The sequence below is a fragment of the Lepidochelys kempii genome, chromosome 20 (genome assembly GCF_965140265.1).
Source record: "Lepidochelys kempii isolate rLepKem1 chromosome 20, rLepKem1.hap2, whole genome shotgun sequence".
Classification (NCBI taxonomy): Eukaryota; Metazoa; Chordata; order Testudines; family Cheloniidae; genus Lepidochelys; species Lepidochelys kempii.
The window spans coordinates 3174464-3434556 of NC_133275.1; the positions used below are offsets into that span (position 1 = coordinate 3174464).

The window sequence follows — 260093 nt, forward strand, 5'->3', positions numbered from 1 at the left end:
ATCCATGAAGCAGTTTGCATCTGCAGTGGCTGGCATGCGACACCTTCCTGCTGGTTCCCTGGCTCCTGCTCCCTGCACCCACCGGGGCCGTTCGCCCGCAGTGCTGGGGGCGTGCGGCCGCTCAGAGGCTGCTGCTCCAGACCTGCCGCTCATTATGTTCCCTTCAGACCGTTGCTGACTCAACCGGTCGTTACACGTTTCCATGGACCAGCGACCTGCGCAGCTGGCAACAATTGCCTCATGTTTTGGGGGCGCATCAGAGGAACAGCCAGGGCAGGAATCTCCCCCGCGGGTTCCTCCATGGGGGCAATCAGTTTCGCTTCCCTTTCTGGTGACTGGCAGCTGCTGAAGAGGCCATTTTAATCTCCCCCACAGCGGGGGGGGGGCACTCCCTGACCCCCCCAGGGAAAGGTGGAGGGGGGGCACAGCCCATTTGGGAAGAATAGAGGCCTCTGTGGGCTTTCTACTTAGTCATAGCGCATTGGGAAGCCGAGGCTGCGTCCCAGCCCTGGAGACGGCAATTACTCATGAGATGCTCTGTCATTTCCTGACAACACGATGCACAACCCCCCCCGGGCCCCCCCCCAGTTCCATGGACCCCCTTCACCCGCCCCCGACAATCAGTCTTTGGGCAGGAAGGCACCTGTGCTGCAGGGACAGGGAGCACCCCAGCTGGGCCCTTCCCCTCCCACAACGCTCCCTGGAACAACACATGACTCCGAGTCCCCCGCACGCCCACAGTTCCTGGCACAGCGAGGCAGCTCGCCGCTCGGGATCGGGGGCGGTGGGGAGAGCCAGGGGCCAGCTCCGTGCACAGCTCCCCCCCCCCCCCCCCGACACCCCGTCCCAGAACAGGACGCACCCGGCATGCAGAGCTTTCTTGTTTTTTTTCTTGGAGGGGAGAAGCCAGCAGAGATTTCAGGGGAGCCGCTCGCGGAGGAAGGAATTCCCAGTGGGTAAAGCCCAGGAGACCTGAGATCTAGTCCTGGCTCCACTCACTCCCATCACTCCCATCACTCCTCTTCTCCGAGCCTCAGTTTCCCTCTCTTTGCTGTGGGGAGAGGGATGATTCAGCCCCCTGAGGCTCAGATTTCAGGGTGATAAGAGCCGTGAGAAAGCTGCCAAGCCAACTTCTCTCTCACAGGCTGGCAGATCCGCACCCTTGCACGGTGTGAAGCAGACGGGAAGCCACAGATTGCAGCAAAAGAGCCACAGACACCAGTTCATATGGCAGTGAAAGCCCTGCTGATTCAGAGAGAGAGAGAGAGAGACCGGGGCTTCCCCAGGTGACCCCACTCGGGCCTGACGCTCGGCAAAGCGTCCAGTGCTTGCCTTTAGCCCGCAAGAGGATCAGGGCTGTTTCTAATAGTAGAATCACTGGTGACTTTCAGAGAGATCGGTACTCTCAGCACCAGACAGCGTGCTGGCTGTGGTTTTGAACATGCCCCGGCACGCCTGCGGAACTGACTGCCACATGATTTTGTCACACCTGGCAGAATTTCTAACATGACCCTCCTTAGATGAATAATGGGAACATCCCCAGCACACATCCGACCGTCTAGATAAGAGCTATGAACTCCCCGCCCAGGGGTAAGGAAGGAGCAGCCCCAAGGGGCAGGGGCTGGAGAGGATTGATCAGGGGAGGCAGTGAGCCAGAAGACTGGCACGGTACCAGGGGAGCTGAAGCCTAGGGTACAGGGTGGAGCTGGGATACCTGAGAGGATAACAGAAGCGCCCCCCCCCAGATCCTCCTCCTTGAATTTTACAACCCACGTGCATTTCGCTAGGAGCCACGGCTGCCTGTGCTTGTGTGGGGAACGCATGAGAACAGGGAGTGTTTTGTGGTACTGCCAGGGAAGCTGGTCCCCATTTTGCCCCCCGCCCAGGAGGATGCCACAGCCCCTGTCCCTGCCGTGTGTGCTCCCACCCTCGTGTGGGAGATTTCATGACTCGCAGGTGGAAGAGCCATGAGGAAATTCACATTGCCAGGCTCTTCCCCCATCAGCCGTTCCCCTTCGTCATCTGGGGTACGGCTGCTTGACCCCTGAAACGCCACAGCTAGTGGGATTCCCGTGGCAGCCGCTGCTCACCGCGTGCCAGGAAAAGCAGGGTTTCCCTCCCATGCCGCCCAGCCGCCGTAAAAGGGCTCAAGAGGGGTGGATCTCTGTGCAGGGATGGCAGCAGCCTCTCACCGCCCGCTCCCCTGCTCCGGCGCTCCCAGGCCAGGCCTGGTGTGACCCACGACTTACCCACCCCTGCCAGATCCTGCTCCAGCTGATCAGACCTGGCCCCTTGGATGGCGACGCAACCGAGCATCGCCCCCACTTGGCTCCCTCTTTGCCCGACCAAGACCATCCCATTTGCCTTTCCCCAGGTGCCCTGCCCAGCCGCATCCACACCGCCAGGTTCAGAGCCAGTCGCCCAGAGAATTTCAACCTAGCCTCCTTCAGCTTCGCCTTGCCCAGCCCGAAGCTCCCCCAGGTTTGTGAGGGAGAAGGAAGGATGGGGCACTGCCCCGCCGTGCAGGGAGGGCATGCAAGGCTAGATTAAAGACCAGGAGGCAGAGAAACTGTAACGGGGCCATGGAAAAGTGCCATACAGTTCACTGGCCCCACCCACTCCTGCAGGGCACCTGCCAATGGGGGGGGGGGAAGACTGTATCTTTCAGGAAGGGACACTTAGGCCCACAGAGAGGGATGGAGAAGAAGAGGGGTGAATACGCAGAGGAGCCTAGAGCAGAGATGAACTCAACTTTGGCCAGACTTTATGGGATCCAAAGCCTTTTTTCCCCCCTCCCTGCTTTCTACCCCTCCCCGGCCATCCTCTTTTTTTTAAGCCACAAGAAACAACTGGAGGGTGGCAGCACCCATCGCCAATTTCCAGTTCGCTTCCTCCTGACTTAGAGAGGCCCGGTTTCCCCCTACAGACGCCACGCTGGTTTGGGCCCAGGCTTGTCCCCATGCCACAGCGGTTCTGCCCCCAGCGTCCTGCGATTCCTCTCGAAAGCTGCAGGCAGCATGGGAGAACCCAGTGCTGTTTTTCCTGGGGGCTCAGACCTGCAAAGCACCAGGCACAGAGAGCTTGGGGGGCAGACGGGGGGGACAACATCTAGCCCCCTTCCAGAGGAGTGGGCCTACGTCGCAGATCTTCATCGCACCACACCCTCGTCAGCCAAAGAGCAGCAGGAGCTGGGGACAGGACCATTCCTCCCAGCAGACCCTGCTCCCCTGATGCTCACACTGCTCCCATCTCCAAGCTTTCCCTGAGTGGTAAAAAGGGAGCTCTTTTATAGCCCTGCTCCCTTTCCCAGCATGCACTGCTGGCCAGCCTACAACATCCATGGTGCCCCTGGACTCCAAGTCCCAGAATCCCTTGTTTCCAGGGTCGGAGCTGGACGATGACTTCCCTTAAAGGGCTAAACACACACCACCCCGCCCCCTCCTGTGAGGAAAGCTCTTAGGACTTCACCACAGCGGCGGGTGAAGCCCAGCAGGGACGTTACCCAGCTGCACCTACGTGATCACAAGAAACACCCAAGGGGCTGAGAGCTCCAGGGAGACGCTTCCAGCTGGGACATGCTAAGCGTGGCTCCTGGGTGGTTCAGCCTCCCCCCCACCCCCACCCCAGAGCTGGGGATAGGACCCAGGAGTCCTGGCTCCCAGCCTCATCCCACCCCACCGCACCCTGTCTTAGCCCACTAGACCCCAGCCCAGAGTGGGGATTAGAACCCAGGAGTCCTGTTTCCCAGCCCCGCCTCTCTAACCCAGTAGCCTCCCCTAGCAGGGGATAGAACCCAGGCATCCTGGCTCCCAGCCCCCTGTTCCAACCACTAGACCCCACTCTCTCTAACCTCAGGAGCATTGCCCCAGCCCAACCTCATCGCCTGCTGGACTGGGTAACATCTGTAAATAAAACAGCAACTCCAGGGGTTGGGTGACCCCTCCCTCACTGTCTGTCCTTCCGCGGGGCCCCGGCTTGGCACGGAGCCCGGGGGAAGCAGCGAGCTTCCTCAGCAGCCTGCAGATTTTAAACCCAGCCTTCGCTCCCGGCAGAGCAGCGGCCTGACCAGGCAGCCAGAGGGCGTGACCCTCGTTCCCCGTGCAGGCCTCGAGCCTGCTCCTCGGACGCATGGTCCCGGCGATCGGACCCCCGTCCTCACCCTCACGCTCGCCCCCGGCTGGAGAGGCCAGCGGGTCCCGGCCTGTCGAGCTCCCGAGCTCCCATCCCTGGGCCCCGGCCCCGTTCCGGGGGGTGTGGGGGGGTGGCGTTCGTCCAGCCTCCCCGTTACCTTGTGCCGAGCCTCGACCGTCGCTTCCAGGGGGACGCGTCTGTTTAATCCATCCTGCCCCGGAGGGGGCGGGAGCTGGCGGGTCGGGGCGTCGGGGCCAGGGCTTCTCCGCCCCCCCAGCCCGCTCCCCGGTTTGGGTTTGCAGTTGTGTTTCCGGCTTCGCAGGGTTTGTCGGAGAGCCAGGTGGCGATTGACGTGGGGAGAGGCTCCCGCAGGCTGACATCAGAGGCTCCAGACTGTAACTGAAAGTAACGAAAGGCAGGAAGGGGGAGGAGGCCTGCGAAGTGGGGGGGGCGGGTCATACTCTGCCCCGCTTGCAGCTCCTGGGTTCGGCCGGAGTCCTGCCCACAGCGCACCCGTGCCCCTCCGGGTCTCCCCCCCGCACACACTGCCCCACTGGGCCCCCTCGGCAGGTCAAGGACAAGCCAGAACGGCTGGAGACAGGCCTGGCATGAGCCGGACGGTGACCTCGGCCTTCCAGCCCTGCCCGTGCCCCTCACTCCCAACCCGCAGCCCCTGTCAGCCCAGCCCTGGGCTCCCCCCACCCAGCCCTGCCCGTGCCCCTCACTCCCCACCCGCAGCCCCTGTCAGCCCAGGCCTGGGCTCCCCCCACCCAGCCCTGCCCGTGCCCCTCACTCCCCACCCGCAGCCCCTGCCAGCCCAGCCCTGGGCTCCCCCCACCCAGCCCTGCCCGTGCCCCTCACTCTCCGCCCGCAGCCCCTGCTACCGCAACCCTGTGCGGGACCCCCCCAGCCCTGCCGGTGACCCTCACTCCGAACCCGCAGCCCCTACTACCGCAGCCCTCAGCTCCCCCCATCCCTGCCGGTGACCCTCACTCCCGACCTGCAGCCCTGGCCTCCTGCCTCACACCACAGCTCTGGTGATGCCCTGCAATGTCCCTCCCGCCCTGCTTTCCAGACACACACACTCCAGCTCAGGCAAGGGAGCACCCTGTGGAAAGTTTAGTTCATTTTCTAGCAACAGCCAAGGAGGTGGCAGGGTGCCAAGGGGCGCAGCCCGCAGGAATGTTGGCTTGCAGCTGCAATTTGATCTGATCTCTTGGCTCGGGTCCAATCCAGCAGCCAGGGGCGGCACCCTCTGCTGGTGGGGGCAGAGGGAGAGGGAGGGACACTCACCCACCTCTCCCTGTGCTTCTTTGGGAAATCAAACCACTGCATCAAACCAATCTGCCCCCTCCCCAACCGCCTGCCCGGTCCTGTCCCCCAGCAGCACTTGGCTCACACAACCACCAGGTCTTGCTCCCACTGGATAGGCCCGAGAGCCCCAGGAATGTGCCCTGATGGCTGGAATGATCACTCAGCTGAACCCCACGGTTCACCCCCAGGTCTGCCCGTGGCCAGGCAGCCCGGATCCGTCCGGGCGGGCGGTTAGGGGGTTAACCCGTCGGGCCATCGGCTCGCCGGCATTGGCAGCCTGGCCTGTGTTTGCTGATGCGCAATGCCCAGGCTGGTTGGATGCCAGCCAGTGCTCGCACCGCAGATGGGAAACCGACCAACTGACTGGACTGGAACGAGGGGGGAGCACTTGCGGGGGGGTGCTGGCTCCAGGGAGGTTGGAGCCGCAGCATTGAGGCTTAAATGACCAGAGAGCCCCCCCCCCACTCCTGGGTATGCCTTGTGACATGTCACACGCATGTGCACAAAGACCCACAGACCCACATGGGTACATGCACACACGAAGATGCACACAGATACATACATGCCCCCAAATAGCCACCCATGTCCATACACACAGACACACGTATGCACCCAAGCACACGTATAGCCATACATGTACATACACATATATGAATACCTAAATCCACGCACACATATGGCCATACACATGTATCCACCCATGCAGACCCACTCCGCCATACATACATACATACTCCGCCAGACACAGCCCCAGGGATGTACACACCCACACAAACACAGACCCGAACTTACCCAACACCTCGAGGCTGGGGCGCAGCGCGCGTCCCCCCTGGCGCGCGCTAATCCCTTGTCTGCATTATACACGGCACCAGCCTCACCTCAATCCTTTGTAAAATGGGTCTGAGTTCAATCGGGGGCCAGCTCCCATGCGGACAAAATCAGCTCAAACCTGGTCTGTCCTGGGAGAGCCCGTGGTGGGCCAGCCTTGTTATTATCAGATGCAGCTGAGAAGCAAAGGCTGGGTCTTCTGTCAAGGACTGCGAGGGGTCAGGGGGAAGGGGGCGGCAGGCAGGAGGATAGTTCCTGTGACTAGCCCAGGCATGGAGTTAGGATTAGGGTTAGGGTTTCAGAGCAGCAGCCGTGTTAGTCTGTATTCGCAAAAAGAAAAGGAGGACTGGTGGCACCTTAAAGACGAACCAATTTATTTGAGCATAAGCTTTCGTGAGCTACAGCTCACTTCATCGGATGCATTCAGTGGAAAATACAGAGAGGAGATTTATATACACAGAGAACATGAAAAAATGGGTGTTACCATACACACTGTAAGGAGAGTGATCACTTAAGATGAGCTATTACCAGCAGGAGAGCGGGGGGGGGGGGCTGGGGGGGGTAAGAAAACCTTTTGTAGTGATAATCAAGGTGGGCCATTTCCAGCAGTTAACAAGAACCCCTGAGGAACAGTGCGGGGGAGGGGGGGGGAAATAAACATGGGGAAATAGTTTTACTTTGTGTAATGACTCATCCACTCCTAGTCTCTATTCAAGCCTAAATTAATTGTATCCAGTTTGCAAATTAATTCCAATTCAGCAGTCTCTCGTTGGAGTCTGTTTTTGTTGTAATATTGCGACTTTTAGGTCTGTAATCGAGTGACCAGAGAGATTGAAGTGTTCTCTGACTGGTTTATGAATGTTATAATTCTTGACATCTGATTTGTGTCCATTTATTCTTTTACGTAGAGACTGTCCGGTTTGGCCAACGTACATGGCAGAGGGGCATTGCTGGCACATGATGGCATCTATCACATTGGTAGATGTGCAGGTGAACGAGCCTCTGATAGTGTGGCTGATGTTATTAGGCCCTATGATGGTGTCCCCTGAATAGATATGTGGACACAATTGGCAACGGGCTTTGTTGCAAGGATAGGTTCCTGCGTTAGTGATTCTGTTGTGTGGTGTGTGGTTGCTGGTGAGTATTTGCTTCAGGTTGGGGGGCTGTCTGTAGGCAAGGACTGGCCTGTCTCCCAAGATCCATGAGAGTGATGGGTCCTCCTTCAGGATAGGTTGTAGATCCTTGATGGTGCGTTGGAGAGGTTTTAGCTGGGGGCTGAAGGTGATGGCTAGCGGCGTTCTGTTGTTTTCTCTGTTGGGCCTGTCCTGTAGTAGGTGACTTCTGGGAACTCTTCTGGCTCTGTCAATCTGTTTCTTCACTTCCGCAGGTGGGTATTGTAGTAGTAAGAACGCTTGGTAGAGATCTTGTAGGAGTTTGTCTCTGTCTGAGGGGTTGGAGCAAATGCAGTTGTATCGCAGAGCTTGGCTGTAGACAATGGATCCTGTGGTGTGGTCTGGATGAAAGCTGGAGGCATGTAGGTAAGTATGGCGGTCAGTAGGTTTCCGGTATAGGGTGGTGGTGATGTGACCATCGCTTATTAGCACCGTAGTGTCCAGGAAGTGGATCTCTTGTCTGGACTGGTCCAGGCTGAGGTTGATGGTGGGATGGAAATTGTTGAAATCATGGTGGAATTCCTCAAGGGCTTCTTTTCCATGGGTCCAGATGATGAAGATGTCATCAATATAGCGGAAGTAGAGTAGGGGCATTAGGGGACGAGAGCTGAGAAAGCCTTGTTCTAAGTCAGCCATAAAAATGTTGGCATACTGTGGGGCCATGCGGGTACCCATAGCAGTGCCGCTGATTTGAAGGTATACATTGTCCCCAAATGTGAAATAGTTATGGGTGAGGACAAAGTCACAAAGTTCAGCCACCAGGTTAGCCGTGACATTATCGGGGATACTGTTCCTGACGGCTTGTAGTCCCTCTTTGTGTGGAATGTTGGTGTAGAGGGCTTCTACATCCATAGTGGCCAGGATGGTGTTTTCAGGAAGATCACCGATGGATTGTAGTTTCCTCAGGAAGTCAGTGGTGTCTCGAAGATAGCTGGGAGTGCTGGTAGCGTAGGGCCTGAGGAGGGAGTCTACATAGCCAGACAATCCTGCTGTCAGGGTGCCAATGACTGAGATGATGTGGCGTCCAGGATTTCCAGGTTAGTTCTCACCTTGCAGGGGGGAAGGGCCAGGCCATCAGTTGCCAGGAAAGAGGGTGTCAGCCATTCTCTGTGTCCAGACCCCTGCACACACCTGCCCTCTAGGGCTCTGCAATGATCATACACCCTTATCCCACCACCTAGATACTTAAGAACTGCCTAGTGGAAACTGAGGCACCCCCACAATATTCAGAGGAAACATTAAGAACAGTCCCGCTTCGTCACATCTCTCCCCCCTTCGAGACCAAACTGAGCGGGGTCACATTAGCTGGTGACCTGGGGAAGTTCAAAGCCACCAACGTTCCCATGGATGCCCTAGCATCTCTCCCGTTCCTTGGTGGGAGTTACACCAGGCCCTTCCAGTTTCACGCCCTCCCTTAGGTTGTTGTTGGTCAATAGCACTCGCATGCCCATGCATGTGGGAAGGTTTATGCGGCCAGTGCCCTTTTGCCACCCCAAAACCCCCGGGGGTCAAACAGGGATCGGGTCTTCTCCCAGCGCTCCAGTCTGGAGGGCTGCAATTCGGGCTCTCTTGGTTAAGAGCCCCCATCTTGACCTGGGCCACATACTGTTCACTGACAGAACTAGCATGGAGACATCCCTTTCTCAACAACCTTGTCTCCCCAACAAGCTGGCCAAACACAGCCACTTGGTTAGAGGACTGTTTAACTTTCTTAACAGCTTTCACTCCCTTGGAGACCTTCTCAAAGCTATCCACACTGGATCCTTCAACAGGAAAGTCAGTGGATCCATTCACAACAGAACATTTCTGGCTGTTAGGAACTGAAACTTTCTTGATTAAATCACTTCCATGCCCTTCAGTGGCAGTAAACTACTTGCAAAGACTCCATGAGGATTCCTTTCCCTAGGGCTTTTCTATGCAACAATTCACCCCTCACAGAAATTCTATTTCCCCTTGTTTTTTCCTCCCCCTCCTCCCCAGACGTTCTTGTTAAACCCTGGATTTGTGCTGGAAATGGCCCACCTTGATTATCATATACATTGTAAGGAGAGTGATCACTTTAGATAAGCTATTACCAACAGGAGAGTGGGTTTGTGGGGGAGGGGGGACCTGGATTTGTGCTGGAAATGGCCCAACTTGATTATCATACACATTGTAAGGAGAGTGATCACTTTAGATAAGCTATTACCAGCAGGAGAGTGGGGTGGGGGAGAGAAAACCTTTTGTAGTGGTAAACACCCATTTTTTCATGGTTTGTGTGTATAAAAAGATCTTCTGTACTTTCCACAGTATGCATCCGATGAAGTGAGCTGTAGCTCACGAAAGCTTATGCTCAAATAAATTGGTTAGTCTCTAAGGTGCCACAAGTCCTCCTTTTCTTTTTGAGAAATTCTGCCCTTACTCTCTTCACCTAGGGCTTGCTCTAGAGGAACACTTTCCTGAGCAACAACAGACTCTTTCTGGGTCTCACTTACATCCAGAATTACCTCTGGCCCATCCGGCGGATGCCTACACAATCCCCTTTCAGGCAAATTTACAGACTTCCTAGATAAAAGGTTAGAAGCCTTCTCCTTCCCTTTGCCACACACAAGTTCAGGAATCTTTTCCTTCTTGCTACAGGTTTCCACACCCTCAGTAGGTAACACAATCAAATCACCTTCCTGCTCTCCTTGTGCCCTGGCTAGGATCTCACCCTGATCAGACAGAATTGTGACACCCTTTCCCAACACCACACTAGCTACGGGCAAAATACAAGCACCAGAATTGTGTGGTCTCTGGGATTTTGCATAGACACTAACTGGATGCGACCTAGTTACAGGGCCATTCTCCCGACCAGACACAAACTTAGGACCCTTCCCTTCCTGGGCTTTAGCTGATCCAGAACCAACTCTGAGGGTATGTCTACACTACGAAATTAGGTCGAATTTATAGAAGTCGTTTTTTTAGAAATCGTTTTTATATATTCGAGTGTGTGTGTCCCCACAGAAAATGCTCTAAGTGCATTAACTCGGCGGAGTGCGTCCACAGTACCGAGGCAAGCGTCGACTTCCGGAGCATTGCACTGTGGGTAGCTATCCCACAGTTCCCGCAGTCTCCACTGCCCATTGGAATTCTGGGTTGAGATCCCAATGCCTGATGGGGCTAAAACTTTGTCGCGGGTGGTTCTGGGTACATATCGTCAGGCCCCCGTTCCCTCCCTCCCTCCGTGAAAGCAGCAGCAGACAATCGTTTTGCGCCTTTTTTCTTGAGTTACCTGTGCAGACACCATACCGCGGCAAGCATGGAGCCCGCTCAGGTAACCGTCACCGTATGTCTCCTGGGTGCTGGCAGACGTGGTACGGCATTGCTACACAGCAGCGGCAACCCATTGCCTTGTGGCAGCAGACGGTGCAGTAGGACTGGTAGCCGTCATCGTCATGTCCGAGGTGCTCCTGGCCAGACATGGGTGCAGGGACTACATTAGAAGTGACTTGACCAGGTCATTCTCTTTAGTCCTGCAGTCAGTCCTATCGAACCATCTTATGGTGAGCAGGCAGGCGATACGGATTGCTAGCAGTCCTACTGTACCATCTTCTGCCAGGCAGGCAAGAGATGAGGATGGCTAGCAGTCCTACTGCACCGTCTTCTGCCGAGCAGCCATGAGATGTGGATGGCTTGCAGTCCTTCTGCACCGTCTGCTGCCAGCCAAAGATGTAAAAGATAGATGGAGCAGATCAAAACAAGACCAGATTTGTTTTGTACTCGTTTGCTTCCCCCCTCCCCTGTCTAGGGGACTCATTCCTCTAGGTCACACTGCAGTCACTCACAGAGAAGGTGCAGCGAGGTAAATCTAGCCATGTATCAATCAGAGGCCAGACCAACCTGCTTGTTCCAATAAGAACAATTACTTAGGTGCACCATTTCTTATTGGAACCCTCCGTGAAGTCCTGCCTGAAATACTCCTTGATGTACAGGCACCCCCTTTGTTGATTTTAATTCCCTGTAAGCCAACCCTGTAAGCCATGTCGTCAGTCACCCCTCCCTCCGTCAGAGCAACGGCAGACAATTGTTCCGCGCCTTTTTTCTGTGCGGACGCCATCCCAAGGCAAGCCTGGAGGCCGCTCAGCTCACTTTGGCAATTAGGAGCACATTAAACACCACACGCATTATCCAGCAGTATATGCAGCACCAGAAGCTGGCAGAGTGATACCGGGCGAGGAGGCGACGTCAGCGCGGTCACGTGAGTGATCAGGACATGGACACAGATTTCTCTGAAAGCATGGGCCCTGCCAATGCATGCATCATGGTGCTAATGGGGCAGGTTCATGCTGTGGAACGCCGATTCTGGGCTCGGGAAACAAGCACAGACTGGTGGGATCGCATAGTGTTGCAGGTCTGGGGTGATTCCCAGTGGCTGTGAAACTTTAGCGTGCGTAAGGGCACTTTCATGGAACTCTGTGACTTGCTTTCCCCTGCCCTGAAGCGCATGAATACCAAGATGAGAGCAGCCCTCACAGTTGAGAAGCGAGTGGCGATAGCCCTGTGGAAGTTTGCAACACCAGACAGCTACCGGTCAGTTGGGAATCAATTTGGAGTGGGCAAATCTACTGTGGGGGCTGCTGTGATGCAAGTAGCCCACGCAATCAAAGATCTGCTGATATCAAGGGTAGTGACCCTGGGAAATGTGCAGGTCATAGTGGATGGCTTTGCTGCAATGGGATTCCCTAACTGTGGTGGGGCCATAGACGAAACCCATATCCCTATCTTGGCACCAGAGCACCAAGCCGCCGAGTACATAAACCGCCAGGGGTACTTTTCAATAGTGCTGCAAGACTGGTGGATCATAATGGACGTTTCACCAACATCAACGTGGGATGGCCGGGAAAGGTACATGACGCTCGCATCTTCAGGAACTCTGGTCTGTTTCAAAAGCTGCAGGAAGGGACTTTATTCCCAGACCAGAAAATAACTGTTCATAGTGATCAATGGCTCCATGTCTAATTGGCAGCCGGTATCAAGTGGAGTGCCCCAAGGGTCGGTCCTGGGGCCGGTTTTGTTCAATATCTTCATAAATGATCTGGAGGATGGTGTGGATTGCACTCTCAGCAAATTTGCGGATGATACTAAACTGGGAGGAGTGGTAGATACGCTGGAGGGGAGGGATAGGATACAGAAGGACCTAGACAAATTGGAGGATTGGGCCAAAAGAAATCTGATGAGGTTCAATAAGGATAAGTGCAGGGTCCTGCACTTAGGATGGAAGAATCCAATGCACCGCTACAGACTAGGGACCGAATGGCTAGGCAGCAGTTCTGCGGAAAAGGACCTAGGGGTGACAGTGGACGAGAAGCTGGATATGAGTCAGCAGTGTGCCCTTGTTGCCAAGAAGGCCAATGGCATTTTGGGATGTATAAGTAGGGGCATAGCGAGCAGATCGAGGGACGTGATCGTTCCCCTCTATTCGACATTGGTGAGGCCTCATCTGGAGTACTGTGTCCAGTTTTGGGCCCCACACTACAAGAAGGATGTGGATAAATTGGAGAGAGTCCAGCGAAGGGCAACAAAAATGATTAGGGGTCTAGAACACATTACTTATGAGGAGAGGCTGAGGGAGCTGGGATTGTTTAGCCTGCAGAAGAGAAGAATGAGGGGGGATTTGATAGCTGCTTTCAACTACCTGAAAGGGGGTTCCAAAGAGGATGGCTCTAGACTGTTCTCAATGGTAGCAGATGACAGAACGAGGAGTAATGGTCTCAAGTTGCAGTGGGGGAGGTTTAGATTGGATATTAGGAAAAACTTTTTCACTAGGAGGGTGGTGAAACACTGGAATGCGTTACCTAGGGAGGTGGTGGAATCTCCTTCCTTAGAGGTTTTTAAGGTCAGGCTTGACAAAGCCCTGGCTGGGATGATTTAACTGGGAATTGGTCCTGCTTCGAGCAGGGGGTTGGACTAGATGACCTTCTGGGGTCCCTTCCAACCCTGATATTCTATGATTCTATGATTCTATGTTGGGGATGTTGAAATGACTATAGTTGTCCTTGGGGACCCAGCCTACCCCTTAATGCCATGGCTCATGAAGCCGTACCCAGGCAGCCTGGACAGTAGTCAGGAGCTGTTCAACTACAGGCTGAGCAAGTGCAGAATGGTGGTAGAATGTGCATTTGGACGTTTAAAGGCGCGCTGGCGCAGTTTACTGACTCGCTTAGACCTCAGCGAAACCAATATTCCCACTGTTATTACTGCTTGCTGTGTGCTCCACAATATCTGTGAGAGTAAGGGGGAGACATTTATGGCGGGGTGGGAGGTTGAGGCAAATCGCCTCGCTGCTGGTTACGCACGGCCAGACACCAGGGCGGTTAGAAGAGCACAGGAGGGTGCGGTGCGCATCAGAGAAGCTTTGAAAACCAGTTTCATGACTGCACAGGCTGCGGTGTGAAAGTTCTGTTTGTTTCTCCCTGATGAAACCCCCTGCCCCTTGGTTCACTCTACTTCCCTGTAAGCTAACTACCCTCCCCTCCTCCCTTCGATCACCGCTTGCAGAGGCAATAAAGTCATTGTTGCTTCACATTCATGCATTCTTTATTCATTCATCACACAAATAGGGGGATGACTACCAAGTTAGCCTAGGAGGGGTGGTGGAGGAGGGAAGGAAAATGCCACACAGCACTTTAAAAGTTTACAACTTTAAAATTTATTGAATGCCAGCCTTCTGTTGCTTGGGCAATCCTCTGTGGTGGAGTGGCTGGTTGGCCGGAGGCCCCCCCACCGCGTTCTTGGGTGTCTGGGTGTGGAGGCTATGGAACTTGGGGAGGAGGGCGGTTGGTTACTCAGGGGCTGTAGTGGCAGTCTGTGCTCCTGCTGCCTTTGCTGCAGCTCAACCATACACTGGAGCATACTGGTTTGATCCTCCAGCAGCCTCAGCATTGAATCCTGCCTCCTCTCATCACGCTGCCACCACATTTGAGCTTCAGCCCTGTCTTCAGCCCGCCACTTACTCTCTTCAGCCTGCCACCTCTCCTCCCGGTCATTTTGTGCTTTCCTGCACTCTGACATTATTTGCCTCCACGCATTCGTCTGTGCTCTGTCAGTGTGGGAGGACAGCATGAGCTCAGAGAACATTTCATCACGAGTGCGTTTTTTTTCTTTCTAATCTTCACTAGCCTCTGGGAAGGAGAAGATCCTGTGATCATTGAAACACATGCAGCTGGTGGAGAAAAAAAAAAGGGACAGCGGTATTTAAAAAGACACATTTTATAAAACAGTGGCTACACTCTTTCAGGGTAAACCTTGCTGTTAACATTACATACATAGCACATATGCTTTCGTTACAAGGTCGCATTTTGCCTCCTCCCACCGCGTGACTACCCCCTCAACCCTCCTCCCTCCCCGTGGCTAACAGTGGGGAACATTTCTGTTCACCCACAGGCAAACAGCCCAGCAGGAATGGGCACCTCTGAGTGTCTCCTGAAGAAAAGCACCCTATTTCAACCAGGTGACCATGAATGATATCTCACTCTCCTGAGGATAACACAGAGAGATGAAGAACGGATGTTGTTTGAATGCCAGCAAATATACACTGCAATGCTTTGTTGTACAATGATTCCCGAGTACGTGTTACTGGCCTGGAGTGGTAAAGTGTCCTACCATGGAGGGTGCAATAAGGCTGCCCTCCCCAGAAACCTTTTGCAAAGGCTTTGGGAGCATATCCAGGAGAGCCGCGAATGCCAGGGCAAATTAATCCTTTCACATGCTTGCTTTTAAACCATGTGTAGTATTTTAAAGGGTACACTCACCGGAGGTCCCTTCTCTGCCTGCCGGGTCCAGGAAGCAGCCTTGGGTGGGTTCGGGGGGTACTGGCTCCAGGTCCAGGGTGAGAAACAGTTCCTGGCTGTCGGGAAAACCGGTTTCTCCGCTTGCTTGCTGTGAGCTATCTACAACGTCATCATCATCATCATCATCTTCTTCGTCCCCAAAACCTGCTTCCGGGTTGCCTCCATCTCCATTGAAGGAGTCAAACAACACGGCTTGGGTAGTGGTGGCTGAACCCTCTAAAATGGCATGCAGCTCATCATAGAAGTGGCATGTTTGGGGCTCTGACCCGGAGCGGCCGTTCGCCTCTCTGGTTTTCTGGTAGGCTTGCCTATGCTCCTTCAGTTTCACGCGGCACTGCTGCGGGTCCCTGTTATGGCCTCTGTCCTTCATGCCCTGGGAGATTTTGACAAAGGTTTTGGCATTTTGAAAACTGGAACAGAGTTCTGATAGCACGGATTCCTCTCCCCATACAGCGATCAGATCCCGTACCTCCCGTTCGGTCCATGCTGGAGCTCTTTTGCGATTCTAGGACTCCATCATGGTCACCTCTGCTGATGAGCTCTGCATGGTCACCTGCAGCTTGCCACGCTGGCCAAACAGGAAATGAGATTCAAAAGTTCGCGGTTCTTTTCCTGTCTACCTGGCCAGTGCATCTGAGTTGAGAGTGCTGTCCAGAGCGGTCACAATGGAGCACTCTGGGATAGCTCCCGGAGGCCAATACCGTCGAATTGTGTCCACAGTACCCCAAATTCGCCCCGGCAAGGCCGATTTAAGTGCTAATCCACTTGTCGGGGTGGAGTAAGGAAATCGATTTTAAGAGCCCTTTAAGTCGAAAAAAAGGGCTTCATCGTGTGGACGGGTGCAGGTTTACATCATTTAACGCTGCTAAATTCAACCTAAAGTCCTAGTGTAGACCAGGGCTGAGACAACTGCACTATTCTCAACCATCACAGGCTGAAAGGCCCCTTCAGTCTGCTCCACAGACAAAGAAGAGCTGGACACACTTTCTCCTTTCCTAGACACACAGCTTGGGATCTCATTCCCCTGGTCCCAGCACACAAGGCTGGTCACAGACAACTGCTTGGAGACTGGGGTAGCTCCCTCCATAGGCAAGTCAATACCTCTGACAGACACAGGCACGTTTCCTTCCCTGTCACACTTCTCCACCCAGCTAACAGGTAAGGTCCAGGGACACTCATCTTCCACCCTCCTCGCCTTCCCACCCTGCTGACTGGACACAGCCGCCAGCTCACAAGGCTGCCTAGGCTCATCCAAACTTTCCTTACCAAGCACCTTGCCACTCCCCACAGATCCCCTGCCCTGCCTGTGTCTCCCCCCACTCAGCTGGGGTCTCAGCTCCCACTATGCTCAGCGCTGCCCTTGCTGTCCCGGTGGGGTAGGCAGCGAGCTCCCTGCTTTCCTCACTGCATCAGAGCCAGCGTGAGCCCCCTGAGCCCCCTCTCCGGTGTGCAAGGGGGCGGGGAGCATCTCTCTGTCCCACCCAGCCCCAGGGGTCTGCTTACAGGCAGGCAGGTAGCCTGAGCCTAGCCGCTCCTCCCCCCACCAACCAGGTCATCTGCATTTTCACTGACCATTTCCCTCTCCACCGATTGGTTCCCTGGATTCAAATTCAAACCCTTGGCCGTTACAGGAGCAAGGCCTGGATCCTGTCCCAAAGAGACACAGTCACCCCACAACAGGGTCTCACAGCTGGTATCCTGGAGAACCCCAGCGACCAGCCAGCCCCACACCTCCTGGGTCTGCACAGGGATCTGGGCCATAGGCAGGGCGAGGGGCTTCGTCCCTGGGACCCTCACCCAGCTCACACAGCCCCTCAGCATCTGAGGCTGCACCACCCAGGGCCTGACAACAGTTCTCTCTGTCCCAGGATCTCGCCACCCCAGGAATGTCTCCCCATTGACCATCACCTTCCGCTCCCACTGGAGGGCCGAGGGGCCTGAGCCCAGAAGACTCCACACAGACATACAGGTTGGGACCAGGAGTGGGAGTCCGTCCACCTCCCCACCCATCTGGCTGACGGAGTCTATGGCCTTGGGACCCAGCAAGGGAGCTAGACACCGGGACTGTTCCACAGGGTCCCCCTAGTTCAGATCGCCAGCCTGCTCAAAGGCAGTGAGGTGGCATCCACATCCCCCCCTCCTCAACCAGGGGCAGCAATTTAGTCTCGAGGTTCCCTGCGGAACTGGCCCCCCGGGGTCTATCCCCACTCACCCCTGAGGGGCCCCCTAGGCCTCTCCGCTCCCCCACCGCCAGATCATGCTGCTGCTGCTTCTGCAGCTCTTTCTCGGGCTCTCGCTGGCTCTCACGGTCCTCTAGCTCTCTCGCACTCAGCTCCAATCCCGTCCGTCTCCGATCTCCGGATGGGGAACCCGATCGTGAAGACCTCCGTCTGGTCGGGGACAGGAGTCTTGGCTACTACTCCAGCTGCTCCCTGATCCTGCTATAGCCCCATTTGGGGGCAGGAATCTGCTTCTTAGAGCGGTCATCCTCCTCCAGCCGCAGGATGAACTGTGCTTTGGTGAACTTTCCAATGCTTAACCCTCTCTTTCTGCACAGGGTTACAATGTCCTTCTTAAGGAGACGGTGACAGGCCACCACTCCGCTCTTCCCAAGTTGTTGTGGACTCACAGGCCTGTGCGCTCTCAGCTCCCCACGGTTTTCAAGGAGAACCCCTAGTGTGCCAGCCCTTCTCGAGGTCACCACCTCTTTGCCGGGGTTGAGAGGCAGACTCCTCTGTCCCTTGGACCGCTCGCTGTAATCCCCAGGGGAACCCTGTTACTACTAAAGTCGTTCTCTCTCCCAGGGCCAAGCCGCAGGCTCCTCCACCCCTGAGAGAGGGACCCCATTACTGCACAGTCCTTCTCACTGGTCACACACTCCCAGGGGTTAACCGCCCCCCGAAACCGCTCCTCTCTGAGCCTTCAGCACGCCTGGTCCTCGTCAATCCCCCTTCGTTTTACTGCTCCCCCGTCACTTACTGCAGGAAGTGCCATCCGCGGGGTGCAGTACATCCCACCGCTACCACCAGTTGTCATGGAGTCCCCAGGCGATGCTCTGGAACTGCTCCCTACGAAGCCAGGCAGGACTCTGGGGAAGTCTCCTTTCTGTGAGCAGACTGTCTTCAGGACACACAGCTCACACAGCTTCCACCTTCCTGGGTCTGACCTCGGACCATTCAGCATCCTCTGCCCCTCCGTGCGCTTCCCTCAGCGAGTCCGCCCAGGCGGGGTCCTGGGGAAGCCAGAGGGTCCTGCACCCCAACTTCGCAGTCAGACGGGACTCCCAGCCAGCCAGTAAACCAGAAGATTTATTAGACGACAGGGACATGGTCTAACACAGAGCTTGTAGGTGCAGAGAACAGGACCCCTCAGCTGGGTCCATTTTGGGGGGCAGTGAGCCAGACAACCACGTCTGCACTTCACTCCATGTCCCCAGCCAGACCCAAACTGAAACTCTCTCCAGCCCCATCTCCTCTGGGCTTTGTCCCTTTCCCAGGCCAGGAGGTCACCGGATTCCTTTGTTCTCCAACCCTTTAGCTCTCACCTTGCAGGGGGGAAGGGCCCAGGTCATCAGTTGTCAGGAAACAGGGTGTCGGCCATTTTCTGTGTCCAGATCCCTGCACACACCTGCCCTCCAGGGCTCTGCAATGATCATACACCCTTATTCCACCACCTAGATACTTAAGAACTGCATAGGGGAAACTGAGGCACCCCCACAATATTCAGAGGAAACATTAAGAACGGTCCAAGTTCGTCACATAGCCCCGGCACTTCTGGGCCTGGCAGTTCGTAGCCCCAGCGCCCCTGGGCCTGGCGGTTCAGAGCCCTGGCGGGTTGTAGCCCCGGCACCTCTGAGCTTGCCGCATCAGTTATGAGTGTAAAACAATTGCTTGAGCCCTGGCACCTCTTTCATTACAAACGAAGCGCTGCCCGGCCCCCTGCAATACAGAACCTATGCATGGAGTACAAGGCACCCCAGAGACACTGAATTCAGTGAGGTATCTCAAGGACGTTGCAGGAAGTTGCCACATCTGTCAGAGCCGCTTGTCTGTCCCTGACTGCGGCTAGCACCACAGACTGTGTCAGAACCCCAAAATGGCAGAGATGGGGTAATCCACCCCCCCACCCACAGGAAGGTCTCATTCGACTTCCCAACAGTTCAACTGGGTAAGCCATGAAGTATCTATTCAATGCACTTCTGCAGGCCCTGTTACCTCCCCCTCCAACCCAAAGCTCTTTTAGCGCAACCCACTGCTGAGCGTATGTGATGACTCCCCCTCACTGCCCCCAGTTAGAGAGCCTTCAAGCTCCAGCACCTCATCCTTCCTGCTTTGGAAGTCCCCGGTTCAATCCCCAGGCTGGCAGCTGAGAAGGCAGCGGCTAAATTAGTATTAATTATTCCAACACTGGATATCCTTGCTGTCCTCATCAGTGACTCTTTGAATCTTGCCTGTGGTCTCAGCTTTGACAATGTCCTGTGGCGGTGAGTTTCGCAGGCTACTTGCGTGAAGAAAGCATTCGGTTTGAAATTTGCTGCCTTACCATTTATCTGACTGTCCCCTTGGGCATGGGAATGTCTAGATGCAATCAGACCAAGGGGCCATGAACCCAGTATCCCGTCTCTGTGTCCAAGTCCTAGAAGCCCTGCTCACGGGCCAGAACTCTACGGTGCCAGGCAAACACAGAACATAAAGATGGTTCCTACCCCAAGGAGCTTCCAATCTAGATGGACGCAGAGAGGCAGGGGAGTACAAGCAAACAATGAGACAGTGCTGATCCGTGCAAGCGGCAGGAATCTCCACACACCAACAGCCATCACTGTTGACACATATTTTTACAGCCCTCCTAGCAAAGGATGGGGCTGCAGGGGAAGTTGAAGGTGTGTCACGGAGCGTGGGGGAGTCCAGGCCCTGCACCCCTCTTCCTGGGATTCACTGAGACTCTCAGCCAGCCAGTAGAATGGAAGGTTTATTGGACAACAGGGACACAGTCTCAAACAGAGCTTGTGGGTACAACCAGGACCCCTCAGTCAAGTCCTTCAGGGGGAGCAGGGAGCTTAGACCCCAGCCCTGGGGTTCCCTGCGTTCCACCACCCAGCCCCAAACTGAAACTAAACCCCCCTTAGCAGGCTCTCTCCTGCAGCCTTTGTCCACATTCCCGGGCAGAGGTGTCACCTCTCCCTCCTCCTCCTGGCTCAGGTTACAGGCTCTCAGGTCTCCCATTGAAACTCCCCTGCCACATTCCCAGGTCGACACTCCCCCCTCCCTGCTGCGTCCCATCTGTCAGGGCGTCCCTGGGTGATGCTCTGGAACTGCTCCCCATGAAGCCAGGCAGGACTCTGGGGCAGTCGCCTTTCTGTGAGCAGCCTGTCTGCAGGACACATAGCTCACCCGGCTCCACCTTCCTGGGTCTGACCTCGGAGCATTCAGCCTCCTCTGCCCCTCCGTGCGCTTCCCCCAATGAGTCCGTTCAGGCGGGGCTCCTGGGGAAGCCAGAGGGTCCTGCCCCCCAACTTCGCAGTCAGACGGGACTCTCAGCCAGCCAGTAAAACAGAGGTTTATTAGACGACAGGAACATGGTCTAAAACAGAGCTTGCAGGTGCAGAGAACAGGACCCATCAGCTGGGTCCATTTTGGGGGGCAGTGAGCCAGACAACCATGTCTGCACTTCACTCCATGTCCCAGCTAGCCCCAAACAGCCTCTCCCTCCAGCCCCCCCTCCTCTGGGCTTTGTCCCTGTCCTGGGCCAGGAGGTCACCGGATTCCTTTGTTCTCCCACCCTTCAGCTCTCACCTTGCAGGGGGGAAGGGCCCAGGCCATCAGTGTCCAGGAAACAGGGTGTCGGCCATTCTCTGTGTCCAGACTCCTGCACACACCTGCCCTCTAGGGCTCTGCAGTGATCATCCACCCTTACCCCACCACCCAGACACTCAAGAACTGTATAGGGGAAACTGAGGCACCCCCACACTATTCAGAGGAAACATTAAGAACAGTCCCACTTTGTCACACCATCTCCCCCCCCTTCGAGACTGAACTGAGCGGGGTCACTCTGACCAGTGACCTGGGGAAGTTCTGGGCCCCCTCTCCGGGACAGCGCGTCCGCTATCAGGTTGGCAGTTCCCTTCACGTGGACCACGTCCATGTCGTAATCCTGCAGGAGCAGGCTCCATCTCAGGAGTTTGGCATTGTCTCCTTTCATCTGTTGCAGCCAGGTCAGGGGAGAGTGGTCGGTGTACACGGTGAAGTGTCGCCCGAAGAGATAGGGCTCTAGTTTCTTGAGGGCCCACACCATGGCCAGGCACTCCTTCTCGATGGCCGCGTAGTGTTGCTCCCGGGGTAGCAACTTCTTGCTCAGGTACACGATGGGGTGTTGTTAGGATATAGATATTCAGGCCTGTCTGTGAAGGCCTATACTCTAAGAATTTAGGTGTATTCTTATCACTTGGCTAGTTATAGAGGTACAAAAGAGAATCAAAATCACTGTCTGCTGGTGTAAGGGCCTTCTCTTACTGTGACAGTCTGAGGCCCTGTTCTCAGGCTAAGGCCTTTGGCTAAGCAGCAGAGGCAGCCATAAGCTGGGAAGCGACCGGTCACCTCCTCACATTGCAAACTAGTCCCATTGAAAGAAGGTGCTATTGGGCTGTTAGGATACAATCCTGTCCTGATAATGCCTATCACCTCCAGAGAAAGGGAAGTGCCTAGAAAATGTAAAAGGAAACTTAGTTTGATAGCATCCTGTCTGGCAAGAACTCACTTATCAATAGCTGGGATGTGAAATCCTCACTTCTGTATTGTTTTGGCATTATAGTTCCCACTTTGCTATTGTTTGTCTGGATAATCTCTGTCTGGTTCTGTGATTGTTTCTGTCTGCTGTATAATTAATTTTGCTGGGTGTAAACTAATTAAGGTGGTGGGATATAATTGGGTACATAATCATGTTACAATATGTTAGGATTGGTCAGTTCAATTTCAGGAACATGATTGGTTAAGGTATAGCAAAGCAGAAGTCAAGTTTTATTATATAGTCTGCAGTCAATCAGGAAGTAGGGGGGTGGGGGTGGGCATGGGCATGCGGGTGGGGGAAATGGGAACAGGGAATGGGGCTGGGGAAATTGGAATCATGTTTGGCTAAGGGCAGGAATGGGAACAGGGACCCAGGTGTAAGGCTCTGTGGTGTCAGAGGTGGGAAGGAGGACACTAAGGAAGGAAACTGGAATCATGCTTGCTGGAAGTTCACCCCAATAAACATCAAATTGTTTGCACCTTTGGACTTCAGGTATTGTTGCTCTCTGTTCATGCGAGAAGGACCAGGGAAGAGAGTGGGTGAAGGAATAAGCCCCCTAACAGGTGTCTCTCCCCCTTTCCATCCTCCTGCATTAACACCGCCAGCCCCGTGTCTGAGGTGTCGGTGAACACCACAAAGGTCTTGTCAAAGTCTGGGTTTGCCAGAACTGGGCCACTGACCAGAGCCTCCTTCCCTCTGGTGGAGCTGCCCTGGGGTCCTCTTCCCTCCTGAGCAGGTGGTAAGCTGGCAGCCCCCCTTGCCTGGGCCGTCTGCCCCTCATCCAGCTGGGTCCCTACCCAGTTAACCCTGGGTAGGTTGGGTCTGCTCAGCCTGTCCCTGAGCCTGGGGCACTGGGTCCGTACGTGGCCTCTCTGACCACAGTGATAGCAGCTCAGGTCACGTTGGTCCCCTCGAGCGGGTCAGATGGTCCTGACGCCAGGCGTTCCCCTGGGGAAGTGGTTCTCCACATTTCCCCGCTGGGAGGTCCCCTGGTGACTCTCTCTCTGCATCGAGGGGGGGGGGGGGGCTGTTCTTTTGGGACTCCTCCCGGCTACCCCCTGACCAACTGTTCACAAACTCGTCGGCCAGCTGCCCTGCGTGCTGCGGGTTCTCGAGCTTTTTGTCCACCAGCCACAGCCTCAGGTCGGAAGGGCACTGATCATACAGTTGCTCCAGTACGATTAGGTCCAGCAGGTCCTCTTTAGCTCGGGCCCCAGCTGTCCACTTGCGGGCATACCCCTGCATCCGGTTGGCCAGTTGTAGGTAGGTGACCTCAGGCATTTTACGCTGACTCCGGAACCTTCTCCGGTACATCTCGGGCGTCAGCCCAAACTCACAGAGCAGGGCCTGTTTGAACAGTTCATAGTCCCCTGCCTCCGCCCGTCATTCGGCTGTACACCTCCACGGCTTTGGGGTCCAGTAAGGGGGTGAGGAACTGGAGCCTGTCTGCAGGGTCAACCCTGTGCAGCTCGCAGGCATTTTCAAAGGCCGTCAGGAAGCTATCTATGTCCTCCCCCTCCTTCCACTGGGCCAGGAAGCACTTATCAAAGCTCCTTGCGGTCTTGGGTCCCCCCTCACTCACCACAGCCGGGGCCCCACTGCTCCTCAGCCTGGCCAGCTCCAGTTCATGCTGTCTTTGTTTCTCCTTCTCCTCCTGCTCATGCCTACGTTGCCTCTCCTTCTCCTGACGTTCCCTCTCCTTCTCCTGACGCTCCCTCTCCTTCTCCTCCTGCTCATGTTGACGTTGTTTCTCCTCATGTTGACGTTGCTTTTATGATCCTCCAGCTCCCTCATTTTCATCTCCCTCTCCCATTCCAGCCGCCTCCGCTCCAGGGATGGGGAGCTCCGCTGGGAGGATCCCCTGCTGGCTGCCGGGGTCAGGGTGCCCTCGGTATTCGCTGGGCTTCCCTCAGGGACAGGGATCGGGTCATCCAAGCGATCCCTCTCCTCCAACTGGGCAATCAGCTGTTCCTTGGTGGACCTCTCAATGCGCAGCCCCCTCTGCCTGCACAGCTCCACCAGGTCACTCTTAAGGTGTTTAGCGTACGTTTCCCTGCTGGCCACTCGCAGGCCTAGGCAGCTTTCCACGGTTTCCAGGAAAAACCCCTCGGGTGCCAGTCCTTCTTGAGATCACCACCTCTTTGCCAGGGTCGAGCAGCAGACTCCTCCGCCCCTGGGACCGCTCGCTGCAATCCCACGGGGGACCCTGTTACTGCAAAAGTCCTTCTCTCTGGTCACACACTCCCAGGGGTTAACCGCCCCCTGAAATCGTCTCTCTCTGAATCTTCAGGACACCTGGTCCCCGTCAATCCCCCTTCGTGTTACTGTTCCCCAGTCACTTACTGAAGGAAGCGCCGTCCACGGGGGTGCAGTAGATCCCACTGCTACCACCAGTTGTCACGGAGTGTGGGGGAGTCCAGGCCCTGCACCCCTCTTCCTGGGATTCACTGAGACGCTCAGCCAGCCAGTAAAACAGAAGGTTTATTGGACAACGGGGACACAGTCTCAAACAGAGCTTGTGGGTACAACCAGTATTCCTCAGTCAAGTCCTTCAGGGGGAGCAGGGAGCTTAGACCCCAGCCCTGGAGTTCCCTGCGTTCCACCACCCAGCCCCAAACTGAAACTAAACCCCCCTTAGCAGGCTCCCTCCTGCAGCCTCTGTTCACATTTCTGGGCAGAGGTGTTACCACCGCCCCCCACCCCCCAGCTCTCCTGCTGGTAATAGCTCACCTTACCTGATCACTCTGGTTACAGTGTGGATGGTAACACCCATGGTTCTCTGTGTATATAAATCTCCCCACTGTATTTTCCTCTGCATGCATCCGATGAAGTGAGCTGTAGCTCAGGAGAGCTCATGCTCAAATAACTGTGTTAGTCTCTAAGGTGCCACAAGTCCTCCTTTTCTTTTTCTAGCCAGGGTGAAACCACCGTCCCCTGGGGCTATACACCGGGCCTGGCGCGTGTCTGGGTGGGGGTGCTCTCTGGTTTTACTGCTCCTGACAACCCCTTTGGCTCTAACTCCACAGCAAGTCACCCACCCTGAACAGACCCCCGGGGGTGTGCCCCATGCTTTTTAAAACACAACCCATGGATCTCCCACTTCGGCACAGGTGCTGAGATAAGAACCTAGCTAGCCCAGTGCCCAGAACCTAGCTAGTGCCCTTCACACCCGTGCCAAGTGCTTCTGTTTGTATTTGCCAGGCAATGGGGGTGGCGTAGGTGGCCGGGGGGGTGGGAAATGACACCCACGGGCTGCGTCAGCAGCCTTGTAAAAACACCCCTCCCCCAGGCCTGGGCTTAGCTCCATGCTGACATCTAGTGGGCTTATTCCAAACCTCGAATCATTAAGGTCCTACCAAGTCCACTCCCCCGGCCTCCCTGTTTCATGGGTGGGAGTTTTAGGAATGCGAATACAATGCCCTCCCTTAAGGCATGGAGTGTCCCCCGCCCACCGCCATGCACTCTGCTGAGCTCTTAATTGGGGCGCGGGGGGGGGGGGAGCAGAATTGTCCCCACCCACTTCTAAACAGAGGTCAAATAATAAACCAAAATCCCTGCTTTGCAACCCCAGGTGAATTAAGTTCTCTGCACTGGAAGCTTTTGCCGGTATAGCAATGTCTGGCGCAGAAAGGGGTGAGTTTTTTGCAACCATTCTGTCCCGACAAAAGCCCGAATGCAGCCGCCATTACACCAGCAGAAAGGCATTTTTGCTGATACAGTTGATTTCGTTCAGCGTAAATGATCCTGGCAAAACCCAACTCTCTTTACGCCAGTGCAAGGAGTGTGTATGGCAGGAGGGCTTGCTGTGATAGCCACGCTTTGCCAGCAAAGCTAATGAAGACCTGCCGTCAGCTGGGGTTCCATCTGCCGGGGTAGTTCGGGGTTGCAAAGCGAAAGCCATGTCCCACTTCCTCCTCCTCGTGCCTGGTCCACTCAGAGGCTAAGAGCTCGCTGCTGCTGCCAGCTGGAGCGGCTCCCTTTGCTTACTCTGAGTGAGGCCCGAGAGGTGACGCTGAAGCCATGTGGCTGTCCTGTGCCGAAGCGGCCTTGCTCCCAGCCCTGCAGGAGGTCCGCGGTGCATCTCGGGAAGGGAAGGAGCTTGTGTTTTTCCAACCCATGGGCCCTTGTTCGTTTCCTTGGTTTCTCCTTCCTCCCTCTCTCCTGTGGGAAGCTGCCAGCCCAGTGCTGTCAGAGCAGAGCAGCCAGCTATACCTGGGGCACGGGCAGAAAAGGGTTTCACCCCCCCGCCGCCCCCGGGCCTGTGTTTCCCTTCATCCGTAAAACCTCCTCGTTATCCATCCTGATGCCACCAGGGGGCGATTGTGTACTGCCAGCTCCAGCAACCTGGCCTCTGATGGGGAAGAGACTCTGGGGGCTCCCCTTGGACCGGCCCAGCCCTGGAGACCCCTGACAGGTCCCCGGTGTCTGCACTTGTGCCCCTTTCCTTAGAGCCGCCCCCGAGGGGTCCCGGCTCCCTGGCCTTGGGCCCCTCTTGTGGCTGCTTGAAAACAGGCCCAGGCCGGAGCAGAGCTGCATGGCGGGGGGAAGGGGAGGGGGGGTCCCACAGCCACCCACACGCTGCAGCAGGGGAGTGAGGCTGAGGAAGGGGGGGTGCTGATGTGGAGGAGACGCAGCCCCAAAATGCAGCATGCACCTTCAGCTCTCTGTATGGGCAGGGGCTCCCTGCCCTCCCCAGCGACTCAGTGGCAACTCCGAGACGTGCTGGCTTGTTTCGTGGGGGACAGGGCTTCCTGCTGGTCCAGCGGAGAGCCAAAGCAGGTGAGCACATGGGGGGGCTGCGGGTCGGGAGTTAGGGGCACTGGCAGAGCTGGGAGAGCCCATGGCTGAGCCGTGCCTCAGTTTCCCCACCATCCCCTTATCTATTTGTGGCGCGCCGGTACAACGGGGCCCTGATGTCAGCTGGATCCTCTAGATGCTACTAGTTCCAGAGGGCAGCACCCCCTACAGGCCAGAGCTGTTCTGCCCAGCCGTCGTCTCGGCCTCCGCCCTTTCCCGAAGCAGGACCGGGGAGGCGGGGGCGGTTTGCGGCAGCCTCAGGAAGGAATTTCTGACAGGCCGACCCCGCTGAAAATCTAATCTGTTAAACAACCGTCTCCTGGCCCCCGCCCCCGGGGCCAGCTGTGAGTCCAACCCCTGGCACTTGGGAGGGGTCCAAGCGGCCCAGCCATTCACACCCCGTAGCGGTTCCCACCGGGGTGGCACGTGGGTGGGGGTAGGAGGTGGGGGTGTGAATGGCTGAGCCTTTCTGCAATTCTCCACATTCCTGGCATTGCTTTTCACAGCCGGGGCTGCCACGTTCATCGCTCGTGGCCTTTATGAGAAGCAGATGTGGCCTGCGGTGCCGCCCTTCCCCCTGCAGCGGTTTCTCCGTCATCCACCCCCCCACGTTGTAGTCACCTCCCCCTTAGTAAGCGGGGTGCCCCTGCTCCAGCCTCGACCTGCCTGGTTTCCCCCACACCCAGCAGGACCAAGCAGGTCCTCTCCCGTTGACAGCTTGGGAGTGTCACCCCTTTGCCAAATCTCCAGTTGGAATCGAACCTGGGGCCCGAGGCACTGGCTTGGCATGTGAATGGCCAGGGGCAGCGGGGGCATGGCGATGGGCCAGGGTCTCTGGCTGTGCCCGTCTCACCCCCCATGCCCAGTGAGCCGGGAGGCAGGTCCCTCCTGAAAGTAACACTGCACCGGGGTTTGTAGCGGGCTGGATGCCGGAGACCGGCCCAGGATGGCTCCTACCCGCTCAGCCCAATGGGGGGTGACACCGAGACCAGATCTGGGTAGCTGTGAGTGCCCTGGCCCAAGTGGGGCGACTCAGAGACTGGGGTAGGGCAGCTCCTCCCAGCCCAGCTGGAGGGGGGCGACTCTGGCAAAGGATCAGGGCTGCCCCGCAGCCCGTTCGTGTCCCGTGAGGCCAGCACAGCCGCGGTGCCGTCTGCCCGGCTGGCACAGTGGGCCTGATTGGGCTCGGCAGAGCGACTGGGGAGCCGAGGTTTCCAGCCCACTCTCCACAGGCAGGGCTCAAAGCCGGGGGTCAGCCCTGGCCCGCCGCAGCCCCCACGCTGGGTACAGACGGGCCCCTTTCGTCTCTGCAGTTTGCTCCTTCCCTGCCCCCATGTCTCCCTCTGCAGCTTAACCCCAGGGAAATGGTCCTGAGCCATGGGCCAGGCTGGGATCTGGGGCTGGAGGGGGAATGGGGCTGGGAGCAAGGGGCTGCCAGGCACGTGACCCTGTGAAGAAGAAGGTGGGGGGTGCTCATGGAGAGACTTCAGCTGTGATTCCAGTCCGGTGAGGTCGCCCAGAAGTGGACATTTTCCTGGCTCAGCCTCTTGAGCCTATGACATGGGGAGCTATTTGCAGATAGGGCCTGATTCTGAGTCCCTCTCAGGGGCCCACCCAGTCCCTCTCAGGGGGCCTCAAAGCAGGTGGAAACAGCTCCCTAAAAATCCCCCCATGCAGGATTTCCCTGCCCCGCAGCATGCAGCTGGCATAAGGGTTCTGTGTCAGCCCTGCTCCCATCCTAGGGGGCAGGTTGAGGGCGCAACGTGTAAGTTAGAGCAGCCCCGAGGTGGCACTAACAAGAGGCGCTTGAAGGTGGCGAATGGGAGGGGAGGTGAGGCTGGGCAATGGGGAGCGGTGTGTGCTCCCCAAACTGGGCTGAATGATGCCCCCTAGTGGCAGCAGCGTCTGGTGCAGCAGTGAAATCAGTGGGCGGTTTGGTCACACCAGGCCCAGCCCCAAAGCCCCCTCCTCCACCCCTCACCTGAGCTACCTGCCCCAAAGTGAGCTGCATTCAATACGATCTTAAAGGGAACGGGTGGAATAATCACCCAAGGGCCCTGCAGTTGCAGGGACAAGAAAGGCAAGATGTCAGGGCTGGGGCCCTGCGGAGAGACAAATGAAGCCGCCTCCAGAGGGGGAAGAAATTCCTGCTGCTGGCAGATAAAGCCGCAGAGCAGCACAGGCCGGAGGGAGACGTCTGGGAGGCTGGTGTCACAAGGACAGGGTGGGGGAGGAGCCCCTTTAATAGATTCTGGGACAGTGGGACCGTCGTAAGGGGCTGGAAGAATCCAACCCTATCTCCCTGTGCCCCCGGTTAGATCTTTAAGAAAGCAGCGATGGAGGAGCCAGGAAATGAGAGGCAGGTGGGTCTGAGCTCCGGCAAGGGGCAATGATACGGGATCAGATGGTGAAACAACTGAGGATGCGGGATGTGATCGGACCTGGGAATCAGGGCTTTTCTCTCTCCACGGATCAATCTCATGTGCAAGAAGAAAGAGAAAAATTCCGGGGGTGTCGTCTGACCAGATAACGCAAGGGAGGGGCCGGAGGCGAATTCCGATCACAGAGCTGGGGTGGGGGTTCAGAAAAGGACTGGAGATTTTTAGGGCCAGTGATCAGCCTCGGGAGTTCTTTGAGCTCAGAGTGGGGTAATCTCATGCTTCAGGACACCCTGGTCGCAGTGGTCAGGAAGGAGATTTTTCTCCTCTGTGTGCATTGGGGATGAAAGCCTTGGGTGAGACCCTCTGCAGAGGGGTGGACTGCACAGGAACATAGGAAGTGCCAGGCCGGGTCAGACTTGAGGCTCATCCAGCCCAGTATCCCATCTCTGACAGCGGGCAATGCCAGACCCTGCACAGGAAGCTGTAAGAACCCTGCAGTGGTGGTCGCAGGATCATCCACCCCCATGAAGGTTTCATCTAATACCAAATCGTAAGATACCGGCTTTACCTCTGAAGCATGACATTTTATCCTCTGGCTATTCCGGTTACCTACACGAACGTCGCATCCCTCTTTGGATCTTGCTAAATCCTTGGCCTCGACGACATCATATCGCAGTGAGTTCCACCGGCTAATTACACATCCTGTGGAGAAAGCCTTTCCCTCAAGCGATTTTGAATTTCCCACCTTTTTAATGTTACTGAGCATCCCTTTGTCCCTGTGCTGCAAGACGGAAAGAACAAATGCTCCCGAATGATCTCCCCCGGCCTCTCCATCCAGACCGTTTAGTTGATAGCCTTATAGGCTGTCCCCTCTCCCTTGCCTCTCCTCGGGAAACAAGCCCCGGCTTTTCACTGCCTCTGCCCAGGGGGGTTATCCAGGCCTCTGGCGGTTCCCTGAGCCCGTGCTGATTCTGAAATTGGACCCTGGCGGTGCAACGCTGCCGTGCGGCCGCGTGTGTCAGAGCAGCCAGTCTCACTCCGGGCTGCGCTGGAGGGGACAGCTGATCCCCTGGCCAGCCGGGCTGTCCTTGCAAGGGATCCTAGCTGGGAAGCCAGTTGTGGCACCAGAGGTTCCCCCGAGGGGCCGCTGGGATGGCCTCAGCCCCAGGCAGGGCTTGGCGGGCGAGTGGGGAGGGAGCAAACCCAGCGCTGCTGTATGGGCCTTGAGCTCTGAACCTTGCTCTCTTCGCTCCCTCCTATCTGCTCGGTTTGCCTGGGACCAAGTGGCCCCAGCTCAGGCGCTGCCCTGCCCCATCGGGGTCCTGGATCAGCAGCCCCCAGCCCCATCCTGCAGCGGGCAGTGGCCTGGAGGGGGCTCAGGATCAGCCCATTGCTCACAGACCAGTGGGACCGGTGTACAACCAGACGCCAGCTTTGCCTGGTGGGGGCTGTGGGGGAAAAACCTGCCAAGGATTGACCTGGGCATGAAGGGCAAAGGCCCAGGCGCTGGGCCGGCCAGTGACTTGCCCTGCGGGGGGATATGACCGCCCAGGGCGGTGCTTGGATACCAGCGCCGGGCCAGCTCCGGCTGAGGGCTCGGCTCGGTGCTCACCTTCCTCTAGCTCAGGGGGGCATCTGCCACGCTCCGCCAGCTGTCCTGAAACCAGCAGGGTCCCAGAGCAACACAGAGGCCTCCTGCAGGGGCCCCGGGGCCCCTTCCGTGCTCTGCGGGAAGGGGCATCCATTTCCCCACCACTAAAATGCAGCCACCTCTGGGGTGTAAATATACCATGCCGCTGAGCCCCCATAACGCCACAGAGCAGGGCGTCGTGGCGTGGGGAAGGCAGGAACTAGAGGAGGGATCAATAACCTGAAATGCCAGCCCTCCATTATCATGGGCGGGCGGCATTTCGGGTCCACTCGTTGCAAATCAATGGGGCTCTTTCAGGCCGGGCCCTGGCAAGCAGGGCGGCATTTTAGGAGCGTGGACTGGCCCGAGCGTGGGCTGCAGCTGGGGCCAGCGGGGTTAACGTCCTCGCTGCTGACCATGCGGGGGTGGACGGCTGGCCCGGAGGGAGCGGATGGGAATTGGGCCAGTGGCGTTCACCAGCTGTCCAGCGCCCGTCGGCTCCAAAGGCCGGAGAGCTGGGCTTGCGTAACCCTGCCCCCCCGCCCCCCCGCCCCCGGCCTGCTCTTTGGAAACGGGACGTGCCCCAGACAGTGAAGGGGCGGGCAGCGTGAGCACTCCCCGGGGGCCAGGCGCTGCCCGGGGGGGCAGCTCGGCCCTTTCGAACAGCTGGTGCAGCAGTGTCCTGCCCCGACGGCGCCGCTTTCCCTTTGCCCACTGCCGCCGGCCCCCTTGCGGCTCCCGGGGTCCCACTGGGGCTGTGATGTCATCGTTCCGAAGACGTGAGGTCACTAGAGGTTGCCATAGAGATGAGTGTGATTTTTATGGTTGCACTGTGAGGTCACATGGCAGCCTGCTGCCCCCCAGAGGAGAGGAAAATGAACAGCGGCTGGTCTCTTTGCCTCTCTAGCCCCATGCACCCCCTTTATAGCTCTGCCCCCGTACGCCCCCCACCCCCATCCCCCCATCCCTGTACACCCCCCCTTTATACCTCCATCGCTGTATCCCCGTATGCCCCCAACCCCATCCCTGAACACCCCCCTTTATACCCCCATCGCTCGATTCTGTACACCCCCCTTTATAGCTCTGCCCCCGTACGCCCCCCAGCCCCAGCCCCCCATCCCTGTACACCCCCCTTTATACCTCCATCGCTGTATCCCCGTATGCCCCCAACCCCATCCCTGAACACCCCCCTTTATACCCCCATCGCTCTATTCTGTACAACCCCCCTTTATAGCTCTGCCCCCGTACGCCCCCCAGCCCCAGCCCCCCATCCCTGAACACCCCCCTTTATACCTCCATTGCTGTATCCCCGTATGCCCCCAACCCCATCCCTGTACACCCCCCTTTATACCCCCATCGCTCTATTCTGTACACCCCCCTTTATAGCTCTGCCCCCGTACGCCCCCCAGCCCCAGCCCCCCATCCCTGTACACCCCCCTTTATACCCCCATCGCTCTATTCTGTACAACCCCCCACCCCATCCCTGTACACCTCCCTTTATACCTCCATTGCTGTATCCCCGTACGCTCCCCACCCCATCCCTGTACACCCCCCTTTATACCCCCATCGCTCTATCCTGTACACCCCCCTTTATAGCTCTGCCCCCGTACGCCCCCCCACCCCATCCCCCATCCCTGTACAGACAGACACTCCTATTGAGAGGAATCAGTGTCCCCTGTGCCCCAGAACCCGGACTCTACCTGCTGACCCATTCCTGTGTGTGGGACCGGACCCTTCGTCCCTTGTCCCCAGCGTGGCTTTGCCATTGTCTGCAGCGGGTCTCAGCAGGGTGCGGTGCAGCCAGGGGCCTGTACCCATGAATGTGGTCGCGAGGCCTTGGGAAGACCGACCAGTGCAACCAAGCTGAATAAACACCAGCTGTAAGGAGGAGCCCAGCCAAAGCCTGGCGAAGTCTAGGGGAGACTTTCCATGGCCTCCCTGGGGTTTAGCAGGGCCCCTAAGTGGACATAATGGAGACCACAGAATCGACTTTAAGATCCACCTCAGCCTCAGGTCCAGCCAGCACCGTCTCCAGGGGCCAAAGCAGCTGTTTCAGGACAGGGCGCTGTGGGCCCCATCACAGCGTTTGCATTCACATGCCTCCGGGGGACAGATTCCCCAACGCCCAGCAGCTGGGTGCCCCGCCGCGCCTGAGCGGATTTCCCATATCAGTGCCAATCCCCACTACTGTGACAGCCACCGGTGTGGTTAGGCTACATGTAAATGTCTAATCCCATTCTGCTCCCAAGCCCCTGGCCTCGGAACTGTCACATGTGCTTGGGACAAGTGTCTCTGCCGCCACACGTCTGCGTTTTGATTTTAACCCATGCGGCATTTTAGACAACGGCGTGGCTGGCACTGAGCGTGAGCGTTAGTTCCAGACACTCGACCTCCGTGCTGTTACGTTTCACGGTGCACACGCACACACGCACAAACTGAGACCTTACATTAAAACCTCAAACTCTCTCATGGGAAGGTTGTGATGCCCCCCCACTACTTTATTGCTTACAATCCAGAGCCTTCAGGCGCAAAACCCCAAAACAGAGAGAGAGAAAACAGGCTGCTCCCTACAGCAGCGAGGCCCGCCTCACCCCACCTTGCTGCAGGGTGGGTCTCAGCAGACTGACAGCTGCTTGGCCAGCTGAGCTTGACCCCAGCGCCTGCCTGCGATGTCTGGCATGAGCTGGCGCTTCCCCAGAGAGGCTGGAATGGGTTATCTCAGCTGCTCGTGCACCTCATCTCTCCTGCTGTCCGGATGGAAGCCCCATACTGCCAGGCTGGGTCCTGTGGGCCAGCTGGGAATCCCAGATGTACTACATGTCACCTTGGGACTAGCAGCCAACAATCAGCCCCCCAACCACTGGGGAGGGAAGCAAGCCCACCCCTTCACCCAGCTGGGGATGTTTCTCACCCAGGGTATGTGCAGAGGATGGTTGGAACGGGGTGTCCCACTGCCATGGCTGGCAGGCTGGGCTTTCCCATGGGTTCCTGTTTCCCCAGGGGTCTGCAAACTGTTACTTCGTTAAGCCAGGATCCTGGGGTCACTTCTCTCAGCCGATGACCAGTGAGGGCCGCCATTCTTACGTCGGTGGCAGCCTGCATCTTCGGTCCGTGTCTACAGCTATCCAGCCAGCCGTATGCTCTGGGTCCTTTTCAGATCCTGTCGGCATCGCTGTCATGATGCTAGCGTGCGTGCGGATCGTTACAGGAGGGCTGTTTCTAACAAAAACCGATGAAAGGCTTTTCATTGAAAAACTGTCTTTGTCAAAAACTGGTTTTGAATGGACAAACCTTTTTGACTCAATTATCCAGGTTTTCAATCTGAAATCCCAGACACTCCAAAACTGTCCCCCTCCTATTTTTGGCAACCTTAATTTTGTGGGTTCAAAATGAAAACATTTCGGTTTTCGGTTTCAAACTGTAAATTTCTGAGGGTTTTTTTTTTCTAAAAATGGGGAACCTGCTCCATTTGGGAGTTTTCAGTTTTTCAGTTAAAATTTGTTGCTGCATTTTGGGGCCAGAAATTAATATTTTTCGTTTATATTTGCGGGAGGGGGAGGGAACTATTTCTGGGACAAATCAGGGTCTTATTCAAATGAATAATAAGAACACGAACGTTCTAGTTTGTTGAATACAAATCATTCGGGGTCGCTTTCGCAGCTGGTGGCATGTGCCGCGCCGAATGCAGTCACGACGCTGGTTTGCGGTTGCTGTAACAAAGCGCTTGTCCTAGTCAGCAATCGGAGCCGGGATAATCTTTGTGTGAGTCTGAACCGCGTCCTACCACAGCGAGGGGTGGGTCCCAGGCTGGGGCACTTGGGTGCTACCGTAATGCACCTAATAAATAATGCCCAGCGCCCGGCGCAATAGACCCAGCCGAGGCTGCGGCCCCATTGGGCTAAATGCTGTACATAGCGCACTGTAATAGCCAGTCCCTGCCCCAAGCTAGCCAGCCAAAGGGAAGCTGCTGATTCCCGTGTGATGGCTTGGAAGCTGAGGCCTGGAGAGGCTAAGTGTCTTGTCCAGGGTCACCCTGGCAGCGTCAGGAATTGAAGCCAGACGTCTCCTGCGTCCCACGCTGCTGCTTTAACGCTAGCCCCACCTTCCCTGTCTAACTAGCGTGCCCCATGCAATCTCTTCTGGGTGCCAGTGAAATCCCTATTGTGTTACCCAGCCACTTCCCTGGCAGGGCATCGTTTATCTCTAGGACAAACTGCTCCTTGGGCTCTGGGCGTGAGAGCCCGCACAGCGAGTGGCTCTGAAAGCCAGCTCCTTGACTCAGCACCCTTTGAGTCTGCAGATAACCCCCCAGCTGTGCATCAGGGGCTAAGTGAGGGACACGTCACCAGCAGCCAGGTGTCTGGAGTCCAGCTCCCAGATGGAGAAGCCTAGCAGGGAATTCCCTTCCTGGCCATCCCTCCTATGCAAAACTCTTCGTGCGGCTAATAAATCAGTTTCAATGTGCATCTGTCCAGGGCAGAGTTGGACCTCTGGGTCATTAGGGGGAACGCTGACCCCACGGCACTTTTCGTAAGGCCAGAGGGTTTGCTCAGCCAGGATGCGGTAGCTTTCCTCTCCCTGTGCACTGTTATAAGCAGTGCCAGACTGGGTCAGAACCGAGACCCATCCGGTCCTGTATTCTGTGTCCAACGGAAGCCAGCACCACATGCTTCCATGGGAAGGTGCAAGAAACTCTGCTGTTATGGGATAACCTGCCACTGGGGGAAATTTCGACCTGAATTCCCAGTCACTAAGGGTTGACTGCTGCCCCCTGGTCTTGTTGATCCCGGGCTGGCCTGGCTCCTGCGTTCCAACCCCCAGGGGACTGCAGATGCACTTTGCCATACGGCTCTCCTCGTATTGGCCCATCCACGCAATCGTGGGAAGCAACCGATGGCTCCTTGCGAAACTCCCCTGGGTGTCTGCTGCAGGCAGGGCCAGCGACTGGGATCGCGACACGGGGATGTGCGGAGAAATCTTGATGTCGTCGTCGGAGAAAGTCCGGTGGTGGTGGAGGCCGAAGGGGCTTTGCTGGCCACCTGGAAGTGGGGCGGAGTGGGTGGGGTGCAGGGTGGGCAGTGACGGTTTTACCTTCGCAAACCTGCATTTCCCTTGCAGGCCAGGGGAGGGATGGCTGGATCGTGTGTCCCGCGGACAGGGTTAGCGGCGCAGCTCTTGGTCTCTCTGGGTGCACCCCATCTGGGGCCAGGTCTTGTGCCGTTACCCCTCCTGGGGTGGAATTCCCCAGTTCTCTCGCTTTTCGGGTATATCCAGGGGTGACTGCAGCCACGCAGAGGTACACCAGCTAGCTCTGATCTCACTTGCAATAACAGTGGAGCTGGGGCTAGCCAGTCGAGTGCAAACCCAGGGCTGAGTCTTGTGGAGAGAAATTTGGGGCCCTGGTACATCATGTTCGTGGGGGCCCCGTCCTCTCCTATTTCACCCAGGTTACAGATGTTCTGGGAGCCCTGGTATAATTGTCCCTCTCATCAGCTCTGTTGTACAGCCCGGGCTGCTGCGGATTCACTGCTCTGATTATACGAGCTAGTTGGATCAAAGTTACCTCGGGTTTGTTACCTCTGTCTGCAGTGTAGACAAGCCTCCGGACCGGGTCCAAGGCTCCGCATGGGGTACTGAGGAAAGTGTTGGAATTGCAAGTTACCACTTCAAAAGTGAGGGTGGTTCCCTGTTCCTTTTTGCAGGCTAGGGGGCTCTGAGTCAGTCTGGAAAGAGCCAGCTTTAAGCAAGTTGGGCTGAGTTGCAACTCGCTACCTTGGCAGCAGCCTGTTTTCTCTCTCTCTGTTTATGGCTCCTTGTAGTCATCGTTCTGAATTCTCAGAAATCGAGTAGCATAACGTAAGAACATGAGAACGGCCGTCCTGGGTCAGACCAAAGGTCCATCTAGCCCAGTATCCTGTCTTGTAACAGTAGCCACTGCCAGGTGCCCCAGAGGGAATGAACAGAACAGGGAATCATCAAGTGATCCATCCCGTCGCCCATTCCCAGCTGCTGGCAAACAGAGGCTAGGGACACCATCCCTGCCCATCCTGGCAAATAGCCATTGATGGACCTATCCTCCATTAACTTATCTAGTTCTTTTTTGAACCCTGTTATAGTCTTGGCCTTCATAACATCCTCTGGCAAGGAGTTCCACAGACTGATTGTGTGTTGTGTGAAAAAATACTTCCTTGTGTTTGTTTTAAACCTGCTGCCTGTTAATTTCATTTGGTGAATGCTTGTTTGGGTGTTATGAGAAGGAGTAAATAACACTTCCTTATTTACTTTCTCCATGCCAGTCATCATTTTATAGCCCTCTACCATCTTCCCCTTAGTCGTCTCTTTTCCAACCTGAAAAGTCCCACTCTTATTAGTCGCTCCTCATATGGAAGCCGTTCCATACCCCTAATCGTTTGTAACTTTGCAGCAGAAGCCAAAATCACCTGACCCAATCAATTCGGGAGAGGGGGGAATACTCATTGTCCCCCCCACACACTGGGGATGGGCAGGGGAATTGGACAATCAAAAGACAGACCCCCAAACCCCACAATACAGTATTTATATTAAAAAGTCTCCTGATTTGTGAGGGTCTGATGCATGATTTTGATCTCACGAGGTTGGCAGCCCTGCATGCACGAGCTAGCTTTGATCAAGCTAGCTCAGATAACAATAGGAATGAAGCCACAGCAGCAAGGGAAGTAACCTGGGCTAGCCGCTCGGGTACGTACCCCCAGGCTCCAGGTGGGTTTGTATTCGGCACAGCTGGCCCATGCTACTGCGGCTACAGTTGTGGTTTTAGTGCGCTAACTTGTTGACATGAGCTGGGAATCGCAGCCCTAGCTCCAGGTGTGGACACAGCCTGTGCCCCTGTCTGGGTTCCCTCAAACAAGGACTCGTACCCCGCCTCTCTTGAGAGTCTGTTCCTTTCTACACCTACCTTAGATCTTCTGCTCTCCTGGGATCCCTGGTCTTTTTCTGTCCCGGCACCATCTTTTAGCAACTCTCAAGTGTTCACTGAGAAGTGGCTTAGCTTGATCTAGTCTTTTTCTCCTGCCTTTCTTTTTTTTTTTTTTTGCTGACAGGCCCCTATTCACCAAACCGCAAATGTAAATACAGTAACAGCCCAATGACTGCAGTAGAATCCAACAGTTCCAACGCATGCGTATGCATTTGTATTTCCTTTATGCCATCGGGGAGGGGAAGGGAAGGGACCGGTGGCTTGGGGCGTTGGTTAGCGTGAACATGCATCTCCTTATTGCAATTGTGGGGGTGGGGCTGGTTTGAACATAAGAATGGCCAGACTGGGTCAGACCAAAGGTCCATTCAGCCCAGTATCCTGTCTACCTACAGACAGTGGCCAATGCCAGGTGCCCAAGAGGGAGTGAACCGAAGAGGTAATGATCAAGTGATCTCTTTCCTTACCCATCCTGGCTAATAGCCATTAATGGACTTAACCGCCATGAATTTATCCAGTTCTCTTTTAAACCCTGTTATAGTCCTAGCCTTCGCAACCTCCTCAGGCAAGGAGTTCCACAGGTTGACTGTGCACTGAGTGAAGAAGAACTTCCTTTTATTTGTTTTAAATCTGCTGCCCATTAATTTCATTTGGTGGCCCCTAGTTCTTATATTATGGGAACAAGTAAATCACTTTTCCTTATTCCTTTTCTCCACACCACTCATGATTTTATAGACCTCTATCAATGCATATCTCGTACAGCTCTGTGTGTGTGTGCTTTGCAAATACAAGCATCTCTCACTTGCAAGGGTGTGCATATTATTGCAATGGTCAAGAACTCGTTTGCATGCATGTGTCTCTCCTTCTTGCGATGTGTGGGGAAGCTGACTAGCATACACAGGAATCTCCTTCTTGAAATGAAAGGATACGAGTTCAATGACGGGGTAGCTGCTATGCATAGATCTGCTTGCAGAGCGGGGGCCTATTGCAGTAAAGGGCAACTGGTTTGCATGCAAGTGCTCCCTTCTCTTGCAATGGAAGGCTGCTATTGCAATGAGGGGGTGGGTGACTCTCAGGCATATGCACCCAGTGCTCAATTTGTAATGAGAGGGGTACCGGGGGTCAAGCAATTAAGTTCTGGGGTTGAAGTCGTTTTTTTGCACTTGCATCACTGACATGGCAAGCTGAGATGTGCCGGGGCTATGAACTGCCAAGCCTAGAGGCGCCAGGGGCTCAGGCTCTGGAAGCTCTGGCCCAAATTTAACCAGGGCCTGCACCCTGCTTTTGCAGTGGGGGGAGCTGCTCTGGCAGTGAGCGGGTTCCAGATTCCTGCACAGGGGCTTTCCTGGTGCATGGCTCCCTGGCAGCGGACTGCCTCTGAGGAGTCTCCCCAGGCTCTCTGGCAACGGAGGGGGTCCACTACAATGAGGGGCTGGGTGGCTGGTGTCCCCCCCTGCTTTTTTTTTGGGGGGGGGGCTGCTCTTGCAACGCTGGTTTGCATGCAGGTGCACCCTTCTCTAGCAAAGGAACCGGGGCTATTTCAATGGATGGGGGGGGAGCTGCAGGGGAATGGCCCCTCCCGGTGCATGCAATGGGGTGGGGGCTGGTTTGCATGCACCTGCACACCCCCCCCCGCAGGCAGGCGGCTCAGCTCGGCCGGCGCCCCTCCCCCCTAGGCCCAGGCTGGAGGCAGGGCTTTGCAAAAGCGCGCCCCCCCCCGCTTCCAGCAGGGAGCCAGGGGGCAACGGGAGGCGCATGCGCGGGAGCCGGGTGCCGCGTAGCCCCCCCCCTCCCCGGGAGCCCATGACGTCAGGCGGGCAGAGGCGGCGCGAGCTCCATCAGGCGGCAGCAGCAGAAAGAGCAGCGTGTCCCCCGTCGCTGCCCCCGCCAGCCGGGAGGGGCCGGAGCCGCCGCCGCCTCTCTCTGGAGCCGGAGGGGACCCCCCCGTGCCCCCCCCGCCCCAAAAGCCGCGGGGGGTCGCTGCCCTTGCCCTGCCTCGCGCTCAGCCCATTGCACGGGGGGGGCTGCCGCTGGGTCCTGCTGCAAATGCAAACCCCTCTCCTTGCAAAGCAGGGCTGAGACCCCCCCCCCCGTCCTTTCCCCAGCCTTGCTCCTGCTGCTGCTGCTGGCCGCTCTCCCCTCCCGGGCTGGGGGAGGAGGCGGGGAAGGAGGAGGGGGGGGCGGCTCTTTCCTCCTTCCCCTATTTGTGTTGGATGGTGGTGGAAGGGCTGAGCACTCCCCCCCCCGTGGAGGAAGGGGAGACGGAGCGCAGGAGAGGAGGTGAAGCGGCTGCGAGCCCGCCCGGCCGTGTCTAGCGAGAGCCCGGCTCTCCCAGGCTCGCCCAGCCATGCTGGCCCGCAGGGCAGAGGTGCTGGCGGCGACCCTGCTGATCTCGTTGGGATTTTTGCACACGCTGGCCGGGATCGGGCCCATCTCTGCCCTTGACGGTGAGTTGAAGTCTCTCCCTCTTTGCACCCTTTAACACCCCCCCCCAAATCTCTTTCATGCTTCTGCCTTTCTTCCATCCTAGGGATGTTTGGAGCGTCCAGGGGAAGCCGTTTGGACTAGTCTGAGCGGTGGCCCCGCTTGCCACCGGCTCTCCCCACTCAGCCCCTCTCTGGTGCCCCGCATTTCTTTGGGGGTGTTTCTTGGGGCACAGGCTGAAGCTGAAGGGGGTGTGGTTGGGCTTGGGGATTTTGCTATATTGTTTTGCAGTTTGCATGATCCCCCCCCCACCTTTGAAACAAAGCCCTACACTTCTGGTCCATTCCTGGATCCCCCCCTTGTGGGTGGGGGAGAAAGAGGGGTCTTACGTGTGTGCATTCTGCAGACTGTCTGCGATTTCCATCTGGCACAACAATATTGAGCCCCCCCCCCCCCTTCTCTCTGTCTCTTGCTTTTACCGCCTGTGGGGTTCTGTACCTTCAACTTGTTTATGGACTTTTTTTTTTAAATTCTAAACTCAGGGTAAACTCCTGCCAGGACTCCATGGCATATGTCAGTCTCTTCAATCGGAGGATACCCCCTTGAGTGGACACCTTGCTTTGCAAATGCTGCCCCCCTCGCTCTGTATTTTGTAGGGACTTTCCCTTCAATTAGGGAAAAAATGCACTCCTGCAACAACTTATGCCCGGAGAAAACATGACGATGCTTCAAAATGTGCATGAACGGCGGGCGGTAGCTGCTTTTTACAAAAAATATGGAGGGCAAAGGGATGTGTGGAAAAACTCCTGGTTGCGCTGGTATTTGGATCCTTGGTGATCTGTGGCTTGCGCTGTTCTTTCATAGAAATGGTTGCTGTGTGTTTCCTACACAACTGCTTTGGCTGTTTCCTTTCTGGTTTCCATAAATCCAGGCGGCGGTGCGGACTGACTTCAGTGAGCTCTTGCGTGTCTGATCTCTTCTGGATTGCAGTCTCGCTTGATCCAATGGTATCTGCATCATTGGCCTTCTGGTTCTATCCCAAGTCTGGTTTCTTTGCAGGTGGTGGAAAATGTAACTCATTCCTTTTGGCCCTGAGCAGCTGCTCTAGGGAGGTGAGGATACAGGGTAGAATCCACAACTAGATGCAATTAAAAAAAAAGGGGGGGGATATCAATATTTAATTGGTTCTCCTAAAGATGCATTTAAAAGCTCTGTTGCTCTGGGCTAAATCTGATGGATCTCGGTGTGGATCATCAGAGAGCAACTGAATTGTGCAGGAATCTTCATTGCACACGGCATCTGCAAAATCAATGCTATGTTTTTCCTCCCCTCCTCCAAGCGACAGAGACTGCAGTGCACTGCTGAAGCGTGACATGGCATATACCAGAGGCAGCAAGGTAGAGGTTAACGGTGCTGGTCTCTGAAAAAAGCAGGAGTTTCTTGGCGAGAGGGGGGATAATGCAAGAACCCTCTGAAAAAACCAGCCGCGGCCCTAGCAGGGCGAAGGGGTCGGTTTCTTTGCTCGGCTGACATGGAAGTTGGGCATGGCGAAGCGTAGAATTGAGGAAGCGTGTGCCTGTCATATTTAACTTGAGTGGCAGAAGAAAAAAATCTGAGATCTCCAGGGAACTGTGTCCTCCCTCCCCACCTTGAGTCTTGTCTCCTGGAAAATCACTGCCAGGAAAGAATTTTAAATCCCCACCTTTTTTCTTTTAAATCGCTAATATTTTTTGCCTGGAATCAAAGTTCTAATAGAAAAGCGGGAGGCTTGCAAATAAGCATGGCTGGAAGGAATAAATAAGCCAAACCTGTCAGTTTGCTCCATAAAATGGATTGGTTCCTTCCATGTTGCATGAGTCATGACTTCAGGTCTTGCAGGCTCAGATTCTGAAGTGTCAAAAATTCCGTTTTTGTGGCCTGTGATTGTCCTGGCAAGGACAGGGTAAGGATCCTGGGGAGAGAAAGTATTTCCTGAGCGGATCGTCCGTCCTTACCTTCTCGTCTAGACAACTGGCTTGTTTTGTTTTAAGCAGGGCAGTCTCATTTTTTTGCTGTATCCCATCTGCACGCTGGGAACGTTAGCAAGTGGCCCTTGGAAAGGGTGGTAGAATTGGCCAAACGCAGAGCTAACAGCAGAGAGAAGCTGCCCAGAGCCTCTGACTTTAATGCATTTGATTTAATTTTGCCTCTTTTTTTTTTTTTTTTTTCTTGAAAAACGCACTTCTCTGCTAACTGTGCAATGTTCTTCTAGTGCAGCCCTCTCCCAAAATCATAGTGCCCGTTGCCATTGTGGAAGGGAAAGACCAAGAGCTGTTTTGAGGGTTGAGGTGTTGTGTTTTTCTGCTGTCCGCTCCCCCAGGGAATGGGGCAATTTATAATTGTTTTACACATGGACAGAGGAAGATTTATCACCCCAGACTTTACAGGAGGGCACTCAGGCCCAGAGAGAGGCAGTGGCTTGCCCAGGGGGTTAGTAACTGAGCTGGGGATCAAACCCGCAGTTCCCTGGCTGCGAACCCCAAATCTGCCTTCTGAATGATTAGAATTCAGCCTGACTGGATGGTGTGAAAATAAATGCCAGAGCTCCAAATCCAGTATTTTCCACTCGGCAGGCCCAGTGAAGTGAACGGGATTGTGCTGTGTGGGAACCAGCACAGAACTGGGCCCTCAATGAATACTGGGGCTGGCTGTGTTTTCAGTGCAAGGATCCTCTCTCAGCGTGACTGAAACTGACTGACATAGCTACAGGGGAGGAGTGAGAGCCATGTGTCTGTTTCCCTGGGGAGCCAAGCCCTTAGTTACTGCTGGCATGAACATTGCATGAAACTGGGGGTTTATTACGCATTCTGCGCTGATAAGGATTTGGCATTGGGTGCTTGAGCTTGCAACCAAAGGCCATGCCTCAGTACGGCAGAGGAGGGGACGTGCGGCTGGTGGGGTGTGGGCAAAGGGAATATGAAGAGAAAGAATTGTGGCCCTTCTACTAACTAGCTCTTACCTGCTGCTTTTCTCCCATGAATCTCAAAGTACCTTAGAAAAGAGGTCGATATCCTTATCCCCATTTTACAGGTGGGGAAACTGAGGCACGATGAGGTAAAGGGGCGAACAGTGGAAGGTGAGCCAGACCTGGTTCTCCAGAGTCCCAGGTCACTGTCTCCCTTGTAGTCACACTGCCTGCCTCTGTAATCCGAGGGCTGCATGTAGTGTGGGTCGCTTTGGGAAGCACTCTGGCCTCACCTAACCACGTCTCCCCTGTGAAAGGATGAGCTAGCCCCAGGGATCCTGACCTGTGCAGAACTGCCCTGGACTTCAGTGCAGGGCTTTGCACCAAAAGGAGTGAATGGGCCCAATGCATTTATCTCCCTGGGCAGAAATGTATGGCGGAACGGCCGCAAGCTGGTTGCATGGGATGAGGGCTCAGCGGTGGGAAAACGGGAGCTGGGCGGTTTAGGAGGAAAGGCTTTTGCAAGCTCCAGAGCATAACGGAGCCCTCTGCCGGGTCTGGAGCTCTTGGGACACCCTGCTCTTGTGCAGTGCACGGCAGTGCCTTCAGGGGGCCGGTGGGGAGTAGAACCCGGGAGTCCTGCTGCTCGGGCCTGCGGCTGCGCTAACCACTAGACCCCATTCCCCTCTTGGAGCCGGGGATGGAATCCAGGCATAACGACTCCCAGTTCTCTTGCTTTAACTACTAACCCACATCCCCTTTTCCAGAGCTGTGAATTGAACCCAGGAGTCCTGATTGCCACAGGCCCCTACCCTAACCACTAGGTCCCACTCTCAGAGCCAAGGATAGAACCCAGGAGCCCTGCCTCCCAGTCCCCCCTTTAGACCCAGCCCCCCTCCCAGAGCTGTGGATGGAACCCAGGAGTCCTGACTCCTGTGTTTTACACAGTGGGCCTGCCTTTTTTTTTTTTTTTTTGCCAAGAGTTGGTCTGGGAAACGGTTCTGTTTGGCGGCTGACACCCTGTCTTGGACTCTTGCTCTAGGGCACGTTAGGGGGACAAAGTCCAGTTGATGTGCTGAGGGAATGGCTTTTTCGAGCCTCTAGTCTGTGTCTGTCATTGGAATCCTTCCTGGCCCCCTGTCCTGAGAAGCCCGGCTTGGTTTGCCTAGGTCGCCAGGCTGAAATCTCGGCCCTTTGTGGAACCGTTTGGTAGAGATCGGAAATAGCTGTGGTCAAAAAGGCTGGTGTCGCTGCTCCTGATGCTTTGGTGGTCTGGTGCATCTCATCAGTTCCATCTGGGGGCTAGTCTACACTCTCCGAGTCGTCTAAAAAGCCACCTCCGCGAGGGGCGCGGTTCCCCGCACTGGGGCACTGTCTACCTACAGCTCTGAAACGTGCTGCACTCGGGGGAGGGGGGTGTTTTTTCACACCCCGAGCGAGACCGTTGCAGCGCTGTGAATTGCCAGTGTGGACAAGCCCTGGGTGGTGCATGCATGCTCCACTGGGGCTGTGTATTTACCAGGACGTGTTTTTGCATGCCAGGCCATAATTGACGCTCTGAGAGCCACCCCAGGTTCAGCGGAGGTAAAGCACCAGGATCTGGAACAGTTGTGGGGGGGAGAGTTCAGAGCTATTCTGTGGGTTACGGCAGCCAGCTGAGGCGAGGCCCCGTTGTGCCCATCCAGCACCGAGCGCGGTGAGGGGGGTCTCTGTCCTGAAGTGCTGGCAGTCTGAGCTGGGGGAGAAAGGAAGGAATTCTAAACCCTGTTCACAGAGCAGGAACTGAGGCATAAGGAGATTTAAGGTCCAGATTTTTTTCCAAAGCGACGAGTGCTTTTGGGATGCTGCAATTTTGGGGCCAACCCCAGCTTGAGACTCCTGAATGGGGTCTGATTTCCCGGGGGGCAGGTGCCTGGCACTCTCTGAAAACCAGGGGGCAGGACAGGACTCGGTTGAAGTGCCCAGAATATCTCCTACTGCGTAGCTGGAGGATTTGCCCCTGGCAGCTGAAAGCACAAACCCAGCTAGCCTCTGGCCCCAGCAGACTGGCCAGTGGCTTAATAAGTCATCCCCTCTGCACTTGTTGTGTCGTTAACCCCTGGGTGGGGTTCAGATGCATTCTGTTTATTCCAAGCCACTGATTTCCCATGGGCTCTGACTCACAAGCGCTCGGGGCGGGGGTGTGTGTGTTTGGCTCGGGTGCCGCGGAGCTGCGTTCTTTCCAGCAGGTGTTGCAGTTGCCTGCGGATGCAATACGCCACCCCGTGCCCCCTTGGATTTTTGGGCAGGTTGGAGGTGTGCTCATGGGGACAGAGGTCAATCCCCCTGGAAATTCCAGGAGGGACCTGTTTTCAAAGGCAGTTCTCCCTCCTGCTCTGGGCAAGTTGGCAGCACGGTGCGTCTTCCCATCAAGTACCCCAATGGGATGTGGACGTGAGCTGCTCCCCGCCAAACTCTGGGGTCTCAAGTCATCTTCTGTAGGAGGAAATTCCATCGGCTCCTTCCTTCCGTTCCTCCTCCGTCCTCTCTCATTTCTCCTCCCCTCTCCAGGTAGCTTTGAGGCCAGGATCAGGGCCCCCTTTTACTAGCCCTGTATGCATGGAAGAGAGCCATGGAGCTTGCAGTCGGACCCTGACCCTGCAAAGTGCCTACTGTGACGTGTGCGCGTAGCTCCCTCCCTGTTCGTGCGCCCACGGAAGGGCCAAGCATCAGCCTTTGCAAGTCTGTCTCCGTTGGGGTTTTGTCCTGCCGCCCGTCACCGTTGTATCTGGGCCCCTTCCTTGTAAGATCAGTAGCGAAGTCCCTAGTGAATGAGTGGAGTCCTGTTTTTTCTTGCCACCTGTTCCCCCCACCCCCTCTTTCCATTTCTGGCTCTTTCTCTCCCCTCTTTTTATGCCTTTTCTGGATTCTGCGGAGTTCACAAGCTAGGAAGCAAAAGGAAACTCCTGCCCTGGCTGCTCTTTCCGAAGAGTGATGAAAAAGACGGCCAGCTCAGTCTGTTTCCTTGTGCATCAGATCCCTTGGCACCTGGAACCTCCTTTGCTGAGGGCAATCGGCTCACTTCTGTAACCTTAACTGGGTTCCTCTTTTCAGCCAGCTAGAGCTGTTCTGTGGCTGGTCCTGGCTGGGTGCCGCTTCCTTCGGGATTTTCACCTGGTTGCAGCTGGTGGCTGGGTGCTTAGATGCATTCGTCAGCCAGCAGCGGGAGTGTTCAGGAGGAGGATGTCTTGATTTAGCAGAGAGAGGTCACCCACCTCTATCCTGCAGGAGGGCGGGCTGGTGTTGGTTCTGTTCCCAGCTCTGCCGCTTCCCTGCTGTGGGACCTCAGGCAACTTCCTTACCCTTTCGTGCCTCAGTTCCCCCCGCTTCCCCCCCCAGCCCTTGAGCTCTTTGGGTGAGGGGTTGCCCCTTACTCTGTGTCTGCGTAGCACCTGGGGTGATGGGGTTCTGATCTCGGTTGGTGCTAGCGGAATACACGTGACTGCGCCGGGAAGGCTGGTTTCAAAGGGCTTGTTCCTCTGGAGTGGCAGCTTTTCAAAATGAAATGGCTGAGTCCTGGCTTCCCGGAGCCGAGCGCATCGAGGAAAACTCCTTCCCTGCCCTGGCGCTGAGCCTCTGCCATGCCACCCTTCACCCTCCCATGCCCACTGGCCAGCCCGTCTCTTGCTGCGGAGGGATAAAGAGGGAAGTGTTTATTGCCTGCCCTGTCTTTGTTTCAACACCCGCTGAACTCCTTGGGCTTTTTGTCGGGCTAAGAGGGAACCTGCAGCCAAGTGGTGTAGAATCTGGCTTTGGGGACAGAGCTGGAGGGTAGGGATGGCCCAGTGGTTAGCTCCTTGGCTTAGGAAGTGGGTGACCCGGGTTCAGTTCCCTGTTCCACTTATCAACTGCCCGTGTGACCTTGAGCGATTGGCTCAGTTCTGTCCCCGTCCGCTGGAAGGGGGGACAATGTTTTGATAACTGTGCGTTGTGATCTACTGATGAAAGTGCTATAAAAGAAATCGGCATGTGGCTAGAACCCAGGAGTCCTGACTTGTCTTTCAGCACGCTGGGAATAGAACCCAGGCGTCCTGTTCCCCAGCCCCTTCCTGCTCTATCCCCTGAGCCCTCCTGTCCTCTCCGAGCCGTGTCCCGTGTTCTCTCACGGAACGTGGATGGCGGGAGAGCAGAATCAGCTGGGCTTTGAGTGGGGTAGGGGGAGCGTTGCTGGAGCTCGCTGCCGGGCTAGGCCAAACCTTTGAACCGAGATTTCCCGCGTGAGAGGCAAGCTATGGAGGCCGGGAGGAGCCAAACAGACATAACCAGCCTGGCTCATCCAGGTGTGCAGCGGTGCATCGTGGGATAGCGCTAGGAGCACGGCCTGGAGCAAGACAGGTAATTCGAAATATGGTTGCGTCCACATAAGCCTTAAAGCGGGGTCGCTCCTCCTGGAACAGCCCGGAGCGGATTAATTGAAGCAGGATAAGCTGACTGATAATTCTGGGGGGGACAAAATTGCTTCTGGGTTTGGATGCAAGGCAGGCTGGGCCGAGAAAACAGTTGCGCTTGCAAATGCCGGCTGAGATCACGGCCCCGTTGCGCCAGGCGCTGAACAGACGGGGAGCAAGAGATGGTCCCTGCCACAGATGCCTCGTACTGCAGGCAGCCCTTCCTTTCTCTCCCATGGCACAGCTGAGACGGACCCTGGAGAGACGGGTTTCAGAGTAGCAGCCGTGTTAGTCTGTATTCGCAAAAAGAAAAGGGGGACTTGTGGCACCGTAGAGACTAACCAATTTATTTGAGCATGAGCTTTCGTGAGCTACAGCTCACTTCATCGGATGCATCCAGTGAAGTGAGCTGTAGCTCACGAAAGCTCATGCTCAAATAAATTGGTTAGTCTCTAAGGTGCCACAAGTCCTCCTTTTCTTCCTGGAGAGACGAGGGTCTGGATTTTGCCGTGAGCGGCATTCCCAAAGCCTGTTGTGTGAACCTGGCTAGAAGTATCCACACGGAGCGTTCTGAAAATCTGGCCCTTATTTACGTGTCTCGGGGGTGGGGGAGCTGAACACGTGGTTCCAGTTGTGGGTGCTAGCCGGGAATCCACCCTTCCTCAGAACGGGGATGTTCCAGGTAGCAGCAGCTGCTTTCGCCGCCGGCTCCTGGTAGCCGAGCTACAGAATGAATTGTGCAAGAGAAGATGAAAGTCTTGGGCCATCTCGTTGCAAAACCTTTCATGAGATCGCAGCTTTCTGGGGGCCGCAGAGGCTAGGCCCTTGTGCAAGAGCGAAAATCTCTGCATCGTGGGAGAGAGTTGCGAAATCCCCTGAATGCTGATCCTCTCTTTAAATTCCCTCCATCCGGGCTTCTGATGCAGTTTGCAACTTTGGGCTGTGAAAAAAAGAAATATCGTCCCGACCCCCTTTTATGTTAAAAGGGGAGAGAATCCACGAAGCTCCCGTGTGCCGTGGACCTGCCCTCGCTGCCTTCTGGCGGTAGAATACAGAATGCGAGAGCATTGCGGCTCACGAGTTAACACAAGGCCTGTGACGGTGTTACAGGCGAGAGACGTGTGACTCTGTGATCTCTTAGGAAAGAGGAGGGGGGTGATAAGTCGTGAGCAAACCAGAGCTGTGAATCGGCTGTTGTAATATTCTGCAGTGTTCTCGGGGGAAGGGCACCTTCGTGATTTAAGTGGGGTGGGACTTGGAGCTGGGTTCAAATACTGTCTCTGCCACAGGTTCCCTAGGTGACTTTGCCTGCTCCGTGCCTCAGTTTCCCCTCCCGCCATACCTCTGTCTTGTCTGTTTAGCCTGTAAGCGCTTCAGGGCAGGGGACTGTCTCTTGCTGTCTGTGTGTCCAGCAGCCTCCCCCTCCTCCCCCCGGCCTTGGTTGGGGTCTAGGCGCTATTGTAATAGAAATAATCGATATTAGAAGTAAAAATTTTAAAGGCACCCGGTCAACATAATAATCGTGCTGAGAATGAACTTGCTGTTGAGTGTAGCACCTGCGATCGCTAGGCAAGACAGAGATGAGGGGTGATTTTCCAGAGCGTTTACTTTTTGCACCATGCGGTGCTTCTGATGGAGCCAGTTTCATGCCACTTTCCCTCTTCATTGTGTGGCGCTTTCATTAGCCCCAGGGGCAGGGAATGTCCCTGTTTGTATTGCGCCCCGCCCTGATCTCGTTGGCCTCATGGTGGTCGTGGACTAAGAAAGTCGAGAAATTTGCACTTGGGACTAGGATCCCGGACTCCTGGGTTCTCCTCGCCGCCAACTATGCTGATTCACTTTGCCCCAGAGTCTCATCACGCCTTTTCTATGCCTCTCTTTATTCACTTGTGAACGTGGGTTAATGCCCCTCACTCCTTGGTGCGATGAGGGTGATTTTTTTTGCCAAGGGCTTTGATGATGAGGCGTGTTAAGTATTGTTAACCTGGTGCAAAGGGTTACTGGGGAACCAGGATGAAATTAACAAAGGGGGAATGTACGTAGGCCTCTCGGAGCCTGCGGGATTGTCTCCGGAGGGAATCCTCATCGCTTGGGGATGTTTCAAACCTGGCTGGACAAAATGCAGAGGGGAACCGTCCTACAGTGGCAGGCAGATGAGGCTAGCCGACCTAACAGAGAGCTTCTCTCTCTGCTTTCTGTGGTTCTCTGGTGATAAACCGATCCCCAAAGAATCCCCTTCCATGCAGTGCGCCATCTCTCCGCTTGCTCTCATTCCAGTCGGTCACAGCATAAACCCGTTGCCACTTGTTTGCCGATTCGAATGTCATCCTGTTTATTTTAGTGTTTCCTGTTTCGAGTTGATCCTGGAGTCCGGGGGGAGCTCTGTATTTAGCCGGTCAGGAAAGAGGATGGAGGGAGAGAGCAGACGGATGCAAAGTTCTGTTGAATCAAGAGCGCCCCTCTGTTATCGTCGTGAAAGCGATTACAATTCGAAGATGCCAGTGGCACAAAGGATCAGTGAAGTAACCTTTGCAGGCTCTGGTTTTTCCTCTGACCGGTGGATAATTGAATTGACCATTGTCCTGTGCCCTCTATTACCGACACAGATGCTGGCTGTGTAGTGGGGAGGGTCTGGAAAGGGGTGTAACTTGCTCTTGCTGACAGATGGCCTCTTGGGAAGGCAGCGGTGCATAGTAGCACAAACACTGGGATAGAGCTCAGAAAAGCCGGGTTCTATTTGTGGCTCTGGCCTGCGAGGTGACCTGGGGCAAGTCGCGTCCCCGCTCCGTCTCTCGGTTTCCCAGCCTGAGAAATGGGGAATAACGCTCCTGACTTGCTCTGTAAAGCACTGGGAGATCTACTGGTGGGAAGAGCTAGTAGACAGTAATCCTACCGGGTCTCCCTCTCCTGTCTCGAATGGCCGCGAGGGAATATTTGCCAGAGCCCAAAGTGGGGTTGGGTGGGATCTATTTCTGGCAGCGGTTTTTTAACCTTTTTTTCATTTGCAGACCTCTAAATGTTTGTGCGTGGCAATGCCGAGCCCTTCGGAAATCCTTAGACCTAGTCTGTGGACGCCTGGTTGAAAACCACGGCTCTGTGGGGCCCGTTTGGTCCCCGATACCAGGCACCTCTGAGCAGCATCCAGTCCGCAGTGTATTTATCCCCAGAACCCGCGGGGAGGCAGGGCGGTGCTGCTGTCCCCATGGCAGAGAGCAGAGGCTCAGGATCGTTCAAGGAGCCTGGGTTACAGCTGGACGTGAAACCGAGATCTGCCACACCCTAGCCACCGAGCATCCTTCCTCACTTCTGCCTCTGCAAGAATCTCCCCCGACCCTATAGACGGACGGTATCTCTTGAATGGATGCTCTGACTGGCAAAAGGTTTAAGCTGCAGGCTGCAATTCACTCTCGTGCACTAGGCTTTCACCACTGGTTGCACAAGGGCTGAATTTTCACCGACGTGGGAGGAGGAAGAACCGCAGGCAGCCAGAGCCGTGGGCAGGATGTGTTACAGGCTGTGTGAAAACGCAGCCCTGCCCTGGCAGGAATGCAAGGCTGGCTTGCCATGGAGCAGCTATACTGGGATGCGTCCGCTACTCCCTTGCGCCCATGGGCCGGCCTTGAGCTGTGTGTTTGGGGACGGGGGCGGGTTGAGTCACACTGCCCCGTCCAGGGCTGAGCTTCCAGTGAAGTTAGCAGCTGCTCACTGGCACGAGGTCGGTCTCTCACTCCCCGCTACGTGTCTTCCCTAGGCTGCTCATTTATCCATGCAGCCGGGTTGCCTCTGTGCCCACCTTGCAAGTGCAATGGCATTGGGAATCGGTGGCGCTGGATTGTTTCTGCCACTGGCCTTTCTGGGGCTGGGGGGCTCTGCCTCAGTGGGGGAGTCCTGTCGCCAGCTGCCACGATGGGCGCTCGGTGCTGTTTTTTCTTTTCGTGCCTGTATGGGCGTTGTGTTTGGATTTCCCATATTTGGAAAATCGGGGGGGCCCAGTCCTGGGCTGGTGGAAACCGGGGCAGCTCCCCCATCTGGCGTGGGTTTACTCCATCTGAGGAGCTGGCATTTTGGGCCCGAAACGAAATTCTCCGGAGACTGAGGCGGGCTGGAGAGAAAATCGGCGTTTAGAGATTCCAGCGACGGCTTCCCAACCCGCCCTGTTAACCAGGAGCCTCCGTGGCTCGGGGCACGAACTTGCCCCTCCCCAGATGCTCACTGGGCTGTTGTCTGCCGGCAAGAGCATGCATCAGGCTGCTTTGCTTGCCGCAGAGGACGGAAGATCTTAGATCTCTGTGTGCCTGAGACAGGGTGCAGTGCCTTGATTGGCCAGCCGAGACCCCACCAATGGCTCATGTCTCTGTGTGCCCTCCTCCTTTCCCTGGGCCTGGAGCTCCCAGCACCAAAGGGACCCCTTCCCATTTCGTTCATCACGCCCTGGAAGTTAGCTTGCCATGCAAAGCCCGGGGTGCGGACTGCGTCGGAGACATGCACGAGCTAGCCTCGCATGCTGCCCTGCAGGGCAAGGCTGTCCTCTGGCTTATCCCTCCAGGTCTTCAGGAGGGGGCTGTCTTTCTTTGTAGTATTCTTATTATTAAGGTACATTGCAGTAGCCTCTGTTGAGAGTGGGGATCTGTCCTGCTGGGCGCTGCACGGGCACAGAGTGAGAGACAGTCCTTGCCCCCCACGGAGGGGAAACTGAGGCACAAAGCGGGGCAGTGGTTTGCCTAACACTATAGGGGAGGGGAGATGCAGAAATACATAGATCTGTTTTGCACCCTGCTGAGTGCTCTGTTTAATAAGAAGTGTCGGAGGAAGCTTTTGTCTGAGTGGATAGAACAGGGAGGGGGACATGGATTTGGGACCTCTGGGGACCATTCTCAGGTTTGCCTTGGATTGTATGTAGGAAGAATGAGGCCGAACAGCAACACTGGGATGCTTGCTATTGATTTCACCTTCACAGATGGGCCAAGTAGCATAACAGAAGCCATGGTCCTCTGGCAGTTCGCAGCCCACTATTTTGAATGCTGGGCTTATTTGGAGCCCCCTGTGGAGATGGCCGTGGAATTTGTGTCCCTGTTGCCCTGAAATGGAGAATCCCCGTGAGCAGTGTAGGGCTCGTGACACACAGTTGAGCAATTCCGACTCTTTCCAAGAGGGGGCAGTCAGACATACGCAGCCCCGCCAGCGCACAATAGTTCCCTGTACACTCTCTGGGGCTGGCAGGGTCGGGCTCTGCAGGGGCTCAGTTGAATCAGTCTGCAAGTGCAGAACGTCGTCAGCGGAACAGACAAGATGGTCGTGCTTTGAGTGAGCTGATCTCTGTCCCCTCCTGCGTGTCAGACCCACTCCCAGTGCAGAATCTCTCTGGCTCCACGGCAGAGGGTTGGGGAGGAATGGAGAGATCTGGGTTCTAGTCCTGCCCCAACCCAATAAACGGGCAGCTGTGTATTTTCCATAGAGCTACCTGGCTGTGTCTGAGAGGCAGGCTGGCCCCGTGGTGGTGACCTGTACCTCAGTAGCGGTGTGGGGGAACTCCAGTTCTGGACCAGCACCCCGTCATGCTGGGCATGGTGCATTATTTATTGGGTGTATTCTGGGAGCACTTTGCAGCTCCGGTCCCAGACCAGGGCCCAGTGTGGGTAGGTGCTTTACAGACACAAAATGAAAAAACACTCCCTGCTCCAAGGAGAGTTTAGCCTGGGACTCCAAACCTTATTCAGTTCACCGCAGACTCCATGTGGCAATTCAAGTTAGCCGCTCTGTGCCTCAGTTTCCCCATCTATAAAACGGGATATAATAGCCCTGTTGCACGGGGGAGTTGTGAGGATAACTACTGGAAAGATTTTGCGATGCCCTGCTCCTGTGTTGGTGGGGCATCCCGAAACCTTGGAGAGGGTTATTGACCTGCTGAATTGTGTTTGTTGTAGATTTCCTCCAAAGAAGTGCATTGAGATGATCTCTTTGCAACTTGCGACCATTTGTTTTTTGCACAAGCTGGTACAAGATGAATGCCGAGCTATTTACAGGTCCGTTTTTGCTGTTGACTTAACTTTTCAGTCACTTATGGTTAATGTACCTTGGCAGCTGGCTCCAGGCAGCAGCAAATACTTTCGATGTTACAATTCAGCTAAAACTTGTTGGTTTTTTTGTTCCCTGCCTCCTCTTAAAAAATAAATAAGTAAGGTGGGTTGGTTTCCAGAGCTGGCTTGCTGGGTCCTATCCCATTGCATAAGGATTCCTTCTCCCGTGCGCCCGGCCGTTTCTTATGCTAAATATAGATTACAGCCTACCTCTTCGCCAGAGAAATCGAACAGCCCGACTCCAGTCCCGCAAACACGTTGATTTCCTAGGGCTGCTACTCGCGTGTTTAGAGTGAAACACCGGCTTAAGTGGTAGTCAGCCTGAAGTCCTTCCTTCAAATGAATGCAGCTAGGTTAGAGGCTAGGAGCCCCCAGTTTTGGAGCAGGACCCCACTGTGCCAGGCACCCCAGCAAACAGAACAAAAGAGGGTCCCGGCCTCCAGAAGCATGGGGGAGGGGCGCGGGGCAAGTTTTTTTGTTTTTGTAAATTTAAAATCGGGTGCAAAGGATGGACACGCATGAATTGCACACAATAAAGGAAAACCTTCCTGCCTTTCCAGTTGCATCTTTAATTGGATTAACTAACGAGCTCGCTAAAAGATGCTGCTTATCCGGAGCAACACCTGGGGAGGACAATGAAAATCTGAAATGGATATTTACGGTCTCCAGTTTGCACAGCACCTGCCTAAGCAAAGGCATGGGGTGGGGGTGGGGTGGGGGTTCAGTCGTTCACTTTTAAACATCATGCATCATTAAGTTGAAATAAAAAACAATCCGTTTTGCTTCGGAAAACTCGTTTCCTTTTGAATTTGCTGCTTCATTCAAAGCTGTAACGTCAGTCTGTTGGGGGCCATGTGGACCACACGATGTGGCTGCTCTGGCCAGGGCCTGCGCTGAATTCTGGGCTGGTTTTGTTTGCAGTGGATTGCCAGGCAAATTGTTGTTTTAATGTATCCAGAGCTCTGAAACCCCTCAATCTAGTCTATTTATTCGATGCAGTGGAGAGCTCTGTCCACAGGGGTTGTGTTAGACGGGTGAGAGCCGGGCCCTGGATGCTCATTGAATAACCGATTTGAGCGGCCGCTCGTTGTATCTGATGAACAGTTGAGTGTGTCTTTTTGCTTTTTTCGTGCCAAGAATAGGCATAGCATTTTACCTGTTAATGAGCCCTCTTTCGTTAGTCTCTTTGGTTTCCCAGCTGTCAGCCCCTCCTCGTGCGCCATTAGCTGCGCCTAACGAGGTTGAATTAACTGCAGATCCATATGAAGCCAGGTCAAGATTTTCTCCTAAGTGACTCCTGGTTCCGGGGACCTCTGTGTGTTTTTTTTTTTTTTTTTGCAGTGCTCAGCTTGAGACCTTTCCAAAGGGCTTGCTTCCCCGAGAGCAAACGCTTGGTGCAGTTTGACGCGCCGCTCTGAAATCCCCAGTTTTGGGCACCTCAGATCGCTGGTCTCTTTTTGAAAATCTTGGCCTCAAATTGAAGAGGCATCAAGTGCCCGGGTTAAGGTTAAACCACCACATAAAAAAATTCTGGTTGTATTTATAATCCTCTGCGTCAGTGATTCTCAACCTTTCCAGGCTGCTGCACCCCGGAAGCATGTAAATTCGCTTTGTGGGGGGCCCCCCTTAGCGTGGGACCCAGGGCAGTTGCCCTGCTTGCCACCCCCTGATCTAGATGAGTTGATGAACCCCCTGGAAGACCTCTGCACACCCCCAGGGTATGTGTACCCCCGGTTGAGAACTGCTGTTCTACATGAAAGTTTAAACCTTCCCTTGCTTTGCGTAGGCAGGGCGGTTTTATTTATTGGAGGGTTGGTCATTGGGCTGTGGAATTTGAGTTGCTGACTGATCAAATGCTGTGTCTGGGGTGATGCTCGTTCGGTGGCAGGGATTGAGGGGAAAGCTGTACCCAAGCTGATGTGCTCCTGCAGACCTCGGCTGCCCTGATGCTTCTCCGGGGGCTGGATTCTGAGGTTGGAGGCTTCCCTGGGGAAGTCCGGGCTTCGCTCTGTGTTTGTGCAATGATGGGGGGCCTGGTTTGGGACTCCTAGGTGCTGCTGTAAGACACCTACCAAGTAATCCTCTCACTGGGACCTTGTGCTCTGTCCGTGTGCTGGTGTGTTTGGCCCTGCGCTGGGACGCCCAGCCAGCACAGGGATTAAGGCCTGTGGGTAGAATTGCAATGCAAACCCCTAGTAACGGTGCACAGTGGTAACCGTCTGTCAATCTTGGGTACTTTTATGCTTCCATTACCTGAGGGCCTCGCAGTCTTCACTGGATTTCTCCTGGCATCCCCTTGTAAGGCAGGGCCATTCTGTTATTGCCATTGTACAGACAGGGAACAAAAGCACCATGAGACTAAGGGTATGTGTGTCCACTGAATGCTGTGCCCGGGTCTGCAGAACCTGGTCTTGACTGGGCTCTCGGTGTCCACGCTGCCCTGTAAACCTGGCTTTGCGATTGAATTTCTCACCGACACGTCCACACTGCACTGTGCAGACGTTCCGACTCGGGTCTGCGGTTTGACCTGTGTCCGCACTGCAGAAGGCCAGGGCTTGGACCCAGGTCCCGCCAGGACTCGGGCCACCCCCACAGCAGGGAGCTGACTCCTGAGTGCTTGCTGACCTCTGAGTGGACAAAAGAGGGGTTTGGGCTCAGACCTGAGTGAGAGCCCGGGTTTAGCGTTCAGTGTAGACACAAGAATCGGCCACACTGGGTCAGAGCATGGTCCATCTTACCCAGTACGCTGTCTTCTGATCATGGGCTGTGTACAGAATAGAGCAATTATGAAATTATCCCTCCTGTCTTCTGGGAATCAGAGGTTTACGGTCACCCTGGGCGTGCATAGGTGCGGCTTTTTACATTTCTGGCTGATTTTCACATACCAACCTGTATTGATCGGTTTGTCACCCCTGCCCATAAGGAATGTGATTAGGATACCGTAAGCCCCCTGCACGTAAATCAATCCAACTTTGCGACTGTTAAGATTATCCAGCTAAACTCTAGCTACAGATACGACGAGGTGCGCAAAACCCAGGCTGTTTCTATCCATAGGTGTCCGTTTACTTTGTAGTCCGGCGTGTTAGCGTTCCTGGGTTTGCATCGCGGAACTCGGACGTGCTTCTCTGTGGAGTTCTTCGCTGGTTTCAGGAGGTCGGGTTGCAGTGTGGGGTACGCCCGGATTCCACACGCAGATCTGTGACTGAAACGAGAGAGCCCCGACGTAAGTCCCGCTGGAATGGGCTGAAGGCTCCTGCGCTGAAAAACCAAGAGAGACCGAAAAACGGGGGCAGCAAAGTCTCGGCGTCCGGGTCTGCAGACTCGGGCTCGTGCGACGGCCCTAAAAATAGCCGTGTCGACGTTCCTGCTTGGGCTGCGAACGCTGGCAAAGGGGCGGTAGCCTCTTCGGGGCTATTTTTAGCGCCGGAGCGCAGGGCCAAGTCTGGAGACCCGGGGCTCCGCGATTTGCTCCCTCCGGGTTATTTATTGGTTTTTGTGGTGCCGGCGGCTCCTTAAGTGCCTTGCCCCCGGGTGTCTGTGGAAGGGTGGGGAACGAGCAGCCCCGGTTGCTGAAGCGGGCCGGCTGCGAGTGTTTAATTGCAGTGCAGCAGTTCTTTGCTCCTCTGGCCTCAGTGCCCATAATCCTGCACGTGTCACTCGCGCCCCAGCCACGAGCTTAGCTTGAATTGCACATTTCCTGGTCCTTGTCGGTGCTGGACCTGGTCTCCCTCGCTCCTTTATCTTTTCCTCCTGGGAATGTAAACACCGCCTTCGGGAGAGATGCCCGGGTCAGAGGCAAGGCAGTGAATTACTCCCTGCCCCCGCACCCACCTTTTGTTTCAGGGCTTCGTTATTGTTTGGAAAAGGAAGCAGTCAATTTTTAATACTTCCTCAAGTGCCGGCCACCGGATGCACCAGGTGTGAATGGCTTCCCGTCCCAGGCTGGGCAGGAAAGCGGAGGGTAACCAATAGCTTTTCCTAGGGAGCTTTTCCCATTCCAGCCACTGCGACCCTTCCTAGTTGGCTGAACCTGGTTTTCTTTGAATCGGTCTTAAAATTGGATCGATTCCTGGGTGTCTGAAGGGCATAAGAGCGTCACGTAATCTGCCCTCCTGTATTAGGAGGGCTGGTCCAGTGGGTAGAGCACCAGCCAAAGACATAGGAGACCCAGGTTCAATTCCCCACTCTGCTACAGATTTCCTGTATGACCTTGGGCAAGTCCTTTAGTCTTTCCATGCCACTGCCCCCCATCTGTTCCGTGGGGATAAGAGCGCTGCCCTGCCTCCCCAGGGCGCATGGGGATACCCACAGTAAAGACAGAAGAGCTTGGATACTAGGTGATGTATAACACAGGGCAAAAATCCACCTAGCGATTCCGGCCTCGAGCCTGTTCTTGTTAGGGAAGGGGAATTGGGGCCCCTGGAGCTTTCTCTCCTCCCTGTTGTCCCTTCAGCCAGCAGCACCCCCTGGTTGCATGGCCCTTGGGGAGGCAGGCTGCCTTGGTTATTATGGCAACAGCCTTGGAGAAGTGAGTCAATTCCAGCCCTTGCTACAAACTTCAAGCAAGTCACGTAGGGGAAGATTTTCCACAGGACCCGTGTGATTTAGGCTCTCAAGTCTCTTTTGAAAACTGAGACTTAGGCACTAAAGTTACTTGTGCACTTTAGAAAACTTTCCCTTTAAAAAAAAAGAAATTGCTCGGTGACTCAGTTTCCCTTCTGTAAATTGGGGAGAATACTCCTTTCTTTGCCTGTCCTGTCTATCTAGACTATAAGTTGTTCAAGACAGGGGCTGTCCCCCGCTCTGTATCTGTGCAGTGCCTGTTTGATCTCTGGTGCAATCAAAACCCGTTTCAGAGTGTGGAACGAGTGGCCTTGTCTCTTTCTGGAGCCCATCTGGGCCGTTCCCGGCCCATCCCGATGGATTCCCTCAAGCGTCTCCTTTCCGCTCAGACGTGTTTTCTCAGAACAGATCCTGGAAGCAGAAGACTGGACTGAGTCGAAACTCCTGGCTTTCTATCCCGCAGCTGTTAGGATGCTGTCACTGCTGCCGACTGTTCCCTCGCCTCTGTCCCAGTATCCGTCTGGTTTCAAGCTCTTTCAGTTCGGCATTTCATCTGCTAAAACGCCCTCCTCTGAAACATGCAAAGAACCCCCTCCCTGTCTGGGAACAAACTACCTGGCGCAACCCTGGCTCTTTCAGACAGGCGGCGGAACCGTGCTGGTGTAAGTGCCAAGACGGGTAGGGTAATGTCTGACTTTTGTGTTCCAGACCAGACATAACTGTACCAGATTCCTCTTTAATCATTTCTACCAGTTACAAACAGATGGGAGGTTTCATCCTGCCAAAGGGGGGTGTTTTTTTTTGTTTTGTTTTTTTTGGGGGGGACTTTTTAAAATGGGGTTGTCAGAGCAGAACATGAAAGGATGAACTTCTGTGTCTGCTTCGCCCTCGTGGAATAATGCCGCTTGTTTTGATTGTGCTTTTTAAACTGGCAGGAGACGCTGGTCTCCGATGGATTCTGTTGCATGGGAACGGGCTGCAAATGGTAACTTTAAATAGCCTGGCAGGGGACCGAGGCGGGAGCCCAGTGGAGAAGCATCCGATGGACACGCGTTGCAGACAGACTCGGAGGGCCTAGGAGTTCCTGGAAATAGGATCTGGAGCTTTCGCCTCTGACCTGCTGGCTTTGATCCAAGCGAGGCTGGTCGTGGACCAGAAGCCTTGGCCATTTGACGCCTCCTTGGTGTGCAAGCAGAACTCTTACTGTACCACTGCCCAGAGGCCCCAGCGAGGATGGGGCCCGTCGGGCCAGGCGCAGAGGCAGAGTCTGGCCCCGAAGAGTTTATATGAGGCTTGGCAGAGAGATCAAAGAGGGAGGGAGTCCCGGGGTCCGTCTATGCTGCAGCACAAGCCCCGGGTTAGTAGAACTCGAGTTAGCAGGCCCTGGGTTTGTTAACCTAGGGCTTGAGCGTCTACGTTGGTTTTGTTAGGAATTGTTGACCGTGGGTCCCAGCCTGAAGTTCCAGGATCTCCACTGCATTGTGTGGGCCCGAGTCCAGCCGCTTGTATCCCAGACTCCCTAGCGTCCACCCACAATGCGGCTGCTTTAGCCCTTTGTTCCTGGCGCAGTGTGGGAAACCTCGACTGTCCAGAGGACAAAGGAAGTTGGCTTGTGGGATGGGTTTGGCGTACTCCCTGAGCACGCATCCAGTGGGGCTACGCTGGAAAGCAATAGGGCTTGAACTCTGGGTCCCAGCTTGGACTCTGGCTTGGACCCTGGATCTGAGCCCTGGGTTAGTGCGAGTTGTGTGTAGACGGAACGGGGGTTGGCTTGAGCCTGAGTTTGAACCCTGGGCTTGGATTGCAGTGTAGACATATATTACAGGTAGGCACTGCGGTGTGTGGATGGGGCTGGCGTTCTGGCATGACGTCAATTTCATGCCCCCCTCTGGGCCGATCGGAGCATATTTCAGCCTTTGTTCAGACACTCAGGAAGGGAACCCATGTGTGTCCGGTGGGAAGGCCTGGATCTCTTCAGGGCCTTTCTGGGCCTTGGAGAAGCACCTTTCAAAATTGCCAAACGCAACAGAAAATCAAGGGCGGAAAAATGCCCCGGGGGCAGCAAAATCCTGCCCTTGTGCGGCGTGGGCACTGCGAATGGGGGAGAGACCCCAAGACTTGGCTCCGGCCCCAGCCTTTCTGGTAGGAGAAGCGTTTTGCATCCATGAGCAGCTCGGGCAGCGGAGCGGGATGACCGCCTGCTGCATTGTGTTCCCTTTGCGAATGACCCTCTGTGCCCAGGGCGCGGCCTCTCGGTTTCTGCACCGGTGAGCGTGGGGATGCAGTCCTGGAAGATCAGAGCCATGCCTGAGCAGCCCCCTGCACTGAGGACCCACGGGTCTTTCTGCCGCTGTGGGGCTGGGATGCAGAAGGGCCTAGACTTTTCCCCCAGCAGCCATGAGCAGAAAGGACCGGGCCCGTGGCTCTCAGCTGGGCGAGGACTCCGAGTTCGGGTCGCACCAGCGAGCCTCGGAGACTTTGAGGGGTTGTTTTGGTCCGCCTGGGTCTCGCAGACACCCCTGTGAGGGTTTTATGAATCAGACAGCTCTCTGCTTCCTTGTGGCACCTTGGCCGCTGCCAGCCAGGCGTGCGGGGAACACAGTGACTCCGCTTCGGAGAATGAGCCTCTGAGGTTATGTAGTTTGTAAATGGGACACTTGTTCTGAAGCCCGGAGAGTGTTTTTCCCCTCTCTCTTCCCCCCGCCTGGGAGCGGGGGAGGCGGACGGAGCTACAGAACTTCCAGTGCATTTAAAAGAGGGGACATTTCCCTGGGAAAACGATACGGAATATCTCGCCGCCTCTCCTCCGGGTTTGGGTGCTGGCTGGCTGCCGCGGCTCCTGGGGGGGCGGGCGGGTGGGTGAGTGAATTTCTCTCGGCGGCCAGTTGTGCTTCAAGCCCCGCAGGGCGGCAGTATCCTCCCTGGGGTGTAGGGTAGGTACGGATTACAGCAGACCCTGCCTGGTTTCATTACGGTCGCACCTAGAGGCTCTGTTTGGCCAGGCCCAGCCACGTGGGCGGAGACGGTCCCTGCCCCAAAGGCCTTACAGTCTGAACCGGCAAAGAGTGGGAGAACAGGAGGTTGCCTCCCTTCTTACGGTGTGTTGAGTGGAGCGTTAGCCCAGGTTCTTACCCATCCTCTGGTCCACACCCAACAACATCTTGCCCCGTGCTTTCAACCCGGGCTTGCTGGCTCAGCTGTGGGGTGGGTTAGAGCTCGGGTGCTGATTTCACAGGGCTGGTGCCCTGTCCACTTTGCAGCAAGGGCCCAGGCTAAATCGCCCCAGTTCTCCCTACAGTCCCGTCCCGTTCCCCCCCTCGTGCCCAGGAGGATGGGCAAACTGGCCTGCCACCCACTGGGAAAGGATCCCAGAGCGGCTCAGCCTCGTGTGGACTCAGACCCGTGGGATGTGCCCCCTCCCCTGAAGTTCTAGCAGGACGAGCGAGGGCACGGTAACTTGGCAGGGCTGCATAGCAGGGCAGCGCATGAGCTAACTCTGCAATGAAGGACAGCTGGGAAACTGAGTCACGGAGCAGTGACTTCCCGAGGAAAACTGTGGCAGGTATATACCCAGATCCCCTTAGTCCCAGGCCGGTGTCTTAGCCGCAAGACCAGCCAGCCTTTGCCCTCTCCAGGCTGGAGTGCCCACAGGAAGGTTTGAGTCCATCAGAGTTCGGTCTGCAGTGCATGTGGTCCCTTCCTCTGACCTCTGCATGTTGGGCTGCGTGGGGCTGGCTTTGGAGGCGCCGTGGAGTGACTCTGCCGTAGGCGCAGCTGATGGGGCACCAGCTCTGCCAGCAGAAACAACCAGCCCCGGCACTGGGCCAGGGAGTCTGGGGCATGGTTTCTTCTGACTCCATTTCGGGGCTCTGGCTGGCTCTTGGTCCATGCCGGTCTGTGCTGGGCAGTTCTGGCACCGCGGCCCGGTCATGGGCACCAGACCTTGTGTCTGAGATCTTAATGTTCCTTCTACGGTCACCGGCTGATGCTGCTTTCAGATACGGGGTCTGTTAAACTGGAATAAGCTTTGTGCATTAAACTGTGCGCCCAGGCACTCCAAATTTAATCCAGATTAATTGGCGGTGTTAGTTTGAAGTGGATTGTCTAAACCGCTTTAAACCCGGATGTGGACGCTCTCCCTTGGAATTAGCGGCCTGAATCCAGGTTAGCTGAATGCAGATCAGACACACGCACGACCCTGTGAGGGGGCTGGATTCAGAAGCTTTGCAGCATTGTTATTGATTAGCGTAACGGTAGCACAGAGATGGCGGCCTTGTTGTGCTCGGGGTGATGCTGCAGCGCCCGATGCACCAGGATCCCAGTCGCTATTGCAGACTCGGTCACGACCGCAAGTGGTAACACCACTAAGCACTCCAGGCTCCGGCTAGTTGGGAGTCCCACATGTCCTGAGTCTGCCCCTCTTGCAGGGCCGCTGCTCTGTCCCCGAGGAGTTTGTACTCTGCAAAGGATGAAGGTGTGCTCGACGCCTGTGGCTGGCTGGGGGCTGGCTGGGAGATCAGTGTTAGGCCTTGGTGGCAGGGTGGTGCGGGGGTGGATCCCGGGGAGAGCAGCCAAAAGAGCGATGCTCGGAGGACAACGCATCCCTCTGTGAATTCCACAGCAGCATCTTGTGCCCCGGGCTGTTGGCTCCAGCCTCGCTCGCTGTTTGCTTTGGAGATGGTTCGCTGCAGGCCTTAGAGGGTGATATTTCGCACGCGTGCAGATGAGGAGGGTTCATTCTACCTGTTCCCGGTCCAGCGCGTAGGGGACTGGCCGGGAGTCAGGACACCTGGGTTCTGTTCCCAGCTCCACTGGTGACCTTGGGCGAGTCACTTCCATGCCTCGGTTTCCTCTGCCTCCCCTTGTCTATCGGACTGGCACGGGCTAATAGTGAGTCTGTTCAGCACCCGGCTTTGCTCACGGAGCTGTAAGCTTTGCTTTGCGTTTGGTGACATCGCCCGCCCGCCCGCCCTCCCCGGGGCTGCATGAGACGAGTTGCCTTGCCCCTCTGCACCTGCAAGGACCCTTTTTTTTTTGGAAAAAACCAAACCAAAACCAAACCTCCTTTTCCCACGGGCAGTGGGTCCACAAGGACGGCCGGGCTGGTGGTTACGGCGCCGTACTGTGGCAAGCGGGCGCGGGGTCAGTTCTGAGCTCGGCCACCAAAGGTTCCTGGTTTCATCTTGGACGAATCACCTGGGGCCAGATGTCTAAGTGCCCCGATGTGCAGCCAACGGGCCAAGCCCCATAAAAGTGCCATGTGTGGACCTGGGAGGTCTTTGGGCTTACGAGTTTTCCCTTGGTTTCCTTTGCCAAAGTCCCTCCTCCCAGGTTTGTTTTTGTTTTTGCCGTGTGTCATTTGTTGGTGTGGCCTCCCCCCCAGAGCTGGCCGCATTCAGGGGAGCTCTCTGTAAACCCCCCCCCCCGTTGGAGGGCAGGTGGTGAAAGGTGCTGGAGAGGTTTTTAACACCCTCAATATGCAGAAGAGGATTGGCCGTTTCCATGGATACGAGAACATCTGGAGTTGTTCTCGTTGATGCCAGAGGCGACGCGTCACTGTTGATATGGGGGGGGGTCCAATTGAAAGGTTGGGGTGGGGGGCACGTGACCGCCCCACGTGTCATCTCTGGACCTAGAACAGAGGTTTGCAAACTGGGTAGAAGCTTGTGCTAAATGGGAGGGGGGAGTTGACCCCCTGTGGGCCCCCCTCTCACCCCATGCATCGCCTCCGGTTGGCACTAATGTAAATTTGGGAAGGGCTGTTCAACCTCATTCTTGGGGGGCTTAAGCCAGTATTGAGTTAAAGGAAATTAGAAGGAGACCTGGTGTGGAGGCAGCTTATCCGCATGTGCCTAATCGAGGGCTCCTTGCCACTTCCACCCAGGCAAACGGAGGCTGGAGAGAGGACACAGGCCCTGCCGGACCACGGCTCTGATTGGGTCCGGCAATGCTGGTGTTCATGGTGCGGGAACTCCTGAGCCAGTTTTCCCTTTGAACAGAAGCAGGAGGCCTTGAGAGAGGTCTGTGGCTTGCGGGGGGGGGGGCGCGGGCCGTGGATGTTTTGGCCGGGGCGGGGGCGGAGGCAGAGGGAACGCAGCGCGCTGTTATCTTGGAGCAGAACACAAGCCTTTTTCCTTGGCTTTTCAAGGAGGGAGGGAAGTTCCCCGGGTGAAGAAGAGGACGGGTCCTAGAGGGGCACATGGGTGTGGGGTGGGGGTGCCCGGCTGGAAAGCTGCAGTGGCCTCAAATGGAGCCTGCAACCGCAGGGTAAGAAAATCTGAAACTGCTCAACTTGCCAAGAGATCTCATTGCTGCTGGCCGCGAGCCATCAGCACTCCCCTCCCCCTGATCGAGGGAACAACGACGAGCAGGTAGGAGGGCTGCGCCCCTTTGATTTCTGATGGGGAGACTTAGATGCCAGCTGAGCAGGTGGGTGTGGGTAGGGTCCTGGAATAGACTCGGGAGACGTACCTCTGCCACTGACTTCCTGCGTGACCTTGGGCAAGTCGCTTCCCGACTCCGTGCCTCAGTTTCCCCTGGCGTCCGTGTGTGTCAGGCTTCTAGTTAGCTCATCAGGTCTTTCGCGGGCGGGACTGTCTCTTGCCGCATGTGTACATACAGCGCCGAATCCGATCCCAGGTGGGGTTGTAGTCTGTGCTTTAATACAGCTAGCCTCAGGCAACTGGCACCTTGCCCATGTTTGTGTAATCTATTTGTGTGCGTGTATATATCTAGTATCCAGGCACAGAGGTGGGCTGCTACGGTTTTGTCACATTGGGGCCATGCGTAGTGTGTGTGCCCACATCACATGATTGTAGCGGCCCGGCTCCACGCTGGGCTACCGCTGGAATGGGTCCCCCAGAGCCCCTGCAGACATCAGGGTGAATCACCCCGCAGCCTGTCCTTTTGCTCTCCACCTGACGCTGGAGACCGCACGGTGTTTTCTTTTTCAGAACCAAACGAACCCGGGGCCTCGTATTTAACGTGTTTGTGGCTCCAGCCCCGTCCCCTGTCGTCCTTCCCAATGACTGAATTTCCGGCCAGGGAGGCTGGCTTAGCTCAGATCCCCCAACTCCCATCGGCCACACGGGGTCTTAGATGAGCTCAAGGTGCCACCTGTCTAACACGGCCGCCTGCGACTGCAGGGGCAGCGTTGAAATAGCCACGGGGCTGTTGCATGTTTTCTTGCTGTGGTTTGCTCCCCACTTAGGGTGTGATTTGGGGGAGGAGGGGCTAGTTGCTACGCTTAGCGGCGTGACCATTTTTTCCCTGGAAAGTAAATTATTTTGCATTTTGCTATATAACACGTCGCTTGGTCTGGATATTGGTGCACGTCCCACTCTTGGTTCTAAGGGTTTGTCTCGGTGAAAGTGACGTTATATTAGTCTCTATACTCCGCTCTTATCTGGTGCTTGACAAAGGAGGTCAGTATCCTTCTCCCCATTTGAAAAAGAGGGAAACTGAGGCACGGAGCGGGGCTGTGACTGGCCCGCTGTCACCCAGATGGGGGTAGAACCCGGTTCTCCCGAGCCCCTGTCCAGTGCTCCACCCACCAGACACGCTGCCTCAGTTGGCTTTCAAATGAAAAGACGGCGAAGTCCCAGCCATGTGCGACGGCACCTTTCCGTGGCCACTCGGTCAGCCCCTTACGGAAAACCCCCTTTCGTCCCTTGATCGCTACAAGCTCTTGAAGAGGTGTCTCTTGTAAGGAGCTTGGAAGGTCAAAGGGTGGAAAGCAAGTTCCAGGGGCTGAGCCTTTCCGGAGCCCGCTCCCCCAGCACTGGCTGCCCCTTCTCTTCAGTGCTGAAAATCTGGATCTGGGGGAGGTAAGAGGATTTTTCAGCAAAGTTCCTTCCAGCGTCTCTCCGCAGGGGGCACAGAGGATGAGTTACAGAGCAAGAGTTCTCCTCTTAAAATGCCAGCATAAGCCGACCACTGGCCCGGACAGTCGCAGTGGGAGCTGCCAGATTCGCTCCTTGGACATCTGGCCCTTTGTTTTACTTCCTCTGTGGGATGCAAGTCTGATGCTTGTCTGATGGTTTGGCCCCAGTGCTAGGCCTTGAGCCCTTGAGAATCTTTCCTGTCGAGGGCTGTGGAGTGTGTAGGGCACCGGCAAAGTGGATCCATTGAGTAATTTAGGGCTTGTCTACACATGGCTGGGATGGGGGGAGCTTTCCCGTAGGGAGATGCTTTTCCGGGAGAATTATTCTGAGCACGCTGATGATTCTGGAACAAAAGCGGAGTCGAGTGTGCACACGGGAGCCGCGGGGCCATCACTATTCCGGTGAGTTTCCCCGTGTAGACAAACCCTGCTTTGCAAGCCAGACAGGTTGAGTGGAATAACTAATTGCACCGATAGCCCTGGCCTCCTTCCAGGCCTTTAAACTGTTTGGTTTATCAGCGTCCGTCCAGGCCGTAGTAATTTCACATCCGCGCCCAACCGCTCCCCGTAACCAGATTCCCTCCCAATTGGCAATACCAGCGTAGCGGTCTGATTGCTCACCCTCGAGCCCTGCTCTGTGACTCAGACATCCAGATGAAATGCCTATTAATCCCTAATGTAAAATTGCTTTATTGCCCAATGCAGGCCCGGTCTCTGGAGGAGCCTTCGTCTCTCCGCTTCAGCCATAAATAACAGCATCCCGGCGCAGTAAAGCACATCCGGGCGGAGCTTTAACTGCTGATGTGATAAACGCAGTTGCCTATTGCAGCAATAAATAACTCCACAGACCTGTCAGATCAGGGCTGAGACGAGCCAGGCCGTGCTGTCCGGCTCTGCCCGGGTCTCCGAGCTCGGCTGCTGCTTTATGGCAGCAATAGTCTGCAGAGTTGGGGGGGAGGCCCCATCCCGGACACAGTAGGACCTTGTGGCTTCTTTGCTGGTGTTAAATAATCAGGGAATTGGCTTGGGAGAAATTTTGCAGGAACCGGTGTGGCAATTGCCTGCTTCTGTGTCTGTCTCTACCATGGGCCTGCTGGACAAGTTTCGTCTCTGCTCCATGCCTCAGTTTCCCTTCCATCCCCTTTGACTGCTTGGATTGTAAACTCAGTGGGGCCACTAGGCGCTCCTGTAAGGCACCTAATGCTGCAGAAAAAGGAGAGCTACCAAGCCTTGCCTTGTGGTAGCCCTTTGGGTCACGGCGATTACTCGCCCTGGTACTAAAAGCTTGTTTATAATCATGAGCCCCTAGGGCTGGGGAGTTTCTTTGCTCTGGTCATTGCTGGCCTTTCGAGGGATAAAATCCAGGTTTATTTCTAAGCATTTTTGTAAAGTGCTATCGATTTAAAAAAATTTTTTTTTTCCACGGTTGCGTAGAATTAGAGGGTATCAGCCAATGGAGGGGAATCCGTCAGTAATTATTTAAGGACATGGAGATTCAAAAAGTTAAAGCTTTGTAAGTGTCACAACACCCACCCAGGTCAGAGCAGGCAAAGTAAATATCCTGAAATCAAACCTCAGTCAGTTCCCAGGCCCCATTCTCCTTCCTTTGCCTGCCTGTAAATTCCAATGATTCTAGCCGGAAATACTTTTCCCTTGGCTTGTGTGCGTTCAGTGAAATCGACGTTGACTGGTGTGGGCTGGTTAAAAATCGAACCCCTCCAGCCCTGATCCGAGAGCTGGGCTAAGCAGGCTTGGAGGGGAAGCTGTCAGTATGAATTGTTTTTGTGTTAAAAGCCTTGCTCTCTTTTTTGCAAAGAGCGGTTTCCGGTCACTGTGCCAGGAATGGCAATGTGGGCTCGCTCCGAATGTTCGGAGCATTGGTGCTCAGGAAAGACAGCCAAGAGTTTCTTCCTCTCCTGATAAAAGGGAGCCTGGTTGTAGCAAGTTCTTCTGAATGGAGCATTATCCCCATGCAAATCCAGGGAGGGGAAGAGATCTAAACCTGGATACTCGACCGCACGCTGGGCCCAATCCAGGAAAGCACATGCCTAAAGTTAAGCACATGCCTACGTGTTTTCCCAGCCCCTGGCCTCTGTAACCTGATGCCTGCGAGCGAATTTAAAATAAATCCTCCCTCCCCACCCAGTTTTTGCAGGTCTGTTATATTTTCTTGCCCAGATGTTGTATATGAAGGTAGCTCCTGTATGCCCCTCCTGAGACTGGATCCCCCTTGCGCTCAGCACTGTACATACACACAGGCTGGGTGTACCCTGGGGAAGGTGGGTCCTGTTATCATGTTTAACTAACATGATTTTGCCCTTAGCGTGGGTGACGATGGTTGTGTTTAGAACATCTTTGCTGGGCATGGTTCCCCTGGAGGTCACTGTGATCTGGGACTCTTAGCCCTTGTCCTTCTCCTAGTGCTTTTCATGCAAGGATCTCCAAGTGGAACCAAGCGTCCTGGTTCCCAGCCCTCTTTGCTTGTAGTCCTTAGACACCACTCCCCGGGAATAGAACCCGAGACCCCAGACTCTCCCACACTATGTGCCAGATCCCCCTCTTAAATGCGTGGGAGGGGAGAGGAAAGACAAAATAAGAGGGGGAAAGGTAGAGGCAGAGAGCGTGGAGGATGCCACTGTATCCTCTTCTGTTACAAGAGTCCAACTGCTGCTTAATTACCGAGCCCGTTACAGATAAAAAACGTAGGGAACGTTTTTAAATTTAAATTACAAAAAAAAGCTGTTTTAAAAAAAGAGCAGGATCTCTTCTTGAATCCCCCTCAGCCCTTCCCTGGCTGTCACCTCTTTCTTTCCCTGGGGGCTGAGGAGAGACCCCGCTAGAGTGGAAATATCCTTCCAGCTTTGTTGGCATCCGGATTTAAAGTGCAAGTCTAACTTTTATCCTAAGGCGGTTCCCCCACCCAACATGAGAGTAGAGGCGGGGAAGGGGCTGGGTCTGCAGAAGGAGGTGAAACCGGCTGGTTCCTCCCAGACTAGGTCCAGATCTCAGTCGGTGTTTAAATCACCTTCCCTTGGATCTGTTTGAATTGAGGCGACCAGGGATGCCTTGCGCTCATAGGGCGAAAGGGATCCTTAGAAGCCGCAATATGATTCCACCTCTTCCCCTCGAATCGGGGATGGATGCTCTTGGGTCCACCAGCATCTCCTGTTTGCTTTCTCTCTTCCGTTTCTCTTTTGCCCTTGTTCATAACGAAGTAGCGAAACCCCAAGTGGGTAGCAACCTGAGAATTCAGGCCCCCAAAGACGTTTGCTCCTCCTAGAGCAGGGGAGCTGGAAGTCAGGACTCATGGGTTCCGTTTGCGACTTTGCCAGATCCCTCTGTAGCGGGGTGGCCTGGGGCAAGTCCGCTCTAGTTGTCTGTGGAGTGGGGCGTGGCGTGTCTCTCCTGGGAATGTGGGGTGAGGGTGAGCTACAAATCTCATGGCAGTGTGTGTCCCCTGGGGCGGGGGGAGATGCAGGGCTGGCAGCCCTGGAGGAACTGGTGCAGAACAGAGCAAGGGGCAGGGCCAGCCTTGGAGTATCCTTCCCAGGAGGTCCTGAGCTCTGTTCTTGATGGACGGACGTAGCGTGTTGTGATTTTATTCCCTGCAGTGGGGGATTCTGCCTTGGGGGGGGGGGGGGGGGGCTCCTTCTGCCCCTGCCATGCCCTGGCCCTCCTGCTGGCTGCAGGGGTAGGGGCTGGACCCGCAGCGCCCACCGGGGAATGGCTGTGGGGGGTGGAGCCACTTAGGGTCTGGATCAGCTGTTCGCCTCTGGGGGCAGACTGGCTGCTCCTAGATGATAAAAAGGGACCCACTGGGGAGCTGGCTGGTGACTAAGCTGTTATGTGCCTCAGGCAGAGAACGGGTACGGGGCGCTTGTGGGTGGGGCAGTGTAAGGGTAGGAAATTCGTTAAGAGCTTTGGTCATGTGTCCAGCTGCCTTGAATTGGAGCATGGCGGTCGCGTCGCTCAGTGAATGTGGAGTTGATCCAGTGCAAGGAATGCTGGGTGTGTGTGCGCGCGGGCTGGGACCCCCATTGGGAGAGGCTTTGATATTTGTCTCTCCAGGTGTGGTCTGGTCTTTGGGGGGGGTGTGCGTTGCTTTTATTGGGGTTAGCACCTCGGAGCCCCCATCATGGACCCAGGACCCCGTCGTGCCAGGGGCTGTACAGACAGAGTGACAGGACGACATATAAATCGGGGAGGACAGTGTGGAGGCAGTGTTCTCTCTGTGTGCCCATCCCTTCCCCTAAAGAGGGGGAAACTGAGTCACAGAGTGGCGAGCCAGGTCACCCAGCAGGCCAGTGTCGGAGCTGGTGGAAGAATCCATGCCTACAAAGCCCTGTATCCTGCTGCCTCTCAGAGGAGCCTGCAAACGGCTCCTAAATAAGAGTGTCCATTTTAAAAATTGGAATGAAGCAAGACCTAGGTGTCCAGGGCTTGAGGATTGCGCTTTGCAGACCTGTTGCTGGCCACGCTGCAGGATGTAGGGCTTGGGGCAGGGGCAGGATGCTGGCGCGTCTTAGCGGGGAACTGGACCGCCTGACGGGGAACCTGTTGATCTGTGTAAATCCTGCCGAGGAGGAGACGCTGCTGCTTCCTACGGGGTTAGGGCGTGAGGCTGCTTCGGTCTTCAGCGATGTGGGGCAGGGTAGCACCAGCGAAGTGAGATCTGGGTCCCATCGCTCCGGGCGCTGCGCACACCAAGAGACAGACCTTGTCTCGCAGAGCTTCCAGCCCAAGGAGACCAGACGTAGGGTGAGAGGGGAGGAACTTGTTTGCCCCACTGGGCAGCTGGTTGAGCTGCTCCAAGCAGCTCTCTTCCCCAGCCAGAACATTTGGGAAGAGGTAGGAAGGCCACTTCCTCATGCAGCATTGCCGTCAGTGGCAGATGAGGATTTGCTCGTTGCTGCCGAGGACACAGAAGGCCCAGAGACATCTGCCGAACCTTTCAACCCCTTCGTCCTGCAATTCCTGTTTCGTGGCAGGGCAAAGGCTAAACGTATGCCGGAGAGGGGACACTAACCAAGGCGTAGCTGTGTCCTTTTTGGGCCGCCGAAAATAAATGTTTTTCAAGACCTTGGCAGAGGCTCTGCCAGCCCTTGGTTTTAACTTCTTGCGATTCTCTGTGGTGGTTTTAACAAAAAATAAACTTAAAAACTGGGCAGGGCCCAGAAAAGGCGGTCGGAGATTCTTGCCTGGTTTTCGTTTCTCATCTGGCGCGTTCAGCCGCGTCTCGCTGACCCACGCGTTTCTTAGGAACGGTGTGTCGCTTCTGCGGGAATATTTTTTTCCCTGCAAAGCCTTTTCTTTTCCCCAATATTTCATTCTTTTTACGAGTTTTTGCCCTGTGGTTTATAGGCGGTGGGCTGACTTGAAAGGAGAAGGGGGAGGGAAAAAGTATGTATTTTAAAAGTCAATATTTAGTTTGTAATTGAAACAGCCCTTCCCCCTCAACTGAAATAAGCTACAAACAGCAAAAATGCCTGTGGCTTTTGCAAAGGAGAATGATTCGGAGTCGTAACAGCGCCTCATTCATGGGAATGGAAGCACCGCTCGAGCAGGGCTGGTCTGAATGTTCTAATCCAGGGGGCCAGATGCAAGAATTGCAAAAATGTTGCATTTGAAATGTGTTGAAATCTTATATTTAAAAGAAACAAAACAAGCCAAACCTTCCAAGCTGTGAGCTCAGAAAGTCGCCTGCAGGATTTAAAATCCCCGGCTAGCTTGCCTTGTTTTCCAAAGCAAACACTTTGACAAGTTTATGTTGGCGACTGGCTTGTAAATTTGGCATAATTTTTATGGAAATTTTAATACTGCTGAGGAAATAACTCAGTCCCTCCCAATTCCAGGCTTTGCCAACTGCTGTGATATTTTTTTTTCTTATTGCAAGCCTCGTGATTTTTTTCGTTAAAAGCCCCAGCTCCTGGAGTCATTGGATTGAATCTCAGCTTTCGTTTTTTCAAAAATCAAGATGCTTGCCTTCATCGTTGCACAGAAAAGCTTGAAAATCTAAACCCTACAGGGTGAAAACCCAGAAGGTGAAATACTTCACCTGCCCAAAAAGACCCCTTTCATTTTTAAAAGAAGAAAAAATCTCATTTTTAAGCCACCCATATGGGGGTTTGGCCTGACTCATACTTCTTGAATGCTTGGGATTGGCGGTGTCAGAGGTATCAGATCTCTGGCAAAGTAACTCAAAGCTCCCTCATTTGAAACCAGGGCTAGGTTTAATACTCTGAGACGTGCCGCCCCGGCCTGAGACTGAAGCATGTAGAATTTCAGGCTGAAAGGTGATTTTGTTGGGTGACATTTTAAACGGTGGGAGAGAGGGACAGGGTCAAATCGGGTTAGGAACGCAAATGCTCTTATAACCTTAAAGCATTTAAACATGCCGTAAAGTGCCTGGTGGAATTGGGAGATTATAACCTTAGTTAGGGCTTGTTACTGCAAACGCGCACATGCTTAATTCTGAGCACAGAGTGGTGCTGTTGAAGTCAGCAAGACAAACCTGTGGTCACAGCGCAGAGCTCAGGAGCAGCGCTGCAAAAATAATGCAGGGAAGGGGCGAAATCCAGGTTGTTTTTCCCCCCCCGCAAGGATAAAGTCTTGAGTTTTCTGGAGTTTGTTATAAACAGTGAAAGAATATTTAAAACTGATCCTGGGAAATACTTGGAGGCCTTTCCCAAAGGGCTCCTGGCACTCGAGTTCCAAAATAACCTGAAGAAGGGCTCGGTGGAGCTCGAAAGCTTGTCTCTTTCACCAAGAGAAGTTGGCTCCATAGCAAAAGAGCTCAGCTCACCTCACCCACTTTGTCTCTCTCGTGTCCTGGGACCAACATGGCTGCAATAATGCTGCAAACCAAAAATAGCATTCGGCAGCGAAGAATCTGCACTGAATTGGAGACTGGCTGTTGGGTATGAGTGGCGGGGGAGGGAAAGCAATCGAACAAAAACCGGGTGGATGCGATTTGGGCCCTTCTCAATTGATCTGTGACTTCCTCTGAGCTTCGGTGTTCCTTAAAGCGTCTCCGTGCTTGCTGGCATGCCTGCTGGAACGTGACCAAAATAACGTGCTTTGCCCTTAACGTTACGGTCACATTCTGCTCAGTGTGAAACCTGGCTGGGTGGAAAGCACCAATAACATTATGTTTAAATAAATAAAAAAAAAAGCCAAAATTGCTTAGCTCTGCCTTCCCACTTCCCCAGTGATATGTTAATATTGCATCAAACCTTTCTTCCCGCCCTGCCCCGCCCCCGCTCGCCTGCCGAAGAGACCTTAAATACTTTCTCTTGAACCTCTCTAGAGCTTGGAAGTACTACATTTTAGGATCTTCAATACGAATGCATGAAGGCGGACAGTTTGTGAGAGCGTGCCGACAGATGGCTGAACCAAAGAAAACAGCCACTTTTCTCCCGTAGCAGCGGAATTCTGGATAAAACTGAAATGATCAGGCTGGAAAACAGAGCGAGAGACGAGGAGAAAGTGTATCTTTCCCCGTGGTTCTGAAAGGCATTGTTCTGAAAGGCAGGTAGCTTGAGGGAATAGATTCGTAGGTATTTATTTTAAAGGCCCAGTGAGAGCCTTTTGGGATCATCTGATTTCCCCCCCCTCCCCCCTGCGAAAAACAGAGCAGAGAATTTCCATTCAGATTGACCACGTTTCTCAAGCTACCCGCCCCAGGAGTGAATGCAGAGCGAGCTGCTTGTCCCTGGGTATGCGGTGGAGATAAGTGGTTTTTGACTGGCTTCCAAAGCGCTGGATCATGTGCCCTAGTGCAAACAGAGGGAAAAAACCAGCAACCCAACCAAACCCCATAAGGAATGTGGAGTCGATTCATTTTTTTTTTTCTTTCCCCTAAGAACATCTGTTTTGCAAATCATGCTCATTCCAGTCAATATTTATTGCCAGTGCTGTTTCCTTTGCAAAGTTAAAACCAGCTACCTCCCCCAAAGAGGAAGAGTCCAAGCAGGATTTAGTAAGAAAGCAAGACTCGCTTAAGCAAGAAATTGATCTTTCTGGTTACTTCAAACCTCTCTAGGTTTCTGTGCCAGCCCTCATCACTGCAGCGTCTGTACCTGAGGTTGAGAGCTTCTATTCTGCACTTCTCCAACCAGTTTAAAACTCCTGTGTCAGTTTCATGCTTGGACCAAAACTTGAATGGGTATTTTTTTTTTTAAACGGCATCTTTATCCTCATCACGAACACAAACAAGTGTGGTGTAGTGGATTGAGCCACTCAGGTAAATACCTTCGGCTGCTCGAGTTCTAATCCTGACTCCATCCGTCCTTCCCTCAACGGAAGTGTGCCCCCTCTAAGACTGAACGGCAGCGGTTGACTCTGAGCGTCACAGACCTGGACCCTGTGGTGCCAGGCGCTGTACGAACACAGAACAAACAGGCAGTCCCTGCTCCCAAAGAGCTTCCAATCTAAGTATCAACGCAGCTGGGGACGTTCTAGCCCTTTCATTGCGTACACTGATGGGTCATTGTGCATGTTACAGCTGTGATCAGGGCCCCTAGTTCTGAGGCAGCTCCCACGCTGAAGAGCCGACAATGCAGACACTGATGGGCAGGAAAACTGAGGCACGGAGAAGGGAAATGACTTGTGTGAAGTCAGCGGCAGAGAAGGGATTGGAACCCAGGTCTCTAGAATCCCAATCTAGTGCTCCACCCTTTAGACCACACTGCCCCTCCATTTCCTTGCTGGAGTCTCTTCATCTCTGTGTTGATCAGCCGCTGCCGGGAATGGGGCCTGGCCGAGTCGCGCTGTTAGAGAAAAGGGGGCTTTCTTTCCTGCCGGAATACTCGCTCGCCTTTTCTTTTTAGCGGGATGGCCGCTGACTGCTAAAGAGGCAAATGTTTTCCGTCGACGGCTTGTGCAGCTGTCCCGTCCCTGCGCACTGAGCCGGCCATTATATCCTGCATGAAGGGCCCTTTATTCTCTTCCCAAAGCTGGAGCTCTCCTCTCCCCTTCCAGTGCTGTGTCTGCCCGTATTTCAATGGAAAGCTTGGCTCTTTGTAAACGCTCCATCAATGGCTACCTTCTCCGATTGTCCACCTGGCACCTTGACATGCTTACTTCTGGGACCCCTTTAACTTGCCAAGAACATCCTGCAAAAAAAGAAAAAAGTGTAACATTATCAAGCCGCTTGAATAGTTTATTTTCTAAAGCGAGAACGGAGCTTTATTTGCTGTCCCCAAAATGTCTTTGTAACTTGCTTTTGGTCTGCAAAGCTGCCAGGAACAGTGATGGTGTGAAAGGCTCTCTCGAAAACACATACCAGCATTGTGTGGCATAAGAGGCTGAAATGATCTTAAACCCCAGCGACGCGCACGTGTGAGCAGAGCTCACGTTTTTAGTGGTGGAACTGGGTTCGGATGCAGGCTGGTTGCCGGTTGAAATGCGACCGTGGACAGGGATACCTTTAGCCTTCAGGTAGCATGCTTGCTGTCGTTTCCCAGGGTTGGAAGAAGCATTTTCACCTCCTTGGATCCACTAGTTCTGAAGAATTAGACGAGTCTCATCTTGAATTTCCCAGTCTAAATGTTTGTACAGGGTGTTGCATGTGTGAAGTGCTAGGTATTGTCCTGGTAGGAGTCACTGGGTGGAGTTGTTACCCACAGCCTTACCAGCTCTGTTTCTCATGAGTGAACTATGTTCAGGCTGCGTGGGACACACTGCGTCAGTTTCGTGCTACAGTTTCTTTGTTGGGGTGCTGTCGCACGTGGCAGGAGTCATTTTTTCCCCCTCTGCTGGAATCATGCTAGAGCCGGTTCTTGGGGCAGAGCCGATTCAAGGTGTTCGGGCTGGGATTCCCGAAAGAGGAGGATGGCTGCATGTTGTTTGTGATCACCTCTGTTCCAGGACTGATGTCTATAGCGCCACATAAATGAGCTCTGGTAAGAACATACCCAGAATCTGCATCACTTTCTCCTCCCATGGGAAACTGGCCCCCAAGGCTCCTGACAGCCACTACAGAGCGGCCAGTTGATGTTTGCTATGGATTTAACCTTTCTCTTGCTAGGGATTTCCTTCCTCCCTAGTTTTTGAGCTGGGGGGCAGTGTGTGTGTGTGTGGGGGGGGGGGGGGGGGGATACAGAGACCAAATGGAGATCTCCAAAGCCAAGCTTGGCTGAGGTTGAGTGAAGAAGCTGCTACCTTGAAAGGCTGGGGTGGGAGAGGGCATGCTGGCTGAGGTTGGGCCTTATAGATCTGTGCTGTGGAAGGTCACGCCTAGCCTGCTAGAAGCCTGGGAGGGTTAGAGGGGCAATAAATCCAGGGCAAGCGTTTATATTCCCCTCCCCTGCTCCCTAGGGTTTGAAAAGCTTGTGGAGCTGGGATGCCCGGGGGTGTGAACTCCCCTGGCTAAGCAGGGTTAGGAGTGAGAGGGAGTGGAACCTGTCCTGTCTGAAAGCACTTGAGGGGAGCCTGAGGCCACGGTGCTAGGTTTAGGGATATTTATACGGCTCACAAGAACATCTGGAGTTAGAACAGTAATCCAGAACTTTGGCAGGACTGCAAACCCTCCTGTTTCAGGGCACGAGCCGACCTCTGGCTGTAGGGGTCAGGAGGGAACTGTCCCACGGGGTGGCTTATTCCAGAGCTGCCTCCTACATGGCTTCTTGGACCTGCCTTTGGAGCATCTGGTACTGGTTACTGTCAGGCAGGAAACTGAACTCTATCTAGGTGGCCTTTGGTTCTGATCCAGTCTGGCGATCCATAGTCTCTCTCTTGCTTGTATTTTTCATTGAGGGCGGTGTTTGTTTCCTAAGACTTGCCCGAATGGATCAAAGCCGAGGTCCATCTGCTCCTGGAGCTTCTTTCCAGCGATGGCAGTGCCAGATGCTTCAGAGAAAAGTGTAAGAACCTTGCTGTGGGCAGAGGTCTCCTAAGGGGGTCCCCGTAAAGGTCTCCTTCAATCTCTAATAGTTAGACAGTGGCTTAAAACCTAGAAATTATGCGTGTTGTGGTAGTACACAGTCATGGGCTAGGAACCTGTGGTTCCAGGTGCTGAATGAACATAGAGCAAAAATATCCCCTGCCCCAAAGAGCTTCCAATCTTACAAGCATGAGGTTTTATATCCCTTGCCCAGCTTCTAGCGTGGACTCTCACTGCTCTGGATATTCATTTCGTCCATGGAATCATAGAAGTGTAGGGCTGGAAGGGTCCCGAAGAGATCACGTAGTCCACCCCGTCTCCCCCATGCTGAGGCAGGATATCTGTTCCCTCTTTGATTCTTGCTAAATGCGGTGCTGTACCAGCATCCTGTGGCAGTGAGTTCTGCAGTCTAAACTTAGCTTGTCTACACATGGAAACTAATCTGAAATAAGGAAACTGAGGTCACCCGATGAACTTAATAGGCAGCAGGTTTAAAAATAAAAGGAAGTGCTTCTTCACACAACGCCCCGTCGGCCTGTCTGGAACTCGTTGCCAGGGGACATTGTGAAAGCCAAAAATATATCTGGGTTCAAAAAAGAAAGGGATACATTCATGGAGGAAAGGCCCATTGGTGGCTGTTAGCCATGAGCGTCAGGGATGCGTCCCCATGCTCTGGATGTCCTTAAATCTACAACTGCCAGAAACTGGGACTGGACGACGGGATGGATCACTTGGAAATTGCCCTGTTCTGTTTGTTTCTTCTGAAGCGTCTGAACCGGTCGCTGTCAGAAGGCAGGGTACTGGGCTAGATGGGCCATTTGTCTGACCCAGCACGACCTTTCTTAGTTAAAGAGGATTAACTGTTCCTGATGAACTTCATGTGCGGATGCTCTTATTCTGGAAAGAGAGCCTTATTCCAAGTAGTTTAATCCGTTTCCAAAGTGGATTAAGCTAATCGGGAGCAAAAGTGTCCCTATGTGGAGTTCGTCGGGCATAGTTAATTGGGAAAAGCTATTCTGGAATATCGTCCTGTGGAGAGGAGCACTAATTATGCATTGGGTGGTGGGTGGGGGAGTATTTCCGTTATCCTTGGCCAACTGGCTTTCCAACTTCACGGTTTTGCAGGAGCGACAGATTTACGTTGCATTCCCCTCAGCTGTTTCTTCCAGGATCCCTGTGGGGACGCTGGTGGTTCCTTGCACAGACCTAAGCGGGGAAAGTGAGGCCAGGCGGGCCTCTTTGCCGCACACACTGGAGGGAAATGGATGTGCTGTGCCCTGCGTCCGTCGGGGACGCTGAGGTGATGGCTTGGGCGTTAAATGGCAGCCGATGAGTCACATCACGCGTAGCAACTGCATCAGTATCGCTTCCCAGATGTAATTGGCTTGGAGACGGGCGCATGGGAGGATGCACGGGGGGCGGGAGCCGTAGGAGGGTGAAACTCACCCCGATGTGGGGGCGGGTGGTCCCAGCGCAAGACCTGGACCATGTTAGTTGCACTTTAACCCTAGGCCTTGTGGGACTGGAACTGGCCTTGTCTCTTTAACAATGCAGGGCACGTCTGTTGTTTTACAAACCCACCCCCGCTACAGCAGGATCGGGGAGATAACTGTTAATGTGGCCTCTGGATGGTATTAACATCGCTTGGCTTCCAGACCCTCTTGCTCTGTTTTCAGGCTCTCTGCTCCTGGGGCTCCAGAACCGAGGTACAAGCCTGCTGCGGGTGACTGGGGGAGCGTTATTGTGTCGATGGAGGCTGTGGTGGTGAGGGGTGTACCGCACTTCACAAACGGTATTTAAAGTCTCTCAACCCTCCTGAGCCGGGAGGGGGGTTATCCCCATCGAAGTGGGGCACTGAGGAGCCAAGTGACCTGTCCCTGCTGGCTTGGGGCAGAGCCGGGAAGGGAGCCCAGGAACCCGGCTAGATTAAAACGGGGAATTTTCCCTTGTGTGCATGTCTCATCTCCCTTCCAGTCAGTTAGAGCAGTGACCCTTCCTCACTGTGCCCTCACCCCCGCCCCCCCGGGAATCTTTCTCACTCGTCTTCATCTCTTGTGCCGCTATCCTCGCAGTCCGCCCGTTGCAACGTGCTGCAGCCGCGCCCGGCTCTCGCTCCGGGTCCCCGTTTTAGTCCGAAAGCAGCACGGTCTCGGGGTTCAGGTACTGGATTGGGAGACCCCAATTCTGTTCCTGGTTGGGCCGCTGAAGTTACACCCTCTGTGCCCCATGCAAGGCCAGGGAGCGCGAAGGTTATTTGTATTACTGTGGTCTCTTGCTAGATGCCTAGAAATGACCAAGAAGGCTGCCTAACCGAGAGTAGGGCCCCTTTTGCGTAGTGGCTGCACGGACCCACAGAGACAGTTCCCGTCCCGGAGACCTCGCTCTTCAAACCAGATGAGGAAGGGTCTTACCCTGTGCTTTTAACTCCAGTTGCAGCCAATAATCCTTCCAGACTCCAGCTCCATCCTCACTCTCTTTCTCCACTCCCCCGTTTCGGGAAGAAGCTGTATGGTGCAGGAGGAAAGCCTGTGTCACTTCCACGCTAGCAATGGGGCCAGGAGCGAAATACACCCTCCAGGGCTAGTTCAGCTGGCATGCAGGCTGTTCCCCCATGTCAGCATTCAAAGACACCCTTTTCTGGTAATTCAGGCTGCCGTCTTGGCTGGCTCCAGGGAGTGAACCAGGGCCTTGCGCAGCTGAAAGCACAAGGCTACAGGATGTGGTTGGGGTGGGGGCTGAGAGCCGTTGAACCAAACTTTAAACCTTGTGTCTGATGTAAACCACTTCAAGCCAGGGGGTGCGGCAGCACCCATGGGTGGGCTTTAGAGCCCAAGCTCTGGCTTGAGCCACACTGTCTGCACTGCTGTTAGCATGTTCACCTGCACCCTGCTAGCAGGAGCCTGTCTCCTTAGGCTGGGAAGCTCACGGCAGGGCACAGATACCCCTACAGCCCGTTTGGATCACACTTTTGTTTTTTCTCTACAACCAGGCGCGCTGGGGTCTTTTTCTTTTTCTTTTTCTTTTTCTTTTCTGAAAGCTGCGATTCTCTCGGTCCCGGGACGCCCAGAAAACCAGCAAACATCCCCACACTCACCATAAAACAGCGAGAATTAGCCACCCTGCTGACGGTCAGATTCCCCCTCTGCGTTTCAGCCTGCTGGACTGGCCCTCACATGAGCTCGCTCCAAAGAGCCGCCCCAAGACCGAAACCCTTATTGCCTTCAAATACTGACCCTTCCTTATCGCAGCCGTTGCTCTGAGCATTTTAGCAGACTCTCTTTTTTTAAAAAATTTATTGTAACGAGTCTTTAATTGTCCGCTTCTCTTTGCCATCTATTTATTTTTAAAGAAAGCTCTGAGCTGTGGTCTCTGGGCGACTATTAGCAGTGAGCTGCTTTTTCACTGTGCATGACTTTCTCCTGAAAGAGAGCGCCTGCCAGCGTGAATGTGGACTCAGTTTGGGTTCGTTTGGCATGGTAGCTCCTAACCTTTAATACCTTCCCCCTCCGCGTCCCAATAAAAATCCGTCTAGATGATCATAATGGTCCCTTGTGCTTTTAATTGCTTTGAAAATATCAACAACCGCTCCCAGCGAGAGCTCATCAAGTGTCCCGAAGAAATATGCATTCCCAGAGTGCTGCAGAGACGCGGGAATCTTCGGGCACTTCCATGTGAAACCTAACGAGCCGCTCCCAAATATTTATTTCTGTCCAGCTGTCTGCTCTGCTCTGCCTCTCCCCCTCCTTGCTAGTATCAGGCCGCTGTCTAATGGTCGCTCATCTTCTAAAGCTGGGGTGGTAGGATTTCTGTCCGCCATACTGGGTGGCTGGGGGCATTGGCTCGCTGACCCGGGGGCCTAGCCTGCACCTTGGGTCAAGTCCCCACTTTTCCTGCATGACATTAAGTCACCTGGATGTTTATTCACCAAACTCCCATTGAATTCGGCGTCTAAATACCTCTAGGATCTGGGCCTTTGTCCCTCTGTGCCTCAGATGCCGTGCTAAGGGTGGGCCCAAAAGTACCATACGCTGATGCAACTCTGATTTCAAAGACAATAGGATGCTGGGGTTCCCCCCGCCCAGCCCCAGCCGTGTCTGAATCCCCCTGTGCTGGGCCTGTTTGCTCTAGGATGGAGTTTGAGGCCTGTCTGTTTAGGCGCGCCAGTGGCTGCTGTTGCCGTGGCGATGCAGCACCTCAAACCCCCTCAGCCCCGGGAGGTAGGGAAAATGGTGAGGAGCGTCTGGTGGGTGGGGTGCTGCACTGCGAGTCTGGGCTCCTGGGTTCCATCCCCAACCCCGCCAGCTCTGTGACGCTGGACACGTCACTTTCCTGGGCCATGCCTCAGTTTCCCCCCACTCTTTGTCTCGTCTCGCGAGGTGTCTGCCCAGTGCCTACTAGAATAGGCCATGGTCTCAGATGAGGCCTCTGGGTGCTACTGCAGGACAGATGAGTCCTTTTACACGTGGGAAACTGAGGCACAGAGCTGGGAAGTGTGGGGAGGGAGTGTGTGTGTGTGTGTGTAAAAAGGACTTGTTGGAAAGCGAATTGTGCTCTAATATGTAATTTTGCAAGCCCAAGTAATGTCACCAGCTGAACTACCTTCCTGATCTAAAAAAAATTACTTACTGTTTGCGCTCATCTGGGTTGTTTAAACTTTGTTTTCATTATCTAGCATAAAGAAATAAACCACCTTTGGCTCCCAAGCACTAATTTATCCATGTTAAATGATCTTTAAAATCTGCTAATGCCTCGTGGATCCCAGCTGCTGTAATTAATGCCTCTGTTTAAATCCTCTTCTTTCCTTAGGAGCGAGACAGATGGACCCCGATGCTACATGCAAAACTTCTGCTGAGACTTAAAAAAACAACAAAACCCAAATCAAATCTAGCTAGAATTTCTTGTTCATAACTTGTCTTGGGAAGAAACTCATCATGTTTATTGTTATTGTTGTTTTATTTCTCCTCTTATGTAGCACCGAAGACATGTAGCCCTAAACAGTTTGCATGCAAAGATCAGGTTACGTGCATATCTAAGGGCTGGAGATGTGATGGAGAGAAAGACTGCCCCGACGGATCCGATGAATCTCCTGATATATGTATGTATCATTTTCTTTCCTGCTAATTGTGTGTCTGAATTTATATTTGCCTACTGCATGCTTCTTCTAGGAACTGGCATCAACATGAAAGTTTCCTTCCTCATTCATTTTCTTTCTATAGTACTGTTCATTTGCCACATCTACAAGTGCAGATATGACAGGAAGTTAATAGATGTATAAACCGTCCAGTCTGTCTACCCCCCAATATCCTGCTTCTCAAATGCCCTGTGTTTTGAGGGGACCTGCTGCCTCACGGTTATGTGCGAACCTCCCTGTACACCTTCGTTGTTGGCATTGCTATACGCTGGAAATAAAAGAAACAGAAAACAGAGGATTTAGCAAGAGCCATTTAAGTGGAAGGAAAGAACCCTGCAGCATTGTATGCTTCCTGCCTGCATAATCTGAATGGGGCCTTCATTTTTGGCTCTTTGTGGGACTGTTGTCTTTGGCATATAGATTATTTGTGTTGCAGAAGTAATGCTGGTTGGTGTTTTGAGATGAAGGAACTGAGGCATGTAGTTCTCTAGCCTGGTGCGTGGGGGGGCGTGTTTTGTTCACATAGGCAACATGCTGCCACCTGTGTGAATGTGGCTCTCTTTGTAGCACGAGCTTGCGTCCTGAAGCTTGGACCCCTAGCTTTATGGATCTTGGTGTTAACCTTAGCGGCTGACTAGGAGTTGGTCGGAATCCACTGTTTCAGTGCTTGAGGGGTTCCCCCCCTTCCCAAAGTTTTAGCAGGGAACAGAGCCAGGCCAATGTAGAGCCTTTTCCTTCACCCCAGAAGTGGGGAACGTTGGCAAAGAAAGTTCAACGTGAAATGTTTGGTAGGTTGCTTTACTGGGTGTGTGTGGGGTGGGGGGGGGGAAAGGGGTGTTTGGGTAAGGGGCACCCACTTTCGGGGTGTGTGTGTGTATATAGAAACTCCAATGATCTTAACCCCGTTGCTGAGAGGCATGACTCTGACAGGGGTTGTGCTCCTTGGCATTTGCTGCATCCGTCCTTTCCTGCAGCTGGCGAGGAGCGCTGGTCTCAGGGGAGGAATCTCTGAGGCTTCAAGCTCTGAGTACCCTGGAGCAAAGAGCAGAGAGGCTGACACAGACCGGGGGGGGGGGCAGGCCTGGGGAGAGTTGGATATGCTTGTAAATCTGCTACAGCCAGGAAGATAACTGGAATCTGCCCCTCTTGGGTGCAGACTTAAGGGGTTGTGTCTGGAGGGGAAAGGGACAGATTTTCCTGGAGTTGGGAACAGCCTGTGGACAATCAAAATAGCAGTTCCCAGATTTGTGTGTTTGTTTTTGGGTCCATCAAGTCCCTTTGCCTGAGCCGCAAAGGCCGGGCGGGCCCCTCGCTGCACAGCAGCTGCGTGGAGCTGTGGTGACTTTATGGGAACGGTCAGATATCTGGCCCAGCGGAGGCTGGATCTTAAGGAAACACAAAGAAAAAAGAGTAACAACAAACGGCGATTGTTCAGGAAGATCGGGGGGCGTCTAGGAGGGGATCTTACGTTGCTGATATGGTACCTGTGTGTGTGTGTATATACCACCATACAGAGCTTTGTGGTGCCTTTTCGTAGAGAGACAGCAATCCTGCTCCATAGCATGGGGGAAGGAGCATGGCCTAGTGGATAGCACGCTGGTCTGGGATTCAGCAGATCTGGACTCTGTTCCTGGGTCTATCACCAGCCTGCTGGGAGACCTTGGGCAAGTCACTTCCTCACCCTCTGACTCGGTTTCCCTGTCTGTAAAATGGGTACCTCATTGATAGATCTCAAAGCGCTTTATCAATGGAGAGCTCTAGCTGAGAGCCAGGCTTTACTGTGTCAGGAATAGACCTTCAATGACAAATGGGATTGAACCACAAACACAGTGGGTGGCCCCATCTTGAGTGGGCCGTACACCCCACGGGGCTGGTCTGTCTTTTCCCCCTGACACTCTGGCAAATGTGTGTGTAACTTGCCATGCCAGTAAAGTCTCTTTGAATTTGTAACGACTCTGGGTGGGCTTTTCAAAGTAGCCCGAAGCGTGGGGTGGGGTGTTAGGTGCCTAAATCCCTTTGACTTCAGGTTCAGATGTCAAATGCCCTCTGGGCTCCTTCCATCCTCCTAGCCTCCAGCGCTGAAGTCGGTTCCTGGCTGCACCAAATGAAATAAAGGTCTTTCTGAAGCGGCCTTTTGACTCAGGTTATTTATTAAGGCAAAGTGATGCAACCACCTCCTGATGGGAGGGAGAAAAGACGAAAGGGCTGGGATGGGCTCTCTGGCTCAGAACATTCGGCGGCCCTGGAAAATTCCTGTGCTAAACTTGGAGGCTTTTTCCTCTGGAACACATCCGTCCTGGTAGACGTTCTGCATGCCCTGTTGGTACTCCTTTAACCAGACTCTTTTCATCCATCCGAACAGATGCAGCAAACCCTCCAGCGCTCCCTGAAACTTTCCTTCTCAACCTTTCTCCCAAACCTTCGTTTGCCAGCCTTGGGGTCGGGCCACCCAACGTTTGCCCTCCCACGAGGATAAACTTGAGAAATCCATAGCTCGCCACGCACCCATGAGCGCCTCAGCGGGCTAAAATAACCCTTTGGGATTTTTTTCTTTTTTGAGAGACGCTTTTCCGTCCTGTAGGCTCTGCAAGGGTTGGACAGATGCCTCCGAGCTGCAGCCACCTCTTGGGGGGAGAGAGCCAGGCTTTCTGCCCCAGCAGCCGTACAGGCCAGAAAGTCCTGGGAGGTGGTGAAATTAATAGGTTTTTTAAGGGGGAAAAGGGGTCTTTACGATGTAGCCTAGCCTCCTGTGTAACCAAGGCCAGAGAGTTTCATTCCTTCCCTGACCTCTAAGGTCTAATTCCAGGGTCAGTTTCCTGAACTGGAATTGTGTGTGTGTGTTCACAAACACACCTACACGTGCGAAAAAGAGAAAGTGGCAGGGGATCAACAAGAGGCCAGAGCCGATTTACGTCCTGTCCTGAGTGACACCTCTGGGCCGGTGCTCACCGCAACCCCTGCACTGGGTTGTTGCTCACAACCACTTCCTGTGGCAGCGGTTGAGCGGAAGGCTGGAAGGGGGGTTCCAGGGCTGAGTACTGAGCCACAGCCTGGAGTGGTATCGAGCGGCGTTGGGTGAGCGAAGACGTCAGTCCTGGCCGTGCCGTCCTCTGACCTCTCTCTCGCCAGAGCCAGCCCGGGCCCTAGCTCTGCGCTGCGGCTTTCTTCAGCTTATGCAAGACGTGCGGCCTGTGGGGTCGTGGGGTCGGGCTGCCGCTTACCCCTCACGGCTCTGTCCTGTTGCATCGCTAGGGGAACCTGCCTCAACCCCTCCTTTCCCAGCAGCCACCTTGGATACGGCCAGCCCGTCCCTTTGGGCACCTCAGCGCTTTGCTCCTACTTGGAGAAGCTCAGCTGAGCACAGATGATACCTGCTCCCCCTACACAACTCCTTTGCCTGAGGGCAGGCAAAGGGGCCGTACGTTAGCAGCAGTACTGGCTGCTCTCCCCTGGTACACCTCCAGCCAGCTCTCAACCCTGCATCTCAGCTATCCCGTTCCTGCACTTGGGGAAGGGCGTTCAGCCATCTCTGTGCTCCCCCCATTCCGCTCAGCCCTCAGTGTAAGTGAGTGGAGCCCCGAGGCTGCTCTGACAGGTTACACACGGTTTCCCAGAGGTCATGGGGGGCTGAGAATACCCATGATGCAGTGTGCTCCAGCCAAGTCCCTGACCTGCCCCCCACGCTGGGGGCTGGGAGCAGAGCTGTTGCAGAATTAATACACCAGCCATGGAGAGGCACCTGATCCTGAGAAACAGGCCCATAGCTTCTGTAATAAAATTCTGGCTGTCAGTTGAGACCTCTGTTTGCAGCCTGAGCCTGTCGTCATCAGGGACCTGCCGGAGACGTGTTCTCTGCGCTTAGCAAGAATCCCTTGGATGTATTCGCTTGACTGAGAAAGAACAGGAGTGTTTCTTCCCAGGACTGGTTAGACTTTGTGCAGTTGGCTGGAGAGCTGGGTGACTTGTGTTGCAGAAGTAATGCTGGTTGGTGGTAGAGGTGCGAAGAACAGGAACCAGATCTTCGGTGGCTTCCTTCTTTTTCTTCTAGGATGAGCAAGATCTGATTTTTTTTCAGAATTACAAAGAGCCAAGAATAAACTGCCCTTAAATCTCGGGCAAGGCGTGTTGGACAGGCAGACCGGGTATAGGGATAGGACTGGCTGTGTGGAACAGGGGCGGGTTGCTCTGTGGGCTGGACGCAGAAGACTGGGCTTCTGTTCCCAGCCTGCCCCTGACTCACTGCGTCACCTTGGGCAAAGCCAGGAAATAAATGATAATTCGAGCCTTCATCTCTCTCTGGATCTCAGCTCTCTGTCTCACAAACGGGGGGTATAAATAATCCCACAGCGGGAAGGGCAGGGCTGTCTAGTGGGTAGAGCGCTGGATGGAATTTAAACCCGAGTGCCGTTCCCAGCTTGGGCACTGGCCTTGGGCAAGTTTCTTCCTCTCTCTCTCTGCCTCCGTTTCCCACCCCCTTTTCTCTTTCTTGCTTTTTTGACTATTGTAGAATCAGAGCAGTGTTGGGCCAGGTCACCTAGACCAGCCCTGACCAGGCTTCGTCCAACCAAAAGCCTCCAGCAACAGGGACTGTTGGACTCAGCTTCCAGAGCTTAACTCCCCCGAGAGAGAGTGATCCTACTATCTAACCTGGAGCTAGAAGAAGAAGCCCATTGCTTCTTGTCCTGCCTTCAGTGGACATGGAGAATACTTGATCACCCTTAACGTAGTTGAAGACCGTTATGGGTCATCTTTCGTCAAGACTAGACTGCCCAGTTATTTTAACCTTTCCTCATAGGTCAGGTTTTCTCAACCTTTGATCATTTTTGTTGCTTTTCTCTGGACTCTCTCCACTTTGTCCATATCTTTCTTTAAGCGTGGTGCCCAACGCTGGCCACAGTACTCCAGCTGGGGCCTCACCAGTGCCTCGTAGAGTGGGACAGTTACCTCCCGAGTCTTATGTACGACCCTCCTGTTAATACACCCTAGAAGGGTATTGTCCTTTTCCCACACGTGCATCGCATTCTTGGCTGTTCAATTTGTGATCCACTGTAATCTCAGGACCTTTTCAGCAGTATGACTGTCTAGCCAGTTATTCCCCATGTTGCATTTGTGCGTTTGATTTTGCGCTTGTCTTTATTACGTTTCATCATGTTGATTTCAGACCAAGTCTCCAAATGGTCAAGGTCCTTTTGAGTTTTAATCCTGTACTGTAACATGCTTGCAACTCCTTCTAGCTTGGTGTCCTCCAGAAATGTTACATGCATTGTCCAACTCCTCCGTGAAAATATTGACAAGTACTGGATCTAGGACACACCCCATGGGACCGCACTGCATACATCTCCCCATTTGACAGCGAACCACTGTACAGCCCCTGCCACAGTGGGGCCCTGATCTCGGTTGAGGCTTGTAGGCTCTGGCATACTATTGACTAGCATGTGATTTGTTGGTAGCACAAACCCTGAGTGAGCTTGTTCTAACATTCCCGCAGTGGTCAAGGTAAAAATGTGACTCCCGGTAGCAAACTGGAAATATTTGGCAGTTATGCAGCTGTTTACGTCTTCAAAAGGTTGTGCAAACATGAGCTAATTCCCTCCTCCCACATCCCTCCGCCAGAGAAGACTCAGCTTCTGTCTACACTACAGCCGATGTCGGCAAAACCTACATCGCTCGGGGTGTGACTGTTCCCATCCCCACCAGTGGGATAAGTTACGCTGTGGTAAGCGTCCGTGTGCGCAGCACGCTGTCGGTGAGGGAGCTTCTCTCTCAGACATCGCTTCGGCTGCTTGCGGAGGTGGTTTGTTGAGCATCTTCACCAGATGCTCTGGAGTGGGAGCTGATTGGGGGAGGAGCACCCACAGAGTCAGTGCCTATGTGTATAGACATACCCTTATTCTGTCCTCTTGGGGGCAGATACCAAAAATCTGTGTTTTTTTTTTGTTTTTTTTTAAGGTGATTTGCTGAATGCCTCTTTTCGCAGTTGCCCCTTGACTCTAAGGAGCTTTCCAGGGCTTGGGCACCATTCAGTTTATTTTACCAGCTGACTGAAGATAAGCAGGAGCCCTTTAACTCACAAAGTAAATAAATACAACAACCCGAGTGTCCGGGGAAAGGCCCTCCTCTGGAGCTTGAAAACCTCTTGCAATAGCTTCCTGTGTCTCCGCTCTCTGTGATGCGTGTCTTGGGAGCATCTCATGGACATCGCAAGGGGGGGGAGTGCGAGGTGCTGCCCTCGAGTTCCTCTTCTAGCTGTGCTCTCACTCACGCTGGCGTGTCTGCACTGTAGCAAAGGAAAAGGCATCTTCTGAACTTGGGTTCAAATAACAGGGAAGCCTCAGCGACTTGGGTGAGCAGGTTGAGTTCACGCCCACAGAGGAGCCTGGGCTTGGACTGGAGTTGCTAACCCAAGTTAAAACCTGAGTTTGCCGTGTCGTCTTTGCTGTTTTACGCCATATTAGCTAACGTGGGTTAAGAACAGATCCACCCCTCCAGGGAAGACACCCTAAACAGGATCACACTGCGAAGCAGCGGTCCAGCTCCACACAGAGTGATGGGACTGGTGTTAGCGGTGGGTGAGTTGTAACTCACGCCGCTCCATCCTTGCTGCATCACTCCCACATCAGCAGCAATTGACCCAACCGGCAACTTGAGCTGAAAGCACCACTTAACCTAGAGGGGTGTGTGTGAGAGTTGGAGTAGGGGCTATACCCTGAGCTGCCAGTGCAGAGAAGACATCCCTGGGTGGGCCCCAGCTGAAATCAGGGTCCTATGGTGGTCGGTGTTTTACAAACACTTTGTGAGAGAGAGCATCTGTGATGTGCGCGTGTGAGTGTGTGTGCCCTTGCACGCGCACCATGTACCTAAGTAAACTGGTGCAAACCCCACGTGACTTCACTGGCTGGTTTTTCCCCAGCTGAGGACCTGGCCTGGCTTTGCTCAGCTGGGAGCTCTGTTGTCCGTTTGCACTTGTTAGCCGCCTTGCATGTAAAACGGCTGTGGCTTTTGCCCGGCAGCCTCTTGACATCCTGCCCCTGGTCCAGCCTCGCTTGCGTGCACCCAGGGATATTAATAGGGATTCCTGCTTGCTTTACATCTGCTGAGGAAGCATGAGTGGCGGCTAAGCTGTCAACACGTGCAAGGGGCTGAGAAGCCCCTATCTTCTGGGATTGTCAGAGGGGCTTTTCTCACGCCAGTCTGGCACCGGGGGCTTCAGCTGACTCACATCCTCCTTATCTTGCTGGCAAGGAGAGTGATTTGTTTTGAAACCTGGGCTTGCAAGGGCTGCTGCTGCATGCAGCCTCAGGGAGGGACATAGCCCTGCAAGGGGGCAGCACCATTTGCATTGCAGAATCAGACTCCTGTGGCATCCAGGGCTGATGAAATGTTGTCTGTTAACAGATTCCCCAGCTCTCCGTTAAGTATTCCCCTGCAAAGGGAGCTTAACTCTAAGCATGGGAGTGGTCCCCGTGGAGCGTGTACATGGGAGATTGTACCGGTTTAATTGGCTTAAATTAAACTGGGGCAACTATTCTGTGTAGGGGAGGGGTCAGATTTTCAAAAGATCCTAAGTCCCCTGGAGTTCAATGGGACTGAAGTTGCCTACGTCACTTTTGGATGCTTTTGAACATTTTACCCAAGGCTTGCTGCAGGGGCGGTGTGGCTTAGTGGATAGAACATTGGCCTGGATCCACGGGAGCTGGGTTTGATTCCTGGCCCTCTTTCCATCCCCTGCACCAGCAAGTCACTTCCCTGTGCCTCAGTTTACCCAGCTCTGAGAATAAGACTACCAGCCTTCTCTGTAAAGTGCTTTGAGAGCTACTGATAAGAGCGTTGTTAATGCAGATTACAAAAAGGAATGTGTTACTGAGATGCAATGGTAATAAACCCTCCCTGAGGGACTCCCAGCCAGCCGGAGGCACTGCAGCCCGGGTAGAAGGTTTGCCTTGTTGATGCCACAGCCCACTTAGCTGCCGACACATCGGTCAAATGGGTCTGGTGCATGCGGAGCGAGCGGCCTGCTTTTATCTGTTCTGCAGCCATCTGGGGCCCTGGTGTCTGCATGGTGACAGTTCCTGTCGGGAGAGATGCGTTTGTCTCTGCCCGCGCGCTGCGGGGCAGTGAATGATCAATGTGAATCTGTCAGAGGAGCTGGTTTTCAAAAAGTGCCCTCTGAAATTCAGCCACCTTGAAGGCCTCTTGAGGCAAGCACCCGAAAATGGAAGATCTTGGCCTGGGGCTGCTGGAAAATGTCGGCTCTCTGCTCACTTGCGTCTCGTCTCCAGCATTCTGATGCTAAGCGTGCTCCCTTGCCCCCGGGCATCCCAGGCGCGTCACAATGAAAGTCCTCGGCTGCTGGTTTGGAGTTGTTTGGGGAGGAGATGGGGCCAGGTCTTCAGAGGGTATAAAGTGGGCAGCACCCCGGGACGTGGCGGATCCATGCCAGTGTGTACCAGTCGAGGAAACTGACCCGCTTGTCTAGTGGTTGTGGCCAGGGGCAGGGAGTGGGGAATAGAGATTCCGGACGCCTGGGTTCTAATCTCAGCTAACTGTGTAGCCGGGGACGGGGCTCCTTTCCCCCAGCTGCTATAGGGATGTTACCGATCTCTGAGGTATCCCTGGATGTGGAGCGGTAGGTGCTATGTAGGGACAGAGTCATGGTGTCTGTCTGCTTTGGATTGGCCTGAGGCTGCACCCTGTATATGGCGGGGGCTGAATTGTTCCTAGCGGGCAAGAATCCTGGGCCGGAGCTCTCCTCTGTGAGCAGCATCCCCAGACCGTCCTCGCGGCTTTGCAGCATGCTCCTGGCAGCTCAAAGAGGCAAGAGGCAGGGTAGGTTTGTGGAAATTAACTGGAAGCGTATGCGAGATCCTGGAGTGGATTTTCCCGAGATTGCTCCCCTTTGGCACACTTGCCCGCGGTTCCGCATCTCCCTCTCCCCCTCCCCCCTCCTGCTGCTTGGGCCTGGAAGAGAACCTCCCCCTCCCTCCACGTTATTGTGTATTATGTAGCCTCTGGAGGCCCCCTCTGAGATCAGGGTCCCCACTGTTCTAAAGGCTGCACAGACTCCTCATGAGAGACCACCCCTACCCGGAAGAGCTCACAGTCTAACTAGGCCAGACTGATGAAGAGAGGGGAAGGGAAACGGAGGCACGCGGCGGGGAAGTGACTTCCCCAGGACCATGCAGCAGAGTCACGGCTCGAACCCAGGTCTGCGGAGTCCCAGCTCAGTGCACTGTCCCAAAGCGAAGATCAGCTTCCCCCTGGACTCTAACCAGCGACGTTCACGGACGGTGGCTGCCGTGCGGCTGCAGCTCTCCCTGAAAACGGCAGTAGGGTTCTGGAGGGCAGAAGCATTTCCTCCCCACATCCCCGATCGGTCTGAGGTGACCTGGCCCAATGTGGACACAGCTATACCAGTGTAAAAGTGTTTATATTGGTATCACTAATTGTCGGGAGGGAAGGTGCGCTAGACCAGTCTAAGTGCATCTCCGTTAGGGGTTGTACGGGGTGGCTCTTTTAGTTGAAAATGCACCCCGTCGCCATCATACGTACACCAGTATGATACCGGTGTGCAGGCCAGGCCTTAGGCTGTGAGCTTCTGGGTGCACGGGCTGTCTATTTTTGTTGTGTTTGTACAGTGCCTAGCACAATGGTGCCTTGATCCAGGCCTGGGGGCGCAATCCCAATGCTAAATAATAAGAATCGGGGTTGCGGCTGTAACCTGGGAAAGTGCAGTCTTCTCAGCACTCGGGTAAGTCTCCCAAGTGGGTTTTATTTGAATGTTCCTTTCCGTCTCTGACACTCAAGCCACGTAGCTTGTGAAGTCTCCAGTCCTCGCTTCGTGCCCTCTTATCTCTTCACTTGTAGCTTTTCCCCATTTTTATGTGTCTTTGGGCTGGTGCCAGATCAGTTACAGGCTGCATTTGTGGGGGGAAGAATTGCTTCTTTTCAAGTGGTTTTCTGAGGTTAAAAATTCATGTCTAAGTCAGCCCTTTGGGGTGTACCGCAAGCTTGTCACATGTAATAAATTGGCTCATTTATTAACGAGCAAATGCAGTTGAAAGGAAACAAAGTGGCTTGTAAATTAATCCTGCCCCATTTGTGATAAGTAGTTGATCTGCTCTTTCCACAGGGATAATGGGCAGGGAGATCCGTTTTGACTGATCGACACTGTGCTTCCTATGGGTGCCTTCCCTTGACCTGTTTGGAAACACGGCTAATTAACCCTTAATTTGCAGTTATTCTGAGCCTAGGAGAGTGGTTTTATTTAGATAGAGCTCTCTTTAGAGACAGATGCTATTGTGCAGGAGCTGTTAAGAAGGCTCTTAACCTACGGAGTTGCCTGGTTATAAATCAAACAGCGTTCTCCTCCAGAAGGGAAAAGAGAGGGAGATGCAAAGACAAGCAATGGCAGAGTTTGGAACAGAACCCAGGAGCCCTGGGTGCCCGTTCCTTGCTCTAATCACTAGATCCCTCTCCCCTTTCAGAGCCAGGAGTAGAACTAGGGGTCCTAGCTCCCAGTCCCTCCCTGTTCTAACTCACTAGGCCAAATAGAAACCGGAGGGGCCGTATAAACAGAATCCTTCCTAATGGGTGGCCTTTTAAAGTCACTGCAACCGAAACAAACAAACAAAGAGGAATAAATGTTGCCCCCTTAGAGGCCAGGGGATTCGTGCAAAGAGTTGTTGGGGCTGCATGTTCCTGTCTGGATCCGTTAGCCTGGTTTCCTCGTGGCATTGAAATGTTTTCCTGCCTCCGTCGCATGAGGCAGAGAAACGGGGCTCCGTGTTTCACGGCCTGAGCTTTTCTGATGGCTTGTAGGTTTTGCTGTTAGCCGGGAGCTTGGCACACTGGGTCTGAACTTCCCTTTCGAGTAGCCAAGTGATGATTGGCTGTTTCGAGCCTGTGCGAGTGAGGCTGGAGGGCAGGGAGATGCGTGAAGACCTCTGTCTAGGAACTATGCTGAATAGGTCTCGTTCAGGGTTAAGAAAAATACAGGAGGCAGGCCAGCCCTGTGAGAAGAGGAGTGCATGTCTGTGCGTTTCCTACCCCCGCCTCTCCTCGTGCGTGTTCCACCCCGAGGCTCTTCTCTTCTCAGCCAAACAAAATGAAAATCGAATCAACGCCCCTTCTTCCCAGTTCCCTGCACCATTCGCTGGTGCATGGAATGAACCCTGTGAAAGGGAGCAGTTGCCCCGGAGCCCTGGCCTGGACAAACCCTTTTCCCCCAGGGACTGGCAGAGGCCTTGCCCTGACCGAAGTCGCTAGCCCATCAGCTCAAGCGAACGACTTTCGGATGCACCCTCCGTGAGCGAGTGCATCTGCAGCTGAAGGAGAAATCGTGCGTCAACGCGGGAAAACTCCAGTTCCTTCATGTCCCACTCCACAGGGATGTCACGTCCCCTTTCCCCTCCCTGCTACGTTGCACCTTCTTCCCAGTGGGTCTCTAAGCTTGGAACTCGCTCTCTTCTCCGTTCAGCGACACATCTCCATGACTTCCTGCATCCACGGCCGTCCCTATTCTGTGCTTGAGCTGTCCTCCCACATACCCCTCCGGCTGGGTTAGACCGCCACCCGCGTGGGACTGGGACTGCCTCTGTGGTTGTAAAGCACCCTGTTACATTTACGCCACTCTGCAAAATGATGGTCAAAATGGCACCGTCTGACTGGGCAGATTGCCTCCCTGTGCAGTCAGCCCTACTCACTGGCTTTGTTTGTGAGCCCCGGGTGCCCCGCAGAGCCCAGACCGCTGCAGGAGCTGGATTCTCTTCCTCCTGGTGCAGGATTCCACCCTCCAGTCCAGCGCCAAAGCGGAGTGGTGATGCTGGCACCGTGCGTGGCAGGCTGTGGCATGGCCGGGATGGCTGTTGCGGGAGGGGAGAGGGCACAGCACAGCTGGTTAGGGGAACTGGAGACCTGCCTTCAATTCTTTGCTCTCCTGGGGTGATCTTGGGCAAGTCTCTCTCTGTTCCTCATGGGAATAATGATCCGTCCGCATCTCTCCGAGGGGCCGTGTTGGGGTTGGATACTGTGTTGGCGGGCAGCCCCTAAGTTAGGATGCAGAGCTAATCACAACCCATGCTATGCCCTGGAATGGCTGCCCCAGGCAGGGAACCCCACAAGGCACCCGTTGCTGGGCGCTTCCTCTGTCCCTTGGGTTCCCTTTCCCGTGTGGCAGGCTCCCTTTCCTGTCAAGGCCCCATTCTCGGGGGGAATGGGCACGTCAGGAACACTGTGGATGTGTCCGTTCTGGTCTGCCCCGGGCAGCCTGGCAGCTTCGAGACGTGTGTCCCGGGTTGTAGGAAGGAGCCGGCTGACGCGCCCTGTCGGATGGGGGAGACTGGGTGACGCTGGGCCAGGGAGGGTGGCGCAGGAAGGAGGGGTCGCTCTCGGGGGTGAAGTTTGCTGTGTCTGACGAGCTGGTCAGTAAAAGTGTTGTGTGAACAGTGGGTTCTGTTTCCTTACCGGGGTGAAATATCTACACCGATGCCCACATGGGTAGGGAGACGGAGCCACCCGCCGGGGGCCAAAGCTGCAGCCAGGGCACTGGTTCCCTCCGCCGCTGTTAATCTGGTCTCTCCCTTTGCTCTGCATGGGATACTGGATCCTTGCAAATCCGGCCCCTCTCAGCGCGTCCCTGCACAGAGGAGCCCAGGCGGGACCCACCCTGTGTGGCTGCATTACCTATACCCCGTCCCCGGGGAGTTTGAGCCTGGCTGCCTGGTGTGCTGTATTTGTTGGATCTCGGGAGTGAAGCTGGGTGGAGTGGGGGCAGTGCTTTGGATGGGAGACCCTAGCTATGGCTCCCCGCAGGAGCGCCGGCCTGTGGGATTGTGGGATAGCATTGGTAGACTCTTGGGACATGAGTCTGGGGGACCTGGGCCCAAGCTGCGTCCACACTGCAAAACAAGAGGCTTGGCCCCCCCGCCTTGCCCAGTCCTAGAGCCTGGGCCAAGGGGATTCACTATTCGCCAGATAGAGTTGTGTGTAGATGGAAGGGGGCTTTGGGCTCAAGCCAGAGTCGGAGCCCGGGGTTTGTGCAGTGTAGACATGCTCATGGGAGTCCGATTTTTCAAAAGCAGCCAAGTGACAGTAGCACTGAAGTCTCACTGGAAACGAGTGCAGTTTGGTCTCCTTGCCCCACGCCCCAGCCGTGCATGTGAACGTGGGTTCTGCGCACGTGGGAGGGTTTGGTGTGGGAACGATGGGGGGCGGGGGCGGTAAGAGCATGCAGTAAACCTGCAGTGTAGACATCCCCCAGGTCTGTCTTGCAAATGGCACGGTTCTCCCTCGGCTCCAGTTGCGTGTGGCTTTGTGCTGACTGTGGGTGTTTGCATCAGAGCCCAGCGGGTATGAAATGCGAGTGGGTCCTTTTGCACTGGTGGGAGTGGCAGGGCGCTGGGAGGAAGGGAGGGATCCTGATCGGGGAGTGCCAGGGGCTGGGTTCTCGTTGCTTGCGTGGGCCAGGCCCAGCCGCAGCCTCTGGTCCTTGCTGCAGCTGCCAGGTGTTGCTGTGTCGAGCGATTCCCTTCCCCTCTCTGCTCAATCTCTCTTGTGTTCTGCTCTCTTCCAGGTCCGCAGAGCAAGGTGTCACGGTGCCAACCCAATGAGCATAACTGCCTGGGCACGGAGCTGTGCATACCCATGAGCAAGCTGTGCAACGGCCTTCAGGACTGCTTCGACGGCTCGGACGAGGGGTCGCACTGCCGGGGTAGGGGAGCGCCGACCGGTCCCCGGGGCAGACCGGTCCCCGGGGCAGCCCGCACCTCGCTCTGGGCTGAGAGACTCCGCCGTCGGGTGGGAGGGGGGTAGGAAAAATGCCTCCGTAGTGCGTGCGGCCACACGGGCTGTTAGCAGGACGTGGCCCCGGTAGGAACCGCGATTCGCCGCGGCGTGCGGCGTGTTCGCACAAGAGCGGTGCACTCGTGGAGGTACTTCAGTGCGACACCCCCCCCGCCCCGCCCATCGTCAACGCGTCCTGGGGGCTGTGGGTTAGAAGACCTTGAAGGTTCCCTTCTGCAGGAGAAATGGCGATTGCTCCTGCCCCGGCAGGCTGTTGCATAGCTGCACTCTCTGCTGAGCAGATGGAGGCAGGGAGTTTGGGTTCTGGTTTAGTTCAGACACTGGTTTCCTCCCTAGCCAGGGGTCTTAGCAGGCAGGGCTGGGAGCACAGGGATTGAGGCCTGCTGGTCGTGACCCCTGAGCCCACAGTTCCAGGGGCCGTGCTGTCAGTAATCTGGCTCTGAGCTGGATGAGCTGCGGAAAGGGCAAAGAAAATTCGTCTAAAAGGCCCTAAATCGGGCAAAGTGCAGAGCAGAGGCACCTGCCTTGTCTGGGGTGCAGGACGGCGCCGCCTAGGCACCCCAGTGGGGAGCAGAGCCTCATTGTGCTGCACTTACCCCTTCTCCTGGAGAGCTTGCCGCCTGAGCAGGCAAGAGGCAGGGAGGGGAAACTGAGGCACAGAGCGGAGCAATGACTTGCCCAGGTGGCCTGAGCCTCCTATTCAGTGGCCTACCCCCTGGCCCGCATGCCCTTTGCTAATGAATCCTCCTCACCTCAGGGGTGAGCAGCAATGCTGGCCCTGCCAGCAGCTCGCCCCAAGCTACGCCCTCTACCGAGCGGATCAGATTGTACCAGGTGTCCCAGCTCTCTGGGCTTGGAGCGTGAGCTGTTCGGGGGCTGTTCCCACAGCGACCCTGCCATACCTGATGGGGAAGGAGGGTCGGGGCCTAGCCTGGCCCTTGGGAGACCAGGGTTCAATCTCTGCCTCTGGCTCTGACTCCTTGCGTGTTCTTGGCCAAGTTACTCAGTTTCTGCCCCTCAGGACTGTGGGGATGACAGCCCTGTCCTGCCCCCCCAGACGTGTGGGAGGCTGAATACGTTAGACATTGGGAGGTGCTCAGATGTGTCAGATAAGTACCGAAGATACAAGTACAGAGTCCCTGCTGCTTATACAGAGGGTGCCTATCTCTTATCTAGTGCTTTCCCAGGGAGCTCAAGATCATTATTCCCGGTCTCCAGAGGGGGAAACCGAGGCACAGAGCAGGGAGGTGACTTGTGCAAAGTCTCCCAGCAAGTCAGTGGCAGAGGTGGGAATAGAGCCCTGGGCTCTGGCGTCCCAGCTCTCTCCTCTGTGTCCCCTTGCCTTTGTGAACCGCCTGTTCAGGCACCCGGAAACATTCCCCTTTGCATAAGCATCTCCTCCTGGCTCCCTGCACCAGATCCCTGGCCCAAATGTGTCTTCTGAGCTATTTATGTAGATTAATTTTATAGAACCACACACCCCCTCCCCCCCTCCCCAGGCAGCTGAGAGACCCGAACGGTGTCTCAACAAGTCTGGGGCGGGAGAGAGGGTTAATCAGCAGCTGGATCTGTGAGGTGGGGAGGTTTAATTCTATCTGATGTTGGGTTACACCTACTGCAGCCGGGCACAGAGCCGAGCAGGCGTTGGGAGCGCTCGGCACTTGCGGCAGCTCTCGGATGAGGATGCTGGGTGGCTTTTGAGATGTTTGGATACAGAAAAGCCAGGTTTTCCTCTCCGATTCTCAGTGGTGGCCCTGTGGATCTCGTCAGGCTGGTGGGACCCACTGCAGTCAGCTAGTCTGCGTCTCTTAGGCACTTCTGTGGCTCCCAAGCCCCCCACCCTCTCTGGCTTGTTTATCCTCGCCAAGCCCTGAGGCAGGGCAGGATTGTTACCCCCATTTGACAGATGAGGAAACTGAGGCATATAGGGGCGAAATGACATAACCTGCGGTCCCACAGGGAGCTTATGGCAGAGCTGAGGCCTTGCCTCCAGACTAGCTCACTAACCATTGGGCCTCTCTGCCGTTGGAGTCTGGCCTGCTCCATGCAAGAGATGAAATTGCACCTAGTAATTCCCCACAGTGGAGAGAATCGCTCTTCCTTGGGTGAATGGGGAAACTGAGGCGATGGGGCTTGCCTAAGGTGTCACGGCTGATCAGTGGCAGAGCTGGGGCTAGGACTCAAGTTTCCTAGGGCTTAACCAGCGCACCTCACTACCTCAAACAGCTGTCCTGATCTCTACCCTGATAATTCTCCTTCCCCTGGGCCCGAGACAACATGCGAAGGGGCCACAGCTTTTGTCTTGGAGATTTAGATGCATGATTCCTACATGCTCCTAAACCCCATAGTCACTTTGGGAAAATCGCTAGCAGCCCTATATGTTCTTCTCTAACCTTACGCTGGCTCACCAGCCTGCAGGCAGTTCCCAGTGCACAAGCAATCCTACGATAACAGATCAAGGAGGGGCACACTCCACGGAGGAAGGGAAGAAATATTGGCTAGTAAAGAAGCAGAGATCCCAGTTGCAACCTTCGAACAGGCAATTATTCCTGGTAGCAGAGAAGGGAGAGCCACAAACCTTGACTGTTCTTTTAAAAATCGCCAAGGGCTGGAATTGTAGCAGGACTGTTTCCACCAGAACAGCACCCTTAAAAAAAAAAAAAAATGAAAATCCTAATATTGTTGGGGTTTTCTTTGGTGCGTGTGGCACATGAGCTGAGAGGAGACTCTGAAATGAACATGCAGGCCTGCCAAACACCCTGCAAAGCTGATAAACCATGTGAACGAGTCAGCTGGCCCACCTGGCTTATTAAACTTGCATACGCATAACACGGGGGATTTAGAGCGGGATTGTGAGCAAATCTGTACCGTTTTTGCTAGGGGAAAGGGCGCTCCTCCCACTGTGTGTTAGACAGCCAACTGGCCTGGGGACCGTAGCCTGGGCCGTGACCTCCCCGTGCAAATGCAAAATATGAACGTTAGGCATATGCTGTGCCAAGGAGGGTAAACGGTGCTGGTGTGGCTTTCCTTTGCTGGCCCTTGTATTGTGGCAGATGGATCAGAAATGGATTGCATCCACGCTGCTCCTGCGGCCTTGTCCGCTCTAGAATGTAGGTCTGCTAGAACTATCCGGGTCTAGGTAAGAGTGGTGACACACCCCTAGGCTGGCTGCTGTTATAGCGGGATAAAGAGGAAATAAGCTATTTCAGTATAAAGTACCATTAGCCTGTTATAACTGTGGCCAGACTAGGGGTGGGATAGATAAAACCATCCCCCGAGCTGGCATCATTGCACTGGTAAAAGTTCTAAGTGAAACTGAATTAAGCCTGGGTTAAACTCTGAGCAAACGAGAGTCATGCTGGTTTAAAAAAACCCAACCCTGCACTGATTCTAGCAATTTAAGCCCAAAGATCAGTGGATGGGAGACAGTGAAACGCTGGTGTAATAGGGTGTAAACCAGCCCATAAACCAGAATCCGAGAGTCTACACAGACATGTGAACTGGATTAGCTAAATTGGTTTAAATCCACATGTTTAGTTCTGGCTGTAACAGGGTCCTTGGGCCAGTGTGGGAATTTGCAGTTGACATCCCCCCATGCTCCAGTTCTGAGCTTGCATTAGATTTTCGTTCCCCGAATGTCGGGGTGAGATTCACACCGCCGGAAGTGTTTACAGACCACTCCAGTGCAGCTAAGCGTCCTGATTCCACACCTGCTTCTGGCCAGGGTGTCAGGAGGCATCCTATGGGAAGCGGTTGTTGCTCCCTGGTTAATTGGTGTGGTTTCCCGAAAGTCCCCCTCCTGAGCTGGACTCGACCTCTGAACCTCCTGTAAACAAAGCAGAACAGATTTGGACGGTAAAGTATTGTGCCCCCCTGGATCTGCGAGGGTGACCCTGGTCAGAGGCTGCAGGACCTGGTGCCAGAGGTGGTGACATTTCCTATCTGACTTTAATGTGGTTTTGGGGCTGGGGGGGCTTTTCAGAATCACGGGCAGTTTGTTTTACCATACACCGTGTCCTCCGGGCTCTGCAGTGCTGGTTTCTGGGGGTGTAGAGTTTGGGGGGAGAGGGGCTGTAGGATGTGGGTGGTATGCTGCTGCTGTCCGTTTGTCCTGTTCCCCCTCACCCCCCACTCTTCCCCAGCCCTGAATGTACTTGCAGATTAACTGTCCCGGGTGTGATGCGAGCCCCTGTCCCAGCCCCCCGGGGGCAGGCAGAGGGGAGTTGGGTCTCGGGGTTGCTCTGCAGAGAGGGGTGCTGGTAAGTGGGTGTTCAATGAGCTGTGGTCAGAGATGGCGTCTCAAACCCTCCCCCGTGGAGCTCGGGCTAACAGCTACTAATAACCTGCACTGGATTAAAAGTGGTGACTCCTTCCCTCCCTTCCCACCTCTCCCACCCCGAGTCAACCAGCCCCCCACCCTGGGGCCGGATTGGAGCCAGCATCCCCTAGAGGGGAAAGGCCCCATTCCCCACCACCCTGAGCCATCCAGTCCCCTGCCCTGGGGTCAGATCAGAGCTGGCACCCCACAGAGGGGAGAGCCCCCATGTCCCATTCCCTGCCCCCCTGAGCCAGTCAGTCCCTGTCCTGGGGCCGGATCGGATCCAGCGCCCTCTATAGGGGAAAGAACCCATGTCCCATTCCTAGCGTCCTTGAGCCAGCTGGTCCAAGCTGTGGGATGCATTTGATCATGAAGTCTCTGAGAGAGGGCTGTGAAAGGGGGAACACGGAGAAAAATGGCCAGATTTTCTCAGCTTGGCAAGGTTCACGTTTCGATTGTTTTGCACACAGATTTGATACAGACCCGAGTTCATTCTGCTTTGCGCTTCCAAGCCACGGGGGCGTTAGGCAGGAGAGGGGAAAAAACCCTCAAACAAAGAGACCTTTGTGGGCTGAAGTGCTCTTCTGCTTCCCACAATGAGTGTCCCTTCGGCCACAAAGCCTCCATCCCAGCCCTTTGTGTGTTAATTGGGTCACGGAAGCCTATCTTATCATTGCTGTGTTTGAGTAGCTGGGTTTGCCCCGGACGCCTGTCCATTTTGTTCTTGCTTTGCTTTTGTGGAGCAGCTTTCCGGGTTGCATGCCGGTTGGAAAGCACAGCTTGTTCCCAAGGGATTGCAGTTTGCACCAGTGCAATGCACTCCCATGCTAGTGAGCTGGAGCATGGTCCAGTGGTTAGGGTGTTACCTAGGGGCTGACGGTTCGATTCCCTGCTTTGCAATAGGCTTCCTGAGAAAGGCATTTAATTTCTCTTTGCCTCAGCTCAAAGTGCGGGCAATAGTATGGCCCTACCTCAGAGAGACGTGTGAAGACAAATTAATTAAAGATCCAGATGCTCAGATATGGTTCTCTATAAACAGGTGGACAGTTTGCGTCACGTGACTACAATGTGAATTGATATATGCAAATTTTGCTAATGTAGAGCCTGAATTCTGGCCCGTATTGTCCCCTTTTTATGAGAGAATCTCACTCTGTATGTATGTGTAATAAAACCACCTAGCTCCTATCTACCGCTTTTCATCAGCGGACCTCAACGCTCTACGCAGTCTATCTTCACGACCCCCTGGGGACCCAGGGGCAGATCCGTTATCCTCACGTTACCGGTGGGGGTCCGAGGCACAGACAAAGCGGGGTGGGGAATTGAGCCGAGGTCTCCCCAGTGCATTGCGTGGATGTCTGTATAATTACCCCCTTTGGTAGGGTAACGGGACCCATCATTACGTGATCTTGCTAAGTCCAGGAAGCCGTCAGTTACTGGCGCAGCGAGATAAGTGCTCCAGGCGAGGTTTCTCATCAGCCCCAGCCTTCCTCTGAGCATTGGGGAGCGCGGGGCAGATGGACACTCAATTAACATTTATTTCAGCCATGGATAGAAATTAATCTGTTCAGAGCCATGAGCCAGGCAACCTTCAAGGCCCTGCAGCACGGGAGCCTCCTGTGTGTGGACTGGGCGTTGGGCGCAGGGGAGGTGCTGGACACGCTTGGGGCGGACCCCTCCCAGGAGCACAGAGATTTAACGCATCCAGCTCCTGCCTGGGGGGCTCTTAATAGATGGGCAGGGACATATTTTCTCTGCATTTGCTGGTGAATCCGACTAGGGCCTGGTTCCCTGCTGAGCTCGTTGGGGGTAGGTAGGTCTGGGGAGGAGATGCCACAGTGACGGTCACCCCAGAGCTTCCCGGGGCCTTGCTGCAATGGTCCAGACCCACACCCTGCTCTGCTCTTTCTCTGCTCCAGGACGGGGGCAGGGTGTCAAAAGAGCTTAGCACCCAATGGGAATCCCCCCATCCGCTGTCCCCATTGGGAACAATGGAGTATCCCCCTTCTGGAGAACAGTGGGGGAATCCCCCCACTGAGAACAATGGAATATTTCCCTGCTGGAGAACAGTGGGGGAATTCCCTCCTCCCCTCCCTCCATTGAGAACAATGGACTATCCCCCTGTTGGAGAACAATGGGGGAATTCCCCCATCTGCTCCCCTCCATTGGGAACAATGGAGAACAGTAGGGAATTCCCGCATCCTCTCCCCCACTGAGAACACTGAAAACCCCTCCCAAATGGAGAATCCGCCTGTTGCATGTATTGCCCGGAGCATCCAGCATGCCCCATTTCTGTGCTGGGTTCTGCGGGGTTGTCAGTCGAGGTGTACAAGGACAGGGGCAGCTAAGAACAGAGGATACTTGCTCCCTTTAGCTTCTTAATTCCCGGTGTTGGGTGGGCAGGGTGCGTCCTGCTCCCACCTCAGCAGTCCCTACAGGAAGTCCTTGTTGGCGTTGTTTAACGTGGTCTCAGGGAGCATGCAGTGAACGCACACGATGGGGCTTCAATTTCACTGCGGGCCGGGCAGCAAGAGCCCGAACCAGGGCTAGGATCTGGATTTGTTTTTTCAGCACCACTGCAGATGCCTCTCAAGTGCCTTTGGTTTCTCGAGGCCACCTGTCTTTAACGCACCCCCTGTCATGCTCTGCTTCCATCTTTGTCCGCGGGTTTCCCGGAGCCCTGTGGGCCTGAGCGAGTTGCCCAGCACGACTCTGCTGGAGAAACGGATGTGGTTGAGGAGGGACGCTGGTGCGCTCTGGGTGTGTGTGGCAGGAGCTCCTTGCCTCTTGTGGCTGATCCTTTAAATAGGAAATGCTGAGCCATGCAGCTGAGGTTAGAGACAATGCGTCTCATGTTTCAGAATCAAATTCCGTCACTGTTTGAAAGCGGCTTGTGCAGCCCTTTCCCTTGCCGCTTCCCTTTGCGGGCTGGGGTGACCACGTTTGTACCTGTCTGCCGGCCGGTCCCTGGTTTTGTGGTGTTCTGATGGCCTCGGGACAGATTCTCCCTTGCCCTGGACTTCTGTATTCCCTGAGCCGCGATCGGGGATCAGGGCCCGTTGTGTTGGTACAGTGCCCAGCACGGAGCAAAAATACAGGTCTTGAGCCGATGATCTTACAGTCTAACTGGTGCAAAAGAGGGGTAAACCACAGCTCTTCTGGTAGCGTTCTGCTCTTGGTTTGCGTTGGTGGAAACATCAAACAAACATTGGTTTGCACCGTGCAGGGTGAAGGTGAATTGGGCCCGTTGTCTTTAAAAGTCCAGATGGGAGCTACCCTGCCTAGAAATCATTGGTTTCGATCAAACTTGTCCTTTTTATACCCCAGCTCCCAGAAAATCTTTACATGCAAAATATTTGAGCTTGCAGGGTATGGCTGCACTGCTCAGGGTGTCATTGCAAGACGGATTGGTGTGTCTTGGCCCATCTACCTAGTGTGGCTACAAATAGCGGTGAAACCATGGTGGTGGGGCCATGCTTACCCCCCCCACCGCCCCGGGAACCCGGGATATGTGCTCGCGTTCCTAGCTGGTATTAGCAGGGCGGGCTAGGTAAAAGCTAGCCCACGGGTGCCTGCCTGAACTGGGATTGCAGGGTAGCTGTCCCCGTAACAGGGTCCTTCTCCCCTTGTCGCAGATGGGGAGCCGAGGGCCGCGTGGGGCAGTGGCCTGTGCAAAGCGTCACAAGACGTCAGTGGTAGATCTGGAAATTGACCCCAGGTGTCCCAGCACGCTGCCTTGACTATAAGCCCATCCTTTCCTCCTGTTACTCAAGCTAGTGGGGATGCTGCCAGGGCTGTGGGGTTGGGGTGCCTGGGGGAGTCTGGGAATGACAGCAGGAGCCTTCGCTGTTCCCATCACCTGCCCAGATGTCTGAAGTGCCCACTGACCCCAGAACTGACCTTCTTCCCCACTGACTCCTTTCTTTAGAGTTTCTGGCCAACTGCTCGGCCCTGGGATGCCAGCACCACTGTGTCCCGACGCTCGTCGGACCCGCCTGCTACTGCAACAGCTCCTTCCAGCTGGCCGAGGACAGGAAGAGCTGCAAAGGTTGGTGGTGGCTGGGGATGACACAGCCTGCGAATGCAGGGACAGGACTGCTGGGGCGCACTGTCAGCTCAGTGGGCCGCACCTTGCCTGAAGGCCACGTGTGGCCAGCCAGCCTGGGGCGGGGGTAGGGAGCCGGAGTGGCTTCCAAAGGGATTTGGACACTTAGCGCTCATTAGAAAACCACAGCTTTGAAAATCCCATCCTGAGTGTCACAGTGACGTGTCGGGGCTGTGGAATAGCCCAAGACAGACCAGCACAATGGATTAAACTGATTTCCCCCCGTCCCTGGGGCCCCCACATTGGAGCACTGAGCAGGCTTCCCCCATTATGGTGAACAGCATCCTTGGATGCATCAGCAAGAGGAGATCAGTCGAGCAGGAGGGGGCGTTCCTTTTGTGTACGGCATGAGTGAGACCTTCACTGGGGGCTGTGGCCAGGTCTGGGGTCCCCACTTCAAAAAGGGGGCTGCAAAATGGGAGAGGGTGCAGAAAGAGCTCTGAGAAGGACTTGCGCTCTGGGAAGCCGGCCTAGTCACGAGAGACGAAAGAATCTTGTTCCCTTTAGTTTACTCAGGAGAAGGCTGAGAAGCGACGTGATCACGGGCTCTGAGTCCATGCGTGGGGAGAGATTTTTGAGAGCAGAGTAAGAGCCAGTGGGTGGAAGCTGAGGCTAGAGAAATTCAGACCAGAGAGAAAGGGGCAGATTTTTAACAGCATCGCTTCGCCAGGGCTGGGGTGGATTCTCCTCTGAAGCAGGGCTGGATTTCTGTGTTAAAGTTCTGCTCTGGCTCAGCTGGAAGTTCTGGGCTGGCTGCAGGATTCGCGGGGTGAGATTCTGCGTAACCCAGGCCAGAGGGGGACAGACGAGAGGATTGCGCTGGTCCCTTCTGGCCTTCAAACCCTACGATTAGACTCCGATGGTGCGGGGTGTGTGTTCCTCCCGCATGTCCCGTTCTCTGCTGCTCCACCGTGAGCACTGGGGGGCTCTGTCCTTTCCCTGGCTCCGGGGAGCTGATGCAGTTGTGGGACCCAGCCTTGTTCTCTTGCCCTCCCCTGCAGACTTCGATGAGTGCACCATCTACGGGACCTGCAGTCAGACGTGCACGAACACGGAGGGCTCCTACACGTGCAGCTGTGTCGAGGGCTATCTCCTGCAGCCCGATAACCGATCCTGCAAAGCTAAGAATGGTAGGTGGTGTTCTGGCAGAATGGTGTGGCTTCCGGCTGCCTCCAGCTCTCGGGACCTGGGGGTGCGTGCAAAGCCACCTGGCTGCCCCGGAGTGTGCGTGGCACTCCTGCTGTGTTTGCATCTGATCTAGGTGTGCGTGTGCGTGCAAAGCCACCTAGCTGCCCCAGAGCATGCGTTTGCACGTGACCCAGGCGTGGGTGTACATGCAGAGTTACCCGGCAGCCACACCACGTGTGCGAGATGCTTGCATGTAGGCCTGGTGTATGTGCAAAGCAACCAGGCCATCTTGAGCACGCATGTTTTGCGGTTGATGTCAGGAATCGTCACTCCCATGTTACAGCTCGGTCTCCTGCCCCTGGACCTCCTGTGGGGGCTCCTCTGTCCCCTGCATTGGAAATCCAGTCCTCGTATTCCCTCTTGCATGGGTCAGGCTGTGGGTTCCCTGCTGGGGCCTGGGGCGTAGATTGAACAGGAATCCAGCTGCCTGCTTAACCCTCCCTGGCTGTTCTCCCCTTCCCTTTCCAGAGCCTGTGGACCGGCCCCCAGTGCTGCTCATCGCCAACTCCCAGAACATCCTGGCCACCTACCTGAGTGGCGGCCCTGTGCCCAACATCACCCCCACCAGCACCAAGCAGACCACCGCCATGGACTTCAACTACATCGAGGACACGGTGTGCTGGGTCCACGTGGGCGACAGCGCCTCCCAGACCATCCTAAAGTGCGCCAAGATCCCCAACCTGAAGGGCTTTGTGGAGGAGCGCTCCATCAACATCTCCCTCAGCCTGCACCGTGAGTGACCGCATTGGCGCTTTCGCCCCTCCTGCCTCGCCCCTCTCCGCTCTCCCCGCCTTCCTTCCGCAGCATCTATGCCTCTTTAAATGCACCCCTCCCCTCCCACCCCGGAAAGGGGGGATCTGGGGGGTCTGGCCTGGGGTAGTCACCGGCTCTTTGAGCAATTAGGTGCACAAGATCCTTAGGAATCCAGTGGGCCCCGGGGGTCTAACTCTCTTGGGGATCCTCAGAAAGGCCTGAATGTCTTGCGTTAAAGCCAGTCATAACCTTTTTTTCTTTTTTTTTGGGTTGAAAAATGTTTGGTTGATTTAAAACAGCTTTTTCTCAAGGGCCTGCGGCTTCCTCCTCCTCTCGCTTTGATCCCTTCCTGCCTCCTGTTTACAATTTCCATTGGGCTGCAAGCGCAGGTCAAACGCTGCGGCCCGGGATCGATCAGCTCCTTGCGCAGTGGTGGGGGGGAGGAAGGGGGTAGACCCGTGGCTGCTTGTTGTTTTTGTATTTGAGCCCCGTGCTTCTGTTGCCTAAATAGGCTCTGGCTGTAGGTAGTGATTTAAAACCAAAAAAAAAAATCCCCCAAGTTGAAGCAGCTCCGTGGGGGGAGGCTGAGTCATGGCCAGCCAGACGCAGATGGTGGGTTCAATTCTGTTTGCGTCTCCCGAGCTGTAATGAGAGCGGTTGCCGGGGGCGCCGCTGGGGGTCTCAAGCAGGGGGGAGGCTGCAGTTTAACAAAGGTACCGACCGCTGGGATCAGCTGTTCGGCGGAACGGCCGGTGCTTGTTTTATCAATAGCAAAACTGGGGTGTGACTCGGATGGGGGGCTGGTATGGAGGCCGCGGGGGCAGGGGGACAGGAGGTGGCGTTCAGGGCCTTCGGGGTGCGGAGCAGGATCAAGGGGCTTGGAGGGTGGAGATCGGGGTAGACACTGTGAGGGTGTGGGGGGTTTAACACTCAGCCAGAGGACAGAGTGTTACCGAATGTGCTGGGAGCCCTGGGGGAGGGGGCTTTGCCCCTCTCCGCTCCCCCCTTGTGGTACCCTGGTCGCAGCAACCGAGTCCAGTTCATGCCCATCGAAGGGACAGTGTCCGTGGACTTGGGATCAGCACGCTGCTGGGCGAGGAACTGCAGGAAGTTTGTCTGTCTGTCCCTGACGTGGGGAGGGGGTGAAACTCTCTATCCTCCTCCTCCTTCGAAGCCCGGGAGAGCTGCAGCAGCGAGAAGCCGGCGTGGGAGGAGGCCCTGGACTGTGACTCAGGAGGGCGGGTTGCCATTGCCATCTCTGTTCCCTGGCGTGAGTCACCTGGTGGCGTTTGGCGTTACGTGACTCGCAGAGGGATTTGGGGATCTCGCTCCTTTGAAAATACCGCGGCCCCACCGGGGCCTCTCTTCCCCATCTGCGACGTGGGCATCATCCCCTTCCTTTGTCTGGTCTGTTGAGAGTGGAAGCCTGGGCCCCGTTTCCAGCTTCGGGCTGCTCTGATGAGCCACGCCTTGCGTTATAAACGATGCTTCTACTCCCGGGGACTGATCTTCGCACCCCAGTAAAACCCCAGGGGTTTGGACCTTCTCCTCGGCCTCGTGTGGAGGGTCCTGCGAGGGCACGACAGCGTAGCGAGGAACCTGGGGGAGTGGGATAAAATGCTGAGCCCTCACTGCAAAGTGGGTGTGTGAGGAGGAGAAAGATCTTTCCATCCGCCCCTGATCTTTGGACTCTGGAGCAAAGGCAGGTGCATTCAGAAAACTCTGGTTCTAGTTGCAACACTGCATGGTGGGGGGTGTGTGTGTTAGGCTCAGGCCTCGCCCTCTGGTCTTGCAGGCGACCGTCTGAAATGAGGCAGGAGGAGACAAGTCCCTGCTCTTTTTTTGCGTGTGGGGAAGATGGTTTAGTGGGGTTTTTTGGGCACCCCTGAGGAGAAAGGGCCCAGGAGAGGAAGGATTTTTCAGTGGTTAGGCATTAGCCAGAGATCAGGATTCAATTGCTGGCTCTGCCATGACATCCCTGCGTAACCCTGGGTGGGTCACGCTCTGTGCCTCAGTTTCCCCACATGTACAAAGGGGATAACAACACTGCCCTGCCTACCAGAGGTGTGTGAGGATGAATACAGGAGAGACTGAGGTGCTCAGCTGCTATAGAAATGGATGGGGGGATCTCTACCTTACACAGCGGGTCGCCAGGCAAAGGTGGGGTCGCACTGTACAGCCAGGCCTGATGCATGTAGCTACCAACTTCCCGACACCAAATGGGCTGGGGTTTGTCTGTGACTTGCGTGTGGGGTCTGTGTACCAGGGGCTGAACTGAGACACACTCAGCTCCCACTTGGCTTGGAAAAGCTCTTTGAGTTCCAGCTGGTGATCGATTTGAACCACTGGCCTGGAGGTTGACGGGATGCTGACTTCAAGTTGCTGATTTGACACTGGATTACAGACTAGATCCCACTGAATCAGTTGCGAAATCTGAAGCTTCTCCTGAAATCCTGGATTTCTTTCTGCTTTTGTAAAAATGCACTGTCAGGGGTGTGGCTGGGAGCAAACTGATTTCATTGCGGACATGGGGTTTAGAGGAAGGCCCATGGCGAGTGCTGAATGCTCCGCAGAGCAGCCCGGTGAGCCATTCATGCTGGAGGAAGGATGGGCCAGCGGTTAGGGTTTAGGAGCCCTGGGTTTAATTCCTGGCTCTGCCATAACATTGCTGTGAGACCATGGGTAAGTCACCGAGCTGCTCCATGCCTCAGTTTCCCCATCTCTCAGATAGCACCAGCCTGCCTCATAGGGGTGTTGTCAGGATAAATGCATTAAAGACTGTGATGTGCTTAGCTACTATGGTCATGGGGCCTAAGAACCGTCTATCTTAGGGAGATGCATTTATTTTTTTCCCTTGATGCCCCTTTGGGGGATGGGATTAGCACAGGGCACAGGACTCCTGAGTTCCATTCCTGGCTTTACCATTGCCTTGCTGTGTGGGCATGCCATTTCCCCTTTCCGTGCCTCAGTTTCTCCACTTTGAATTACTGTTACCCACCATGGTGTGGTGGATTTCTTGCTTGTAATACTCCGTGTGTTTGCTAAAAGCACTAAATTGGTGTAAAACATAATCAGCCTCCCAGAGGGGGTAAGAATGATGCTGCTTTGCCTCTCCTGGGAGTATCTCCTCTTGCCAGAGGGAAGTTTTGATACACAGCCTCAATTAACTTTCTGTGATCGCCTTCTCAGCTCTCTGGGGTTGAGACCTGGGGCCTTACAATGATTTCGGCTGCTGGCTCAATCTACCCTGTTAGTCATGGTAGCAGAGACCTGCAGTTACTGAAAGGTGTCTGCAAGCAGCTTAATCACAGGTGTTCCCGGTGTGGTGTTTATCACAGTCCCAGCGTCTGGGATGGCTGAGGTAGTGTGTGATCTGATTGTGTATTATACCGGCGTGCTGTGCTCCTTTTCTTTAAAGCAGTCTCTCTTCAGGAATGAGCACTTCCCTCTTGAGTTATGCTCATTTAAAGCAGGTCGGGGCAGCGGGGGGCGGTTTGCTCTTGTTTTGCTGCTGGTAACTTGCACAGAGGAGGAAGTGAGAGCTGATGGCTGACATTTGGAGGATCGCTTTCTGGCCTCCCGAGTGCACCGACTTCTGCCAGAGCTATCTTGTTCAGAGTTGCGTTTAGCGAGAGGAACGTGCCGCGCAAGCGGACGGGAAGCTGTCAAGCCAGGAGAAAAAACAGTGTGTTTCAAGTCCACCTTTCCTCACCCGCCCTCCTACTGCAGCGCTGAAGTTGAGTGTGGGCTGTGGGTTCCACCCCCGGCACTGCCGTAGAATCCCCTTGTGAGCTTGTACAAGTCGCTTCACCTCCGCAGGCCTTCTCTTGTCTATTTGGCTTGCAAGCGCTTCATGGCAGGTGCAAATCCAGGGACTTCAGTGGAATCACATCCACTTACGCAGGACCGAATTGGCCTGTTAAAATAACCATAAACACTATACATAAGAAATTTGATGGAGGCCTTTCAGAGTAAAATCAGTCGCACTGGAGCTTCGGACTAAAGTCTGATCTCCGATTTAAATTGTGGTAACTGTTGAGGTGAGATGAGGAGGGTGTGTGTGCCGCACCTACGAATAATACACCGTTTTGGGGAGAAAACCCATGTGAGGCTTAACAATAACTTACTACTTGTCATGGATGCAAGATTCCAACCTCAAGCGTCCCGGACTCCTTAGTCTGGCTCCCAAGAAGTTCTGAGATTTAAATAAATAAATAAATTTGGGATTCTTTTTATTTGACGTCTCGTTTCTGAGCTGTGGGGTTCGCTCGTGTTTCCAAACTTTCCTCCATAACCATGAGGACGAGAAGCTTTGCTTTTTTTTTTTTTTTTTTTTAAAGTTGCGATTCTCATGCAATCGCTCGACTCCAGCAGCTGGGAATTAAAAGCGAAACAAAAAAGCCCTCCTTCAACAACGCAAGGTGCGTGATCGAATCAGGAGAGCTGGCGGCACCACCGATGGTTATTTGGCTTATGCGTTTCCTTGGCCTGTGAAACTAGACAGGTCAGTTTCACTTTCTGCTTTGCCTGCGTCAGTTTGAGTTTCCAACTCTGCCGAGAAGTCTTTCGGGTTTGTTTATAAATGCAAAGCTTAAATAGAATGTAAAGTTTTATAAATGCTCCCTTTACCTTCTGGGCCTAAGCTGTTCTGTGTTTAAGAGATCTGTCCTTACCATGATTTTATCTTACAGGAGAGTAAAGCTGATCTGTAAATCCAGTTAGTGGCTCCTTTATTTACTCGCATATGGCATTTATCTACTGACAGCAGGAGTCAGGCTTCCCCAGTGCCTGCTGCTAATGAGGTTTGCGTTAGCATCTGATGGGGGAAATCCCAGTGCTAAAGGGTTGAAAAAGACCAGCCTCCCAGCTGGCGTTGCTATGCTGGAATGATGAGTTGTCTGTCCGCTTCAGATAGGAGTTGCACATCCATGGTTTTTTTTGCTGAGAGATTAGTGTGATTGGCATGGCAGGAGATCGGGTAAGTTAGGGCTCTCAGCAGAGGTTGGCAGGAACCCATGTGCATGGATCTTTCCGTTTTCCTCTGCTGCTAACTTTTTATTCAGCCAAATGGCCTGGGTACAGATTAATTTCTGTGACGACAACTCTGCTTGCGCCCCCGAATGCAGACTGCCGGCGACAGCGCTTGGATTGGGAGTGGTCACTGGAGCTGGTTTCGCTTCTGCCCCAAATGACGCGGTGAAGATCCACACGGTGTCTTGCAGCCATTGCACACCCAGGGACTAATTTTCCTTTCACGGATCACACAAGTCTTGCCCTGTCGACACGGAGGGACAGAGAGAGAGAGATGGTGCGAAGGAGGAACGTCTAGTGCAGTAGCAGGGAATTGCAAGTTGTTGAATAGGCTGCAGGAATGGCCGGCTGAAATTTCTGTGGCTTGTGTTGGGACGGGTCCCTCCATACTTTATAATCTATTTATGATCTGTTTCCCTATGTTAAGTATCCTCACGCCTTCTCGTCAACTGTCTAAATGGGCCATCTTGATTATCACTTCAAAAGGTTTTTTTTCTCCTGCTGATAATAGCTCATCTTAATTAATTAGCCTCTTACAGTTTGTATGGCAACTTCCACCTTCTCTGTATGTGTATCTAGATCTTCTTACTCTATGTTCCATTCTATGCATCCGATGAAGTGGGCTGTAGCCCATGAAAGCTTATGCTCTAAGAAATTTGTTAGTCTCTAAGGTGCCACAAAGACTCCTGTTCTTTTTGCGGATACAGACTAACACGGCTGCTACTCTGAAACTTTATCATCTGTGACTCTTTGGGGTGTGAGCTGGGTTAGCTGCACACGGTCCAAGCCACTTCATTCTCATCCTGTCCTCTTTAAATCTTCCTTTAAAAATAAAATCCCTGATGGCACACTGCTGCGTTGGAGCATTGTAGAGGTTCCTTGCGGACTGCATGTCTGTGTTTGTACAGCTCCTGGCACAGTGGGGCTCTGGTCCATGACTGGGGCTGCTTGGTGCTGCAGCAGCACAAATAATTCATAGTGATCACGGCTGAGAGATGCTGAACCCAGTCTTCTGCCCCCTTCTAGGCCCCGTTTTTACCAGCGGCACCAGCGATATTGCGCACAGCAAGGCATGAGATCGAGTTGTTCGTTTGTCTTTTGGGTTTTGAGTTTTCCTCCCTAATCATGAGGGCTGGAAACTTACTTTTTATTTAATAATAGTAATAATAATTAATAAGAGAGAACGAGGGGGAGGGGTGAGATTCTAATGCAATAAGGAGATTCTGAGGGGTGGGGATTTTTTTTTTAAAAAAGAGCCCCACATCTACCAAATATTGTGAGAGCTGGCCGTGCTGAAGCATGGCCTGTTTCCCTGGTGGTTGAGTTCCTAATACAGAATGCCAAGGATAAAGTTAAGGGCCTGTCTTGATTAGAGACATTCGCTATCTGCATGTAGCTGTTGGGAGCACCTGGCTGTAGGTGACTTCACGGGAGGAGTCCGCAGCACAGCTGGAAACGGAAGCTACATCTCCTAAGTCCCAGGCCAGCGCTGTAACTGTGAGAACCCCTGGCTGCGTTGGGCTGCGAGAGGAGCCCGATTTGCAAGTGCTTTAGATTCTCTTTCCATGTCGCGCGAGTGAGTTTGAGCAGCGTTTTCATGCTTCTGCCGGCTGACATGCGGCTTTAAGTTGCTCTTGGAGAGGATCTCGACAAGCGAAGTCGTCGTCGTCCTTCTTTTGAACGCTCTCCTTCGGTTGCAGCATTTTCGCCCGAAGCCGGAGCCGATCTGCTTTCAGGAGGTTTCGAGCAGGTGGTCTGAAGCCAGGCTGCGTGCTTCCAGCTGCTCCCAGACATTGTGCGGCACTTGGTTAACTTCACAGCGCCCGTTCGAGGGAGCGTTCGCTCGTTGCTTCTCGTTACTCTTCCAAGATGAAGCTAGCAGCTTCCTGTGCTTCGGTGCTGGCTGGCACATCCTGGTCTAGGGGCAGCATGCTGCGTTCATCGGGCCACTTGGGTACCGTTCTCACCTCGGAGCTGCTGCATGTCCGTGGGCACGGGTTGCCTCTGTTTCCTGTCTTGTCTGTTTTGCTTGCCAGCTCTTCGGGCGGGGCTGCTTCTCCCTCTGCAGCGTGGCCGGTTCTGGCGATTGTACTGCGCAGCCGTGTGGTGTTTGGTGTTTTTTCTTAAAGCCCCGTCTCTTCCGATGATAAGCAGGCAGTGCGTGGTACCCTTCATTGGGAGTCCACGGCTGTCCCCAGGCCTGAAGATGAACATTGCCCCTTCGAAGCAAAGCCTGGATGGGAGTTCTCGTCCTCTCGGTGATGGTGACTCGGTTCGATCAAGTGGGACAGCGTCCCAGCCCCCCACCGCGCTCTGCGCTCAGACACACCAGTGCCGTTATAAAGTCTCCCTCGTGGGGGAACAGGGGCCTGTCCAGCCCTTCAGGTCAGGCTCCTCACACTGCACCGATTCCCCTTTGATTTCTGTGTTGCTGGGCACATTGCAGCCTCTCCCTGTCCCGGACGACTTGGACGGAGCTGGCCGGGGCTCTGTTGTCTGTGACTTGGTCTAGGTTCTGCCCAACCCCCGGTCCCCAGGGCAGCTTGCGTCCCAACCGCCACGTTCTGTTTTAAGCTGCGGCTCTGGATTGAGAAAGGGAAAGGTCTCGCTGGGCAAAGCAGGGCGGGGAGTCAGAGACCTGGCCTGCTACAGCGCAGAATAAGAGAGCCTTATTTTTCCTTGGGTACTTGGATTCCAAGGAGGGGAACTCCCCCCCCCCCCTTTCCTTTTCCTTTTTGTCTCCCTTTTTTTCTTGTTTCTCATGTGTGTTTGAAAGTTCCTGCTCTGTTTCTAATCAGCCAAATCCCTGGCAGGAGCTGAATGTCTGCTCGCATTCAAGGACAAAAGGCGAAGGAGGGAGGAGTCGTTTTTCGGCAGCTTGGAACGGTTTGCCTCCCTTGAACAGTCGGCCCAGTGTGTGGTTGCTGCTTTCCCTCGCTCGGGGCTGGCCGCTAAAATGGAGCGGGCTGTGATTAAGCTCCCCTGCTCAGCAGTGGCTGCCCCTTTCGGCCCCTTGGCTTTGGAACGTCTCCTCCGTGGGCCGCTGGCTAAACGAACGAGCCCATTGGATGAGCACGCGTGGGTGACGCGTTTGCAGCATCCGGGCCTCGGCCTGGAAAGTGGGATTTTCAGCAGAGGTTGGTGTTGGTCTAACTTGGTTCCCGATGTGCGGGAGAAAGGAAGGGGGCCCAGTAGCTACAGTGCTTGCATGGGTTTGGGAGACTTCTACTACTGGTTTCCTTTGGGCCAGTCACTTCGTCTCTCTGTGCCTTACCCCCATTTTCCAGATGGGAAAGTAACAGCCCTGGTCTGCCTGACGGGGCTGTGTGAGAACAAACACATGGTGAGGAGCTCAGATGGACGGAGGCCAGCGAAGTACCGTGAAACTCTGGTGGCAACGTTTATGTAACTCAACCTCAGACCCTCTCTTTGGGGTTGGGCTGCTCAAGGGAACCTATGGGAGTTGCGGGCCCGGATTCCATTGAAACGGTGCATTTGGGGAGGAGGTTGTGGTAAGTGACATGGGGGCTGGTGAGGTTTGGGCAACGGCACGGAGAGGAAGGGGGATGGGTTACAAAGACCAATAGGGTGAGATTCTGGCCCCTGGGTGGGAATGAGGGGACGCCGAAAGGGGAGAAAGATGCTTGGGTACCTTAGGGGAGCAGAGCTCGGTCGACACAGAGCGCTTTTGAAAATCTCACCCCGAGGCTGAGCAGCCTAGAGGGTTTAGGTGTCAACTCCCATCAAAACCCAGTTAGATTTGGGTGCCTAACTCCCTTGGGCACCTCTTAAAAATCCCAGTGTACATGTTGGTTTAAAGCCCTTTTTTGGCTACATGATCCTATGGGAAAATAAGCAAAGTGGCCTTACACGAGTGTGAAAGCTTTTGCACTATTGCCAGGACTGGCTGTTGGCACTGGCTGGAGTGAGGTGTAGGGGAGGAAGGCAGCCCCTGCCAATGCATCCTAAACCTGACCTGCAGCCTTCCCCCACCCCATGAACTCAGCCCTGGGCCGCCCACTTAAGCTGATCCATCCCTGCCCCTGCTATTCCAGCCCCTGGCTGCTTTTTGTGCTGGCGTATTGGGAGCAAAGCTTATTGAGCAGCTGAATGAGTCTTGCCAGACTCATTTCACCAGTGAGCAGAGCAGGATTGAAATTCCTGTTTCCTGGACACTGGTGCGAGAGCTTTGCCGTGTTAGCAGATCCCCAGAGCTCTCAGTGCGGGTGCATTGTCTGCCCTGGTTTTGGGGGAGGCAGTGTCCGGATCATTAAAACGGGGCTGCTCCTGGTAGCTGATCTCTAAACCGTGGGAGCTCTTCCAGTTGCAGGCAGGTTTGATCCTGGCGAGCGGGTGTTCCTGGGACAATGCTCTCATTTATTCCCAGTGGAGTTTTCAAAGAATTTCAGAGCCAGAAAACCAAAAAAACCCACAAAACTGCTTTCAGGTTTGTAGGCTGCTGAATTCTCCCAGCTTAGGAGCAGGCCGGCTTTGGAGACTTGGAATGATTAATGCCCTCTCTGTGCCACCCAGCGTCCCATTCAAACCCCGGCCTCTAAACTCCTCAGGTATGAGCTGTGCTGCTGGCAAAAGCTGCTGGATGGAGAGGTGTGGACTGGGCTAATTAATGTGGGTGGCATCCAGAGACCTTGTTTAAACGCAGGAGCTGCGTGGCTTTCGCTACCCCAGGCCGGCCGAGGCAGTCCAGCCCCCCAGCATGGAGACAGGGTACCAGTATCAAGTGCTCCTGCTGGTCATTGCGGATTCCTCCATGGGAAGGGGAATAGCTTTTGGGGTTCTCTGTGCCGCACCTTATGCAGAAGAGCAGCCCAGACCTAAAACCGCTGCCCTGTCCTCCCTTAAAGCACATTTCTGCTGGGATGCCTTCCATAAGCCTTTGGCTGTGGTTAGACAGCGGGGGCTGTCACAGCTGCTGTCACGCTGGTCATGGCCCCCGCGCTGTTACCTGGTGCTTTCCCAGCCATCTCTTACGGCCACCTGTTCTCTCGCAACTTACCCAGAGAGGATAAACTCTTTGGGGTCGGGACCAGCTTTTTGCTCCATGTCTGTACCGCACCTAGCGCAGCAAGGCCCTGATTTCTTATTGGGTGAGAAGCATGACCTCTAGCGGGTAGGACATGGACGTAGGATTTGAGAAACCTGGGTTCAGCCGAGCTCAGCCCTTCGGTTACCTTAATCTACCCTGGGCCCCAATTCTCCAGCTCTAAAACGGGGAGGCTAGAACTTCCCACAGTGGGGTGTGAGGATAAAATCCATCCATGACTATGAAGGGCTCTGAGAGGAGGGTCAAAGAAGCACCTGTGCAGGCAGGTGCTTCGCAATATGAACCATAAGTAATTGTCTGAGACACAGCTGTGTTAAATGGGGCCAGCTCAGCTAAGCATTTCTGGCAGGGCCAACCCTGGCGATCTTCTCGCAAGCTCCTGGAGGCGGGTAGGTGGGTGAGAATCTGCATGTTCACTTTCCAAAAAAGGAAGTTTCTAGCCCTGGTGGCTGTGCAGAAAGAGTTGAAAACATGACCCCCCAAAAGCTCTTGACACCAGAAGGCAACTGAAGAGAACCCAGGATGGTGTTTTTTAAATAAATTTTATGGTTTTTTGTGCCAGTCTCGTGATTATTTTGCGGCTTGACTCATGACTGTCGAACGCTTGGGACCAGCCATGCGGTGATTCTGGGATGTGCCAAAATCCCGTTGGAGCTGGATGCGTTTAACACCATGGAAGGAACTGATCTAGATACGGTCACTGCATGGCTCTGGGCTTTATTTTTTTGCTTTTCAGAAGATTGATTTAAAAGGAGCTTCAAAAGAATTTCCCCCGACCCGGAAAAGCACTTGGGAAGAGTCCGCAAAACTGCCACCACGGTAACAGAAATGGGGGTGGGGGGCGCAGCTTGTGCTCTGTTTTCATCGAGACTGCGCGTTGGTGGGGCCGTGGGCTGGGTCCCAAGCTGCGTCCGCTGGAACGTTGGCCTTTCGGTGGGACAGCTCCAAGAGAGGTCTCCTTTTTTTAAAATTTCGTTTTGCAATGAAAACAAACAAACAAAAACCCCCAAACCCCAGGAAGGGGGTGAAACATCCTCCAGAAACTGCTGGCATCTGGCCACTATTAACAGACTTTCCTGGGGCATCATCTACCTGAACAAGCCAGTCTAGGAGACTCCAGTTCACCCCATGACAAACAGCAATCTGTTCTGGTGCCAATCAACAGAAATGCTCTAGGGTTCGAGACAAATTGATTTCAGGGGGACGTGGGGCTCTGTAGAAATCCAAGTGCATCTCTCTCCCCCTTTGGCATGGAAAGCTCTCTTTCTTTCTGGCTGCCTTGTATGCCCCCCGCCAAGAAAGAGACACTGACGTGAACATACTTGGCAAGAGAACAGAGTGATTGGTAACTTTATTTGATGACTCTTCTCTTTCTTTAACTATTTAAGAGCTGTTCGCGTACCAGAAACTCAGGATTAATAAGACTCGGACTTTTCAGCTTGGAAAAGAGACAACTAAGGTGGGGATACGATAGAGATGTATAAAATCAAGACTGGTGTGGAGAAAGTAAACAAGGAAGTGTTATTTACTCCTTCTCATAACACAAGAACTAGGGGGTCACCAAATGAAATTAACAGGCAGCAGGTTTGAAACAAACACAAGGAAGTATTTCTTCACACAGTGCACAGTCAACCTGTGGAACTCCTTGCCAGAGGATGGTGTGAAGGCCAAGACTATAACAGGGTTCAAAAAAGAACTAGAGAAGTTTATGGAGGATAGGTCCATCCATTGATTTTTTTTCCAGGCTATTTGCCAGGATGGACAGGGATAGTGTCCCTAGCCTCTGTTTGCCAGCAGCTTGGGAATGAGCAACGGGATAGATCACTTAATGATTCCCTGTTCTGTTCATTCCCTCTGGGGCACCTGGCATTGGCTGCTGTCGGAAGACCAGATTCTGGGTGAGATGGACCTTTGGTCTGATCCAGGATGGGGTTTTTAGGAGCAGGGAAAATACCTCTCAGCCCCGGCACACGGGTTGGGACAGCAGACTCAGCCTGCAGAGAGGGAGAGGATTGTCTCGTGGTTTAGGCAGCTGCATGCTATTCTGGAGAACTGGATTCTGTCTCTGCTACTGCCTAGCACAGGGTGGGTCCTGGGCCGTGACTGGAACGCTTAGGGGCTGCCCTAATACACCGTATCATTAAGGTTTCACGTGGCTTTGCAACTGTCCGATTCTTTTGACGCAGTTGTTTTTGGGATGTAATTAGGAGATTGCATCGAGGGGACAGCGCTGAGGGAGGTGGGTTGCATGCGTCCAAGTGCATCTCTCCCGTCTGGGATTCGGTGCTGTGAAATGGCTGGGATCAGCTTCCCGGTGCCCGTCCCAGAAGCGGCCCCCCCCGGTGACCAGCTCATTAGGAGTGCTGGAGGTGAAGCGTGTTTTTTTCCGCACTGTCAGACGAGGCCACAGTCAGAGGCTGGAGCAGCTGGAGGCTCTTGTCTGGCTCCAACGACTTGGCATCGGTCCAGTAAGAGACGTAGCCGTCGGGGCTGCGTGTGCTGCATCTTGGGCTCGCGAAGGAGTGCGCTGGTGCTGAGAGGTTTCCTAGGGGCAGTGTGCTCTGGAGGGGGCAGCTAAGCTGGGGTTGGGGATGGGCATCTCTCTCCTTTCCTCTCGTGGGGAACCTTCTTAGGAGTGGTGGAAGGACTTGCCTGGGGTGCAGGGCTGGGAACAGAGCCCAGGGCTTTCCTTGCTACTCCCGAAGCGCTGCGAACCCTGTGTGTGACAAACCTTCCCGGGCTGATGCAGGGGTGTTAAAAGGGCCCCGTGGACCCTTGACTGGCTCCCGGTCGTTGCTTGGCGTGAGATCACTCCTGAGCTCGCCCACAGTCACGTAGCCAGCCGGCGGCGAGGGAACATGGAACAGCTATCTCCTGGAGCATGGGCGGGCTGTGGTTAGGGAGCGAGCGGATGCCGTACCTGGGGCAGGACATCTTTCCATGCAGGAGAGATTTTTCTATTAAGGCAAAGCCCTTTGCAGGGCTTATCTGAATTTCCTCTGCGAGCTAATGTCTGAATTCCCCATGCTGCAGCTTCCTGAGCACTGAGCTGGGGGAGCGGCTGCCACCTGGTCCTTCAAGGCTTAAAGTGGCAGGGAAAGGAGATTTTTGTTGCCTTTTTTCCATTCCTAGGACCTAGGGTTCAACTGCCGACGGACCAGCTACTCCGGGCTCTGCAGCCTGGCAGGGCGCCAGCTGTCAAGTCCTGGTTAAATGGGCTGTATTAAGATTGTATCTTGCAAAAAAAAAAAAAAAAAAAAAAGGCAGCAAAGCCTCCGGTTACATCAGAGCGTTGGCTTCACGAGGGGGCAGCGGGCTTGTTAGACAGCTGTCAGAAACCCACACATGAGAGCCGCTGAAGGCTCCGGCCTCTGCGTTCCCATCCCGGCCTCCACAGCGACTTGCAGCCTGGGCATGGGCGCGTAATTCCTTTTCGCGGTGATTATTCACCCTGGTGAAAGACGTCCGATTGGCAGCCAGGGGAAGGGGGAGGGCTGGGCCGGTCTTTCTCCACCTAGCACAGGTGCCTTCCAGAATGGCTGGTGGCGATTTCCCACGCAGGTCCGAGGGGTGGTGCCGTGTGGGGCGAGCTGCATTGCCAGGTGACTGAAATAAACAAGCGAAGCTAATTATCTTGGTAAATAGATTCCTCTCCTTGCTGGGGCCGCGTGCTCTGCATGTTGTATTTAAAATGGGAGTAATACGTTTGTTTAGCCATCTTTTATCCCTATCCCCCTCCCTCTGTCTGTCTGTCCATCCCCATCTCTCTGTCCAGCTGTCCTTTGTCTTTCTCACTGAGCCGGCGAAGACACATTAAAGACAGAATTTAACCCGACTTCCACCTGCAAACCAGAACCGGGCATAGCCCCGCTGTGGTCTCCCGGGCGCTCTCTCCCCACGACCCTCATCCTGGTTTTCCCCTCGTAAGAAGACAGTCGGTACAAGCCACCCTGGCAATCCCGACCCCCCTGCTCTCTCTCTCTCTGCAGCCAGGTGCCTGATTCTGTGGAATAGCCTCGCTGGGGGGTAAAACATGGTCCCCTTGGCGCCTCCTCGCCCTGGCTTTCCTGCTGCAGCCCATCTTGGGCCAGGAGGCATCGGCTACAATAGGAGGAGGTGGCCCGGGGTCTGGAGGCGGCGGGCATGGATTACGGTGCTCAGTGGGGCTCTTCTGAGGGCCCAAAAATCTACAGCAGACACGAGAACCCAGGTTGGCGGGGATGGCACCGTACAGTCGTCCAGCTTTCTGTGCCTGGGCCCAGAAGCCGGGTCCCTGGAGTCCCAGCCCACGAGACCAGTGACTCTCAACTTTTCTGATACCAGGGACAGGCTTGCTGCCTTCCTACACTGTGACGGGGTGATCTGAGGGACTGGCGCCGGTCCATGGCCCGGTCGTTGAGTATCTGCACTAGCCCGCAGCGTCTGGGGCTATACACGTGGGATCTGTGCTGTAAATGAGCACATCAAGATCACTCAGAAGCGGTTTTCCTCAGGCTGTCTGCGAAGAATTGATCGATCGTGGAGGGTGCGTCTGGGACGTCTCTCTGTGTAGGGCCCCATTCTTAATTTCGTCATTGCACCGTCCCGCTGGCAGATAAACAAGGCTTGGATGTGCTCCTGTCTCCCGGGGCGGGCAATGCCCCTGTCCAGTTTTCTCGCAGCAAGGTGGGGGGAGCAGTCCCCGAGCAGGCTGGGGAAAGAGCCCTGATTGTTAACTCCACAAGAATCATTAAACTGTGCGCGTGGCTCATAAGTTAGGGCCAAATGGGACCACGGAGCCAGATTTCCACCCAGTGTTCCCTGCATAGAGCCGGATGAGTCTCAAGGAAATCTTTTGGAGGAAAATCTCCACTGGAGGTGTAAAGCCTCCATGCAATGGAGAACCCAGCTCCCCTTGGTCCAGCCACCCCAGTGCTCCGTTACCTTGACTCTTAACCATTTGTACCTTTAGCGCCAGGGTGGAATTTTTCTGGCTTCAATTTCCAGTCAGCGGATCTTACTGTGACTTCGTCTGCTAATGTAAAGAGCACCCGGAATCTTTTCCCTGTGACTTTTCTCGGCAGCGATAAAGATTTTTAGAAAGGCTCCCACGCCAGGTCCATCAGAGCCCTGTGTTCAGCAGCTGTAAATGGCAGGCCTGTGGCTCAGCACCCAAAATTGGGGCCAGGTTTTCAAATAGCTGTTGGAGTAGCCAGATGGTTCCAAAGCGATCAGCCCTCAGCAGCCGTCCATTGAGAACTGCTGGGTGCTGAGGACTTCGGGGGACTCGGCACTTCGTTTGGAGGCCTGCGACTGTAAGCTCGTTGGGGGCAGAGATTTGTAAGTTTGTTCAGCTCCCAGCACAGTTGGGTCCCTAGCCGCTACCGAATTGCCGCTGAGAAGTGGCAGCCGAGCTCATTTGGAAATCTGGGTCCCAACGCTCAATTTGTCCCTGTGGTTTGCATGCCACCACCTTCCCCCCCAAATCCTGCCCCCAGCATGGCCTCTTGGGAAGCAGCCTTCCCAGGCCAGACAGGCTGTGACTCTTCCGTCTCTTAAGGGGCCGCTACAGAAAAGTGGGATGGGATGGGGATCGCCGATGCTAGCTTTAGGTATACCCCATCAGTTGTGGCAGCTAGAGAAAGGCAGATGTAGTCCTGCCTCTGCATGGGGGGCTGGGCTTGCTGACCTCCTGAGGTCCCTGATGGGCAGGACGCCTGAAGTTTGTCTCCTGCATGTCCTGTTAACATACTATTTAATTAAGGAAAATTGTCCCCTGGGGGCAATGTTTATCCATCAAGTATTTTGCTGCTACAGAGCGTGTCTTGTTCTCAGTGGGGAGGGTGTAAGGAGGAGGGGGGAGAGAAATTCCTTCAGATTATGGTATTATGTACATGTATCCAAGGGATCATTCCTTTAATAATAATAATAAAAAAAAAAAAAAGGAAACCAGTGATATTTGAGAGCGCCTGGGGACTGCATTCCTGAGACGCTTTAGTTCCCCTTTTGGGGGCGTTTTTGAACCAAAACATTTGCACTCAAGTCTGTTTTCCAAGTTTTTATTCCCTAGAAACCACTTTCCAATTGACTTTTTTTTTTTTTTTTAAATGACTGCGTTCGACCCTGCAGCGTGTGGCTCAGTTACAGAGCAGCACTGGATGTACCATTCCATCCCTTCCCCCAGCCCTGTTCGTTTCTGATCGGGCTTGGGTGGTTTTTGGTGGCTGCGGAAGACTTGAATAACATGGGCGGGTTTTAAAAAAATAAACCCATGCAGGGTTGTCGACTCCAGCTGCTTGGTGTTGGTGCTCTTGGTTAGAGTTTGGTACTTTTCTCCTCCTCGTGGCTGGTCCCTTCCAGGCAGCTGCCTTCATCGATCGATGGTAACAATTCCGAGTGAAATTTTGGACCCTCTTGACATCCAAACTCCCATTGATTTCAGTGGAGCCAGGATTTCACCCAGATGCTAGGGCTTCACCCTGCCACAGTGTGCTGGAGCGGGTCAGGAGTCTTTTCCTCCCCAGAACATTTGTGACTTTTTGTTGAAAAAACAAATGTCTGCCAAAACCTGAGAGATTCGTATAGGTGAAAACTCCCATTTCCATCAAACTTCTCACCCCCCCCCCTTTTTTTTTTTTTGAAGCAAAGACAAAAGCTCAGCCTTCATGTGTGAGAAATCCCCTTGAAATCAGTTCAGAACGGTAAAGGCACTCTTATCTGTAAGGGCTGGTGTGCACACAAGGTGAAACTAAACCAGGAACCGTTAGATCATCTCATCTGACCTCCTGTATAATACAGGCTAGAGGATTCCTCCCCCCAGGCCCTCCTGTGTTTAGCCAGGTGACTCCAGTCCAACCTGCATGTGAACCAGTTTAGCTCAATCTGGTAATTTACCGAATGAAGCCAAACCAGTGTCGGTGCAGTGAAAACTGTTTCAGCATTGGGGACATGAGCCAGTGTAATGAAATCAGTGCGACATTTTCTATTAGAGAGAAACCTGGAGTGTAGATAAGGACTTGAGGTTGATTGTCTGCTGTAGAAGATGGCTAAAATATAATGACACAATTCTGATTTAAAAAACCAACAACAATAGCATCTGCTCACTCTCAGCAGCGGATCTGGTCTCTGCACCTCAGCTCCATCCCAGCTGCCAGGCCTCCGTAGGCATTAATCTGCAGGACGTAGGAATGGCTCCTTATCTACACTCCAGAAGGGCCCGGGGGGGAGGAATCCTCTGGCCTGTATTATACAGGAGGTCAGATGAGATGATCTAACGGTTCCTGGTTTAGTTTCACCTTGTGTGCACACCAGCCCTTGGATGGAAAAAGTGTTGTTCTGAACAGCTGCAAAGACCTGGCGCCCGTCCAGCTCAAAATCCTTCCTGACCACTAGCAAGTGATCAGTTTATGCCATGAAGCTTCTTTTCCTGCTGAATTAATATTTTTGAGGGACCTCCAAGTCTATGCATTCACCTCTCTTAACTGACTTCCCTTCCCAAAGGGTACCATGATGCGTGTCTGATCTCTCAGGGCTGTGAATTCCACAGATTTTATTACAGCTGTTTCAAAGCTGTGTTGAAATAATTTGTTTTCCTTTTGGAAGATTAGTGCAGACTCACTTCCTTTCTATTTCAGGCCATGATTAATCTGCGGCTGTGGAGCATCTGACTCTCATGTTCTCGTAAACCACTGACCTACTGAAGCTGAGAGCTAGATGACTGTCTTTTCCCCAAGTTCATATTACTTGAGTTCCCTAGTGCGCTAGGTGCTGTACAAACACAGAACAAAAAGACAGTCCCTGCTCCAAAGATTTTCCAATGATAATTAGACAAGACACACGAAGGATGGGAGAAAGGAAGGGTTAGTGGGGAAAACTGAAGCAGAGAGACATTAAATGACTGGCCCATGGTCACCCAGGACAGAAGGGAGAGGTTACAACGATCCCATCTCTCTGAGTCTTCGCATCCTTATCCAAAGCGGTTGCACTGCTAAACAGCTGCCAGCTCGTACCCCAGAGGGGGCTGCGTTTCAGAGGGAGACGTGAAGCGGTTCTGGGAGAGGTTGGCTGCAAAATGCTTTGGGATCTGTTGGAAGGGAAAGATGCTGTTTCATGTACAGAGATTAATTTTTCTTTCTCCCTACTTGGAAATCCGTTTAGCTGAAAAATATCCGGCGTACGACATGGCAGGGTTTGCCCTAATAGGGGATGTATTTAAGGGGAGAGAATGTGGCCTAGTGGACTGGGACTCAGGGAACCGGGGTTCTAGTCCCGGTTCTGGTACTGGCCTGCTGGGACCTTTGAGCAAGCCCTGAAAAATGGGGTTAAAGTAAAGTGCTTTGAGATCTGGGGATGCAAAGCGCTAGATGAGGACGAAGTGTTATTAATAAGCATGATCCTGCATCCGTTGACGTCAGTGGCAAAGGATCAAGTCCCCAGTGCTTTGCTGAATCGGGACCTTAATGCTGAAGTTACCCAAGGCTTCCTTTCAACCCTCCCACTGGACAGCTGTGCAATAAACCCACCAGATTTCAACTCCTTTAAGGAAGAGACTTTTTAAACCTTTGCTTGGCCAGCGCTATTTTAACAGGCTCCAAACCAGGAAAACATCTGCCCAGGCCCCGGCACACAAGTTGCTGAATGAAGCTGCCAGCTGCCTGTATTGAGCAATTTGTCTCTTGCACAATACACGGACTCTTTTTGTGATTTTTTTTTCCCCTGCCGCCCCCCCCAAAAAGGGAAAAAAATTGCAACATCCCCAAGGTACATCTGAGTTACGGAAAATGCTTGTAGTGGACACGAGTGATGCGCCTTGTAAGCAGCTTTTTCAAGATAACAAGTTTTGTTAGATTAGAAATCAGCTACATTGCCTTCTAGGAATTGCCTTTGAATTTCGCCAGGTCCTCTTCCAGGAATTCTTTAAAAAAAAAACAAAAAAACCAACCAGCCCCTCTGCCACGTAATTCTTTGGCTCTTAGACTTACATGTCGAAATTTGTTTTTGTAAAAACCAAAATGTCAGAGGAAGATGGAGAAATTGAGCCCAAATCTTTTTTCCTAGTGACCAGAGATGGGGAAATTTTCTGGCTGGTAATTATCCTCCACTTTTCAGGAGAACCCAAGAGGAAGGATGGGGTTTGGAAAATGTGGGTTCAGTTCTTACCTCTGCTACATATGCTGTGTGGGACTTTGCCTCTGTCCTTAGTCCCCCCTGTGGAAAAGAGAGGTAAATTGCAAGCTCTTTGCAGCAGGACTTGCCTGTCACTCTGGGTACCAACAGAATCTAGCACAGTGGGGAACTGATCTAAGTTGCGGCTTCTAGGCACTACTGTGACCTTAATAAATTTGGTTAAACCCTCTTCTTGAATCTCAGACCCTTGTCCCCGGGCTTTCAATGGGGATCCTTTTGTACGTTGCCTTAATCCAGATATTCGACTGTGCCATTTGTGCTACTCTCATCCATCAGACAAAGGATGACTAAGAAGTACCTGTTCCTCTGAGCGGGGCAGGGGTGTGGCTCTCCAGCCTCTTCTTTGCTTTGCAGATGAGAAGGGAGGCTTGTACTCAGGTTTGCAGGGATCAGGAGAAAGTGGATGGTGGTATGCCAGGGGAGATCAGAGATGAATGAGGCCCGATACATTCAGGACAACGTCTCAAGATGATTGGCGAGTTCTGTTACATTTCAGCTGAAATACAGTTAACCCAGCCTGCATTTAGAAACACTAGACAGTGGGGTCCTGGTGCCTAATGGAAGAGAAACAACTGGCAGGTTTAAAGGTCTAGGTGGAGGGTCGGTAGGCAGTACACGGCTTTATCTGAAAATGAGTATCGATTTCCCAGGTGGAATTAAAAAAACACAAAAAGAATCTGGACTTTGTCTGCTCAATATATCAAACAAAGATTGTGTTTATTGGTAGGTCCTATGCTTTGATTACTCTTGTTTACTTAGGGTAGCAAGTTACTAACTAACCCTATTTCCGCATCTTTGAGAACACTGATGCTCCCCCCCCCCCCGCCCCCAAGTGGAAATAAACGGGCCTGAGGCCTATTAAAAATAACGAATGACCCCTAGCTCTGAGATGGTGCTTTTTATCAGCGGATCTCAAAGCGTGGTACAAAGTATCATTATCCTTGTTTACACATGGCAAAACTGAAGCTCAGAAAGGGGAAGTGACTTGCCCTGGGTCACTCATCAGGCCAGGAGCAGAGGTGGAAATAGAACCCAACTCTCCTAACCTCCAGTTAAGTGCTTTTTCCTTTAGGCTATGCTGTGTCTCCCGCTGGCTCCCAATTGTGCAATTGCATCCCCTGGTGTAGAGACCCCTGCATCCATGGGTAGCCAGAGACATGTTACTCTGGGCTGTCACGGCAGGATCGGGGGGCCTTGAGGTATAGAGAAAAAGAGGGACAGAGGTGAATGTTTTAAGCTAACTCTGTTGTCCCTGTATTCTTGGGCCCTTCAGACCCTGCCTGCCCACCTAAGTTAGAGCGGCCCCAGGGCTGCTCTAACTCCCAGGAGTCATGGTGAGCTGAGGATACCTGAGAATGCCCAGAGTGCCCAGGCCACAGCTCTGATCTTCCCCCTGTATGGCAGCGGAGTTCTCATGTCCACTCCACACAGGGCGGGTCTAGGCCAACTCTACGCTAGACTTCTGCCAACACAACCGTGTTGGCCAGGGGCCCAAAGTGCAGAATTGCACCTTTGCGTGTGCAACGTACTTGGCTTGGGAGGGCTGGAGTCATGTACCCCACCCAGATCCCAGTTTTGCCTGTATAAGCTCCGTCCACCTCTCGGAGAGATTTGTTGGTTAGTGTGTCAGGCGAGCTCTGCCAGCCAAGCCTTCCAGCAGCAGGCCTGGCCTCGAGGCTCCGGCCCACGGATCGTTATGAGGAGTGTTTCCAAATTCTCCATGGAGGGTCAGCGAGAGGGGCTGGGCGAAGGGTTTTTAAAAGCAATTTACATGTCCCGTGTTTGTCCCCAAAGCCATGCGGTGAGTGGGGGCTGCGGGGGAGGAGGGGAAAGCTCTTTCTAAGCTAACGTTAGAGCTTTAAAATAGACGTGGGTAAATTAGCTTCCACCAAAAGCCCGAAAGGCAATCTCAGTGTAGCTGAGGCTCCACGAGAGAGCGGAATGGAAGAAGAAGAATGGTAAAAAATCCGGATTCCTGCAAGTGTGGGGGAGGGGAGGAAAAGGAGCGGTTTGAAAAACAAAAGCCTTTGAGGAAGCCAAATGCTTTCCAGCTGCAAAAATACAGCCCAGGAGAGGCTGGACGGCCTGCGTCAACGCAGCTTCTCCCAGCCGCTAATGGCAAGAGCGGAGGGGCAACCCCAGCCGCTCGGGGTTGGCCGCTGCAGCTCATGGCCCGGGTTGCATTTGAGACCAGACTCAATGCAGTTTGCAGGGAATGAGTCCTCTTTGCTCTTTTATTATTCCCATTGAAGCTAAAGATGCCCCTGTCTGGCCCTATGGTGCTCGGAGCTGTACGTGCCCAGAGCGAGAGAGAATTCGTGCCCAGAAGAGCTGACGGTTTAACTAGACGAGGGCTGGGAGAGGAACAGAGGGGAAGTGGCAGAGTTGGGAGCAGAATCCAGTTCTCTTCATGCCAAGGCCGGTGCCATCCCAGCTTGGCCAGGCCCCTGCCACACAGGAGGTCAGACCAACTGATCAGAGACGAGTCTCTGATTGTAGACGTAACCTGACTGATGGACGCGTCTCTTTGCGCCAGCCAGCAGGGCGTGGGGGGTTTTATGCCAGGAAGAATCCCTGATGTCCTTTCCTTCTGATGTCCTCCAGGAGTCGTAGTTGCAGGCAGGTTCCAGAAGATGGGGGCAATAAATCTTCATGCTTCGTTCTTTGTAATGTGCATGTGTGGTTTTTTCCTCCTTTCTGTTACTTTCACTCTCGCGCTCTCTCTCGGTCAGCACCGGTCCTGTGACTCTGACTCAGGGAACGGTGCCGGGGGCCAGAAAGCTCCCATTCTAAATCCCTGTGGTAGGCCCTTCTCCCCCCTCCTCCCCCCCCGACCCCAAGCCGTGTGGGTGGGTCTCTTCCCCCCCCCCTTCCTTCGGTCAGATGTTAATGAATCAGGGCTGGTGGGGGGAGGGAGGAGTATGGACAGTCTGGGTCAGGAAGCTGGACAGATGTTGGAGGAATGCAGCCCCCCCCCAAGGGCCGGCGGGGTTACAGCTGACGAGGGAGGGGAGCGCGCCAGGGTCAAACTGGATGACTCAGCAGAGCGGAGATATTAAAGGCATGGTGCAACTCTTCCCCCCCCCCTTCGCCTCCCACCCCTAAACCAGGAGCACCAGGCGCCACTGGCTATTAGCAGAGCAGCTAGTCGCCCTCCCAGGGCCTGCCCCGAGGCAGGCAGAGTGGGGTAGGCCTGAGTCACCTCCCGGCATGGCAGTGGGGGCACGTGCTTTGCTTTGGCCGTTCAGCATTTCATCACCTTCAGCTGCGGTGCCGGAAGCCAGGGACTTGAAAGGGCGATGGCGGGCAAGCTCAGCCACGGCCGCAGCCTGACCTGAGGCACCTGTCGGGCATTGCCTGGCAATGTCGCAGCCGTAGAGGAGCTCTTTATTCTGAGGGGCGATGCAGTGCCCGGCGTAGGGATGGGATCACAGCTGAGTTCAAGGGGGGGGGGGCCCGTTGGGCTGGGCGCTGCATGGACACCGGGGGAGAGAGCCCTCCCCAAGAGACCTTGGAAGAGGGACCAAGCGGTGGGAGGCAAGGACGGCTTGTTCTCGCTTGCCCAAAGTCACCCATGCCGCGGCAGAGAATTGACACCCCTGGTTTCCAAAACAAACCCGTCTCGTTCCCCTTCCGCCCCCGTTTCCCCCCTTGTCCACCTGTGTGTGTGTTAGGGTCCAGCCACCGGAAGGTTAGGGCAGATTTTGTATCTCTCAGCCTCCACCCTCGAGGCAGCGGTTGGGCCCAGTGACACATGATGCCGCAGCTGCTTCCCTGGCCCTGCTGCCTACATCCTAACCCCCTGCCCGGCAGTGCGTCGGGTTTCACGGTCAGCAAGGCCGGCGCCTATTCAAAGGCTAGGCGTCCTAGGAGCACCGCAAGAGGTCCGCTGCAGCCAGAGCCTGCCCTGCCTGCTATGCATCTGGGTGGGGAGGGGAAGACGTTTCTTATGTCGTCGGAGCCGGATGGGTGGGCGAGGGAACTTCCAAATGCAGGGTCCCTGGCATCCCGAGTGCTCGCAGGCAGGGGAGCTCTTGAAAAAATGTAGCTAGTTTCTGAGGGTCTGTAAGGGGGAAGGGCAGATCGCTAGCCCAGACGGAGAGACAAGTCAAAGCATTGATGTGCAGGTGGTATTATCATTATGGGCCAGCAGTCCACAGTGCTAGATGCTGTATAAACTCCAGGGTCCCTGCACCGAAGAGCTCACAATCGAAGGAGAAGACAAGAGGCAGCAGGTGGAGACAGACAGAGGGGCAGGGGAGCACAAAGGGACCAACCCATGGTGGCAGCGACCTGTAGATAGATGGGCTGGTACATATGGGGCAGAATGTTAGACACAGATGTGGGGGATGTGGAGGAAGCTAGATGGAGAGAGAGGGATGGATGGAAGTTCCTGTCAGATTATAAGTGGTGAGCCTCGTCAGCAGGACTTACATTAGCAGAAAGAATCTATCTATCTATCTGTCTATCCCCATCCACCCTCTCTAGCTATATCTACCTATCTACCGCGACCGTCACTGTGGTATCTGAGCAACTTCCCACTTGCCCCCAGCGTTTCAGCCAAGGCGGATTCTATCCCCAATGTCCTCTTCAGCTCCATGCCCCCCCCCCCCACAGCAGTCGCAGTGAAGGTCCACTCCTGGTTTGGCCCTCTCGCGGTTTGGCCCAAGAAGGCTGGGTTAAGATGGGCATGCTGGCTGTCCTTTAACCATGTGAATGCTGTGGGAACCGCCCTGGTTGCACGAGACAATAGGTGGATGCTGTTTTACTGATGGAGTTTTGTCCTTTGGCCCCCTTTCCCCTCCCTTCCCTTTTCTGCCCTGCTCTCCCCTCTTGGTACCTATGGGTTTCCTGGTGCTTTGCAGGCTGTGTTGGCTTTTTCCTCCCTTGGTGCTGGGCACAGTCGGCTTGTTTGGCCTTATCTGAGATTCGCTCAAGAACCAACTGCTCCGCAGCCGAGGCTGGGGCCGGAGAGGAAGTGGTTAGAAGCCGGGAGTTGATGCTTTGCTGTGATTTGTGTCAATCTTGGCACTGTCTTTGTGACTGAAGTAAAAACCTTGCTACCGTCCACCAAAAACATTTCTAGAGCCTTTCCCCCTCCTTCCTAGCGGTGCGTTGTGTAAATTGACCCTCACCCCTGGCTGGTTTCTGTTTGGATTGCAGACCCGTGGGTGCTATCCAAGCGGGTGGGGGGGGGGGGGGGAGGGTGACGATTAATTTGGCCCGCACTGGGCCATCTCTGCTTTTAGTATCTGTAAATGTAACTTTTGCATCTGTCTGGTTTTTTTGTTTGTTTTTTAATGAGATTTTCAGCCTTCCCTACACGCTGCTGGGAGTTGAACAAAGCCGTTACTCACCTTGGAGATGTTTCATGTTAAGAAAGAAAAAATTCAGCTACAAAGGGTCTAAGAAACAACGAGTGGTCGATAGTCCGTGCCCCGAAGAGCTCACCATTTCAGTAGACGAGACAGAGGAAGGTCCAGATGAAGGGGCCAGGATCCAGGACTTCTGGGTTCTTTTCACTCTCCCCCTCCCAGAGATAGGATCAAAAGCTGTCACACTCAGCCCCTTCCTCTGACAGCTTTGTCAGGACACCTGGGTTTTCTTTCACGTGCTAAGAGGGGAGGGGCATCTAGTGGTTGGAAGGTGGGGAGCCTGGACTCTTGGGATCAGTTCCCAGCTTTGGGAGGGGAATGGGGTCTAGATCAGCAAGGGACTGGGAATCAGGCTCAGAGAGCAGGTCAGTTCAGAGCTGGGATAGAACCCAGGCATCCTGACTCCCAGCCCGGTATCCTACATGCTAGATCATAGAATCTCAGGGCTGGAAGGGACCTCAGGAGGTCATCTAGTCCAACCCCCTGCTCAAAGCAGGACCAATCCCCAATTTTTGCCCCAGATCCCCGCCTTGAGGATTGAAGTCACAACCCTGGGTTTAGCAGGCCAATGCTCAAACCACTGAGCTATCCCTCCCCCCACAACCGCTCCCCCTCCCCCCAAAAAAGAAAAAAGAACTAGGGTTGTTGAACGAAGACATTTCTCTGCGCCAGGCGGCCCTGGCCCCCTAAGCCAGCTCCATGGAACGCTGACCTGTTTACAGGGGAGGAATGTGGGTGCTGTGAGTTTATCCGATTTAAGGGGCTTTCTTTTTTTTTTTAATCAGCTCCTTAAACCCGGCGTGCCAGGTTCCGACTCTCACCTGCATCGGCTCCTCGGGCGGATTAATGCCGCACGGTTCCCTGCTGCCTCCTGCTTTGCCTTGCCTGCGGGAGCCCGGGCAAGCTGCCAGCCGCACAGCGCTTCCCCCCCAGAGCCCCGGCTTTGTGCTGCGGCGAACGCGGCCCTCGCTGGAAGATTGCTCCCCTGCTGCGGCTTTTAGAGCCGTTTCTCCCATCTCCCCTCGGTGCGGCCCTATCCTCCTGACGGCCTGCCTGTGACCGTGGAACCCGTTGGAAAGCTCTCCTTTTGCATGGGCCTGGGTCACCGCCGCCCGTGGGCCTTTGAACCATAGAGTCAGAGAAACGCAGGGACCTCGAGAGGTCGTCCCGTCCAGCCCCCCGCACTGAGGCAGGGCCCAGTCAGCCTCAGCCAGTCCCGGCAGGAGTTTGTCCAACCTGTTACAGTTAATCTCCAGCCCCGTTCAAACAGCCCTGAACAGATCTGAAGCCTGTTCTCAGGCCTCCCCCTTTCCTTTCTCAAGACAAAACCTGCCCAGGGTTTTTAACCTTTCCTGAGAGCTCCAGGGTTCGAACTCTTTGATCATTTTTGTCGCTTTTCTCTGGACTCTCTCTAATTTATCCACCTCTTTTGTAATGTGCGGGCCCAGAACCGGACCCAGACTCCAGCCGAGGCCTCCCCAGGGCCGAGTCGAGCGGGACGGTTTTCCCCCTGGATCTGTCGCACAACGCTCCTGTTCACACACTCCAGGATGACACGAGCCTTTTTCACAACTGCTTCGCACGGCTGACGCGTGTTCGATTTGTGAGCCGCTCGCCGCCCGGCTCCTTCACAGCTGTGTGAGCCGCTCGTCACTTCACCAGTGTGTTGAGGTCATTTTGAATCTAATCCTGTCCTCCAAAGTGCTGGCAGCCTCTCCCAGCGAGAATCGCCCGCAGGAACGGGCGCCTGTAGCAACGAGGACATGGAAGAGTCGCCGCTGCAGCAAACCTCCTGGGGAGGGGAGAGATCGGCAAGGGGGACTAAAGGGGGGCACTGCAGTGTGTGTCCAAGGAGCTGATTGTATGTGCACTGCATGGGTTGGCCTGGAGGTCCGGGATGGCCGCGTGGTTTAGGGGGCGACAGCTCTGGTCTGGGAATGAGGAGGCCTAGCTCTGCTGGGTGACCTTGGACAAGCTGCTGCCCTTCTCTGTGCCTCAGTTTCCCCTCCCAGCCTTTGTGTATTTCGCATGCAGGCTCTCCAGGGCAGGGACCCTTGCTTGCTACGTGTGGATACAGCGCCTAGCCCGTCCTGGGCCTCTGGCTGCTACAGTAATCACTCTACCCGTGGAAGGGGCAAATCATGCCCTGGCACAGCATCACTCGTGTGTGAACCCTGTGGATTTAGAAACTCCCTCAAAATGAGCCAGAGCCGGGGAGAGGCGTGGGCTAGCGAGCGGGGGTTTGTACAGGGCCAGATTTTCAAACGCCCCCAGCGCTTGACAGCTGTGGGACGAGGAGTTCTGTTTTCCGCTGCACTCCCCTCCTCTGTCGCCGGCAGGAGGTGCAGCGGCGTGCGTGTGTGTTGGATATCGCCCATCGCTGGGGTGTGCTCCTGCTGGAAACCCCTCTTCCACTCACCCTGGGACGTGCCCCAGCCGTGGTCAGACCCGAACCCAGGAGGGGCAGCGTGGAATTGGGAGCTGCTGGGCTCCCACAGAGCTGGGGGCTGGGTGGTGTTTCCAAAGGGGCCTAGGGGGATTAGGAGCTGTGGGAGTTGGGGCCTGACTCCCTTAGGTGGCTTAGAAATTCCCAGTGGTGCGTAAGCCATATGAATGGGGTGACCCTCCTCTCCGGGCTTCTCTGCTGCTGTACCTTCCTTCTCTTCGTTGTTCCTCTTCTCTCCCTGTTCTGTTCCCTGCCCCTTCCCTTCCCTCCGTTTCTCCGAGTCTTCCCCCAGTCTGGGCTGGGCCCCCTCTGTGGGGTGAAAGCAGAAGGCTGGTCTCCGTGCGCCTGTTGGCCTCTGCTGAGCCAGCCAAGGAAGGGGCCAGGCAGTGCCAGCCGGGGGGTTGGTTTTGATGCGGACCCTTGGGGTGTGATTTCCCAGACCCAGATTTCCGAGGGCTCAGCGCTTGCTGCTGGGGCCCGAGCCCCGCTCCCTGGGGGGCTGCAAAATCACAGCTGGCTTCGCAGGACAGCTCTGCTCCCAGCGGTTGTGATTTCCCGGCGCGCCCGGCTCCATAACGCTCGCCGGCCGCCTAACCCGCCTTTGTCCCGCCCTAGACGTGGAGCAGATGGCCATCGACTGGCTCACCGGCAACTTCTACTTTGTGGACGACATCGACGACCGGATCTTCGTCTGCAACAGGAACGGGGACACCTGCGTCACGCTGCTCGACCTGGAGCTGTACAACCCCAAGGGCATCGCGCTGGACCCGACCATGGGGTAAGAGGGGGGAGGAGAGGCCAGCTGAGCCGAGGGACCTGACGTGTGACCGTAACAAACCAATAGGAAACCGTGGTGCTGCCCCATGGTCAGTCCAACCAGGGGCATGGCTCACCCAGACGTGTAACCTCCCCCATGTCTGTCTGGTCCTTCCCGGTGTGTTTCCCATCGGCCCCAGCTGAGATCTGGGCCCGGCTGTGCCGGGGGTGGCTCAGAGCGAGCGATGGTCGCTCTAGCAAAGGGCTGCCTGGCCGGAGTCGCTCAGAGTGTGAGCGCCGAGCACCCGTGGGCTTGGCAGGTGCAGAGCCCGACGGACGAACAAAGCCAATCGTTGCGAGAAGTTCAACTCCTCCAGGCTAAGCAGGTGAGGGCTCGTTCTTCCCATTTCGCAGGCAGGGAGGCAGAGACTGGCCCCAGGTCACCCGGGGAGTCTTCAGCAAAGCTGGGAAGCCAAACCTGATCTCAGTCCAGCGCCGTTACCCCCGAGGCCAGGGAATATCAGCAAAACCCACCTGGTGTTTTTATTGCTGTGTTCTGTACCCAGGGTCTTTTAAACCAGTGGTTCTCAATCAGGGGCCTGGGGCCCCCTGTGGGGCCGCAAGCAGGTTCCAGGGGGTCCGCCAAGCATGGCTGGTGTTAGACTCGCTGGGGCCCAGGGCAGAAAGCCAAAGCCCCACTGTGCAGGACTGCAGCCCAGGGCCCTGAGCACGCCACCTGGGGCTGAAGCCAAAGCCTGAGCAACTTAGCTTTGGGGGGGCCCCCTGTGGGGTGGGGCCCTGGGCAACTGCCCTGCTTGCTACCCCTTAATGCCGGCCCTGGCTTTTATATGCAGAAAACCAATTGTGGCACAGCTGAGCCATGGAGTTTCTATAGCATGTTGCGGGAGCCTCAGAAAGAGAAAAGTTGAGAACCCTGGCTTTAAACGACCATCAGAGACAGAGACTTGTGACCCCTCCCCGTTTTCTCCTGGGACGGTCCAGCTTGGGTCTGATCTTAATTTTACCCCTGGCAAACTCAACTCATTTTAACCCCCCAGCAAGGGCTAAAGTTCCTCATCAGTGAGACTGCCTCCCCATCATGCCGGGACATTTGCTGCTGGCATCTCAATTCTTACCCCTGTAGTATATGCAAGCCACTGACCCACGCAGTACAGAGATGCCACTGTCAGCGAGTTTGCACCATCTCCGTAACGGTTTGCAGGAACTAAGATGAGTCATGTCCCCAATGGAGGGTGAACGTCTCTCACTCCACGTAGCTTTACATCCTGTGTTCAATTCAGGTAACGGCCCTCCGAGCAGCTGCCTTTTGGGAAGTCTTGTGCGCCAGGGAGCTGGTCTGGTGACGCTGAGTCATCAGCGGGGCTAGCCGCGTGCTTGAGAGCTGCAGAAGAAAAGGAGAGCAGGAGTGGAAGGCGTTGTTTTGGGAAGAAATGGAGTAGGGTGTGAAATCTGGGCAGGTGGCATGTGGGAGAGTGAATGTGTGTGCGTAATCCCACCATGCACTCTGTGCACACGTGTGTGAACTCCAGCCACGTGCGTTCCCCTGCAGCCTCATCTCGACCAAACAAAACTTCGGCTACAAAGGAGGCTTGTTTTCCCCAGCACCTTTCCATCTCCAGGCTTTTTGAGTCAGGCCTTGTTTTGAGGAGGAGACGCGGCAGGTGGGCTCAGCTAATGCAGACTAGCGAGGCCTGGCCTACAGCTGGTGACTTGCCCTCCTGCGGGTGCAGAGGGACACCCCTGTGTGGAGTTGCTGTCCTGGTTGGCCAAGACTGCAGAGACTAACGGTCACGTCTGCGTGTACATGCAGACTCTCTCCTGGGAAGCTGTGACTTGTTACCATGTTAGAAAACCACAGAAATGGCTGGCTGGCTGGGACCTGGCGAGGTCATCTAGTCCAGCCCCCCCATGCTGAGGCTGGATCGAGTATCCCTCCGTGACGTTTAAAGAAGAGCTGTTCAGTGCAAGCTCCTTGTGCCTCAGGAAGAGCAAGGCAACCCAGAGCTGCTAAAATCCCGTTACCCTCCGAGTGTGCTTGGGAAAATACTGGGGTTTAGCTAGCGCCCGGCCTCAGTGCTCCGTTTTTCTCGCTCACGCCGAGAGCTCTGTGAAAGTCGTCCTCGTAGGCTTGTGTCTTCCTCCGTCCCGGCGGCCTGTCTGACTCACTCGGCGTGTTTGTAAAATGGTTTTAGCTTGACCAAGAGAGGCAAGGGACGGGATACTTTTGGTTGGACCAGTGTCTGCTGGTGGGAGAGACAAGCTTTCGAGCAGGGCTCCGTGTCACTCGAAAGCTGGTCTCTCTCAGGAGCGGGATTTGGTCCAATAAAAGATACGACCTCACCCACCCTGTCTCTCCAAAACCCTGGGACTGATACGGCTACCGCAACACCGCCGACAGCGCGTTGAAGACCCCCAGTGTAGACAGCATGTGGACAGATGGTGTGACGAAGCGGGACTGTTCTTAATGTTTCCTCTGAATATTGTAGGGGTGCCTCAGTTTCCCCTAGGCATTTCTTAAGTCTCTCGGTGGTGGGAGAAGGGAGTGTAATTGTTGCAGAGCAAAGGGCCAGGGTACATAAATGGCTGACACTCTGTCTCCTGGCAACTGATGGCCTGGGCCCTTCCCCCCTGCAAGGTGAGAGCTAAAGGGTTGGAGAACAAAGGAATCCGGTGACCTCCTGGCCCGGGAAAGGGACAAAGCCCAGAGGAGTGGGGGCTGGAGAGAGTTTCAGTTTGGGTCTGGCTGGGGACATGGCGTGAAGTGCAGACGTGGTTGTCTGGCTCACTGCCCCCCAAAATGGACCCAGCTGAGGGGTCCTGTTCCCTGCACCTACAAGCTCTGTGTTAGACCATGTTCCTGTCATCTAATAAACCTCTGTTTTACTGGCTGGCTGAGAGTCCCGTCTGACTGCGAAGTTGGGGTGCAGGACCCTCTGGCTTCCCCAGGACCCTGCCTGGGGCGGACTTGCTGTGGGAAGCGCACGTAGGGGCTGAGGATGCTGAATGCTCCGAGGTCAGACCCAGGAAGGTGGAAGCTGTGTGAGCCGTGTGTGTCCTGAAGACAGGCTGCTCACAGAAAGGAGATTTCCCCAGAGTCCTGCCTGGTTTTGTAGGGAGCAGTTCCCGAGCATCGCCCAGGGACTCTGTGACAACTGGTGTCAGTGGTGGGATGTACTGCACCCCATGGATGGCGCTTCCTGCAGTAAGTGACTAAGGAGCAGTAAAACGAAGGGGGATTGACGAGGACCAGGCGTGCTGAAGGCTCAGAGAGGAGCGGTTTCGGGGGGCAGTTAACCCCTGGGAGTGTGTGACCAGCGAGAAGGACTGTGCAGTAATGGGGTCCCCCTGGGGACTGCGGGGAGCTGTCTCGGGCTGAGGAGCCTGCGGCTTGGCCCTGGGAGAGAGAAGGACTTTTGCAGTAACAGGGTTCCCCTGGGGATTGTAGCGAGCGGTCCCAGGGGCGGAGGAGTCTGCAGCTCGACCCTGGCAAAGAGGTGGTGACCTCGAGAAGGGCTGACACACTAGGGGTTCTCCCTGGAAACCGTGGGGAGCTGAGAGCACACAGGCCTGTGAGTCCACAACAACTTGGGAGGAGCGGAGTGATGGCCTGTCACCGTCTCCTGAAGAAGGACATTGTAACCCTGTGCAGAAAGAGAGGGTTGAGCATTGGAAAGTTCACCAAGGCACAGTTCATCGTGCGGCTGGAGGAGGATGACCGCTCTAAGAAGCAGATTCCTGACCCCAAATGGGGCTATAGCAGGATCAGGGAGCAGCTGGAGTGGGAGCCAGGCACCCCCAAGACTCCTGTCCCCGACCAGACAAGGGTCTTCACGATCGGGTTCCCCATCGGGGGATCGCAGACGGACGGGATTGGAGCTGAGTCCGAGAGAGCGAGAGGACCGTGGGAGACAGCGAGAGCCCGAGAAAGAGCTGCAGAAGCAGCAGCAGCATGAGTTGGCGGTGGGGGAGCGGAGAGGCCTAGGGGACCTCCCAGGGGTGAGTGGGGATAGATCCCGGGGGGCCAGTTCCGCAGGGAACCTCGAGACTAAATTGCTGCCCCTGGTTAAGGTGGGGGGGATGTGGATGCCACCTCACTGCCTTTGAGCAGGCTGGCGATTTGAACCAGGGGGACCCTGTGGAACAGTCCCGGTGTCTAGCTCCCTTGCTGGGTCCCAAGGCCACAGACTCCGTCAGCCCGATGGGTGGGGAGGTGGACAGGCTCCCACTCCTGGTCCCAACCTGTATGTCTGTGTGGAGTTCCCTGGGGTCGGGCCCCTCAGACCCCCAGTGGGAGCGGAAGGGGATGGTCAATGGGGAGACATTCCTGGGGTGGCGAGATCCTGGGACAGAGAGAACTGTTGTCAGGCCCGGGTGGTGCAGCCTCAGATGCTGAGGGGCTGTGTGAGCTGGGTGAGGGTCCCAGGGATGAAGCCCCCCTATGGCTCAGATCCCTGTGCAGACCCAGGAGGTGTGGGGCTGGCTGGTCATTGGGGTTCTCCGGGATACCAGCTGTGAGACCCTGTTGTGGGGTGACTGTGTCTCTTTGGGACAGGATCCAGGCCTTGCTCCTGTAACGGCCAAGGGTTTGAATTTGAATCCAGGGAACCAATCGGCGGAGAGGGAAATGGTCAGTGAAAATGCAGATGACCTGGCTGGCAGCGGGGAGGAGCAGCTAGGCTCAGGCTACCTGCCTGCCTGTAAGCAGACCCCTGGGGCTGGGTGGGACAGAGAGATGCTCCCCGCCCCCTTGCACACCGGAGAGGGGGCTCAGGGGGCTCACGCTGGCTCTGTTGCAGTGAGGAAAGCAGGGAGCTCGCTGCCTACCCCACTGGGACAGCAAGGGCAGCGGTGAGCATAGTGGGAGCTGAGACCCCAGCTGAGTGGGGGGAGACACAGGCAGGGCAGGGGATCTGTGGGGAGTGGCAAGGTGCTTGGTAAGGAAAGTTTGGATGAGCCTAGGCAGCCTTGTGAGCTGACGGCTGTGTCTAGTCAGCAGGGTGGGAAGGCGAGGAGGGTGGAAGATGAGTGTCCCTGGACCTTACCTGTTAGCTGGGTGGAGAAGTGTGACAGGGAAGGAAACGTACCTGTGTCTGTCAGGGGTATTGACTTGCCTATGGAGGGAGCTACCCTGGTCTCCAAGCAGTTGTCTGTGACCAGCCTTGTGTGCTGGGACCAGGGGAATGAGATCCCAAGCTGTGTGTCTGGGAAAGGAGAAAGTGTGTCCAGCTCTTCTTTGTCTGTGGAGCAGACAGAAGGGGCCTTTCAGCCTGTGATGGTTGAGGGTCATGCAGTTGTCTCAGAGTTGGTTCTGGATTCAACTAAAGCCCAGGAAGGGAAGGGCCCTAAGTTTGTGTCTGCTCGGGAGAATGGCCCTGTAACTAGGTCGCATCCAGTTAGTATCTATGTAAAATCCCAGAGCCCAGACAATTCTGGTGCTTGTATTTTGCCCGTAGCTAGTGTTGTTGGGAAAGGGTGTCGTAACTCTGTCTAATCAGGGTGAGATCCTAGCCAGGGCACAAGGAGAGCATGAAGGTGATGTGATTGTGTTACCGACTGAGGATGTGGAAACCTGTAGCAAGAAGGAAAAGATTCCTGAACTTGTATGTGGCAAAGGAAAGGAGAATGCGTCTAGCCTTTTATCTAGGAAGTCTGTCAGTTTTCCTGAAAGGGGATTGTGTAGGAATCCGCCAGATGGGCCAGAGGTAATTCTGGATTTAAGGGAGACCCAGAAAAAGTCTGTTGTTGCTCAGGAAAGTGTTCCTCTAGAGCAAGCCCTAAAGAGGGTAAGAGCAGAATTTCTGTGAGGGGTAACTTGTTGCATAGAAAAGCCCTCAGGAAAGGAATCCTCATGGAGTCTTTGCAAGTAGTTTACTGCCACTGAAGGGTGTGAAAGTGATTTAATCAAGAAAGTTTCAGTTCCTAACAGCCAGAAATTTTCTGTTGTGAACGAAGCCACTGACTTTCCTGTTGAAGGATCCAGTGTGGATAGCTTTGAGGTCTCCGATGAAGTGAAAGCTGTTAAGAAAGTTAAACAGTCCTCTAACCAAGTGGCTGTGTTTGGCCAGCTTGTTGGGGAGACAAGGTTGTGGAGAAAGGGATGTTTCCATGCTAGTTCTGTCAGTGAACAGTATGTGGCCCAGGTCAAGATGGGGGCTCTTAACCAAGAGAGCCCGAATTGCAGCCCTCCAGACTGGAGCGCTGGGAGAAGACCCGATCCCAGTTTGACCCCCGGGGGTTTTGGGGTGGCAAAAGGGCACGGGCCGCATAAACCGTCCCATATGCGAGTGCTATCCACCACCCCTGACCTAAGGTCCACTGCTGCTGGGCCTGGCTTCCCGGCGCTGCAGGGAGAATGGGACAGCCCAGCCAGGCTCCAGCAGGCAGAGCTGCCTCTGACTGAGCAGCTTGGAGCTGTGCTGGCCGGCCTTCGGCTGGAAGCCGCGCCGTGCGTGTCCTACGAGCCCATCTGCCGCCTGGCTGAGGTCTGGTGACCTCGCAGCCCTGGGACCTCCAGCTAAGTCCTACAGCCGGCAACGCGGCTGCGTCTCTGGGGACAGTGACCCCAGCTGGTAAGTTCTTTACCTGGGGTTAGGTCCTGGGTTTTCCTTTCTCCTGCAAGCAGGCTAATAAACGCTTTTGTAATCGCAGCAAATGCACGCGTGGGTGTGCGTGCATGAGTGTGTGTGTTGGTGTGGGCGTGCGCTTGTGGACCTGAGTGCATGTGGAGATTCTCCCTCAACCCCACCCTCTGAGCTCTCATGTTCCCCCTTTCCTCCACCCCCAGAAAAGTCTTCTTCACCGACTATGGGCAGATCCCCAAGGTGGAGCGCTGCGACATGGACGGGCAGAACCGCACCAAGCTGGTGGACAGCAAGATCGTCTTCCCCCATGGCATCACCTTGGACCTGGTCAGCCGGCTGGTGTACTGGGCCGACGCCTACCTGGACTACATCGAGGTGGTGGACTACGAGGGCAAGAACCGGCACACTATCATCCAGGGCATCTTGGTGAGCGAGCGAGCGAGCGCCCGCCAGAAGGGAATCCCGGGTGCAGAGAAGGGTCTCTAGAGATCAGAGCTGTGTATATGATCCCTGTTATTTATTAAGTGCATTGCCTTGGAGCCCTAGACCTGTGCCGGGTGCTGTACAAATGGTTTATCCTGGCTCTTGCTTCCTTTTGATCCCCTCGCCGGCCTGGTCTAGGGCCTCGCTGAGACACAGACGTTTCAGCAGCGCAGCCCCCTCCTAAACCGATTGGCAAGCTGCCACCCCGGCAGTGACAAAGCAGGTTTTGAAACCCATTGGCTTCTGGCCCTGGGGGGGGTTGGGTGCCAGCACGGTGGCACCGGATTCATTTAACGAAGTGATTTTTAAACCCCTGGTGCATGCGGCTGTGTGGACTCTCTGATTCTGGCTTAAGTCAAGCATAGCCCAAGTCGAGTAGGAGCAGCTTTAAGCTAAATAGAAATGAGCCACTCTTAAACCCCGCGGCCGTGTCTAGGCGAGGGTTTGAAGGTGTGTTAGAAGATGGTCGCGAACAAGCCCCGGGTAAGCCAGGTAGTGACATAGCGGTAACGCCTGCTATGCTGGCTGGGTTAATACCCCGGTTCCCCGTACTCTCTGTTGTAGTACGTTACCTGGACCCCTTTTTAGGGAAATTCTCGCGGGACGGGAAAACCATTTCCCACCCAGTTCTGGTGCTGAGTGGGGTCCGACATGTGCGTGGATCGACCCGTTGGCTCCGCCTGCCTCCTTTCCCTGGTCTGGTCAGGGCAGGTTTGTGTGGTTTCCCATCGCCCCCCGGAGGCTGCTGGGTTAAGCGCCCCCCCCTGCCCTGGTACTCAGAGGGCGCGAGAGGCAGGGATCCCAAGCTCCATTCCTGAGGCTGTCTGCTCACGCCCGCCCCGGCACGGTGCCTTTCAGATCGAGCATCTCTACGGCCTGACTGTCTTCGAGAACTACCTCTACGCCACCAATTCGGACAACGCCAACGCCCAGCAGAAAACCAGCGTCATCCGCGTCAACCGCTTCAACAGCACCGAGTACCAGGTGGTCACCAGGGTGGACAAGGGGGGAGCCCTGCATATCTACCACCAGCGACGGCAGCCCACAGGTAGGGGGCTGGCATGTGGGTACGAACCCCTCCCTCACCTGTCGGGGTTTGGCAGCCTCGGATGTGATTGAAGTGCCCAGTGGGCTGGGACAGGACAATGGGCTGTCTGGCTTTGGATGCCATGGGGCCTGGCTTATTTGTTTGAGCAAAGTGTTCCCCCGTGCCTGCAACCCCAATGGGGAAAAGGAGCGTGATTGTTCCAGGAAAGCAGAGGGACATAGGCCCGAAATTGGACATTAGATTCACAAGGATGTAGGAGCCGACTCCTGGGCCCCATCTAGTGCTGTATCCCTCCATGTGGGGACAGACCCACTGCTCCATCCAATCCTGTATCCTGCCCATGCAGGGTCAGACCCACTGCTCCATCCAATCCTGTATCCTGCCCATGCAGGGTCAGACCCACTGCTCCATCCAATCCTCCATCCTGCCCATGCAGGGTCAGACCCACTGCTCCATCTGTCTGATCCCATACGGGCAGGATACATGATGCACAGAAGTTCCTTAAAGCACAGAGTCAACCACTAGGGCCCAGATCCATGAAGGTATTTAGGAGCCTCCAGACTTTTGTGGATGCTGGCCTCATTTTCCCAGGCACTGTCTGTCCTGCAGCGCTGTCATCCTGTGGGGCTCCCGAATTTCCACCACCACCAGGGGCTCTTGAGTGTTTCATTCCTCTGGGCGGCTTAGCCCGAGCTGCTGTTTTAATTGGTTGCTGCTCATCCGGCGCGTTTCCATCCTCTGCTGTCTCTCTCCAGGAGAGAGAAAAATGACAGCTGTCCCTAGCGGCTCCGCCGACTGGGGCTCAGGCCGGCTTGATTAATTACCGTCTCATGAAAAAGAAGGAAGGAAAATGGAGCAGATGAGGCCTCTTGAAATATTAATGGCTCCCGTGTACGGCTGCTGGTTCCCTCCCCTCTCTGGCGTCAACCTATCCATGCCTGATGCTCCTGTTTGCTAGAAACCCTTTGGAGCGGTTAAAGTCTCCAGGGCAGGGTGGATTGTCCCCCTCTCCCCCCGCCTTCCTTTTAGTTAATTAATTTGCAAGTTTAAAATCCTCTTAGTGTCTCCGGCCTGCTCAGCGGTTTCCAAAATACAAAGCTAAGCCATGGATTTGGGCGTGGAGGAGCATAGTGCCATCTGAGCCGGTCTCCGTGCGACGCTGGCTCGCTGGAGACTCCCGGCCGGGCAGGGAGCGGAATTGGCAAAAGCCAGCTTGTTAGTGCTGCAGAAATGGGCCAGTCCTCGCTGGTGTTGAGCGTCTGGCAATGTGTAGCGTGAGAGAGTCCCTGTCCCAAAGAGCTCACTGTCCAAACAGGCTCAGGAGAAGAAAGAGACAGGGCTGCCTGGTGGATGGGTCTCTGGGCTGGTACACTGGATGCCTGGACTCTGCCACTGACTTCCTGGGTGACCCTGGACAAGTCCCTTCCCCTTGCTGTGCCTCAGTTTCCTTCTCTATAAAATGGGGAGAATGATACTGTCGTGCCGTGAGCACCCTGGCTGAGCAGTGCCATATAAGAGCCGATGGCAGCGTTGTCTCTTGGGACATGATTTGTCCCAAGTTCACACAGGGAACTGGTGGCGGAGGCAAGAATTGAAAGAACCCCTGCCCAGTTCTGTACCCTCAAGGCCCTTCTGCCTCATATTAGGCCACCTCCTTGTTGCTTGGCAGGCCGTTCTGCCTGAGGTTTCCAAGGGCACACGGCTTTTCCCTAAAAGCACGTTGATGGGGTTGGCTAGATGGTGATGCATGTCCACTAAATCGGGTGCTTGGTCTTTGCCCTTAAAGTGCGGAGCCACGCCTGTGAACCGGACCAGTTCGGCAAACCTGGAGGCTGCTCCGACATCTGCCTCCTCGGGAACAGCCACAAGACTCGGACCTGCCGGTGCCGATCTGGATTCAGCTTGGGCAGCGACGGGAAGTCTTGCAAAAGTGAGTAGTGTTCCTGATCCAGGAGCCGGAGCAGGGGATCGGCATGGGAGGGAGAACAGACTGCAGTCCTCTGGGGAGGAGCAAGGGGCACAGAGAGCTTCCAGGAAGGGAAGGAGCAAGGCAGTTCCACTGGGAAGTGTTCGGCTAGTCTGGCGGTGGCTGCATGGCTAATGCTCCCCTTTGCATGTGCAAATCAGGGCAGTAGCAGACTCCAGGGGGCACTTGTGCATTCAGAGCTAGCTGCATGCAGAAATCAGGTGTTACTTGCACAAAGGGGCACGTGCAGCGCTCTATTCGTGCAAGCAGTTGCATGATTCGTGCGACAGAACAATGACAGAGCTAGGCCTGGAAAAGCCTTTGCTCTGGGGTGCTGCAAAAACCTGGGGGTGGGAGGGTGGGGGAGGGTTTCTATTAGTTGTTTTAAATGAGGAATCTCGGTGTGTTCCCAGCACAAGGGCCCGGAGCTCTAGGAATAGGTAGGAGATCCCACTGGGGGGTAGGACTCTTACTGGCCCTGAACCCCTCCTGGGGCAACTAGAGACTACAAACTGTTCTTTGGCTTGTGGTTAGCACCGGGCAGCCTAGCTGCTTATAACCTCAAATTCACTCAGGGCAGCCAAGAGGATCCGTTGTGAAAAGCCACAAAGTGAAAAACACGATTACAGTAGTCACTGGGTGTTGCTTAATTTCCCCTTTTCCCCACCCCAGCTGTCATCCTGAGCTGTGGGTCATTTCAGCGGAAGTTTCAGAAGGATTTGCTGATGCATGGATTTGTTTCCCTGCATGTTGCTAATATCGAGGGCGTCATGCGAGTCGCAGAGCAAAGAGGCGGTTTGGTGTCTGTCAGCGCCACGTTGTGGTGACACCGGCTGTACCAGATCCAACAGCTGCCCGGCGACCTGGTGGGGTCTGTGCGGTGACCTCCACGGTGTGGGCATTTTCCCAGCCTGCGCCCACTGTGAAGTCCAAACTCGCTCCCTTCCCCGGAGCTTGGCTTTGTTAACAAAAAACAATAATCTAAAGCTCATCTGACACCTTTTCCCAAAGCTCGTCCACTCCCAGGGATCCTCCTTCGGCTCTGCCCAGCCCTGTGGCCCCATTCCTTAGTGGTGATGGGTTATTGTTGGTTCCCAGTTAATTCTGAGTCAACGAGCTGGGGGACTGCAGGGTTCTAGTCCCAGGATCTGGCTCAGCAGAATCCAGGCCGTCTAGTTCAGTTCTTGGTTCTGGCCACAGCCTAGACCCTTGCAGTGAGGGCAGGGCAAAGCTTTCAGCAATTAGGAAAGACACCAAAGCGCCGACCCATGTAAGAAGGTGGCAGACATCCAGAGTTAACGGTGATACCCTGTATCCTTCCTCCTGCACCCACCCCCTCCCTTGGGGATCTGGTGGGTCCAGCCCTGTTCCTGGCATGCCAGGCGAGCCCCGCTCCAGCCTGAGACGGGCCCACCCTTCGTACCAGCTGCTCTGGGCTGTGATGGCGTCGGGGGGCCGCATATCCATTCATGTGCCCAGCCTGCCTTGGCTGCGTCTTAACTTCCTCCCCCTAATAATGTCTCCACGCCGGTATCCAATAGGTCAGCGTAGTTGTCATTTGCACTGATTGCCATAGATGTCAGTTGGTTGCCACGGCAGCTTTGTGGTTGAGCATTTGCCAGCATTTTATCCTAAAAATATCCCAGCCTAGCATCGGTTCAGCGTTCTGGGGATTACCTGGCAGAAACGTCCCCCTTCAGTGCACCTTCCCCAGCTCCCCAAAACTCCGTCTGGCTGTCGGGCTGGGGAGCCGGAGCGCACAGGCCTCGAAGCGTCTCCCGGGGTACAGGCCCGTCGGTTCCTTTGCATCCCCGCGGGCTGAAGTAAGATGCTGAAGCTAGCTCAGTGGGCTGCAGCCCATGCCCTCGATCCCCTCTCCCCGGAGAGCAAATCCCCCCCTCCCTCGGAGCCAGGACGGCTAACTTGCCGGAGGGCTGGACCCCTGCCGGCGGGGAGCAGTCACACTGGGCTAATGTCCTGTCCCCCCACTTTTGCCTTGCAGAGCCAGAGCACGAGCTGTTCCTGGTGTACGGGAAAGGTCGCCCCGGCATCATCCGGGGTATGGACACAGGTGCCAAGGTACCGGACGAGCACATGATCCCCATCGAGAACCTGATGAATCCTCGGGCCCTGGACTTCCACGCCGAGACGGGCTTCGTCTACTTCGCCGACACCACCAGCTACCTGATTGGGCGCCAGAAGATTGACGGGACGGAGCGCGAGACCATCCTGAAAGATGGTACGGGCAACGGGGGGCGGCCCTTGGTCTCTGCCAGCGCAGGTGGGCCCCAGCGCACAGCCCAGCGAAGGCAATGGGGGACCCTCCCCTCTGGCTCCGCGGGGGCGCTGGTCTCAGGCCCAGGATTGCCAGGAGGATGGAGCGTCTTTCTTTCTCCCCCAAGGAGGTGGCCCCGGACAAATCTGAGCCTGGGGGCTGCTACTGTTATTTCCCCCAGAGTGTCTCAGGAGCACAGGACTCGCCGGACTGGATCGGACCAGGGTCCATCTAGCCGAGCGCCCTGTCCCCCAGCAGTGGCCAGCACCAGCCGCTGCAGAGGGAGGGGGCTGAAACCCTGCAGCTTACTGGCTAACCTGTCTGCCAGAGGCATTTCCTCCTGACCATCCTTCAGCGAGGTCAAGTCATGCCCTGGAGCATGACCATGTGGAACCTCAGGGAAACTTGCCCGGTGACCCAGCCTGTATTAGGTATCTGGCACTGCTAGGAGGCCACCCCACCTGCCCTGAAAGAAATCCTGCACCCCCTTTAGCGGACGGGCTCCTGATAAGCAACTCATTTCGGTCACTCAAGTGGATGCTACACTGGCTCCTGCATCTCCTGCCTAGCAGTAAAGCTAGGCCAGCTCACCGGCGAAGTGTCGCAGCTTGCCTTACTGACGGTCGCGTGCCAGCCCTCCCCGGCACTGTGACACAACATAACATTCTCCAGGCCAGGCAGGTGATGTGCCCTGGGACTGCCGCAGGGACCCGTCGGCTTAGAATGGGAACCTGGAGGGTGGCGAGCCAGGCCAGCGCGATGGTGCAGGTGGATTCCCCGTGGGTAGGGACGGATGGGGCTCTGTTGGGTGGCTAATCCAAGCAAGCACCAGGATGCGTACGGGCCTGTCGCATCCACTTGGCCTCTCTGCCTCCGGCATGTCGCCGTCCAGCTGGCGGGGGTTTCTGAATTGTGGTTTCTCTCTCCCACGCAGGCATCCACAACGTGGAAGGGATTGCCGTGGACTGGATGGGGAACAACTTGTACTGGACGGACGATGGCCCCAAGAAGACCATCAGCGTGGCGCGGCTGGAGAAGGCCGCCCAGACCAGGAAGACGTTGATCGAAGGGAAGATGACACACCCTAGAGCCATCGTGGTGGATCCCTTGAACGGGTGGGTGGTGGCGAATGGCTCCGGGGGTACAGGGCCCTGACCTCTGCTGGGGCTGGTGCAGCGCCCGGCATGACGGGGTCCTGATCTCGGTCGGGGGTCTAGGCAGCGCCCAGTGTGACGGGGCCCTGATCTCAGTCAGGGTCTGGGCAGCGCCCGGCACAACCATCTAGTCCAACTCCTCTGTGACCCAGGCTAGAAATTTTCACTCTGGCGATTGCCACGGCGGGAGAGGAACCGTCCTTCCCTTCTACCTACTTCTGCCCGGCTCTTCCCGCCCGGCTGTGCCTGCCTGGCTATACCATGCTCCGCGAGAGGGGGCTGCCTGGCCACTCACACAGAACACCCTGCTCTTGGGAACGGTTCAGACAGGCCCTGCGGTGGGCTGGGGAGCAGAATTGCCATGTGCACGTGCTGGTCATGGGCTCACCTTGCCGTGGGGAAACGGGGGTGGGGGGTTCAGACATTTAGCCCCATCGGCCTGGACAGCTGTCGCGCTTCCTCCTGCCAAAGACAGCCCCCCCAGGAACAGTTAGCTGCCTGTCAGAGCAGGAATCTCTCCCGCACCGTGGGCTGGCTCAGGGTTTCCCACTTAACTTCCTCTGGTTCCATCGGCAGCAGGAAGAGCCAGCCAGAGGCCCTGACCCCAGAGGACTCCAGCCCTCCCTGGGTGAGCTGGGCCTGTTGGAGCCGGGCCTGGCTGGTGGCATGAAACGACCCATCAGGCTCCCCCTCTGCTCAGCCTGGTTCTGACCCGTGGGCCAGGGTCCTGGTGTCTGCACGTGCCTTGGCCACTTCGCTCTTGGTGGGGAGCAGGGCGAGAGCTGCCGGGGAGCCTCCATCCTTTAAGTGGATGAAAATGTGCTTCTGGCTCCCAGGATTGACTCCCTGGGGCCCGAGGCTCCTGAGGCCGGCAGGAGAGGTCTTCCCGGGTCTGGTGACTAGGTGCTGGGTGGTGGGGAAGAATTCACGCTGAAAATACCTGACCGCAGTGCCGCTGGGGAGGGGCGTCCGGCTGCTGCTTGGGACAGATACCTGGTTAATTGTCTTAGCAGCTGTAAGGCCCCTGCTGAGCTCAGGGGCCCATACAGATAGAGCAGCAGTTTCTGCCCTGGGGAGCTCACGGTCTAAATAGACTAGGGTGGGGAGGGGAAACTGAGGCACGGAGCGAGGCAGTGACTTGAGCCACTGTCACCCAGCAGGCCAGCGGTAGAGCCAGAGATAGAATCTAGGCCTTTCTGCTTCTTCAGCCAGTGCTCTGTCCACTAGGCCATGCTGCCTGACACCCCTCTCTCGCTCTCTCTGTCAGCTGGATGTACTGGACCGACTGGGAGGAGGACCCCAAGGACAGTAAGAGGGGCAAGATCGAGCGGGCCTGGATGGACGGCTCCAACCGCAACGTCTTCATCACTTCCAAGACAGTGCTGTGGCCCAATGGGCTGAGCCTGGACATCCCGGCCAAGGTCCTCTACTGGGTGGACGCCTTCTACGACCGCATCGAGATGATCTTTCTGAACGGCACCGAGCGCAAGGTGAGCGGACGCCCTCTAACTCCCTCCCCCTCTTCCCCTCAGGCCGGCCGTGGTGACCTTCCCGTTAAGGATGCGTTTGCTGTGGGGGAGCTCAGGGATAATTTTACCCCACTGATCCCCACCCCCCACAAAATGTCCTTGGGCTAGGTCTGTCTCTCTCTGGGTCTGGGCAGCGCCCAGCACACCTGGGCCCTCGGTGGGGCTGGGGAGCTGGTCCAGACAGGGCAGATTTGGAGCGAAGACTCTGGACACCTGGGTTCAATTCCTGGCTCTGTCACCGATCTCCTGGAGGCCTTTGGCTGAGCTACTTGGGGGCAGGTTGCCGAGAGGGTTTGGGTGCCCAAAGACGCAGCGAGGGGCCAGGTGGGATTTTCAGACACGTCCAGGTGCCTGACTCCCATTTGGGGTGGAGAGTCAGCCCCAAACAGGGCTTCACCTCCTGGACTAGAGAGGGGCGCACTCCATCCCCCCTCCAAATCAGCATCAGCCCATCTCCTGCACCAGCACGCCGGATCCCAGCGTCCCATCTCGCTGGGCCCCCGACTGTCCGTCTGCTCTGCTGCCCCCATCTCCCTGAGCGCCTCGGCTCTGCCCAGCAGGGGGGCCAGGCCGGCTTTTCCCCCCTCTGAGCTGCCCCCTTTCCCTTAACCCTCCTGCTCCCCGGAGCTGGGCTCCCTCTGTCTCCACGCAGCCCCCGTTTCCCCCCGGACCAGGCCGAGCCACCTTCTCTCTCTCTCCCCCGCACCCGCAGATTGTCTACGAGGGCCCGGAGCTGAACCACGCCTTTGGACTCTGCCATTACAGCAGCTTCCTCTTCTGGACCGAGTACCGGAGCGGCAGCATCTACCGGCTGGACCAGGTGACCAAGGCCGTCACCCTGCTGCGCAACGAGCGCCCGCCCATCTTCGAGATCCGCATGTACGACGCCCAGCAGCAGCAAGGTACGGGGCGGGGGTGTGCGTGTGAGAAGGGGGCCTGTCTGAAAGAGATCCTGATGTGGGGCTGGGAGGTCAAAGCTGGAGGGGCCTCGGGCCACATCTAGGGCTCCTCGGTCCGGGTGCTGGGTCCCCCTGGATCCCGCCCTCTGCCCCCGGCCGTCAGCCCCGGTGCTTTCCACTCCCTTGACAGCTGTTCTGCCCGCTTGTTCCTGCCCCTTGGGTGTTTCCTCTCCTGTCATTTCAGGCCACGGCCCCCAACCGGCTCCCTACAAAGGACCCCTGGGGCCCAGGCTGATCCACGCCGGAGCTGGGGCACGGTCGCTCCCTCCGGAGCTCTTGTCCAGCCCAGCACCCAGTGTCCTGTGGGGGGAGGGGGTTCCCTTAGGAGAAGGTCTCATGGACCGGGGGATGCTGCAGCCGGGAGGTTCCCCAATTACTGTTTGCAGCCTGATCCCTCTCCTGCATTCCCTCCTTTGCTCCCTGCTTCCATCCAGACCCCAGAGGAGACCAGTGAGATCTAAGGGCGAGGAGTGCTCAGCACTGCTGAGAATCAGACCCCCCTTCCCAGCCTTAACAGTCCCCTCCTTCCGTTATCTCTCCATCCTTCACTGTCCATCCATCCCCTCCATAGTCCTCGGTCTCTCCACCCATGCAGCGCCATGCATGCCTGTCGCTCTGTTTATCCCCTTGCATGCACTCTGTCTGTCTATTCATCCACCCCTCTATCCATCTCCATGTACCCCCTCTGTCTGTCTGTCTGTCTGTCTATCCATCCATCTGTCCATCCATCCATCCCCTACATAGTCCTCTGGCTCTCCACCCTTGCAACCCCATGCACACCTGTTTGTTTGTCTGTTGGTCGGTCTGTCTATCTGTCTATTTAGCTAGCTATCTGTCTATCCATCCATCCATCTCCTACATATTCCTCTGTCTCCACCCATGTAACCCCATGCACACCCGTCTGTCTGTCTGTCTATCCATCCATCTGTCCATCCATCCATCCCCTACATAGTCCTCTGGCTCTCCACCCATGCAACCCCATGCACGCCTATCTGTCGGTCGGTTGGTCGGTCTGTCTATTTAGCTAGCTATCTGTCCATCCATCCATCCATCTCCTATGTATTCCTCTGTCTCCACCCATGTAACCCCATGCACACCTGTCTGTCTGTCTGTCTATCCCCTTACAAGCACTCTATCTATCTATCCATCCCCATCCACCCCATCTCTCTCTCTTTCTCTCCATCCCCATACACCCCCTCTATCTATCTATTTCCTACGTATTCATCTGTCTCTCTACCCATGGAACCCCATCCACCTCTCTGTCTCTCTCCTTTTATCCATCCATCCTTTCCCGCCCCATATGCCCTCGGGACCTGCTTCTCCAAGGAGCTGAACACTAACCATGCGAGGAGTCCTGCACAGCTCAGCAGGGTTCAGTGTCTTGCTGAATTGGGCCCAGTTGTGGGTCCCAGTTTTCCCCAGGGGCTGAGCCCCCAGCAGCACCCATTGCAGACAGCGGGAGCTGTGTGCACTCAGCCCCCCCGCCCACACGCTGTCTGGCTGTTCTCACTCTCTGCATTGCCCCCTACAGTGGGCACCAACGACTGCCGTGTCAACAACGGGGGCTGCAGCAGCCTGTGTCTGGCCATCCCCCGGGGCCGGCAGTGCGCGTGTGCCCAAGACCAGATCCTGGGGACCGACTCCGTCACCTGCCAAGGTACGTTGCCACGGTGATCGCTAGGGGGCTGTGCTGCTAACATTAACGCCCCCCCCCCACTGGGTCATGTTTTCGGGGTCTGCAGGCTGCCGAGTCCACCCCCGCCTTAGAGAGAGCAGGTCTCCCAGCTGGCCCCACCCCACTGAGTCAGTGGCTCAGGAGACGGGGCTCCCGTTGCTGGCTCTGCTGCTGGGAGACCTCGGAGACGTCCCGGTACTGCTCTATGCCTCAGTTTCCCCGTCTGCCAGACACGTGTGTCAGACACAGATAGTGGGCAGGGCCGGCGTGCCCTCGGCTACACGTTGCACACACCTGGGAGGAGAAGGAGGCAGCCCCGTCCCAGCACAGGGCAGGGAGCCAGGACTCCTGGGTTCTCTCCTTGGCTCTGCGGCCCACCTGCTGTGTCGTCAGTCTGTGAAATAGGGACAAAGCTCCCCTGGTTTGGCTCCCCCTAAGCACCCTCATGCAGCAAAGCCCCGTGGACAGGGGGCGTGGATCCCCATCATCCTGGGCCTTGTGCGAGGGTCGATCTGGGCCCCTCTGAGCTGGGGAGCGTTTCACCCTCCCCTCCTGCTGGTGGGAGCGACGTGGGAGGCCCAGGGCAGTGGAGGGAACCCAGGAGGCCTCCCCGTGCGCTGCCGGCTGCAAAGGAAAATGCCTTTATGACACTCAACCCCCCTCCCGCTTTCTCCTCGGCAGCCAACCCGTCCTACGTCCCCCCTCCGCAGTGCCAGCCCGGGGAGTTCGCCTGCAAGAACAACCGCTGCATCCAGGAGCGCTGGAAATGCGACGGGGACAACGACTGCCTGGACAACAGCGATGAGACGCCAGAGCTCTGCCGTGCGTAGGAGCCTGAGGGTCTGGGGGGATCCAGCTGGGTTAAACCGTCCTCGGCCCCTGTGATGAACAGTGTGCGCCCCGCAACATCCCAGCCGCCCCCCCCCCCACCTCCCACCCCTGCCCACTCCAGCAGCTCTTTCTCCAGAGAAATCCAGAGTCAGTGCTGGACTCGTGACCGGGTGGAGGTAGTGGTTACAGCTGCGGGGCTGGGAGCCAGGACTCCTGGGTTCTGTCCCCGGCTCTGGGAGGCGAGTGGGGTCTGGTGGTTGCAGCGGCGGGGAGGGCTGAAATGCCAGGAATTCTGGGTTCTATTTTCAGCTCTGCCACTGTCTCCCTGTGTAACCCTGGGCAAGTGCCTTCCCCTCTCTGTGCCTCGGTTTCCCAAAATGGGGCTAATTCCCAGGAGGGCTTGCAGCCCAGCTCCCTAGTGCTCAGATGGAGCCTGCGGGGGAGGGGATGGGGTTTGCGCCCCAGGGTCCTGAGTCTCCTTCCCCTCCTCCGCCCAGACGAGCACACCTGCCCCTCGGACCGCTTCAAGTGCGAGAACAACCGCTGCATCCCCAACCGCTGGCTCTGCGACGGCGACAATGACTGCGGCAACAACGAGGACGAATCCAACTCCACCTGCTCTGGTGAGGAGCCCGCGCACCCGGCCCCACCCGTGTCCCTGCGGCTGCAGCCTTGCAGGGCGCCGGGCCGCTGAGCTTTGCGTTTGCTGGGGTTTTGCAGGGCGGGTTTCTCAGCCATGTGCAGGCCTTCGGTCAGGGCCTGACTTGGTTTGCAGGCCCGGTAATTAGTAGCCCCCGCTGCAGCCTCAGCTCCTACCCCTGCCCTCGCGGATTTGCCCCCATGGGCGTTTACCCTGGTGCCACCAGGATCATTGAAACGCCCTGTGTCTGTCTTGCCCCATGCCCAGCTCGGACCTGCCCCCCCAACCAGTTCTCCTGCGCCAGCGGCCGCTGCATCCCCATCTCCTGGACCTGCGACCTGGACGACGACTGCGGGGATCGCTCGGATGAGTCCGCCTCCTGCGGTGAGTGGGGGGATGGGACCTTTCCCTTCTAGGGGGCGCCAGCTCCGATCCGGCCCCAGGGCGGGGGACTGGCTGGCTGCAGGGGGGAATAACAGGGCTTTGGTCCCAGTCCAGCTCCTCTGCCTGTCTGTCGGTTGCTCGTTCGTCAGTTTCAGCAGGCGTCCCGGGGTCTGCAGCAGGGGCAGGGAGAGACCCTGCCCTTCTAGCTGCATGGTTGGAGATGGGAGCAGGTCTGGCGACGTATGGTGGGGTGTAAGTGGACCCAGGGCCTCCTGAGCTGCCCCCTAGCGGCTGGGGCTGGAAAGGCCCCTGCATGCTGGACAGGTTATTTCACCATTATCTGTGGTCCACCTTCCCCGGCGGCCGGGGCTGATCTGGCCTGGCCGTTCCCAGGCCCTGCCCTCCCTGGGGAAGGTAGGACGCGTTAGCGGCACTGACGGGGGCTCGTCCCTTTCTTCCCCGCAGCTTACCCCACCTGCTTCCCCTTGACCCAGTTCACCTGCACCAACGGGCGCTGCATAAACATCAACTGGAGATGCGACAATGGTGAGTGAGCTCCCCAGGCCCGGGGGGCACGACGCAGAGACGGGGAGATCAGAAGCAGGGAGGTGCCGTCCCCGTGGGGAGGGCTGGAGCAGAGGCTGCTTTGGGGGATTCCTTGTGCTCTTTCGGCCACAGGTCCGCCCCCGCCCCCGCCCCCGCCCGGGCACCTGAATCCACCCGCTGGGCCCCCACGCCTAGGGACTGAGCTTTGCGCTGGAAACGGATGTGCTTTGCAGCGCAGGTCTCGGGTACCCAGTGACCCCCTCTCAGGATACCCACGCTGGGCTCCGAGAGAGTCGAAGCTCGGAGGGGTGTCCGTTCTGGTGGCGAGGTTGGGATTCTGCCCGCCTGAGCACCAGTCCGGGCGCTGCCACTGACTGCCTGGCGAGCCCTGGGCACATCCCCTACCCTCCTCTGCGCCCCAGGGATCTGCCCTGCGATGCAGGGCGAGGGACGCAGTGAGCGCGGTTGGACTGAGGCCTGGGCAGGTGAAACTGCTTGGCAGTGAGGCTGGGCTTGATCTTTAGGGTTCGCGCTTGCTATGGATTGTACGGAACCAGGTGGGTGTGTGGGTGTGCAGCGTGGGTGTGTCAGGGCACACATGTGGGGACGTGTGTAGGTGTGCATGCAGGGGGTGTGTGCAAGTGGCTGTGTGGTGCACGTGTGTGCATAGGTGTGGGTGTGCGGGTGTGCATGCAAGTGGCTGGTCCAGTGCACGCGTGTGCACACATGTGGGTGTGGGTGTGTAGGCGTGTGTCCGGGTGTGCGTGCAAGTGGCTGGTCCGGTGCACGCGTGTGCACACATGTGGGTGCATGTGTGTAGGCGTGTGTACGTGTGTGCGTGCAGGTGGCTGGTCCGGTGCACGCGTGTGCACACGTGGGTGCGTGTGTGTAGGCGTGTGTGCGGGTGTGCGTGCAGGTGGCTGGTCTGGTGCACGCGTGTGCACACGTGGGTGCGTGTGTGTAGGCGTGTGTGCGGGTGTGCGTGCAGGTGGCTGGTCTGGTGCACGCGTGTGCACACATGTGGGTGCGTGTGTGTAGGTGTGTGTGCAGGTGTGCATACAAGTGGCTGGTCCGGTGCACGCGTGTGCACACATGTGGGTGCGTGTGTGTAGGTGTGTGTGCGGGTGTGCGTGCAGGTGGCTGGTCCGGTGCATGCGTGTGCATACATGTGGGTGTGGGTGTGTAGGTGTGTGTGCGGGTGTGCGTGCAGGTGGCTGGTCCGGTGCACGCGTGTGCACACATGTGGGTGCTTGTGTGTAGGCGGGTGTGCGGGTGTGCGTGCAGGTGGCTGGTCTGGTGCACGCGTGTGCACACATGTGGGTGCGTGTGTGTAGGTGTGTGTGCGGGTGTGCATGCAGGTGGCTGGTCCGGTGCACGCGTGTGCACACATGTGGGTGCGTGTGTGTAGGTGTGTGTGCGGGTGTGCATGCAAGTGACTGGTCCGGTGCACACGTGTGCACACATGTGGGTGCGTGTGTGTAGGCGTGTGTCCGGGTGTGCATGCAAGTGGCTGGTTCGGTGCATGCGTGTGCATACGTGTGGGTGTACGTGTGCATGCGGGTGTGCGTGCAAGTGGCTGTGTGGTGCACACGTGTGCATACGTGTGGGGGCGTGTGTAGGCGTGCATGCGGGTGTGCGTGCATGGGGGGGTGAAGGCATGGGTGTGTCTAGGTGTGTGTATATGCAGGGGGGTTGTATGCGGGCATGTCAGGGGGTGTAATACGTACCCCACGCTTTTTTAGGGGAAAATCAGCTTGTACCGTGCTGTGAGACGCAGACAGGTTTAGGGGCAGAGAAATGCTTTAGCCCAGGGGCTGGGGAGCAGGCCCAGGGGAATCCGGCGTAGGCCTGGCCCGGCAGAGCACCTTCCTGCAGCATCCCGTTGGAAGCTGCGGGTCTGGGTGCGGATGCAGGGATTGTGGCCTCGCAGCCTCCGGTCGGTGCCGGCGAGTTGCTGAGCAGCTGTGCATTGCGGGGCGGGTTTGGGTTCTGAGGCAGGAGACGGGATTTGCTGCAGGGCTCCCCCCCCCCCCGGTTCATATTTGTCGTTGTAACGACTCAGGCATTAGTTTTAATTAACAGCTCCGGAGCGGGCTAAGGGCAGGGGAGCTGGGGCTGCGTTTGCTGGGCGGGTTTCCGTGTGAAGACGCAGGCAGAGGGATCCCTTGATTCGTGGCCAACTGGTTTCCCAAGGCCATAATTAACCAGCCGCCTCCGCTCCACAGGGCCGGCTCAGCCGCCCTCAGGGGTTACCTGAGCTGACAACACACGGGCATCGGCCCAGGGGGCTGGGGCAGTTTCTGGGCGTCGGAGCTCAGGGCCTTGGCGTTTCTCATCACCCAGCCAGCTCCTTTTCGTCCTGCTCCCCAGAAGAACTCCTTCAGGGAGTCATGCAGGGAGGGGACCGGGCGCCATCCACTGCTTCTGATCTCTCTCCCCCATGGCCGTTCAACGTTCCCCTGTCGTCCGTGTCCGTCTGTCCAGCTCAGTGTGGCTCTGCCTGTCGGCGGCGGTTTTCTGTTGCTGTGTGTTTTTTGTTCTGTGTCTTCAATGTGCCCACTCGCCTGTCCTTTGTTGTTTTTTGGTTGGTTTCTGTGTTTCAGAGAAGGATTGTGGGGATGGCTCTGACGAAAAGAACTGTCCAAAACCTACCGGTTAGTGCATAGATCAACATGTACCAGCACCCCCCTGCCACTGGTCCCCCAAAGCCTGCCACTTTTCTGGAGAGGGGGTCACATAACTGCAGAAAAGCCACGGTTCCTTGTCGTCCCAACTGATCCACACGCTGGCAGGGGTCAGAGAAGCGAAGTTTCTGCTCCAGCATCCTGCCTCTTGGGCTGTCGTTTACGTCTGTGCATATCCGGTGTCCAATTATTATCCATTACATGTGTTGCAGTAGGACACAGGAGCCTCATTCGTGGCTCAGTATCCCCTCGTGCGAGGTGCTGTACAGCCACAGAACAAGACAGTCCCTGCTCCGGAGAGCTGCCGGCAGATCAGGCTGGTGGCATTTCACACCCGTTTTGCACAGTTGTAAACGATGGCATGAGAAGCTGGGGCCGTGGAAAACCTGACCCCTGGGAACACGATGGATCGGGGGGGTTCTTCCCCCCGTTCAAATCTGTAACTGGTGAAGGAGGAGGCTGGAGGAGGGAGATTTCGTTACACAGGAGAAGCCAAGTTATCTGAGCAATAGGAGATGTTTCATCGGCCGCTCGCTTTGCATTAGGGGAAAAGGGTCTGAGGGAATTCGGCTGAAAATGGATTTGAGGGGAGAGGTGTCAGTTTCCTTCCAAATGGATTTGACAGACAGAGAGAGACTTAAAGCCAACGAAGGATGAGGGCTGTGATCCAGCAAAGGCTGAGGGCTGTCTGTACGCAGAGGGAAAGGAGGACTTGTGGCACCTTAGAGACGAACCAAGTTATTTGAGCATGAGCTTTCGTGAGCTACAGCTCACTTCATCGGCTGCATACTGTGGAAAATACAGAAGATGTTCTTATACATACAAACCATGAAAAAATGGTTTGGGTTTTTTTGCACCAATTTAAATGGGTTTTAAATGCTATTAAATCAGTTCAGCTCAGGGAATCAGACTTAATTAGAGGGCTTGTCTACACTTGACCCGCTACAGTGCAGGTACTATCTATGCCAACAGGAGAGGTTCTCCACCTCCCCCGGCTGGGATCTTGCTCTGTCTACATGGCGACTTAACTACCTTCCCGGGGTGGGGATTTTTCACCCCCCTGAGCCATGTAGCTGGGCTGATCTAATTTTCTAGCATATATGAGCTCGTACAGTCCCCAAGACAGTAATATCTGAGCCACTCACTGTCTCATATCTGAGACCATCCCCCTGCAAGGCAGGGTCCATGTAGTTATCCCCATAGCAGCTGGGAAACTGAGGCAGGGAGCAGCTAAATGACTGGCCCCAGGTCGCACAGGGAGCCTGAGGTGGAGTGGGGATTTGAACTCGCGTCTCGTGAGCTGCAGGCTGGTGCCTAACCGCTGCACCCTCCTTCCTCCGGACACTGTCCTAGCCCACATCCAGCATACGCTCACTAGGGGCTTTCCCAGTGGTGCTGGATGGTTTATAAACCCGTTTTGTTCAGTTGGTGCCAGAATTGAGCATCTACTGGGTCTTCCCCATGCACTTCCCTTTCTGCGTGGGAGTCAGCCCGTCCCTGTGCACGAGAGGTGCCGATAGACGTGCCGGCGTGCGATGAAACGGGGGGAGGGACGGCCGAGTGTTAGGTGTGTCATGGCAGTGCACGGACAGAGGGAGAGACACCCAGTCTGAGTAGCGAAAGGTGGGAGGGGAAACCGAGTCACCGAGCGGGGCCGCGATGGTGCCAGTTTGCCAGTGGTAAGGTGACTCCGTGCCAGGCTCCTGGTAGAGTGTTTTAACCTCCGAACCGGCGTCAGAGCCCGCAGCTTTGAAGCTCAGTTTGAAGCGGAACCGGACTAGCCCCTCCTTAAAGTGGCAGTGCTCAGGAATTGGCTGGATCCAATCAAACTTCCCGTGGATGCTCAGTGCAAAGGGGTCCGCGGACGTGCCCCTTTCCCCACATCCGCCCTGCTGGACGGCGGAGCCCCACCCCCTGCCCCCCATGGTACATGAGGTGATCTATGCAGTTTCTGTGCTTCGTTTTCTTAATGTGGCCGTGACGTTAGCGAGCATGGCGGGCGGGCGGGGGCGGGGGGGAGGCGCTGTGGAAGGAGCCGCCGCGGGGGGCCCGTCTCGCTCGGCCCCCCCCCATGCTGTCAGTAGAGCTGGCTCAGGTGGACCCCTGCAGCTCCCAGCTCTGCTCTGCTGGGGGCCCCCCCCCCCGGGACACTGGGCCACGCTGCCCGGCTCTCTGTGCCTGCCGGCTGCCCGCTGACACCCCCCCCCTTCTCCTCCCCCGCCCGCCCCGCCCAGACAACGACTGCGGGGACAACAGCGACGAGGCCGGCTGCAGCCACTCCTGCTCCAGCAACCAGTTCAAGTGCAACAGCGGGCGTTGCATCCCCGTGCACTGGACCTGCGACGGCGACAACGACTGCGGGGACTACAGCGACGAGACCCACGCCAACTGCACCAACCAGGGTGAGCCCCCCGCCTCCTGGAGCCCTGCCTGTCTCCCCCACGCTAGCACCAGCTTCGCACGGAGGCATGCTGCGGGGGAGGATGAATGGGGCAGGGTCAGCAGCATGGGGGGCAGATCCCTCCCCACCCCGGAGCCTGCACCCTGGGCACCACATCTCCTTGGGGGTCTGCTCCCGGAGCCCCTCCTCCTCTCAGGGGGCTGGACCCCAGGCATCAGATCCTGGGTGCCCCCCATCATTGGATCCTGGTCTCCCCTCCCTCGCGCCCTTCTCCCCCCCCCCCCCCCCCCCCCACCTGCAGGTGTCAGGCCCTGGATCCCTCCACCCCGCCCCACCCCCAGCACTGGATCCCAGGCTCCCCTGTTCCCCCCCCGGGTATTGCCCTGGGTGCCCAGTCCCGCTCCCCGCCCCCAGGCGTCGGATCCTGACTGCCCCCCCGCGCCACCCGCGCCGGGTCCCGCCGTGGGGCGCAGCCAGTGATGCTCTGTCCCGTGGGGGCTCCGTTCCCAGCCACCCGCCCGCCCGGGGGCTGCCACACGGACGAATTCCAGTGCCGGCTGGACGGGCTGTGTATCCCCCTGCGCTGGAGGTGTGACGGGGACACCGACTGCATGGACTCCAGCGACGAGAAGAGCTGCGAGGGCGTCACGCACGTCTGCGACCCCAACGTCAAGTTCGGCTGCAAGGACTCGGGTAACGGGCACGGGGCGGGGGGCAAGGGATGCTAGATCCAGCCTGGGGGGGTAGGGTGGGGAACTTCGATCCAGATGTGGGAGCGGGGCAGGGGCTTTTCACCAGCCTCCCTTGGGATCCCCGCGGCACCCGGGTCTGGCGTCCCTGGGCTCACGCCCCTGAGAACGGAGCTGCTCAAAACCTCCCTTTAAAATGCGGATTTTGAGGACATTTGGCCTTGTTGGTTTTTGAACATGATATTTTTAACTTCACCCCTCCCCCCACCTTGATTTCCTCGAAATTTTCCATCTTCCAACAAATTTGGATGGAAACTGTTTTTCTGTCTCATTTTTTAAATGTTTTTTCCCAGAGTTTTGCGGGGGGCCTGGTCACCTTCCCGTTTTCCATTGGTCGGCTGAGCCAGAGGGTGGTAGATTTTTTAAACTCTCCATCCGAAATTGAAACATTTTCCTTATTCATTTTTGTTTCCAATTTCTCCTTTTCCCTCCCACCAAACTTTCAAAATTAAAGCATTTTCTGTTCCCCTCCCTGCCAAAAGCAGTTCCAACTCTGAACATTTTCCTTCCCCCCGTTTTCAAAATTCAACCTCCGTCCCTCCCCAGAAACTGTCCAGTCCGAACCATTTCTCTTGGTTGAAAACATTCAGACTTCCCCAGAAAGAAACGAGGGGTTGTTCGCCAGGAAACAAGTGGCAAGGATGGAAAAGAGACAGGAGACGGAAAAACCGGGGAGGGGAAACCAGTTAACAGCCCAGTGTTAAAATCAGAAACAGCACAAAATGAAACCGATAAAACAGGGAAAGTAAAAAAAGTCAAGAAGAAAAGTGTGTAACATTAAATTAAGCAGTAATTAACATGACTAATAATGAGTAAATATCAACAATTAATTACATGAATTTAATGCATTTAATAACTCGCGGTAAGAGCTGGAATGTCCCCCCAGCAGCGGTGCTCTTGTGACTGGAATTTGGGGATGTGGATCCTAGACTCAGGTGGCCCCCACCTTCCTGGGGAGGTGGGTCCAGGGCTGGGGCGCTCCTGGGGAAAAATAGTGGATGCTTCGCGCCCACGAGCCACTGCTGTTTGGTGGTGCCGCCGATCAGCTGTTTGGCAGCACACCCCTCCCCCCCCAGGGGCGGAGCAGGGGGGAGGGGCGGAGCAAGAACGGGGCCTCGGTGGATGGGACAGAGCCAGGGCGGGGCCCCCGCATCCCCCCCGCTGTGTCTCACGCCGCCCCCTCCCGCCTCCCAGCCCGGTGCATCAGCAAGGCCTGGGTGTGCGACGGAGACAGCGACTGCGAGGACAACTCGGACGAGGAGAACTGCGAGTCGCTGGTGTGCAAGCCGCCCTCCCACACCTGCGCCAACACCACCTCCGTGTGCCTGCCGCCCGAGAAGCTGTGCGACGGCACCGACGACTGCGGCGACGGCTCCGACGAGGGCGAGCTGTGTGGTGAGCTGCGGGGGCGGGAGGCCGGGGCAGCTGGGAGGCCGGACTCCTGGGTTCTCTCCCCGACTCGCTGAGGGGGCCCCGGCCGCCGGGGGTGACGGTGGCCGCGCTCTCTCTCCCCGCAGACCAGTGCTCTCTGAACAACGGCGGCTGCAGCCACAACTGCACGGTGGCCCCGGGCGAGGGCATCGTCTGCTCCTGCCCGCTGGGCATGGAGCTGGGCGCCGACAACCGGACCTGCCAGATCCAGAGCTACTGCGCCAAGCACCTCAAGTGCAGCCAGAAGTGCGAGCAGGACAAGTACAACGTCAAGTGCTCCTGCTACGAGGGCTGGATGCTGGAGCCCGATGGCGAGAGCTGCCGCAGCCTGGGTGAGCGGGCAGCCGGGGGGCAGCGCCGCCAGGCCCCTGGGATTCCAGGGGGCGACTGGCACAAGCGGGCAGGTCGGGGGCTGAGCCTGGTTCCCCCAGCATCCGGAGTAACACCCCGGCAGGAGGGAACGCACATGCGCGTGTGCACAGAGATGCCAGGGAGGGGGCTGCTCTGTGCACCACAGAGATGCCGGGGGAGAAACTGGCACCTGTTGCTTCTGTGTTATAACTGGGCACATGCCCCCTCCTGGCAGGGCCGCTCTGCTTGCAGCCTCGCTGGCCCCGACCCCCCCCTGACGCCCCTTTTGCTCGCAGACCCTTTCAAGCCCTTCATCATCTTCTCGAACCGCCACGAGATCCGGCGCATCGACCTGCAGAAGGGCGACTACAGCGTCCTGGTGCCCGGCCTGCGTAACACCATCGCCCTGGACTTCCACCTCAACCAGAGCTCCCTGTACTGGACGGACGTGGTGGAGGACAAGATCTACCGGGGGAAGCTGCTGGAGAACGGGGGTTAGTGGTGGGAACGGACGCAGCCCGCCGCGCGAAACCCTGTGGGCACCTCGCAGAGCCACGTGCTGTGGGGCACAGACACATCTAGGGGAGGGCAGGGACACATGGAATTCGAACTCTCCTGCTCCGGTTCCAAAGCTGTCACCTTGGAGCCCTTTTGCCCTGAATCTGGAGCGGGTATCCCACTTCTCGCACCATTCTGTCACTGCACCCCCTTCCAGCCATCCACCAGATTGCTTCTGTCACTGCACCCCCTTCCAGCCATCCACCAGATTGCTGTGAGGGGAACCCAACCCTCAGGGCCCCCGGGTGCTGTAAGCCGCCGGGAGCCAAGACAAGACAAAGTAGCGGGAGCTGGGAGCAGGAATCTCCACCTGCAGGGCAGGGAGCTGCCTGCGGATGGAAGGGAAGTTGCAGAGGGAAATACGTCCCTTGGAGCTAGTCCTTTCCCTCCCCCAGCCCCGGGGGGGCTGTGCCATGGCTGGAGCATTCAGCCCCAGATAATGATACCTTTCTGCCTTTAACTGCTGATCCTTATGTGGGAGTTAATTAGCATTCCCAGCAATTCTCTAATGGTAATTACAGCCCGGCAGCTGAGTGCGCTGAAAGCTCGTCCTAACCCGATTAGCGCCTTCGGGAGCCTGAAATTCCTTGGGAGAGGCTTGGGTGCAGGGCCCAGGGAGTGGGGGATCTCCAGTGACTCCCAGGGGCAGAAGGCCCACAGCTCAGCTCCTTGCTTTGGCCTCAGGACGGGGGGCCGGGTTTTCCCCAGGGTTGAGATAGTCTGAAAACCAGGCCACAAGGGGCCCTTCGGGGCTCTGGGTCAGGCCTGAGGGGCACTGCAGAGCTGGAGCCCAGGGCCGGGATATCAGGGGCTCTGGGTGGGCACTGACGGGCACGGGCAGAGCTGGGGGCGGGGGGGCAGGGGCTTTTTTATTTTATTTTGCAGAAGAGGATTCACGTTGCTTTTGGAGGCTGTCTGTGGGGGGAGTGTGGGGGGGGACGGGGGCTGGGCCTTAGCCCTGACGGTGCCACGCTCCCTGCCCTGTCCTGCAGCTCTCACCAGCTTTGAGGTGGTGATCCAGTACGGACTGGCTACGCCCGAGGGCCTGGCCGTGGACTGGATCGCCAGCAACATCTACTGGGTGGAGAGCAACCTGGACCAGATCGAGGTGGCCAAGCTGGACGGCACCATGCGCACCACGCTGCTGGCCGGGGACATCGAGCATCCACGCGCCATCGCCCTCGACCCCCGCTACGGGTGGGTGGGGGGGCTGCGAGCCGGGCAGGGGCGGCCCCTGGTTCTGGGCGGGCTGCAGGCTGGCCGAGCACCCCTGGGTCCTGCCATGGGGCTGGGGTGGGCCTTCCCTGCCCAGCAGTGGCCGAAGCCCCAGTCAGAGCCGGGCGCTGGGCGGGGGTGGCACCGGGGGTGGGGGTGACTGGGGGGCTGGGGGGCCGTTGCCATGGCAATATGGAGACGATTCACCTGAAGCTGCTGGGGCCATGGCTGATGGGAGGTTAGCGACTGCCCTGAGAACGGGGGCGGGGGGCTCTCCCTGCCCCCCTCTGGCCCAGACGCGGGGGTGATTGGCTTGGAGCCACGCACCCCCTTCCCCTCCTCCCCGCTCCCCAGCGACGGGTCCTCTGACTCCTTCCCCCTGCCCCGCAGCATCCTGTTCTGGACGGACTGGGACGCCAGCCTGCCCCGCATTGAGGCGGCTTCCATGAGCGGCCAGGGCCGGCGCACCATCCACAAGGAGACGGGCTCGGGGGGGTGGCCCAACGGCCTGACTGTCGACTACCTGGAGAAACGCATCCTCTGGATCGACGCCAGGTAACCCGGGGGAGGGGGCGTGGGGTGCCAGGGGAGGAGGATCCCAGGGGGAGGGGGCACAGGGGACAGGGGCAAGAGGATCCCGGTGGGAGGGGGGCGTGGGGCACCCAGGGAGGGGGATCACGGGGTGCCCAGGGAGGGGGATTCCAGGGGGAGGGGGCATGGGGTGCCCCGGGAGGGAGGGAGGTGAGCCAGGGAGGAGGATCCCAGGGGAAGGGGGCAGGGGGATGCCTGGGGCACGGGGCGCTGGGCTGTGCCCCACAATCTGCCAGCCCCTAGCTCCACCCAGCCCCGGCTCCAGCCTCACGCCATGCCCTTGCCCCATGGCGGCGCAGGTCAGACGCCATCTACTCGGCGCTGTACGACGGCTCGGGGCACATGGAGGTGCTGCGGGGCCACGAGTACCTGTCCCACCCCTTCGCCGTCACCCTGTACGGCGGCGAGGTCTACTGGACCGACTGGCGCACCAACACCCTGGCCAAGGCCAACAAGTGGACGGGCCACAACGTCACCGTGGTGCAGAGAACCAACACGCAGCCCTTCGACCTGCAGGTCTATCACCCGTCCCGCCAGCCGCTGGGTGAGACGCCAACACCGTGGGCAGGGGGTGCGGCCGGGGAGAGCCTGGGGGCTGCGGTTAGTGGGGGGGCCCTGCAGGGGGGAGGGGTGCAGAATAGTGTGCAGCTTGCATCCTAGGGAGCATTGCATGTTGGGAGCTGTAGTTCCGTGGCTTGCATCGAGGGGGTCATTGCATGCTGGGAGTTGTAGTCCCATGGCTTGCATCTTGGGGAGCATTGCATGCTGGGGGCTGTAGTCCAGTGGCTTGCATCCAGGGTGGTGGCAGGTGTAGTCTGTAGCATGCATCCAGGGGGACATTGCAAGCTGGGAGCTGTAGTCTCATTGCTTGCATCCAGGGGGTCATTGCATGCTGGGAGCTGTAGTCCTGTGGCTTGTATCCAGGGGAGCATTGCATGCTGGGGGCTGTAGTCCCGAGGCTTGCATCCCATGGAGCATTGCATGCTGGGAGGGGTAGTCCCGTGGCTTGCATCCAGGGGGATGTAGCTGCATTCCAAATGGGGCTACCCTTGGCCCCCTTTGTGCACTGTGGCCGGCAGAATCGTGTATCAAAGCCACACACACACCCCGTCTCTTTTGCTTTGAGGCCCCCGTGGTTCCTGGGCCTGGCTCTCATTGCCCTGGCCCCTCAGAGCGAGCACCCTTGACTGGCACTGGTTGTCGGCACGTTGACGTGAGCGACCCCGGAGAATGGGGCCCAGTGGGTCTAGGGAGCTGGAGTCACTGGGCTCCACGACGTGGGCCCCTGGCACCAACGCCAGTGAGATCAGCAGAGGGAGCTGCACCCCCAGGCCCTGTGCAAATGGGCTGGTATCCCAGCCCGCATCAATGTCCCTGACCCATCCCTCGGGGTGCAGGGAACAGGCCTGTCCTGGCAGGGGCTTCTCACTGACTTCCCTCTGCTCTCCCCTTCGGCCCAGCTCCCAACCCCTGTGAGGCCAACGGGGGCAAAGGACCCTGCTCCCACCTCTGCTTGATCAACTACAACCAGTCGTCCTCCTGTGCCTGCCCCCACCTCATGAAGCTGGACAAGGACAACACCACGTGTTATGGTAGGTGGGGGTCCCTTGGAGCATACGGGAGCTCTTGGCCACCCCCACCCGGCCCACTGTGACCCTGTATTACAGGGCAGGAAACAGCCTTGCCGAAGGTCACTCAGTAGGATCAGGAATAGAATCCAGGAGTCCTGGCTCCAGTCCCGCTTCACCCCCTGCTGCAGCCCACCACACCCCACTCCCCTCCCCTCCCCTCCCAGAGGTGGGATAGAACCCAGGAGTCCTGGTTCCCAGTCCCGCTTCACCCCCTGCTCCAACCCACCACACCCCACTCCCCTCCTAGAGCTGGGGTAGAACCCAGGAGTCCTGGCTCCCATCCCCCCTGCTCTAAGTAGTGGACCCCACGGTCTTGGCAGTTGCAGAGAAGCTCTTGGTGAAGGGGTGTGAGGGGCACATAGTGCCCCAGGGAACGGTGGGGGGAGGAAGGGAAATATCAGAGTTGGGGGGAGCGGGGCAGGGCAGGGCAGGGGGCGCGGAGCTCGGATGGGCCGCTGCGGCTGCCCCTCACCCCGTCTCTCGCGCCCCCAGAGCTGAAGAAATTCCTGCTGTACGCGCGGCAGATGGAGATCCGGGGCGTGGACATCGACAACCCCTACTACAACTACATCATCTCCTTCACCGTGCCCGACATCGACAACGTCACGGCCGTGGACTACGACGCCCCGGAGCAGCGCATCTACTGGTCCGACGTCCGCACCCAGACCATCAAACGAGCCTTCATCAATGGCACCGGCGTGGAGACCGTCGTCTCGGCAGGTGGGGCATTGCTCTGGGCAGGGGGGTGCCAGCTCTGGGGGGGGGGGGGGGCGGCTCTCCCTTCTCTAACCGGCCCCTTTCCTTCCCCCTGCGGTTGGCGCCGCCCCTCTAACGACTCTCCCGTGCCCGTTGCCTTGCAGACCTGCCCAATGCTCACGGCCTCTCTGTGGATTGGGTTTCCAGAAACCTCTTCTGGACCAGCTACGACGCCAACCGGAAGCAGATCAACGTGGCCCGGCTGGACGGCTCCTTCAAGAACGCCGTGATCCAGGGGCTGGAAAAGCCGCACTGCCTGGTGGTTCACCCGCTCCAAGGGTGAGCTGCCGAGGGAGCTGGGCCCAGGGCAGGGGGGCACGAACGCACCAGGGGAAGGGGGCGCAGGGGGGGTCGTGTGTGTGTGTGGCTGGGTCCTGGCTTTCTGGGGTTGTGGGTCCCAGGGCAGGTAAATCAAGGGGACCCTCAGCCATATCAGCCCCAAGGAAGAGAACAGAAGGGCTCACTGTGGGGACCAGGGCTGGGCTAGCAGGGGCTGCGGGTCATGGTTGCACGTGGGGGGAGTTGATTTGAGCTGGGACCCTAACTGCCCCCTCACCCCCCCCCCACGTCTGTGTGTCTTGTGCAGGAAGCTCTACTGGACGGACGGGGACAACATCAGCATTGCCAACATGGACGGCAGCAACCGCAGCTTCCTCTTCACCAACCAGAGAGGGCCTGTCGGTACGGACACCCCCCCCCTCCATCCCCAACAGGGGGTTACACCCCTTCTCGTCCGTGGGGCGACAGCTAGGGCGGGGCTCAGAGCCAGGGCCCATCCCCCTCCTCTCGACGTCCCATTTCCTGCCAGCCCTTCCGGGTCCCACTGAGCCTCGTAGGGGCCCTTCCAGCCCCTGCTCCCTGCGGGCGGGGTCCGGTGGCCATTTCGTGCCCCGCTGGGATCCCCCTCTCGTGCTGCTGCTCTCTGACCCCGGGGAGCTAACGGCGACTCCCCACCCCCCCAGGCCTGGCCATCGACTACCCGGAGAACAAGCTTTACTGGATCAGCTCCGGTGCCGGCACCATCAACCGGTGCAACCTGGACGGCAGCGGCCTGGAGGTCCTGGAGGCCATGAAGAGCCAGCTGAGCAAGGCGACTGCGCTGGCCATCATGGGTGAGAGCCGGGGGGCGGGGGACCCCCATCAGCTGGTGACTCACCCTGTGCCTGGAGTAGGGGGTCATGGGACACAATAGGGTGGAGCCTGGGGGATGATGGGGTGGGGGCGACCAGGGGATGAGGGGTCAGGAATGGAGCTGGGGGGAACCAGGGGATAAGGAGCGGGGCTGGAGATGAGGGGGGTGGAGTACGGGTGGAGCTGGGGGATATTGACGGGGTAGGGACTGGGGGGATGGAGCTGGGGGGAACCGGGGGATAAGGGGGCGGGGGTGGAGCAGGGGATGAGGGGGATGGAGCTGAGGGGGGTGGAGCAGGGGATGAGGGGGATGGAGCTGAGGGGGGTAGAGCAGGGGATGGGGGGGATGGAGCTGGGGGGGTGGAGCAGGGGATGAGGGGGATGGAGCTGAGGGGGGTGGAGCAGGGAATGGGGGGATGGAGCTGAGGGGGGTAGAGCAGGGGATGAGGGGGATGGAGCTGAGGGGGGTGGAGCAGGGGATGAGGGGGATGGAGCTGAGGGGGGTAGAGCAGGGGATGGGGGGGATGGAGCTGAGGGGGGTGGAGCAGGGGATGTGGGGGGGATGGAGCTGAGGGGGGTGGAGCAGGGAATGGGGGGATGGAGCTGAGGGGGGTGGAGCAGGGAATGGGGGGATGGAGCTGAGAGGGGTGGAGCAGGGGATGGGGGGGGTTGGAGCAGGGGATGGGGGGGATGGAGCTGGGGGGGTGGAGCAGGGGATGGGGGGGATGGAGCTGAGGGGGGTGGAGCAGGGGATGAGGGGGATGGAGCTGAGGGGGGTAGAGCAGGGGATGGGGGGGATGGAGCTGGGGGGGTGGAGCAGGGGATGAGGGGGATGGAGCTGGGGGGGGTAGAGCAGGGGATGAGGGGGATGGAGCTGGGGGGGTGGAGCAGGGGATGGGGGGGGATGGAGCTGGGGGGGTGGAGCAGGGAATGGGGGGATGGAGCTGAGGGGGGTGGAGCAGGGAATGGGGGGATGGAGCTGAGGGGGGTGGAGCAGGGGATGAGGGGGATGGAGCTGGGGGGGTGGAGCAGGGGATGAGGGGGATGGAGCTGAGGGGGGTAGAGCAGGGGATGGGGGGGGATGGAGCTGAGGGGGGTGGAGCAGGGGATGAGGGGGATGGAGCTGGGGGGGGTAGAGCAGGGGATGAGGGGGATGGAGCTGGGGGGGTGGAGCAGGGGATGAGGGGGATGGAGCTGGGGGGGTGGAGCAGGGGATGAGGGGGATGGAGCTGGGGGGGTAGAGCAGGGGATGGGGGGCATGGAGCTGGGGGGGGTAGAGCAGGGGATGAGGGGGGGTTGGAGTTGAGGGGGGTGGAGCAGGAAATGGGGGGTTGGAGCTGAGGGGGGTGGAGCAGGGGATGAGGGGGGGATGGAGCTGGGGGGGTGGAGCAGGGGATGAGGGGGTTGGAGCTGAGGGGGGTGGAGCAGGGGATGAGGGGGATGGAGCTGGGGGGGTAGAGCAGGGGATGGGGGGATGGAGCTGAGGGGGTGGAGCAGGGGATGAGGGGGGTGGAGCAGGGGATGAGGGGGATGGAGCTGGGGGGGGTAGAGCAGGGGATGAGGGGGATGGAGCTGGGGGGGTAGAGCAGGGGATGGGGGGATGGAGCTGAGGGGGGTGGAGCAGGGGATGAGGGGGATGGAGCTGAGGGGGTGGAGCAGGGGATGGGGGGGATGGAGCTGGGGGGGTGGAGCAGGGGATGGGGGGGTTGGAGCAGGGGATGGGTGGAGCAGGGGATGGGGGGGTTGGAGCTGAGGGGGGTGGAGCAGGGGATGAGGGGGTTGGAGCTGAGGGGGGTGGAGCAGGGGATGAGGGGGGGATGGAGCTGGGGGGGGTAGAGCAGGGGATGGGGGGGATGGAGCTGGGGGGGTGGAGCAGGGGATGGGGGGGATGGAGCTGGGGGGGTGGAGCAGGGGATGGGGGGGATGGAGCTGGGGGGGTGGAGCAGGGGATGAGGGGGGGATGGAGCTGGGGGGGTGGAGCAGGGGATGGGGGGGGATGGAGCTGAGGGGGTGGAGCAGGGGATGAGGGGGATGGAGCTGAGGGGGGTGGAGCAGGGGATGAGGGGGATGGAGCTGAGGGGGGTAGAGCAGGGGATGGGGGGGGTTGGAGCAGGGGATGGGTGGAGCAGGGGATGAGGGGGATGGAGCTGGGGGGGGTAGAGCAGGGGATGAGGGGGATGGAGCTGGGGGGGTAGAGCAGGGGATGAGGGGGTTGGAGCTGAGGGGGGTGGAGCAGGGAATGGGGGGATGGAGCTGAGGGGGGTGGAGCAGGGAATGGGGGGATGGAGCTGAGAGGGGTGGAGCAGGGGATGGGGGGGATGGAGCTGAGGGGGGTGGAGCAGGGGATGGGGGGGATGGAGCTGAGGGGGGTGGAGCAGGGGATGGGGGGGGATGGAGCTGAGGGGGGTGGAGCAGGGGATGAGGGGGGGATGGAGCTGGGGGGGTGGAGCAGGGGATGGGGGGGATGGAGCTGGGGGGGTGGAGCAGGGGATGAGGGGGATGGAGCTGGGGGGGTGGAGCAGGGGATGAGGGGGATGGAGCTGGGGGGGGTAGAGCAGGGGATGAGGGGGGGATGGAGCTGGGGGGGTGGAGCAGGGGATGAGGGGGATGGAGCTGGGGGGGTGGAGCAGGGGATGAGGGGGGGATGGAGCTGGGGGGGTGGAGCAGGGGATGAGGGGGTTGGAGCTGGGGGGGTGGAGCAGGGGATGAGGGGGGGATGGAGCTGGGGGGGTGGAGCAGGGGATGGGGGGGATGGAGCTGGGGGGGTAGAGCAGGGGATGAGGGGGATGGAGCTGGGGGGGGTAGAGCAGGGGATGAGGGGGATGGAGCTGGGGGGGTGGAGCAGGGGATGAGGGGGTTGGAGCTGAGGGGGGTGGAGCAGGGGATGAGGGGGTTGGAGCTGAGGGGGGTGGAGCAGGGGATGAGGGGGATGGAGCTGGGGGGGTAGAGCAGGGGATGGAGCTGGGGGGGGTAGAGCAGGGGATGAGGGGGATGGAGCTGGGGGGGTGGAGCAGGGGATGAGGGGGTTGGAGCTGAGGGGGGTGGAGCAGGGGATGAGGGGGGGATGGAGCTGGGGGGGTGGAGCAGGGGATGGGGGGGGATGGAGCTGAGGGGGTGGAGCAGGGGATGAGGGGGGGATGGAGCTGGGGGGGTGGAGCAGGGGATGGGGGGGGATGGAGCTGAGGGGGTGGAGCAGGGGATGAGGGGGATGGAGCTGGGGGGGGTAGAGCAGGGGATGAGGGGGATGGAGCTGGGGGGGTAGAGCAGGGGATGGGGGGGATGGAGCTGAGGGGGGTGGAGCAGGGGATGAGGGGGGGATGGAGCTGGGGGGGTGGAGCAGGGGATGGGGGGGGATGGAGCTGGGGGGGTGGAGCAGGGGATGAGGGGGTTGGAGCTGAGGGGGGTGGAGCAGGGGATGAGGGGGATGGAGCTGAGGGGGGTAGAGCAGGGGATGAGGGGGGGATGGAGCTGGGGGGGGTAGAGCAGGGGATGGGGGGGATGGAGCTGAGGGGGGTGGAGCAGGGGATGGGGGGGGATGGAGCTGAGGGGGGTAGAGCAGGGGATGAGGGGGGGATGGAGCTGGGGGGGGTAGAGCAGGGGATGGGGGGGATGGAGCTGAGGGGGGTGGAGCAGGGGATGAGGGGGATGGAGCTTGGGGGGTGGAGCAGGGGATGAGGGGGTTGGAGCTGGGGGGGTAGAGCAGGGGATGGGGGGGATGGAGCAGGGGATGGGTGGAGCAGGGGATGAGGGGGATGGAGCTGAGGGGGGTGGAGCAGGGGATGGGGGGGGGATGGAGCTGGGGGGGGTAGAGCAGGGGATGAGGGGGGGATGGAGCTGGGGGGGGTAGAGCAAGGGATGGGGAATGGAGCTGAGGGGGGTAGAGCAGGGGATGAGGGGGGATGGAGCTGGGGGGGGTACAGCAGGGGATGGGGGGGATGGAGCTGAGGGGGGTGGAGCAGGGGATGAGGGGGGATGGAGCTGGGGGGGTGGAGCAGGGGATGAGGGGGGGATGGAGCTGGGGGGTGGAGCAGGGGATGGGGGGGTTGGAGCAGGGGATGGGTGGAGCAGGGGATGGGTGGAGCAGGGGATCGGGGGGGATGGAGCTGAGGGGGTTAGAGCAGGGGATGAGGGGGGGATGGAGCTGGGGGGGGTAGAGCAGGGGATGGGGGGGATGGAGCTGGGGGGGGTAGAGCAGGGGATGGGGGGGATGGAGCTGGGGGGGGTAGAGCAGGGGATGGGGGGGATGGAGCTGAGGGGGGTGGAGCAGGGGATGAGGGGGGGATGGAGCTGGGGGGGTGGAGCAGGGGATCGGGGGGGATGGAGCTGGGGGGGTGGAGCAGGGGATGAGGGGGATGGAGCTGGGGGGGTAGAGCAGGGGATGGGGGGGATGGAGCTGAGGGGGGTGGAGCAGGGGATGAGGGGGGGATGGAGCTGGGGGGGTGGAGCAGGGGATCGGGGGGGATGGAGCTGGGGGGGTGGAGCAGGGGATGGGGGGGTTGGAGCTGAGGGGATGGACCAGGGGGATATTGAGGGGGTGGTGGGCCCGGCTGCCCGCTGGAGGCTGACGTTGCTGCCAGGCCCGGGGTGGGCGCTGGGCTGGGGGCACCGGCGCGGTGCTGAATCCCCGGGCCCCTCCCCTGGCAGGCGACAAGCTGTGGTGGGCCGACCAGGCCTCGGAGAAGATGGGCACCTGCAAGAAGAAGGACGGGACGGGAGCGGTCGTCCTGCGTAACAGCACCACGCTGGTCATGCACATGAAGGTCTATGACGAGAGCGTCCAGCATGGTGAGTGAGCCGGGAGGGGGTGGGGGAGGAGCTGGGGTGGGGGGGGTCTCGAAGCGCTTGTGGCTGGTGCGGGGGTCAGATCAGGATCTGCCTTGGCCACGCGGCGCAAACCCAGGCCCCCGGCCACCCCTGACGCGCTCCCTTCTCTCGCCCAGGTACCAACCCCTGCAGCGTGAACAACGGCGACTGCTCGCAGCTCTGCCTGCCCACCTCGCCCACCACCCGCTCCTGCATGTGCACGGCCGGCTACAGCCTCAAGAGCGGGCAGCAGTCCTGCGAGGGTGAGTCCGCCTGCCCCTGCCCCCCACGCCCTGTGGCCGCCAGCCCCTCCCCGTCACTGGCGCTTCCTCCTGGGTTCCTCGTGGAGCCGCCTGCCTGCCGACCTTCGCCGGCCCCGTCTGGTGGCCAGGGGGGCAGAGGAGAGATGGTGGCGTTTGCCCAGTGGTGGGGCCTCCTTCTCTATCCGGCTCCCATGGAGCGGGGCAGGACGCCCGCTCGAGGAGGGGCCCGGGGGACCGTAGCAGCCGCTGGGGAGCAAGACACGCCAGGAGTTTGCAGCTGAGCGAGGAGGAGATGGAGCCGCCTGGCCTCGGGGCCGGCCGGTTTCCCTTCCCCAGGCCTCGCTCCCCGCTGGCTTCCCCCCTTCGTTCCCCGTTCTCCCGGCGAATCGCAGCGAGGGACGGAGACCACCCCGACCCCCTGTTGGATGGGGCCGCGGCCACAGCTGGGCTGAGCAGCCAGCACTGCCCCTGGTCTTGCAGCGAGGGGCCCGTGTCAGGCAGGAGGGCCAGAGAGCGTTGGCGGCGGGGGTTAGGGGGGACACGTGCCAGGGCTTGCCCAAGTGGCGGGGGACGGGGCTGGAGCGTCTGTCCCCCAAGAGCCAGGCCCTGCTAAGGCATCTCAGCCTGGGTGTCTGCAGAGCCCAGGCACTTGGGATCTCTGCCCAGGGGGTTCGGGCCCAGGTCCTGATCACGCCTTCCAGTAGCTCCCCACAGCCAGGGCTCTCCAGCGTCACTCCACACCTTCCTTTTTGCGGTCCCCGTTAGGGGCTCAGCCTTCTCTGAAAAATCCAGGTCTTTAAAGGGGGCTTCAGTCGAGCCCCCAGAATGGCCCGTCGGTCCTGAAATTCTTGGCTCGTGGGTTGACGTCCTGCCTGCGAGCCCGGTAGGCTGGGAACGGCGCAGGGCGTGGAATTGCAGACGGGTGAATTCAGCCTGCAGCCGCTGGAGACTGGCGCTTGGTTCGACAAGAAGCAGCTGGGTGGTGCTGGCAGTGGGTGGCTGGGTGCTGGGGTGGGGCGAATGGCGGGTGCTGTTGACGGGGAGCTGTCAGAGGGCACGGTGAGGAGGGGGATTTGATCCCAGCAACGGGGCTCAGCCTGGAGCCGGGATGAGCCAGGGAGGAGATAGCTCAGCTTAGCCCAAGGGCAGTGGGTCAGGCTCTGAGCTCAATTGCTTGTCTGTGGGGGCTGCTGGGAGCCCAGGGTCTGACCCCCTTCCCCATGGGTACGGCTGGAATAACGGAGGAGATGGGGGGGTCCTTCTCACCTGCATGGAACTGAGGGGTGAAGAGAGGGGTGTCCTGGCAACGCAGCCCACTGGGCCCCAGATCCCCTGCTCCCCCTCCTCCCACCTGCGGAGCTAAACCGGTGACAGCTGCCTTCACTTTCGCCCACGGCTCCCATGCGTCAGTTTACCCAGTGAGCTGGGAGGTGGGCGTGGGGGGGGGCGCTGAGGAGGCACGTGTGGTTATGCCTCATGCTGCCTCTGACCCATCACAGACCCTCCCCCGGTCCTGGCACAGCCCAGCCTCGGTGCTGCTGGGACACGGGCTGGGCTGCCAGGAGCCACTTCTCCACGGCTCTGCTCAGCCCTCGGGAAGCTGCTGCTCTTTCCCCGCAGCCCAGCGGCTCCCTGGCTCCCCTGCGCTGGCAGAGACCCCGGCCTGACTGTCCCCTTGCCTTGGCAGGCGTGGGCTCCTTCCTGCTCTACTCGGTGCACGAGGGGATCCGCGGCATCCCCCTGGATCCCAACGACAAGTCGGACGCCCTGGTACCCGTGTCCGGGACCTCGCTGGCCGTGGGGATCGATTTCCACGCAGGTGAGAGCCGCCGTGGGCCCCTCTTCGGCCACCATGGACACGGTCTTCTCGTAGACCAGGCTTCGACCGCCTGACTGGAGCAGGACCAACGCCCTGCTGGAGATTGGAGGGGAGACAACGTTCCTCCCTGCTGCCAGGCAATGCCGAGAGCAGTCCCTTTGCCGCTCCGTGCCCCAGTTTCCCCCGTGGCATGAGGGGGATTGTGACGCCGACCAGGGTGGGCAGGGCGGCTGAGCTAGCTGGGGAAAGGCTAGGAGGTGCTGGAGATGCGGAGCGGTGTCTCTGGGCGGCCCTCACCCCCACCCTCTTCAGATCCGGAACAGTGTCCGATAGGTGTGAGGTTTAATGAGGCCTTAGCCAGAGCCCTGCAACCTGCGGTGTCCAGAGCCTTGTCCCCAAGCCCCATAGCTCCTAAGGTCCCCCGCCCCCCCAGCCGCCCCGTAGTATCTGCAGCCCTGCCCAGTATCCTGTTTCTGGCATATCTTCCCTATTGCATGAGCGCCCCCAGCTGGTGAGATTTGCGCAGAACATGCCCCCCGCTGTCCACTGCCCCGGTCCTCTTGCTGCCTGCCTGACCCCCCTGCCCGCTCTGCCCCCTAGAGAACGATACCATCTACTGGGTGGACATGGGGCTCAGCACCATCAGCCGGGCCAAACGCGACCAGACGTGGCGGGAGGACGTGGTCACCAACGGGATCGGGCGCGTGGAAGGCATCGCGGTGGACTGGATAGCAGGTGAGGCGCGTTCATGGGTCCCCCGGGCTCCGGCCCTGCAGGGAGGGGAGCCGTGTGCCGACACAGCCAGGAGTGGGGGCCTGGCTCACAGGGCGTCACTGTCGCCTGCCCCAGGAAACATCTACTGGACGGACCAAGGCTTCGACGTCATCGAGGTGGCCAGGCTGAACGGGTCGTTCCGCTACGTCGTCATCTCGCAGGGGCTGGACAAGCCTCGGGCCATCACGGTGCACCCGGAGAAAGGGTGAGGCACCCCTGGGGGGCTGGCCGCCCTTGGGGCGGAGCAGCCTGGGTTGGACTTGAGGAAAGCTGTACAGGTCTCAGCCACTGGGGTCGGGCTGGGAGCACAGACTCCGGAGTTCAGTTCTCAGCTCTGGGGCTGGGGGTCCTTTAATTATGGTACTCCCCAGCAGTGGCTCTAGTGTGGTCAGGACTCCTGGGTTCTATCCCCAGTGCTGAGGGAGAAGTAGGGTCTAGTGAATTAAAGCAGGGGGGCTGGATTCTGTCCCCAGGTCTGGGAGGGGAGTGGGGTCTGCTGGGTTAGAGCAGGATGGGGGTGAGTAGGAGCCAGGACTCCTGGGTTCTGTCCCCAGGTCTGGGAGGGGAGTGGGGTCTGCTGGGTTAGAGCAGGATGGGGGTGAGTAGGAGCCAGGACTCCTGGGTTCTGTCCCCAGGTCTGGGAGGGGAGTGGGGTCTGTTGGGTTAGAGCAGGATGGGGGTGAGTAGGAGCCAGGACTCCTGGGTTCTCTCCCCAGCTCAGGCCCTGACTTCATGTATAACCTTGCCCTGTCCTGAGGATCAGGCCCAAAGCGGCTGCTGCTTCTGGGTGCCCATTTTGTGATACCCTGGGGCTCGTTTTCAGAGGTGGTGAACACCCACAGCTTCCCCCGACTGCAGCTGGACTTGGGGGGCTCAGCGCTTCTGACAGTCCAGCCCAAGGCATCGCAGACTGGGTTCCCAAAACCAGTGGCTGCTTTCAGGAACATTGGTCTGAGGGACCTGCCCTGAGCCATGGAGAGGGGATCCGATGTCAGACATGGGGTGAGTGCCTGGACTGCCAGACACCCAGGCCCACCCCTCGACTGCAACAAGCTCCAGGCATCCAGGACCCCAAAGGCTTTGAGAGTGCCAGGGGGCAGGGGAGGGGGGCGATCCAAGGGTGGGGGGCATGTGCACAGCTGGGTCACTGGATGCCCCTGCAGGTACCTGTTCTGGACCGAGTGGGGCCAGTACCCCCGCATCGAACGCTCCCGCCTGGATGGAACAGAACGGATGGTCCTGGTCAACGTGAGCATCAGCTGGCCCAACGGAATATCGGTCGACTACCAGGTACGGCGGCCGCCGTTGGTTGCGGCGCTGGTAATGGATGCAGGCGGGTATACAGGAGCAGCTGTCGGGTCAGGTGGATCTGAGCCACAATGGCCCATCCCAAGAGGGGCAGGATACCAGGCGTGCAGCAGTTATCAGTGGGTCGGGAGCACCCTGCAGTGGGAGGGACTGGAGGGATGCGGAGCTCTGCGTGCAGTCGTACGCAGCCGGGGCTCTCAGATCTCAGTCCCTCCTGCTGACCGGCACGGTCCCATTGTTTCCTGGTGCTGCCCCGTCCCTCTGCATCCCTCTCCTGTATGGAGGTGGTAAGGTCTATGGGGCAGGGACCTGGGCTCCTGGTGTGACGATAAGACAAAGAATATCGTCTAGGGCTTTGCCCTCCCAACTGCGTGCGTCCCAGCGCTGGGAGACGCGCTTGCTCCCTCTTCTTTCTTTCCCTCCCCCTCCGCCCCACGGAGCTGTAACCGAGCGGGGCGGGGTGCCTCCCCCTCCAGGACGGGAAGCTGTACTGGTGTGACGCTCGGACGGACAAGATCGAACGGATCGACCTGGAGACGGGCGAGAACAGGGAGGTCGTCCTGTCCAGCAACAACATGGACATGTTCTCGGTGTCGGTCTTCGAGGATTACATCTACTGGAGCGACCGGTACGGCTCGGCTCCCTCCCCACCGTGCTGCAGAGCCTGCAGGGGGGGGAGACGGGGGTGGATCTGGAGGTGTTATGCAAATGAGGCCGTGCCCCCGCTTTAAATTTACATATCATCTGCATAAATTGCAATAATTCCCGGCATGCTCCCCATCTCGCCTGTGGCCAAAGAGATGGCAGCCCCGGGGTCCTCCAGCGCGCTGAACCATAGAGACTGCTGTCTAGAGGATACCCCCGACCCCCCCGCCGCCATAGAGCCACAGTGCTGGGCAGGGCCATGGCTAGAGCAGCTGCCTGCCCAGTGCCGCTCTACCCTCGCCAGTGCTGGAGCTCTATGGCCGCGGGGCATGGGGGCCAGAGCTACACTCTAGGCAGGGGCTCTGTGGTGTGGAGTCCTGGAGGACTCACCTGAGAGCTTGGTCTCCAAAGAGCTGGCTAGAGTGGCTGCCTAGGTAGTGCCGCTCTAGCCATGACGCTGCAGCTCTGTGGCTGTGGGAGGGTTGGGGCTATGCTCTAGACGTGGGTCTCTATGGTTCAGGGAGCCGGGGGGGGGTGCCCCTGGGGGTCTCTATGGTTTGGAGGCCTGGGGGTTCCCTAGGGGTCTCCACGGTTCAGAGTTGAGGCCTGTGTCCATAGAGATCCAGCCTAGAGCGCCTCCCCTGCACCCCCCCTCCACCCGCGCCCACACTTCCAGGGAAATGGGAGGGGGATGCCAGTACCCAGGAGGAGGCATCTGAAGCCGCCTGGTCTATCCGGGCACTGAACAGCTCAGGGGTGGGGGGTTGAGCTCCATAGAGACTCCCCCGCCCCTCCGGTCCCCCAGGCCTGGCCATGGGCTGCTCTGGGGCTGCGCGTGAGCGAATGACATTTGTGAGATGCTGACCTGTGTGTGTGTGTGTGAGATTGGGGGTGTAAGGTGTGTGTGTAATCCCGGGTGTGGGGGTGTACAGGGAGTGGGTGTGTCAGCATGTCTGTCGGGCGTGGGTGCGGGGGGTATGTATAATTCCGGGCAGTGGTGCATGAGATCCAGGAGGGCGGTGGGGGACCAGGGCGTGTGCACGTTGGCGGGTCGCGGCTGGTCACGGCTGGCAGGCGCCGTCCCCACCGCCTGCAGTGACGTGTCACGCCCTGCAATGCCTCCAGCTCACTGACCTCGCTCCTCTTCTAGGACCCACGCCAACGGGTCCATCAAAAGGGGCAGCAAGGACAACGCCACGGAGTCGGTGTCTCTGAGGACCGGGATAGGGGTGCAGCTGAAGGACATCAAAGTGTTCAACCAAGCCAGGCAAAAGGGTATGTCGGGGACGGTGTGTGCAGCGTGGCCCCAGCCTGGGGCTGAGCGGCCTGGCCCCTCACTTTCCTCTGGGGGGGGATTCAGTGCTACTGAGGGGGGGGCGTCTGCAGGCGGGGGCACCGGGAGAGGTTTGAAGGAACCTGTTGGCTTGTCTGTTCTCACGGAGGGAATTTTAATCTTGTCCCTGTTTGCAAAGGCTGGGCATTCTCTTGGCGGGCGGGGGGCTGGATCTGGAGGGGATATTTGGAAAAATGAGCGAAGTGCAACCCCACGCACAAGGCACAGGGGTTCACGCACCCAGGCACGTTCCCACTCAGAGTCACCCGTGTGCCCCTGACACACACGAGGAGTCTCGCACTCACATGAAAGCAGCCCCAGGCTGTGTCTCCCTACAGGCGGTGCATCAGCACAGCTGTGCTGGGGGGCTATGCCAGCGTATCCCCATTGCGCAGGCTGACGGAAGGGCCTTTGTCACTGGTGTGCAAATGCCACCTCCCCACACGAGTCGCTGCCCCGACGGAAGCGGCCTTGCGTCTACACTGCCGTTAGTTCAGCACAGCTGCGTTGGTTTCCCGTCGCTACGTCGACCTGACTTTTGAGTGTCGATTGAGTCCCAGAGTGTGTTCCGAGAACTCCCGCTCGCTTTCCCGCAGCGATTTCACCCCGCAGCTGCCTGCCCCCACCAGCCCTCCCCTTTGGGTGGAATCAGGTGTTGCCCCCTCCCTTCTCTGGGAAAGTGGGGGAGCCGCGTTCTCTGTGCCGCAGCATATTGCCCGTATGGTCCTCGAAAATGGGGCATGGGGGCCTCCCCCAGACTTTAGAGCCCACATGCCCCACCCCCCCAGTCTGCCACCCAAGCCCCTTCCCCCACTCTGAGCGGGGTTTAATCCGTATTCTCCTCCCCCCAGGCACCAATGTCTGTGCCCAGAACAACGGCGGCTGCCAGCAGCTGTGCCTGTTCCGTGGCAACGGGCAGCGGACGTGCGCCTGTGCCCACGGCATGCTCGCCGAGGATGGGGTGAGCTGCCGGGACTACGATGGCTACCTGCTCTACTCCGAGCGCACCATCCTCAAGAGCATCCACCTGTCGGACGAGAGCAACCTCAATGCACCCGTCAAGCCCTTCGAGGACGCCGAGCACATGAAGAATGTCATCGCCCTGGCCTTCGACTACCGCGCCGGCGTTGCCGGCAGCAACCGCATCTTCTACAGCGACATCCACTTCGGCAACATCCAGCAGATCAGCGATGACGGCACCGGGCGCAAGACCATCGTGGAGAGTGAGTCCCCTGGGCCCTCCCTCGTTGCCTCCTCCGTCCCCATCTCCTCTTCCTCCCTCTCTCCCCTCCCTCCCCCTCCCCTCTCTCTCCCTTTCTTCCTCCTCTCCCTCCATCTCTCCCCTCCCTCCTCTCCTTCCTCTGTCCCCTCCTCCGCCCCCCCTTGGTCCTCTGTCTCTCCCCTTCTCCTGCCCTTCCTCCCTCCCCTCCTCCTCCTCTTTCTGCATCTTTCTCCCCACTCCTCATCCTCTTCCTCCCTCTCTCCCCCCCCTCGTCCCCTTCCTCCGTCTCCATATCGCAGTGTAAGGATTCCAGTGTAAAGCGTGTTATGGGGGAAGGGGCAGTTGTTCACGGATTGGCTGGGAATTTTCTGCCCTGAGCTCTAGAACCCCTGTGGGGGCATGTCCTGAGTGCCGTCCCCATGGGTTTGTTCTAGAGCGGGGTGGCTGGAACATAGGGGTGCGGGGGGAGGTGACAGGCTCCAGAACGTGGGAGGCACTGGTGAAGGATGCTGGTGGCCTGTGCTCACCGTGTCCTGGGGTTCTAGAGTGTGGGGGGCAGGCAGGTGGCAGGGGCCTCCAGAATGAGGGGTCTCCATGTCCTGGGGCTCTAGAGTGTGGGGGAGGAGTACATCCCGGTTTCCATCTTGCGGGGATCCCCGCATCCCAGGTCAGTGAGGGCCGCCTCCTGCAGCATGCCGGTCCTTCCAGTGTCCAGGGACAGACCCCATCCTCCATCGCTTTCCCATCCTGCAGCCTCCGGGGATCCGGCCCGAGGGCGGCACTGCCCCGCTGTGGCAGGCCCGTCTTGCCGGCTCTGGCTTCCCTTGGTGTCGGATTCCCCAGCCTGGAGTTTTTATCCTTGAAATTGTTTCCGTCCCCAGGCAGATCGGCTGCCTTCCCTCCCACCTGAGGCACTTTTGTCTTTCCCGAGAGACATAGCGAGGCTGGCGGCTGGCGTGCCAGCCCGATGGCTCACGCTCAAGCCCTGCTCTGGGCGCAGCTAGAGACGCCCCCTTTGCCCTCAGAGCAGCTGCTGCCCCGGCCTCACGATTCAGGGACAGGGACAGAGCCAGCTTTGGCAGGAGAGTCCAGGGCAGAGCCTCAGCTGGCGAAGCTCCATTGACTCTAAGGGACCAGTTACACCCGCTGTGGATCCACCTCCCTTCGTGAGTGTCTCCATCCGCGTGTGTGCGTGAGCGCCTCTCCGCCTGTGTGTGTCTCCCTGTGTGTGTGTGTCTGTGCGTCCGTGCGTGTGTCTCCGTACACGTGTGTCCGTGTGCGTGAGCATCTGTGTGTGCATGTCCATGTGTGTGCATGAGCGTGTCTCCGTCCGTGTGCGTGCGTGTCTGTGAGCATCTCCGTCCGTGTGCGTGTGTGTAAACATCTCCGTCCGTGTGCGTGTGTGTAAACATCTCAGTCCGTGTGCGTGCGTGTCTGTGAGCATCTCCATCCGTGTCCGTGTGTGTAAACATCTCCGTCCGTGTCCGTGTGTGTAAACGTCTCCGTCCGTGTGCGTGAGGGTCTCCGTCCGTCCATGTGCGTGAGGGTCTCCGTCCGTCCATGTGCGTGAGGGTCTCCGTCCATCCGTGCACGGGCATTTCCCAGGAGATGAGGCCCCATGGCACGTCTTGACAGCTCTCTGTTTGCGTTACATTTACAAGACTAAGCCACTCAGCCTGAACAAGCCCCTGGCCTCCCGAGCTGCCGCTCACCCCGAAACCCTCGGCTTGCACTTGATTAGCTTTATTGGTTCCCACAGCTGTCACCGCGTGTGTGGCCAGCTCCGCACCGCTAGGGTAAAACTCCACCCAGCATCATAAACTCATTAACAAGCTTATTTACATTCACAATGAGCTTGCACTCTGGCCGGGAAAGCGGTTGATGTTGATTGCAGCTGGAGGAGCGAAGGATTCGGTGGGTCAGTCTGCGCTGTGGGAGGTGCCTTGCGGTTAAGGCACTGGACTGCTGTGGAGGAGAGCTGAGTTCAGGTCCTACCTTTGCTACAGACCCCCTGGATGTCCTGGGGCCCATTACTTCCCCTCTCTTGGCTCAGTGTCCTCGTCTGTAAAATGGGAATAATCATCCATCCTTCAGCTGTCTAGACTGAGCTCGTCAGAGGAGGGGCTGTGTGTACAGCCCCCAGCACAGTGGGACCTGGGCTTGGCTGCAGCTCCAGGCATGGCCATAATAACGCTGCTTATGCACATGAAGGACCTAGAGCAGGAGTGTGACTGGGAGCTGAACTCCGTCTTGGCCTGCAACACCCCATTCCCGTCCTGGGCCGCGTTGCCCCCTCTCAGCAGCCAAGGGAGGAGACAGAGCAAGGCCCAGTTTGCTCCTGATCCACAGAAGAGCAAATGCAAATTGTAGCTTCCCTTCTCTGTGCCGGGGGCTGGTGTGTGCCAGCTGCCAGTCACCAGTTGCTCAACCCAAGGGCAGAGAGGGGGTAACCCTACCAAGGAAGGCCCAGCATAGCCTCTTCCGGGTTGCTGCAGCCCAGATCAGAGCGGTGGATGAGCCAGCGCCTGTGTGCAGTGGAGCTCCTGCCAGGCTCCTCCTGCTCCGTCGGTTCTCCCTCTCTCTTCCTTGGGAGAACAGGAAGCGCTGCCCCCAGAGGCTGCTAAGGCTGCAGCCCGTTTCCCCTGAGTCACCGGCCTCACCATATCCCGCAGCCTCTTCCCGCAGAGCCCGCGCATCGCTCCGGAACTGCCTGGCCGTGAAGATGTAGACGGCTGGTTTGGCCACAGTGGAGGCCGACGCCAGGAACCAGCACAGAGCGGGGAGGGCCCCGGGGGAGCTGGCCAGGCCCCGGAGCAGCGGAGTGTAGGACGGGCCAGCTGCAGCAGGAACAGCACCCTTGCCAGGCGGGCGTTGTATTTGTCCAGGCCCCAGGATCTTGGCCTGCATGGTGGAGGTGACAGCCGGTGGGATGGCAAAGGTACAGAAGAAGAGGGCCAGGGCATGTGCCCGTTGGCCAGCCCCGGGGAGGACCACGAAGCAGAAGGATTGGCTTGCGCACAAGTGGAGGAGCAGCCAGAGCTGCGGTGCGCACCCAGATGTCAGCAACTGCTGTGGGCGGGTACCACGCCAGCTGGCTGCGATAGGCCCTGCAGGGATGCGCCAGGGCCAGGGAGCGGTGCACGGCCAGGGCCGTCAGGGTGATGGCGGTGGCGAAGGAGCTGGCCACGCCCACGCAATGCAGGAGCTTGCAGAGGTCGTCCCCCAAGAGCCGCGCTTGCAGGGTGACTGCAGCACGTCCGCCGGGCTGAGGTCGAGCAGCACCGTGCCAGAGCACCGGGCGCTTCAGGAGGACGACGAACACCAGCCTGTGGCCGGCCACGCCAGCCAGGAAGAGCGCCCCGTCCACGAGAGGCACGAGGACTGGCTGGACGCCCCAGCGAAGCCCTCTAGGGAGGGGATAGTGCTCCGTTCTTCCCAGGCCCAGGTCCTCCTCTCGCCTGCTGTGCCTACATCAGCCTGCAGCCTCCCTCCTGGCTCCTCCGCCCAGCTCCAGCCCCTGCCAGCCCCCTCTGCTCGCACAAGCCTCCCACGCCCTGGCTGTTCCCCTCCCAGCGTCTGCGTGCTGGGCGTGGGGCTGTTGGTAGGTGACCATTGCACTGTGGCTGTAGGGTCGAACTGAAGCCCCACACGTGCCGTGGGGTGCTGCTTGGCATCTCTTGGAGAGCCCCACTCCCTGTATCCTCCGCCACACGCCTTCCCCAGATCTCCACCACAGTTCACCCTGCATTGCCCCGCTTTTACTGAAAGCCTAAGCTAGGCTCCTCTTTTCAAAGCTGTCCTCCCCGGCCCAGCCTGCTGGGTTCTCTGCAGCAAGGCCGTTTGCAGAACAAAAAGTATCACAGACCCTTCTGGAAGCAGTCCCTAGCACGGCACGGAGCCGTTTGCTGCCAGGCGTGTCCTGCTTCAGGAGCTAGCAAGCAGGTCGGAGCGAAGAGCAAACTCCAGCCATGTGCGCCCATCCCAATTCACCATTTTGGAGTTAGGTCATGCTGCACAGGCCGGCTGCTGTTCACCGTGCAGCAGCCCCGGAGGGACCCAGCCAGTGCCGTACGCCTAGCGGGACAAGCTGCAGTCAGCTGCATGCAAATCCCCAGCACCGCATGAATATTAAACCCCTCGTCACCGCTCTCCTTCCTGTCCCCTTGCCAGCCCTGGATAATTAAAGGCCCAAGGGCGCTTGAGATCGTCCTGATTGTTGTGTGCGTCTCGTTTACATTATTAAAGTGCAGGGCTTAGCGGGGACTAAGTGTCTCTCTCCGCGGAGCGGGGGCTGCAGCTGAGTCCCCCGTGCCCCATTCGCTCTTCAAACATGACTCGAGGCACAGCTCCCTTCAGAGACGGTCGCATTCGCTCCTCCTGTTCATTAGCTTCGCTAGTTGAGCTGCACAAACCCGGCCGTGCCTGGCCGGTTAACTCCAAAGCACCTGGTGCCCACCGTGGATCCCGGCTCGTCGGGCTCTGGGGCGGCTGTGCCGACCAGTGCCCTGCTCACAGCACTGGCTAGCTCAGGGATGCTGCCTGATGTGCGTCGGGCTGGAGGTGGGGAAATGAAAGCCCTTGCTCATGACGAGAGCGGAGGGGGAGACGATGGGGGTGCTGCAGGTGGCGATGCGGGCCTCGGGTATCCTTGCCGGGCACTGAGCATGGAGGGCTGGTCTCGAGCCTTCTACCGCTGCAGGCCTGGGGGTTCATGGAGATTTGAAAGGGTCGGGGGGTTGCTGCAGCATTTCAGTAACATCAGAAATATCTCCATGGCTTTGCAGTCCTCAGGCCCTCGACAGAGGAGGTACATGCAGGGCCTGCCCCCTTCTACGGTGCCGGGGGCCCTGGAGACGTGCCATGGGCAGAGAAGTCAGGGCCTTGGTTTTGAAGTCCGTGCTTCCCTTGGGTGATGGCAGTAAGGGGGGGGTGGGGGGAGCAGCAGGTTGGCACTTGACCTTGTAGCTCCAGGGGCTCTGCTGTTTCATGCCTGATGCCTTGAACCCTGAGCCGTCTGTGACTCCAGCCTGAATTTACCCACTGCTGCTGTTAGCTTGTGTCCCCCTGCTCCGTTTCGCTGCTGTCTGGTGTGTCGTGACCGAAGTGGTGGCCCACGTAGAGGATAACGGCTCTACTACTGCTCCGGCCCGATGGAGTTCTCCTGTAGCTCCGGGGCGGGGGCGTGCGCTTTGAGTGCCGAAGGTCCCAGTTTCCAGTCCGCTGGCAGGCTGGAGCAGGAGGGAACGGCTCAGAAACATCTGGAGGTGGCACAGCTGGGTGCTGAGTGTGGGGAACGGCCTGACTAGCGAATCTCATCCCACTCTGTGTCTCCCCCCTGCAGATGTGGGCTCAGTGGAGGGGCTTGCGTACCACCGGGGCTGGGACACGCTGTACTGGACCAGCTACACCACGTCCACCATCACGCGGCACACGGTGGATCAGAGCCGCCTGGGGGCCTTCGAGCGGGAGACGGTCATCACCATGTCGGGAGACGATCACCCCCGAGCCTTCGTGCTGGACGAGTGCCAGAAGTAAGCGCTGGAGCCTTGTGCGGGCAAGCGGAGCAGCCGTCCTGGAGACGGACAGCCTGTGCACAGAGCTGGAGGGAGAGCCCCCTGCTGCAGGCCTCAGCCTGGCTCCCCCGTTGCCGGGGCCTCGGGGGTATGAGCAGTCTCCCTGGGCCTGCTGGGGGTTTGCCCTCTCGAAGGGGCTGCGGTGCCCTTGGTGACTGGGGCGCGTGTAACTGGGAGGGGGCTGGTCACAACAGAGCTCATTTCACACACGGGCCGTGGGAACGTGCAGTCACGGGCCTTCTGGGCTGGATCAGAGCTGGCGCCCCCTAGAGGGGAAAGGCCCCATGTCCCGTTCCCCACCTCCCTAAGCCAGTGAGTCCCTGCCCTGGGACTGGATTGGAGCCAGCACCCTTTAGAGGGGACAGGCCCCGAGCCCCATTCCCTATGCACCTGAGCCGGCCAGTCCCTTGTCCTGGGGCCAGATGGGAGCCAGTGCCCCCAAGAGGGGAAAGGCCCCGTGTCCCATTCCCTGCCCCGACCTGGAGTGAAATGTTAAGCATCACGTCAGCAGAGCTGGATTGGCAGCGCTGCTGTCAGGGGGTCACTGGCGGGTTTCCCCAGCTGCTGGGACCGGTTTCCTGGCAGGCTCTCTAGTCTCGTCCCTGTTACTGCCCCTCCCATCCTACCGGGCCATATCCCTGTAAATGCACCAGCAGCCCCATTCAGCCCAGAGCCTGGGGGGATCCCGCAGTGAGCAGGGAATAGCAACGTGGGGCTGGGGAACCCATGGGCTGCAGCTTGGAGCTCCCCAGTCCCAGAGGCCTGGCGGGCCGGCCCCAGGGGGGCTCCAGTGCAGCTTGGGCCGGCCATGCAGCGCCGCCCAGCTCAGCCCCGCCCCTCCCGCCTCCCTGCCCTCAGCATGATGTTCTGGACCAACTGGAACGAGCAGCATCCCAGCATCATGCGAGCCACCCTGGCCGGCGCCAATGTCCTCATCGTCATCGACCAGGACATCCGGACGCCCAACGGGCTGGCCATCGACCACAAGGCCGAGAAGATCTACTTCTCCGACGCCACGCTGGACAAGATCGAGCGCTGCGAGTACGACGGGTCCCACCGCTACGTGAGTGCAGACCCCTGGGGCAGGGGGCCTTGCTGCGGGGCAGGGGCCGAGGGATGGGACCCGGACTGGGCCTAGTGAGAGCTGGCTGGATCCCCTTGAAACGGGCACAGTGGAGCCTGGATCGGTGTTATCACCACGGTGGGGCAGAGTGGGCGGTGATGGGCACTGGCGGGGCAGCCGGGCCAACCCTGGGCACAGCCTCCTGCGAAGGGTAGGACCCTCCTAGTCCAGGGACTGTCCAGCGTTGGGGGTGGCTGCAGCGGTTGTTCCCCTCTGCCCCCAGCCCCTGGGCTAACGGTGTGAGGGTGCCCGGCAGGTGATCCTGAAATCGGAGCCGGTGCACCCCTTCGGCCTGGCCGTCTACGGCGACTATATCTTCTGGACGGACTGGGTGCGCCGGGCCGTGCAGCGCGCCAACAAGTACGTGGGCACGGACATGAAGCTGCTCCGTGTGGACATCCCCCAGCAGCCCATGGGCATCATCGCCGTGGCCAACGACACCAACAGCTGTAAGGGAACAGGCCCCGGGCCGGGAATTCCTGCCTGGAGCCCCCCCTGCCCCTCATGCCCACCTCACCCCGTCCCCTGGGCAGGCTGGGAGGGTTCGCCCCATAGAGACCCACCCCCGGTCTCTCCCAGTCCGTCCCTAGCTCTCCCATCCCCTGGGCAGGCTGGGAGGGGTTTGCCCCATAGAGACCCCCTCCCCCATGGTCCCGATCCCTCCCCAGCTCTCCTGTCCTTTGTGCAAGCTGGGGGTGGGGATTTGCCCCATAGAGACACCCCCTCCCGTCGGTCCTGATCCCTCCCCAGCAGGCTGCTGAGCCCCCCATTCAGCACAGGGGTCTGGCCCTGTCTCCACTTGGCTCTGGGAACCGGCTGGCCAGTCCCAGCAGGCTGCTGAGCCCCCCATTCAGCACAGGGGTCTGGCACCCGCCCCTGTCCTGGAGCATTGGCTGGGGTCTCCGCTGGGCCTGCGTGTGACTCTGCTCTTCCCCTGCCCCCAGGCGAGCTGTCCCCCTGCAGGATGAACAACGGGGGCTGCCAGGACCTGTGCCTGCTCACCCCCAAGGGGCACGTCAACTGCTCCTGCCGGGGCGAGCGGGTCCTGCAGGAAGATTTCACCTGCAAAGGTGAGTGCCGCCCCGCCCCCCCCCCCCCGTCATGCTCCCCACGTGGAGGGAGCCAACCCTAGGAATAAAGAGGGGAGGGGGAGGCAGAAGGGGGGTGGGAGGAGGATAAAGGGGGAGGGATGGGAAGGGGGTGGTGCATGGGGGCAGGGGTGCACGTGGAAGGGGGATGGGGAGGGCATGGTGCCCATGGACAAGGGGTTCTTCCCAAAAAATTTTTCCCACCCCCAGCCCTCAACTCCACCTGCAACGTGCACGAGTTCGAGTGTGGGAACGGGGAGTGCATCGACTACAGCCGTACCTGTGACGGCACCGCGCACTGCAAGGACAAGTCCGACGAGAAGCAGTCCTACTGCAGTGAGGGCCTCTTGCGCTCGGCTCAGCTCCCCCCGCCCCGCGGTTCCCCCCACCTGGAGCCCTGTCGGCTCTCCCCCCGCCCAGCGCCCAGTCGGACTCCTGGCCTGGCTCTGGGCTGGGCGTTCGGTCTCGTGGGTAGAGCCAGGACGCCAGGTTTCTGGGATGGGAGCGTTGGGTAGTGGCTGGGATCGGGGAAGTGGGACCCCGAGCTCCTGATTTCTGGTCCCAGCCTGGCGTGTGGTCTGGCTTGGGCAGGAGGGGACTGGGATTCTCCTGGGTTCTCCCCTGGGCGTATCACTTGGCTTCCCCGTGCCCGTTAACCAGGGCTGGGGCTCACTGACCACACAGACGGGGCGGCTCTCATAAAGAAACGGTAGCTAACGGGCGCTGGCGCCCCCCCAACGGGACCCCCCTCGTCTCTGAAAGCTTTGCACCTGCTAGCCCTACACGTGACCTGCACGGCCGGGAATATTGCTGTAGGACTTCAGCATCTGAGCCGGGCACTTGATGGTGCGTTAGCCTGATTCTGAATGACCCTGTTCCTGTGCTCAGGGCAGAGCTGGGGGAGGCTGGGCCATGCCATGGGGGGCCTCTGAGCCCCCCTGACCCTGCTGTAACATCCTTCGCTCACTGTGGTCCCCCACGGGCAGTGGGAAGCAGACAGGAGCCGGCACGTGCATGGTGCCCCTTCGAACTGCAAATGGGGGGCCAGCAACCCCCTGAGCCCCGCAGCTCCCCTCTCCGCTCCTCCCCCGCAGGCAGCCGCAAGTGTAAGAAGGGCTTTCTGCACTGCATGAATGGGCGCTGCGTGGCCAACGCGTACTGGTGCAACGGCATGGACGACTGCGGGGACAACTCAGACGAAGTGCCCTGTAACAGTAAGTGATTCCCCTCCCTTGCCTGGCGCTCGCCTGCCGCGGGCGGCTCCTGCACCAGGCAGGCCTGGCTCTGTCCCAGCTCCCCCTCACTGCTGTCCGCCTGGTGCATGACGGAGGCAGGGCTGGAGGGCAACGGATTGCCGGGTCAGACTCCCAGCTCGAGCCCCCCGCAGCTGCGTTTCAGACCTGGCCTTGGCGGCTCTCTCTGCGCAGCAGGGCAAACGGGAGCGGCTGGACCTTCCTCTGTCTGGACTTGGCTTCTCCCGCCGTACAATGTGGCTAGGAATCCCGAACCATCTCCCAGCGGTCGGGGAGACTCGCTCTGCAAATACTCGTGCGAGATGCTTGTATTTCGGTGGGGGGGGGCCTAGCTGGAGTCATGTAACGTACCTGGAAAGAGAGAGGCCCTCCGTCCTGACGCAGTTTGCAGCGTACCTTGCGGCTTTGGGCTCTTTGTACATTTTGTAAGTAGAGGAGAGTTCAAATAACCCTGTGCCAAGGCTGCCCGGGCAGCTGTGCATGCAGAGTGTGGGCGTGTTTGCATGTGGGGGACACGCATGTACACACACACACAAGCATGGGGGTGTTTGCATGTGGGGGACGCATTTACACACATGAGTGCGGGCGTGTTCACATGTGGGACACACACGTACATACACGCGCACCAGTGTATTTGCATGTGGGGGACACACCCACACGTACACACTCGAGCTCCGGTGTGTTTGCATGTGGGGGACACATACACGTGTACACACACACAAAAGCATGAGGGTGTTTGCATGTGGGGGACTCATGTACACACACGAGCGTGGGCGTGTTTGCACGTCACACACACACACATTTTGCCCAGAAGATTTTTGCAGCATTCCCAAACTCCCCAGTGTAAAGAGGAGCAGAGCCCCTTGTGGCTGGAGTCCGACCCCCACTGGGCACAGAGCACTAGTGAACGCAGAGGCTCCATTCCAAGCAGAGCCCCAGGAAGAGGCACCAGCTCATGTGTGTCCCCTGCTGGACCGGCAGGGTTGGCAAGGCCGTGCCCCCAACGCCCGAGAACTGCTGTTTTGGGCATGGCTGCTGCTGTGGCAGGAGGAACGTGGCGCCCTGACCAGGGTTGTGGCGGGTGCCCAGATCTGCGTGCCCCCTGTGCCAGTCCTGCGTACCGGGGAGAGGGCCCTCGTGCCATCCTCAGCTGGGTGCCAACGCTGAGCTGTCGGGGTGGTTTAGGAGCATCTGAGAACCAGGCCGCTTCGTGCCCAGCCCTGCTCGCGGAGCCCAGTGCACGAGCGGCCAGGTTCCCGGTGCTTCCTTCCTCTTGTCAGGCAGGGGTCTGAGTGTGGAGAGGAGAGGAGCGGAGTGAGGGGCCAAGATAAACACAGTCAGGTCGCTCCTGAAGTGTCCTGTCAGGCTGTGGGGGCAGCCAGTGCAGTGAGCGCGAGCCCCATTGCAGTGAGCGTGAGGGGCATGTGTGAGCCCCATCGCAGTGAGCGTGAGGGGCGCGTGTGAGCCCCATCGCAGTGAGCGTGAGGGGCGCGTGTGAGCCCCATTGCAGTGAGCGTGAGGGGCGCGTGTGAGCCCCATTGCAGTGAGCGTGAGGGGCGCGTGTGAGCCCCATTGCAGTGAGCGTGAGGGGCATGTGTGAGCCCCATTGCAGTGAGCGTGAGGGGCATGTGTGAGCCCCATCGCAGTGAGCGCGAGGTGCGTGTGCGTCCCATTGCAGTGAGCGTGAGGGGCATGTGTGAGCCCCATCGCAGTGAGCGCGAGGGGCATGTGTGAGCCCCATCGCAGTGAGCGCGAGGGGCATGTGTGAGCCCCATCGCAGTGAGCGTGAGGGGCATGTGTGAGCCCCATCGCAGTGAGCGTGAGGTGCGTGTGTGAGCCCCATCGCAGTGAGCGTGAGGGGCATGTGTGAGCCCCATCGCAGTGAGCGCGAGGGGCATGTGTGAGCCCCATCGCAGTGAGCGCGAGGGGTGCGTGTGCGTCCCATTGCAGTGAGCGTGAGGGGCATGTGTGAGCCCCATCGCAGTGAGCGCGAGGGGCATGTGTGAGCCCCATCGCAGTGAGCGTGAGGGGCATGTGTGAGCCCCATCGCAGTGAGCGCGAGGGGCGTGTGTGAGCCCCATTGCAGTGAGCGCGAGGGGTGCGTGTGAGCCACATCGCAGTGAGCGCGAGGGGCATGTGTGAGCCCCATCGCAGTGAGCGTGAGGGGCATGTGTGAGCCCCATCGCAGTGAGCGTGAGGTGCGTGTGTGAGCCCCATCGCAGTGAGCGCGAGGGGCATGTGTGAGCCCCATCGCAGTGAGTGCGAGGGGCATGTGTGAGCCCCATCGCAGTGAGCGCGAGGGGCATGTGTGAGCCCCATCGCAGTGAGCGCGAGGGGCGTGTGTGAGCCCCATTGCAGTGAGCGCGAGGGGTGCGTGTGCGTCCCATTGCAGTGAGCGCGAGGGGCGTGTGTGAGCCCCATTGCAGTGAGCGTGAGGGGCGTGTGTGAGCCCCATCGCAGTGAGCGCGAGGGGCGTGTGTGAGCCGCATTGCAGTGAGCGCGAGGGGCTGCCCGCCGAGCCCCCCCGTAGCTCCGGTCTGTCCCCCTTGTTGCAGAGACCAGCTGCGCGGTGACGGAGTTCCGGTGCCGGGACGGGAGCTGCATCGGGAACTCGAGCCGCTGTAACCAATTCATCGACTGCGAGGACGCGTCGGACGAGATGAACTGCAGTGAGTGGCAGCGTTGCACGGGGGGGACCTCCCCTCGGCCTCCCGTTCCCTGGCTCAGAGCTGCCCCCACCCCCAGCGGGGAGGGGAAACCAGGCCCTTCAGCCCCCCTGTACCCTGCCGTGACCCCCTCAATAGAGTTCGAGCCAGGTTATTGTGTCCTGGGAACAGGCCCGGCCGCCCTGTCACTGCCAGGGTGCCCTGTGCAGCCCCTGACGTGCCACCTCCCGACAGGCTGTCAGAAGCACTTAGTGAGGTGCCGCGAAACGGGCGTGGGAGACGGGCAGAAGGGATCGGCCTGGCACCTGCAGCCGGCGTGGGGGCGGGCAGGGCCGGTAGCAGGGGGCAGGCCGCAGGCTTCAGCCAGGAGTCACCACGGGCGGGGTGTCACGGAGTCCCCAGGCGATGCTCTGGAAGCCGCAGGGACTCTGGGGAAGTCTCCTCTCTGAGCAGCCTGTCCCCAGGGCAAGAAGCTCACCTGGCTTCCACTTTCCTGGGTCTGACCCCGGAGCCTTCAGCATCCCCTGCCCCTCCCTGCGCTTCCCACAGCGAGTCTGCCCAGGCAGGGTCCTGGGGAAGCCAGAGGGTCCTGCCCCCCAACTTCGCAGTCAGACGTGACTCTCAGCCAGCGAGGAAAACAGAAGGTTTATTAGACAACAGGAACATGGTCTAAACCAGAGCTTGTACGTACAGAGAACAGGACCCCTCAGCCGGGTCCATTTTGGGGGGCAGTGAGCCAGACAACCCCGACTGTCCTTCACTCATCGTCTCCAGCCAGCCCCAAACTAACTCACTCTCCAGCCCCTCCTCCTCTGGGCTTTGTCCCTTTCCCGGGCCAGGAGGTCACCGGATTCCTTTGTTCTCCAACCCTTTAGCGCTCACCTTGCAGGGGAGGAAGGGCCCAGGCCATCAGTGGCCAGGAAACAGGGTGTCGGCCATTCTCTGTGTCCAGACCCCTGCACACACCTGCCCTCTAGGGCACTGCAATGATCATACACCTTTATCCCACCACCTAGAGACTTAAGAACTGCCTAGGGGAAACTGAGGCACCCCCACACTATTCAGAGGAACCATTAAGAACAGTCCCACTTCGTCACACGGGGGGGTCTGTACGTCATCCAAGGCAGTGAGGGATCTTCTCCCCTGGCAGTGACAGAGGAGGGCTGTGATGGGGGAGGGAGGACAAGTGTGTGTGTGTGTGTGTAACTGTTGAGTGCTTGCACTGTGTGTGTGTGAGCGCGCAGTGTGTGTGCCCGTGGGTGCACTCGGGTCTCAGCGGTTCCCCCAGTGGCTCTCTGCTGTCTGGGCCGGAGCGTCGGTCTCCCCTTTTGGGGGTTGTTCGGGAGCTGCCCCTGCGCCGCTCCCCGGGCCCGACTCAGCTGCCAGCCGGAATTGTGAGGGTGCAGACGGCGGAGGGGACGCCCCTGCCAGGCAGAACGCGGGGCGGGGCTGGGTGGCGGCTGGGAGCTGTGCCCTGGCCCGCGAGCCGAGGGAAGTAGCCACTCCGGCCTTTCCTGTAGGTGTCACCGACTGCAGCAGCTACTTCAAGCTGGGGGTGAAAGGCCTGACGTTCCAGAAGTGCGAGCACACGTCGCTGTGCTACGCCCCGTCCTGGGTGTGCGACGGAGCCAATGACTGCGGCGACTACTCGGACGAGCAGAACTGCCCAGGTGAGCGCGGGGCCTGGCCGGTGACGGGATGGAGCCGGGGAGCTCGGCGGGCAGGCTACGGCAGTGCCAGCCTGGCACGCCAGCAGGGGCTGCTGGTCCCCAGCTGGGTGGGGGGGCAGTCGGGTGGGATTGGGGTGAGGGGGTGGGGAAGGAAATGGCGCAAGGCTGTGCTGACAGCAAACGATCGCGGACCGGCACGGGGTGAGGCGTTCCTGCCTGGGGAGCTAGTGACCGTCCAGCCCCAGGGGCCAGGTGGAGGAGGCACTGGGCTGGGATCGGGGAGCCATTCCCTGCTCTGCCTGGCTGGCCTTGGGTACGTCCCTGCATCTCTGGGCCTCCGTTTAGTCTGTCTCTCGGGCAGAGTCCAGGCAGCATCCCAGGGCCTCCATTTCACAGCGCCCTGAGGCCCCTGTCCCAGTCGGGGTCCGGCCAGCACACCGGGACGCCGTTCTCAGCTGGGGTGCGGGTGCTACCATAATCCCCGTTAATGGAAGAGAATGTGGGAGGGGAGTTTCTCTGGATGCCCCTTTGACCCCACGCTGCGCTGGCTGATGGAGCTCTATGCCAGGGTTGGTGTCGCTCTGCAGAGCCGAGCCCAGGGTTGGCTGTATGGTGTAGCCAGGCTCAGCCGGTGTCACCGAATCAGCCCTTGCGCCTTTCCTGCCCCCGCCCCAGGAGTGAGGAAACCCAAGTGCCCGGCTAATTACTTCGCCTGCCCGAGCGGGAGGTGCATCCCCATGACCTGGACATGCGATAAGGAGGACGACTGTGAGAACGGCGAAGACGAGACACATTGCAGTAAGCATGGGGAACATGGGATTGTGGGAAGGGCAAGGATGGGCACTCCACGGGGAGCATGGGATTGTGGGAGGAAGAACATGGAGGGGACAGACCGCAGTGAGCACCCCCCCGTCGCGTTATTCCCAGTTCCTACGGCGTGAGTGAGGTTTTAAATCTCTCATGTCCATCGCCCAGGGGCCAGGGATCACTCACTCTCCCCTCCCCGGGACTGGACGCTCTGGCCCAAGGCATTTAGCGCAGACCAGCCCTCGGCTTTTCCCTTCTCTAAAGAACAAAGACCCAATTTCCCAGCCTCGGCTTTACATTGCCGCCAGCGCAGTGGCCCCGTGCACGTTTGCGCACGTGGTCTCGTGCGACAGTTTCGCGCTTGTTTCAGGGCTGGGAGGTGACACTGACAACCCTGGGGTTGACAGCCGCCTGAACGGAATGATCAGGGTGGTGTTAGACATCAGTCTGGGTGAGGGTCTTGCTGGCCTTCAACTCGGGGGGGTGCTGGAGCCCCAGTTCTGCTCACTCAGAACCTATCAACGTGGAACTTCCACATCCAGCACACACCGTCCCCAGGATCCTACTGTGCCCATCCCCATGGGGTCTAGGCACCACCTAGCGTAGAACCGGTGTTATCACCTGCCCAGCCGCTGCTCAGCCCCGTGCCCTGAGCCCCAGCAACAGCCGCAGTCACACGGCCGAGCGTCCTGTCCCCCTTGTTCCCTTCCCCGAGCTCCTGGTGCCGCCCTGACCGCCGGCTCTCCCTCCCCTCCCAGATAAATTCTGCTACCCCGTGCAGTTCGAATGCAACAACCACCGCTGCATCTCCAAGCTGTGGGTGTGCGATGGAGCAGACGATTGCGGGGATGGCTCCGACGAAGACAGCCGCTGCCGTAAGCCCTGCCGGGAGGGGGCAGGGAAGACCCAGCAAGAGGAAGGGAGCCTGGCGGAAGCGGGCCAGGGGTGTCTCTTCGAAGTGCAAAGCCAGGGAGCCATACCTTATCCTTGGGGGAGTAGAGACTAGCGGCTAGAGCAGGAAGGTGGTCTGAGCTCCCGGGTTCGTTCTGTTCTCAGCTCGGGGAGGAGAGGAAGGTCTAGTGGTTGGAGCAGGGGGGCTGGGAGCCAGGACTCCTGGGTTCTATTCCCAGGTCTGGGAGAGGAGGGGAGTCTAGTGGTAGGAGTCCTGGCTCCTGGTCCCCTTGCTCCAGAGTTCTGTTGCCGAATTCGGGAGGTGAGTCTAGTGGTGAGAGCAGCAGAATGGGGAGTGGGGACTCTTGGGTTCTGCCACTGATTTGCTAGGTGACCTCCCTGTGCCTCAGTTTCTCCATTTGTAAAATGAGGGGGGCTGGCTCCACCTGTCTTGGGGGGGTCGTGAATCAGTCACTAGGTTGCCAGTTGTTCTGAGACCCTCCACTAGAGGGGACAGTGGACGTGCTGCCTATTTCTATGGTGATGCGAGGGAGCGACTGCCGGCAGGTCCCCCGGGGTGGGGGAGGCTTCACACCCAGGCAGGGTCCTGACCCCACAAGCTGCTTCGGGGATCATGTGAGACAGCCCCAAAGGGGCCCAGACCCGAAAACTACCCGGGGTTCAGCCGGGCCAAGCCGAATGTCGCCCCTGCGCACGGAGCCAGGGCACCCGTTACGGCGTGTGCTGAGCTCACCCGCTGGGACCTCTCAGGGTATACGGGGATGAGATGCCCAGGCCCCTCTCTGCGCTGGACGCAGCCTCCGTGGGGGAGCCCTTCTGGCACCCCCCATGCTGCCTCTCTCTCAATACCAACATGTGTCTAGCCGCCCCATAAGCCCTGCCCACCCCTCTGTCCCCTCCAGGGCTGACCACCTGCAGCTCGGGGTCCTTCCAGTGCCCGGGCACATACGTGTGCGTGCCAGAGCGCTGGCTCTGTGATGGAGACAAGGACTGTGCAGACGGCTCTGACGAGTCCCTAGCTGCTGGCTGCTGTGAGTTGCCCTGTGGCTGCGCTCGGTTCGGGGGGTGGGGAAGGGAGCCCCTGGGCCAGGGAGCCAGCAGCCCCTGGGCTGGAGCAGCCAGCAAGCCGGGGAGCCCCTGGGCCGGGGAGCAATTGACTCCGGTGCTATCACCCAGAGGCTGCAGCAGATCGGGCAGTGCTGCTCGGGAGTCAGGCTGCCTGGATTCTAGTCCTGTATGACTTTGCCCCCACCCCCCGCCAGCTCCGTGCCTCGGTTTCCCTCTCTACACAGGAGCAGGTGACCTTTCTCCGAAGGGGGGGAAGGGGTTGTGAGGCAGAGCTGGCTAGTTTGCCCTTTGCCTCCCAGCCTGGGCCCTTGTGTGAGGGCTGGGGACAGTTGCGGGGGGCCTGGCCGCGGGGCGCTGACCAGCGGCTCCTCGTTACAGTGTACAACAGCACGTGTGATGAGCGGGAGTTCATGTGCGCCAACCGCCAGTGCATCCCCAAGCACTTCGTCTGCGACCACGACGACGACTGCGGCGACGGCTCCGACGAGTCCCCGGAGTGCGGTGGGTGCCGGCGTGGAACGGGGCGCGGAGCTGGGGCTGCCATCCCCCCCCAGCCCAGGCTCCGTGGCTCCTGGCTCCGAGCGAGACATGGGGACGGGCGGGGGAGCCCCAGGTCCCACTGCGTTGATCAGAGTGGCGGGTGAGGCTGCGTGAGCTGCCAGCCCCTGCGGAAAGGGCCCTGCCCAAGCGCCAGGGGGAGGCGAGGTGCCAGCCTTCTCTGATCCTGCCTGGGCCATGCCCGTGGGGATGCCCTGCTCCCCGTGCGCCCGCTCCGAGCTGGCCTGACCACGTCCCCTCTCTCCGCAGAGTACCCGACCTGCGGCCCGCACGAATTCCGCTGCGCCAATGGCCGCTGCCTCAGCAACAGCCAATGGCAGTGCGACGGGGAATTCGACTGCCACGACCACTCGGACGAGGCGCCCAAGAACCCGCGCTGCACCAGCTCCGGTAGGTGCCCGGGGACGGGCCCTGGGCTCCGGGGTCTGTATTCTGAGCCGTCGCCGTGGTTTCCTGCCCCTTCCCTCACTTGCAGCCCAGTGGGCTCTCCCGTGCTTTGGCCCTGGACTCAATCCCTTTCTCCCCTGGCCAGCAGGGGGCAGTACGCCCAACCCTGGGCGTGGCCCTGGCTGGTGCATGGGGAGGGCTGTTGATGGGGTGCCCCGGGAGCGGTGCCTGGGGTGACGCCGAGGGCGGCCTGCGGTGACCCCCGGCTCCCTCCGTCATTCCAGAGAGCAAGTGCAATGACTCGTTCTTCCTGTGCAAGAACGGGCGGTGCGTGCCCGAGGGCCTGCTGTGCGACAACAACGACGACTGCGCCGACGGCTCCGATGAGCTGAACTGCTTCCTCAACGAGTGTCTCAACAAGAAGCTGAGCGGCTGCTCCCAGGAGTGCGAGGACCTCAAGATCGGCTATAAGGTTGGGTCGCTGGGGGGCGGCCCAGCCTGCGCCGTGGGGCTGGGGAAGGGCAGTGCCAGACGTCCAGAGGGTCCCTGTTGAGCACAAGGAGCTGTCGAGCGAGCCCTGCTCCTGGCGGCTCCGAGCGGGAGTTGGGGAGCAGCTGGCTCTCCACGGGGCTATTCCAGCGTGTGTTTGTTCACCATTCATGTGTGCGCACGCCCAGGCACTGCTTGTGTTTACCGTGTCTGCTCACCTGCTGTTTTTGCATCCCTTGGCTGTGTATTTGTGCGTGTGCACACTGCATGCGGTGTGCCGTGATTGGGGGCGCTCACGCCGTTTGCGCGTGCCCTGTTTGTGCCCTGGGGTGTGCAGGGTTGGTGCACGCGCGTGTGCCCCTCCGTGCCGCAGGGACGCTGCTAACTGCTTCCCGCTGCCTCCTGCAGTGTAGATGCCGGCCTGGGTACAGACTGAAAGACGATGGGAAAACCTGCATCGACATTGATGAGTGCACCACCACCTACCCCTGCAGCCAGAAATGCATCAACACGCTGGGAAGCTTCAAGTGCCTCTGCATAGAGGGCTACAAACTAAAGCCCGACCACCCGACCAGCTGCAAAGCCGTCACAGGTGAGAGAGCAGCTCCCCGGGGCACCTGCGCCGAGGGGCTTTGCATGCCGGGGGCCGGGGATCAGACGGAAACCTCTAGGTTTGCGGAGGATCTTGCCGTGTCCAAGGGGCTGGACGCTTTGTTGGTATCTCTGCACCAAGGAGCTCAAGGAGCGTGCCCCCGTCAGGTCTGGACTGGCAGGCTGCAGGCCGGGCAGCCGGGCTTGCTTTGCTGTGTGCTCTCGCTGGGCCGAGCCAGCACCGCACCAGGGAATCTGGGTCCCCTGGCGGTTTTGCTGGGTGGTTTCTGGCTGATGGCTGTTGAGCACGCTGGAGAAGTCCAGGTTCGGCCTGCCACAGTGCAGACCTCCGTGCCTTTGGCCGGCTCCGTTCGGAGGGTTGGTGGCTGTGAGGGCAGTTGCCACCAGCTGCAGGGCCCGTGGAAAGCTGAAGACAGCATTGGAGTGTCTCTGTGCCTGGGGAGGGGGGGATCTGACCCCGTCTGACGCGTCCCCTGTCCTTCCCCTGCAGACGAAGAGCCCTTCCTCATCTTCGCCAACCGCTACTACCTGAGGAAACTCAACCTGGACGGCTCCAACTACACGCTGCTCAAACAGGTGCTGCTGAAGGGGGCGTCTGTGCCGTCTCCACTGGGCAGCCGCTCAGACGTGGCCTTGAACTGGGCTTCTCCAGTTGGGGGTAGGGCGTCCCCACTGGCTCCTAGGGTGGAAGCGGTGTCACCTGAGGGGGATTGCACCCCTCCTCCCTGTCAGGTTTGGGGCTCAGGGAAAAGGCTCCCTTGGTTTAAGGGCTGCTTCTTGGAAGCCACTGAGGGGGCCTCCCTGATTGACAGCAGCTGAGGATATTTGGGCATCTGGAGGCCCCAGCCCAACCCGCAGCCGTGCAGGCTGGGTGGGTGATGGACCCTCCTGCCGCCTCCACTTTGCCCTTGTGCCCCAGACGTGCCCGCTGCTCAGGGGAGGGGGAAAGGCTCCGTCTCGCTTCCTGCTGTGAGCGCTAATGCCAACCTAGCTTGCAAAGGAGCTCCTTGGTAGCCGGCTGCAATATGGTAGGCCCTATGCAAACAATAGGACTGCGCTGATTAGGCCTCAATGGGAGTCGTGTGTCCAGTTCTGGGTGCCACATTTCAGGAAAGATGTGGACAAATTGGAGAGAGTCCAGAGAAGAGCAACAAAAATGATTAAAGGTCTAGAAAACACGACCTAGGAGGAAGATTGAAAAACTTGGGTTTGTTTAGTCTGGAGAAGAGAAGACCGGGAGGGGATGTAACGTTTTCAAGTGCATAAAAAGTTGTTACAAGGAGGAAGGAGAAAAATTGTTCTTAATCTCTGAGAATAGGGCAAGAAGCAGTGGGCTTAAATTGTAGCAAGGGAGGTTTAGTTTGGACATTAGGAAAAACTTCCTAACTGTCCGGGTGGTTAAACACTGGAATAAATTGCCTAGGGAGGTTGTGGAATCTCCGCCATTGGGGATTTTTAAGAGCAGGTTGGACAAACCCCTTCAGGGATGGGCTAGATAATACTTAGTCCTGCCATGAGTGCAGGGGACTGGACTAGATGACCTCTCGAGGTCCCTTCCAGTCCTGTGATTCTATGATTTCAATAGCTCCTTGGTAGCTGGTCCATATACGGTAGGTCCTACGCAAACAATAGCTCCGTGGTAGCTGGTTACGTCTATGGTAGGTCCTACGTAAACATTGGCCGTCCTTGTTTTAAACCTCTCGAGTACAGAGGCTTGGAATCATGGGTGGGGAGGGGCAGGAGGTGGCTCAGTTTTTAAGGAAGGCCCAGTTAACCAGCAGTTGTGGCGAGGTGGCAGCAGGACGAGGCCTAATGTATCTTCCTCACTGGCTCCAGGGGCTGAACAATGCCGTGGCTCTGGACTTCGACTACAGGGAGCAGATGATCTACTGGACAGACGTCACCACGCAGGGCAGCATGATCCGCCGCATGCATGTTAACGGGAGTAACGTCCAGGTGGGCACTGGCGCGCCCTCTTTGGGGGACCTGCACCCATAGCCCCTGTGCTCCCGGCAGGGTGGGTCCGCCGGTGTGGGGGGGGCTTCCGGGCTGGGCCGTGCGTACCTGGGACGGGGCAGGGTTCTTGAGTGGGGAATGGGGCGGGATTTTGAGTGGGTCCCTGGGGAATGGGGTGGGGTCCCAGGGCAGGACCCACACTCCTGGAGGGGAGGGGGTGGGACGGGGCAGGGTCTCTGGGAGGGTCCGTGTTCCTGGGGAATGGGGCAGGGTCCCAGGGCAAGACCTACAGTCCCAGGACGGGATGAGGGGGGCCAGGGCAAGGTCTCTGGGCGGGAGCGGGGTAGGATCCTCTCCGTGAACAGGCCCTGACTTGTCCCGTTCTCCCAGCAGGTCCTTCACCGCACCGGTCTCAGCAACCCCGACGGGCTGGCCGTGGACTGGGTGGGCGGGAACCTGTACTGGTGCGACAAGGGCAGGGACACCATCGAGGTGTCGAAGCTGAACGGGGCCTACCGCACGGTGCTGGTGAACTCGGGGCTGCGGGAACCGCGGGCGCTGGTGGTGGACGTGCAGAACGGGTGAGGGGGCACGGCCGGGTCTCACCTTTCCCTTGTTCCCGGACACAGGATGCTCCGAGCTCCCTTCCGTGGGCTTGCGGATCAGCCCCAGTCCACGGCACCCCCTAGAATTTCTGTTCTGAGCGGGGAGCCTGGAATCAGGACTCCGGGGTTCTGTTCCCGGCTCTGGGAGAGGAGTGTGAGCTAGTGCTTGGAGGAGGGGATTGGAGCAGGACTCCTGGGTTCTGTTCCCACTCCCAGCTCTGCCTCTTACATGCTGGGAAATCTCTCTGCCACTTGGTGACTCACTTTCCCCTCCTGTACGGCGGACAGAAGGCCGCTGTAGCAGGACTGTTGGTGCCTTTTCGATTGACTCAATCTCTCCCGTTGCTGTTCCCTTTGCACCCCAGTTACCTGTACTGGACAGACTGGGGCGACCACTCCCTGATCGGCAAGATCGGGATGGACGGCACCAATCGGAGTGTCATCGTAGACACCAAGATCACCTGGCCCAACGGCCTCACCCTGGACTACATCAACAGCCGCATTTACTGGGCCGATGCCCGGGAGGACTACATTGAGTTTGCCAGCCTGGATGGCTCCAACCGGCACATCGGTGAGGCCAGCCGGCAGCTGCAGCTTTCTGTCAAACACAAATGGTTTTAGCACGGGACTGGGAGCCAGGACTCCTGGGTTCTCGTCCTGACCTAGGAACGCGGGGGTGTTGCCTAGTGCACAGAGCAAGGCACTGGGAGCCAGGACTCCTGAGTTCTAATCCCAGCTCTGCTGCCGACTCTCTCTATGCCCTTGGGCAAATGACCTCCCCTTTGCTTCTTGCCTCAGTTTCCCTATATAGGAACCAGGGATGAGCTGTAGCTGCTGTGGGATTCATGGAGAGCCATGCTGCTGTAGTGCAAGGCAGGTGCTCATCCCCTGCTTCTCAGGAGTGCAGGGGGATAATTAACACTGGTGCATCCAAGAGCTCGTGTATTAATATTAAAGTCTTCTTAAAATCCCCTCCCCTCCGCACTTCCAGTCCCCGGCTTGAGTGGCCTGGCGGCCAAGGGGCCAAGTCCCGTAGGTGACTCAGCAGCAGGGGATTGCAGTGTCTGGTCTGTAGAAGGCGCCACGTTCACACCTGGAGTTGCGCGGGGGGCAGTGCTCCATCCTGCACAACGGGGTTCCCCATGGGGAAGGGGGCTGCGTCCCTGCCTCGTCTGAGCTGCCCCCTCTCCCCACAGTGCTGAGCCAGGACATCCCGCACATCTTTGCGCTCACCCTCTTTGAGGACTACATCTACTGGACCGACTGGGAGACCAAGTCCATCAACCGAGCTCACAAGACCACCGGCGCCAACAAGTCCATGCTGATCAGCACGTTACACCGGCCCATGGACATCCACATCTACCATGCCTACCGCCAGCCAGACGGTGAGGGGGACGGAGCCCAGGGTGGGGGGCCGTCGCCAGGAGCTGGCTCAGCAAGGGCAGGGACCGCAGCCCTGCGGGAACCAAGGCACAAGGCTCCCTGATTTCACACCGTCTCCCAGGGGGTTCTGAGGGAGGGGTGGGGCCCAGCTGGCGCAGTGGGGGTGAGCGCCCAAGGCTTTGGCATCTGGATCCCATCAGTGGCTCTAGTTAGAGACACATCCTCATTCCCAGCCGCCCGAATGGCGGGCGGTCACTTGGGAAGTGAGTTGCCAGGTCTCAGTCTAGTCTCTGTGGTCAGCAGCCCCAGCCGGGTTTGGCCCCCAGCCCCACACTTGCCATCCAGTGTCTGACCTGCCGGCCGGGCTCTCTCCAGCCCGCACACGCTTGCCCATGGGGTCTGGAGTCCGGTCGGGACCTGGCAGGTGGATCAGGATCTAGAAGGGATGGCCACAGAGTCGCTACTTGCTGGGTCTGCTCTCGGATCAGCATGGACCCCGCTGGAGAGACCGCTGCCCGCCTCCGCTTCCCGTGTGCACAGCTCCGAGGGGGGCTCCCCGGATTGCATGGGGCTGGGGCACACCAACTGGGATCCAGACCCTGTGCGGAGTAGGGCTGGGATGAGGGTGAAGGAGAGACGGTGGGGGAAGAACATGAAGGGCGAGGGGAGACATACAACGAGGGAGGGGGATCACCTGCAGAGTGGGGGTCAGGAACCAGCTGCTCCCCCAGACAGTCTCCCCGCAGAAACTCTTACCCCAGCGCACTCTCCTCTCCCCAGTCCCCAGTCACCCCTGCAAAACCAACAACGGCGGCTGTAGCAACCTGTGTCTCCTGTCCCCGGGCGGCAGCCACAAGTGCGCCTGCCCCACCAACTTCTACCTGGGCAGCGATGGCAAGACCTGCGTCTCCAACTGCACGGCCAGCCAGGTAACCCGCCCCTCGGGCCGTGCCCGCTGCTGCCAGGGCCCCGTGGCGCTGGGCGGGTGCAGTGGCATCCCCGGTGTCTACATGTAACCGCCGCCAGACGCGGAGGCCGGAGCCTCTCTTACTCCTGGCCCCCTGGAGATGTGGGGCTGAGGCTCCAGAGAGGGGAGATGTGCGGCTGGGGGCGGGGTGGAGCGGGCAGCTAGCCCTCTTGCTCTCCATGAATCTCGCTGGACAGGGGGTAGGGCAGGTGGAGAGACCCATAGGGAAAAGCTCCCTGGGCCCCATTGGTCCTGGGGGTCGCCCCCATGCTGCTGCCCCCAGGTCCTGCGTGGAGCTGGCCTCATGTCCTCGTCTCTCTGCCACAGTTCGTTTGCAAGAACGACAAGTGCATCCCTTTCTGGTGGAAATGCGACACAGAGGACGACTGCGGGGACCGCTCGGACGAGCCCGAGGATTGCCGTGAGTGCGGGGGGGTGGGATCCCAGTACAACCAGACCCAGGCGCTGCACCACCCCCGGGGCTGAGCTCCCACCCCCATTGGTGACCCCAAGGAGAGGCACAGGGGCCCCAGCTGCACTGCCAGGCACCGCCCGCTCGGAAGGTGGGGTGGGGTGGGGTCCCCTGCTCCTGCAGCCGCCACTCCCAGCATGGCTCCTGGCGCCTGTGCGGGGACAAAACATTGAACAGGCTGGGGATGAAATGGATCCTTTGCTTAGCACCCGCTCCAGCCCTGACATCCAGTTACCCCGGGCTCCCGGTTGGCTTCTCCGCGAGATCTGCCAGCTCCAGAGCCCCAGGCAGCCCTTCCCGAGGGAGGGGTCCACAGTGAGAACCTCGCTGAGCAGCCTTGTTAACCCCATCACCCCCAGGAACCAGAAGGTTTGTGAGTCAGGGGAGTTCGTTCCATCCCAGCTCCGCTCCCCTCGTAGAGCCCTAGGGGCCACCTTGGCAAGGAATTCAAAACCCGGCCCTACTACTGCCTGGGGAGCCGAGAGCACGGCACAGCCCCCGGCGGGGGGTGAGGTGGGACTCTGAAGCCGAGCAGAGCTGGGCCTGCCGACTGCCTGGTGACTCAGCAGGGGGGCGCTCGTCTCTCTGAGTCACTGCTGATCCGGAGGTGCTGTGCAGAAGGGGGTGCACAGGTGACTCAGCAGGGGGCGCACTCCCCTTGGCTTGGCTGGCCTATGCAGCGGAGTCCTCAGACTTGGTTGTTAGCGAGCCCAGGTGTGACTTGCAGTAATAGGGTGTTTAATGGCCAGTGCCCTACAGCTCCCTGGAATCTTCCTCCTGCTTTTAATTGCAGACGGGAGTCTTGTTTGCTCCCTCTCCTCATTGGCTGTGCAGCATTGCAGCGTGCTGTTAAACAGCAGCCATGCTCCACCCCAGAGATGGCTGCATTTCAGTGATGGGTGAAACAATTCATATCTGAATTTTGTAAACAAGTTCTGGGCCAATTTCCTGCCACCTCTGCAGCCCCATTGACTCCAGTGTGAGGAGTGCCTGTGTAACATGCTTCCCCGCGCGGTGGGATAACAGCCTACTGCTGCTCTCAGCCAATGGAGCTGCTCCTTTGGCTCATGCAGTAGGGGCCTGTGCTCGTGGTGCTGGCAGTCCAGGGTCCCTGCGGCAGCCAGGTTTGCCCTGTGTGTGTCTCCCAGAGCTATGGAAATGCCGGGGTTCATCTGGCGCAAGGCATCACCACCTCCCCTCTCTCGCCCCCAGCTGAATTCAAGTGCCGCCCAGGACAGTTCCAGTGCTCCACCGGGATCTGCACCAACCCGGCCTTCATCTGCGACGGAGACAATGACTGCCAGGACAACTCGGACGAGGCCAACTGCGGTACGGCCCCTGGACGCCTGGGTCCCCAGCAGGGCTCCTGATCCTACAGTGTCCCAATAGCAGCAATGCAAGTCCAGGCGAGGAGTGAGTTCTCCCCTCACTGTGTCCCCTTTTCTGTCCAGATATCCACGTCTGCCTGCCCAGCCAGTTCAAATGCACCAACACCAACCGCTGCATCCCTGGGATCTTCCGTTGCAACGGGCAGGACAACTGCGGGGACGGCGAGGACGAGAAGGATTGTCGTGAGTGACCTCCCCACAAGGGATACCGTGGCGCTGGGGGGCGGCCTCCTGCCTGCGGGCACTCATGGCTGCGATCGATCACCACATGACTGGGGGTGGGGGGCTTGCTTCCTCCCACCGCTCTGCTGTCTGCAGCACGGACAGCCCTGCTCTCTGTATCCCTGCTGGAGTCGCTGCTGTTCTGATTCAGATAAAGGCTTACTCCTAATATCTAGTAGCCATGAGTTCCACAGGTTACAAAATAGCCAAACAACATTTCCTCCTGTCCATTTGAAAAGCACTGCCTTGTACCCATCCTCTCGTCCCCCAGAGCTGACCAGGGGCTCAATTAGCCTAGGTGTTAATTGGAAAGCGCTTGTTCCTGCTTTTGAGGCCAGAGGACTCCTGTGTGACGTTCCCGAGCTGCCCGTCACGTCGCTGTGGGAAAAGAGGCTCGTGATTATCCCGGCCGTGACTCAGAGGCTGCCGTGGCGTCCAGGGGCATTGCTGGGTACTTTGCCCCGGGCCCCGAAGCCCGTCTGCGCTGGGGGGTGATCAAAGGCAGAGCCCCAGTTTCTGCTGCAGGGCCGCCCCCAACTCCCCTTTCCTTTGTGCCCCCTACGCAGCGGAGGTGACCTGCGCCCCCAATCAGTTCCAGTGTGCCGTCACCAAGCGCTGCATCCCCCGCGTCTGGGTGTGCGACCGGGACAACGACTGCGTGGACGGATCAGACGAGCCCGCCAACTGCAGTAAGGAGCAGTTCCCCCGGTGCCGGGGGCGGGAGGCGGGGCTGGCAACCGTGGAGCGTGTGGCATCCTGCCCCCCCTTGTGCCCCAGCAGAGCCCCATTCAGGCCTGGGACAAGGGGGCTGGCAGGGATGGAGGCTTTGAGCTGGGGCCACCTGGCCTGCTGGGAGGTAGACCGAGGATCCCACAGCTCTGTCCTTCAGCCACAAGGGCTGCAACTTGGGGAGCCCTGCGGGGGAGGCGAAGATGGGGGTGCTGGCCCACGCTAACCCCCCTCTGCCTCTTCTCTCCCACCCTCAGCACAAATGACGTGTGGTGTGGACGAGTTCCGGTGCAAGGACTCGGGCCGATGCATCCCAGCGCGCTGGAAATGCGACGGGGAGGACGACTGTGGGGACAGCTCGGATGAGCCCAAGGAGGAATGCGGTGAGCTGGTGCCATGGTCGGCAGGGCCGGGGCGGCCGGGCTGAGCAGCTCTTGCAGCTCCTGCTACATACCGGGGACTGGTCTCCGCAGATCAGGGGGTCAGTCACCAGGTGTGGGGGGGGGGGCTGATTGGCTCTGATGGGGGTCACGGCCGCCTCTCTTGTCCACCGTAGATCTGCTCATGGCACTTGGGGCGGGGCACCTGCATTCAGCACTCCCGCACCTACCGGGGTGCCTGCCCCCCAGGCGGGCAGACGAAACTGACATTGGTCTTTTTTTCCCATTTCACGGCCCACCCCATTCCTGGCCTCTTCCCTTCTCCCGCCCCCCGCCTTTCATTGCAGACGAGCGCACCTGCGAGCCGTACCAGTTCCGCTGCAAGAACAACCGGTGCGTGCCGGGCCGCTGGCAGTGCGACTACGACAATGACTGTGGGGACAACTCGGACGAGGAGAGCTGCAGTACGTGCCACCGTCAGCCCCACGCGGGGGAGGCGGGGGGTGGGAACGGCCTCCTCCAGCCTGGGGCAGCCTGCGGCAGATGCGTAGCCCCATGCTGAGTGCGGCATGCGGGCGTGGGCTGGTCCTGCTGCTGGAGATCAGACTTCGGGGGGAGGCTGGTTGCTGTGGGTGGAGACAGGAGGACCCCGCTGGGCTGCTCTCTGGTGGGTCAATGAGCAGATGTATATGGGGCTGTTTTCTTGCAAGCTGTGTCAGGGGCCTGCCCTGTAAACAACGTGTCTCCAGGCTTCCCGGCTCCCCCCCGCGCGGTCTGTTGTGTGTCCTGGAGAGAGACAGAGGAAGGTGATCCCAGCACTGGGACGTGCCCGGTCTGTGCACCATGCCAACTGAACTGCTGAGGAAGGGGTGTATTTCCATGAGCGCAGCCTTCCCTTCCCCTGCATGGCTGCTCTTAAATCAGTTCCCCAGTGTCTTGGATCGGGTTAGCTGAAGTGCGACGTCAGAGGATCCATGCGGCCGTTGGCACAAAATCACTTTTGGCTAATCTGCTTGCACGGCTGCATCAGTAAGGTGTGATTTTAAACCGATGGAAGGCTATGTCTCCACCAGACGCAGGGATGCCTGCCTGAGCCGGGAAGCACGCCTTCCACTCCCGTGTGGACACACCTGCAGCTGACCCATGGCAGGAGGCCATCTGGACACCCTGATTGCAGTTCAGTGGAAGCCGGTTAGGATCAGCTTGAACTGAAATCAGAGTGTCACCACACGGGTTGACACCAAGCGAACTAAACTGATTTAACTGATCCACTGCGTATGTGCGTAGAGACGAGGCCTCACCCAGTCAGTCAAGGGGGACAGACTGCATAAACCAGTTCTCAGTCCTTGGTCCTTGCCCCTCCAGTCTCCTTCCAGTCTTTAGGATGTTTTTTTTTTTTTCTTTTTTGTTGCTCTCATGTTGTGTATTTGAGTTTGTGCCATTTCACCTCATCTTACGTTTTTCTCCATTTTCACACTGTCGTTACGGGGCGCTCAGAGGTAGGTTCCTGCCAAAATCTTCTTAATTCCATTTTAAGTATTCAGTAAATAAATAAACAAACAGACCTGGCGCAGAGGGGATGCGGGGCGGGTGGAAGATCAACCTGGATAATCATTCTGAACATGGTCAGCTGAATCTCCCAGAATCTGCTGCCCCCAGGCACAGAGAGAGGAAGGGTTAAATATTACCGCATCCGGAACCAACCGGGACCCATGCATGGCTCATATTTAGCTCCAAGTTCTACCCCTGCCCCATATGCTTCTGCAAGCTGACCCAGATTAGTCTGCTCTCCACAGCCTCAGCCCCCGTCTGCACCTCCCCTCCCACCCCCTTGATGCCTCCAGAGTGGACATGGCGCATGATCTCCCTTGGGTGGAGCAGGAGATGGGGGTGAAAGTAATCCAACAGGTTCCTCCAGGCTGGCGCAGAGCCTTGGGGCTGGCAAAGCAATGAGTTGTGGGGGCGGGAGCAGATCCCCGTTCCGAGCGGGGATTGCTGTGACCTTCAGAGCAGCTCCATGACACAGCAAGGGAGTGCCAGGAGACACGTCGGGCCCACCATGACAGCATACCCATTGGCACTCCCTGCGTTCCTGGGCATCACTCTGCCGGGCCCGAGCTCTGCTGCGGGAGCCAGCAGCTCTGAGGTGCAGCCTCAGCTCTAGGAGATGCAGCTCAAATGTGTCCCACCTTCCCCACCGCCACCAGGGGGCGGCAGCCACACGCAGCGAGTGCACGAGAGCCGTAGCCGCTGATGGGTCAGTCTCAGCCTGTCCCTGTCCCCTTCCACACGGGGGACCCCAGGGGCGTGGGGATTGGAGATGGCGCTGCTGCCGGAGGGGGTAGCTAGAGCTGGGACTGTCCCTCCCTCCCTTCCCCCCTCATCACTCTGGGGAAGCTGGGATGGTTTTGGGGCCAGGGCTGGCATTTGAAGTCAATATGAGCCATGCGCCTCTCTGGCCATTTCCCCAGCTCCTCTTCCTGTCCCACTCCCCCGGCGCCGCTGAATGCGTGTCTGTGTCCGTGCCCGCCCGCCCGGCGAGCCGTGCCGCTCACCGGGGATATCCCCGTCTTCTCTCCCCTCTGCCCCCAGCGCCCAGGCCCTGCTCGGAGAGTGAGTTCTCCTGCGCCAACGGGCGCTGCATCGCCGGCCGCTGGAAGTGCGACGGGGACCACGACTGCGCCGACGGCTCCGACGAGGTATGGACGGGGAGAGGGGGCGGCTTCCCCCCGCCAGCCAGTCTCAGCTCTGGGGCCCAGGCCGTTGCAGCTGTCAGCAAGGGGGGCGCTGGGTGCCAGCCGGGCTGTGGCCTCCTCACGTGGCACCAGGCTGGCACCTGGGTAGCTCGCGACGCCCTGGGGCTGGATCTGTGCTAGGTCCCCCTCTGCCAAGCCCACCCCGCAGTTTTGCCCGGGCGGGGTCACCTGCAGGGCTGCGTCCTGTCTCCCGGGGCCCCACCGCTCACCTGCTGTCTCCTCCCGCCTTGCAGAAGGACTGCACGCTGCGCTGCGAGTTCGACCAGTTCCAGTGCAAGAACGGGCATTGCGTCCCTATGCGTTGGCGCTGCGATGCCGACGCCGACTGCATGGACGGCAGCGACGAGGAGAACTGCAGCACCGGGGGTAACCGCAGCGCGGCCGGAGGGCTCGCCCTCCCCCGTGTCCTGAGCCACACACACCACCCCATGCCTGGCGGCCGGCTTAACTCCGGAGCCTAATGAGGGAGCCAGCCGCTCTGGGATGGAATCACGCACCCCACCTGCCCGTGCCGTCGGGCATTTGCGTTGCAGGGCCGTGCCTGCCAATAAATAAAGGGCAAGAACCTGCCCCTGGGTGTCTGCCCCCCAGATCCATGGGCCTGCTGTGGCTGTATGGGGGGTGCTGCCCCGGGCCTGGGATCAGTCTCCGGGGCTCCTTTCCGATCAGCCAGCTGAGGGGGCTCCAGCAAGCTCCTGCCCCTGTCCTGCCCCCGGGTGCAGCCCACGAGCGCGGTCCCTTACGCGCCCATCTCCCCCTCCCTGCAGTGCGCACCTGCCCCCTGGACGAGTTTCAGTGCAACAACACCCTGTGCAAGCCGCTGGCGTGGAAGTGCGACGGAGAGGACGACTGTGGGGACAACTCGGACGAGAACCCCGAGGAGTGCTGTGAGTGTCCCCTGTCTTGCCCGGCCTCCTGCCCCCAGCTAACCCGCATCCTTGCCTGCGGGGATGGGCGGGGGGGGTGCTGGAGGGGGCGGGGCTCTGGGAGGCATGAGGGCGAACCTTTTGGAAATGAAGCCGCAGCTGGACGGGGTAGGCGGTGCCCTGAGCTGACCCAGAGAATCCTCTGTCTTGTCTGGTGACATGATAGCCCATTGCCAGATTTGGGGGGCAGGAAGGAATTTGATCCCCAGTGTGATTGGCAGGGATCTGGGGAAGCAGAGAGTTGGGAGGTTAGCGTGGGGGGTGGGGGGAGCACTGGGTCAGGGGCTGGAGCCTGGCGGCCTTTTGCTTCCCTCTGCCCCATGGGGCATGGATCACCTGCTATCCCACCCAGGCAATTCCCTGCCATCTCAGCCTGGGGGCCTGGAAGAAGGCAGGTGACCCTGGGGGATTTCCAGAGAGTTTTGGGTCAGACCCGTTCGGAGTCAGGTTCTCCAGCTGGGCCGGGCCCTCCAGTGGAGTCCGAGTCCTGGCACTTGGGCCTGTTTGTGGTGGGGACGGGGCTGGGCAGCGTGGGACTGACTCAGGCCGGGGCGTCTCCATTCACCGGCTCCGCCTGTCTGTCACCGGCGCAGTGAGGTTCCAGTGCCCACCCGGCCGACCGTTCCGCTGCAAGAACGACCGCGTGTGCCTGTGGATTGGGCGTCAGTGCGACGGCATCGACAACTGCGGGGACGGCACGGATGAGCGGGACTGCGGTGAGCAGCCCTGAGGTCACGGCAACTAGCCCGTTCTAGAGATGAGCGGAGTTAGGCCCGGGCAGGATCCCCACCTTAGCCATGGCTACAGAGCAAGTCACATGTAGAGCCAGGAACAGAACCCAGGAGTCCTGGCTCCCAGCCCTCTGCTCTAACCACTAGATCCCTGTCTGCTCCCAGAGCCAGGGATCGAACCCAGGAGTCCTGGCTCCCAGCCCTCTGCTCTTACCACTAGATCCCTGTCTGCTTCCAGAGCCAGGGATCGAACCCAGGAGTCCTGGCTCCCAGCCCTCTGCTCTAACCACTAGATCCCTGTCTGCTCCCAGAGCCAGGGATCGAACCCAGGAGTCCTGGCTCTCAGCCCTCTGCTCTAACCACTAGATCCCTGTCTGCTCCCAGAGCCAGGGATCGAACCCAGGAGTCCTGGCTCCCAGCCCTCTGCTCTAACCACTAGATCCCGGTCTGCTCCCAGAGCCAGGGATAGAACCCAGGAGTCCTGGTTCCCAGCCCTCCGCTCTAACCATTAGATCCCGGTCTGCTCCCAGAGCCAGGGATTGAACCCAAGAGTCCTGGCTCCCAGACCCCTGCTGTAATCACTAGCCCCCACCCCCTCTTCCTGCACTGTTCCCCATTGTATCCTTCCTGAGGCAGGGAATGTGTGTCTGTCTGTGGGGCCGGGGACAGTGCCGCTGAGCCCCCAGAGCTGCTCCCATGCTCTGGTCTCAAGCCCACTGCCCTGCCGGCCCCACAGAGTCACCCACCGCCAGGCCCAAGAGCTGCAACCACGAGAAGAACGAATTCCTCTGCAAGAACAAGAAATGCATCAGCGCCCTCCTGCGCTGCAACTTCTTCGACGACTGCGGGGACGGCTCGGACGAGGAGCAGTGTTCCCAGGGCGGTGAGTGGGATGTACAGCCAGTCTCTCTGGCCACAAGTTGTACTAGTTCACAGGCTGGATTTCCTTTCAGCCAGGGACCCCTCCCTCAGGTCAGAGTCCTTCGGGTGTTCATTGATGTCCTGAGCAGAGAGATGGGAGAAGGAGAGGCGAGTTGAAGATCATTGTCTCTCATTTTTATATCACCCTCCCTCTTTGAGGGTTACCCCCAACTGGGGGGCGGCGGACGTGGGGGTTGAACTTTCTCTGTGAGGAAATGTTAATTTCTTGTTTACACCTTCCTGCTGCTGAAGAACGGTTGCTTAAGCTGGTGATAGCTCTTTAACACCTGTCTGGGGTGCTAGCATGTCTTTGTCTCTGAAAAACTAGTTTGCAGCTGCTTGTCTGAACCTTGGAACAGGTTATAACAATGATACATAGTAGAATTTTATTATTTCACATACAGGAAATAGATAGACATAGACATATTGTACCAAGACAATAATGTTCAGCAGATTATGAGTTTTCAAATGATCTCTCACAAGGCATTCTTTGTACAAAATTTATCATAGTCTTGTAAAAGTGGCGACCGTAATACTACAGACGGTCACAGAGGGCAGGGCTGGGCTAGCAGGGGGCTGTGGGTCAGGATTGAGGGGCACCAGCAGGGCTGTATTTGGGGAGCCCAGGAGCCTAGCAGGGGCTGCGGGTCAGGATTCTCCCAGCAGCCCTCTCCCTCCAAGGTTTTGCTCTGTCAGGCCTGGGACAGTGTTCCCAGGAGGCCTGAAATCTGCTCTCCTATTGAGGTCCCACGTTCGCCCACAGATGCCACCCGGGGGGGAAGGTGCCGGCTCCGGGGCAGCGCGGCAGTTGGTACAGTCCTTGGACCCATGGCCACGCCCTGACGAACTGCTTGGCCCTTTGTCCCCTATGCAGATCCCAAGATGTACGGCTGCCACACCAATGTGACCATGTGCGGGGACGAGGCCAAGTGCATCCAGTCCCAGACGGCCGTGTACTGCACCTGCCGTAGTGGCTTCCAGAAAGCCCCCGACAAAAACACCTGCCAAGGTACCACGCCACGGGGTGCAGAGCTCTGCCGGGCGGGAGGGGCAGAACAGAGCCCGGCCTGGCCTCTGCCTCCAGGGACCGGGGCTCTGCTGAACTCCCAAGAGGGACCGGGGGCTTGACCATGCTCCCCACGGGTATGGGGCAGGTTCAAGGAATGGGGGGTTGCCTGTTGCGTAGCACAGTCCCAGGGCCATGCCCAGCTGTGGCCACCAGTGCCCTGCCTTTCCGGGGACAGTCTTCTGAAGGAGACAAGGGCAAGATTTCCCAGAATGCCCAGGGACTCTGGGGAAGAGGGGCCTGGTTTTCAGCTGGCGGGTGCCAGGAATAGGACCCAGGTGTCCCGAGTCCCAGTCAAGTGCTTCACCCACTAGAACTCAGAAGCATGTTCCATGAACGCCGCCCAGGTGGGGAGCAGCTGACTGGCACCCTGACCTTGGCCTGGCGGACGGCACGGCCAGTTTGGGCACCACGTTCCCGGAGCTCTCCGCAGACGGCCCATCCCTGGCCCAGCCTTGGCTCCCCAAAGGTCCCGTCACCGCCAAGTAGCTGCCGCTCTCCCTGCGTGGGAGAACTGCTCTGCTGAGCAGCTGGGGGGCATGGCCCAAGTGGCGAAGGCATGATCCCTGGCGCCCCAAGAGTCCTGGCCAACACCAGGAGAGACCAGCAGGGCACTAAGGCTCAGCTTCTGGGCCGGGGCTGGGGTGCTCACGAGGGTGGAGCCGGAATGGGGTCGAACGCAGGCACCCCTGGACCTCTGGCCTCAGCCCGCCTTACCCTGGAGCTCGGAGCTGTTTTGTGCCAGCCCGTGGTTCCCGGGAGGGGATGTATCGCCTGCCGCCGTGCGGCACCCTCTGCTCTCAGGTAGGACAGCCCTTGTGGGCCCCCCTGCCCCGTCGCAGCTCCCCCGGTCCCCTCACGGCCTGTCTGCCTCTGATCCCCTCCCAGACATCAACGAGTGCTCGACGTTCGGGACCTGCTCCCAGCTCTGCAACAACACCAAGGGGTCCCACGTCTGCAGCTGCGCCCGGAACTTCATGAAGACCCATCACACGTGCAAGGCGGAAGGTACATGGGGTGCGGGCGGTTTGGAGGCATATCCATCTCCCTGGGACCCCAGCTCCCCCCTCTCAATCCCTTCCTGTCCCTGCACCCCCAGCATCTGTCCCACACGGCCCTGGCAGGATCTGCCCCATGGTGGGAGGCTGCTGGGCTCCACCCTGGCCCCTCCGCCCGTCCCTGACTGATGGAACGAGCCAGAGCCGCAGCTCAGTCCCACTGCCCAGAGCTGGCCAAGCCCGCCCCCTCCTAGCGGGCGCCTCCCCTGTGCCCCCTGAGAGCTGCGTTCCACTGGGCCCCCAGCCGACAGCTGTCCCCCCGCAGGCTCGGAGCAGCAGATCCTTTACATCGCCGACGACAACAAGATCCGCAGCATGTACCCCTTCAACCCCAACTCGGCCTACGAGCCGGCCTTCCAGGGCGACGAGAACGTGCGCATCGACGCCATGGACATCTACGTCAAGGGCAACAAGATCTACTGGACCAACTGGCACACGGGCAAGATCTCCTACCGCGAGCTGCCGTCGTCTGCCGCCTCCACCGCCTCCAACCGCAACCGCCGGCAGCTGGATGGGAGCGTCACCCACCTCAATGTGAGCGGGCGCTCGGGGCTCCGGGGGGCCGGGGCGAGCCGGGCCAGAGCGCTAAGGCCCCGCCTCTCTCTGCCTTGCAGATCTCAGGGCTCAAGATGCCGCGGGGCATCGCCGTGGACTGGGTGGCCGGGAACGTCTACTGGACGGACTCCGGGCGCGACGTCATCGAGGTGGCGCAGATGAAGGGCGACAACCGCAAGACCCTGATCTCGGGCATGATCGACGAGCCCCACGCCATCGTGGTCGACCCGCTCCGAGGGTACGAGACCCGCCCCCCATCCAAAACCCCCATCCCACCCGCTGCACTGCCCCCCGCTGTATCCAGACCCCACCCTGTCCCATGCCCTGCCCCCCTATCCAGCCCCCACGCCCCACCCCATCCCATGCCGTGCCCCCCAGTATCCAGCGCCTGTGCCCCACCCCGTCTCACACCCTGCCCCCCCATTCCAGCCCCTGCACCCCACCCTGTCCCATGCCATAGTGCTCGACCCGTTCTGAGGGTAAGAGACACCCCCACCCCTGTATCCAGCTCCCCTGACCAATCCCCTTTCTTTCATTTGGCACCCGCACACCACCCTCATATCCAGCTCCCCCCATCTGCCACCACCCTCCCCCACGACACATGTCCCCCATTGCCGGCTGGAGAGGCCCCCATCTTACCCCAGGGAGGCTGGGCAGCCTCAGGGTTGCCCCAGTGGGTGTCTGGGTGTCCCCCTGGGGCGTGTGGGCAGGGGGATCCCTGCTGGGTGTGAGTGCCTAGGCCCCTGGCGTCGTGGGGCGATGGAGTAACTGCCATGGGGAGGCGCCAAGGTCCCCCTCCTCGGGGCTGGTGCGGATTAACCCTTTGAGGGCCCGTCGTGCCCCAAGCCGGGTTCCCAGCGTGCCTCCGGCTCAATCCCGCGTCTCTGCAGCATAAACAGGCCATTGAGGTCAGTGGGGCTGCGGGCCTGGGGCACTGCAGTTTCGGGGGCTGGGCACCAGGGGCCGTGCCGCTCCGCCCCTCCCCTCCCCCAGGGACCCACTCCACCACGGCCTTTCCTCCCTTCACAGGACCATGTACTGGTCTGACTGGGGCAACCACCCCAAGATCGAGACGGCCGCAATGGATGGGACCATGAGGGAGACGCTGGTGCAGGACAACATCCAGTGGCCGACAGGTGAGCAGGGCCGGGCACGGTGGGCAGGGCAGGGGGTGAGCAGCTCAAAACGGGGCTCTGGGTCCCCCTCCACCCAGCGAGGGTTCAGGCAGGTAGCATGCTCCGGAGTGAGGGCACCAGCCCAGGACTCCTGGGTTCTCTTCCCAGGTCTGCCTCTGTCTTGTATGGCTTTGGGTAAGTTGCTTTGTGACTTGGTTTCCCTCTTCTGTAACCAACGCCACTTCAAAGTGCTTGGGTACCTGGAGAGTCTGTTGCAACACCTCACTTCTGCCCCATCTGCCCTCTTCCTGGGGGTCCCGCACCTGGGGACTCTGGGAGCCGGGCCCTGCTGCCGTTCAGCCCATCTTGGGGTGTCTGGCCCACAACTCACCGGCCGTGCGGAGCTGCCCGCCCGGGCTGCAGACCGACGGGGTCTCAGCGCGTGTCTCCCCGCAGGCCTGGCTGTCGACTATCACAATGAGCGGCTGTACTGGGCCGACGCCAAGCTCTCTGTCATCGGCAGCATCCGTCTCGACGGCACCGACCCCGTCGTGGCCATCGATAACAAGAAAGGTGAGAGGCTGCTGCAGAGACCCGGGCTGGGCTGGGGCGGGGGAGGTCTCCGTAGGACAGGCAGCCACCACCCACCCCCTCCCAGGGCGCAGGGATCTGGCATCCTGTCTCCAGAGCGCACCGAGACAGAGGGACCGGAGCTGTTCCCTCACTGCCCACAAGGGGTCACCAGTGAGCAGCTGCGGAGGAGACCCAGCCCCCAGAGCTCCCCCCTCGACTCAGCCAATCGTGCTGCGTCCCGTGTCCTGCCCCGTTCCCGCAGCAGCCCTGATACCGGGGTAGAGAGGCCCTTGGCCAGACACGCAGCAGGTATCCGGTTACAGCTGACTCTGCACCCCTCCCGCCCTGTCCCCCCAGGACTGAGCCACCCCTTCAGCATCGACATCTTTGAGGATTACATCTACGGCGTCACCTACATTAACAACCGCATCTTCAAGATCCACAAATTCGGGCCCGGGCCCGTCACCAACCTGACGTCTGGGCTGAACCACGCCACCGACGTGGTGCTCTACCACCAGTACAAGCAGCCGGATGGTGAGTCCCGGGGCCAGCCAGGGACCCCCCAGGGCTGCTCGGCCTCCTCTGCCCTGCCCGGAGCACCCTGGGTTACAGCACTGGGCACCCTCTTCTGCCTAGCCGTAAAGGAAAGAGGGGTCACAACCACTGAACAGCCCTCTCCAGCCTGAGCTGGGGTGGCTGGGGCTGGGGGACACGAGGTCAGATGGGCCCATTGGTCTGCTCCGGGGCAGCAGGGAAGGGGGCCAGATACCAGGGTAGATGGGCTTGTTGTTCGGACCTAGCATGTCACAAACAAGGGAGGGGGAAGAGGACTCAGAACTAGACCTCTCCAACGCGGGGAGTCACAGCCCTGCCCTAGAGAGAAGGGGCCAGGCAGCCAGCCAGAGCGGGTACAGCCAGGAGCGACAGCAGCATGCCGGACAGCCTGGGAAGAGCCCCAGGGGGTGGGCGCCTCCGGAGGGTGATGCTACAAGCACTGGGACGGCCGGGGGGTGCCCGGCCAGGTACCCCCCACCCTGCGCTCCCTTCGCCCAGACACCCCTCCCCTCTCTCTCGCAGTGACCAATCCCTGCGACAGGAAGAAATGCGAGTGGCTCTGTCTACTCAGCCCCAGCGGCCCCGTCTGTACCTGCCCCAACGGGAAGCGGCTGGACAACGGCACGTGCGTGGTGATCCCTTCGCCCACCGTCTCGCCTGTCGGTAGGTGGTGCCCCCCAGGGGGGGAGGAAGCTGCAGCAAGGCCACGCCCCCTCCAAGGGATGCTGCCCAAGAGGGGGGCCACTGGGTGGACAGAGCATCTCCCAGGGTCACCACGTTCCCCTGCCCCCGCCGGCACTGTAAGGGTTAAGATTGCCCCCCGGCCCAGTCCGGGGTATTGCTGGTCCACCCAGAGCCGTGTGCCCACAGGGCGCGGTACCAGCCCCTCGGCTGGCACTGTGCCCGCCCCGCTCACGCCCCTCCCGCGCTCTCCAGTCCCGACCAGCGACGCCTGCGACCTGGTCTGCCTGAACGGGGGGAGCTGCTTCCTGAACGCCCGCAAGCAGGCCAAGTGCCGATGCCAGCCGCGTTACAACGGCGAGAAGTGCCAGCTGGACCAGTGCTGGGATTACTGCCAGAACGGGGGCACCTGCGCCGCCTCCCCCTCAGGTATGGGGCACTGCCAGCCAGGGCCGGGGGAGGGGCGCCCGTGGGGCTGGGGGGGGGCACCGGGGTAGGTGGGGCCCGTGGGGCTGGGGGAGGGGCACCGGGGTAGCTGCCCTGGCTGTGGTCCGACAGGGCTGAGATCAGGGCTGGAGGGGCCGGGTGGTGTGGCTGGGAGCTGCGGGCGCCCAGGGACACGGGGCCGGCTGGGCCGTGCCCCGGAGCCCCCGGCGCCAGTGTGGGAGGCAGGACCGGGGCAGGGCCGGTCTGGTGAGCGAGCGTCAGCTGGGCGGATCCGGCTGCCCTCGGTGCCCAGAGCTGAGCGGAGGGTCCGAAGCCCCGAGGCTCTGGTGTCAGCGTCCTCACGAGCGACTCCCGCGGCCCCGCCCCGCTGACGCCTTGGCCCCCTTCCCAGGGATGGCGACGTGCCGCTGCCCCACCGGCTTCACTGGGCCCCGGTGCAACCAGCAGGTGTGTGCCGAATACTGTCTGAACAACGGCAGCTGCAGCGTCAACCAGGGCAACCAGCCCAACTGCCGCTGCCCAGCCGGCTTCCTCGGCGACCACTGCCAGTACCGTGAGTGGGGCGAGCCGGACGCCCGGGTCCTCTCCCCAGCCGGGAACGGGTGGGGCGGAGTGGTCGGAGCAGGGTGGGTGGGGGGTGCTGGGAATCAGGACTCTGGGGTTCTCTCCCCGGAGCTGGCAGGGGATTAGGGTCTAGCTGGAGGGAAGTGGGGGGGGTCTAGTGGTCAGAGGGGCCAGGGTTGGGAGCCAGGCCACCTGGGTTCTCTCCCCAGCTGGGAGGGGAGTGGGGCCGAGTGGTCAGAGAGGAGGGTAGGGGTTTGGGAGCCAGGACTCCTGGATTCTCTCCCCAGAGCTGGAGGAGAGTGGGGTCTAGTGGTCGGTCAGAGAGGTGGGTGGGGTTGGGAGCCAGGACTCCTGGGTTCTCTCCCCAGAGCTGGAGGAGAGTGGGGTCTGGTGGTCGGTCAGAGAGCGGGGTGGGGTTGGGAGGCAGGACTCCTGGGTTCTCTCCCCAGCAGGGAGGGGAGTGGGACCAAGAGGTCAGGGCATGGGCCCTGCTGCTCCCTCCACTCCCCCCTCCCACTGCCTGCCCTCTCCCCCACAGGCCAGTGCTTCGACTACTGTGAGAACGAGGGCGTGTGCCAGCTGGCGGCCGGCGGGGCCAAGCAGTGCCGCTGTCAGCCGCAGTACGAGGGCGCCCGCTGCCAGGTCAGCAAGTGCTCCCGCTGCCAGGAGGGCACGTGCAGCATCAACAAGCAGACCGGCGAGGTCACCTGCACGTAAGTGTCCGCTCACGGGGGAAGGGTGCCAGCCACGCCTGGCGTCTGGGGGCAGCTGAGCCTGCCTGCGGGCAGGGACTGTGATGGGGGCAGGGCTAGGAGAACAGGGGCACCGAGCTGCTCTGCCCAGAACAGCGCCCTGGTGATCGGGGCATGGAGGGGAGCTGGCTCTGCGCCCGGCCGGCCCCGTCTGGAGAGCCCTCGCGCCCAGCTCCCTGGCTGCAGGCGTGGTAGGGGGAGCAGGGTCAGTGGGGTGGGCACCTGGAGGGTTTGGGATGTGTGCGCTGATCATGCCCCATCTCTGCCCTACATCTGGGGGGCAGAGGCAGTGGCGGGGGGTCATGAGGAGGGATCGGGGTGCATGTGGTGACCCCACCGCGTCTCTGCCCTACAGCTGGGGGGGGCCAGGGACAGTGTGGGGGCACGAGGAGGGATCGGGGTGCGTGCGCTGACCTTGCCCCGTCTCTGCCCTACAGCTGCCCGGATGGCAAGGTGGCACGGAGCTGCCTGACCTGCGACAACTACTGCCTGAACGGGGGCACCTGCGCCATGAACAGCAGGACACAGATGCCGGAATGCCAGTAAGCACCGCCCGGCCCTGTGGCATGGGGGTGACGGGGCTGTGGGGCGGCTCTGCCGGCCGGGCACTCCCATGGCAAAGCCCCCATGCAGGGCCCAGCTCAGCCCCCTTGTCCTGCCAGGAGCTGCCTGAGCGGGAGCTGCCGGGATGTGTCCCCTGCTCCGAATCTCAGCAGAGCCCCCCCAGCAACAGGGGGGGTATCTCCCCCCCCCCCCGAAATGGAGGAGGCACGAGTAGCAGGGGCGCCCGCTCTGCGAGCCACCAGTCCAGACACTCTCCGTGCTCCCCAACCCGCTCCCTCCCTGATCCACGTGCCCCTTCCCTGTGTTCCTGCTCCGTGTGCCCCCCATCCCTGCGCCCCACTCCCCCTAATCCTGCGCTTGGCCTCCCGCCCTGCCAGGTGCACGACGGATCTGACGGGGCTGCGGTGCGAGGAGTTTGTGGTCAGCGAGCAGCAGAGCGGCCGTATGTATATGGGGGGGCATTTCCCTGCTCCCTGGGGGTCCCCGGGGGAGGGCGGGTGTCTGCACCCACAGAGCCAGCTCATCCCACTGCTCCCCCATAGAAATCTCTCAGTCCCCTTTCAGCTGGCGAGGGGCTCAGCGCCCCATTCCCGCCCCCCCACCCCGGGCACCTCGGCGCCAGGCCCAGATCGCTGCAGACAGTGGAGAGCCCACCCCATGAGCCGGGCCTGGGGGGGGTTAGGGGCTCCCCAGCTGGGCCCTGATGCGCCGCCTGTCCCTGCCGCCCCAGGAACGGCCTCCATCGTCATCCCCATCATTTTGCTGCTGCTCATCGTGCTGCTGGCCCTGGCGGTCTTCTGGTACAAGCGGCGGGTTAAAGGGTGAGTCGTGGGGGGGCAGGATCTTACTGGGCCGGGGGTGGGGCCTGGTACTGGGCTGGGGGAAGTGTTACCAGGACGGGGCGGTTTTGGGGGACCTGGCCCTGGGCCGGGGGAGGAGTTATCGGGGCAGGGGGTGGGTTGGAGGAGTTATCGGGACAGGGGGTGGGTTGGGGGGACCTGGCCCGGGGCCGAGATCCTAGTCACAGGGTCACCTGGCTGTGGGGCCCTGCCCCTGTGATATGGATGGCTCACTCCCTGCAGCATGGGGCTCCCTAAGCACTTTGCCCCACACACTGCCCCCCGCTCTGACAGGCACCTGCCTCTGCCCCCCATGCCCAGCGCTGACCCTGTGCTTGCCCCCTGCTCCCCAGCGCCAAGGGCTTCCAGCACCAGCGGATGACGAACGGCGCCATGAACGTGGAGATCGGGAACCCCACCTACAAGATGTACGAGGGGGAGCCGGAGGACGACGTGGGGGAGCTGCTGGACGCCGACTTCACCCTGGACCCAGACAAGGTGAGGGTGGGGGTGGGAGCCGGCCCCACGGGGACCCTGCAGGAGGGGTGCCACTGGCCCGAGACGGCAGGGGCTGCGGAGGGGGAGGCTCTCAACTCTGGGGTGGGGAAGGGGGACGGGGCAGGGACTGCAGAGGAGATGGGGTGGACAGTGGAAGGCTCCCCCCCATGGGGACCTTCTGTCCCCCCCCCCCCCCCTTACCTTTCCTCACCCCTCGCTCTCTCCCCCAGCCCACCAACTTTACCAACCCCGTCTACGCCACCCTCTACATGGGAGCCCACAACAGCCGGAACTCGCTGGCCAGCACGGACGAGAAGCGGGAGCTGCTGTCGCGGGGCGCGGACGACGACCTGGCTGACCCACTGGCATAGGGGGCAGGGACGGGGGGGGTTGGGCAACCCCCTAGCACAGGGGGCAGAGACGGGGGGAGGGGGCTGCAGTGCCGCCGGTTTGGAAAAGCCAATAAAGAGACAAGCTGGGGGGGTGGGGGGAGACAGACACTGTATAAATGTACAAATGAAGGATTATTACTTTTATATGTGAGCAGTATTATTACCTGTCTATTCCCCGGGCCGGGCCAGGCTCCCCCTGCGGGACGAGCCGGCAGCGAGGGGTGAAGCCAGGGGGGTGTCGGAGCAGGAACAGCCAGGGGTTCAAGTGGAGGGGACTAGCCGGCTTGGCTCCATAGGGCTGGGTCCAAGGCTGTTGCGGGGATCCCCCCTTGGCTGGGGGGGCTGCGGGGCAACATTAACCCTGCAATCACACACACACGCACCCCCCCCGGAGCTGCCGGCTCCTCGGTTGGGTTCCGGTGGGTTCCCCCCCCCGGGGCGCCATGTCCAGCCCCCCCGAAGCGACGAACAAATCAGTCTGGGGCCGACACCGTGACTCGATCCCCCCCTACATGCAGCCTCCCCCCCCAGCACCTGCAGGGGGAGGAGCCAGATGGTGCATGGGAGAAAGTGATGAGAGCTCCTCCCCCTTGTCCTCAGCCCCGCCCCTCCCATCCCCATTCGCCATTGCAATCCTGTCCCACCAATCTATTTCCTCGCTCCCACCTCACCAATCACCTTCCTTCCCGCCCCTGCTCCCACCCCACCAATCACCTTCCTACCCTCGTCCCGCTCCCACCCCTCCAATCACCTTCCTACCCTCGTCCCGCTCCCACCCCTCCAATCACCTTCCTACCCTCGTCCCGCTCCCACCCCTCCAATCACCTGCCCCAGAGCACTCTCTGGGTGGGATCCCCTTTTCCTCCCCTCCCCCGGCCCGGGCACTGATTCCTGGGGGGGGGGCGCCCCATGGCTGGAGCGGGGGCCCTTGCGGGGGGCTCCTTCCCTTTGCGCCTGGCGCCATGTTTAGAGCATGCTCCTGCGGCCGGAGGGGGGGGCCGGGCACCGGGCTCGCCTAGGGCTGCCGCCGGCCTGCCCCGCGGGGCCAGCTTCCTCTCCCCTCGTTTCTCCCACCAGCATTTTTTTGAAAACCGAATCGAATGGCCTAGCTTTTCTAGTAGGGGCGGGATAGCACCTGCGGGGGGCGGGGCCCCTCCGGCCTTTGGCGGGGGGGCGCCTTTTCATAACTTTTGCTGGATTACTTTACAACTAAACACAGAGATTGTTATAAATAAAATTTTTAAAAACTGCGGCCCGGCTCCTGCTGCTTGGAGGGGGCTGGGGGGCTACTGGGCCAGCGGCTCACCTGGGATTGGGGCGACATTGCCCCAGCTGCTGCAGGCACAGGGTGACGGCCCCCATCCCAGCACACTGGAGCCGGGTGATGCCGACCTAGGGCACGAGACAGCCCCCCCCCGTCAGATCAGAGCCCGGTCGTGCCAGGCACTGGGCTGACCCAGGGCAAGAGGCAGCCCCTGACCTGTCAGAGCGGTGCCCACAGCAGGGACACGGGGTGTTGGAGGAACAGGGCTTGCCCTGCCTTCCCCAGGGGGCAATTGGGCATATGGAGGGGGGAGCAGAAAGCATTGCGGGGGAGGCAGGCGAGCAGGGGTCCTAGCTCGGTGCAAATCTGCCGGTACTTGGTACTGCCACAAGGGGGCAGCAGCCCCCCATTGTCTCCCCCTTTCCCCATGACTCCGTCCGGCTCCCCGCAGAGCCCCAGCCAGGCCCCTGAGCCAGACGGGTTAGCACTGAGGAGCCGGGTAAGTGTCAACCCCCCTTGCCCTCTTGCTGGAATATCACCTTAACTCTGCCCCACAGCACCACACCCAGGCCAGCTGCCTGCTCCCCAAACAGGTGACCCCCACACCTGGGGGCACATCCCAGCCCCACCTCCCTTCCCTTCCCTCGGTCCATCAGACCTGCCCCTCTGAACACGCACAAACCACACACCCGCCCCCGCTGTTCTTCTGCTGACGCCTGGACCCAGCTGAGAGGACGCTCAGGCAGGGTTCTGTGGGTCTGACACACCCCCGGCGCACCAGGCTGCTGAGTGTGTGCGCGTATGCACCAGGCGTGTGCTCACGTGTAGGTCCAAGCGTGTCTGTCCCAAGCTGGTGTCTTCCCGCCCGCTGGCTCCTCGCAGCCCCTCTCCTGGCTACCAGCCAGCGTGTGCCCCCCAGTGGCCCTGGTGAACCAGGTGGGGTGGGGGGTTCTTGCTGCTTTTGGCCGCCGCCAGCAACTTGCAAGCTTGTACAGAGCTGAGAAAAGCAGGGACGTCCCGTGTAATAAGGGTCTGTTGGCCGCCCAAGCACTGGGCGAGCCCCAGCTCGGGGAGACAGCCGCGAACCCAACTGGAATGGATCCACAGACATGGTGTGTGCGCCCGGCTCTGGGGGGGACCCTGCAGCGTATCAGCCCCCTTAGGGTCCCACTGGCTCGTTGGGGGGAACCCCTCAGCCTCCCCATCTCCTGGGAGTGAACCTCGGAGCCGCCAGCCCCCTGGGTCTCGCTGGGAGCTCCCCGCAGCGAGTCCAGCTGGACTGGGCACCCAGGGGAGACTTGCTGATTCGGAGTGACCCAGCCAGCGCTCGGGCAGCCGGAGGGGCTGGAACGTGGCCTAGGACGTCCTTGGGTGTCAGAGAGCAGAAAGTCACAGCCTGGACCCTCAGGGTCACTTCAGAGCCACAGCTCGCTCTGACCCCCCCTTGAGCCCCAGTCCAGAGTGTGTCCTGCTTCCAGCGCCCCCCCAAGTCCCCCTCCTCTGTCCCAGGCCCACCTGGCCACCTGGCCTGTTGTTCTCCGGCTGGTCAGACCTGCTGGCTTCCCACACAGCGGGGCGGCCAGCCACAGGGCGTGTTGCTAGGTACCGACTGGCCAGGCCGTTGGCTGGGCCAGGCAACAGTCACACAGAGCCCTGGGTCTCTGCAAAGAGCAAACACCCTTCCCCGCCCCCCACCTAGTTAACCATGCACCACGTAGGGGAAACTGAGGCACACACCGGCATCATACAAAATATGAAAAATTCCCACTTGGTCACACGAACACGGCCCCAGAGCTCAGGCAGCCCCCGGCACCCCAGTGAGCCGTAGCACCTCGGCTCGGAGCTGTCGGATGCCATGCACCTGCAGGTGGGGGGGCTCTCCCTGCACCCCAAGGCAGCCAGCGCTGGCCCTGCTGGGGCGAGGAAGACGTCAGCGTCTCCCTCACTGGAGCTTTGTGCAAATAGGCCAGACAAACCCCCGGCCAGGCCTGCTCTGGGGTTACTGGGCGCTGAGGCAGGGGCTGGACTAGCCAGGTCCCTTCCAGCCCCACATTGCTCCTGCCTCCCCCTTCCCTATAGCCCTGGACCCCAGTTGCCTTTGCTGGGGGCTGAGCAGCAGCAGCTCACACACCCCCTTAGTGCTGAGCGTCTGGGCCAGGCCCTGCTGACCCCAGCTCCTCTCCCACAGATGCTACTGTGCCCCCCATCCTGTCCCTCCCCACACATGGGCCTGCTGGGGGCTGGATGGGATCCCAGCTCCACGGTGGGGAGCCCCCACATCGGCCACCAGATGGCGCCAACGCTCTCAGGAACTCAGCAGAGCTGGGCTGGGAAGGGGATAGGGAGACTGGAGTGTGGCGGGGGGAAGCTGGGTTTAACAACCCCCCCCCCCCCCAGGATGGGACCATCCCCTTTAGGGAACACACACACACAGCACCTCCCCCCGCCCAGTCTCATCCAGCTGGGGGGCACCGGCAGGGCTGGGGTAGCAGGGGTCTGCGGGTCGGGAGTGAGGGGCACCGGCGGGGCTGGGGTAGCAGGGGGCTGCGGGTCGGGAGTGGGGGGCACCGGCGGGGCTGGGGTAGCAGGGGGCTGCGGGTCGGGAGTGGGGGGCACCGGCGGGGCTGGGGTAGCAGGGGGCTGCGGGTCGGGAGTGAGGGGCACCGGCGGGGCTGGGGTAGCAGGGGGCTGCGGGTCGGGAGTGAGGGGCACCGGCGGGGCTGGGGTAGCAGGGGGCTGCGGGTCGGGAGTGGGGGGCACCGGCGGGGCTGGGGTAGCAGGGGGCTGCGGGTCGGGAGTGAGGGGCACCGGCGGGGCTGGGGTAGCAGGGGGCTGCGGGTCGGGAGTGGGGGGCACCGGCGGGGCTGGGGTAGCAGGGGGCTGCGGGTCGGGAGTGAGGGGCACCGGCGGGGCTGGGGTAGCAGGGGGCTGCGGGTCGGGAGTGGGGGGCACCGGCGGGGCTGGGGTAGCAGGGGGCTGCGGGTCGGGAGTGGGGGGCACCGGCGGGGCTGGGGTAGCAGGGGGCTGCGGGTCGGAGGTGGGGGGCACCGGCGGGGTTGGGGTAGCAGGGGGCTGCGGGTCGGAGGTGGGGGGCACCGGCGGGGCTGGGGTAGCAGGGGGCTGCGGGTCGGGAGTGGGGGGCACCGGCGGGGCTGGGGTAGCAGGGGGCTGCGGGTCGGGAGTGAGGGGCACCCCCAGAACGGTGCATGGCAGAGGCACGTCTGTAGTGGCCTAGATCTGGCCGTAATGCAGTTTCCTTTCCACAGCCTGGGAGCTGAATGGTCCATGGGGACCCAGCTCCCCACAAATGGGGACCCAGCTCCTCACTCAGCCCTGGGTTGGATGGGGAGCCTGCGGCTGAGCTAATGGAGACTCTGGGATCGTCACTTGCTTGGGCACCTTTCACGAGAGCGGGGGAAGGTCAGTCTGTTCCCCACACGCGCCGTCCAGAGGGACGAGCCGTTGGCAGGGGGCTCCGCGGGGCCCTGCACAGCCCCTGCCCCAAGGAGCTCTGAGCACAGCGGGCGGGCGGGCGCCCAGCGGCTCGCTGGCAGGGGCAGGAACAGAGCCCTGGTGTTCTGGGGCCACGGCACCCCTGGCCCCAGGTCACACAGGCTCAGGAAGCGAGTGCTAAGCCGCATCCCTGGGCCCACGGGCTCCTCCCGGGACATGCCGGAGCCCTGCCAGCCAGCAGGGAAACTGTGGAGCCCGGAACAGAACCCAGGCATCCTGCTGCCCCTGCTCTACCTACTAGACCCCACTCCCCTCCCAGGGCTGGGAGAGAACCCAGGAGTCCTGGCTCCCAGCCCCCTCCCCCCCAGCTCTACTCACTTGACCCCACTCCCCTCCCAGGGCTGGGAGAGAACCCAGGAGTTCTAGCCCAGCCTTGCTAGAGACTCCTCAGCCCTGACCCTTCTACCAGAGACTAGCTGCGTTAAACCTTTCCCCTCCCCGCTTGGGGGGCGCTGGCTGAGCCCCCGCCCTGGCTCCTCAATTCTCAGCTGAAGACTTTGCTGTTGTCTTTGAAAAGAAACAAACAGACCATTAAAGGCCCCATAATGGCCGCAAGAGGCTCCAGCCTCAGATCTCTTTTCATCTTGGCGCTTTGTTCACTTATCGGGTCTGAAATCTTCGTGGGGGGGGGGGTGTCTCTCTTTTTCTCTTCTTCCTTTTCCAGGGTTTTCTTCTTTTACTCGTTTCTCGAGCCCTTTTCGCCCTGTGGCTCGGCCGATATTCCAGCCAGTCGGGCGCGTTGGCCACATGGCTGAGCCAGACCGGAAAGGAGCAGAAACTCGAGCCAGGCAGCGAGGTCTAGTGGGTTCGGCATCAGAAGGGGCGCCAGGACGCCTGGATTCTATTCCTGACCTTGGGCAAGTCACAACGCCGCTCTGTTCCTCGGTTTCCCCTCCCACTCCTCGTCCATTCAGCCTGTGAGCCCGTTGGGCCAGGGCTTGTCTCTTACTGGGGCGGGTGGGTCCATTCCAGGTGGAGTTGGGGCCGGGCTCGCTGTGATCTCGCTGTGATCTGTTGCCGATGGGCTCAGGGAAGCCAGAGGGGTGGGGATGGGCAGATCTTGCAGGAAGGTGCATCCAGGCCCTAGTACCACACCTCCCCACTTCCATGCCCAGCGCTTCCCAGGCATCCCACAACGGCCCAGGGAGACTTGTGGGGGGCACAGGGAGAGAGCAGGGTATGCACCCTCCGGCATGCCCAGGCCCTCCCCTGCCCTCACCCTGTGCCCCCAGGAGGACCTGGGGGAGTGAATGGGGATTCCTCAGCCCCCCAGATCTGATCATTGGGGAGTTTCCCTTTAGCCCCCACAGCCCCAGACCCCCCCCCCAATATTTGTACTATTGTCCCCATGCCCCCCATTGCTCAGATGGGCTAAACTGACTCAGCTCCAAGCCCCCCCCCAACCCTCCAGGCCACCTCCCCTCCCCAGCTACGTCCCAGCTCCCTCCCCCCCCCAACAACATCCTGTATCAGCCTATTTCCCCTGCCCGCTGCCAGCCCCTTCGTGTCACTCCCCCCACCCGCCCTGTTCTGAGCCCCCCAGGACAGCTTGGATCAGGCGTGTTCCTCCCCCGGCAGTTGTGGCAGCAAAGGAGGATGGAGGGGCACGGGGGGGGCTGCAGCAGGCACACAGAGCGGTGCCGGGATGGGGGAGATCAGACTCAGCTCTCAGCAGCCTCCCTGAGGTGCCCCCGCCCACCTGGTGCTGCGCCAGAGACCCGGCGGCCTTCCTGCGGCCTCCCCCCGGCCTCCCCCCAAGCCGCCCCATGCCCAGCACCCAGCAGGCCGTGGGCCCAGCCGCCCCCTGGGGCAGCACCTGGGGGGGGAGGGATCGGCCGAGGCCCGGCTGGTGTCACGAGGCAGAGACGTGAGGCTGCATTAGCAGGAGTATGGCCAGCAGATGGAGGGGCGTGATCGTTCCCCTCTATTCGGCGCTGGGGAGGCCCCACCTGGAGTATTGCGTCCAGTTTTGGGCCCCCCCACTGCAGAAGGGATGTGGACAGATTGGAGAGAGCCCAGCGGAGGGCAACGGAAATGATCAGGGGGCTGGAGCACATGGCTTACGAGGCGAGGCTGAGGGAACTGGGGTTATTTAGTCTGCAGAAGAGAAGAGTGAGGGGGGATTTGATAGCAGCCTTCACCTACCTGAAGGGGGGTCCAAAGAGGCTGGAGCTCGGCTGTTCCCACTGGTGGCAGATGACAGACCAAGGAGCAATGGTCTCAAGGTGCAGTGGGGGAGGTTTAGGTTGGATATTAGGAAAAACTTTTTCATGAGGAGGGGGGTGAAGCACTGGACTGGGTTCCCTAGGGAGGTGGTGGAATCTCCTTCCTTAGAGGTTTTTAAGGTCGGCCTTGACAAAGCCCTGGCTGGGATGATTTAGTTGGGGTTGGTCCTGCTTTGAGCAGGGGGCTGGACTCGATACCTCCTGAGGTCCCTTCCAACCCTGATCTTCTCTGAGACTATTGTGACACTCATAGTGGGGGAGTTTCTTGTTTTTCCTTGTTTCCTGTGGGGGATTTTCTTGGTTTTCCTACGGTTTGCATGCAGAGGGGGTGGGACTCAGTTTCCCTAGGTGCTACAGGTTTAACGAGGGGATGGGAGAGGGAGTTTGTGGTTACAGAGGACCGGCGAGGAACCATGGGACCCCAACCACTGGCGTGGAGAACGGAGACCCCAGCGACTGGTGACCCAGTGACTTGGAGGCCCAGCTCAGGAGTCCCAGCCGGGTCTGGCCAGAGGGAGGACAATGAGCTGTGGAGAGAGGAGAGGGGGCCCAGGTGGCCCTGTTTACGACCCTGTTTACCTGGAGAGAAGACAATGGACAGAGGCCGGCTTGGGGCCGGTGACATCAGATGCCCAGCTGGGAAGCAGGGGGGCTCTGGGCTGGAGGGAGGGAGCAGGCAGAGTCCCCCTGGATGCAGGGGAGGCTGGGATGTGCTGTGCTGGAGGAGGCCAGACCTGAGTCCCGGAGAGTTTCCTGTGCTGGGTTCAACACTCAATAAACCTTCCTGTTTTACGCTGGCTGAGAGTCGCTCCGGACTAGAGAACGGGGGGCATCATCCCCTTCGGGGGGTGGAGGCCCCGGGGGTCCAGAGCGAGGGGACTCCCTGAGGGGGCCCACGGCGAGAAACAGGTGTGCTAAGGCTCAGAGAGGTGGGGCCAAGAGTGGGCATGATCTGTGGGTCCGTGACATCTATGACCCCCCCGGCCCGCTATGGGCAGCCGTGCGCTGCTGCCCAGGTGCATGGTGGGAGCTGTCCTCTGCGCAGAGCCGGGGTCCCCACCCAGCAGCTAACGGGTTGAGGGTGGGGGCTCCAAGGTGCCCTGCCCCCCATGCCCTGGCCCCATTTACAAGCAGGCTCCCGGAAAGGGGCCCTGGCCGCCCGCAGGGCTGCTGCCGGGAAGGTGGGTGATGCACAGCCAGGGCCCCACCCCCCGGGTGCAGGGGTGCCCCTCCATGGCCCTGGCCCAGCCAGGTGTGAGCAGGAAATTCCCAGGGGATTCGTCCATAGGTAGCATCAGCTTGGGGGGCTGGGTCCCTCCCCCATCCCCCATCAGTCTCCTGCCCTCTACACTAGCCAGCCCCAACCCCCTGGCAGGGCCCCCCAACATCTCACAGGCAGGGGCCCTGGGGCCAGCCCCAGCAATTGGCTTTTGCTCCTCTGTAAGTTGGACAGGACAGGGAGTGAGCTGTCTCCAGGTGAGTTGGAGGGAGAATGGGGAATGGAACCCAGGTGTCCTGGCTCCCCATACTGCCCCCCTCCCCCCGGTTCCAACCACTAGACTACACTCCTCCTCCCCCCGGGCTGCCTTGCTCTCAGCAGTGGGGCTGGCTCTGAAGCACTGGCCACGTGGGACTTGAGGGGACGGAGAGCTGAGACTGCACAGATGCCCCAAGAGCTGTCTGCCAGCTCCTCTGGGCCCTGCACCAGGCTGTGCAGAAGACCCCTCCCTGGCTAGGCTGCCCCCCACCCTCTTGGAGCAGACCCGTGTTTGGGGACAGCCCTGCCCTGGTGGGACTAGAGGCTGAGCGGATGCAGCTGCATGCTGGTGGTGCGGCCCGGGGAGTGAGTGGGGTCTAGTGGGAGGGGGAACCTGGGAGCCAGGACTCCTGGGTTCTCTTTCCAGATCTGGGAGAAGGTCTAGAGGCCAGAGCAGAGGAGGCTGGAATCAGGACTCCTGGGTTCTACTCCCCCTAACAGTGTGTGATGGTGAGCAAATCGCATCACCCCTTTGTGCCTCTGTTTCCCCTTCAATAAAAGTGGGAGAACCCTTCCCCCATCACCAGCCCAATGGAAGGGAGGACAGCAGGGCAGGCCCGGTGCCTGCGGACAGGGGCAGAGCATGGCTGGAGAGTCCTGGGTCCAAGGACGGGAGCAGCTGAACATCCCACCTGTCTGGCCATGGTCCGGCTGCCAACCGCTCTCCCATTGTAACGAATGGAGGTGTGGGGTGGGTGGGATGACGAAGTGGGAATGTTCTTAATGTTCTCTCTGAATACTGTGTGCCTCAGTTTCCCCTAGGCAGTTCTTAAGTATCTAGGTGGGGGGCTAAGGGGGTGTGATTGTGGCGGCGCCCTAGGGGACCAGTGTGATGGCGTCTGCCCAGAGGATGGCTGACACCCTGTCTCCTGGGGACTGATGGCCTGGGCCCTTCCCCTGCAAGGTGCCAACTGAAGGGGTTGGAGAACAAAGAGATCAGGTGGCCTCCTGGCCCGGGAAAGGGACAAAGGCCGGAGAAGGGGCTGGAGAGTTTCAGTTTGGAGCTGGCTGGGGAAATGGGGGGAGGCCCAGATGGGGCTCTGGCCTCCCTGCCCCCCAAGATGGACCTGACTGAGGGGTCCTGGTCTTTGTACCTACAAGCTCCGTTTTAGACCATGTTCCTGTCGTCTAATAAACCTTCTGTTTTCCTGGCTGGCTGAGAGTCCCGTCTGGCTGTGGAGTTGGGGAGCAGGACCGTCTGGCCCCCCCAGGACCCCGCCTGGGCGGACTGGCTGTGGGAAGCGCAGGGTGGGGCAGAGGATGCTGGATGCTCCGAGTTCAGACCCAGGAAGGTGGAAGCCGGGTGAGCTTCTTGCCCTGAGGAGAGGAGGCTCCCCCAGAGTCCTGCCTGGCTGCGTAGGGAGCATCGCCCAGGGACCCCATGACAGGGGTTGGGTGGGAATCTCCAGCACCGAGGGGTCGCTGACACCAGCCGCCTGCGGCCCAGCGACTCACCAGCCCCCTGAGAGCCAGGCGAGGGACCGGCAGCTCCCGCGGACCCACTGCGTCTGGGCTCTGCCCGCTCTGGGGCAGAGCTCAGCCCGGCCTGGCAAGCGCCCGGCTCACCCCTGAACAGGGCAGCCGGTTATTCGCTGGGTTGGGGTCTTTTCTCCCTCCCGCCCCCAATTTCCTAGCCGTCTTCCCTTTTCTCACCTTTTCCTTCTCTCTTTTCAATCCCTCGTCCTCCTTCCTCCAGCCTTGTCTCCTTCTGCCCTCCCGTGTCTCGCCTTCCTTAATCCTGCTCTCCGCAAGCGCCCTTCAATTCCCGTTCCCTCCTTCTCGCACGCTGCTCGTCCCCTCGGGCTGTTCACACGCGCACACCCATGTGCAAACACACCCGCACGTGCACACGTGCGCCCAGACACAGACACGCACGCCCCCCGGACCCCCCACCGGCGTCTCCGAGGGGCAGAGAAGTGAGAATGGAAGATGGAGTTTCCCCTTCCGAACGAGGGCCTGACGGTGGCTGGCACTGGGCGTTGCAGACACTTTCGGCAGCTGCCGGGCGCAGGGTGGGTGGGTGTGCTGCCCCCCGCCCCAGCCCCTAGTTCGGGGGTGGGGGGAGGATGATTGGCCCCCTCGGCTTTCCGGCTCTGTTAACCCTTTTGTGACTGGGCCCAGCTTCCCAGCCTGGGTTGGTTTCTGTCTATCCAGGGTTACTGAAACAGCTTCTCCGGCCCCCCCACCCGCACTCCCCTGCTGGGGGGTGGGGGAAGATTGAGGGGGGGTTGTTGTACCTGTATTATTTATGTACCGGGGGAGGGGCTGATTTCATCCCTTGGGCCCAGGAGCCCCCACCCAGCACTGAAGGGGTGGGTGTATGGAGGGCGGGGTGACAGCCCCAGACTCCCCCTTCCCCAGGGCTCCTGGGGGGCTGGATGCCCTTGCGGGGATGCACAAAAGGAGCCCACTGAGCTGGGGGGTGTGATGGACCCAACCTCTCAGTCACCCCCCCACCCAGTCCCTGACCCCCCCAACCCCTACACTCTTCTCCGCCCCCCCCCTTCAACTCCCAGGGAGGATCAGGAGGGTCCCTGGGACTTGGAGGATTCTCCCCCCATCCCTAGGGACCGCAGGGTGGGGGGGGGCGCTAAAGTATTCGGGGGGGGGTTGGTGTCACTTGCCCCTCCCCCAACCCAGTGGCGCTAGGATGTGTTGGGGGGTCACTTTCACCCGGCCCCTCCCCCATCGCGGGGGGGCTAGGCATTTTGGGGGGGTCACTTTCACCCGGCCCCTCCCCCATCCCGGAGGGGGGGGCTAGGTAGTTTGGGGGGTCACTTTCACCCGGCCCCTCCCCCATCCCGGAGGGGGGGCTAGGTAGTTTGGGGGGGTCACTTTCACCCGGCCCCTCCCCCATCCCGGGGGGGGGCTAGGTAGTTTGGGGGGTCACTTTCACCCGGCCCCTCCCAGCCGCATCTCCCAGCGCACGGAGCCCGGCCGGGGGGGGGGGGCGGGCTGGGATTGGCGGGCTGGGGAATTAAGGGGCTGGCCCCACGTTCCCGCCCCCCCCACCCCCCCCAGCGGGGAAGCTGCGCTGCCCGAGCAAGTGCGGGGCCAACTTTCTGCTGCCGGCGCCGCTGCCGGCTCGGCCCCCCCCCGCTCTGACCGGCCCCCCCCCCGCTCTGACCGGCCCCCCCCCCGCTCTGACCGGCCCCCCCGGGCCCCGAGCTCGCCCTGCCCCGCTCCCGATGCGGGCGGCGGGTTTCTCCCCTCCGCGATGAAGCTTCTGCGCTGGCTGCCCGCGATCTTCAGCCACTGGCTGCTGCTGAAGGTAGGGACGGGCCGGGGGGGTTGCTGGCGGGGGCGGGGGGCAGAGGGGCCGGGGGGGGGCACACGTTGCTGCGGGCGGGCGGAAATACCCCGAGCAAAAGTGAAGTGGGGGGGGTGGCTCCCGCAGGGTGGCTTTTCAAAGGGGGGGGTTGCTCCGGGGGGGGGCAGGGAATAATCGCTGTGCGCCCCCCCCAACTTTGCGATCGTTTCACCCTGACCCCCCACAGGCAGGTGGGGCGTGGGGCTGCTGCGGGCTGGGGCGAGGCGGGGGGGGGTTGCAGAAAGGGGGGGTGGAGAAAGGTACCTGCAAGTGGGGAGCTGAATGCTTTGGGTGGGGGGCTGCGTCTCTCAGTCCCTGGGCGGCTGATTCGCTCTGGCAGCGAGACCCAGTGGCTTTGCAAGTGTTCCTATAAACCCCCAAACGGGCTATTTTCGGGGGGGGGGGATTGTAAAGCAGCCAAAAGAACCGTCTGGCAGCTGCCAACGGGGACAGGACTTGAGAGACTCGCCCGGGCGTGCCAATCCGTTAAATATAGCCAGGGTGCCACCCCCTCCCGCCCCTGCTGCTGGGGGATGCATGTGCCAGGTCATGGCAGCCTCGCGGGGCTGGGCAAAGCCCACAGAGACGCCCACGTGCACCCGGCTGGGCAGGGTGGCTGGCGCTGGCTGCCCGAGGCTGAGCCCGGGGTGCCCGAGGCTGGAAATTAGCACCAGGGAGCTTACTGCAATGGCCATGGGCAGTCTAAGCCACGCGCGATGGTCGAAGCAGGGCTCTGTGGGAGAACCCAGCCGAAAGCCCCATTCACCCAGCTGTTCCCCATCTCTCCTCTCCCCGTGGCCAGGTTATTCCCCGCAAGTCCTGTTCCAGCATTTAGCTCTTTTCTGAGCAATGCCCCCTGCCTTCCCGTGGGGCGGTAGCCAGCTGCTGGGAGAGGGTGTATTGATTAGCTCTTTGCTGCGGTTATCTAGGCTGACCCACTGTACAGCACAGGTTGGAGGCCGGCCCCGAATTCCTTCTTGTTTGAACCCGAGCAGCTCTCCTAGACGTCCAGCATTGAAACGTTTGCCGGTGCTGGAGGATTCGTCGCTGCCCGTGGGAAGTTGTCCCGGTGGCTAATTTACTCTCTGGGTACGTCTGTGCTGCAAGAAACCCCAACCTGCCTGCGGCCCCGAGTGGCAGAGGGGGCAGGGGGCTGTCAGTGGACACGGGGCTCGTGGGGTCACGGCACGGGGCTGTGACTCGCAGTGTGGATGCTCTGGCTCAGGCTGGAGCCCGGGCTCTGAAACCTGGGGCAGGAAATGGTTTTTTGCAGTGTAGACGTACCCGGGGTGTTAAAATTCTGCGTCCGTTTGTCTGGTTTCCACTTCCAGCTGCTGGCTCTCGTTAGGCTGACAAGCCCCTGGTTAGGAGTTCCTGCTCCCTCTGCAGACTTTGCTTCCCGACACGGCTCCGGTTCTCCAGGTGTTCGGTTTGTTCCTCGCTTGGGGGGCTGAGCCAGAGCCGGGGCCGGTGGGAATCGGGGCCCGTTGTGTCCACGGAGGGGCTGGTGTGTGTTTAGGGTGTTTTGGTGCCTGTGTGTGGACAGGGCCGAGCACTGCCCTGTAACACACCCTAGATCCATTTCCACCCTTCTCAGGCTGAGGCTACGATTCCTTTCTCGTCCGGCACGGGCAAAAACCCCCCCGCCCCGACCTAGGTAAAATATGTCTCCCATCGTGATGTCGTCCTTCCTCTGTGAACCCTGGGTCCAATTCTGCTGCCGGTGTCAATCCGGAGCGACTCTGTTGAATTAAATCTGGATTGACACTGATGTAAGGAAAATCTGGTCTGTTCAAGGAAAGCATCTGGGCATATTCACGTCTGGGGTTACGCCAGGACGGAGGTTGGCCCGTCGGCCGTGCTACCTATGAATTCCCATCCCCAGTCTAGCCCTGGTGTAAGTTCACATGAGCGGAAAAGCACTTAAAGCAAAGTGTTATTAAACAATTGCCAAGGACTCCCGGCCCCGCCTACGCCCCTGGGCGTCGGGCGTCTCGGCCCCTTCTTCCCCATAAACTGTAATAAATAATACAAAACATAAACTTGCCACTCTCAAAGCCCACAAATTTGGAACGGCTCCCCCCCACCCCAGCCTGCCCGACAATAGCTTTCAATAGGGCTCATAAATTTTTGATTTCCTCCTCTGCCAGCTGCTGCGTGTTCCTTGGCCGGCGTGTTCGGAATAGTTCTTTCCCAGGTAGCTGGCAAGGCAATGGATGGTGCTTGCGAGCCGGGAGTTAAGAGGTTTTGCTTGGTAGGTTATTCCCCCCCCCCCGCCCCCGGCTTTTATTTTTGCTGTGTTGTAACGTGGGGGGGCTGGCGGTGGGGAATGTGTCGGACTCATTAAACCGCAGGGCGGGGAGAATCTGATTTCATGGCGATCCAGTTTTACTTTTCACGTCTCCGTCATTTCTGCTCGCCCAAGGTTGGCGTGATCAGCAGGCCGGCTCCCCTGCCTTTGGATGCCGGGGAGGGGGTAGGGGCTCGCCACTCACCCACCTTGTCCAGCGAACTCGGAGACTGAGTCGCTCCCAGACAAAGGGGTTTGTTTGGATCCGATGAGGAGCGGGGCTGGGCTTTTTATTCATTTTCCTCCCCGGTGTGGGAAGGCAGAAGCCAGTGGATTCCGGTGTGAGCGGCAGGACTGGACAGTTGGTGTGCATGGCGTGATTGTGCAGAAGGGAAGCAAATGCAACTGAGGATGCTAGCTCTGTGTGTGTGTGTGAGAGAGTGTGTGTGTGCCCCCCAGATCTGCCACCCTGGGGGAAATTAACCCCCAGCCCCCTCTTACCTGGGCCTTTGTTGTGACCCTTAAGAAGCTGGGGAAAGCCGGGGGGCGTGTGCAGGGTTCATAGGGTCTGGCAATGCATCTAGCCAGGACCCTGCGAACCCATGGGGTGCAGCTCTGGTGGGTGGGGGGCTGTTAAACGCTTCGTGCCCTGGGGGCTCTGCTGGGGGGAAGGGAAGGATTTTGTTGCAAACAAAACAGCCGGCTTGCAATATGCAGGGGGGGGGCGCCACTGGCCTTGCTGTCGGTTTCACCTCCCACTCTCAGGGAATGGTTGGACCCCCCCCCAGTCTCTCAGCTGAACCCCAGGCTGTGCAGAGCTCTGCAGCCTGGGGCATCTGGGTTATGACTGGGGGAGTTACTGGGGGGGACCCGGGTTCATTCTCCCTCCGTGCCATTGGGCGAGTTCCCTGGCTGTGAAACGGGGCTGAAGTCGGCCAGCTTGCGAGGGGCAAATGGGGGTTGGCGTCGTCGGACTCCTGGCCCCTTCCCGGTGCGTTGGCGGGGGGGGGGGGGTTCCCCCGCTCTGCCTTAGAATTAAGTTTTGTTTGCAGAAGCGCCTCCAGCCGCCGCGGTGTTTAATCCTCTGCCAACGAGCCCTCGGCGTTGCGAGAAACGTTGAATCCCTGGCGAGTGGCGAGGTCGATGGGCCGGTGGCTTGGCGGCCGGGGGGGAGGGGGGTTTGCATGGTACCAAAGCCCCGGGGCCGATTGTCCATCCTCAAACCCGGGCCCGAGGAGCGCGGATTACAGACAAACAGCTGTTGTTTTCCTCCCAGCGCCTGGAAGTGCCTTGGCGTGTGGCGACGGTGGGGCTTGTGCGAAGCTGGGGGGGGCAACCTATAGCCGTGGCTGCTACTATTGGCCCACCGGCCTTTGCAGGACGGGGCTCTCCAAAGGCTCACGCGCCCGGGGGCTCCCGAATCTGGAGCTGCTGCGTTAGTGATGCGCTGGGGGCCGGTGGGTTGTGGGGAGGGGGAGAGCTGAATCTGGGGAACCCCGGGATCAAACAAGCCCCAGGGTGTGCCCCGGCCCCTGCGGCGATCTGAGCCGACCTGCCCACAGCGGAGGCAGAGTTTGGCTTTAGGGAGACCCCTCCCCAGCAGGCACTTTGAGGCAGGGGGTGTCTCTTATGCACCTTTGGGGGGCTGGAGGGACCCCGATTCTTACGGGGAGCTGCTGGTCCCAGGAATGAGTCTCATGCCTGGAGAAGGGGCAACGCAGGGGGGAGGTTCTTGGAGAGTAGTGAATGGGAGATAGTTGCTTGGCTTCAGGCCTGCAGACCCCCCCACCCCTTCCCCCAACTTGCCCGGACGCCTGGGTCCCAGGAATGACTTCTGCCAGGAATGTTTTGTTTTGTTTTCGGCAGCAGGTGATGGGTGGGGAAAGCGTTTGGACATGAGAGTCTGGGCCTGACCCGAAATAAATCAGTTAGTGGGGGCGGGGAGCTTGTCAGCTTCTGGAGCGTGATGTCCCCAGGTCACGCTTCCCGCTGGCCACTTGACATCCCGCACCCTCCTCGCAGGTCCCAGGAGGATTTGAGGCCTGTGGAGATGGAGCGTGTGGGGCAAGTTGTCTAGGTCAGAGCAAGGGGGGCTGGGGGCCAGGACTCTTGGGTTCTATCCCCGGCTCTAGAAAAGGGGGGGCTAGTGGTGAGAGCAGAGGGTGGCTTGGGAAACAGGTGGCCTGTGTCCTAATCACTGCGGGTGACTGGCAGTGCAGCTTCCAGTGCATCCCTTCCCCCCTCTGTGCCTCAGTTTCCCCCTCTACAAAATGGGGGTCGTCACGGAGTTGCAGGCTCAGGAACTGGATGAAGCTGGCCAGGACTCTGGGGAGGGGTCTCCCCTCGGGGCTCACTCCCCCCGGGCAAGGAGCCGGCTCGGTCACCCCGTGAGGTCCCTGCAGCGAGCCCCCCCGGGGGAGCCTGACCCCCCCCAAAGGGCACTGCCCCCCACCCGCAGCTGGCAGTGACTCCCAGCCAGCGGGCGACACAGACGGGTTGTTAGTCGCTGGGGACCCAGCATAGGACGAAGCTGGTTAGCACCTACCAGGGACTCTCAGCAAAGTGCATCTGGGACGGGGGGAGCCAGAGCCCAGGGCCCTCCCCCCATGTCCCAACCCAGGAGACAGACCCCTTCCAGCTGCCCACCCCCCCGACACCCCTTCCCCCCCCGGGCTTTGTCTCTTTCCCGGGCCAGCAGGTCACCTGGTCTGTCCCAGCACCTCCAGCTGATCCTTGCAGAGGAGGGGCCCCATAAGTTGCCTTTCTCTGCAGCCCGTCGGCCGTCACACCTGCCCTCTAGGGGTCGCTGCGATCACGCACTCTTGTCCCCCACCTAGATACTTGAGTATCACAGAGGGGAAACTGAGGCACACACAGAGTATTCCGAGACAACATTAACATTCCCGCTTCGTCACGGGAGCGATGCCTCCTCCTGGGGCGGCGACACAAGAGAGCGGGTGTTTGCCGGGCACAGTGAGCACTGAGGACCGGTGACTCTGCCCACCAGAGCCTTGAACCCCCAGCCCTGCTGCGACTCCCCTTCCCAGGCCCCCGCGCTGCAATGCAGCTGGCAGCTCCGGCTGCGGGTTGCCCAGCTGGGGCCCGGGAGCCGCGGGAAACACCCAATTCATTTCCCTTTCTGCTTCTTTTGCCTGATTGCCCCTGAAGGCGGCCGAGGACCCCAGGGATCCCTCACCGGCTGCCAGGTGGCCTCTCCTCTGAGCAGATGCTGCAGCCCCTTGGGAAACCCTCCCCCCCACCCCAATCTCGGCTGGAGCTGACTTAACCCCCTCCTGGCTCGTGCCGTGTGACTGACTAGCAGGGCAGCTGGGAGGGGAGTGGGGGCCGGTGGGTTAGAGCAGGGGAGCTGGGAGCCAGGACTCCTGGGTTCCGCTCCTGACTCTGGGAGGGGAGTGGGGCTAGTGGTTAGAGCAGGAGGGGCTGGGAATCAGGACTCCTGGGTTCCATTCCTGGCTCTGCCGCCAAGTTACTTGACTGCCCCTCTGCGTGACGATTAGCGATCTCAGGGCCTAGTTTGTAGGAGCAAGACTGTAACCTTAACCCTGGGACCCTGATTTCCAGCCCCTGCCTTGGCTGCTGCGCCCTCTGCCCTCCCAGAGCTGGGGAGAGAACCCAGGAGTCCTGATTCCCAGCCCCTCCGCTCTAACCACTAGACCCTGCTCCTTCCCCCTCGTTATGGAAATCCTCCTCCACCGCATGTCTCCCGTTCGAATTGTGCTTGTGGCATTATTCCCGGGGGCAGGCCTGGCGGGGGGAGCTCGGCTCCTGTCGGGTGCCTCTGGGATTTCTGATTGTTCACTGCTCTGAGCGCATTATTGGGGGAGGCGGGGGGTGGGGGAGTGCATTGCAAGCCCCCCCCCCACCATGCTCATGCCCATGTACTCCCTGCTCAGACCAGCAGAGGGAGCCCTCACACACCATTCCCCACCCACCTGCTCTGGACACAGCAGCTCCAGCTCTTCGTACAGCTCCGTACACCTGGCAGACGGGGGTTGGTGAGGTTGAGTGGGAGCGAGAACGTGGAGTTGGGAGTCAGGACTCCGGGATCCATGGCACAGGGTCCCTCCCTCCCCCCCCCGTTCATTCCCCTTTGTGCCCAGCGTGGGTGTGTGTGGCCGGCAGGTGTGCCCACGTGTGCCCTGCGTGCAATTGACAGCCCCAGGGACTGAACCCCCCACCCCTGGGGACCCTGTGAAATGAGAATGATCTCCCTATATCACCGGCTGGTTTCACAGCGGTGGCTGCTTGTGAAGAGGCTGGCAGATCCGGGTGTGGGGAGACAGGGGGCTGCGGGTCAGGATCAAGGGGCGTCGGGGGAGAGTCGGGGCTGGCACGGCAGGGGGCTGCGGGTCAGGATCGAGGGGCGTCGGGGGGGAATCGGGGCAGCACGGCAAGGGGCTGCGGGTCAGGATCGAGGGGCGTCGGGGGGGGAATCGGGGCGGCACGGCAGGGGGCTGCGGGTCAGGATCGAGGGGCGTCGGGGGGGAGTCGGGGCGGCACGGCAGGGGGCTGCGGGTCAGGATCGAGGGGCGTCGGGGGGGAATCGGGGTGGCACGGCAGGGGGCTGCGGGTCAGGATCGAGGGGCATCGGGGGGGAATCGGGGTGGCACGGCAGGGGGCTGCGGGTCAGGACGCAGCCCGTGCTCCAGCATGCGGGGAAACGACCCGGCAAAGGGAAACGTCCCCTGCAGCCGGCTGGACGGACGGGACAGACAGAATCAAATCCCCGCCCCCCACCCCCGCCGGCCGGGCGGAAAAGCTCTTCTGGGAGCGAGTGCCGGGCTGGGGGCACCGATCCCTGGCGCTGGCCCGTCCCAGCCAGCTGAGTTGCCACCCGCTGCAGCCACAGTGGACGAACACGGTTTAATTTCTTCGTGCAAGAGAAGATCTGCCGGGGCGGGTTTCCTGTGCCCCCAGCACAGCCGGGCTCCTAACAGCCTCTCCGGCTGGCTGCAGCTCCTGTCCGCCGTGCCCCTGGCTTTGGGACGCGCGTGTGAGCCGCAGCCAGCGCTGGGGGACCCCGGACCTGTACGTCCCAGGTTGGGAGGCTCCAGGCCAAGCTTCCAGTGGAGGGGGGCACGGTGCCACTCTCAGGGATGCCCAGTGTTGCGCCAGGGGACGCAGCCGCACGGGCAGGCGGCTCCGGGGATGAGGGGCTAAGGGCCCCCATGACTGGGATTCGGGCCCCCCCTGGAGAGACGGCTCCTGCCCCGCATTGCTCAGGCCCTGCACAGACGGGGCAGCTGAGGGATCTTCGCCCCCAGTTTACAGATGGGGAAGCCTGAGGCCTGGGGAGCTGGGCCCAGGGCCAGGGAGTTGGGGGCAGAGCTGGGAGCTGATCCCGGAGCCTTTGGCCACAGCCCCCTCCACCGCCCCCCGGGCCCTTCCTGGCACATTAGCCCTGCCCAGGAACCCCCACGACCTGCCAGACCCTCTGGGATCTTGTGGGGCTGGGGGGGCTACGGAAATGCCCCCCACACCCATTACGTCCCATTCCCTGTCACTGCCACAGCGGTTGCTGATCTGTTAGCTACATCCCTGCACCCCCACATCCCCCTGCACCCCCATATCCCCACCTCTCCCTCTGCACCCCCATGCCCTCCAAAACACAGAGGGACCTATGATACACCCCACCTCTCCCTCTGGGCCCCCCACCCCTGCCCCTCCCTGTGGGGAGGGCTCCCCGATAACAGATCGGGCCGGGAGCCGCGCTGGGCAGGTAATCCTCGCCCAGCGACACTTACACATGAAACAAATTATCCCCCAGACGCCAGAGCTTTGATTGTCTCTGCCAGCGACGATTCCTCACTGCGGGCTTTTAATCCCAGCTTCTGTCCTACTTCCTCCCCCGGGGACAGTGTGGGGGGCCGGCACGGGGGGGCAGACGTGTCCTCCCACCTGCTGCGAATCAACCATCACAGCCTGGAGGGGCTTGAAAAGGGGCTTTTTGATTGTTGGGGGGTTTTTAACGCAGGGCAGGGGGCTGCGGGTCGGAGTGAGGGGCACCGGCAGAGCTGCGGGGGAGCCCAGGACTGGGCTGGCGGGGGCTGTGGGTCGGGAGTGAGGGGCACCGGCAGAGCTGCGGGGGAGCCCAGGGCTGGGCTAGTGGGGGGCTGTGGGTCGGAAGTGAGGGGTCCCGGCAGGGTTTATGGGGACCCTGAGACTGTAATAGACAAGGAGGGGGGAGTTTGCAAAGGGGAGAACTGGATTTGCACCGGAATGGGGGCTGGCAGATCCGGGTGTGGGGAGACAGGGGGCTGCGGGTCAGGATCGAGGGGCGTCGGGGGGGAGTCGGGGCTGGCACGGCAGGGGGCTGCGGGTCAGGATCGAGGGGCGTCGGGGGGGGAGTCGGGGCTGGCACGGCAGGGGGCTGGCCTGCCCCCCTGGCCCCCCTACACTGGCCCCCCTCTAAGCAGAGACTGGGGGGGGATCAAGTTCCCCTGCAATTCCCCCCCTCATTTTTCATTCTGCCATCTGACCTTAAGCGCGATGCTGAATCCCTTTTAATACCAATCAGGCCATGCCGAGAGCATAGGGACGGGAACTTTGAAATGCAATTTATGGTCCTGCCTGATAAGATCTTATAAAATTTCCTGGCCACACTTGAAATTACATTTCCATAGCGCAGTCGAGCTGATCTCCGTGAGTATATGATACTTGCCACTTTTATGGCTACATTTATTGCGATAATAAAGTGAAATGGTGGGCCTTGGAAGGGGGCGGGGGCTGGGCGGGGGAACACCTGGGTCGTTCCATCGTTTTCTGGCTGTGGGGAAAACTCTGCTTGCAAAGGGCCTTTGTGTGCTCCCGGGTGTTGGGGGGAGGGGAGCAGAGCAGCACCCCACCCCCACCGGGTGAAACCCCTCACTCCCTTTCTGAGTCGTGCCCAGGGAAATTGTATCCTCCCTGGTCTAGAGAGGAGGGGAAACTGAGGCACGGCTGGGGTGGGGCGGGGGAAGTGACTCGCCCAAGGTCACAGAGGAAGGAACAGAACCCAAAGCTCCTGACTCTCTGGCCCTGGCCCGCTAAGCACTAGACCCCGCTCCCCTCCCAGCACGGGAAAGAAAACCCAGGCGTCCTGGCTCCCCCTTTCCCCACCCCGCGAGGCTGTGTCTGGCTTTTCTCCGGGCAGCGCAGGGAGGGATCGACTCAGCCCAGATCAAAGCCCTTGACAAGCCGCTCGCGGCCAGGCCGGGAGGAGACGGGTCGCGCTCCGGCCCCCCTCGCATGCGGGATAATCACAAGTCTTAAAACCCTGCCAAACCGCAGCGCTCTGCGGCCGGAGCCGGCACCGGGGTAAAGGGGCACATTGGAGCTCGACTGACACCTGGGGCTAGGGGATTCTCTGCCCGTGCCCCTCACTCCCGACCCGCAGCCCCCTCCTAGCCCAGCCCTGGGCTCCCCCCCTGCTCTGCCCGACTCACAGCCCTGAACTCCCCCCCGGGGGGCTGCTGGCTGCTTTCCTGGTGTTGGCTCTGGGCTAAGGTCTCCCTTTCTCAGACCCTACCCAGGGCTGACGAGCATACGGCCCGGGTGGGGCTAGAGCTCAGCACTCCTGCTCCAGACGCACCAGCCCTGAGCTAAAGGAGAATCTCCATCAGCCATTAGCAGTGTAGGGACCGTGACACGTGCCCCCGAGCAGTTGATTCCAGCCAGCAGAGGGCAGCGCTGTGATGTCATAGGGGAGCCCCCACCCTCCTCCTGCCCTTTGAACCTCGGACATCACGTCCGATCCCCATGGGGCTGGCTGTGATGTCATGGGGGGGCTGTGAGCTCAGAGCAGGCAGGGGCGGAGCCACGGACCTTGGGCAAAGAGCTCGGCCTGGGGCACCAAGCAGCCAGTTCTGTAGCCCCCCAGGAAGGGTTTGCTGCCCCTTGAGGCCGGGGCCACCCCTGGGCCGGGGCCTGGAGCCTTTTCCTCCAGGTTCCCACTTGCAGTCCAGACCCGGGTGGCGGGGATCAGATCTGGGCATCTGTGTAAGTAGTTGTCAGTTCTCAGCCTAGGAGATGGGGCGCTGGGCTGGGAGTCAGGACTCCTGGGTCCTTTTACTGGCTCCGCCTCGGACCTTTGCCAAGCCCCCCCCCGTGCCTCAGTTTCCCCTCCAGTCCTTTGTCTGTTCGGTCTGCGAGATCCATGGGGCAGGGACTGTCGCACTCCCTCTGCAGCGCCTGGCGCCATGGACCCCGATCTCCACTGGGGGCCACCGTAACACACCCCGTATAACGGTCCCTGCTCCACAAACAGCTGCCGTGGGGGAGAGACCGAGCTGCTCCTCCCGCCATGGGCTCCCCGCCGGGGCATGCGCAGGGCCAGCCCCCCCAGCCCACAAGGAGACACCCCCGTTCGCCGCGTCTCCCAGCCTGGCCTGGGCAATTTGCTGAATTCCCTTTAAATAACCCAGCCGAGGGGCCAGTTTAACCGGGGATCTGGGCTGTTCACCTCCCCTCTGTCTCCCACGCCGCTGGAGGGGACGTTTTTAATGCGTCGCCTTGAGAGCGAGATTCAATTTCATCTTGGCCTCGTCAGGCTCTTTCCCCGCGGCCCCCCCCCCATCGTCACATCCCCGCTTGGCTCGGTGCGGCCCTTCGTTCTCTCCTTCGTTCGGGGGTTCACGAGTCACCTGGGCCCGGATCTTTGCCTCTGGCCTCCCCCCGCTTCAGCTTCTCTGGCTTCTCATTTGCGCCCCTTTCCCAGGGCTGGCGGGGGGGCGGGGGGGGGGGAGATTTCTCTCTCCCCGAGCCCCGAAGCGCGTCGCCCCGCAGATGAGCGAGAGCGAAGGGAAGGCAGGAGACGCACGTCAGGGAGAAAGAGCCAAAAGGGAAAGACCAAACCCCGGGCCATGAAATATTTATTAGCCGGGGTGCGTCGGGCGCGTTCATAAAACAGCCGCGTCGGAATATTTGATCTGGCTGCGTGGTTAGCGGGGTCCGGCGGGGCGGGGAAGGGAGACGGGCGATGGATGGCGGGTGGGCTGCCGGAGTTTCCGCGGCGGGGAGGCAGGTGGCCCGCTTGGGCATCCACGTGCCGGCGGCTGTGGGCCTGCGTGAGAGACTCCAGCGGCTGCCCCAGCGTTTGCGGGCGCGGATGGTACAGCTCTACTACTGCTCCCAGCCGAGGGAGTCGCTCCTCAAGCCACGTGGCGGAGGGCAGCTGGGCTGGGGCAGCTCCCCACTGCACAGGTGGTACTGCGGGGCAAGTCTGGCACCCAGATCCCACCCACGGCATCTCTGTCAATGGGGCAGGGGCCTGGCCTAACAGGGTGATGCTGGTGCCCCCTAGAGGGGAAAGGCCCCATGCCCCATTCCCCAGCCCCCCAAGCCAACCAGCCCCCTGCCCTAGGGGCAGATGGGACCCGGTGCCCCTAGAGGGGAAAGGCCCCATGCCCCATTCCCCAGCCCCCCAAGCCAACCAGCCCCCTGGGGCAGATGGGAGCCGGTGCCCCTAGAGGGGAAAGGCCCCATGCCCCATTCCCCAGCCCCCCAAGCCAGCCAGCCCCCAGGGCAGAGCCGGTGCCCCTAGAGGGGAAAGGCCCCGTGTCCGTTCCCCGACTCCCTTCTGTGCCCTGACCGTGCTGCAGACATTAATGGGAGGGGGGGGAACGGACACAAAACTGCATCAGCGAATTTGCCTCTTGCAGCCGGAGCCCCGCTGCTGGGGGCGGGGGGGACCGGGGGCCGCGTTACCCTCCCAGCCTGGGATGTGGGGCCGGCAGCTGGCAGAGGAGCAGCGAGTGGAGAGGAGTTGGCAGAGCTGGCATCTGCCAGCGTCCGTGGGGGGCACCGAACAGCCGGCCTGGGCCATGGGCTGCGTCTTTCAAACGCCTTTGAGCTCGGTGGGGGCCCGGGCCGGTGGGGGGCAGCGGGCTCCTGGGGGCTGGGCTCTCGTCGGCCGGACTCCGTGGGACCTCCGGGGCGGGGTTGGGGGGGCTGGACTCTGTCCTGCAGTGGGGTCAAGTGTGGATCTCTGCCCCCCGTCTCTGCCCCTCATCTCCCCCATCTCTGCCCCTGTCTGCCCAGCACCCCCTAGCCTCCCATTCCTGCTCTGCAGCCCCACTCCCCCCGCCCCCCCCCCACCTGACACCGTCTCTCTCGACCTTCAGCCGTCTGGCCAGCTCCACCGGGCTCCATTTGTTCCAAGCTCCTTCAGCCGTCCCTGGCAGCGGGGGGGGGGGGGGCTGCCAGTTCATTAACGATGGGCTCCTTCGTTTCCCTTCCTCAGCCTCCCACCCGCCCCCTGGTGCTGTCACCCCCAGCAGGGGGCTGCGGGCTCGGGGCCAAGGCACCCCCCCCGGCTGTCACTTCTCTGGCAATGTGGGGGGCTAATTAACTATCCCCGCTCCCCCCCGGTTCCCTTCCCCCGGCCGAGGCCCCGTTTCTGCAGCGCTGCCGGACCTGGGCCGTTCCCCCGTGGCACCGAGGGGCTCCTGGCGGGTCGGGGAAGGGGGGAGCTGTCCCAATCCCTGTATCCCCCCCAGCTCTGCCGGTGCCCCTCACTCCCGACCCGCAGCCCGGACTCCTCTAGACCCTCCCTCTGCAGTCACCTTTCCAGGGCCTGTCACTCACCAGCCCCCCCCCATGCCCTCCCCCCATCTCAGCCCTGCACTTGTCAGGGCCTGACAGATGCACCTGGCTCCGCTCGTTAGAACCGGCTCCGTGCTTCCCCCCCCCCGGCCAAGATTAATGGGACCTGTCACCAGCCCCTTGTTTGCCGCTCACCTCTGGAAACCCCTGGCCTGGCTGGGTCTGCGCGGGGGGGGCCCACTGGGGAGTGTCGCTCACAAGTGCCAATTAATCTCTGCGTGCTAACGAAGGCAGGGCCAGCTGACATGGGGGCCCCGGCAGGCCGGGCAGTGCCAGGTGCTGCACAGACCCCCCCCCCCGCCCCCAGCCTCAGGCAGGTGCAGAGTCCCCCCCCCGGTGGGGCTGCCCCCCCCAACCCCAATAGACAAGTCAAACTGGGCCTAGGGCCCTGAATTCCCCTGGGGGGAGGAGCAGGGGCTGTGGGGTGTTTAAGCTCCAGGCTGTTGCCCCCAGGTATTTGCAGAGTGGGGCCCTTCCCACCCCCGCGCTGCCCCCCCGATCGATGGTGCTGGTGGGCTGCCAACCCTGCCCTGCTTTGGGATACCCAGTGCCGGCGGGGGGGGGGAGGCTGAGCAGGGAGATGGCAAAGCTGCAGGGAGAGAGGCCAGTGCTGGGAACCAGGCGGGGGGAGACCTCGGGAAAGGGGGCGACGTGCCAGCACCCCAGAGATCAGCACAAACTTGACACCTTCCTGAAATGACTGTCCCTCACTCCCAACCCACAGCCCCCTGTGTCCCAGCCTCTATCTCCCCCCCGCCCCACAGATCTGCCGGTGCCCCTCACTCCCGACCCACAGCCCCCTGTTATCCCAGCCTCTGTCTCCCCCCACAGATCTGCCGGTGCCCCTCACTCCTGACCCGCAGCCCCCTGTGTCCCAGCCTCTATCTCCCCCCCACCCCACAGATCTGCTGGTGCCCCTCACTCCCGACCCACAGCCCCCTGTTATCCCAGCCTCTATCTCCCCCCCTACCCTGCAGATCTGCCGGTGCCCCTCACTCCTGACCCGCAGCCCTCAGCTAGCCCAGCCCTGTGGCGGGGGCCGAACTAGCTTTAACTGCCCCTTTATCTGGGGTGGGGGCGGTGGGAAGGTCTTTCCCCTGCTCCCCGCTGCCTCCCGCACATGGATCATTTGCCCCCAGCTGCCCCTTTATCCCCCCCCTCCCCGACTGCTGGTGAGTCCGCGGCAGAGAGTCCCGGGTACCCAGCCCCGCGGAAGGTGCAGCTGGGGGTGGGGGGGGATCACGGGCAGCGTCTCGGGCGGGCTCATTTCCTGGTAATTTCCTGCACCGCACAGGAGGCCACCCCTTCCCCCGCTGACAGGATTCGAGGGGGGCGGGGGGGCAATGAATATGTATGAGCAGCAGGATTAATAACCGCGGGCAGGCACTGGGCTGGGCGGCAGATGGGAGATAACGGGGCGGGGGGGGGGGGCAGGTGATTGACATGACCGCCGTGGTTCCCTTCCCCCCCTTCTCTCTCGATTCTCCCCCCCCCGAGGTCTCACTCTTTCCTGGGGGCCCCCCCTTGTCCCCCCACCTCCTGCCCACGCTGGGGCTCCGGCTCCTGGCAGCTCAGACACCCGGCTTTGAAGCTGCATTGGAGTATAGATAAGGCTGATCTTGTTCAGAGAGAGAGAGATTGGGGGGGGGGGGGGCAGGCAGCTGGGGAGGGGGAAGGGCTGGCCCAGGTGCGGTGGAGGGGGACCTGGATCAGACCCAGCTCCCCGAGCAGGGCAGGGCCCCGTGTCCCACTCCCCATTCCCGGCTTGGTGCCAGGGAGGAGCCAGGCGTTGGGCCGAGCCGTGAATTGAGGGGCTGGTGCCATCTGTCCCGTCATGGGAGTGGGGGGTGTTGAAGGCCCCGGGGAACGGCAGCATCTCTGGGCTGGGCCCCGGCGTGTGGCCGGGGGTGGGGGCTGCTCGGATCCCCTACCTGGGGCAGGCTGGGTGAGGACCCATCGCATCCCGTCAGACCTCCGGGCCCTGCCAGGTGGGAGCAGCTCGCCCTGTGCCCCCGAGGGGCCGCCCGCCAGGAAGGCCACTGGCTTCTCCAGGTGCCAGGCCCCCCCGCGCTGCCAGGCCCAGGCGCTGTCTCCGCCGGCTCACCCCGCGGCTGCCCCCACCTGCCCCCCCCACCCTCCCCGGCCAGGTACAGGAACGGAGTAACCAAGGACCAGGCCAGTTAGCCCCCACACCAGCACCCCTAGTTCCTGGGTTTCAAACCCCCCGGGGCCTGGGAGCTGGACTGAGACCTGACAAACTCACTCCATCTGTGTCACTAGATTCGCCCCCCCGGCCAGCTTCCATTCAGCCTGGGAGTATGTTAGTTTCCCAGGACAACCCGGTCCCGAACCTACACGCAGCCCCCCCGATCTTCCCACACCGGCTCCTCAGTCCCCCGCCTCCGAACTGTCCCCCCCCCCCACATTGTTTGCCTGGGAAACCAGGTCGTCTGGAGCTGAGCATAAAAACCTGCCACCGCGGCAGCGCCGGAAGTGACAGTGATTGACGAGGCTGGGCCGCGCCGTGATCAAAAGCCACCGGAGCGCAGCTGAGACACGCCGGGTGGAGACCAGCCGCAGAGGGGGGGCGGGGGGGTGATAAATGGAGAGACAGCTCAGAGAAACTGCAGCCAGCGCGGGCCGGGATTTGGGGGGGATAAGTAGGTAGAGTGGAGGGATGGGGGCTGGGTAAGAGGTGGAAGATGAGCCACGTGCTGAGTAGCCCCGCCGGAGACAGGGCCTGATCTCGCAGGCGAATGGAGACCGGTAAGCTCTCTGGGGCAGGGATGCGTGTCCAGCACCTGGCACCATCCCTTTCTGGCATCTTCTAGGGGACACAGTGCAATGCACGTACCGACAGCCCCCTTCACTTCCTGTCCCAAACTGCCGGGCTGTTTGCTCTTAGCCAGCGGCCGTGTTCCACCCCAGAGGGGCTGCATTTCGGCAGTGAACTGGCGTGGGGTTTGCTGGGTACGGCTCATATGTAACCCCTTTCAGCAGCAGTTTGGTAGGGCTGAAGGAGCTTAGAAACAGCCAATTAACCACAGGTGAATAGAACCCAGGAGTCCTGACTCCAGCCTCCCCCTCCCACCCATTCGCCCCTTCTCGGAAGCCAGGTGTGCGGCCAGGACTCCTGGGTTCCATTCCCAGCCCTGGAAGGGAGGAGCGAAGTCGAGGGGTGGCAGCAGGGCAGAAGAGGGAGGTGGTGTGTGTCAGGACTCCTGGGTTCTTGCCTCGCCTTGGGGGAAATTCCCCGCTGGCTGCGTGCCTCAGTTTCCCTGTGACGACGCAGGGGAGTGGTATGCCCCAGCCCGCTGAGAGTGTGTGTGTGGGGGGGGGGGATGAATATTTGCATGGTGTCCGGAGTCCCTGGGACAAGAGCCGCCGCCCAGCGAAGGGCGGGGGCTCATCGCTGGGGCCTCTCCAGGGGCAGCTTGTTCCAAGGGCCCCCCGGGAACTTTAAGGGAAGCTGGGGGCGCGGTGTGTTCCAGCGACCCTGCCCGGTGTCTCCCCGTGCACCCACTGCGCTCGGCCCTGTCATTTCAGCTGCAGATCAGAGGCTCCGTATAATACAATTAGGCTTCCCAGGCAGGCGGCACTGGGCTTCCCCCCCAGCCCCGCCCTCCCACCTGCATTTCAATGGGGCTTGGCTGCCAGCGTGGGTGCCAAGAACTGCCAGGCGCCCGTTTCCTGTAGTTAGAAACTGCCTGAAAACTTCCCTGCACAGTGGGTGCCTGGGTCACCCGGCACAGCGCCCCGGGTCTGCTTCCCCCCGGGGGACGGGCGGGGGACCTGGGAACATGGCTGTGCTTTGGGGGCAGGAAACCTCGGGGAAAGAGGAAGGCCGGAAACAGCAGGGCTCACAGCAGAATCGCCCCCGAGCCGGGGCTGGGTTAGTGCCCATGGCCTTGCCCCAAGGATGGGCTTGGCCTGGATATCCCCAGGCCTGCCTTGGCCCAGGCTGGTAAATTGCCTGTTGCATTTAGTCCTCGCCTGTGCGGCTCCGTTAATGAGGATCCCTGCCTGGTCCCTGTACCTGTGAATTACACCCGCAGCAGCCTGTCTCCAGCATGTCCCCACCTGCCGCTCAGCCGTTGTGTGTGTGTGCTGTGGGGGTAGTGAAAACACACTGCCGCGGGAGGAAAGGGGGGATGCTCAAAGGTGAATGCGTGTGTGTGTGTGTGTGTGAGCGTGCGTGTTGGTGTGCGCGTGCGAGAGCGTGCATGTGTGAGTGCGTGTGTGTGTGTGCTGTGGGGGTAGTGGAAAACACACTGCCGCGGGAGAAAGGGGGATGCTCAAAGGTGAATGCGTGTGTGTTTGTGTGTGAGCGTGCGAGAGCATGCGTGCAGGTGCTCACGTGAGCCTCGTGGGCTCTGGCGCGCCGGCGTTTCGATGCTACCATAAAACCAGCCACAGCAGCCCCTCGGTTCACCCGGAGCTCCCTCCCCGGGGCTCTGGCGCGGCGGTTGGGGCCGGAGAGCGTTCGTGCCGGGCCTGGCGCTCGTGAGGGACCCGGGCCCGGTTCTGAGGGACCCTCCGAGGCCTTGGCACTGAGCCTGCTGACTCGGGGAGTTTGGCAGGGTTTTGGGGTGGGGCAGGGCAGGGCTGTGTTGGAGAGTGAGAGACAGGGGGTGGGGACACAATGGTTGGGGGCAGGGCTGTGCTGGGGAGTGGAACTGGGGCACAGGGGATTGGGGCAGGGCCATGCTGGGGAGCGGGGCGCAGAGGATCGGGGGCAGGGCTGGGGGCACAGGGACTTGGGGGTCAGGACTGTGCTGGGAGGTGGGGCTGTGCTGACTCGCTGCCCCCTGCTCTCTGCCCCCCACAGGTGGTCTGCGTGGAGGGCCACATGACCCAAAACCTGGGCTACCTGGAGCTGGGCACCTCGGGCTCCTCAAGACCCTCCCGTCCGGCGCCTTGAAGCCTCCGCCCCTGCCCCCGGCCCGGCTGTTCTCCGGGGAGCCCTCAAAGGCCAAGGCCGGTGCCCTGACCCCCTGGGCCTGGCCTAGGAACCAGACGGGTGCCGAGCCCCCGGGCCAACGCAAGCCCTTGCTCAAGACGGGCCGGGCCCGGAAGATCTTCGGCTGGGGCGACTTCTACTTCAACATCAAGACGCTCAAGTTCAGCCTGCTGGTGACGGGCAAGATCGTGGACCACGTCAACGGCACCTTCAGCGTCTACTTCCGGCACAACTCCTCCAGCCTGGGCAACGTCTCCGTCAGCATCGTGCCCCGGGCAAGGTGGTGGAGTTCGATGTGCTGGGGCCCCCGCCGGCCACCGAGCCCCAGCAGGCCACCCTGCCCGAGGCCAAGGAGCCCAGGGCCTTCAACTGCCACGTGGAGTACGAGAAGACCAACCGGGCCGGAAGAACAAGCCTGCCTCTACGACCCGGCCAAGGTGTGCTTCACCGAGCACACGCAGAGCCACGCCGCCTGGCTGTGCGCCAAGCCCTTCAAGGTCATCTGCATCTTCGTCTCCTTCTGCAGCTTTGACTACAAGCTGGTGCAGAAGGTCTGCCCCGATTACAACTTCCAGCACGACCGCCCCTACTTCGGCTGAACCCCCTCCCGCCCCCCAGAATAAAAACCCAGCTCCCACAGCGGTCCAGGGGGCGGGGAAGGACCCTTCCTCGCCCTGGTGGGGCTGGTAGATGGGCTTCTCCCAGCCGCCTGGAGGGGGTGCCGTGGAACGGGCGCGGGGGACGCTGTGCGGCCGCCCCCACCCCGGGCTGTGGCGAGCCCTGTGGGGATCTGTGGACCGGACTCTTTGCTCCATCAGCTACGGTCCTCCGGAACCGCTCGGGACCCGGCCAGACCGGGCTGACGCAGCCGGATCCCCTTGGACCGCGGTGGAAGGACGGGCGGGGGGAGATGTGAGCAGCGCAGCCGGAGCCGGTGGCCCCATCCCTGCTGGGAAATGGGGGGACGAGGGCCAGGGGCTGCACAGGGCGACCGAGTGACACGTATCCAGAGGTGCAAATCGGCACGGGGGTGTGTGTGTGCATCTGCGTGTGTAAATGTATCTGGATATTGGTGTGTGTGTGTCTGTGTGTAAATGTATCCGTGATATTGTGGGGGAGGATGTCAGGTGTTGGGTGCAGTGTGATTCGTGGGTGTGCGTGTGTAAATGTACCAGTGATATGGGGGTGCTGGCTGGCGTTGTGATTGGTGGGGGTGTGCGTGTGTAAATGTATCCGTGATATTGGGGGGTGTTGTCGGGGGGTGTCAGGTGTTGGCTGGAGTGTGATTTGTGGGTATGCATGTCTGTGTGTAAATGTATCCGGGATATCGGGGAGTGCGTGTGTAAATGTATCCGTGATGTGGGGGGGTTAGCTGGTGTGTGATTGGCAGAGGCATGCGTGTGTAAATGTATCAGTGATGTGGGGGGGGTGTACGGATTGATGGCTCGGGGCCCAGCGCAGACAGGTACCTTTGCCAGCCATCGCCTGGGGCGAGCCAACCCGCCCTTCTGCTCCTCCTGGGGGGGCTGGGGCTGTGGTGAGAGCTGCCTGCTGCCGGCCCTCCCGGCTCTGACCCCAGCGGGCTGCGTGGCTGAGCCAGGAGCCGGCCCCGGGGATGATGGGGCGATGCCTGCCAGCGCTGCACCCCTGGGTCAGCCCGGCTGCAAGCGGGTGCCGCTCTCCCTTCGCTCCCCTGGAGCCATGCCCACCCCTGCCCCCTGCGCAGGGGAGGGAGCACGTTATTCAGGAGGGGACCAGGGCCTCCCCCCATTTCTTTCTCCCCCATGTGCCCCCTGCCCAGCCCTGCCCAACTGCACCCCGCCCCTTGCAGGCCGCGGGGTCGCCCCAGTGCTGCGGGACGGAAGCCGTGGGGGGGGGCCTCCTGCCTGCTCCCCTTTCCCAGCCCCAGGCTCTCCCCCTTGCTCAGGGACCCCCCTAGACCCCTGCAGGGCTGGGAAGGAGCCGACCGAGGGCTGTGGGCGAGGGGGAAGGCAGATCATGGCCGGATTCCCACGCACGGCTAAGGTGGCAAAGGGCGACAGAGACTCCAGCAGAGAGAGTGTGAAGTAAGACCATGGGGGGGGGTTGGGTGTGTCGCACATCTGTGCACTGGTGTGAGTTTGCATCCTTTGTGGCTGTGCGTGCACCTGTGACCCTGCGTGTGTGCGGCTGTGCACCGGTGAGTGCCTGGATGTGGATCCGCGGGGTGGTCACACGCTTGTGCGTGTCTCCCTGCAGCGGGCTTGGTTTCGCAGCCCTGGCACGGAGGGAGGGGCCCAGCCCTGGCTCCCGAGACGTGCCCCTGGATCTCAGCACGAGCCTTCCCCTGCTTCCCCCCCACATCTGGCAGTGCCATCCTGCCCAGCCCCCAGCCACGGGCGTGGTGCCCGCCGTGGGGGCAGGCAGGGCCCCTCCAGACAGAGCCCCCCCAGCTGTCGATCGCTCGTCACCGCGCCGTCAGGAGCTATAAAATGTGCATTTGAGTGAAGAAGTAGGTGCCATGGGGTTGGGGGGGCCAGGACGAGCTGGGATCACCCCCCCGGGCTGAGCTGTGCACTGGGTCGGGGGTCACAGTCACCCCCCCGTGCTCCGGGCAGCACCCCTCCGGCTCAGTCCCCCCCGCCCCGTGCTCCGGACAGCACCCCTCCGGCTCAGTCCCCCCCCCCCGTGCTCCGGGCAGCACCCCCCCGGCTCAGTCCCCCCCCCCCGTGCTCCGGACAGCACCCCTCCGGCTCAGTCCCCCCACCCCCCCCGTGCTCCGGGCAGCACCCCTCCGGCTCAGTCCCCCCCCCCGTGCTCCGGGCAGCACCCCTCCGGCTCAGTCCCCCCCCCCCGTGCTCCGGCAGCACCCCCCGGCTCAGTCCCCCCCCCCCCCCCGTGCTCCGGACAGCACCCCTCCGGCTCAGTCCCCCCCCCCCCCCGTGCTCCGGGCAGCACCCCTCGGCTCAGTCCCCCCGCACCGTGCTCCGGGCAGCACCCCCCCGGCTCAGTCGTCCCCCCCGTGCTCCGGACAGCACCCCTCCGGCTCAGTCCCCCCCCCCCCCGTGCTCCGGGCAGCACCCCCCCGGCTCAGTCCCGCCCCGTGCTCCGGACAGCACCCCTCCGCTCAGTCCCCCCCCCGTGCTCGGGCAGCACCCCTCCGGCTCAGTCCCCCCCCCCCCGTGCTCCGGGCAGCACCCCTCCGGCTCAGTCCCCCCCCCCCCCCCGTGCTCCGGGCAGCACCCCCCCGGCTCAGTCCCCCCCCCCCCCCCCCCCCCACGGGCTGAGATTTCTTCATATTTTTGTAACAAAATAAACTCGAGGGGAAAATGTGATTAAAAAAGCGAATGAAACAAAAACTCCGGGTGTGGAGAGTGATCGCTGCCGGCCCCCACCCCAGTGCATGAGTGTGATTGACAGCTCCTGCCCCCCCCTCCTGGAGTGTGATTGGCAGCCCCAGCCCCTCCCAGTGAGTATGATTGACAGCTCCCTTATCGAATGTGATTGCCAGCTCCCTCCCCTATCGAATATGATTAGCAGCCCCCTGCCCCCCGTCGAATGTGATTGACAGCTCCTGCCCGCCCCTCCTGGAGTGTGATTGGCAGCCCCAGCCCCTCCCAGCGAGTATGATTGGCAGCTCCCCAATCAAATGTGATTGGCAGCCCCCTAGCGCCCCCCATTGGGCAGCTCCAGTCACACTGGAAGCGGGAGAGGGCTGGGCCGGTGCTTGGGAAAGCGGGGGGTGGCTCTGGAGACATCGGGGATGTTGTGGGAAGAATTGGGGCCCAAGGGCAGGGTGGGGTATTTCCTTCCTGACCCCAATGCCCGCGAGCCCCTGAAGCCTGAGGATGGATCAGCTGGAATGAATGGCAAGGGCAGCGCCTGGGCCCAGCGGCAAAGAGACGCCCGTCCGTGCCAGCGCGGGAGCTGTCCCCCCCGGGGCACGGGGTTTGATGAATTGCCGCATAGGCTGCGGAGCTGGGAGAGGATGTCGGGAGCAGGCTGTGACAAGCGAGCCGGCTGCACCCTGCCAGCTCGCGGCACCTGATGGATGGGCACGCTGGGCCCTGGGATCTCCCCGCCCCCGAAATCCCAATGATTGATTCTCCTTAGCTCAGCCATCCTCTACTTTGTAGCCTGGCTCCCCAGTGCAGAACGGCCGGGGGGGGGGAGCGGGGAGTGTCTTCTGTCTTCTCCTTAGCATTAAACGCCTGCAACCGGTGCCTGGAAAGACCCAGCATGGGGATGGGGGAGCTCTTGGTCCCTGCAGTCCTGTCGACTCCAACTGGGCTGCGGAAGGGAATGTTGGTAGATGGATCTGAGTTAGGACTTCAGGGGAGGGGAAGCGATCAAGAGGAAAGGGGCCCCCCCATAGAAGCCCAGATGAAGCCATGTGGGTTTCTGGGTGAATTTAGAGGATTGTGTGTAGTTATTTAGCTGGTTTTCCCATAGATTCAAAGGGGAAACTGAGGCACAGAGCCAGGCTGGGCCTTGTCTAATGCTACCTAGCCAGAGAGTGGCAGGGTTGGGGCTAGAACCCTGGTGTCCTGGCTCCCAGCCCCCGCCCCAGTCCACTGGACCGCCATTTCCCTTCCAGAGCTGGGGCTAGAATCCAGGAGTCCTGGGTCCCAGACCCCACTCCCAACACTAGACCAAGCTGCCTCTTGGAGTAGGTTGGTGCAGACACCAGGTCTGGTCTGTCCACACTGCCTGCTCGTGGAGCTGAGGGGGGAGGTTGGATGGGGCCCTGCCTGACCTGCCAGCCCATGGATGCTGCCCCCTGGGCGGGTGAGGGGGAATGGGCCACACACCCATTGTCTGTGTTATGACCCTACCTGTCCCTGTGCTGGATCCTCCTAGTGCCTAGATCGACCAGTGGCAGTTAGGCGCCTAAATGCCTCTGAGCATCTGGGTTTAGGAGCCTACTGCAGCAGCTGGCCGGGATTTGGGTGCCAGGCAGGATCCAACCCCGTCCTCATTTGCCCATCCTCGTTTGCACCCACAGCAGCAGTACGCTGGCTAGGGAGACCTCTGCGTAGGGGGGTAGATTCTAAGGGGACCCCCCCAACAATTACTCCATATCTTCGGCAGACCCTGGGGAGAGCCTGGATCCCCACTTCCCAGGGACCCCCCACCCTCCCCAGGATAAACTGGCAGCCTCCTCCGGGCACTGGGCTGGGGGTTCATCAGGCGCTGTCCCCAGCCGTGCAGGAGGTACGATGTGCCATGCGAAATCGATCTCCTGCTTCCCCCCATTAATTCCCCGGGCCCAGATGTCTGAGGTCATTGCTGCTTTAATTAGATTTAATTTCATTAGAGCTTCCAGCAAAGCCAGATGCCAGGGACCGGGGGAGGGAAGACCAGGTGAGGGGGAATGTCTAGAGGTTAGAGCAATATGGGTGGGGACAGGACAGCCGGGTCCTGGACTGACTCTGGGAAGGGAGTGGACTCTAGTTGGCTTTGACAGGGGTGGCTGGGAGCCAGGACTCCTGGGTTCCATTCCAGCTGTGGCAGGGGAGTGGGGCCGAGTGGTTAGAGCAAGGGGTTCTAGTAACAGATCTGCCACTGAGTGACTTTGAGGGGCAGGGCACATTCTTCGATGGGAGAAAGGTCTTGGCTCGGGCCTAACTTCCTAGGGTGAGAGACTTGCTACCCACCACCGAAATGCAGCCACCTCTGGAGTGGGCTGCGACAGCTGGTTCATAACCACACAGCAAAGCTGCGCAGGGATCGCTCACCCAGCACTGAAACGCAGCCACCTTTGGGGATGGGTGCTGGAGGTGAGTAACAGTCGCACAGCAATGCCGTGCCGGGACGGCTCAACTAGTTTGGGAATGCAGCTTGCCTCTGGAGTGGAGCACGGCAGCTATTTGAGGACACACAGCAACGCTCCGGGATAGTGTCGTGAAGAGTACGGCACGCCAAGCTGACAACACAGGACATATGTAGGGCAGCAGCCCATGGGGCTGGGGGCTAACACCCTGACACTTGCAGAGCGTGCGCCGGGCTCTGTAATGGCTGCAAGCCGTCGGGATGCAAACGTGTGCCCACTAGGTCACGCTGCACCATTGAGCCCTGCGGCAAAGGGGTGCCAGGGGCTGCCCGCAGCGTCTCTGCCCTGCCTCTGCCATCCACCCAGCTGTGCGGCTGCAGCTCCCAGGCCCCTTTGCTGCCAGAGCCCGGCTCCCTTTGCCCGCGGGTCCCGCCGGCTCCCTACGGCCTGTTCTGCCAGCCATCAAAGGGGAAGAAGCTGTTGGAGGCTGCATGGGGGAAGGTCCCTTTGATGCTGCATCACTGGGGGCCAGGCTGCAGCATGCACTGGGGATAACTGGCCCAGAATCTCTGGGCTCGCCAACCTCTGGGCCTGGCACTGGGCTCCCTCTCACTCTCTGTCTGCGCAGAGCCCTGGCACAGCAGGCCCTTGGCCTGGGCCGGGCCCTCCCTGTAATGCACACCCTTCAGAAATGTGGCAGGACGCAGGGGTGTGTGTGAACCAAGCTGCTGGGCTTCACCCCAGAGGTGGCTGCATGTCAGCACTGGGGGAGCAATCGCTGGGCAGCATTGCTGGGCCACGGTTCACACTGGCGGACAAAGCCCCTGCCCTCCCCCACCCCTCCCAAGAGCTTCCATCTAAATGGCCCCGAGCCTGCAAACACATGGGACTAAACTCACGGGAGGACCCCCCCACAACTACCCCTCCCCCTATACACAATTACCCCTCCCCCCCACAACTGCCCCCCCACACACCTACCCCCATCCACACAACTGCCCCTCCCCCCCACACTGCCCTCTCCCTATACACAATTACCCCTCCTCCCCTCAACTGCCCGTCCCACCCCACAACTACCCCCCCACACCTACCCCCATCCACACAACTGCCCCTCCCCCCCACAACTGCCCCTCTCCCTATACACAATTACCCATCTCCCCACAACTGCCCATCCCGCCCCACAACTACCCCCCCACCTACCCCATCCACACAACTGCCCATCCCTCCCCACAACTACCCCCCACACACCTACCCCCATCCACACAACTACCCCTCCCCCCACAACTGCCCCTCTCCCTATACACAATTACCCCTCCTCCCCACAACTGCCCGTCCCTCCCCACAACTACCCCCCCACACACCTACCCCCATCCACACAACTGCCCCTCCCCCCACAACTGCCCCCTCTCCCTATACACAATTACCCCTTCTCCCACAATTACCCCTCCTCCCCACAACTGCCCGTCCCGCCCCACAACTACCCCCCCACCTACCCCCATCCACACAACTGCCCCTCCCCCACACAACTGCCCATCCCTCCCACAACTACCCCCCCACACACCTACCCCCATCCACACAACTACCCCCTCCCCCCACAACTGCCCCTCTCCCTATACACAATTACCCCTCCTCCCCACAACTGCCCCTCCCCCCCACAACTGCCCCTCTCCTATACACAATTACCCCTTCTCCCCACAACTGCCCCTCCCCCCCACAACTGCCCCTCTCCCTATACACATTACCCCTCCTCCCCACAACTGCCGTCCCTCCCCACAACTACCCCCCCACACCTACCCCCATCCACACAAACTGCCCCTCCCCCCCACAACTGCCCCTCCCCCGGAAGTGTCCCGCTTTGTCACACTTGCTCGCTGGTCCCGCTACGCCCCAGGCTCCCCCTCCGGCTCCCTTAGGCTGCGGTAGGTGCCACTTATTTGCAAACATGCAAATCAGCTCATTAACCACTTTGCATGAACGATCAGGGGGGCGGGGCGCGCGCGCTGGCCCGGGCGAACTACATCCCCCAGGATGCACCGGGAGCGGCGGGGTCACGTGTTTCCCGTCGCTCGGGCCCCGCCCCCGCGGAGCAGCGCCCGGGACTCGCCACCTGCCCCGCGCCGCCTGCAGCATGTTCCCGCGCTGCCTGGCCCGGGTGAGTGGGGGGCGCCGGGGCTGAGACCCCCCTTGCGCGTGCACGTGGGCAGGGGGCTGGTGCTGGGGGGTGGGGTGATGTGTTTTGCAAAATAGCTCGGTCCCCGTCCCCCCCCCAGCCCAGATGCGCCCCCGCAGGCCACGTGCCCTGGCCGGGGCCCTTTGCAGAGCGCCGTGCCCCCCCCTTTGTGCAGTGCGAATATGGGGGTGCTCCTTTCCCCCCACGCCCTGCCCCTGCTGAGTCCCGACCCAGTGCGACTTCATGGCAGGCTCAGCCCCGCGGGTCCCCCGCCTTCTGCTTCCAGGCGCCCCATAGGAAGCCCTTGTCCTGGGGGCCGGGGAGAGAGACGGGGGGGTCATGCCCCCGCCAGGCTCGCAGGCGGAGCTGGGTCCCTCGCCGGCCCTGTGATGGGTCGCTCCGCTTTGCTCATTATGGGTGCATTGGTGGGCCCTGCCCGGCTGTTCGCGGGGGGTGGGGGGGCCAGTGCCAGGCTCGGGCCAGAGCCATCCTCGCTCTCCACCTGCTTGCTCCGCTGACTGCCCGGGCTGCTCCCTGACATCTGCCCCAGTGCAGCGGGGAACAGTGGCCTGGGGCCAGACCTCGGCGCCGGAGCAAAGTCTCCTTGGCATGAGTTTCGTCCCCAGTCGATACTTACTGCTGGCCCCTTTGAACTGTGTCAATAGGGCACAGCGGCCTCTCGCCTCCCTGCCGCTTTTCTCTTGCTATGTTTAACTAGTTGCAAGGGGGGGAGAAGAGAGAAAGAAAGGGGGGGAGAAGTGCCCCTCGCCCACGGTTGCCAGCAAGCTTAACTCTGAAGAGTTGGGACCAGCTCCCTCGTCACGGGGCAGCCAGAGCCGCTTGCCTCATGAACTTGCAAAAGTTTCTTCTGACTTGACTGTGTTTTATTGTTTGGGGAAACTTGGCACATGGCGGGGCTTTCAAGCCAGCTGATGCAAGGGCAGTGACCTGGTTGCATCATGCCTGGATTTGAGGCCTAGTGCTTGGGGCAGAAGGGATACAGCAGAACCTGGCCAGTCAGCCCCACGGCTCCTTGGGAACCCGGAGGACGCAATCAGGCAGCCCCAGAGACCGCAAAAGAGCCAATACAGTGCAAGCTGCGTTAAACATCAGCCACGACAAAATCAAGGGAAAGGGTTTAAAAAGAGCTGGGGCAGGGTAAGGAGCCAGTTTCTGTGCTTGGTTCCTTTTTTAAAAAAAAGCAGCATTTTCCTTCTGCCCAGTCAAGTTTCGAAGCTGTATAAAGTCATTGCTCAGCTGCAAACTTTTCACTCTGAGATAGCGCGT

General features: G+C 58.8%; 2 protein-coding genes across 3 annotated transcripts; both read left to right on the forward strand.

The window, feature by feature from the left end:
- The first annotated feature begins 39611 nt into the window (after window positions 1-39611).
- Window positions 39612-222436, forward strand: LRP1 (LDL receptor related protein 1). Of its 2 annotated transcripts, none has more exons than XM_073318798.1 (89): window positions 39612-40246; window positions 81971-82093; window positions 95700-95837; window positions 104173-104292; window positions 105351-105479; window positions 106006-106269; window positions 133988-134150; window positions 140934-141156; window positions 142072-142261; window positions 144048-144191; window positions 146230-146466; window positions 147437-147617; window positions 148924-149146; window positions 149898-150087; window positions 151676-151801; window positions 152501-152641; window positions 153148-153273; window positions 153558-153674; window positions 154140-154220; window positions 159139-159306; window positions 159816-159998; window positions 161249-161449; window positions 161572-161817; window positions 162133-162330; window positions 163387-163591; window positions 164000-164164; window positions 164500-164744; window positions 165661-165792; window positions 166324-166551; window positions 166692-166866; window positions 167174-167268; window positions 167550-167699; window positions 172363-172503; window positions 172659-172784; window positions 174472-174603; window positions 175204-175338; window positions 175453-175582; window positions 176541-176667; window positions 177162-177313; window positions 178481-178605; window positions 179515-179886; window positions 185227-185416; window positions 186317-186521; window positions 186838-187030; window positions 187526-187651; window positions 187880-188005; window positions 188764-188883; window positions 191478-191591; window positions 193109-193258; window positions 193934-194056; window positions 194824-194940; window positions 195880-196008; window positions 196424-196546; window positions 196853-196993; window positions 197275-197462; window positions 197888-198071; window positions 198582-198667; window positions 199928-200047; window positions 200438-200628; window positions 201018-201223; window positions 201849-202037; window positions 202816-202964; window positions 203330-203423; window positions 204687-204803; window positions 204926-205045; window positions 205651-205773; window positions 206071-206196; window positions 206541-206657; window positions 208786-208892; window positions 209183-209315; window positions 209717-209836; window positions 210469-210591; window positions 211343-211489; window positions 212402-212536; window positions 213482-213601; window positions 213917-214185; window positions 214266-214444; window positions 215236-215342; window positions 215778-215894; window positions 216252-216428; window positions 216972-217112; window positions 217386-217559; window positions 217969-218130; window positions 218680-218854; window positions 219331-219435; window positions 219835-219899; window positions 220188-220278; window positions 220650-220794; window positions 221025-222436. In XM_073318798.1, exons 1-89 carry the CDS (start codon window positions 40147-40149, stop codon window positions 221163-221165), a joined length of 13647 nt encoding a protein of 4548 aa, XP_073174899.1. In that variant the 5' UTR covers window positions 39612-40146; the 3' UTR covers window positions 221166-222436. The 2 variants fall into 2 exon arrangements, with proteins under 2 accessions (XP_073174899.1, XP_073174900.1); XM_073318799.1 differs by having other exon boundaries at window positions 200441-200628.
- Window positions 222437-244302: 21866 nt separating this feature from the next.
- Window positions 244303-252054, forward strand: NXPH4 (neurexophilin 4). The gene is given in 5 exon segments (XM_073319200.1): window positions 244303-244434; window positions 250756-250810; window positions 250813-251154; window positions 251157-251289; window positions 251291-252054. Coding segments are annotated over 5 exon segments (858 nt in total). The 3' UTR covers window positions 251487-252054.
- The last annotated feature ends 8039 nt before the right edge of the window (window positions 252055-260093 follow it).

Excerpts from the sequence above, each read along its gene's own strand:
- LRP1 (XM_073318798.1), top strand. The coding sequence starts at position 40,147 with ATGCTGGCCCGCAGGGCAGAGGTGCTGGCGGCGACCCTGCTGATCTCG. Across the intron at positions 153,675-154,139 it reads GGATGAGTCCGCCTCCTGCG|CTTACCCCACCTGCTTCCCC; the intron begins GTGAGTGGGGGG and ends TCTTCCCCGCAG. Across the intron at positions 188,884-191,477 it reads AGACGAAGTGCCCTGTAACA|AGACCAGCTGCGCGGTGACG; the intron begins GTAAGTGATTCC and ends CCCTTGTTGCAG.